The 288,358-nt window shown below is 42.9% G+C and overlaps 3 protein-coding genes, 1 long non-coding RNA gene and 1 pseudogene across 7 annotated transcripts in view; 1 reads left to right on the forward strand and 4 right to left on the reverse strand.

Annotated features, from left to right (window-relative positions):
• Positions 1–60,974: 60,974 nt before the first annotated feature.
• rasd1 (RAS, dexamethasone-induced 1) lies at positions 60,975–62,682 on the reverse strand. The gene is made up of 2 exons (XM_055903416.1): positions 62,254–62,682; positions 60,975–62,027 (listed from the first exon to the last, which is right to left on the reverse strand). Exons 1-2 carry the CDS (start codon positions 62,525–62,527, stop codon positions 61,501–61,503), a joined length of 801 nt encoding a protein of 266 aa, XP_055759391.1. The 5' UTR covers positions 62,528–62,682; the 3' UTR covers positions 60,975–61,500.
• Positions 62,683–73,377: 10,695 nt separating this feature from the next.
• pemt (phosphatidylethanolamine N-methyltransferase) lies at positions 73,378–162,122 on the reverse strand. Of its 4 annotated transcripts, none has more exons than XM_055903745.1 (8): positions 161,894–162,122; positions 153,815–153,922; positions 126,734–126,849; positions 112,483–112,628; positions 100,449–100,560; positions 80,231–80,327; positions 78,344–78,418; positions 73,378–73,885 (listed from the first exon to the last, which is right to left on the reverse strand). In XM_055903745.1, the coding sequence occupies exons 1-7, from the start codon at positions 161,966–161,968 to the stop codon at positions 78,347–78,349; spliced, it is 726 nt and encodes a 241-aa protein (XP_055759720.1). In that variant the 5' UTR covers positions 161,969–162,122; the 3' UTR covers positions 73,378–73,885; positions 78,344–78,346. The 4 variants fall into 4 exon arrangements, with proteins under 4 accessions (XP_055759720.1, XP_055759632.1, XP_055759869.1 ...); XM_055903657.1 differs by lacking the exon at positions 80,231–80,327 and adding an exon at positions 78,673–78,720 and having other exon boundaries at positions 161,894–162,120; XM_055903894.1 differs by lacking the exon at positions 80,231–80,327 and adding an exon at positions 78,673–78,720 and having other exon boundaries at positions 161,899–161,987.
• A 4-nt stretch (positions 162,123–162,126) lies between these two features.
• Positions 162,127–180,398, forward strand: LOC129837648 (uncharacterized). Its single transcript, XR_008756739.1, has 4 exons — positions 162,127–162,212; positions 176,544–176,595; positions 178,038–178,844; positions 178,967–180,398. It is a non-coding gene; the product is annotated as an uncharacterized LOC129837648 (long non-coding RNA).
• A 72,304-nt stretch (positions 180,399–252,702) lies between these two features.
• LOC129841183 (toll-like receptor 13) lies at positions 252,703–253,984 on the reverse strand (annotated as a pseudogene).
• A 1,858-nt stretch (positions 253,985–255,842) lies between these two features.
• LOC129837688 (ras-related protein Rab-26) overlaps positions 255,843–288,358 on the reverse strand; it is a gene marked incomplete in the record, with an annotated part of 127,114 nt that continues 94,598 nt past the window's right edge. The window contains 4 exon segments of the mRNA XM_055904098.1: positions 255,843–257,401; positions 257,574–257,650; positions 263,667–263,723; positions 264,025–264,090. Of these exon segments, the coding sequence (XP_055760073.1) occupies positions 257,299–257,401; positions 257,574–257,650; positions 263,667–263,723; positions 264,025–264,090 (303 nt within the window).

Genomic DNA, 288,358 nt, shown 5'->3' on the forward strand with positions numbered 1-288,358 from the left:
CAACGAGCCCCTAGCTGGCCCCTGGTCAATGCCTTGTGGTGACTATAGCGGCCCTGGGTCTGCAGAGGCCAAATGCGTCAGAGGCCTGAGCATTCCCACTGGGGCTTTAAAATACAGACTGAGGATTCTACGTAATGATGTTCTGGCAAGAACACAGAATAGAACTATAATGGAGGACATTCCAGCGACCAGGACTCTGTTTCTTATGACGGGTTGATGGGACTGTTTTTGTGTGTCTCTGTAAATACGTAGCCTTGCATGAGCGAGCCGGAATGGCTTATAGGAGCAGGAACCTGTCCTGTTTCAGTAGCATGAGGCAGCTTGATCTATAAGTACACCCCGTGGACAGGATGCTAGTCTAACGCAGTGCCTTACCCCCCATTCTATCTCCTTAATGCTGAGTGCCAAGCAGAGACGCATCAGGTACCAATTTTACAGTCTTTGGTATGACTCGACCGGGGATTGAACTCCCAATCTCAGGTCGGACAATAAAGGCCATTGAGTTAACACTGTGTCTCTCTGTGGATAAGGAGTAAAGCTCTGCTGTGATTAAGTCGATCTCAATTATGAGACAGAACCTTTTGTGGGAAAAGCACATTGTCCAATCACTCACAAACACTGGAAAACAAGCTGGAAAAACAGGCACAGTGATAGAGACAGAGCACTGACGAGTTAACAACCAAGGTACAGTATACAGCCAACCTCTGGGCTCCCTCTAAACTGTTGTTCAGTTCCTTACTATCTTTCTATTTGTCTTTTTCCACTCTGTCTATGCGCTTCATAGAGGAAGGGAGCCATCCGTCTGTCGTTGAGACAGTGTGCTTCCCAGCACTGACCTGCCCACCAGTGAAGTGTTGTACTTTGGTCCTCACAAATTGCAAGGTATCGTATCGGTTTTTCCAATGAAGTCTTTATTGTAATGTTAATGTGCTTTAATTATGATTTGGGTAAAAGAGGGAAAATGTCTCCATGACTCCTGAAATGACATGGAACATTAAAGAGTTGTGATTATCCTGCATGTGACTTCCTGCTTCCAGACCCGTGTTATGTGTGTTGTCTTAGATGATAGTGTAAACAGCTGAGTTAGGTGCTCTTACTCTTCTGTATACCTACCTGGTCTACTGTTCTCTTTCCCTACCTACCTACCTACCTGACCTACTGTTCTCTTTACCTACCTGGCCTACTGTTCTCTTTCCCTACCTACCTACCTACCTACCTACCTGACCTACTGTTCTCTTTACCTACCTGGCCTACTGTTCTCTTTGCCTACCTACCTACCTACCTGACCTACTGTTCTCTTTACCTACCTACCTATCTATCTACCTACCTACCTGACCCACTGTTCTCTTTACCTACCTGACCTACTGTTCTCTTTACCTACCTCAAGCTTCCACAATAAGTTGGGTGAATTTTGGGACATTCCTCCTGACAGAGCTGGTGTACTGAGTCAGATTTCTAGGCCTCCTTGCTCGCACATGCTTTTTCAGTTTAGCCCACACATTTTCTATAGGATTGAGGTCAGGGCTTTGTGATTGCCACTCCAATACCTTGACTTTGTTGTCCTTAAGCCATTTTGCCACAACTTTGGAAGTATGCTTGGGGTCATTGTCCATTTGGAAGACCCATTTGCGACCAAGCTTTAACTTCCTGGCTGATGTCTTGAGATGTTGCTTCAATATATCTACATAATTTTCCAACCTCATGATGCCATCTATTTTGTGAAGTGCACCAGTCCCTCCTGCAGCAAAGCACCCCCACAACATGATGCTGCCACCCCCGTTCTTCACGGTTGGGATGGTGTTCTTCGGCTTGCCTATCAGAAGCTTCTAAAGCCATGACATCATTTTCTGGAATTTTCCAAGCTGTTTAAAGGTACAGTCAACTTAGTGTATGTAAACTTCTGACCCACTGGAATTGTGACACAGTGAAATAATCTGTCTGTAAACAATTGTTGGAAAAATGACTTGTGTCATGCACAAAGTAGATGTCCTAACCGACTTGCCAAAACTATAGTTTGTTAACAAGAAATTTGTGGAGTGGTTGAAAAACAAGTTTTAATGACTCTAACCTAAGTGTATGTAAACTTCCGACTTCAACTGTACCTACCTACCTACCTGCCTGGCCTACTATTCTCTTTACCTACCTGGCCTATTATTCTCTTTACCTACCTACCTAGCTACCTGGCCTACTATTCTCTTTACCTACCTACCTACCTACCTAGCTTCCTGGCCTACTATTCTCTTTACCTACCTACCTACCTAGCTACCTGGCCTACTATTCTCTTTACCTACCTACCTACCTAGCTACCTGGCCTACTATTCTCTTTACCTACCTACCTAGCTACCTGGCCTACTATTCTCTTTACCTACCTACCTACCTAGCTACCTGGCCTACTATTCTCTTTACCTACCTACCTACCTAGCTACCTGGCCTACTATTCTCTTTACCTACCTACCTGGCCTACTATTCTCTTTACCTATCTACCTGGCCTACTATTCTCTTTACCTATCTACCTGGCCTACTATTCTCTTTACCTAGCTACCTGGCCTACTATTCTCTTTACCTAGCTACCTGGCCTACTATTCTCTTTACCTACCTACCTGGCCTACTATTCTCTTTACCTACCTACCTGGCCTACTATTCTCTTTACCTACCTACCTGGCCTACTATTCTCTTTACCTACCTACCTGGCCTACTATTCTCTTTACCTATCTACCTGGCCTACTATTCTCTTTACCTATCTACCTGGCCTACTATTCTCTTTACCTAGCTACCTGGCCTACTATTCTCTTTACCTAGCTACCTGACCTACTGTTCTCTTTGCCTACCTACCTGGACTACTGTTCTCTTTACCTACCTACCTGGCCTACTGTTCTCTTTACCTACCTACCTGGCCTACTGTTCTCTTTACCTACCTACCTGGCCTACTGTTCTCTTTACCTACCTACCTGGCCTACTGTTCTCTTTACATACCTACCTGGCCTACTGTTCTCTTTACCTACCTACCTGGCCTACTGTTCTCTTTACCTACCTACCGGGCCTTCTGTTCTCTTTACCTACCTACCGGGCCTACTGTTCTCTTTACCTACCTACCTGGCCTACTGTTCTCTTTACCTACCTACCTGGCCTACTGTTCTCTTTACCTACACCACCGTTCAAAAGTTTCGGGTCATTTAGAAATGTCCTTGTTTTGAAAGATTTTTTTTTTTAATTCTTCATTAAAATAACATCAAATTGATCAGAAATACAGTGTAGACATTGTTAATGTCGTAAATGACTATTGTAGCTGGAAACGGCAGATTTTTTATGGAATATCTACATAGGCGTACAGAGGCCCATTATCAGCAATCATCACTCCTGTGTTCCAATGGCACGTTGTGTTAGCTAATCCAAGTTTATCATTTTAAAAGGCTAATTTATCATTAGAAACCACTTTTTCAGTTATGTTAGCACAGCTGAAAACTGTTGTTATGATTAACGAAGCAATAAAACTGGCCTTTAGACTAGTTGAGTATCTGGAGCATCAGCATTTGTGGGTTCGATTACAGGCTCAAAATGGCCAGAAACAAAGACATTTCTTTTGAAACTCGTCAGTCTATTCTTGTTCTGAGAAATGAAGGCTATTCTATGCGAGAAATTGCCAGAAACTGAAGATCTCGTACAACACTGTGTACTCACAGAACAGCGCAAACTGGCTCTGATCAGAATAGAAAGAGAAGTGGGAGGCCCCGGTGCACAACTAAGCAAGAGGACAAGTACATTAGAGTGGCAGGGACTGGGAGACTAGTCAGGATCGAGGCAAAGATGAACAGAGCAAAGTACATAGAGATCCTTGATGAAAACCTGCTCCAGAGCACTCAGGACCTCGGACTGAGGTAGGTACACCTTCCAACAGGACAACGCAGGAGTGGCTTCGGGACAAGTCTCTGAATGTCCTTGAGTGACCCGGACTTGAACCCGATTGAACATCTCTGGCGAGACCTGGAAATAGCTGTGCAGCAACGCTCCCCATCCAACCTGACAGAGCTTGAGATGAGCTGCAGAGAAGAATGGGAGAAACTCTCCAAACACAGGTGTGCAAAGCGTCATACCTAAGAAGACTCGAGGCTGTAATTGCTGCCAAAAGTGCTTCAACAAAGTACTGAGTCAAGGGTCTGAATGACTACTTATGTAAATGTGATATTTCAGTTTTAGCAAAAATTTCTAATATCCTGTTTTTGCTTTGTCATTATGGGGTATTGTGTGAAGACATTTGGGGGGGGGGGAACAATTTAATACATTTTAGAATAAGGCTGTAACCTACCAAAATGTAGAAAAAGTCAAAGGGTCTGAATACTTTTCGAAGGCACTGTATAGCCTAATATCAGCCCTTGGCTGTTTGTCAGCTTGGCAGCAGCAGCAAGCATGTGGAGGCAGTCTAAAAGGAGAGGAAATTTCCTCTGCAGTGGTTGACGTGCCACTTCGTGCATCTTTAATCAGTGTAGACGTGATTTGAAAGGTGGGAAGAGGAGGGCAGTCAACCCACTCTATGTACACAGCTACTGTGAGAAGGCAGTGGGAGGCTTGTTTCATTACCGGTCATGGACTGGCAGGGCTTATGCATCTCTCGTGGAACATTTTTTGTTACGCACACACATACTCAGTGTCCATTCATCCTTCAACAGCCTCCCATTAATTGAGTTACAGTAGATGAGAGGGCTGTGCCACAACTGTTTGCTCAGTGCCTGGCCCCTGTCAACACTCAGTAATACGCAGGGTCCCTAATATAATAAATTAAGCAAAAAAATAAACTTCCCTTTTTCAGGACCCTGTCTATCACAGATAATAATTTTTAAAAAATCTAAACATCTTCACAGATATTCATTGTAAAGGGTTTAAACACTGTTTCCCATGCCTGTTCAATGAACCATAAACAATTAATTAACATGCACCTGTGGAACGGTCGTTAAGACACTAACAGCTTACAGACGGTAGGCAATTGAGGTCACAGTTATGAAAACTTATGACACTAAAGAGGCCTTTCTACTCACTATGAAAAACACCAAAAGAAAGATGCCCAGGGTCCCTGCTCATCTGCGTGAACGTGCCTTAGGCATGGTGCAAGGAGGCATGAGGACTTCAGTTGTGGCCAGGGCAATATATTCTAATGTCAATACTGTGAGACGCCTAAGACAGTGCTACAGGGAGACAAGACGGACAGCTGATCGTCCTCGCAGTGGCAGACCACGTGTAACAACACCTCCACAGGATCGGTACATCCGAACATCACACCTGCGGGACAGGTACAGAATGGCAACAACTGCCTGAGTTACACCAGGAAAGCACAATCCCTCCATCAGTGCTCAGACTGTCCGCAATAGGCTGAGAGAGGCTGGACTGAGGGCTTGTAGACCTGTTGTAAGGCAGGTCCTCACCAGACATCACAGGCAACAACGTCGCCTCTGGGCACAAACCCACCGTCGCTGGACCAAACGGCACTGGCAAAAAGTGCTCTTCACTGACGAGTTGCAGTTTTGTTTCACCAGGGGTGGTGGTCGGATTCGCGTTTATCGTCGAAGGAATGAGCGTTACACCGAGGCCTGTACTCTGGAGCGGGATCGATTTGGAGGTGAAGGGTCCGTCATGGTCTGTGGCAGTGTGTCACAGCATCATCGGACTGAGCTTGTTGTCATTGCAGGCAATCTCAATGCTGTGCGTTACAGAGAAGACATCCTCCTCCCTCATGTGGTACCCTTCCTGCAGGCTCATCCTGACATTACCCAACCCATAGGCATGAAGAAAAACACATGAATGGTAAAAATATTGGGAACTTTTTCCATTTTAGTTGAAGGTATTGTGACTCACACGTGGAACAAATTTCCTTATTGGGAGGTCAAATCAAATCAAATTTTATTTCTCACATGCCCCGAATACAACACCTTACAGTGAAATGCTTACTTACAAGCCCTTAACCAACAAGGGTTTAAGAAGTTTTAATAAAAAATAAAAAAAAGTGTTTAGTAAAAACTGAAAATAAAAGTAACAAATAATGAAACAGCAGCAGTAAAATAACAAGCTTGGCTATATACAGGGGATACTGGTACAATGTGCGGGGGCACCGGTTAGTCGAGGTAATTGAGGTAATATGTACACGTAGGTAGAGTTAAAGTGACTATGCATAGATTATAAACAGAGAGTAGCAGCAGTGTAAAAAATGGGTCTGGGTAGCCCTTTGATTAGCCATTCAGTAGTCTTATGGCTTGGGGGTAGAAGCTGTTAAGAAGCCTTTTGGACCTAGACTTGGCGCTCTGGTACTGCTTGCCGTGCGGTAGCAGAGAGAACACTCTATGACTAGAGTCTTAGACAATTTTTAGGGTCTTCCTCTGACACTGTGGGTACAGAGGTCCTGGATGGCAGGAAGCTTGGCCCCAGTGATGTACTGGGCCGTTCACACTACCCTCTGTAGTGCCTTGCGGTCGGAGGCCGAGCAGTTGCCATACCAGGCAGTGATGCAACCAGTCAGGATGCTCTCGATGGTGCAGCTGTAGAACCTTTTGAGGATCTGAGGACCCATGCCAAATCTTTTGTCAATGTCATGCCCTCTTCACGACTGTCTTAGTGTGTTTGGACCATGGTAGTTTGTTGGTGATGTGGACACCAAGGAACTTGAAGCTCTCAACCTGTTCCACTACAGCCCCGTCGATGAGAATGGGGGCGTGCTCGGTCCTCTTTTTCCTGTAGTCAACAATCATCTCCTTTGTCTTGATCACTTTGAGGGAGAGGTTGTTGTCCTGGCACCACACGGCCATGTCTCTGACCTCCTCCCTATAGGCTGTCTCCTCGTTGTCGGTGATCAGGCCTACCACTGTTTTGTCATCGGCAAACCTGATGATGGTGTTGGAGTCGTGCATGGCCACGCAGTCATGGGTGAACAGGGAGTATAGGAGAGGGCTGAGAACACACCCTTGTGGGGCCCCGGTGTAGATGTTGTTTCCTACCCTCACCACCTGGGCTGATCCTTGACTAGTCTCTCAAAGCACTTCATGATGACGGAAGTGAGTGCTAGAGGACAATAGTCGTTTAGCTCAGTTACCTTAGCTTTCTTGGGAACAGGAACAATGGTGGCCCTCTTGAAGCATGTGGGGACAGCAGACTGGGATAGAGATTGATTGAATATGTTCGTAAACACACCAGCCAGCTGGTCTGTGCATGCTATGAGGACGCGGCTAGTGATGCCGTCTGGTCCGGCAGCCTTGCGAGGGTTAACACGTTTAAATGTTTTACTCACGTTGGCTGCGGTGAAGGAGAGCCCGCAGGTTTTGGTAGCGGGCCGTGTCAGGGCACTTTGTTGTCCTCAAAGTGAGCAAAAAAGTTGTTTAGTTGGTCTGGGAGCAAGACATCGGTGTCTGAGGCTGGTTTTCTTTTTGTAGTTCGTGATTGACTGTAGACCCTGCCACAAACGTCTCGTGTCTGAGCCGTTGAATTGCAACTCTACTTTGTCTCTATACTGACGCTTAGCTTGTTTGATTGCCTTGCGGAGGGAATAGCTACACTGTATTCGGTTATGTTTCCGGTCACCTTGCCCCGATTAAAAGCAGTGGTTCGCGCTTTCAGTTTTGTGCGAATGCTGCCATCAATCCACGGTTTCTGGTTGGGGAAGGTTTTAATATTCACCGTGGGTGAATCACCGATGCACTTACTAATAAACTCGCTCACGAATCAGCATATATGTCACGCCCTGACCTTAGTGATCCTTTTAATTCTCTATTTGGTTAGGTCAGGGTGTGACTAGAGTGGGCAATCTATGTTTTCTATTTCTTTGTTGGCCTGGTATGGTTCCCAATCAGAGGCAGTTGTCTCTGATTGGGGAGCATATTTAGGCAGCCTTTTCCCACCTGTTGTTTGTGGGATCTTGTTTTTGTATAGTTGCCTTGAGCACTGCAATACTGCACATTTGTTATATTCTTTGTTGTTTTTGTTGTAAGTTTCACTATTAAATATAATGTGGAACTCTACGCATGCTGCGCCTTGGTCCACTCATTTCAACAATCGTGACAGTATGTCATTGTCCGATGGAACATATCCCAGTCCACGTGATCGAAGCAATCTTGAAGTGTGGAATCAGATTGGTCGGACCAGTATTGAACAGACCTGAGCACGGGCGTTTCTTGTTTAAGTTTCTGTCTATAGGCTGGGAGCAACAAAATGGAGTCGTGGTTAGATTTTCCGAAAGGAGGGCGAGGGAGGGCTTTGTATGCGTCACGGAAATTAGAGTAGCAATGATCCAGCAAGTTTTATTAGCCCAGGTCGCGCATTCGATATGCTGATAACAAGGCTCCCTAATTTTTTTCAGATTAGCCTTGTTAAATCCCCAGCTACAATAAATGCAGCCTCAGGATATGTGGTTTCCAGTTTACATAGAGTCCAATGAAGTTCTTTCAGGGCCGTCGAGGTGTCTGCTTGGGGGGAATATACACGGCTGTGATTATAATCTTAGAGATTTCTCTTGCAAGATAATGTGGTCGGCATTTGATCGTAAGGAATTCTAGGTCAGGTAAACAAAAGGACTTGAGTTCCTGTATGTTGTTATTATCACACCACAACTCGTTAATCATAAGGCATACACCCCCGCCCTTCTTCTTACCAGAGAGATGTTTGTTTCTGTCGGCACGATGCGTGAAGAAGCTAGGTGGCTGTACCGACTCTGATAACGTATCTCGAGTGAGCCATGTTTCCGTGAAACAAAGAATGTTACAATCTCTGATGTCTCTCTGGAAGGCAACCCTGCTCGAATTTCGTCTACCTTGTTGTCAAGAGACTGGACATTGGCGAGTAGAATACTCTGAAGCGGTGGGCGATGTGCCCATCTACGGAGCCTGACCAGAAGACCGCTCCGTCTGCCCCTTCTGCGACGCTGTTGTTTTGGGTCACCTACTGGGATCTGATCCATTGTCCTGGGTGGTGGTCCAAACAGAGGATCCGCTTCGGTAAAGTCGTATTCCTGGGGGCGGCCTGTCAGGAAGTCCAAGATCAAGTTGCAGAGGGAGGTGTTTAGTCCCAGGGTCCTTAGCTTCGTGATGAGCTTTGAGGGCACTATGGTGTTGAACGCTGAGCTGTAGTCAATGAATAGCATTCTCACATTGGGGTTCCTTTTGTCCTGGTGGGAAAGGGTAGTGTGGAGTGCAAAAGAGATTGCATCATCTGTGGATCTGTTGGGGCGGTATGCTTATTGGAGTGGGTCTAGGGTTTCTGGGATAATGGTGTTGATGTGAGCCATGGTGTTGATGTGAGCCATGACCAGTCTTTCAATGCACTTCATGGCTACAGACGTGAGTGCTACGGGTCTGTAGTCATTTAGGCAGGTTACCATAGTGTTCTTGGGCACGGGGACTCTGCTTGAAACATGTTGGTATTGCAGACTCAGTCAGGTGGAAGGAGGTTTAGATTTTAAGAGGTGTTCTTCAGATTTGAAGCTTCTATGAGACATCTTATGCAGGGAAACACGTCCAAAATAGACCTGTTTTGTCTTGGCATTTGATACTTGTGTCTAAATATCTACTCTCAGACTACAATAGCCCACACCAGACAGACTCACAGATTGACGTCCTTTAGTATCAGCTGAGCAGATGGAGGATTTAACGCAGAAGAACACACACAGTGTGACACCAGTGATGACAAGGTGTATGTGCGTGTGTGCGCGCCTGCGTGCATGTCTGCACACGTGTCTTGCTTGTGTGTGTACGTGTCTGTCTACGAATGTTAGGCTTTGTAATATACACTGCTCAAAAAAATAAAGGGAACACTTAAACAACACATTGTAACTCCAAGTCAATCACACTTCTATGAAATCAAACTCTCCACTTAGGAAGCAACACTGATTGACAATAAATTTCACATGCTGTTGTGCAAATGGAATAGACAAAAGGTGGAAATTATAGGCAATTAGCAAGACACTCCCAAAAAAGGAGTGATTCTGCAGGTGGTGACCACAGACCACTTCTCAGTTCCTATGCTTCCTGGCTGATGTTTTGGTCACTTTTGAATGCTGGCGGTGCTCTCACTCTAGTGGTAGCATGAGACGGAGTCTACAACCCACACAAGTGGATCAGGTAGTGCAGTTCATCCAGGATGGCACATCAATGCGAGCTGTGGCAAAAAGGTTTGCTGTGTCTGTCAGCGTAGTGTCCAGAGCATGGAGGCGCTACCAGGAGACAGGCCAGTACATCAGGAGACGTGGAGGAGGCCGTAGGATGGCAACAACCCAGCAGCAGGACCGCTACCTCCGCCTTTGTGCAAGGAGGTGCACTGCCAGAGCCCTGCAAAATGACCTCCAGCAGGCCACAAATGTGCATGTGTCAGCATATGGTCTCACAAGGGGTCTGAGGATCTCATCTCGGTACCTAATGGCAGTCAGGCTACCTCTGGCAAGCACATGGAGGGCTGTGCGGCCCCACAAAGAAATGCCACCCCACACCATGACTGACCCACCGCCAAACCGGTCATGCTGGAGGATGTTGCAGGCAGCAGAACGTTCTCCACGGCGTCTCCAGACTCTGTCACGTCTGTCACATGTGCTCATGTGCTCAGTGTGAACCTGCTTTCATCTGTGAAGAACACAGGGCGCCAGTGGCGAATTTGCCAATCTTGGTGTTCTCTGGCAAATGCCAAACGTCCTGCACGGTGCTGGGCTGTAAGCACAACCCCCACCTGTGGACGTCGGGCCCTCATACCACCCTCATGGAGTCTGTTTCTGACCGTTTGAGCAGACACATGCACATTTGTGGCCTGCTGGAGGTCATTTTGCAGGGCTCTGGCAGTGCACCTCCTGGCACAAAGGCGGAGGTAGCGGTCCTGCTGCTGGGTTGTTGCCCTCCTACGGCCTCCTCCACGTCTCCTGATGTACTGGCCTGTCTCCTGGTAGCGCCTCCATGCTCTGGACACTATGCTGACAGACACAGCAAACCTTTTTGCCACAGCTCGCATTGATGTGCCATCCTGGATGAACTGCACTACCTGAGCCACTTGTGTGGGTTGTAGACTCCGTCTCATGCTACCACTAGAGTGAGAGCACCGCCAGCATTCAAAAGTGACCAAAACATCAGCCAGGAAGCATAGGAAGCACATTTGTTATATTCTTTGTTGTTTTTGTTGTAAGTTTCACTATTAAATATAATGTGGAACTCTACGCATGCTGCGCCTTGGTCCACTCATTTCAACAATCGTGACAGTATGTCATTGTCCGATGGAACATATCCCAGTCCACGTGATCGAAGCAATCTTGAAGTGTGGAATCAGATTGGTCGGACCAGTATTGAACAGACCTGAGCACGGGCGTTTCTTGTTTAAGTTTCTGTCTATAGGCTGGGAGCAACAAAATGGAGTCGTGGTTAGATTTTCCGAAAGGAGGGCGAGGGAGGGCTTTGTATGCGTCACGGAAATTAGAGTAGCAATGATCCAGCAAGTTTTATTAGCCCAGGTCGCGCATTCGATATGCTGATAACAAGGCTCCCTAATTTTTTTCAGATTAGCCTTGTTAAATCCCCAGCTACAATAAATGCAGCCTCAGGATATGTGGTTTCCAGTTTACATAGAGTCCAATGAAGTTCTTTCAGGGCCGTCGAGGTGTCTGCTTGGGGGGAATATACACGGCTGTGATTATAATCTTAGAGATTTCTCTTGCAAGATAATGTGGTCGGCATTTGATCGTAAGGAATTCTAGGTCAGGTAAACAAAAGGACTTGAGTTCCTGTATGTTGTTATTATCACACCACAACTCGTTAATCATAAGGCATACACCCCCGCCCTTCTTCTTACCAGAGAGATGTTTGTTTCTGTCGGCACGATGCGTGAAGAAGCTAGGTGGCTGTACCGACTCTGATAACGTATCTCGAGTGAGCCATGTTTCCGTGAAACAAAGAATGTTACAATCTCTGATGTCTCTCTGGAAGGCAACCCTGCTCGAATTTCGTCTACCTTGTTGTCAAGAGACTGGACATTGGCGAGTAGAATACTCTGAAGCGGTGGGCGATGTGCCCATCTACGGAGCCTGACCAGAAGACCGCTCCGTCTGCCCCTTCTGCGACGCTGTTGTTTTGGGTCACCTACTGGGATCTGATCCATTGTCCTGGGTGGTGGTCCAAACAGAGGATCCGCTTCGGTAAAGTCGTATTCCTGGGGGCGGCCTGTCAGGAAGTCCAAGATCAAGTTGCAGAGGGAGGTGTTTAGTCCCAGGGTCCTTAGCTTCGTGATGAGCTTTGAGGGCACTATGGTGTTGAACGCTGAGCTGTAGTCAATGAATAGCATTCTCACATTGGGGTTCCTTTTGTCCTGGTGGGAAAGGGTAGTGTGGAGTGCAAAAGAGATTGCATCATCTGTGGATCTGTTGGGGCGGTATGCTTATTGGAGTGGGTCTAGGGTTTCTGGGATAATGGTGTTGATGTGAGCCATGGTGTTGATGTGAGCCATGACCAGTCTTTCAATGCACTTCATGGCTACAGACGTGAGTGCTACGGGTCTGTAGTCATTTAGGCAGGTTACCATAGTGTTCTTGGGCACGGGGACTCTGCTTGAAACATGTTGGTATTGCAGACTCAGTCAGGTGGAAGGAGGTTTAGATTTTAAGAGGTGTTCTTCAGATTTGAAGCTTCTATGAGACATCTTATGCAGGGAAACACGTCCAAAATAGACCTGTTTTGTCTTGGCATTTGATACTTGTGTCTAAATATCTACTCTCAGACTACAATAGCCCACACCAGACAGACTCACAGATTGACGTCCTTTAGTATCAGCTGAGCAGATGGAGGATTTAACGCAGAAGAACACACACAGTGTGACACCAGTGATGACAAGGTGTATGTGCGTGTGTGCGCGCCTGCGTGCATGTCTGCACACGTGTCTTGCTTGTGTGTGTACGTGTCTGTCTACGAATGTTAGGCTTTGTAATATACACTGCTCAAAAAAATAAAGGGAACACTTAAACAACACATTGTAACTCCAAGTCAATCACACTTCTATGAAATCAAACTCTCCACTTAGGAAGCAACACTGATTGACAATAAATTTCACATGCTGTTGTGCAAATGGAATAGACAAAAGGTGGAAATTATAGGCAATTAGCAAGACACTCCCAAAAAAGGAGTGATTCTGCAGGTGGTGACCACAGACCACTTCTCAGTTCCTATGCTTCCTGGCTGATGTTTTGGTCACTTTTGAATGCTGGCGGTGCTCTCACTCTAGTGGTAGCATGAGACGGAGTCTACAACCCACACAAGTGGATCAGGTAGTGCAGTTCATCCAGGATGGCACATCAATGCGAGCTGTGGCAAAAAGGTTTGCTGTGTCTGTCAGCGTAGTGTCCAGAGCATGGAGGCGCTACCAGGAGACAGGCCAGTACATCAGGAGACGTGGAGGAGGCCGTAGGATGGCAACAACCCAGCAGCAGGACCGCTACCTCCGCCTTTGTGCAAGGAGGTGCACTGCCAGAGCCCTGCAAAATGACCTCCAGCAGGCCACAAATGTGCATGTGTCAGCATATGGTCTCACAAGGGGTCTGAGGATCTCATCTCGGTACCTAATGGCAGTCAGGCTACCTCTGGCAAGCACATGGAGGGCTGTGCGGCCCCACAAAGAAATGCCACCCCACACCATGACTGACCCACCGCCAAACCGGTCATGCTGGAGGATGTTGCAGGCAGCAGAACGTTCTCCACGGCGTCTCCAGACTCTGTCACGTCTGTCACATGTGCTCATGTGCTCAGTGTGAACCTGCTTTCATCTGTGAAGAACACAGGGCGCCAGTGGCGAATTTGCCAATCTTGGTGTTCTCTGGCAAATGCCAAACGTCCTGCACGGTGCTGGGCTGTAAGCACAACCCCCACCTGTGGACGTCGGGCCCTCATACCACCCTCATGGAGTCTGTTTCTGACCGTTTGAGCAGACACATGCACATTTGTGGCCTGCTGGAGGTCATTTTGCAGGGCTCTGGCAGTGCACCTCCTGGCACAAAGGCGGAGGTAGCGGTCCTGCTGCTGGGTTGTTGCCCTCCTACGGCCTCCTCCACGTCTCCTGATGTACTGGCCTGTCTCCTGGTAGCGCCTCCATGCTCTGGACACTATGCTGACAGACACAGCAAACCTTTTTGCCAAAGCTCGCATTGATGTGCCATCCTGGATGAACTGCACTACCTGAGCCACTTGTGTGGGTTGTAGACTCCGTCTCATGCTACCACTAGAGTGAGAGCACCGCCAGCATTCAAAAGTGACCAAAACATCAGCCAGGAAGCATAGGAACTGAGAAGTTGTCTGTGGTCACCAACTGCAGAATCACTCCTTTTTTGGGGGTGTCTTGCTAATTGCCTATAATTTCCACCTTTTGTCTATTGCATTTGCACAACAGCATGTGAAATTTATTGTCAATCAGTGTTGCTTCCTAATTGGACAGTTTGATTTCACAGAAGTGTTATTGACTTGGAGTTACATTGTGTTGTTTAAGTGTTCCCTTTATTTTTTTGAGCAGTGTATATTTAAACTCTTTCTTCACTAAACTCTTCAACTCTTCAAATGCTCCCTATAGAACTCCCTTACCAAGGGGTATGACAAATTGCTTAATGTACAGCCAAAATTACACTAGAAAGACTGCTACTATTACTATTGTAGGACTCAAAAACCCTAAGGGATTAGCAGCAGTTATTAACAATTTCAGTGTCATTATAGTCACATTACAGTAGCAGTCTATTCAAAAGCTTGAATAAAATGTCAATACATTTGTTTCTGCAGAGCACGGGTGAATCATCACCAGCCTGGACGTTTCCATCTGCTATTTAATTGGAAACAGACATGGCTGTCCCTCTGCCTGACGTGGGGTTATTTTAGGCTCATTATTAACTGTTAATGGCTTGTTTCCGCTTTGGCCCAGCGCCTAAGCAGTTTTTTTTCACACTCCATATTTGGAGCACCGAGAACGTATGGACAGAGATTAAAGGCAGCTATTAACTTGGCCACAAGGCTTCCAGCCTGAAATCGATCACCAGCCCACAGCGTCCCACGCTCCTGCTCCCTTGTGGACGGAGTACCAATCCATCCATGACTAGCTCCCTCTACATACACACACACGCGTGTATGCACACGCACGTCCCATCATCACGCACTCTGATTCCTTCATGCTATCACCAGTGCCAGTGATGGGGTGTATCCATCTCCTAAACACCTTGAGGAAACACAGACTCACTCAGAATGGATGTTAGACACATGTAGCGTGTCAACCTGTATACTAGGCTACTGATCACGCATCCACTTGCGCACATGCCACAATTTTGCAGTATTTATTTTTATGCTTCCTGAGGGTTTACTCATTGTAAAGTTTACTCATTGTAATCTATTTAGTCCATAGAGATTTCTTATCTACATGACTATATGCAAAACGGCTGAATGACAACGAGACAATCTATAGAGACAAGTGACTCTCTGTGTAAGGGTTGCGGAACTGGTGGCAGTGAAGTCAGACGCAGGAGAGCAGAGATAGGTAATAGCCGGAGCAGTTTAATTTCAAAACCAACGGCAATAAAAAAAGAACCTACATGGGTACAAAACCCGACGCGCCCCAGTAACATAGTGCACAAGCACTTACAAACAAACAATTCCACACAAGACATGGGGGGAACAGAGGGTTAAATACACAACACTTAATGAGGGAAATGGAAACCAGGTGTGTAGGAAAACAAGACAAAACAAATGGAAAATGAAAAGTGGATCGACGATGGATAGAAGACCGGGGACGCCGACCGCCGAACACCGGCTGAACAAGGAGAGGAAACGACTTCGGCGGAAGTCGTGACACACTGTTATTTGCCCATTGAACCGTTTAAGTGCGTGCAACACTAACAGTCGTTTTTATCAACAGTGACATTTCACAAATTAGTGTTCAGGCTGAGAAAAGAGAGAATGAAGACACTTTGAAGGCCAACACGACACAGTTGGGAAATTGAGTTAGTCTAATGCAATGAGAAATGCAGAAACAGTGGGGTGCCCTCCAAATGTAGGTCTCTAAGTACCTCCGTGCCCTAAATTCTAATTCTCATCACTTAACGAAAACAAATGTGACAGACACCTCAATAGGTGTAATTGCCAAGAGTCAACAATTGAGCTCTCTTACCAAAGCAATATAGAGAGCAACTGTGGGAGATAAATGGGTAGAACATTTGGAAGATGCAGGAGCATTAAAACCTCCATTTGTCCTGTTGTTTCAGAATCATTTATCAGAAGTGGTGGCATTTTAGTTTTCCGTTATCTCAACCAAAAGTTTTAAGTGTGTATTTTCACTGCTGACTGAGAAAGCATTTGTGTCTAAAGCTGTGTAGGTTTCTCACAGCCATACAGGAGCGATAGGTTACTGGAATATTCCAGATTTATCTTGGAGTGTTTAAGTTCCATTAGTGCTGAGCAAATGATCCTTCACCAAACTGTAAAACCTTAGGAGTACCATATTCATTTTCCTCTAGCAGGAGTTACACAGTATGGATTAAGCTACAGACTTGGCCAAAACGTTATCACTAAATTACCTTGCTACAAAGGACAACATTTTCGACATGAGCTGTCGGTTCGGGCTGATGGCAACCATCCAGACCAGTGTTACTCAACTCTAGTCCTCAAGTACCGGCAACAGAACATTTTTTTGGGACAAACATACCTCATTCAACTCATTTAGGGCTTGATGGTTAGTTGACAAGTTGAATAGGTGTGCTTGTCCAGGGTTAGAATAAAAATGAGTACTGTTGGGGGTACTTGAGGAATGGAGTTGGGAAACACTGATCTCGGTGGTGTGGTTCGGAGATGGTATGGATTGTGTCCAAACTTGTGACTGGCTGTACTATACCACAATCATTGGGATTCAGAACATTTAGGGTAAAAAAAGAAAGTCCACTGAAACAATCCCTTCAAGGGAACAGCGGCCAGAACATTAGTGACGACATCAGAGGTCACAGTGAACGTGCAGTCAACGAAACAGAGCGGTCAACGAGAGGCTCTCCGAGTGGCCTTGGACTGTGTCAAGGACGTGTACTCTTTGTTTCTGTTTCTCTCTTTTTCTTGCTCTCATTTTCTCTCTCTCCTTTCTCTGTCATTATTTTAACACGTAATTTTACTCATGGTCAGAGAACAGGAATGTATGAGAAAATGGTGCCCTTTTCCCTACAAAAACCAACAGATATGTGTCAGATTACAGATATCAAGTGAGGGCAGTTATAGTGCCTTCAGAAAGTATTTATACCCCTTGACTCATTCCACATTTTGTTGTGTTACAGCCTGAATTCAAATTGATTAAATACCAAAAATCTCACCCATCTACAGGCAATACCCCATAATGACAAAGTGAAAACATGTTTTTATAATTTTGGGGGGCAAATTTCTTGAAAAGGAAATAGAGATATGTAATTTACATAACTATTCACACCCCTGAGTCAATATTTGTAGAAGCACCTTTTGCAGAAATTACAGCTTTGGGTATGTCCATATTAGCTTTGCACGTCCGGACGTGGGGATGTTCTCCCATTCTTCCTTGCAGATTTTCTCAAGCTCTGTTAAGTTAGGTAGGGTAGTTAAGTTACGGCGGTAAAAAGCTATCTTAAAGTCTTTCCACAGATTTTCAATGGGATTCAAGTCTGGGCTTTGGCTGGGCCACTCACGGACTTTCACATTTTTGTTCTGAAGCCATCCCAGTGTTGCTTTGACTGTATGCTTGGGGTCATTGTCCTGTTGGAATGTAAATCTTCACCCCAGTCTAAGGTTGTTTGCACTCTGAAGTCGGTTCTCATCAAGGATTTGCCTGTATTTGTATCCATTCATTGTTCACTTTATCCTTACCAGTCTCCCAGTCCCTGCCGCTGAAAAGCATTCCCATAGCATGATGCTGCCGCCACCATGCTTCACGGTAGGGATGGTGTTAGACGGGTGATGAGCTGTACCTAGTTTTCTCCAGACATAGCACTTTGTATTCAGGCTAAATAGTAAAAGTGTTGTCTTATCATACCACAGAATATTTTGCCTTATGCTTACAGACTCTTTTTTTCTCAGGAGTGGCCACTCTCCCGCGAAGCCCAGATTGATGAAGTGGTGTAGAGATTGTTGTCCTTCTGGTAGGTTCTCCCAGCTCAGCCAGGGAACTATGTAGTTCTGTCAGAGTTGCCATTGGGTTGTTGGTCACCTTCTTGACCAAAGTCCTTCTTGCCTGGTTGCTCAGTTTGGTCAGACAGCCAGCTCTATTTCTTCAATTTCCCAATGATGGAGACAACTGTGCTCTTGGAAACGTTCAACACTCTACAACGTGTTTTATACACTTCCCCAGATATATGCCTCATTACAATTCTATCTCTGACAACTTTATGGTATAGTTTCTGCTCTGACATGCACTGTCAACTGTGGGACCTTATATAGACAGGTGTTTCTTTTGAAATCATGTGCAAACAATTGAATTGGCCATAGGGCACTCCAATCAAGTTGTAGTGACATCTCAAGGATGATTAATGGAAATTGGATGCACCTGAGCTCAATTTGGAGTGTTATAGCAAAAGGGTGTGATTACTTATGTAAATGAGATGTCAGTTTGTTAGAAATTCAAAAATTCCTAAAAACACATTTTCACTTTGTCATTATGTGGTATTGTGTGTAGATAGGTGAGAGAGAAAAAAATCTATCTAATCTATTTTGAACTCAGGCTTTCACACTACAAAATGTGGAATACCTCAAGGGGTATGAATACTTCCTGAAGGCACTATGCAGCAATGAACTGTATAGGAACAGTATCATTTGCTCTCACAGATGTCTCATGATATGACACAACAGATTCCAATAAAAATATTGCACTATATCTGGTATTTCTGCAATTCTGAAAGGCAGAGAGGATGCCTAGTACATTGAGTCGTCTGAAGGGTCAATCTTCGATCTTTCATTGTAGCCAATTACAGAGTAGAATAACCATACGCAACCTCTTTGTGGCTCGTGCCATATTTCTATAGAATATCCCCTCCATAAGAATAGAAATGATGCAGCAATCGTCAACATACTGTATGGACACACACAATGTATTTGATTTACAAAGAGCAAAACATCGACATAGTTGTCACTTATTCATGGATTAATATTGTGTACGAATGATATACACTGAGCATACAAAACATTAAGAACTCTTTCCATGGCATAGATCGACCAGGTGAATCCAGGTGAAAGCTATGACTCCTTACTGATGTCACTTGTTAAATCCACTTCAATCAGTGTAGATGAAGGTGAGGAGACAGGCTAAAGAAGGAGGCTGGAGGCAATTGAGACATGGATTGTGTGTATGTGTGCCATTCAGAGGGTGAATGGGCAATACAAAAGATTGAAGTGCCTTTGAACGCAGTATGCCAGGCACACCGGTTTTTGTCAAGAACTGCAACGCTGCTGGGTTTTTCAACTCAATATTAGGAAGGTGTTCCTAATGTTTGGTATACTCGGTGTAGGAGGCTTTGCCTGAGAATCAATTAATCCGTATTTTAAATGTTATTTGTATGGAGTTTAGAAATGCATGTGACACTGTGTGTGTGTGCTGAGCTGCAGGTTGGATGTTGAACACTGTGGGAAGGTTATTATGAGATAAAGTGAGAGAGAGAGGAGAGCACATTTCACTCTGTGACAGTGCTGGGTCACTGAGATAAGCAGGCTGACCTTCTGCATCCCCCATAGTCATGTACGTAGGCATATTTCAGTCATATCCAATACCAGGTGTATCAAACTCCATTCTTTGAATGATGCTGTGTCTGCATGTATGTATTACAATTATACTCTTCAACAGTGTTTACCACTCCTGCTCCTGGGACATCAATGATTACATATAACTATGAAATAGACCAGAAACATGATTTAAGTAAAGGTTGATTTGTAATTCATATATACAGAAAAAAAAACGATGCATATCTAACTCCCTTTATGTGCATTAATCTAAGAACACAGGATAGTATTTGAGATACTTAATTTTAACCAGTGGAGAATGTGAAGCACTTTATTGAAAGAAGTTTGTTATCCAGGTGTTATAAATAATTAATACATGCATTATAATTATGATAATTGTAATATTATATTATAAATACAAGTTCAATCTGTACTTCAATGCACATATGGTGTGCATTATAAAACGAGGAAGAAAGACGAGGTGGGGAGAGAGGTGTATAAGACAGAAAGGGAAAGAGGTAAGAACAGCATATTATTAATGAATTACAGTGCTACCCTAATATTCTCTTAGTTCATCACAATTACAGTGTCTCTAGCGGTGTCTCCTAACCAGCCTTGGGCCCCCCGTTACCCTGAAGGTTATCTTAAGAGCGGGTGAGGTGGCGATGACGGGACTGGCTTCCTCTCTCACATTAAAACCTACCTGCAGATGAGAGACAGATGGATACAGAGAGAGCTTGATCAAGCCTTGTTTTATTTATTCTAACATGGTCGGTCAGTCATAATCATCAGAAGGTGGAATGCAAAACTAACCTTGGATCATTAACTCTGGGACTACTACATCTCTATCTGTATTTCAATGTAAAGCATCTCTTTAATAGTACTTCCTGTTGACCCAACCAAGTGACCTCTCACCTACGATCATGCTGTGCCCTCTGTGTCAGCCAGTTCAGATGCGGGAGGGGTCCACCAACACAGCTGATATAACCTAGAGGATTTAGGGAGAAGTGGGAGAAGGATGAACTGAAGGGGAGAGAGACTGTTATTGTGTGTTGTCTCACCTGGTGGCTACAGAGTACTTTGTGCTGAAAAGCAGACACATGAGGAGAAACAATAGAAGATAATAACATTATTAGACATAAGGCAAAAACAAAGATGTGCCAAGGTGTCTGGAGCATTCCGATATGTCACAGTTGGTGAGGTGTCAGGTTCGCCTCTGTACTTAAAGGGTGATTATTCCAATTCTCTGTGAAATGCTGCAGATCTGCCTGCAGACGAGGTAGGACCACATATCCCACACAGAAGAGGTGGATAGAATTCGACAGGTCAAGGTATCCTTCTTCCTCCAAACTGTGCATGTGAGACAGGTTCTATGTACAACAAGACAGACATTTTTACATTTACATTTAAGTCATTTAGCAGACGCTCTTATCCAGAGCGACTTACAAATTGGTGCATTCACGTTATGACATCCAGTGGAACAGCCACTTTACAAACAGTGCATCTAAATCTTTTAATGGGGGGGGGGGTCAGAAGGATTACTTTATCCTATCCTAGGTATTCCTTAAAGAGGTGGGGTTTCAGGTGTCTCCGGAAGGTGGTGATTGACTCCGCTGTCCTGGCGTCGTGAGGGAGTTTGTTCCACCATTGGGGGGCCAGAGCAGCGAACAGTTTTGACTGGGCTGAGCGGGAACTGTACTTCCTCAGTGGTAGGGAGGCGAGCAGGCCAGAGGTGGATGAACGCAGTGCCCTTGTTTGGGTGTAGGGCCTGATCAGAGCCTGGAGGTACTGAGGTGCCGTTCCCCTCACAGCTCCGTAGGCAAGCACCATGGTCTTGTAGCGGATGCGAGCTTCAACTGGAAGCCAGTGGAGAGAGCGGAGGAGCGGGGTGACGTGAGAGAACTTGGGAAGGTTGAACACCAGACGGGCTGCGGCGTTCTGGATGAGTTGTAGGGGTTTAATGGCACAGGCAGGGAGCCCAGCCAACAGCGAGTTGCAGTAATCCAGACGGGAGATAACAAGTGCCTGGATTAGGACCTGCGCCGCTTCCTGTGTGAGGCAGGGTCGTACTCTGCGGATGTTGTAGAGCATGAACCTACAGGAACGGGCCACCGCCTTGATGTTAGTTGAGAACGACAGGGTGTTGTCCAGGATCACGCCAAGGTTCTTAGCGCTCTGGGAGGAGGACACAATGGAGTTGTCAACCGTGATGGCGAGATCATGGAACGGGCAGTCCTTCCCCGGGAGGAAGAGCAGCTCCGTCTTGCCGAGGTTCAGCTTGAGGTGGTGATCCGTCATCCACACTGATATGTCTGCCAGACATGCAGAGATGCGATTCGCCACCTGGTCATCAGAAGGGGGAAAGGAGAAGATTAATTGTGTGTCGTCTGCATAGCAATGATAGGAGAGACCATGTGAGGTTATGACAGAGCCAAGTGACTTGGTGTATAGCGAGAATAGGAGAGGGCCTAGAACAGAGCCCTGGGGGACACCAGTGGTGAGAGCGCGTGGTGAGGAGACAGATTCTCGCCACGCCACCTGGTAGGAGCGACCTGTCAGGTAGGACGCAATCCAAGCGTGGGCCGCGCCGGAGATGCCCAACTCGGAGAGGGTGGAGAGGAGGATCTGATGGTTCACAGTGTCGAAGGCAGCCGATAGGTCTAGAAGGATGAGAGCAGAGGAGAGAGAGTTAGCTTTAGCAGTGCGGAGCGCCTCCGTGATACAGAGAAGAGCAGTCTCAGTTGAATGACTAGTCTTGAAACCTGACTGATTTGGATCAAGAAGGTCATTCTGAGAGAGATAGCAGGAGAGCTGGCCAAGGACGGCACGTTCAAGAGTTTTGGAGAGAAAAGAAAGAAGGGATACTGGTCTGTAGTTGTTGACATCGGAGGGATCGAGTGTAGGTTTTTTCAGAAGGGGTGCAACTCTCGCTCTCTTGAAGACGGGAGGGACGTAGCCAGCTGTCAGGGATGAGTTGATGAGCGAGGTGAGGTAAGGGAGAAGGTCTCCGGACATGGTCTGGAGAAGAGAGGAGGGGATAGGGTCAAGCGGGCAGGTTGTTGGGCGGCCGGCCGTCACAAGACGCGAGATTTCATCTGGAGAGAGAGGGGAGAAAGAGGTCAGAGCACAGGGTAGGGCAGTGTGAGCAGAACCAGCGATGTCGTTTGACTTAGCAAACGAGGATCGGATGTCGTCGACCTTCTTTTCAAAATGGTTGACGAAGTCATCTGCAGAGAGGGAGGAGGGGGGGGGAGGGGGAGGAGGATTCAGGAGGGAGGAGAAGGTGGCAAAGAGCTTCCTAGGGTTAGAGGCAGATGCTTGGAATTTAGAGTGGTAGAAAGTGGCTTTAGCAGCAGAGACAGAAGAGGAAAATGTAGAGAGGAGGGAGTGAAAGGATGCCAGGTCCGCAGGGAGGCGAGTTTTCCTCCATTTCCGCTCGGCTGCCCGGAGCCCTGTTCAGACAGAGAGGAAGAGAGAAAAAGAACACAGAACAGTTTAATCACCTCTGGTTATGGACACTTTTGTCAGCAATAAAGCTTCCACGGCCTGTTCCTCGGACAGTGAACATCTGGCAATATCTACATTTTCGACCCCTTGATCAGCTCGCACTCTGAAAGTAAAGGAAATGTATTATTTTTTGTAGCTGTGAATACAATAACTGAGTTATGACCGTTCAATCTAAAGCAGCAGATGTCATTTTCAGGATACGTCAATACAGCACAGAAAGCTTAACACCAGACTGGTATTGTGGTTGTTCATTAGGTGATGGGAAATATGCAATATGTATACAAAATAATATACTAACCTTCCTTGAAAATCCATTTATACCGCCAAAGATGACAATGTTGTATCTAGGGGAAAAGCATTGGAATTAAAAGTGAAATGTTTAACCTATTAACCTGCTTCATTTTTTATCTATTACCAGTTGATGAAGAACAACTCCAATTTCATACATCATTGAAAATTTGTCTACGAATTTGATGGAGACATTATACATCTTAGTACCTTGTCAATTTATGATTTGTATCAATGTGGACGAGAGACAGGGGAGCAGGAACTGAGTATTTTTGCCGAGCAATGTAACGAAGCTGGATCATTCTGGCAATGACACCTGCACCATCTACACGCTACAAAGACTCCCTAACTCTTCGCCATTGTACACGATGGCCCATTGCTTGGAGACTTCCTTTGACCATTCTAAAGCCCGCATGGGGCATCCTTGCCTTAATGGCCTTGACTTTCTGGTCTTCATCTGGCATATCAGAATAGCATTCCCTGACAGACATATTGTGTTCTTTCATGCTTCTGTAAAAAAAGCTAACCGTTACACTGTCATTAAATATAATTATACATCGACTATGAAACAAATAGGACATGGCCTGCTTATGAGTTGCCATGAAAGAAAGTTAGATGAATTCAACTAAATGTTTTTGGTTAGCTTGAGAATAATAATTGCATGATTTATCATTCTACGGTATGTATGTATGTATCTATGTAATATAGTATTAAATCAAATCAAATGTATTTGTCACATACACATGGTTAGCAGATGTTAATGTGAGTGTAGCGAAATGCTTGTGCTTCTAGTTCCGACAATGCAGTAATAACCAACGAGTAATCTAACCTAACAATTTCACAACTACTACCTTATACACACAAGTGTAAAGGGATAACAAATATGTGCATGAAGATATATGAATGAGTGATGGTACAGAACGGCATAGGCAAGATGCAGTAGATGGTATTGAGTACAGTATATACATATGAGATGAGTAATGTAGGGTATGTAAACATAAAAGTGGCACAGTTTAAAGTGGCTAGTGATACATGTATTACATAAAGATGGCAGTGGCAGAATGTTAGAATGTTATGAACCGACACTGAATCGTAGGAGCTAACTACTAGTTATGTAACTTTAGAAGTTGGACGGAAGAATGCCCAGTGCTGCTCACCTGAGATGCCAACATCACATAGTCCTTTATAGGTGTCCGCTATGACTTCCTTTGTGTCGGAAAGAAAGGGTGAACACTATTGGTTGTAGCCAAACTGACACTCAAAAAATGGCTAAAATGGAGGGTGGTTGATAGCAAAATTAAATGTTGTTGAGTGTTGTTTTCAAATACAATTTTTTTTGTCAAAATATTTGGGGGGTATAAAATGCAAGTTTTGCACTCTATTACAAAATATTTGATAGCAAAAAAAAATGTTTTACTTTGAAGCCTCAATTTTGCTTTCAGAACAAATATTTTAGATTGAAAATAAATAATTTGCTTTCAGAAAAATTATTTTTGATTGAAAATAAAAACCTTTTTCTCCCGACAAAAATACATCCATTTGTTGCAAGTTGGGGAGGGGGGCTAATAGCTGAACAATAGACTATTCAACCTTTACTAAAGAATAGTCTAATAGCCAAGCTAGGTGTAGAATTAGAGCACTGATTATGCTTTTGGGTCCCAATGCACTACAGTGTCTCTAACTGACAATGAATGGGCAATATAAACCAAATAATAAACTGATAATTGTGGACGACTTCAAATGAAACAAGCAGGGAGCAGCTTTCGAACTCTCAACCTTCTTGCACGAAGTCCAGCGCACTATCGACTATGCACAAAAAGCATGCTCAAGCTGCAGAATCGATATAGCGCATCCTCGCAGTAGCTTGCTACTCACTGTAATGAAGTAATGACTTTTCAAATAAGTTACCAAATAAGAACCACGTAGCAAATCATTACAGCAGTTTGTACGGGTATGTTAGCTATCTACCTAACGCTAGTAGTTATACATCAAACTTGCCAGTATATTAACTATAGGCTATCTATCTACCTAATGTTTATTGACTTGATTATTCCTGTCATTCTTAGCTTAGCTAAATGCTATAGTCGTTGTGCATTCTCAATGGAAATTCGGGTGCTTTCGTAAATTCTCTCTGGCTATCGACTCCGATTTCAGAGCACTCTTGTCTGAGTGTACCAGAATAATGAATTTATAAGCGCTCAAAACCCATTGAATATGGCCGGTGTCAGTAAACGTCGACAAAAAAACATATTTAAATTGTTTCCAGCAGCACAGTTACAGTCACCAACGCTCTGGTTAACAAGAAAACTGCCTAACCAGCTCTGCTAGGGTAAGTAAAATGGTCAGAGTGGTCTCATTTGTGTCTGGAAGTAGCTAGCAAGCTAGCCAACGTTAGCTTGGGTGTTTGACTGCCGTTGTAAGGCCAGAACGCTCAAATCAACCCTACTCCTCGGCCCGAACGTCCAGCACTCCGAGAGCGAAACCGTCTGAATTTACCCAGAGGGTTTTTCATTTCTCATGGAATAGAAATACCATAATATGAATCAATTTAATTAAGCAAGTACCAGTCAAAGGTTTGGACACACCTACTCATTCCAGGATTTGGCTTTATTTTTACTATTTTCTACATTGTAGAATAATAGTGAAGACATCACAACTATGAAATAGCACATATGGAATCAGTTAAGAACAAATTCTTATTTACAAGGACAGCCCACTCCTTCCTCCCTGTCGGGGGATTGAACCCCGGTATCCCGTCTGCACGACACAGGGATTCTTTAGTTAAATAGCCCAGTACTGTACTGCCGACGGTCACGTTGTACAACGCCATATTTTCCGTCCCATCCTAACAGAAACCAAGAGGGTTTTTCATGTGTCATGGAATAGAAACACCATAATATTAATCAAATCAATTAAGCAAGTACCAGTCAAAAGTTTGGACACACCTACTCATTCCAGGATTTTTCTATATTTTTACTATTTTCTACATTGTAGAATAATAGTGAAGATGTCACAACTATGAAATAACACATATGGAATCAGTTAAGAACAAATTCTTATTTACAAGGACTGGCTACTCCTTCCTCCCCGTCGTGGAATTGAACCCCGGTCTTCAGCGTGCCCTTCCCGTCTCTGGTAAATGCCAATATGGAAGACTATCGGATGCTTCTCAAAGATGCCCTCTGGTGGTCAAACTAGCACTAACTTGCATTAACAGAAGAAATGTCTGACAATTAAATGACGTGCCACAGAATGCTGCAGCAGCCCGCAAGGTGTGCCGCAGTATGACGCAACTTTTAAAGGAGGAACCACTGTACAAGCTGGTGGCGCTCAAGTACAGGCAGGTCACCCGTGGTACAAGTCAGTATTTGACGTCTGTCCATGTCTGAGGACATCGGGAGGTGCCATGGAAACCGTCCACTAGGGGCAACAGTGAGCTCTGTTACCTTAGGTTTCGGCTTTGCTAGGATGTTGTGGACGAGGCTGGCGGACCGAATCTGCCTCTGATTCCAAAGGTTGCATATTTGAATCCAGCGATAGAAAGTTGTTTTGGATATTTTTGTTTTAAGCCTATCCCAAACCTTAACTAACTCTTACCTTAACCATTCGGAGTTAATGCCTAACCTTAAGAATTCTGGTTGAATGCCTAAACTCATCACTAACCTTAAAATTCAGAGTAAATGCCTAAACTGAACTTTAAACAATTAAACACATTTGGATTAAATTTGAAATTGGACATTTCTGAAACATGGATGAACGTCTAATTCTGATGTAAGACTGAGAGCTTGAAGCTCAAATGAGGGTGATGATGATGACGACAATGATGACGATCACCATCGTCAACATCTTCATTATTGCCCCATTGTTGCAGATTCCTGGTAAATGTCTGAGTTCACTGAAACTACATAACTGTATGTAGAGAAACAGACAGACATTGCCTTGACATGTAACACCTTTGTTCCATACTAATGGGCCCATTTGAACAGAAGATAAAACTATATTTCCCTGAACAAAAATACAACAGTGAATGTTCACATTTGGACACAAAGAGTGCAATTGGCTTCTTCTTGGAATTCATTTTGGCAACTCATATCGGTGTCACAATATAGTAAGTACTGCTGCTTGTACTGCAGCTACCAACCAACCTTGATCTACGCAGTGAAGAAGGACAGGACAGAGTGTTTAAGGGGATAGGAGAGAGGAAGTTATAAAGGACAACCAGGGTTAGGTAGGTTACTTTCTAAATGTAATCCATTAAAGTTACTAGTTACCTGTCCAAAATTGTAAAAAGTGACTTTTGGATTACCCAAACTCAGTAAAATAATTACATTCAGTTACTTTTAGATTACTTTCCCCTTAAGAGGCAAAAATGTACAGTACCAGTCAAAAGTTTGGACACACCTACTCATTCAAGGGTTTTTCTTTATTTTGAATATTTTCAACGTTGTAGAATAATAGTGAAGACATCAAAACTATGAAATTACACACATGGAATGATGTCATAACCAAAAAAGTGTTTAACAAATCTAAATATATTTAATATTTGAGATTATTCAAAGTAGCCACCCTTTGCCTTGATGACAGCTTTGCACACACTTGCCATTCCCTCAATCAGCTGAGGTATGAGGTAGTCACCTGGTAGTCACCTGGAATGCATTTCAATTAAAAGGTATGCCTTCTTAATTTGTGGAATTTCTTTCCTTCTTAATGTGTTAAAGCCAATCAGTTGTGTTGTGACAAGGTAGGGGTGGTATACAGAAGATATCCCTATTTGGTAAAAGACCAAGTCCATATTATGGCAAGAACAGCTCAAATAAGCAAAGAGAAACGACAATCCAACATTACTTTAAGACATGAAGGTCAGTCAATCTGCAAAATTTCAAGTACGTTGAAAGTTTCTTCAAGTGCAGTTGCAAAAACCATCAAGGGTTATGATGAAACTGGCTCTCATGAGGACCTCCACAGGAAAGGAAGACCCAGAGTTACCTCTGCTGTAGAGGATAAGTTCACTAGAGTTAACTGCACCTCAGATTGCAGCCCAAAATAAATGCTTCACAGAGTTCAAGTAACCGACACATCTCAACATCAACTGTTCAGAGGAGAATGTGTAAATCAGGCATTCATGGTCTAATTGCTGCAAAGAAACCACTACTAAAGGACAACAATAAGAAGAAGAGACTTGCTTGGGCCAAGAATTACGAGCAATGGACATTAGACCGGTAGAAATCTGTCCTTTGGTCTGATGAGTCCAAATTTGAGATTTTGGGTTCCAACTGCTGTGTCTTTGTGAGACACAGAGTAGGTGAACAGATGATCCCTGCATGTGTAGTTCCCAGTGTGAAGCATGGAGGAGGAGGTTTGATGGTGTGGGGGTGCTTTGCTGGTTGGTGACACTGTCAGTGATTTATTTAGAATTCAAGGCCCACCATCATGGCTACCACAGCATTCTGCAGCGAAACACCAGCCCATTTGGTTTGCGCTTAGTGGGACTGTCATTTGTTTTTCAACAGGACATTTACCCAACACACCTCCAGGCTGTGTAAGGGCTGTTTGACCAAGGGATGGAGTACTGCATCAGATGACCTGGCCTCCACAATCACCCGACCTCAACCCAATTGAGATGGTTTGGGATGAGTTGGACCACAGAGTGAACGAAAAGCAGCCAACAAGTGCTCAGCATATGTGGGAACTCCTTCAAGACTGTTGAAAATGCATTCCAGATTAAGCTGGTTGAGAGAATGCTTTTTGGTTGAAGAGTGTGCACAGCTGTCATCAAGGCAAAGGGTGGCTACTTTAAAGAATCTCAAATATAACATATTTCGATTTGTTTAACACTTTTTTGGTTACTAGATGATTCCATATTAGTTATTTCAAAGTTTTGATATGTCCAAACTTTTGACTGGTACTGTAGGTAAACAAGTACAATTGTAACGGCAGCCTTCCCTCTCTTCACTATAAGAGAGGATGAAACAGGGATCAGACCAACACGCAGCGTAGCCAGTGCTCAACATGTTTAATTCAACAAAAACAGTGAACACTTACAAGGAACAAAATGTGGCAAACCGAAACAGTCCTATCTGGTGCAGAATACAAACACAGAGACAGGAAACAACCACCCACAAGCCCCAACACAAAACAAGCCACCTTTATATGATTCTCAATCAGGGAAAACGATTGACAGCTGTCTCTGATTGAGAACCATATTAGGCTGAACACAGAAACAGACGAACTAGACACACAACATAGAATTCCCACCCAGCTCACGTCCTGACCAACACTAAACAAGCAAAACACATAAGAACTTTGGTCAGGACGTTACAACAATCACCAGGATCACATTGGCAAAACTAAATGAGTCATGTCACAAACAGCTTCAATCACTTTTTGCAGTGAGTTTGTGAGATCATTTTGAATAATGTAATGGGAAAAAAGTTGCTCAAATTGCACTTGAAGCAGATTCTATGATCATAGCATACTTCATGCCATTGAAATCAGCTAATTTGAATAATGCAGTGTATATCCATTGTCTTGTCATTTTTTCCCTGTCATTACTCTTTGCAAATTGCATCAGTGAGCGCAGTGACGTCAACACATGGATACTCATAACACATGATGTAATGGATGACATTGTATGCAGGGGATCCTATTCAATAAACAAGAGCAGTCACCACTGTCAGAATTATGCAATGACATGAACAATTACGTTTTCTATCCAATGAACAGCACTACAATGTACAAAACCACTGTCATGCACAGAGTAACTGCAGCAAGATTGGTCTCTATTTTACGATGACTCATATCTTGACATTCTAAATCTTCACTTCCTAGTTATTTTTGGGATGTGACGTGAGGTCACCTCGGGAAAACACCACCATGGGAATCATGACGTCCTCACTGTCACTATAACAAACATAGTGACCACCACCTAGGAAACCCCTTATAGAAACCTTTAGACAACTCTAGACACAGCCAGCGTTCCTCTACACACGCTCCAGTTCTTTGGGCGTTTACACTGAAACTGAGTCTGACAATGGGCCAGTGTTGTGAATTTTAGCACAGACCAACTCTGTCAGTGTCATAAGGCCCCATGCCAAATAAACCAAATTTACCGTCTTCCTTCACTGACAGTCAATACGTTAGAATCTACCTTACATACATGGTCTCACACAGCGTATTTCTGTTTAGTGCACAGAAACATCCATGCTCAAGGCCAAGTCACAGCTTTTGTCTGGTCTGCACCAGAAGAAGAGAAGACTTTTAAGCAATAAGACACGAGGGGGTATGCTATATGGCCAATATTCCACGACTAAGGGCTATTCTTATGCACAACGCAACACGGAGTGCCTGGATACATCCCTTAGCCGTGGTATATTGGCCATATACCACAAACCCCTGAGGTGCCTTATTGCTATTATAAACTGATTACCAACGTAATTAGAGCAGTAAAAATACATGCTTTGTCATACCCGTGGTATACGGTCTGATATACCCTGGCTGTCAGCCAATAGCATTCAGGTCTTAAACCACCCAGTTTATAATGAAGAATAACCCGCTGATCAAAATAACAAATGCTCTCAAACTGGCAGAGTCCTCTGTTGACTGTTGACATTAACACATGCCAAAGGAGGTTACTGTATCACAAAAGGGTATCTGTTGTTCATCTCCCTTACAGCCATGCACAGTAATTTACTGTTACAAGCCTGTGAACTCATCAGAGCGTACTGATGTGAAAAATTAAGTTAGCAAACTCACTTCAAAGATTTCAAACAATAACAACAGAAGTTGCTCCTATAAATACATAATGAGAGAGATCAAGACACACCCGGACTGTCACCTGGACTGTCACCTGTCTGTACAGACTAAGATATACTTAACAAAAATATAAATGCAGCATGTAAAGTCCCATGTTTCATGAGCAGAAATAAAAGATCCCAGAAATGTTCTATAGGCACTTAAAGCTAATTTCTCCCCCCAAAAGTTTTTTTTTGACATCCCTGTTAGTGAGCATTTCTCCTTTGCCAAGATAATCCATCCACCTGATAGGTGTGGCATTTCAAAAAGCTGATTAAACAGCATGATCATTACACAGGTGCACCTTGTGCTGGGGACAATAAAAGGCCACTCTAAAATGTGCAGTCTTGTCACACAACACAATGCCACAGATGTCTCAAGTTTTGATGGAGAGTGCAATTGGCATGCTGACTGCAGGAATGTCCACCAGAGCTGTTGACAGATAATTGAATGTTAATTTCTCTATCATAAGCTGCCCAAATGTCATTTTAGAGAATTTGGCAGTACGCCTAACCAGCCTCACAACTGCAGACCATGTGTAACCATGCCAGCCCAGGACCTCTACATCCGGCATCTTCACCAGCCGCCCGGACAGCTGATGAAACTGTGGGTTTGCACAACCGAAGAATTTCTTCACACTGTCAGGAACCATCTCAGGGAAGCTCATCTGCATGCTCATCATCCTCACCAGGGTCTTGACCTGACTGCAGTTCGCCGCCATAACCGACTTCAGTGGATAAATGCTCGCCTTCGATGGCCACAGGCACGGCCCTAGTGTGCTCTTCATGGATGAATCCAGGTTTCAACTGTACCAGGCAGATGGCAGACAACGTGTATGGCATTGTGTGGGCGAGTGATTTGCTGATGTCAACGTTGTGAACAGAGTACCCCAGGGTGGCAGTGGGGTTGTGGTATGGTCCAGGCATAAGCTACGGACAACAACAGAATTGCATTTTATCAATAGCAATTTGAACGCACAGAGATACCGTGACAAGATTCTGAGGCCCATTGTAGTGCCATTCATCCGCCGCCATTACCTCATTTTTCAGCACGACAATGCATGAACCCATGTCTCAAGGATCTTTACACACATGTTTGGGATGCTCTGGATCAACGTGTACGAAAACCTGTTCCAGTTCCCGCCAACATCCAGCAACTTCGCACAGCCATTGAAGAGGAGTGGGACAACACTCCACAGGCCACAATCAAGAGCCTGTTCAACTCTATGAGACGGAGATGTGCAACACTGCGTGAGGCAAGTGGTGGTCACACCAGATACTGACTGGTTTTAAGACCCAAGCCCCTACCTATTTTTAAGGTATCTGTGACAAACAGATGCATATCTGTAAAATCTTTGAAATTGTTGCATGTTGCGTTTATATTTTTGTTCAGTGTATGATACAGTAACCTCCTTTGGTATGTGTTTATGTCAACAGTTAGAGGACACTCTCTGCCAGTAGGAGACACATTTGTTATTTTGATCATGTGACCTTACTCTCAGCGGGTTATTCTGCAAAGTCTCTCTTCTTCTGGTGCAGACCAGACACAAGCTACTGTCGCTGTAATTTGGCCTTGAGCATTGATGTTTCTGTGCACGGAACAGAAAGACGGTGTGTGAGACCTTGTATGTAAGGTAGATTCTAACGAAGTGTTTCCAAAACTCAGTCCCCGGGACCCCAAAAGGTGCACATTTTGGTTTTTGCCCCTAGCACTACACAGCTGATTGAAATGATCAACTAATCATCACACTTTGATTATTTGAATCAGCTGTGTAGTGCTAGGGGAAAAAACAAAATGTGCACCTCTTGGTATCCCGAGGACTGAGTTTGGAAAACAGGGTTTTAAAGTATTGATTACAGTGGCTTGCGAAAGTATTCACCCCCTTGGCATTTTTCCTATTTTGTTGCCTTACAACCTGGAATTAAAATGTATTTTTGGGGGGGGTTTGTATCGTTTGATTTACACAACATGCCTACCACTTTGAAGATGCAAAATATGTTTTATTGTGAAACAAACAAGAAATAAGACAAAAAAACTGAAAACTTGAGCGTGCATAACTATTCACCCCCCCAAAGTCAATACTCTATAAGCTTGGTACATCTAGCCACAGGGATTTTTGCCCATTCTTCAAGGCAAAACTGCTCCAGCTCCTTCAAGTTGGATGGGTTTGCAGCAATCATTAAATCATACCACACATTCTCAATTGTATTGAGGTCTGGGCTTTGACTAGGCCATTCCAAGACATTTAAATGTTCCCCTTAAACCATTCGAGTGTTGCTTTAGCAGTATGCTTAGGGTCATTGTCCTGTTCTGACCAGTTTCCCAGTCCCTGACGATGAAAAATATCCCCACAGCATGATGCTGCCACCACCATACTTCAATATGGTGATGAGAGGTGTTGGGTTTGCGCCAGAAATAGCATTTTCCTTGATGGCCAAAAAGCTACATTTTAGTCTCATCTGACCAGAGTACCTTCTTCCATATGTTTGGGGAGGCTCCCACATGCCTTTTGGTGAACACCAAACGTGTTTGCTTAATTTTTTCTTTAAGCAATGGCTTTTTTTTCTGGCCACTCTTCCGTAAAGCCTAGCTCTGTGGAGCTTTGCAGCTCCTTCAGGGTTATCTTTGGTCTCTTTGTTGGCTCTCTGATTAATGCCCTCCTTGCCTGGTCTATGAGTTTTGGTGGGAGGCCCTCTCTTGGCAGGTTTGTTGTGGTGCCATATTCTTTCTATTTTTTTACAATGGATTTAATGGTACTCCTAGGGATGTTCAAAGTTTCTGATATTTTTTTATAACCCAACCTTGATCTGTACTTCTCCACAACTTTGTCCCTGACCTGTTTGGTGAGCTCCTTGGTCTTCATGGTGCCGCTTGCTTGGTGGTGCCCCTTGCTTAGTGGTGTTGCAGACTCTGGGGCCGTTCAGAACAGGTGTATACAGTTGAAGTCGGAAGTTTACATACACCTTAGCCAAATACATTTAAACTCAGTTTTTCACAATTCCTGACATTTAATCCTAGTAAAAATTCTCTGTCTTGGGTCAGTTAGGATCACCACTTCATTTTAAGAATGTGAAATGTCAGAATAATACTAAAGAGAATGATTTATTTCAGCGTTTATTTCTTTCATCACATTCCCAGTGGGTCAGAAGTTTACATACACTCAATCAGTATTTTGGTAGCATTGCCTTTAAATTGTTTAACTTGGGTCAAACGTTTCGGGTAGCCTTCCACAAGCTTCCCACAATAAGTTGGCTGAATTTTGGCCCATTCCTCCTGGCAGAGCTTGTGTAACCAAGTCAGGTTTGTAGGCCTCCTTGCTCGCACACACCTTTTCAGTTCTGCCCACACATTTCCTATAGGATTGAGGTCAGGGCTTTGTGATGGCCATTCCAATACCTTGACTTTGTTGTCCTTAAGCCATTTGCCACAACTTTGGAAGTATGCTTTAGGGTCATTGTCCATTTGGAAGACCCATTTGTGACCAAGCTTTAACTTCCTGACTGATGTCTTGAGATGTTGCTTCAATCTATCCACATAATTTTCCAACCTCATGATGCCATCTATTTTGTGAAGTGCACTAGTCCCTCCTGCAGCAAAGCACCCCCACAACATGATGCTGCCACCCCCGTACTTCACGGTTGGGATGGTGTTCTTCGGCTTGCAAGCCTCACCCTTTTTCCTCCAAAAATAACGATGGTCATTATGGCTAAACAGTTCATCAGCCCAGAGGACATTTCTCCAAAAAGTACGATCTTTGTCCCCATGTGCAGTACGCAAACCGTAGTCTGGCTTTTTATGCCATTTTTGGAGCAGTGGCTGCTTCCTTGCTGAGCGGCGTTTCAGGTTATGTTGATATAGGACTTGTTTTACTGTGGATATAGATACTTTTGTACCTGTTTCCTCCAGCATCTTCACAAGGTCCTTTGCTGTTGCTCTGGGATTGAGTTCCACTTTTCGCACCAAAGTACGTTCGTCTCTAGGAGACAGAACGCGTCTCCTTGCTGAGCGGTATGGCGGCTGCGTGGTCCCATGGTGTTTATACGTCCGTACTATTGTTTGTACAGATGAACGTGGTACCTTCAGACATTTGGAAATTGCTCACAAGGATGAACCAGACTTGTGGAGGACTACAATTTTCTTCCTGAGGTCTTGGCTGATTTCATTTGGTTTCCAATGATGTCAAGCAGAGGCACTGAGTTGGAAGGTAGGCCTTGAAATACATCCACAGGTACACCTCCAATTGACTCAAATGATGTCAATTAGTCTATCAGAAGCTTCTAAAGCCATTATATAATTGTCTGGAATTTTCCAAGCTGTTTAAAGGCACAATCAACTTCTGAATGTAAACTTCTGACCCACTGGAATTGTGATACAGTGAACGATAAGTGAAATAATCTGTCTGAAACAATTGTTGGAAAAATGACTTGTGTCATGCACAAAGTAGATGTCCTAACCGACTTGCCAAAACTATAGTTCGTTAACAAGAAATTTGTGGAGTGGTTGAAAAACGAGTTTTAATGACTCCAACCTAAGTCTATGTAAACTTCCGAATTCAACTGTATATACCAAGATCATGTGACAGATCATGTGACACTTAGATTGCACACAGGTGGAATTTATTTAACTAGTTATGTGACTGCTGAAGGTAATTGGTTGCACCAGATCTTATTTAGGGGCTTCATAGCAAAGGCGGTGAATACACATGCATGTACCACTTTTACTTAAAAAAAAAAAAAGTTAATTATTTTCACTTCACCAATTTAAATTATTTTGTGTATGTCCATTACATTAAATCCAAATAAAAATCAATTTAAATTACAGGTTGTAATGCAACAAAATAGGAAAAACGCCAAAGGGGATGAATACTTTTGCAAGGCACTGTATGTAAGTGAGGGAAGACTGTAAAAGGAGGACTGCAGTGAAGAGAGACAGTAAAAGCAACAGCTCGATGTGTGAGTTATTGATGAAAAAGTGTTGAATCCTCCCTCATATGTTCAGCGTCAACGGTGCGAGGAGTCTGCACGTGTCATGGCGTCTCTGGCATGGCAGTTTCAATCTTCCTTCTTCCTCTATTGCTTTCACACCATCCACCATCCAGACCCAGACAGGTCTCTGTTGTACAGTGTGGCAGTGGTACAGTACACTCACCAACACACACATACTACATACACGTTTGCATTTACGCACACCCTGCAAGCATAAAGTGCTCTTTCAGTTTTTTAGGGCTAAATAGAACAGAGTGCGTTTTCTAGGAAACACAACAATCACTAGTTTGTCTTTAATAAGAGTATTAGGCAGATGACTCCCACAGTGGACAATTACATCGTGTGTTTTACTGATATGCCCCAGTACTTCTGGCTGGGGTGTAATACTTAGACGCATTTGGCAGTTGGGATGATCTTTCTTCAGCTCTAATGGGAAATGTAAAGGTCATTTCTGATTGAGACGACATAAGCAGCATTTATCATGAATGCAGTCTCCGCATTTCAATTTCAATCATGCTGTAAAGCTGAATTTCTGCGATGCGGATTGAATAGAGCTCTAAGATGAGTTAGGCCTAGATTCAATCAGATCAGGCGTTACCCGATGATAGAAGACACCATGTTTTGGCGGTGTCCAACCTGGACTCAGGGGTAGACGTAACATAGTAAATGTATATCCGTGAAAATCAAATTAGTATGATATGTTACGTTTCATATGGTATGTATTAATTTGTGGATGTCCATCATGATACATTACGAATACCAATTCATACGATATGTTAAGAATTGCAATTAGTACAATATGTTATGAATTTGCTTAATGTATGATATGTCACAAATTCCAATTTGTTGTGGCTAACATTAGCTAGATGGCTAAGTGGTTAATGCCAACATTAGCTAGGTGGCTAACGTTAGCGAGGCTAGGAGTAAGGGTTAGAGGTTAAGGTTAAAGTTAGAAGTTAGGCTAAAGGGTTAAGGTTAGGGTAAGGGTTAGTTAACATGCAAAGTAGCTAAAAAAGTAGTAAGTAGTTGCAAGGTTGCTAATTAGCTAAAATGTTATAGTTGTCCATGATAAGATTCGAACACGCAATCTCTGCGTCTATGAGACCAAGCTGAGATGTCTGCAGTGTAACTCAGTTGGAGCTGTCAAATTGGTGAGCAGCTGCTATTGATCATTGTCACGAAGCCCCGTGCGCTAAAAGTTCAGAATGAGAAAGTGGAGGCTATATAGAAATAATGAAAATCATTAAATGAAATTATAAGGATTTCTGTCAGCCTAATTAAGGTCTCGATTACATCTTTCATTTAAGTGTTCGAACTTGTAAAAAATGCTGCATAGGATTTCTCTTAATGCGACTCTGTGCTGCCAATGGCATCTCACTTTAGATTTAAGAAGGAGCCGTTTGTTGATTTGACAGCTCTATAAAGTTCCATCTCCGACACCGCCAAAACAACCGCTATGCGGATGTCAGCTAAAATAGCAGATCTGATTGAATAGAGCCCTCAGGTTAGTTGTTTGTCGCATGGCCATAACTAGGCTACATGTGAGGACACCGAGGTCCGGAACGCTGTCATTTTTTGTAATAAAAAAAAAGAATAATAGTAAAAATATATATTTTGTACACACAATAAAGAAAACCAATTACGGTTCAACATCTTAATATTGCTTCGAGTGTTGATCAAAGCTCAGAACGCTTATATTCTTGATCTTACTGAGTTATAATCAAACAAAAACGGACTCTCAGAAAATGGACAACTGGTAAATAGTCGCTTATAGATATGTCAGTGAGTAAGGTGGCTAGCGGTGAAGTCCTCTGTCATGTATTACTTAGCCAACGAAGACCGAAGTAGGAAACCAAAGCGAACAATAAACGGAGACTACTAAGTTCTCATAATAACGTTGCTTTACAGAGAGCAGGCTTCTGAGACAGACATTGATGTGGCTCTTTGTGATAAGGCTGAGGCAGGGTGCAATGGTTGGAGGATGGAGCAGAGGAGACAGAGAGAGAATGGAAGCAAGCAGAGACAGAAGTTAGTACAGTGGTTCCCAAACTTGGTTCCCTGAGAAAATCTGTACTAAAGTTATCAAACAAGTTAGGAACTTTAAAAAAATAAGATATGTTTCATATGAACATCTCCGACATTAAAATGCAACCAAAATGCAAACAATACGGTTCAAAAAATGTCATATGTTTTTGTTTAATCTCTGGTGATGCTACATGTCAGTGTGAATCATTTATCATATTTCCCCGCCTTTCAAGGGTATGTCATTACAATTGTATAGCTAATAGGCTAATGTGTTTGTAGATCGACTGAGGTGAATTAACCTACAGCAGCCAAGGTGCAGATTCATTTGGCTTGTTTTTGCTATTCTCCAAATAGCATTTAAACATACATTTAATTTTAAGAGAATTGCAGTAAATGAGCTTCAACTTTCAAAATATTTCCAGACCTCAATAAAACCTGGTTATGGCTCTGGCTCTGGTTTGTCCACTCAGTCTAGGTTACATCTATTTTGTGAAGTGCACCAGTCCCTCCTGCAGCAAAGCACCCGCACAACATGATGCTGCCATCCCCGTGCTTCATGGTTGGGATGGTGTTCTTTGGCTTGCAAGCCTCACCATTTTTCCTCCAAACATAACAATGGTCATTATGGCCAAACAGTTCTATTTTTGTTTCATCAGCCCAGAGGATATGTCTCCAAAAAGTACGATCTTTGTCCCCATGTGCAGTTACAAACCGTAGTCTGGCTTTTTTATGGCGGTTTTGGAGCAGTGGCTGCTTCCTTGCTGAGCACTGTGGATATAGATACTTTTGTACCTGTTTCCTCCAGCATCTTCACAAGGTCCTTTGTTGTTGTTCTGGGATTGAGTTCCACTTTTCGCACCAAAGAACGTTCATCTCTAGGAAACAGAACGCATCTCCTTCCTGAGCGGTATGGCGGCTACTTGGTCCCATGGTGTTTATACTTGCATACTATTGTTTGTACAGATGAACGTGGTACCTTCAGGCATTTGGAAATTGCTCCCAAGGATGCACCAGACTTGTGGAGGACCACAATTTTATTTCTGAGGTCTTGGCTGATTTCTTTTGATTTTCCCATGATGTCAAGCAAAGAGGCATTGAGTTTGAAGGTAGGCCTTGAAATACATCCACAGGTACACCTCCAATTTTTTTATTTTTTATTTTTTTATTTAACCTTTATTTAACCAGGTAGGCAAATTGAGAACACGTTCTCATTTACAATTGCGACCTGGCCAAGATAAAGCAAAGCAGTTCGACACATACAACAACACATAGTTACACATGGAGTAAAACAAACATATAGTCAATAATACAGTGAAAAAAAATAAGTCTATATACAATGTGAGCAAGTGAGGTGAGATAAGGGAGGTGAAGGCAAACAAATATATGTATAAATAAATAAAAATATAAAAGGCCATGGAGGCGAAGTGAGTACAACACAGCAAGTCAAATAAAAACTAAAAAAACACTGGAATGGTTGGTTTGCAGTGGAAGAAAGTGCAAAGTAGAGACAGAAATAATGGGGTGCAAAGGAGCAAAATAAGTTAATAAATAAATACAGTAGGTAAAGAGGTAGTTGTTTGGGCTAAATTGTAGATGGGTTATGTACAGGTGCAGTAATCTATGAGCTGCTCTGACAGCTGGTGCTTAAAGCTAGTGAGGGAGATAGGTGTTTCCAGTTTCAGAAATTTTTGTAGTTCGTTCCAGTCATTGGCAGCAGAGAACTGGAAGGAGAGGCGTCCAAAGGAAGAATTGGTTTTGGGGGTGACTAGAGAGATATACCTGCTGGAGCGCGTGCTACAGGTAGGTGCTGCTATGGTGACCAGCGAGCTGAGATAAGGGGGGACTTTACCTAGCAGGGTCTTGTAGATGACCTGGAACCAGTGGGTTTGGCGACGAGTATGAAGCGAGGGCCAGCCAACGAGAGTGTACAGGTCGCAGTGGTGGGTAGTATATGGGGCTTTGGTGACAAAACGGATGGCACTGTGATAGACTGCATCCAATTTATTGAGTAGGGTTTTGGAGGCTATTTTGTAAATGACATCACCGAAGTCGAGGATTGGTAGGGTGGTCAGTTTTACAAGGGTATGTTTGGCAGCATGAGTAAAGGATGCTTTGTTGCGGAATAGGAAGCCAATTCTAGATTTGACTTTGGATTGGAGATGTTTGATGTGAGTCTGGAAGGAGAGTTTACAGTCTAACCAGACACCTAGGTATTTGTAGTTGTCCACATATTCTAAGTCAGAGCCGTCCAAAGTAGTGATGTTGGACAGGCGGGCAGGAGCAGGCAGCGATCGGTTGAAGAGCATGCATTTGGTTTTACTTGTATTTAAGAGCAGTTGGAGACCACGGAAGGAGAGTTGTATGGCATTGAAGCTCGCCTGGAGGGTTGTTAACACAGTGTCAAAAGAAGGGCCAGAAGTATACAGAATAGTGTCGTCTGCGTAGAGGTGGATCAGAGAATCACCAGCAGCAAGAGCGACATCATTGATGTAAACAGAGAAGAGAGTCGGTCCAAGAATTGAACCCTGTGGCACCCCCATAGAGACTGCCAGAGGCCCGGACAACAGACCCTCCGATTTGACACACTGAACTCGATCAGAGAAGTAGTTGGTGAACCAGGCGAGGCAATCATTAGAGAAACCAAGGCTGTCGAGTCTGCCAATGAGGATGTGGTGATTGACAGAGTCAAAGGCCTTGGCCAGGTCAATGAATACGGCTGCACAGTATTGTTTCCTATCGATGGCGGTTACGATATCGTTTATGACCTTGAGCGTGGCTGAGGTGCACCCATGACCAGCTCTGAAACCAGATTGCATAGCGGAGAAGGTGTGGTGGGATTCGAAATGGTCGGTAATCTGTTTGTTGACTTGGCTTTCGAAGACCTTAGAAAGGCAGGGTAGGATAGATGTAGGTCTGTAGCAGTTAGGGTCAAGGGTGTCCCCCCCTTTGAAGAGGGGGATAACCGCAGCTGCTTTCCAATCTTTGGGGATCTCAGACGACACGAAAGAGAGGTTGAAGAGGCTAGTAATAGGGGTGGCAACAATTTCAGCAGATAGTTTTAGAAAGAAAGGGTCCAGATTATCTAGCCCGGCTGATTTGTAAGGGTCCAGATTTTGCAGCTCATTTAGAACATCAGCTGACTGTATTTGGGAGAAAGAGAAATGGGGAAGGCTTGGGCGAGTAGCAGAGGGGAGGGCAGTGCTGTTGTCCGGGGTAGGGGTAGCCAGGTGGAAAGCATGGCCAGCCGTAGAAAAATGCTTATTGAAATTCTCAATTATAGTGGATTTGTCGGTGGTGATAGTGTTTCCTATCTTCAGAGCGGTTGGAAGCTGGGAGGAGGTGTTCTTATTCTCCATGGACTTTACGGTGTCCCAGAACTTTTTTGAATTTGTGTTGCAGGAAGCAAATTTCTGCTTGAAAAAGCTAGCCTTGGCTGTTCTAACTGCCTGTGTATATTGGTTTCTGGCTTCCCTGAAAAGTTGCATATCACGGGGGCTGTTCGATGCTAATGCAGAACGCCATAGGATGTTTTTCTGTTGGTTAAGGGCAGTCAGGTCAGGAGAGAACCAAGGGCTATATCTGTTCCTGGTTCTAAATTTCTTGAATGGGGCATGCTTATTCAAGATGGTGAGGAAGGCATTTTTAAAAAATGACCAGGCATCCTCTACTGACGGGATGAGATCAATATCCTTCCAGGATACCCCGGCCAGGTCGATTAGAAAGGCCTGCTCGCTGAAGTGTTTCAGGGAGCGTTTGACAGTGATGAGTGGAGGTCGTTTGACCGCTGACCCATTACGGATGCAGGCAATGAGGCAGTGATCGCTGAGATCTTGGTTGAAAACAGCAGAGGTGTATTTGGAGGGCAAGTTTGTTAGGATGATATCTATGAGGGTACCCGTGTTTACGGAATTGGGGTGGTACCTGGTAGGTTCATTGATAATTTGTGTGAGATTGAGGGCATCAAGCTTAGATTGTAGGGTGGCTGGGGTGTTGAGCATGTTCAAATTTAGGTCGCCTAGCAGCACGAGCTCTGAAGATAGATGGGGGGCAATCAGTTCACATATAGTGTCCAGAGCACAGCTGGGGGCAGAGGGTGGTCTATAGCAGGCGGCAACGGTGAGAGACTTGTTTTTAGAGAGGTGGATTTTTAAAAGTAGAAGTTCAAATTGTTTGGGAACAGACCTGGATAGTATAACAGAACTCTGCAGGCAGTCTTTGCAGTAGATTGCAACACCGCCCCCTTTGGCCGTTCTATCTTGTCTGAAGATCTTGTAATTGGGGATGAAAATGTCTGAATTTCTGGTGGTCTTTCTAAGCCAGGATTCAGACACGGCTAAAACATCCGGGTTGGCAGAGTGTGCTAAAGCAGTGAACAAAACAAACTTAGGGAGGAGGCTTCTAATGTTAACATGCATGAAGCCAAGGCTATTACGGTTACAGAAGTCATCAAAAGAGAGCGCCTGGGGAATAGGAGTGGAGCCAGGTGCTGCAGGGCCTGGATTCACCTCTACCTCTACCTCTAATTGACTCAAATGTTGTCAATTAGCCTATCAGAAGCTTTTAAAGCCATTACATAATTTTCTGGAATTTTCCAAGCTGTTTAAAGGCACAGTCAATTTAGTGAATGTTAACTTCTGACCCACTGGAATTGTGATACAGTGAATTATAAGTGAAATAATCTATCTGTAAACAATTGTTGGAAAAATTACTTGTGTCATGCAGAAAGTAGATGTCCTAACCGACTTAGTTTGTATAGTTTGTTAACAAGAAATTTTTGGAGTGGTTGAAAAATCGAGTTTTAATGACTCCAACCTAAGTGCATGTAAACTTCCAACTTCAACTGTATAAGAAACAGTTGACCCATAAAAACATCCGCCTCGTGCCTATCACACAGTGTTTGCAGAGGAAGGACAACCATAACCAAGCGGTAACTCATTAATTGTTCATTATTAACGGCAAATACCTTATGAAGGGTGTAGGTTACAGTAGAAACATGGCTACTTGGCTAGGTAAACACACTGAGGCATGGGAAGTATGTGTGAGGAAGCCATTTACTGAAGCATGTTGTGTCAGCTCACAGGATGTTCCAAAGGGCCAGGATGTTGATGTTTTCATTTGGGGAGTCTGTGACTTACTAGTGCCATAGATTCTCAGGTATTCTTTAAGCCCACTCTAGCAGTCATCAGTAATGGCATTGGCACACTCTTTTACTGTAAAGAGAAGGCATTAAAAGAACTCCATCACTTCGACGGATGCTCACCATTGAAAGGTTTGACAATAGAGCTTCTGTAAATTAGGCAGGCTGTCCATACATTACTGTACCCTTTAGAAGAAAAAGTTTGGACTTCTCTGAACAGCCCCTCCACCACCTCCTACGCCCAATTACTAAGAAAAATGATGTGGTCAAACTTGTTCTCTTCTGACCTTCTTATTACAAGTACGAAAATTTCATTTTAATAAGGATGTGGCTTTGGATCCAAATGTCCTCAAATTTGAAAGGTCCCGAAGCTTCTGGCATGTGGGGATGGATCACATTCTGGGAATGTGTTTATTCTCTAATTTATGCAGGCTCTGCTCTGCTCTTCTGGCGAATGGTGCTGGTTTAATAACGTTAGATCAAAAACTGAATCAATGTCTGCAAGATCACATAATGATAACATTCTAGATAACAGAACTGAATATAATAGCATAGTCGTTACTATAACGTTACTTAACAGCTTCTAAACCCAAGCCATAAGACTGCTGAACAATTAATCAAATGGCCACCCGGACTATTTGCATTGAACCCCTCCAAATTTGTGCTGCTACTTGCTGTATATTATCTATGCATAGTCACTTTACCCCTACCTACATGTACAAATGACCTTGACTAACCTGTACCCCCGCACATTGACTCGGTACCGGTACCGTGACAAATAAAATTATATTTTTTGATTAGACAAAAACACCCCTGCATTTTTCTCTTATATGGCCAAAACTCCATACCATGCGCAACTAGGTAAAACATTGTCAGGTCGGCTATGTTGCAGTTTGTTAAGACCATCTGAAATTCGCTCACTGTATATCATTCAACATCATTGTAGGCCACATCAAAACAGCAATGTATATCTCAATAAGATCTAAATGCATATCCCGATGAAACTGATTGAGGTCAAACGGCTGGTAAGCAGATGCTGCATGGACGTTTCACTGGAAAAAGTTGAAGAATTATCCTTCACGATTGACAATGAGAAATGTGAAGGGAAGGAGACCACAAAAATGTGTGTGTAAAGTAGAGGTAAAGAAACACATGCGGAGAAAGCAACCACGGAGTAAGAATGTTCTGTCCTCGGTTGGCGACACTCACTACCGAGTTCCAAACTGCCTCTGGAAGCAACGTCAGCACAACAACTGTTCGTCGGGAGCTTCATGGAATGGATTTCCATGGCCGAGCAGCCGCACACAAGCCTAAGATCACCATGCGCAATGCGAAGCGTTGGCTGGGGTGATGTAAAGCTCGCCGCCATTGGACTCTGGAGCAGTGGAAACGCGTTCTCTGGAGTAATGAATCACGCTTCACCATCTGGCAGTCCGAAGGACTAATCTGGATTGGCGGATGCCAGGACAACGCTACCTGCCCGAATGCATATTGCCAACAGTATAAAGTTTGGTGGAGTTTGGAGAAATAATGGTCTGGGCTGATGATTTGGAATGCTGACTGCGAGCCAGGCCTAATCACCCAACATCAGTGCCCGACCGCTCTTGTGGCTGAATGGAAGCCCCCGCAGCAATGTTCCAACATTTAGTGGAAAACCTTCCCAGAAGAGTGGAGACTGTTAAAGCAGCAAAGGGGGGACCAACTCCACATTAATGCCCATGATTTTGGAATGAGATGATCGACGAGCAAGTGTTCACATACTTTTGGTCATGTGGTGTATCTAATGGAGGGGTAATTTGTGCAAAGGTCCTGCTCTCCCAGCACAGGCCTGGCGTCATTACGCACTTCCACTGCACACTTACTCAGGCTACTTCTGTAACAACTGAGGTACTTATGTTAACTCAGGAGCAAGGAAGATCATAGGATCATTTTCATGAACACACTCATTATCACCTATACATGTGAATGGATCATGGCAACCCTCATGTCAAATAGGGGTTGTCAGTGGAGGCTGCTCATAATAATGTCTGGAATGGAGTTAATGGAATGGCATCAAACATGTGGTTTCCATGAGGTTGATACCATTCCATTGACTCCATTCCGGACATTATTATGAGCCGTTCTCCACTGGCGCGTGTATTTGTCCTGTTTCACACGTACAGGTATGTGGTGTGAAATGGAAATGTATTTTTTGTATATCCCACTTGTGGAGCAATTAGGGTTACGTGCCTAAATCAAAGGCAGATTGACAGATTTCACCCAGTTGACTCGGGTCGGGGATTCAAACTAGCAACCAAGGAGCTCTATAATCGGGGGTTGGACACATGATGTAGTAACAAAGCATTTTGAGGCCACTTCCTGTCAAATTGAGGCCATCAGTAAAATTGGGTTTTATTCATTTGGGCAATGTCCACACATTTCCAGGAAAATGTGACTCGGCGTAACTAAAAGAAATCAAAGTGACTTATACCGAGTTAGAAATCAAAGTGATATGATGGAGCAAGATCTATCACTCACAAATGCACAATCACACAAACAACAGACACACCCAAACGTCAGAGGTTAACTAGTCATGTATATACTGATTCAAACATAAATGAAAACATGCCATCTAAAATCTTGTGTCATGTCAGACAACTGACCAAACAAAGATCATCAGAACATAAAAAAACACAAGGAAATGATTAAGACTGATACTAAGCACAGATATCAGGGCCTGACAGAGTCACAAGCCCTGACAGGGTGTTTATCATGGGGTTGGAGCAATTTGCATGGGTTTAGGAAGACTGGGCATGTTTTTGTGTTTAAGCGAGAGAATGCGTCAGAGACTGGCCCATCAAATCCAACCGGAACGCTTTGAGCTGATATCATCTGTAATTTAATTTATCTCTTGTTTGTTTACGGCCAGCTTCTAGCCCCAAAGCAGGCTCGGAGAGGGTAATGAAAACCACACAATAAAATCAAGGATGATTCCATCAGAATATTTTATATCCAAAGACAAGAAATATGTGGATGTGTCGAGGAAAGCGATTTTTGTGGTGGATCTGTGACTCAAGTGAAAATTTAATGCAAGTGCAAAAAGTTAAAGTTGGACTTTTTTACCTCTTGAAGGAGAACGATACACTACATGAGCAAAAGTATGTGGACACTGCTCATCGAACATCTCATTCCAAAATCATGGGCATTAATATGAAGTTGGTCCCCCCTTTGCTGCTATAACAGCCTCTACTCTTCCGGCAAGGCTTTCCACTGTGGCTGAAATAGCCGAATCCACTCATTTGAAGGGGTGTCCACATTCTTTTGTATATATAGTGTAGGTACTGATAAAGTCATTTAGGAGCACCTTGTTCAATACAGGCCTACTCATACACAGCCCCCACCTGTGGGTGTGTATATACCTGTAACACTCTGTCTGTATGGTGTGTGTGTGTGTGGGTGAGTACGTGTGTGTGTGTGTGTGTTTGTTCATGCATGTGTGAGGGGATGTCAACATAATAACAGCTCCAAGTTGCTTGTTCATGGATGTCCTGACCAAAGGTTCTTCTACTCATGTGATTCCACAATTAGGGGGAGGTGGTATTTCAATGGAAATACCACCTCCCCCTAATTTTTGGAATGTAACCAAATAGATCAAACACTATCCTGCACACAGCCACTTACACATCAGCAGAATTGGCCCCTCCCTCTTCCTGTTTACTGTTTAACCAAAGTCAGGTTTAGAGCAATAGGACATCTGCATTTGGAGACCATGCACCTAAAATGGAAATTGCAGCGTTGCAGAAAAATAATTTGTAATTGACTGTTGTCTCTAACCGGATATGATGCTAGTGAGTGAATGGAATGTTCCATGCTTGTTTTTAGGCCAGGCATATATCAATAGACACATATACCCTACTTATAAAGTTATAGACCTCTGCTAATCGAACACAAATCCATTTTATCTGGTAATGTACAATTGTTCACTGAAAAAGCCCATTACATTATGATTGTCATTTGGTAAATGTGATTGAATTGTGGCTTGTCACGACATGCCAATGCATATTAAGGCTGTAATGTAGATATTAGCTAACACAGTAACTAGTCAATGGGACAGTAATTTCAGAAAGTTACAAATGCAAATATATAATTAAATAAATTAAATGGGATTTATATAGTTGGACGTACTGCCAAATTCTCTGAAACGACATTGAAGGCAGTGTATGGTCGAGAAATTAACATCAAATTCTCTGGCAACAGCTCTGGTGGACATTCCTGCAGTCAGAATGCCAATTGCACGCTCCTTCAAAACTTGAAACATCTGTGGCATTGTGTTGTGTGACAAAACTGCACATTTTAAAGTGACCTTTTATTGTCCCCCCAGCACAAGGTGCACCTGTGTAATGATCTTGCTGTTTAATCAGCTTCTTGATATGCCACACCTGTCAGGTGGATGGATTATCTTGGCAAATGAGAAATGCTCACTAGCAGAGACGTAAACAAATTTGTGAACAAAATGTGAGAGAAATACACTTTTTGTGTGTATGGAAAGTTTCTGGGGATTTTTTTTTTTAGCTCATGAAACATGCGATCATCACTTTACATGTTGTGTTTATATTTTCGTTCAGTGTAAATACCAAATAGCAACATATTATTTCAACCCAAATTAAATGAACATCTCTAATTGAAATCACTGTGCCAGTAAGAGTATACCGGTCTGTTAGGCCCTTTATTTATTGGACCAGTGGACCCAGGTTCAAATGCCATGTAGCCTTGCACAGACACCACCCCCTATCATTGGGCGACCCTACATGGCCCATCCAAATGAGGCACTTCACTTTTATTTAGTAGGATCATCCAAACAACTGGAGGCCTTCTTCAATTGACTCTCCAAACAACAAGCACAATGTTATTTGAAGCATGAGGTCTCTATGCTGACCTCCTGATCCAAATCAGTTGCTGTAACTGTGCAGCAATGTGCTTAAGGGTCATTTAGACCCTGTTACATCACAACGTGTTACTTGATAGACTTAAACAAATCTACTTTGAAACAAAAGCATAAACCTCACACACATTGTTATTGGCTTAAAAAAAAAGAAGCCGGCTGTATCATTTCAAAATTAGAGTTGAAATGTATTACATTTTGCATCCCAATATTACACTTTATATACAGTACCAGTCAAAAGTTCGGACACACCCAGTCATTCAAGGGTTTTTATTTATTTAGATTATTTTCTACATGGTCAAAACTATGAAATAACACAAATGGAATCATGTAGTAACCAAGTGTAAAACAAATCAAAATATAATTTAGATTTTAGATTCTTAAAAGTTAAAACCCTTTGTTTTGATGGCAGCTGTGCACACTCTTGGCATTCTCTCAACCAGCATCACCTGGAAGGATTTACCAGCAGTCTTGAAGGAGTTCCCACATATGCTGAGCACTTGTTGGCTGCTTTTCCTTCACTCTGCGGTCCAACTCATCCCAAACCATCTCAATTGGGTTGAGGTTGGGTGATTGTGGGGGCAGGTCATCTGATGCAGCACTCCATCACTCTCCTTCTTGGTCAAATAGCCCTTTCACAGCCTGGAGGTGTGTTGGGCCATTGCCCTGTTGAAAAACAAACGATAGTCCCACTAAGCCACTCGGGGCTCAGCGGTCTAAGGCACTTCATCTCAGTGCTAGAGGCATCACTACAGACCCTGGTTCGATTCCAGGCTGTATCACAACCGCCCGTGATTGGGAGTCCCATAGGGCGGTACACTATTGGCCCAGCGTTGTTCGGGTTTGGGTTTGGCCAGAGTAGGCCGTCATTGTAAATAAGAAATTGTTCTTAACTGACTTGCCTAGTTAAATGATGGTGAAATAAAAAATCCAATACAAAAATAAGTGCAAACCAGATGGGAGGGCATATTGCTGCAGAATGCTGTGGTAGCCATGCTGGTTAAGTGTGCCTTGAATTCTAAATAAATCACTGACAGTGTCACCAGAAAAGCACCCCCACACCATCACACCTCCTCCTCCATGCTTCACGGTGGGAATCACACATGCTGAGATCATCCGTTCAGACATGGCGGTTGGAACCAAAAATCTCAAATTTGGAGTCATCAGACCAAAGGACAGATTTCCACCGGTCTAATGTCCATTGCTCGTGTTTCTTGGCCCAAGCAAGTCTCTTCTTCTTATTGGTGTCCTTTAGTAGTGGTTTCTTTGCAGCAATTTCAACAAGAAGGCCTGATTCACACAGTCTCCTCTGAACAGTTGATGTTGAGATGTGTCTGTTACTTGAACTCTGAAGCATTTATTTGGGCTGCAATTTCTGAGGCTGGTAACTCTAATGAACGTATCCTCTGCAGCAGAGGTAACTCTGAGTCTTCCTTACCTGTGGCGGTCCTCATGAGAGCCAGTTCCATCATAGCGCTTGAAGTTTTTTGCGACTGCACTTGAAGAAACTTTAAAAGTTCTTGAAATTTTTCTGATTGACTAACCTTCATGTCTCAAAGTAATGATGGACTGTCATTGCTTATTTGAGCTGTTCTTGCCATAATATGGACTTGGTGTTTTACCAAATAGGGCTATATTTTGTATACCACCCCTACCTTGTCAAAACACAACTGATTGGCTTAAACACATTAAGAAGGAAAGAAATTCAACAAATTAACAAGGCACACCTGTTAATTGAAATGCATTCCAGGTGACTATCCCATGAAGCTGGTTGAGAGAATGCCAAGAGTGTGCAAAGCTGTCATTAAGGCAAAGGGTGGCTACTTAGAAGAATATAAAATATAATTTGATTTGATAACATGATTCCATATGTGTTATTTTATAGTTTTGATGTATTCTACAATGTAGAATAATAGTAAAAATAAATAAAACCCTGGAATGAGTAGGTGTGTCCAAACTTTTGACTGGTACTGTAGCTTTTTGTTCAAACTCACCTGTTTTGTATTCTAGGGACTCTAGTGTGTAGTATGGACTCACAATCAATTGTTTTCCCAGTACAGTGCTATATTTGTACTGTATAGTGACCAGGTAACACACTTTAAGCTGTTTACCACAGTAAAAGTCTAGCAACACACCGCATTATTCAGTGTCCCATCAAATCAAATCAAATTGACAACATATATGGATTGTACAGACGCTACTTAGTATTCCCTCAAATACTTTTACTGTGGAACCTAGAATAGTTTTTGCTCTATAAGCAAATATGTATTCCATATACAGTGAATCGCATTGTGGCCAATGGAATGGGTTGAGTAAAAGGCCGGCAACACTCCGTATTATTCAGAGCCCCGTGAAATGACACCATATACATTCTACAGATCCTGCTGAGTACTCCTCACCCCACTTTTACATCAGCACAATTCATCGTTTTTGAGGTACAGTGCTATATGTGTACCATATTGTCCAGGCACCCCATTTTAAGCTGTTCGACCACATTAAAAGTCCAGAAACACTTCCTATGACCTAGCTTTTTGTTCTAACTCATCTGATTTGGATTCTAGGGACCCTAGTTGTCACGGCTGTCGAAAGAACTGGACCAAAGTGCAGCGTGGTGAGCGCACATTTTATTTTAAAATGTCGCCAACAAAACAACAAACGAAAGAAACAACCGTGAAGCTTACATGGCTATAGTGCCACAAACAAAGTTAACTACCCAAACTGAAAGGAGGGAAAAGGGCTACCTAAGTATGATTCCCAATCAGAGACAACGATAGACAGCTGTCCCTGATTGAGAACCATACCCGGCCAAAACATAGAAATAAAGAAACATAGAAAACAAAGCATAGAATGCCCACCCCAAATCACACCCTGACCAAACCAAATAGAGACATAAAAAGGCTCTCTAAGGTCAGGGCGTGACACTAGTGAGTAGACTGGGCCCTAGTTTTATGGACACACAATTTGTCCGTGCAATACAACAAGAATACATTAAGACTTTTCGTAAACATTACATTTCAAAATTCCATCCTTGAACAATAGCTCCAGTTAATAAACAAGAATCATACAATCTCAATAATGATTTATTTTGACGTTTCTACATTTTTTACCAGTAGGCTATTATTATGTTCTTGACATTAGGACCAGGGTTACAATCTAAATGTGTACTATTGGGGTACTGGAGGACCAGGGTAACAATCTAAATGTGTACTGTTGGGGGTACTGGAGGACCAGGGTTACAATCTAAATGTGTACTGTTGGGGGTACTGGAGGACCAGGGTTACAATCTAAATGTGTACTGTTGGGGGCACTGGAGGACCAGGGTTACAATCTAAATGTATAATGTTGGGGTACTGGAGGACCAGGGTTACAATCTAAATGTGTACTGTTGGGGTACTGGAGGACCAGGGTTACAATCTAAATGTGTACTGTTGGGGTACTGGAGGACCAGGGTTACAATCTAAATGTGTACTGTTGGGGTACTGGAGGACCAGGGTTACAATCTAAATGTGTACTGTTGGTGGTACTGGAGGACCAGGGTTACAATCTAAATGTGTACTGTTGGTGGTACTGGAGGACCAGGGTTACAATCTAAATGTGTACTGTTGGGGGCACTGGAGGACCAGGGTTACAATCTAAATGTGTACTGTTGGGGGTACTGGAGGACCAGGGTTATAATCTAAATGTGTACTGTTGGGGGTACTGGAGGACCAGGGTTACAATCTAAATGTGTACTGTTGGGGTACTGGAGGACCAGGGTTACAATCTAAATGTGTACTGTTGGGGTACTGGAGGACCAGGGTTACAATCTAAAGGTGTACTGTTGGGGTACTGGAGGACCAGGGTTACAATCTAAATGTCTACTGTTGGGGTACTGGAGGACCAGGGTTACAATCTAAATGTGTACTGTTGGGGGTACTGGAGGACCAGGGTTACAATCTAAATGTCTACTGTTGGGGTACTGGAGGACCAGGGTTCCAATCTAAATGTGTACTGTTGGGGGTACTGGAGGACCAGGGTAACAATCTAAATGTGCACTGTTGGGGGTACTGGAGGACCAGGGTAACAATCTAAATGTGTACTGTTGGGGTACTGGAGGACCAGGGTTACAATCTAAATGTGTACTGTTGGGGGTACTGGAGGACCAGGGATACAATCTAAATGTGTACTGTTGGGGGTACTGGAGGACCAGGGTTACAATCTAAATGTGTACTGTTGGGGTACTGGAGGACCAGGGTAACAATCTAAATGTGTACTGTTGGAGGTACTGGAGGACCAGGGTTACAATCTAAATGTGTACTGTTGGGGTACTGGAGGACCAGGGTTACAATCTAAATGTGTACTGTTGGGGTACTGGAGGACCAGGGTTACAATCTAAATGTTTACTGTTGGGGGTACTGGAGGACCAGGGTTACAATCTAAATGTGTACTGTTGGGGGTACTGGAGGACCAGGGTTACAATCTAAATGTGTACTGTTGGGGGTACTGGAGGACCAGGGTTACAATCTAAATGTGTACTGTTGGGGGTACTGGAGGACCAGGGTTACAATCTAAATGTGTACTGTTGGGGGTACTGGAAGACCAGGGTTACAATCTAAATGTGTACTGTTGGGGGTACTGGAGGACCAGGGTTACAATCTAAATGTGTACTGTTGGGGGTACTGGAGGACCAGGGTTCCAATCTAAATGTCTACTGTTGGGGGTACTGGAGGACCAGGGTTACAATCTAAATGTGTACTGTTGGGGGTACTGGAGGACCAGGGTTACAATCTAAATGTGTACTGTTGGGGTAATGGAGGACCAGGGTAACAATCTAAATGTGTACTGTTGGGGGTACTGGAGGACCAGGGTTACAATCTAAATGTGTACTGTTGGGGGTACTGGAGGACCAGGGTTACAATCTAAATGTTTACTGTTGGGGGTACTGGAGGACCAGGGTTACAATCTAAATGTGTACTGTTGGGGTACTGGAGGACCAGGGTTACAATCTAAATGTGTACTGTTGGGGGTACTGGAGGACCAGGGTTACAATCTAAATGTGTACTGTTGGGGGTACTGGAGGACCAGGGTTACAATCTAAATGTGTACTGTTGGGGGTACTGGAGGACCAGGGTTACATTCTAAATGTTTACTGTTGGGGGTACTGGAGGACCAGGGTTACAATCTAAATGTGTACTGTTGGGGTACTGGAAGACCAGGGTTACAATCTAAATGTGTACTGTTGGGGGTACTGGAGGACCAGGGTTACATTCTAAATGTGTACTGTTGGGGGTACTGGAGGACCAGGGTTCCAATCTAAATGTCTACTGTTGGGGGTACTGGAGGACCAGGGTTACAATCTAAATGTGTACTGTTGGGGTAATGGAGGACCAGGGTAACAATCTAAATGTGTACTGTTGGGGGTAATGGAGGACCAGGGTTACAATCTAAATGTGTACTGTTGGGGGTACTGGAGGACCAGGGTTACAATCTAAATGTGTACTGTTGGGGTACTGGAGGACCAGGGTTACAATCTAAATGTGTACTGTTGAGGTTCTGGAGGACCAGGGTTACAATCTAAATGTGTACTGTTGGGGGTACTGGAGGACCAGGGTTACAATCTAAATGTGTACTGTTGGGGGTACTGGAGGACCAGGGTTACAATCTAAATGTGTACTGTTGGGGGTACTGGAGGACCAGGGTTACAATCTAAATGTGTACTGTTGGGGTAATGGAGGACCAGGGTAACAATCTAAATGTGTACTGTTGGGGGTACTGGAGGACCAGGGTTACAATCTAAATGTGTACTGTTGGGGGTACTAGAGGACCAGGGTTACAATCTAAATGTGTACTGTTGGGGGTACTGGAGGACCAGGGTTACAATCTAAATGTGTACTGTTGGGGTACTGGAGGACCAGGGTTACAATCTAAATGTGTACTGTTGGGGGTACTAGAGGACCAGGGTTACAATCTAAATGTGTACTGTTGGGGGTACTGGAGGACCAGGGTTACAATCTAAATGTGTACTGTTGGGGGTACTGGAGGACCAGGGTTACAATCTAAATGTGTACTGTTGGGGGTACTGGAGGACCAGGGTTACAATCTAAATGTGTACTGTTGGGGTAATGGAGGACCAGGGTAACAATCTAAATGTGTACTGTTGGGGGTACTGGAGGACCAGGGTTACAATCTAAATGTGTACTGTTGGGGGTACTGGAGGACCAGGGTTACAATCTAAATGTGTACTGTTGGGGTACTGGAGGACCAGGGTTACAATCTAAATGTGTACCGTTGGGGGTACTGGAGGACCAGGGTTACAATCTAAATGTGTACTGTTGGGGGTACTGGAGGACCAGGGTTACAATCTAAATGTGTACTGTTGGGGGTACTGGAGGACCAGGGTTACAATCTAAATGTGTACTGTTTGGGGGTACTGGAGGACCAGGGTTACAATCTAAATGTGTACTGTTGGGGGTACTGGAGGACCAGGGTTACAATCTAAATGTGTACTGTTGGGGTACTGGAGGACCAGGGTAACAATCTAAATGTGTACTGTTGGAGGTACTGGAGGACCAGGGTTACAATCTAAATGTGTACTGTTGGGGTACTGGAGCACCAGGGTTACAATCTAAATGTGTACTGTTGGGGGCACTGGAGGACCAGGGTTACAATCTAAATGTGTAATGTTGGGGTACTGGAGGACCAGGGTTACAATCTAAATGTGTACTGTTGGGGTACTGGAGGACCAGGGTTACAATCTAAATGTGTACTGTTGGGGTACTGGAGGACCAGGGTTACAATCTAAATGTGTACTGTTGGGGTAATGGAGGACCAGGGTTACAATCTAAATGTGTACTGTTGGGGTACTGGAGGACCAGGGTTACAATCTAAATGTGTACTGTTGGGGGTACTGGAGGACCAGGGTTACAATCTAAATGTGTACTGTTGGGGTAATGGAGGACCAGGGTTACAATCTAAATGTGTACTGTTGGGGGTACTGGAGGACCAGGGTTACAATCTAAATGTGTACTGTTGGGGGTACTGGAGGACCAGGGTTACAATCTAAATGTGTACTGTTGGTGGTACTGGAGGACCAGGGTTACAATCTAAATGTGTACTGTTGGGGGCACTGGAGGACCAGGGTTACAATCTAAATGTGTACTGTTGGGGTACTGGAGGACCAGGGTTACAATCTAAATGTGTACTGTTGGGGCTACTGGAGGACCAGGGTTACAATCTAAATGTGTACTGTTGGGTGTACTGGAGGACCAGGGTTACAATCTAAATGTGTACTGTTGGGGGTACTGGAGGACCAGGGTTACAATCTAAATGTGTACTGTTGGGGGTACTGGAGGACCAGGGTTACAATCTAAATGTGTACTGTTGGGGTTACTGGAGGACCAGGGTTACAATCTAAATGTGTACTGTTGGGGGTACTGGAGGACCAGGGTTACAATCTAAATGTGTACTGTTGGGGTACTGGAGGACCAGGGTTACAATCTAAAGGTGTACTGTTGGGGTACTGGAGGACCAGGGTTACAATCTAAATGTCTACTGTTGGGGTGCTGGAGGACCAGGGTTACAATCTAAATGTGTACTGTTGGGGTACTGGAGGACCAGGGTTACAATCTAAATGTCTACTGTTGGGGTACTGGAGGACCAGGGTTACAATCTAAATGTGTACTGTTGGGGCTACTGGAGGACCAGGGTTACAATCTAAATGTGTACTGTTGGGGGTACTGGAGGACCAGGGTTCCAATCTAAATGTGTACTGTTGGGGGTACTGGAGGACCAGGGTAACAATCTAAATGTGTACTGTTGGGGTACTGGAGGACCAGGGTAACAATCTAAATGTGTACTGTTAGGGGTACTGGAGGACCAGGGTTACAATCTAAATGTCTACTGTTGGGGTACTGGAGGACCAGGGTTACAATCGAAATGTCTACTGTTGGGGTACTGGAGGACCAGGGTTACAATCTAAATGTGTACTGTTGGGGGTACTGGAGGGTTACAATCTAAATGTGTACTGTTGGAGTACTGGAGGACCAGGGTTACAATCTAAATGTGTACTGTTGGGGTACTGGAGGACCAGGGTAACAATCTAAATGTGTACTGTTGGGGGTACTGGAAGACCAGGGTTACAATCTAAATGTTTACTGTTGGGGTACTGGAGGACCAGGGTTACAATCTAAATGTGTACTGTTGGGGGTACTAGAGGACCAGGGTTACAATCTAAATGTGTACTGTTGGGGTACTGGAGGACCAGGGTTACAATCTAAATGTGTACTGATGGGGTACTGGAGGACCAGGGTTACAATCTAAATGTGTACTGTTGGGGTACTGGAGGACCAGGGTTACAATCTAAATGTGTACTGTTGGGGGTACTGGAGGACCAGGGTTACAATCTAAATGTCTACTGTTGGGGTACTGGAGGACCAGGGTAACAATCTAAATGTCTACTGTTGGGGGTACTGGAGGACCAGGGTAACAATCTAAATGTCTACTGTTGGGGTACTGGAGGACTGGAGTTGGGAAACACAGCTCATAACACAGTCAGTGTGTAACTAAAAAAAGCAACCAGGCTATGAATTCACTGAATGATGAACACATTTGGCATCATAAGCTCAGTCTTTTGTAGCCTTGTTAAACTAGACTGAACGCTGAACGTACGTACCACTATTTCACTTGAAGTTTAACAACAGTGAAACCAATTTGCATGACATGCTTCTCCTTTGCAGTTCAGCCCTGATAATCCATTCACCATAATGTTGTCCCCATCCCTCTATGATTTGGAAAGTCAAACACAGAGGCCCTTGTATTTTTGTAGGAGCTGTGTCGTGGTGTCCACCAGAGGAGGCTGGTGGGAGGAGCTATAGGAGGATGGACTCATTGTAATGGCTGGATTGGAATCAGTTGAATGGTATCAAACATATGGAAACCACGTTTAACCAAGAAACCATGTCCAGTACCCCCAACAGTACACATTTAGATTGTAACCCTGGTCCTCCAGTAACCCCAACAGTACACATTTAGATTGTAACCCTGGTCCTCCAGTACCCCCAACAGTACACATTTAGATTGTAACCCTGGTCCTCCAGTACCCCCAACAGTACACATTTAGATTGTAACCCTGGTCCTCCAGTAACCCCAACAGTACACATTTAGATTGTAACCCTGGTCCTCCAGTACCCCCAACAGTACACATTTAGATTGTAACCATGGTCCTCCAGTACCCCCAACAGTGCACATTTAGCTTGTTACCCTGGTCCTCCAGTACCCCCAACAGTAAACATTTAGATTGTAACCCTGGTCCTCCAGTACCCCAACAGTACACATTTAGATTGTAACCCTGGTCATCCAGTACCCCCAACAGTACACATTTAGATTGTAACCCTGGTCCTCCAGTACCCCCAACAGTACACATTTAGATTGTAACCCTGGTCCTACAGTACCCCAATAGTACACATTTAGATTGTAACCCTGGTCCTCCAGTACCACCAACAGTACACATTTAGATTGTAACCCTGGTCCTCCAGTACCCCCAACAGTACACATTTAGATTGTAACCCTGGTCCTCCAGTACCACCAACAGTACACATTTAGATTGTAACCCTGGTCCTCCAGTACCCCCAACAGTACACATTTAGATTGTAACCCTGGTCCTCCAGTACCCCCAACAGTACACATTTAGATTGTAACCCTGGTCTTCCAGTACCACCAACAGTACACATTTAGATTGTAACCCTGGTCCTCCAGTACCCCCAACAGTACACAGTTTGTTGCAGCCCCGGACAAGCACACCTGATTCAACTTGTCAAATAATCATCAAGCTCTCAATGAGTTGAATCAGGTGTTTTTATCTGGGGCTATAACAAAAATGTGTGATGTTGGGCAACTAGAGGAGTTGGGAACCACTGTAATATAGGGCAGTTAGAGAACAGAATTATCATGAATAACAGCTGATAAGAGGTGTTAAATAGTATATATTTTGCAGATTTTACGGTTGTATTCATGACATATTGTAGAAATAAACATTCTCATTTGTAGGAATATTTTTTTTCTCCTCAGTCATGTATGCTATCTGAAGTATTCGCTGATAACAATGATTGATAGACATAGTAAAGCAAATTCCTAGACAGACCTAGCCCATTGAAGTATCTTTATTGTTCAGGTGCTGTACTTTATGCGCAGTGCTGGGAATTCACACCCATCCATATTTACAATGTGACACTGGTGCCTTGTGTCATTTCTGTACAAATGGGGATGGGGGCTGTGAATTTCGTCCCAGAATTGTTCATATTGTAATGTTACATTTTGGGACACTGTGGTCTTTGGAAAATTTCAGTAAGATCTATTTAATACAGGATGGTACATGGCCTATATTGGTTCTAGGCAGTTGGCCAATAGTACAACCTGCTTGTGTCCTATGATAAGGCATCATAGAGCGCTAAATAATATTGGCAAACACAAAGCAGTCACCTGCCAAGAGAGAACTGTGCATATTAATCAGCGTCGTAATAATGCATTTCAGCGATTAAACCCGAGGGACAAACAGAATGTTACAGAAAGCAGGGGGATTATTTTCTTGGAACGGTTATAGAAGATCTTGTCCCAGTCTTCGTAGGATAATCAAGACATGTCAATGTTCTTGTGTATGAATTTACAGGATACACAGAATAAGGCTGAATTTGATGTGTTGAAATGTTTCTGGTTGGATGTTGGTTTAGAACAGGACTACAGTATGTGTTTTAGTCTGGTAGGAGAGTTATGTTTTCTGTGCCATGGTGTGGGCAGAGGCATGTAGGCCTAGGCCCCGAAAATTCAACTCTGGACCTTGAAGCCATTTCCACTCTTTTGTTTCATTGTTCCCCTCTAATAAGGGACTTATTTAGACCTGGGATATCAGGTGGGTGCTGCTCAGGTAGAACAGGGCCAGCAGGCTCCGGACCTTTTTGGGTAAGAGTTGAATACCCCTGTTCTAGGCTATACATTATTTCCATGCATTATTGTGTGAAATTTCACACGTTTGTGTCTGGCACCAAGGAGAGAGACATCAAACATATATATTTATTGCAGTATGTAGGCCTAAATATATATATAGTAGTATGTAGGCCTAGAAAAAAACCACTAGTGCAAGAGGTGAAAAAGCTGAGATTGTGCATGTCCCTTTAAATACACAAAAACAGGTGTGGATACCCCTTCAAATGAGTGGATTTGGCTATTTCAGCCACACCCGTTGCTGACAGGTGTATAAAATTGAGCACACCGCCATGCAATCTCCAAAGACAAACATTGTCAGTAGAATGGCCTTACTGAAGAGCTCAGTGACTTTCAACGTAGCACCGTCATAGGATGCCACCTTTCCAACAAGTCAGTTCGTCAAATTTCTGCCCTGCTAGAGCTTCCCCGGGCAACTGTCAGTGCTGTTATTGTGAGGTGGAAATGTCTAGGAGCAACAATGGCTCAGGGCGAAGTGGTAGGCCACACAAGCTCACAGAACGAGACCATTGAGTGCTGAACCGCGTACCGTGTACAAATCGTCTGTCCTTGGTTGCAATGTTCACTAGCAAGTTTCAAACTGCCTCTGGAAGAAACATCAGCACAAGAACTGCTTGCCGGGAACTTCATGAAATTAGTTTCCATGGCCGAGCAGTCACACACAAGCCTAAGATCATCATGCGCAATGCCATGCGTCGGCTGGAGTGGTGTAAAGCTCACAGCCATTGGACTGTGGAGCAGAGTAAAACACATTCTCTGGAGTGATGAATCACACTTCACCATCTGACAGTCCGACGGACGAATCTAGGTTTAGTGGATGCCAGGAGAACGCTACCTGCCCGAATGCATAAAGACAACTGTACAGTTTGGTGGAGGAGGAATAATGGTCTGGGGCTGTTTTCATGGTTTGGGCTAGGCCCCTTAGTTCCAGTGAAGGGATATCTTAATGCTACGGAATACAATGACATTCTAGACAATTCTGTGCTTCCAACTTTGTGGCAACAGTTTTGGGAACGCCCTTTCCTGTTTCAGCATAAAAATACCCCTGTGCACAAAGCCAGGTCTATAAATTAATGGTGTGTCGAGATCAGTGTGTAAGAACTTGAATGGCCTGAACAGAGCCCTGATCTCAACCCCATCGAACACCTTTGTAATGAATTGGAACACTGACTGCGAGCCAGGCCAAATCGCTGAACATTAGTGCCTGACCTCATTAATGCTCTTGTGGCTGAATGAAAGCAAGTCCCAGCAGCAATGTTCCAACATCTAGTGGAAAGCTTTCACAGAGGAGTGGATGCAGCTATAGTAGCAAAGGGGGACCAACTCCATATTAATGCCCATGATTTGGGGATGAGATGTTCGACAAGCAGGTGTCCACATACTTTTGGCTATGTAGTGTATGTTCCAGCATTATAGTTCTGACATCAATTAGGCTACATTCTTTATCAATCACTAATATGTGGTGTGGTAGGGGACCATTTGGCTAGCAATTGTCTTTAATGCTAAACTGCTTATTGCAGCTTATGTCATTAATTCATGCTTTGATGTTTAGCCTAAGAGGTTTCCCTGGATCTCTAGGCCTACTACTAGGTAGGTGTATGGAGGGATGAGTGAAGTGTGGGCCATTTCAAAACACTTGTAAGAGAAGAAAAACATGAAGAAACGGAAGATTCAGATTATGTATATTTATTTTTTTCAGTTTTTTTTTTTTGTGAAAAATTGACTGACACAAAATATACATTCACAATTTAAAATGTTTCAGGTTGCAACATTCAAGTATTAATTATCTGTTATAAAATGTGTAACAAAATGTAAAACTATTCTCAACATTGCACACGCCAGAAGTCACTTTTCTCGCCTGTCTGTAAAGGCAAATGTCAAAACAACACATTTTACGCATTTGTGAAGAATATCACAATATTTTAAGCCACATCACATAAGGCTCTTAACAGAACAAAGTAACATTCTTAAAAGTCTCGTGGACATGCGCTTCCACGTGTGCGGAGTGTCTGAATCTAGTCAGTGTCATTGCGCCCGGAGCACATCGGCTCTCGGCATCGCTGTCTCAAGTGTCCCCACTACGGAGCGACGGTAAGCGGCATGGGCAGCCTTGCGCGCCCAAGCCCCGTCTGTCAGTCGCATCACAAATGAAGCACAACCTTTTTGGTTTGAAGATCTATAAGATTCATCTCAGTCTTAACTGATAGTACATCTCTCTTTATCCTTTCCCTGTCCGCCGATCGCCTTCTCCTTGATGTACATCAAATCACTGTGGACGCTCGGGCGCCGGGCGAATGGTGCCACGATGCCGTAGGCGTCTCCATTGTCCTTCTTGTTCTTATTTTTCAAGGACTTACTGCGAAGCATGTCGCAGTACTGCACCGAGACCTTACGGTGGAGGTCTGGGCTCATCTCATTGGGTAGCTTGGCCATGGTGAATAGGGTCTGGAACATTTGATCCACATTGGTGTTGCGCTTGGCTGAGATCTCAAAGTATGCGCACTGCTCGTCTCCCGCCACCAACTGCTCAATCTCTTCCTTCTGCACCTCCCGGTAAAACTCCCGGTCGCCCTTGTTTCCGCAGATAACCAGAGGAACGTCAATGTTCTCCTTGGTCTTGTTTTTCAGGCACGATTTGGTCTCAATGATCTGTTGCTTGAGCCTTTGCACCTCCTGGAAAGAGTCTCTGTTGTCTAAGCTGAAGACCAGGATAAAGACATCACCTGAAGGGAAACAAGAGGAGCAACACATTTAGTATCTTAGCTTCTAAGAAACACATTGACATAGGCTACAGTATTTACATGCGTAGTGGCACCTGTGGCGCGTTGTGCAGCCAATGCAAAATGCGCGCACAGTGCATACACCCTTGAAGCTACAAAAATGCACGACTACAGATTGCTATAGGACATGCACGCTTTGAGTCGCATTAACTAGAGATAGAATATGTACCTGTCAGTATGGATAGTCTCCTCATTGCAGGGAACGGGTGGTTGCCTGAGGTATCCAATATGTCCAGTTGGTATACATCTCCCTTAATGCTATACAGTTTCCTGTGAAAGTCCTCGATGGTCGGCGTGTACTTTTCCTCATCGAATCTTCCGTTCAGAAACCGGGACACGATGGCTGTTTTGCCCACCTTGGTGGATCCCAAAATCACCATCCTGCAGCAATTCTTTGCCGGGATATCGAAATCGTTCTCTGAAGGAGACATTTTCTTGATCATGATTTTAAAGTAGCCTAAATAGTTGCCTAGAGTGAGTCAAATGTGTTCGGACACTTCGTTTCGTTTGATAGATTCAGCCAAAGTTGGATTCAACAGTAGGCTATCGTTCCAAAGTTCTTAGTGTGCTGCTCTGTTGCGTCTGGCTGAACTATAGCGAGCGCCTGATATTTAAGGTGAAAGCGGAGCCCTCCCCCTCCCGACGTCACGGTATTCAGTGCTCCATTGAGCAGAATGTAAAATGTAATAGGTGCCCACTGATGCATCAGTCAGTTCCAGTCTGAGACTGAGAACGGCTGACCAACTAACTACCTTGGGGACTGGGACAGCTATGCATTGTAGCTTAAAGCACACGAGAAGACGGAGATAAATAAAGCATTGATTCGACTTTGACAGTTGGGCATCTGCATATTTATCTTCATCTATTGTTAGTAATATTGTGCGTAATGTCCGCTTTCTGCAATATTACATTGTTAATAAATTACACAATTTCCGTCATTTAGACTACTCTGGGACATTCTGTTTGGAATGATGATGGACCTTGGACAACTTTAGTAATACTAAATCTACAGAACGGAAGTGAGGACTTGTGACTCAAAATAACCCTCTCCATACCAGCCAATTCCTATGCGTCAGAGCAGTGGGCCTACACAATCTGTCCTTTTACTATTTAACTGTGTCAGATCGTTTGTTTGATTAAAAGGAAAACTGTCCATGCACATTCAGATAGGTGGAAATGAAATTGTCATTCTAGACGTTGCACTGAAGTAATTGAATTCAAGTGTAACAAAATGTAGCCTTGTATTATTCAACAGTGCACTTAGTTGATTACTATTAAGCTAACACTAATACGTTTTGTTAAAGGGACATATTGGTTTCCTACCCTGTAAGCAGTCTATGGATAAGGTATGACAGCAATCCATGCTTTGGTTTTGTTTACCTGGGCACTGTCAAAAAAGTGTTGTTGTGCACATGTGTCTTTACAAAGCCTACCACAAGGGGGCACTCATGTTATGACCCACACATGTGCCTTGGCAAACATGCTTTGTGTGATTATTAGCCATAGAAGCAGTATTTAGAGATGGTTCCCTCAGTGTGTGGCTGCATAATAAATAGCCATTGTGTGTACACACATCTGCCCTTACATGTGTTCCTGTACGCGTATTTGTCCTGTTTCACTGCATGTACAAGTGTGAGGTGTGAAATGGAAATGTTTTTTTTTTGCATATCCCAACTCCCTCTGAGACTAGGGTCACAGCCAAGGATCAGCCATTGTTGACAGAAACCCTAGAGCAATTCGGGTTAAGTGCCTTACTCAAGGGCAGATCAACAGATTTCGTTTTAACTTGTCAGCTAGGGGATTCGAACTAGCAACCGATCAGTTACTACTGGACCAAAACTCTAACCGCTAGACTACCTGCCGCCCAGTATGCGAGCATGTGTCTCTATGATTATTTAAACCTGCACCTGCTTAAGGAAATAGTGTACTAATGTTAAGAACCCAATAATTAGAAATCTCGGAAACCCAAAACACAAACCTTGCGTAATTGCATCAGATGCTGGATTAGGTTTATGAGACGTATGAGAAAAGATAGTAGTGAAGTCTTCACCAAAGCACTCTCAGCCAAAGAACCCGTTCCCCTTGCTCAGACGTTGCATACATCAACCAATGGTTGCGTGCCACGTCATAAAGTATGTAATCGACTGACAGATTGCTATAACATATGTGGTTAGCTGCTACATAAAATAGCTATCCAGGCATTGTAAGATCAAGCACACGTCAGCTACGCCTGGGCAGAGGAATGCACCCAAAGCATGGGCCAAATGTCCCGAAATTCGAAATACGCGAACAAAGTTCTTCGATAGTTGTCGCATCCAGATACCTTTTACGTGCGCCCGTCCACGAGAGACTAGGTATAGGCTAGAGGAAAGGCCCCCCACATGTTTTAGATACCCCTACCCAAGGCAGAACAAAACACAACTATGTTTTTTCACATCTCTAATAACCATATATGAAATAGATGGTTGTTTCGAAATATTTTACTGCAAAAGTGGTTAAATTGATAGATATTGTGACACACACACACAATATTGTGTGACACACACAGTACAGAATATGCCTGGCTGGAAGGGGGATTAGCAACATAAATTCATGTAACCCATTAGTGCTGATATTGCAAAATTTGAACTAGTGGAGTAGGCCTATCGAGGAAGGTGTTTTTGATGATTGGCCACTAGCCTAGTAATCAATATGTAACTTCAACCCTCCCTGAGGTGGAGGGTGGCAGAGGCATCCCCCGCTGGCTGACTCACTGAAGTGGACTTCCAAGTGGGACGAAACCCCTGGTGGGTTATGAAAGAGAGAATCCAGAGGTACTGTGACCCAATGTACCCACAACCTGTTCATGATGACTTACCCAGGGTCTCTCTGACCCAGAGCCTGGTGCACAGGTCTCTAATTTAGGCACGTAACTTGCAGAGTGATGGGGGGGGGGTGTAATGACCCAATATTAGAAACAGGTCAATAATATACCATGATGAGTTTGATTGATTGAAGAAAAAAAATCCCCACTGTAAAGCGTTAAGCAGCTACTGGCTTTATGTGGTTTCGCACCACAGGGCTCCTCAGTGCCCCCCGCTGCTAAATAGCTTTTGATTGTGCCCGGTCCCCAGAGGCAGCTGGCCAGCCTCGTGGTAAACAGGAAAAAAAAAAAGTGAAAACAGGTTATACATTTTTGCAAATGCATAAAATAAAAAAAAACTGAAATATCACAGTTTGGGGTCACTTAGAAATGTCCTTGTTTTCCATGAAAATGTACATGAAATTAGTTGCAAAAGGAATAGGAAATATAGTCAAGACTGACAAGATTATAAATAATGATTTTTAATTGAAATAATAATTGTGTCCTTCAAACTTTGCTTCGTCAAATAATCCTCCATTTGCAGCAATTACAGCCTTGCAGACCTTTGGCGTTCTAGTTGGCAATTTGTTGAGGTAATATGAAGAGATTTCACCCCATGCTTCCTGAAGCACGTTCCACAAATTGGATTGGATTGATGGGGATTTCTTACATACCATACGGTCAAGCTGCTCCCACAACAGCTCAATAGGGTTGAGATCCGGTGACTGTGCTGGCCACTCCATTATAGACAGAATACCAGCTGACTGCTTCTTCCCTGAATAGTTCTTGCTTAGTTTGGAGCTGTGCTTTGGGTCATTGTCCTGTTCTAGGAAGAAATTGGCTCCAATTAAGCGCCGTCCACGATGTTTGGCATGGCGCTGCAAAATGGAGTGATAGCCTTCCTTCTTCAAGATCCCTTTACCCTGTGCAAATCTCCCACTTTAACACCACCTAAGCACCCCCAGACCATCACATTGCCTCCACCATGATGACAGATGGCGTCCAGCAATCCTCCAGCAGCTTTTCATTTTTTCTGCGTCTCATAAATGTTCTTCTTTGTGATCCGAACACCTCAAACTTAGATTTGTCTGTCCATAACACTTTGTTCCAATCTTCCTCTGTCTAGTGTCTGTGTTCTTTTGCCCATCTTAATCTTTTATTTTTATTGGCCAGTCTGAGATATGTCTTTTTCTTTGTAACTCTGCCTAGATGGCCAGCATCCCGGAGTCGCCTCTTCACTGTTGACGTTGAGACTGGTGTTTTGCGGGTACTATTTACTGAAGCTGCCAGTTGAGGACTTGTGAGGCGTCTGTTTCTCAAACTAGACACTCTAATGTACTTGTCCTCTTGCTCAGTTGTGCACCGGGGCCTCCCACTCTTCTTTGGGCTGTTCTGTGAAGGGAGTAGTACACAGCGCTGTACGAGATCTTCAGTTTCCTATCAATTTCTCGCATGGAATAGCCTTCATTTACGTTTCTTATTTTTAATACATTTGCAAAAATGTCTAAAAACCTGTTTTTGCTTTGGCATTATGGGGTATTGTGTGTAGATTGATGAGGGGAAAAAACAATTTAATACATTTTAGAAAAATACTGTAACATAACAAAATGTGGAAAAAGTCAAGGGATCTGAATACTTTCCGAATGCACCGTATATTCACGAGTGCTCCAATGTATACATGTTTTGAAAGTTTAAAACAAGCATTTCATAAATGTAAACGTTCTTATGTTGTATTCCTATGACTAGCGAAATATTGGTGATGAGATAATATTTGGTAAAAAGGTTGCCTATTTTAGCTCGCACAGTATCTGGATCTTCCCTTTTTCTACTGCAGCTTCATTTTATTTGAGTCATTTAGCAGTTACTCTTAACCAACACTCTTATAAAGAGTGACTTATAGGAGGATTTAGCGTTAAGTTCCAGATTTTTTCAAGTAGTCTGCTTGAAACCTCGGTTATTGGCCCAACGCTTTTAACTGCCTGGCTACCTGCTGCTTTGTAATAGACTGGTACTATATAGTCAGCTAGCTAGCTATACATATTGCTAGCTATACATATTGCCAGCCAGTAAATAAATAATTTAGCTAATAAAAGCAGAATCTAGTTTGTGTTAATAAGCTAACCCCATCCATTTTTTGTCATATGATAATGGTATTTGGTCCTATTATTATGGCAGGGGTCAAAGACAGGCAGTAGTGAGAGTGAGAGAACATCACCCATGTTGAGGCAGGGAGAGAACGAACAGGTTATCAGGTGAGAATTTCAATTATAAGGCACTATGAGTTCAACTCCTCATCTTTGCTGACTATAGCCCAAGTGCTATAACAACTGTTGCATACATTCTGATTTAATTTGGTTGTCATGGTAGGGGTCAGAGTGAAAGGGAAGCGTGGTGAAGGGTACACAAATAATAATTGGTTTTGACATTAAAGGGCTCAATTCAATCAGATCTGCTTTAGCCAACATCCTCATAGAGCTGGAACTGGGTTAGAGCTGTCAAATCCACAAGTGGCTCCTGGCATTACACCTAAAGCGGACATTGCCAGAAATCCCATGCAGCCTTGTTTACGAACACTGGAATGTCAGATGTAACCTACACCTCGATTAGGTTGACACAAATCCTAATTATTTCCTTTAATGATTTTTCAATTTGAGCTGAATCATTTCCATATACAGTGGGGCAAAAAAGTATTTAGTCAGCCACCAATTGGGCAAGTTCTCCCACTTAAAAAGATGAGAGAGGCTTGTAATTTTCATCATAGTTACACTTCAACTATGACAGACAAAATGAGAAAAGAAATTCCAGAAAATCACATTGTAGGATTTTTTATGAATTTATTTGCAAATTATGGTTGAAAATAAGTATTTGGTTACCTACAAACAAGCAAGATTTCTGGCTCTCACAGACCTGTAACTTCTTCTTTAAGAGGCTCCTCTGTCCTCCACTCGTTACCTGTATTAAAGATACACTGGTTCTTAATGCAACCGCTGTGTTAGATTTAAAAAAATAACTTTAGTACAAAGCACAGCATGCAATAATCTGAGACGGCGCTCAGCCATTCTCCGCCATGTTGGAGTCCAAAGAGTCCACAAAAATACGAAATAACATCATAAATATTCCCTTACCTTTGATGAACTTTCATCAGAATGCAGTGCCAGGAATCCTAGTTCCACAATAAATCGTTGTTTTGTTTTAGAATGTTCATTTCTTCTGTCGAATTAGCAACTTTGGCTAGCATGGTGTTGCTCACGTGTCCATGAAGATTTTACGCATGAACGAAAAATTCAAAAGTGATAATAAAAGTCGAATAAACTGGCCAAACTCAGTTGAGAATCCATCTTTAGGATGTTTTTCACAAATATATCCAATAACGTCCCAGACGGAGCATTTCTTCGTGTCTACCTAACGCATTGCAGCCAACGATATGACAAACCGAAGTGCGTAGCCAAGTACTACCAATATGGCTGACCTCTCACTCCAACGACTCCCATCCGGTCCCAGAGAAGGCTAAAGACTTCATTCCACGTTCTACTGCCTGTTGACATCTAGTGGAAGGCATATGAAGTGCATACAGATCCATAAATACAAGACAATTGAATAGGTAATGGCTTTCACAGAGACCCATTTCAGAATTTTCACTTTCTGTTTGGAAGTTTGCCTGCCAAATTAGTTCTGTTTTACTCACAGATATAATTCAAACAGTTTTAGAAACTTCAGAGTGTTTTCTATCCAATAGTAATAATAATAATAATAATAATAATATGCATATCATATGATCTAGGACAGAGTACGAGGCCGTTTAAATAGGGCACGATTTTATCCAGAAGTGAAAAGGGTGCCCCCTATTTCCAAGAGGTTAAGAGTAAGGGGAAAGGGGGATACCTAGTCAGTTGTACAACAATGCCTTCAACTGAAATGTGTCGTCCACATTTAACCCAACCCCTCAATCAGAGAGGTGGGGGGGGATGCCTTTAATCGACATCCACGTCTTTGGCGCCCGGCGAACAGTGGGTTAACTGGCTTGCTCAGGGGTAGGACGACAGATTTTTACCATGTCAGCTCTGGGATTCGATCCAGCAACCTTTTGGTTACTGGCCAAACGCTCTAACCACTAGGTTACCTGCCACCTAAGAACACAGTAAAAGTAATGTAGAAAAAAATTAGTATTTAATTTGTGATTGGGATATATTGACCAAATTATCAGGACATTTTTGGATGTAAACCCCCCAATATGCAATCAAAAGTTAAGCCCTCGTCTCTAAAGCAATACAGGCACATAGCAAAGGAACACACTCAGTGCCAATGGCTCCACGGAAACAGCAGAAGAAACTGAACCTTTTAATCATGATGCATTATGCATGTTTATTTCACGCAACAGACTAGAACAAACAATCGACTGTATAAATATGATATTGTGTGTGAGAGAGGCTGCAGAAGAGACATTCAAGCAGAGCTAAATAAAAAGAGCCCTTTCCGATAGCATGGCGAAGGATTTCTAAGAAATGACAGTGAATGCAGACAAGACATGACACATTAAAATGGAGTTAAAAAAATAACTGTTATAACCGGTTAGGTAACGGTGGACACAGAGGGCCTTTATTACAGAGCTAAGGGATGAGACAGAACATTGACAGAGAGAAGGAGAGGTGATCTCTCTTTAACACTGTAGGAGGGAACCAGGGAAGGAGACAGTGCCCTGATATGAAAGACGGGATCCAATTTCCCACTACTGCATGCATCCATCCTTCACCTCACTCCCTCGTTTCACATTACCAATGAGAGGAAGAAATGACATATTTACTTTCCCTGTGATTGTGAAAAAACGCAGGGAGCGAGACCACAAAACACACATAGAAAAAAGATGACCATTAGGCCATTTTAATGTCAGATAACGATCTGTGATAGGAGAAGACAATGATGCAGGTACCTGGTTACTGGTCCAGAGGCGATAGAGGAGAATAATGTGGAACACAAAATGTACAAAGCAAATAGAGGACTTCAAACAGCCGGGTTACAAAGGACTCTGGATGTGTGGGACAGAGAGAAGCAGAGGCAGGCAGGGGACACACAGCTTGGTGCATTAGCAGCTGCAGCCATGCTGGGGGATTGCTACACAGACGGTGATGGGAATACAACACTCGTACTGGGAAGTTGCTCTGTACAAACACGGTTCCCACAAGCTGCAAAACATGGGGTGTCCAGAGTGCACATTACACATATTAACACTGGCCAGCTGCTGGATGCAGGAGGTGTGTTGATCTGGTGTTTGAGACAGTTTTTTGTAAGCAGATGTAATTCTGTAAGTCACAGGGCTCTCCAACCCTTTTCCTGGAGAGCTACCCTCCTCTTATACGTTTTCACTTCAACCCCAGTTGTAACTAACCTGATTCAGCTGATCAACCAGCTAATTATTAGAATCAGGTGCGCTAGATTAGGGTTGGAGTGAACAGGAAAAAGGTTGGAGAGCCCTGGTGTAAGTTACGCAATCAGTTTTGTAATGTTCAGTAGATGCCACTAGTTTCTAATATACCTTCTCTGCATGCACCTCTTCCAGACATGTTCAAACACCTTATGGCCATTGGTGAAGTGAACGTTCATGTATCTGGTAGTTTCTAGTGTGTGCCTATACCTTTTTTGGTCGTTTTTATGGTCTAGTTAAACATTCCTTGCAACCACCCATCCCTTCCAGACAGAACCCCAGACCATGACTCATGGCAGTGCTGCTGTTCCATCAATGTTTATTAAGGGTTTGCATAGCAACAAGTCTGACTGTGTGTGACTCTTTTTCTTCTAGATAAACTCACACCTTGTCACGCCCTGACCGTAGAGAGCTTTTTATGTCTCTATTTTGTTTTGGTCAGGGTGTGATTTGGGTGGGCATTCTATGTTTTTTCTTCTATGATTTGGATTTGTGTGTTTGGCCAGGTGTGGTTCTCAATCAGAGGCAGCTGTCTATCGTTGTCTCTGATTGAGAACCATACTTAGGTAGCCTTTTCCCACCTGTATTTGTGGGTAGTTGTCTAGGTGTAGTTGCATGTCAGCACTCTGTTATTTATAGCTTCACGTTCGTTTTGTTGTTTTTGTTAGTTGGTTAATTCGTTTATTAAAAAATAATGTATTCACATCACGCTGCGCCTTGGTCTCCTCACTACAACGAACGTGACACACCTATTAGGCGAGGTGCTGTCTAGCGGAGTGGAAAACTTGAAAATATTACAAGTATACCAGACAGTGAGCAGCTGCTGTTACGGTCATTGTCACTGAAATCACACCTGTCCTTATATCCCACCCACGTCAGAAGTTCAGAACGACTCAGTGAACACAATGGCAATGTCAACTCCCCCCAGGGACACAGTGCTGCACCACAGGGGAACTACAGCTCTGTAAATGGTCAATTTTAAATGTACATTTTCTCCTCCCTTTCTCTCTCCCTCCCTATCTTTCACTCTCTCTTCCAGAGTGAGCCTGAATTGGCCACAGTAAAAGTTTCTCCATCCATAACTTGAGATGAAAAAGCAAAACCATCTGTCTGACCACAGCCTCACATTGATCTATTTATATGACTTTCCCCAACCCTTTAATCAGTGGCAGCTTCACACAGGTCCATTTAAAACCTCAATGAGTAAGTGTGCTTCTCATCGATCCTAGGGTAGTTATGCTAAATACAGTGGCTTGCAAAAGTATTCACCACCCTTGGTATTTTTCCTATTTTGTTGCCTTACAACCTGGAATGAAAATAGATTTTTGTGGGGTTTGTATCATTTGATTTACACATCATGCCTACCACTTTGAAGATGCAAAATATTTTTTCTTGTGAAACAAACAAGAAATAAGAGAAAAAAACAGAACATTTGAGCTTGCATAACTATTCACCCCCCCAAAGTTAATACTTTGTAGAGCCACCTTTTGCAGGAATTACAGCTGCAAGCCGCTCGGGGTATGTCTCTATAAGCTTGGCACATCTAGCCACTGGGGTTTTTGCCCATTCTTCAAGGCAAAACTGCTCCAGCTCCTTCAAGTTAGATGGGTTCCGCTGGTGTACAGCAATCTTTAAAATCATACCACAGATTCTCAATTGGATTGAGGTCTGGGCTTTGACTAGGCCATTCCAAGACATTTAAATGTTTCGACTTCAACCACTCGAGTGTTGCTTTAGCAGTATGCTTAGGGTCATTGTCCTGCTGGAAGGTGAACCTCCGTCCCAGTCTCAAATCTCTGGAAGACGGAAACAGGTTTCCCTCAAGAATTTCCACGTATTTAGCGCTATCCATCATTCCTTCAATTCTGACCAGTTTCCCAGTCCCTGCCGATGAAAAACATCCCCACAACATGCTGCCACCACTATGCTTCACTGTGGGGATGGTGTTCTTGGCGTGATGAGAGGTGTTGGGTTTGCGCCAGACATAGCATTTTCCTTGATGGCAAAAAAGCTCAATTTTAGTCTCATCTGACCAGAGTACCTCCTTCCATATGTTTGAGGAGTCTCCCACATGCCTTTTGACGAACACAAAACGTGTATGCTTATTTTTTTCTTTAAGCAATGGCTTTTTTCTGGCCACTCTTCTGTAAAGCCCAGCTCTGTGGAGTGTATGGCTTAAAGTGGTCCTATGGACAGATACTCCAATCTCCACTGTGGAGCTTTGCAGCTCCTTCAGGGTTATCTTTGGTCTGTTTTTGCCTCTGATTAATGCCCCCCTTGCCTGGTCCGTGGGTTTTGGTGTGCAGCCCTCTCTTGGCAGGTTTGTTGTGGTGCCATATTCTTTCTATTTTTTAATAACGCCTTTAAATGGTGCTCCTTGGGATGTTCAAAGTTTCTGATATTTTTTTAGAACCCAACCCTGACCTGTACTTCTCCACAACTTTGTCCCTGACCTGTTTGGAGAGCTCCTTGGTCTTCATGGTGCCGCTTGCTTGGTGGTGCCCCTTGCTTAGTGATGTTGCAGACTCTGGGGCCTTTCAGAACAGGTGTAAATATACTGAGATCATGTAACATATCATGTGACACTTAGATTGCACACAGGTGGACTTTATTTAACTAATTATGTGACTTCTGAAGGTAATTGGTTGCACCAGATCTTAATTAGGGGCTGAAAGGGGGTGAATACATATGCACGCACCACTTTCCTGTTTATTTTTTTTTTAACAAGTAATTTTTTTCATTTCAGTTCACCAATGTGGACTATTTTGTGAATGTTCATGACATGAAATCCAAATAAAAATCAATTTCAATTACAGGTTGTAATGCAACAAAATAGGAAAAACGCCAAGGGGGGTGAGTACTTTTGCAAGGCACTGTATAAGCAACAACGGTCTCTGGTCAAAAGTAGTGCACTTAATAGGGGATACGGTGCTATTTAGAACATATACCTCAGTTATAATGTTGATGGTGTGTTAATCAACAACACAGAACACAAGACAGACAGACTGGTAATGAAACAACAGTTCAGGGAGTTATGGGATCAGATCTGTATTTACAGTTTCATTGAGATACATGGGACTCTGCCAACATAGCCATGCAGAAGACATTATGGAATGATTGTCATTGGCTTTTGAGATAAAAATGTCAACTACACGACTAAATAGTGTGAAATATGAAAACTACAGCGCATTCCATTTAAAAGCTGAAAACCATTGATCCAGCCCTTGCATTGTTAAAACTTGCTATTAAAATAGTGCAAGCAGGGATCAAAGTTTTTATAAAGAGAAGTAGAATATCTTGGAATTGGGCCAGGAGGAAGACTGTGTACTTGATCTTTGCCAGAAAGGCAAAAACACCTCCCTTCTCTCTAGCCCACCTCTCGTGCTCTGTGCAGCAGGCTGATGTGGTGTGTGGCCTGGTAGTCAGTCTGGTAGTCTCTGATCTGTAGGTATGATCCTTGGACAAACACAGTCCATCCTTCCTCTTTATTTGTGCTTGCAGCACTGTGCTCTCTGTCGATAGATATCCTCGGTGAAAGGTCTGCAAAAACCAGAGAAAAAACTCCACATAAACAGGGGAAGAGAGTATTACTGTTCCTCCACCGTACCAACCCGTGCCTGGAGCCCCGTGTGTGTCTGCAAAAGGTGTCCCTCATCCTGCATGTTATCCATTGATGTACAATTTTCTGCACCATTGAGCCTCCCTCTAAGGCCATGTCTTATACAGAAATTTGACTGCAGGGCCTCTCTCCCTCCCTACCGATGGACTGGCAACAGGTAGGTGGAGACTGGGGAGGGATATGTTTTGAGTGGGAAGGACAGGGACAGTAAACAGAGCTACCTATTATTTTACTAGTCTGTAAAGGAGTGGGAGGAGGTAGGACATCAAATATTGAGTAGGACATCAAATATTGAGGGATGTTTGGGATGAGAATTGAGCTTACGTATGTTAACAATAACGCTTATTTAAATTCAATGTGAATCAACAATATCTGTGAACGCCTTGAGAGGGAATACAATGGCATAGAAATGTAATCTCATCCTAGTTCTGCAGTGCACTGGCACCCGACTGAAATAGAACACGGACTTGATTGACACACACTTAGTTTCATGTAGTGTGGTTGTGAATGCAGTATCAGGGAAATGCAATCTCAGCTTCTTCTGATGGATATCTTCTTCCCTGAGTCTCCTTGATGTTTGTTTTGAAAGGTGAGTAAATGAGTATGTCTTTATGTGTCGATGACCGGTCTGGTGTGTCATCCAAAGACAGGCAGCTAACAATCACCTTTCTGTTGTCTATCACTGGGGTGTTGATGTCCCTTGCTCACACACGCCCACATGCTCCACCGACAGCACGCACACACACACACACACACCACACCCACAAGCTCCCCCAACCATACGCACACACACGCTCCCCCGACCGCACACACGCGCTCTTATGAGGACTGCCCCTGCAAAGGAAGACCCAGAGTTACCTCTGCTGCAGAGGATAAGTTCCTTAGAGTTACCAGCCTCATAAATTGCATCCAAAATGAATAAATGGTTAACAGAATTCAAATAACAGACACATCTCAACATCAACTGTTCAGAGGAGACTGCGTGAATCAGGCCTTCATGGTCAAATTCCTGCAAAGGAAGCACTGCTAAAGGACACCAATAAGAAGAAGAAAATTGCTTGCGCCAAGAAACATGAGCAATTGACATTAGACCGGTGGGAATCTGTCCTTTGGCTCCAACTGCTGTGTCTTTGTGAGACGCAGAGTAGGTGTTGTGTGTGATTCCCACCGTGAAGCATGGAGGAGGAGGTGTGAGGGTGCTTTGCTGGTGACACTGTCTGTGATTTATTTAGAATTCAAGGCACACTTAACCAGAATGGCTACCACAGCATTCTGCAGAGATACGCCATCCCATCTGGTTTGCGCTTAGTGGGACAATCATTTGTCTTTCAACAGGATAATGACCCAACACACATCCAGGCAGCGTAAGGGCTATTTGACCAAGAAGAAGAGTGATGGAGTGGTGCATCAGATGACCTGGCCTCCACAATCCCCGACCTCAACCCAATTGAGATGGGTTGGGATGAGTTGGACTGCAGAGTGAAGGAAAAGCAGCCAACAAGTGTGCAGCATATGTGGGAACTCCTTCAAGGATGTTGGAAAAGCATTCTAGGTGAAGCTGGTTGAGAGAATGCCAAGAGTGTGCAAAGCAGTCATCAAGGCAAAGGGTGGCTGCTTTGAAGAATATAAAATATACACTGCTCAAAAAAATAAAGGGAACACTTAAACAACACAATGTAACTCCAAGTCAATCACACTTCTGTGAAATCAAACTGTCCACTTAGGAAGCAACACTGATTGACAATAAATTTCACATGCTGTTGTGCAAATGGAATAGACAAAAGGTGGAAATTATAGGCAATTAGCAAGACACCCCCAATAAAGGAGTGGTTCTGCAGGTGGTGACCACAGACCACTTCTCAGTTCCTATGCTTCCTGGCTGATGTTTTGTTCACTTTTGAATGCTGGCGGTGCTTTCACTCTAGTGGTAGCATGAGACAGAGTCTACAACCCACACAAGTGGCTCAGGTAGTGCAGCTCATCCAGGATGGCACATCAATGCGAGCTGTGGCAAGAAGGTTTGCTGTGTCTGTCAGCATAGTGTCCAGAGCATGGAGGCGCTACCAGGAGACAGGCCAGTACATCAGGAGACGTAGAGGAGGCCGTAGGAGGGCAACAACCCAGCAGCAGGACCGCTACCTCCGCCTTTGTGCAAGGAGGAACAGGAGGAGCACTGCCAGAGCCCTGCAAAATGACCTCCAGCAGGCCACAAATGTGCAGGGGTTTAAATACTTTCCGAAAGTACATACATACAGTGTATGTATGTGGAGACCCATTCAAATGAGAGGATTCGGCTATTTCAGCCACAACCGTTGCTGACAGGTGTATGAATGAAATCGAATACACAGCCATGCAATCCCCATAGACAAAACATTGGCAGTAGAATGGCCTTACTGAAGAGCTCGGTGACTTTCGATGAGGCACCGTCATAGGATGCCACCTTTCCAACAAGTCAGTTTGTCAAATTTCTGCCTTGCTAGAGCTGCCCTGGTTAACTGTAAGTGCTGTTATTGGGAAGGGGAAACATTTAGAAGCAACAACGGCTCAGCCGCGAAGATGTAGGCCACACAAGCTCACAGAACGGGACCGGCAAGTGCTGAAGCGCGTAGCCCATCCTCTTTCTATTCTGGTTAGAGCCCGTTTGCTCTGTTCTGTGAAGGGAGTAGTGCACAGCATTGTACGAAATCTTCAGTTTCTTGGCAATTTCTCGCATGGAATAGCCTTCATTTCTCAGGACAAATTTCTTTGTTTCTGGCCATTTTGAGCCTGTAATCGAATCCACACATGCTGATGCTCCAGATACTTAACTAGACTAAAGAAGGCCAGTTTTATTGCTTCTTTAATCAGAACAACAGTTTTCAGCTGTGCTAACATAACTGCAAAAGGGGTTTCTAATGATCAATTAGCCTTTTAAAATGATAAACTTGGATTAGCTAACACAACGTGCCATTGGAACACAGGAGTGATGGTTGCTGATAATGGGCCTCTGTACGCCTATGTAGATATTCCATTAAAAAAAGTTTAAAAAAATAAAACATCTGCCGTTTCTCACTACAATAGTCAATTACAACATTAACAATGTCTACACTGTACTTTTTATCAACTTGATGTTATTTTAATGAACAAAAGCATATTACCTACAGATTCTGAACCTGTCTGCTCACTCCCTCTCTCACTAATATAACGTTTAAGAACGCTTGCGGGGGAGTTTAATAAGAGACAGGAAGACAAAACTTTTCTCTTTATCCTCACTCAATCCTTTCATGTGTGCAGCACGAGGGAGTGTGGATTTGTATGGGCTTGATGTGCCTCAGGACTGAGACAGATGTTGGTCTGCTAACAGTAAGAACTGTTATAGAAACACTTCTGTCACTAAACTGTGACTGTAAAGTTAAACTTCTGTCATTGTAAGCACCGAGGGCAAACCCCATAGGGAGGGGTATCACATTGATCTGATGCAACACATGCTAAGAAACAACCAAACTTAACAAGGCCAAGGCCAATCAAGGAGATCAACATGTAACTTTATTTATGTCAATTTTTGTCATTTAGCACAGTGGCTCTCAACTGGTTTTGCCTCGGGACCCAAATTGAACCAGGTTGTTTCAGTTGCGACCCAATATTTGGATCGCAAAAACAAATGGACAAAATACATGGAAAATATTTTTTTATGCTATGTTGATAGTAAATGTAGCAATTATATGACAAGAGAACAACATTCCCAGCTCTTTCTTTGTCAATAATACAATTTTGCTCATATTTTTGATGAAGAATGTTAAACTCACTGGCTTGAGACCACAAAATCAACCAAAATAGTGCTGCTAATAGCTCTATATTGCAAATACTGTGATTGAAGAAACATTTTTCTGATATTAAAGTATAAAACAATGTAAGTTCATTGTCATTTCTATTCACTTTCTACCTGGCTTCAGTTGTTAACGTTCAGACTGGAGTATTTTTTCACCAGATTTGTTTTATAATCATTTGTTACTCAAGACACCGGCGACCCATTAAAACAATGTGGGTTGTGACTCACCACTTGAGAATAGCTGATTTAGCAGATGCTCTTATCCAGAGCGACATACAGGAGCAATTAGGGTTAAGTGCCTTGCGCAAGGGCACATCAACAGATTTTTCAACTAGTCAGCTCGGGAATTTGAACCAGAGACCTTTCGGTTAATGGCCCGACACTCTTAACTAGGCTACCTGCTGCCCTGTACGTGTCAGTCCATTTAACTGGATGTGATCTGATAGTGTCTGCATTGACGCAGCCTGCTTGTTCAGCGCCTCTCAAGGCTACGAACCCTGTTCACCGCTGAGACAGAAGAGTGTGATAAGATAGCCACAGTGAACAGACAGAAAACAAGAGAGATACTTACCCCTCAAAGATGATGGCCACTTTGTATGAAATGGCTACCACTGCTGTCAGCACCAACCCCACCGGACTGGCATTCCTGGAGGAGGGAGAGGAGCATTATCATATATTCACAATATGTACATTTATTCATAAAGTAAATATGTTATTCCACTGGCAAATGATACAATCTGATTATGTAGATCAGGGGTGGGGAACGTCCGGCCTCCGGGCCGTATACGGCCTACGAGACCGTTTGATCAGGCCCCCGAGCCAATTCATACATTTAAAAAAAAAATATTAAAAAATCTGTTTTTCCACAAAAATGAAATGTTTAAAAAATCCACCACACACCTCCCCCAAAGCTCTGGCGGTACCAGACAGCTCGTCATCATCGAGCACCTGTAGATCATAAAAATGGCTACAGTAAAGAAAAGAAAAGTAGATGAGGAGTGTCACGCTTTCCAAGACAAATGGACAAATGAATATTTTTTTGTCGAAGTGAAAGGCAAACATGTATGCCTAGTTTGTGGGGATGTACTTGCAGTAGTGAAAAAGGCGAATTTGGAGCGTCATTACAGCTCGAAACATGCTAAACTGAATGAGCTGCAAGGACAACTTAGTGTGGATAAAGTCATTGCTCTTCAGTGGGGCGTGGGTGACCAACAAGCCGCATTTACAAAACCTCTTTTGGATGAGGAAAATGTTATGCAAGCAAGTTTTGTGGTGAGCGAGATTATCGCAAAGAAACTGAAGCATCATTCGGAAGGAAAAAACACTGAAGGACTCCGCAAGAAATTTCTTTGGCATGTGATTCAACGACTGACATAACAAAAACCGCCCAATTTGCAATTTTGGTGCGTGGGATTACCGCTGAATTTGACACATGGGAGGAATTGCTGTCTTTGGAAGCCATGCATGGCACCACCAGAGGTGCGGACTTGTTTGAGAGACTTGTCTCGGCTATGAGCAAATTTGAGCTACGGTTTGAAAAATGATGTGGCCTTACTACAGATGGAGCGCCAGCCATGGTTGGCTCGAAAAAGGGGTTAACCTCATTAGTGAAAAAAGACATGAGTCGTCTCAGTCTTGATCCACGTGTATGCAACTGCATCATACATCAAGAAAGTCTGTGTGTACAGTCCCTGAAGGCGAACAATGTAATGGCAACTGTAGTGTCGACCATTCATTTTATCAAAAGCAAAGGCTGAACAACTGCCAGTTTAAGGAGCTATTGAGTGATCTTGAATCGGAGTATGGTGATCTGATTTACCACTGTGAGGTGCGATGTTTGAGCTGTGGAAACATACTCGTGCGGTTTTATGGACTGATCTCTTCATGGAGATGAAGGCGAAACCTGTAGTGGAACTGAGTGATGACAAGTGGATGTGTGATTTGGCCTTCATGGTGGACATGACTTGAGCTTCAAGGGCCGAACCAGCTTCTCAGCGATCTGCTGTCAAATGTGAAATCGTTCGAAGCGAAATTAAAGCTGTGGCAAGTCCAACTAGAAACGGGTAACACAGTTCATTTTCCTACTCCGCAAGGACAAGAGCCTGAGATGACGGGGGAATATGCCGGTGAGTGTGGAAAGCTCGCCAAGGCATTTTTGAGCGATTTAAGGATGTGAAAAGTAAACAACTGGAGTTGAACAAATTTGCAACCCCGTTTAACGTCGAACCAGCGGATGTGCCGGATGGCCTACAACACAAAGTCATTGAGCTGCAAAGCAATAACGAGCTCAAAGCCAGGTACAACAACCTCCCTCTCCTTGAGTTCTACAAAATGTAATGTTAGCGCTGAGCAGTTTCCTGTTCTGAGGAGACATGCACTTAAATTTGCATCTGTGTTCGGGACAACCAAACTGACTCTTGCAAAGACTCGATTCCGCTCAAGACTAACTGACACAAACCTGGAAAACCAGCTGTGAGTAGCGTCGTCTTCTCTGCCAGCTGACATCAAACGCCTCGTCAAAGATAAGCAGTTTCAGCCATCGCATTAGAGGTGAGCTTGAACAAGTAATCATAATAACAACAACATTATTTACAATACTAATATTTATTTAAATTGGATTTGCACTTTTCTAAATACTCAAGGACACAAGAAACGTCAAAAGTCACATTTAAATTATAAAACCAATGTCAGTGATTAAAGTCATATTTAAACTATAAAACCAATGTCAGTGATTAAAGTCACATTAAAACATGAACAAAGCAGAAAATAGCACATTTTAATAATAAGGCCCCTGAATTAATTTATAAATATTCAAATGGCCCTTGATAGCAAAAAGGTTCCCCACCACTGATGTAGATGACACTTTCATGATACTAGCTGATTATATAAAGTGTTTTTAAAGGGGGAGTGTGAATGTATGAAGGCGTGGGATCATTGGGATGACAAACAACAGGAGATGATCAGGCTGGATTCAAGCCATGTGTTTTGTAATCGGATGTCAATTTCAGGCGCCTGTGTGATCGGCAATTATAGTAATTATAGAGGATATGGACAAAGCTGAAAGAAGTTGTAACGAGCTGGACAACAAGAGAAGGAGAGAGAGAGAGTTACTAGGGCTTACATATCCTCTATTTTAAGATATCTTTCAACCTGGTTTGGGGAACAACTGAAGACTATTTCTTTTCTGCACAAGCGATTACTAAGGGAGCAAATGACCACTCTGCTTTCAGATGGAGTCTGGCCACGCTTCATGTGGACTCAATTAGGCACTAATCACACACATATTGAGCAGCAGTAGCATTAACAGTGAGGGATGAGATATGGAAGGCTTTTGGGAACGAAATGGAAGGCGCGCACACACACACACTTGCTGCCTAACTTCTCTTGATCTGGCTGAAGTTCTGCTGGGGGGTAAACGAAACATGGGCATTGTTGGTCAAAGTGCCCCTTTTCCATTGAATTTCATTCAGAAACAACTGAATGACAATAGTAAGACAAAGCGTCACCTTGAGTAATCCAGCCTAACCAAAACAGCTGTCATCATTTATCAAGTGTTATGCTTCTGTGCAAAGTCCGTACTCATTATTTTGCAGTGGGTTTAAAACCTAGTGAAAAGTTGGAACAAAGGTGAAATAAAGGTGAAGTTAAAGGGATACTTTTTTTCAATGAGGCCCTTTACCTACTTCCCCAGTGTCAGATGAACTAGTGGATACCATTAGCATTAGTGTGTCCAGTATGAAGGCAGTTTCGGGAGTCAACGCTAACTAGCGTTAGCGCAATGACTGGTAGTCTATGGGTATCTGCACGCTAGTGGATACCCATAGACCTCCAGTCATCGCGCTAATGCTACTTAGCATTGGCTCGAGAAACTACCTCTTCAAGGAAAGTGCAAACAAGGACTTGTTGTTGTTGGACTTATATGTTACCATCTGGTGCAAACATATAATAAATAAATAAATACCTTATTCAGCACCAGAACCAGAAGTGAGCCACATTCATTATACAGATCTATTCTACGCAGCTGACAAAACCCACTCGATAATATGGGTCACTAGCTATATTTTGACATCCCCATTGCCCTACATCCCTACATCCCACACCGTCCTACTGTTCTACGTTACATGAGCCGTGAATTGGCCGTGCAGAGCCAGACATGTAAAGTACTGTAACTAGAGCTTTTCACTGACTCAGAGCAGCAGCATGTGTCAGACTCACCCAGTCTGGACGTGACTAAATGCCACACAACATGGCCTGCATATTAGTATGAGCTGTTTGTCGGGCCTCTACTACAGACTGTGGCTACATGTCAAATGACATTCCCTATGGTGTACTACTTTAGACTATAGCCTTATGTGACTTTGGTCAATTTTATAGAGAGTAATGTGTAGTGGTTTGGTGCTCTAAGATCTGTATAAAATCTTTAGAAAACTTTTGCCTACAGTTGTCATAACATTCGGCTAAAACACATATAGATCTGGGGTGCATAGAGTACCAAAGTATGAGTCATAATACCCATAAAACCTAGTAGTCAAACAAGGAAATGTTTCCAATTGTTTTCCCACCATTCATTTTTCCCATAGGGGATTTTAGAAACACTTAAAATAAGGGTTGTGTTTCATGTAGGCTTACATTTGTGTGACGTTTCGATAACCGTGAAAATTCTCTCTAGGAAAAGGTGACTTATCAATATATTCACCTGCATTTACCCCCCAAACATGAAATGCTAATTATCTGCTAATGTGGCTATCATAAAGAACTACAAATGCCATTATGATCTGGACGAGACTGCCAAATCGAGGCAAAGGTGAGAATCTCTAGATTCTAATTAATAAATTGGCAAAATTTCATTAAATTGACAATTCTGTGAACTGTCTTGTGCAAGTTTTAACTTAACACCATACCTGTTAGCTAAGGTGTCAGCAAGAGATGATGTGCAGAAGCTTGCAGGGATTTGCAGTCTTGCATGATGTCTACTTTGATGCTCATGATCATTTTCTGATCTGAGAGTAAATAGTGCCGAATATATTGATAGTCACCTTGTCAGAGAGAGATGTACATGGTTATCAAAACATCGCCAGGGTAAGCCTTATTTTAAGTGTTTCTAAAATTCCCCATGGGAAAAATGAACAGTGTAAAAACTATTGAAACCATTTCCCTGTTTGACTGCTAGGTTTTATGGGTATTATGACACTGTGGGGCTCTATTAAATTAAAAAAAAAAGTTATTGGTCGAGTTTGACTTGTGTCATGCACAAAGTAGATGTCCTAACCGACTTGCCAAAACTATAGTTTGTTAACAAGAAATTTGTGGAATGGTTGAAAAACAAGTTAATGACTTGTTAAACTTCCGACTTCAGCTGTACGTAAACAGTGACCAGTGCGTGTGCGCGCGCGTGCGCACACACACACACACACACACACACACACACACACACACACACACACACACACACACACACACACACACACACACACACACACACACACACACGTCTTCCAACATATGTCAGGGAGATATATATATACACACACACACTACTCACACTTTGTATTGCATATTTGAAATCTTTACCTTAACACTAGATGTCATTTCTGAAACATAGTGTAAAGGGAGAACCAGCACAGTAGTGATAATTTTGATTAAAACACACACACACACACACACACACACACACACACACACACACACACACACACACACACACACACACACACACAGGTCACTTTAATAATGTTTACATACAGTTGAAGTCGGAAGTTTACATACACTTAGGTTGGAGTCATTAACTTGTTTTTCAAACATTCCACAAATTTCTTGTTAACAAACTATAGTTTTGGCAAGTCGGTTAGGATATCTACTTTGTGCATGACACAAGTCATTTTTCCAACAATTGTTTACAGACAGATTATTTCACTTATAATTCACTGTATCACAATTCCAGTGGGTCAGAAGTTTACATACACTAAGTTGAATGTGCGTTTAAACAGCTTGGAAAATCCCAGAAAATTATATAGGCTAATTGACATCATTTGAGACACTCGAAGGTGTACCTGTGAATGTATTCCAAGGCCTACCTTCAAACTCAGTGCCTCTTTGCTTGACATCATGGGAAATTCAAAAGAAATCAGCCAAGACCTCAGAAAAAAAACTGTAGACATCCACAAGTCTGGTTCATCCTTGGGAGCAATTTCCAAACGCCTGAAGGTACCAGGTTCATCTGTAAAAACAATAGTACGCAAGTATAAACACCATGGGACCACGCAGCCGTCATACCTCTCAGGAAGGAGACGCGTTCTGTCTCCTAGAGATGAACGTACTTTGGTGCGAAAAGTGCAAATCAATCCCAGAATAACAGCAAAGGACCTTGTGAAGATACTGGAGGAAACCGGTACAAAAGTATCTATATCCACAGTAAAACGAGTCCTATATCGACATAACCTGAAAGGCCGCTCATCAAGGAAGAAGCCACTGCTCCAAAACCACCATAAAAAAAGCCAGACTATAGTTTGCAACTGCACATGGGGACACAGATCATACTTTTTGGAGAAATGTCCTCTGGCCTGATGAAACAAAAATAGAACTGTTTGGCCATAATGGCCATCGTTATGTTTGGAGGAAAAAGGGGGATGCTTGCAAGCCGAAGAACACCATCCCAACCGTTGAAGCATGGGGGTGGTGGCAGTATCATGTTGTGGGGGTGCTTTGCTGCAGGAGGGACTGGTGCACTTCACAAAATAGATGGCATCATGAGGCTGGAAAATGATGTTGATATATTGAAGCAACATCTCAAGACATCAGTCAGGAAGTTAAAGCTTGGTCACAAATGGGTCTTCCAAATGGACAATGACCCCAAGCATACTTCCAAAGTTGTGGCAAAATGGCTTAAGGACAACAAAGTCAAGGTACTGGAGTGGCCATCACAAAGCCCTCAATCCTATAGAAAATGTGTGGTCAGAACTGAAAAAGCGTGTTAGAGCAAGGAAGCCTACAAACCTGATTCAGTTAGACCAGTGTCATGACGTTGCCTGTTTGGGTACAGCAAGCCCCATCCCCCTCTCCCTGCCACCCCCTTTCCTCCTTCAACTAGGTTGCTGTGGTCAGAAAGACGTCGTAAATTCCTGAGAATCTCCTCATGGACGCACAGTATAGCAGAGGGTACACTTTCATAGAGAACAAAGGGATTTCTTCCACCTCACAGAACTTGAGGTACGAACAAATTTCATGTTCCGGGAAAAGTATAAAAGATCGGTGAAGATTCCAGCTATGAACTGGTCCGTTTGTCACAACTTGGGAAATTCACGGGAGACTGTGTGGCTACATTACCATACCGCTGTTTATATAATAGCCTCAGATATGAGGTTTACATCTAATTGTTGTATAAGATGAATGAGTGAGTATGATACCGTTTGTATAATTGTGTAATATGATTTTGGACTGTTTAATGAAAAAAATCCAATCCCTTTTGATTTGAACTAAATCAGAGGACCGCCCCTGAGCCCAGTTAGGGTCAGACATCCTGGGACAGCCGATTTCTGCAATTCCGAATAAAAACCCAACTTTGAGAAATTATCACTAGACCATGTTTTTCTCCATTAGGAGTGGATGAAGGTTGCAGACCATTGCTGAATCTTTTAACCATACCACGTGGTTAAACTCTTAGACTATCGATACCGACAGAATAAGAACAAGTCTTTGATATTGATTACTAGTCTGCAGCTAGGAATTCGGTATCATTGAACGCGAAGAACGACAACCGCCGAAACATCCATTCTATAACGAATGTCACTTTGAACTATCCACAATAACCACGACAGAGAGAGGACGAAACTCTCCAACAGAAACAAACTTTTCACCAGCGATCAAGACGACACACTGAGCGTAAATATATATATATTGATTGAAATTGTTCCCGAATGAGTGAGCGTTCATGTGCAAAGGATTAGCATCTCAATTGTTATAGTTATCACTCTGTAGTGACTTCCTAGTCGACTCCCAATTCCCTTTCGTTTAACAAGCCGCCATGTCGGTTTAGCCCACTAGGGCGATTCTCCTATTATTTCTTGTAACCATATGTACTTTGTTTGTTTGTTTATGCATTTCTGTGAATTACTTAGTAATAAATAAATTATTTAAGACAATTGGTGTATGGATGACTCATAGTGAAGACTGGGTTAGTGCAGATAACCAACAATTTACAAACATTTGGAATGACACTAACGTGAGGTAAAGTAAATAATTAATTAATTCGAAGACTAATTGATCAGATAAAATATCTGAAAAGTTATTTTAGGAAATGATAACTTTGTAATCTGAATATTTTTCCTTGGTGCCCCAACTTCCTAGTTAATTAGTCACGTTATTAATCAGTTGATTGAATGGGCCAAAATTTACCCAACTTATTGTGGGAAGCTTGTAGAAGGCTACCTGAAACGTTTGACCCAAGTTAAACAATTTAAAGGCAATGCTACCAAATACCAATTGAGTGTATGTAAACTTCTGACCCACTGGGAATGTGATGAAATAAATAAAAGCTGAAATAAATCATTCTCTCTACTATTATTCTGACATTATACATTCTTAAAATAAATTATCCTAACTGACCTAAGACAGGGAATTTTTACTAGGATTAAATGTCAGTAATTGTGAAAAACTGAGTTTAAATGTATTTGGCTAGGGTGTATGTAAACTTCCGACTTCAACTGTATTCTCGTGAAGGCCATCCTATTCAACTATTGCTGTACATTTACTATTCTATCCATGTAGTCTTCAGATATACTGTCTAGTATATGCACAGAAATATTTGAATAGGATGGCCTTGACTAGAATACAGTATATAACCATTTTCATATGCCAAACAGTATTTAACATTAAAAGTGACCAGTGTTCCATGTCTATGTACATAGGGCAGCAGCCTCTAAGGTGCAGGGATCAGTAACCAGGTGGTAGCCGGATAGTGACAGTGACCAAGTTCAGGGCAGGTTACTGGGTGGAGGCCGGCTAGTGGCAGTCTGGGCGGCCTTGAGAAGAAAGCTGTTTTCCCAGTCTCTCGGTCCCAGCTTTAATGCACCTGTACTGACCTCGCCTTCTGGATGATAGCAGGGAAAACAGGCTGTGGCTCGGGTGGCTGAGGTTCTTTATGATCTTCTTGGCCTTCCTGTGACACCGGGTGCTGTAGATGTCCTGAATGACAGGTAGTGTGCTCCCGGTGATGCGTTGGGCTGACCGCACCACCCTCTCAATGGTGCATCTGTAAAAGTTTGTGAGGGTCTTAGGGGCCAAGACAATTTCTTCAGCCTCCCGAGGTTGAAGAGGCGCTGTAGTGCCTTCTTCGCCACACTGTTTGTGTGGGTGGACCCTTTCAGATTGTCAGTGATGTGTACACAGAGGATCTTGAAGCTTTTCACCTGCTCCACTGCATGCTCCCTCTCCTGAAGTCCACGATCAGCCCCTTCATTTTGTTGAGGGAGAGTATTTTCCTGGTACCACTCCGCCAGGGTTCTCACCTCCTCCCTGTAGGCTATCTCGTCGTTGTTGGTAATCAGGCCTACCACTGTTGTGTCGTCTGCAAACTTGACGATTGAATTGGAGGCGTGCATGGCCACGCAGTCATGGGTAAACAGGGAGTACAGGAGGGGGCTGAGCATGCACCCTTGTGGGGCCCCTGTATTGAGGAACAGCGTAGTGGAAGTGTTATTGCCTACCTTCACCATTTGGGGCGGCCAGTCAGGAAGTTCAGGACCCAGTTTCACAGGGTAGGATTCAGACCCAGGGTCCCGAGCTTAATGATGAGCTTCGGGGATACTATGGTGTTGAAGGCTGAGCTGTTGTCAATGAACAGCATTCTTACATAGGTAGTCCTCTTGTCCAGATGGGATAAGGCAGTGTGCAGTGCGATGGCGGTTGCATCACCCGTGGATCTATTGGGGCGGTATGCAAATTGCAGGGGGTATAGGGTGTCGGGTAAGGTGGAGGTGATATGGTCCTTAAGTAGCCTCTCAAAGCCCTCCATGATGATAGAAGTGAGTGCTACTGGGCGATAGACATTAAGTTCAGTTACCTTCACTTTCTTGGGTGCAGGAACAATGGTGAACATCGTGAAGCAATTCAATTCGCCTCCATGTTTTGCTACGTTGCGTGTCGGTTTGTACTGAACAACACATTTCCCCGAAACGGTGCGCACCCTTCTTCAACAGCCTTTGGGGGTCACAATTTGAAATCAATCTTCCTATTTCTTTTCGACCCTTTTCCCCAATCTCCGCCCCGAGAAATATGACATTTGTGATGTCAGGTAAAAAAAGGTAATCCTTTATCTCTCGTGTAACTTTGGAGTTATCGCTGGGAGGACATGACAATAGACATTCTCATTCCCACCTATAGGAAAAAGGGATTAGTTTTTGTCCTTCTCCATTTTCAAAGTTGTATCTCTAGGCAATGTGTTACATATACTGTACATATACAGTGTGTGGGTTGGATAACAAACAACGTACAGTATTCTTTCCATTATGAAAGGATACATTATCATTGCTTTAGACGGTAAAGGAGGACCTGGCCTGGAATGGCTGCCAGGCCGGCAGACGCAACCAGGCCGGTAGACACCCAAGGGAGGATCCCTCCTCTGCATTTCATTGAGTTCCATTCATCTTTATATCTCATGTCATCTGATTACCTTTCTTAATTGGAGCAGTGGGATCAATGTTAATTTGATTCCTGCTGTCCTGTTCTAGGCCAGGACAGAGGTGGATGACAGAGAGGAGGAGACAAAATAAGAGGGAGAGAAGATGAGAGTGAATGAAAGTCGGTGGGTAGATGAGGAGGAGGTTTGGATACTTGGGTCAAGGTGACCACGACACACCTGAAGGACACTCTTTGTCTGATGACGTGACCAAGCCACCCACCTTTGGAATACAACAAACGTGTATGCATATCCCCACATGCTCAGAAACGGCAAATTCATGAGAACACCCACAGACACTCACACAGAGGTAAATTCAGAATAACTGTATAAGAACAGTGACTACCTGGGAATTGCTTTGGTCCTCTGTTTTGCATCAGAACCTACTGAAGTTACCCATTGTGTAAAAACATCCTGAACTTATTGTGCCAAAATGACAAAGATTATAGACTCAAAATTCAGCACAAGAGCTAATCTAACAAACGCCTTCGCACATGTATTATCACTACAGAAAAGCGAGTGCAAACACTGAACCCCCCCCCCCACACACACACAACTCCCCCACACACACACAATGGCCGTCACCTAGGGAAAGTGTCATCTCAAATTGAACAGCAGAAAGTAGGTCAATGAGATTCCGTCGAGGGAACAGCGCGACAGGTTGTCGGTGTTGTCGCTGCAGACCAGATCGCTGGGTGGGTGACTCATGCTGACGCCTTGCTCAATACGGACCTTTTTTCCATTCTGTTCAATACGTGTCCATCCGCCATGCAGGCAGGGTGGAAGGCCTCAGTCAGGGACAGCTGGCTAGAACAGCAACGTCATGGCCCCAGGATGACCACAGGAGAGAGAGGAGCGGATAGGAAGGAAGAGAAGGTAACAGAGGGATTGAGACTTGAATAGAAGGGCAAACCTGGGGGATTTGAGACCAACATAAAACCTAGATGATATGCTGGGGGATTGAGACCAAAATAAAACCTAGATGACATGCTGGGGGATTTAAGACCAAAATAAAACCTAGATGATATGCTGGGAGATTTAAAACCTTTTCTCAATAGGGGGTGCTGTTTTCACTTTGTAAAAATTTTGTTCCCAAATTAAACTGCCTCGTACTCAATGCTTGCTCGTACAATATGCATATTATTATTACTATTGGATAGAAAACACTCTAGTTTCTAAAACCGTTTGAATTATATCTGTGAGTAAAACAGAACTCAAGTTGGAGCAATTTTCCTGTGAGGAAGTGAGAAATCTGAAATCAGTCAGGCTGTTCCGAGGTCAGTTTATTAATTTGCAAGTCGTCTATTGGTCGAGATATGCACTGCATACGCCTTCCCCTAGATGTCAGCAAATAGTGAGAATTGGAATGGTGTTGCTAGGCAGATCTGAGGCCATATAAAGGGTTTGGGAACGTGGGGTCCACTCTTTTCAACATTCGCCATGACGCAAGACAGACCTCAGGATGGCGTTCTGGAAAGCTACCGTTATAGGCCTTAGATATATCCGGCTCTGATTTTATTCGATATAGGTGTTAAAGACATCATGTTGTTATTTTAAACTGAGTTATACCAGTTTATATCACTATATTGCGATTTTCGGATATTTCTTTGTGCTGCGTTCTAGTGAGTTGGGCACGTCTGGGCCACATGGCTAATGTTTACTGCTAATTCCAAAGTTGAAGGCGACAATCTACAACCGAGCAACGATTCTTTTGGACAAAGGACAACTTGCCCAAGATTCTGATGAAAGCTCATTAAAAAGTAAGAACTATTTATGATGTTAATTCGTTGTTCTGTTGAAAAATGTAAAACTCAAATTCCGCCATTAATTTCGGTGCGGCCTCGCTTTAACGCACGCTGTATGTCGTAGTAACGTTAATTTAAAAAATCTAACACAGCGGTTGCATTAAGAACTAATGTATCTTTCATTTGCTGTCCAACCTGTATTTTTTAGTCAAGTTTATGATTAGTTCCTGATTAGATTAGGTGCCTCTCCCAAGATTTCTCCCGACATATTGTTGGCAGCTTGGCTACTATTCTCATTGTATAACCACGATTTGTGCCGCTAAATATGCACATTTTCGAACAAACTCTATATGTATTGTGTAATATGATGTTATAGGACTGTCATCTGAAGAAGTTTGAGAAGGTTAGTGAAAAAATGTATATCTTTTGCTGGGTTATTCGTTATCGCTAAGGTTGGCTTGAATCAATGCTGTTGTGTGGTTGGCTATTGTAGTAAGCTAATATAATGCTATATTGTGTTTTCGCTGTAAAACACTTACAAAATCTGAAATATTGGCTGGATTCACAAGATCTTTGTCTTTCATTTGCTGTACGCTGTGTATTTTTCATAAATGTTTTATGATGAGTATTTAGGTAATTCACGTTGCTCTCTGTAGTTATTCTAGTTGCTTTGGTGAGAGTTGTGATGGTGGCTGCAATGTAAAACTATGATTTATACCTGAAATATGCACATTTTTCTAACAAAACATATGCTATACAATAAATATGTTATCGGACTGTCATCTGATGAAGTTGTTTCTTGGTTAGTGACTATTTATATCTTTATTTGGTCGAAATTGTGATAGCTACCTATGCAGGAAAAAAATGGTGGAAAAAAAAAGTTGTGTCTTTTGCTATCGTGGTTAGCTAATAGAAATACATATTGTGTCTTCCCTATAAAACATTTTAAAAATCAGAAATGATGGCTGGATTCACAAGATGTGTATCTTTCATCTGGTGTCTTGGACTTGTGATTTAATGATATTTAGATGCTAGTATTTACTTGTGACGCTATGCTAGGCTATGCCAGTCAGCTTTTTTACTGATGGGGGTGCTCCCGGATCCGGGATTGTGATGAAGTAGAAGTTAAGACCAAAATAAAACCTACATTTAGGGGATTTGAAACCAACATAAAACCTACATGACATGCTGGGGGATAGAGACCAAAATAAAACCTAGATGACATGCTGGGGGATTTAAGACCAAAATATAACCTACATTTAGGGGATTTGAGACCAAAGTAAACCTAGATGACTTGCTGGGGGATTAGAGACTAAAATAAAACCTAGATGACATGCTACTGGATTTAGGACCAAAATAAAACCTAGATGATATTCTGAGGGATTTAAGACCTAAATAAAACCGAGATGACATGCTGGGGGATTTAAGACCAAAATAAAAAGCAAATTACATGCTACTGGATTAAGGACCAAAATAAAACCTAGATGATATGCTACGGGATTTGAGACCAAAATAAAACGATATGCTGGGGGGATTTAAGACTAAACTAAATCATATACATTTTTACTTGTCATACGCTACATAAACAACAGGTGTAGTAAACTAATAGTGAAATGCTTAGTTACGGGTCTTCCCAACAATGCAGAGACCAAAAAAAACAAAAAAAAACAAGGAAGAAATACACAATGAGTAACGATTGGCTATATACACAGAGTACCAGTACCGAGTCGATGTCCAGGGGTACAAGGGTATTTGTGTTTAGATATATATGTATACTATAGGTAGGGGTAAAGTGACTAGGCAACATGAGAGATAATAAACAGTAGCAGCAGCGTATGTGATGAGTCAAAAGAGTTAGTGCAAAAAAGGTCAATGCAGATAGTCCGGGTAGCTGTTGGTTAACAATTTAACTTACTATTTAGCAGTCTTATGTCTTGTGGGTAGAAGCTGTTCAGGGTCTTGTGTGCAATAATAGTGCAATAGTAATGTTTAACATGATTTTTTAATAACTACCTACCTCTGTACCCCACACATACAATTATCTGTAAGGTCCCTCAGTCGAGCAGTGAATTTCAAACACACATTCAGTCACAAAGACCAGGGAGGTTTTCCAATGCCTTGCAAAGAAGGGCACCTATTGGGACGTGGGTAAAACAAAAAGCAACCATTTAATATCCTATGAAAAATTATGAAGTTATTAATTACCATTTGGATGGTGTATCAATACACCCAGTCACTACAAAGACACAGGCGTCCTTCCTAACTCAGTAGCCGGAGAGGAAGGAAATCGCTCAGGGATTTAACCATGAGGCCAACAGTGACTTTAAAACAGTTATAGAGTTGAATGGCTGTGATACGAGAAAACTGAGGATAGATCAACAACATTGTAGTTACTCCACAATACTAACCTCATTGACAGAGTGAAAAGAAGGAAGCCTGTACAGAATACAAATATTCCAAAATATGCATCCTGTTTGCAACAAGGTACTAAAGTAATACTGCAAAAAATGTGGCAAAGCAATTCACTTTTTGTCCTGAATACAAAGTGTTGTTTGGGATAAATCCAATACAACACAATACTGAGTACCACTCTCCATATTTTCAAGCATAGTGCTGGCTGCATCATGTTATGGATATGCTTGTAATCATTAAGGAATTTTTCAGGATAAAAAAGAAACGGAATGGAACTAAGCACAGGCAAAATCTTAGAGTAAGACCTGGTTCAGTCTGCTTTCCACCAGACACTGGCAGGGGAATTCACATTTCAGCAGGACAATAACCTAAAACACAAGGCCAAATCTACACTGGAGTTGCTTACCGTGTAGACAGTAAAGGTTCCTGAGTGGCCGAGCTACAGTTTTGACTTAAATCTACTTGAAAATCTATGGCAAGACGTGAAGATGGTTGCCTATCAATGATCAAGAACCATTTGACAGAGCTCGAAACATAATCCAGGTGTGGAAAGCTCTTAGAGACTTATCCAGAAAGACTCACAGCTGAAATCACTGCCAAAGGTGCTTCTACAAAGTATTGAGAGTTGCTTCTACAAAAGGTGCCTCTACAAAGATGTGTGAATACCTATGTAAATTAGATATTTCTGTATTTCATTTTCAATAAATGTGCAAAAATGTCACTTTTCATTATGGCGTATTGTGCGTAGATGGGTGAGAGAAAACAATTTAATCCATACACAGTATTCAGCTCTAGACTTTTTCCACATTTTGTTGTGTTACAGCCTGAACTCAAAATGAGCTCAGGTGCATCCTGTTTCCATTGATCATCCTTGAGGTGTTTCTACAACTTGATTGGAGTCCGCCTGTGGTAAATTCAATTGATTGGACATGATTTGGAAACGCACACACCTGTCTATATAAGGTCCCACAGTTGACAGTGCATGTCAGAGCAAAAACCAAGCCATGAGGTCGAAGGAATTGTCCATAGTGCTCCGAGACAGCATTGTGTTGAGGCACAGATCTGGGGAAGGGTACCAAAACATGTCTGCAGCATTGAAGGTCCCAAAGAACAGTGGCCGTCATCATTCTTAAATGGAAGAAGTTTGGAAATACCAAGATTCCTAGAGCTGGCCGCCCGGCTAAACTGAGCAATCAAGGAAGAAGGGCTTTGGTCAAGGAGGTGACCAAGAACCCGATGGTCACTCTGACAGAGCTCCAGAGTTCCTCTGTGGAAATGGGAGAACCTACCAGAAGGACAACCATCTCTGCAGCACTCCACCAATCAGGCCTTTATGGTAGAGTGGCCAGACGGAAGCCAATCATCCTCAGTAAAAGGTACATTACAGCCCGCTTGGAGTTTGTCAAAGGCACCTAAAGACTCTAAGACCATGAGAAATAAGATTCTCTGGTCTGATGAAAACAAGATTCAACTCTTTGGCCTGAATGCCAAACGTTACGTCTGGTGGAAACCTGGCACCATCCCTACAGTGAAGCATGGTGGTGGCAGCATCATGCTGTGGGTGTGTTTTTCAGCCGCAGGGACTTGGAGACTAGTCAGGATCCAGGCAAAGATGAACGTAGCAAAGTACAGAGAAATCATTGATGAAAACCTTCTTCAGAGTGCTCAGGCTGAGGCAAAGGTTCACCGTCCAACAGGACAACGACCCTAGGCACACTGCTAAGACAACACAAGCGTGGCTTAGGGACAAGTCTCTGAATGTCCTTGAGTGGCTCAGCCAGAGCCCGGACTTGAACCCGATCTAACATCTCTGGAGAGACCTGAAAACAGCAACGCTTCCCATTCAACCTGACAGAGCTTGAGAGGATCTGCAGAGAAGAATGGAAAAACTCCCCAAATACAGGTGTGCCAAGCTTGTTGCTTCATACCCAAGTAGACTTGACGCTGTAATCACTGCCAAAAGTGCTTCAACAAAGTACGGGGTATGAATGAGAAAAAGCCCCGATTTAATCACATTTTACAATATGGCTGTAACTTAACAAAATGTGGAAAGGGTCTGGGGTCTGAATACTCTCTGAAGGCACTGTATATGCAGAGTCAGGAAGGATATTAGGAGTGGAGGGGAAGGAGGTGTGAAGAATGTTATAAGGTGATGATGGCGAGAGTGTATCGGGGGTTGACAAACACAGGAGGACGGTTTTCAGGTGCTGGTGAATGAGGGATGTCTCTCTGTTAGAGCCAGATGTATATGTATAGCAGTTAAAGTGTTAAAACCTACTCGAGACAATACTGCATCAGTCTCAATGCATCTGCTAATCTCCTTTAGGTCATGGGATGGACGGAGTAAGAGTAAGTGGGTGTGTGTGTGTGTGTGTGTGTGTGTGTGGAGGTGCTTTGCCTGGATGAGCTAAGGAGAGCAAGGGAAGCAGAAAATGCCTACGTGAAAATCTATTTTATGGCAATGGAGACAGAGAGGTGGTCAAATCCCGAAAAAAAACTAGGCACCAGGAACGTGTTAAGAATGATCCCAGGAGATGAAGCCTCATAACTGTTGAACAGTCATGTGACGTTAAGAAATTAATGAACATGCAGTAATGCAACATCTCCAGTACTGTATCAGTCTGCATCATTGATACAATGGTGCAGTGCAATAGTTTGTGTGACTAAACAGCCTTTCGAAACCAATATCTGACCACTGAGCCACACGTGCGCCTCACGTGCATGTGGGGGTCACCAGTTCACATATGAGTGGTCGGCACACCTCAAGGTCCGACTGTAGCCCTTTCATCCCTGGGGTTACTGACGCACGAGCACGGGGGGATGCTGGAACGGCACAGAGGCGATACTGCTGCCTAGCAGCTCAAACTATTTAAAAATGGAGGGAAAGAGAGGGAGTGCAGGGAGAAAAGTAGGGAAGAAAGGGAGCTGCAGGAAAGGAGGATAATAGGTTGCAGCAATAGGCTGCTCTCTCCTGTTGTGTCTGCCTAGCAACAGTGCCAAGCCACTCACCAGTGGTTTGGTCACTGTTGTCATGGAGACCACACACACACACATACAGTTTTCCGCTCCTGAAGGAGAAGTGATTCGAAACTCATAAACAGCCTGGTACGGCAACTACACAGAGTGACGTTTGACATTTGTAGTGCTCGTCATCGTTCCCCAGCTCCAAAATTATCATCTAATTGAGTCTTTATTTATACAGATTAGACGCAATTCCCTCAAGGTTTTGCATCGCTATGTTTTATCATGTACCGAAATTCAATTATTTCTTTCCTGCAGGTAGAGTTTTTTTGTGTCCTGCATGAACACTCTGAAATAAATCAAATCAAAGTTTATTTGTCACGTGCGCTGAATACAACAGGTGTAGACCTTACAGTGAAATGCTTACTTACAGGTGCTAACCAATAGTGCAAAAAAGGTACGAGGTGAACAATAGGTAGGTAAAGAAATAAAACAACAGTAAAAAGACAGGCTATATACAGTAAGGAGGCTATAAAATTTAGCGAGGCCACATACAGACACTGGTTAGTCAGGCTTATTGAGGTAGTATGTACATGTAGATATGGTTGAAGTGGCTATGCATATATGATGAACAGAGAGTAGCAGTAGCGTAAAAGAGGGGTTGGCGCGTGGTGGTTGGGAAACAATGTAGATAGCCATAGATAGTGTGGGAGCAGTGGTTGGTCGGCCCAATTGAGGTAGTATGTACATGAATGTATAGTTAAAATGACTATGCATATATGATAAACAGAGAGTAGCAGCAGCGTAAAAGGAGGGGTTGGGGTGGGGGGGCACACAATGGAAATAGTCCGGGTAGCCATTTGATTACCTGTTCAGGAGTCTTATGGCTTGGGGGTAAAAACTGTTGAGAAGCCTTTTTGTCCTAGTCTTCGCACTCCGGTACCACTTGCCATGCGGTAGTAGAGAGAACAGTCCATGACTGGGGTGGCTCTTTAACAATTTTTAGGGCCTTGCTCTCACACCGCCCGGTGTAGAGGTCCTGGATGGCAGGCAGCTTTGACCCAGTGATGTACTGGGCCGTACGCACGACCTTCTGTAGTGCCTTGGGATCAGAGGCCGAGCAGTTGCCGTACCAGGCAGTGATGCAACCAGTCAGGATGCTCTCGATGTTGCAGCTGTAGAACCTTTTGAGGATCTCAGGACCCATGCCAAATCTTTTTAGTTTCCTGAGGGGGAATAGGCTTTGTTGTGCCCTCTTCACGACTGTCTTGGTGTGTTTGGACCATTCTAGTTTATTGTTGATGTGGAGACCAAGGAACTTGAAGCTCTCAACCTGCTCCACTACAGCCCCGTCGATGAGAATGGGGGCGTGCTCGGTCCTCCTTTTCCTGTAGTCCACAATGATCTCCTTAGTCTTGGTTACGTTGAGGGATAGGTTGTTATTCTGGCACCACCCTGCCAGGTCTCTGACTTCCTCCCTATAGGCTGTCTCGTCGTTGTTCAGGCCTACCACTGTTGTGTCGTCTGCAAACTTAATGATGGTGTTGGAGTCGTGCCTGGCCATGCAGTCGTGGGTGAACAGGGAGTACAGGAGGGGACTGAGCACGCACCACTGGGGAGCTCCACTGTTGAGGATCAGTGTGGCAGATGTGTTGCTGCCTACCCTTACCACCTGGGGGCGGCCCGTCAGGAATTCCAGGATCCAGTTGCAGAGGGAGGTGTTTAGTCCCAGGATCCTTAGCTTAGTGATGAGCTTTGATGGTACTATGGTGTTGAACTCTGAGCTGTAGTCAATGAATAGCATTCTCACGTAAGTGTTCCTTTTGTCCAGGTGGGAAAGGGCAGTGTGGAGTGCAATAGAGATTGCATCATCTATGGATCTGTTTGGGCGGTATGCAAATTGGAGTGGGTCTAGGGTTTCTGGGATAATGGTGTTGATGTGAGCCATTACCAACCTTTCAAAGCACTTCATGGCTACAGACGTGAGTGCTACGGGTCTGTAGTCATTTAGGCAGGTTGCGTTTGCGTTATTGGGCACAGGCACTATGGTGGTCTGCTTGAAACATGTTGGTATTACAGACTTAAATCAGGGACATGTTGAAAATGTCAGTGAAGACACCTGCTAGTTGGTCAGCACATGCCCGGCGCACACGTCCTGGTAATCCGTCTGGCCCCGCAGCCTTGTGTATGTTGACCTGTTTAAAGGTCTTACTCACGTCGGCTACGGAGAGCGTGATCACACAGTTGCCTGGAACATCTGAAGCTCTCATGCATGCCTCAGTGTTGCTTGCCTCAAAGCGAGCATTGAAGTGATTTAGCTCGTCTGGTAGGCTCGTGTCACGAGGCAGCTCGCGGCTGTGCTTCCCTTTGTAGTCTGTAATAGTTTGCAAGCCCTGCCACATAAGACGAGCGTCGGAGCCGGTGTAGTATGATTCAATCTTAGCCCTGTATTGACGCTTGCCTGTTTGATGGTTCGTCGCAGGGCATTGTAGGATTTCTTGTAAGCTTCCGGGTTAGAGTACCGCACCTTGAAAGCGGCAGCTCTACCCTTTAGCTCGGTGCGAATGTTGCCTGTAATCAATCCATGGCTTCTGGTTGGGTTATGTACGTACAGTCACTGTGGGGACGACGTCTTCAATGCACTTTTTGATAAAGCCAGTGACTGATGTGGTGTACTCCTCAAAGCCATCGGAAGAATCCCGGAACATGTTCCAGTCTGTGATAGCAAAACAGTCCTGTAGTTTAGCATCTGCTTCATCTGACCACTTTTTTATAGACCGAGTCACTGGTGCCTCCTGCTTTAATTTTTGCTTGTAAGCAAGAATCAGGAGGATAGAGTTGTTGTCGGATTTGATTTACCAAATGGAGGGCGAGGGAGAGCTTTGTACGCATCTCTGTGTGTGGAGTACAGGTGATCTAGAATTTTTTTCCCTCTGGTTGCACATTTAACATGATGATGGAATAGTTAACATCCTAATGACAAGAGAACAAACCGTTTATACCATCATCAAACTAATTCCATATAATGAGAGTACAAGACAGTGTGCAGGAAGGAACAACAGCGGAAAGAGCAACAGCAGACAATATGTTGTATTTTACACTGAGAGTGCAGGCTGATTTGGAGCTGCAGTCTAGGCTACCAACTGAGCCCTAGTGCACACTGAGACCTCCATTAGGGGTAATTGTGGACTTCCTGCTCTGTCTGATGAGTGGAGAATATGTAGCCCCCACCATCTCATGTGCTTCCTGTACAATTTTCATGCATTTACATTTTAGTAATTTAGCAGACGCTCTTACAGTAGTAAGAACATACATTTACATACTTTTTTCATACTAGTCCTCCGTGGGAATGGAACCCGCAACCCTGGCGTTGCAAGTGCCATGCTCTACAAACTATGCTACATGGGACGACACCTGGGGCCGCATGGCAAATGGCCCAGGAACACAAGAACAATACTTGAGGGCAGGTCAGTCCTCCCCGTCAAGAGGAAAGACATCTCTCACGCACAGACGCAAGCAGGTTTATCAAATCAAGCAAATAGCAATACAATCTCCATAGACAAACATTGGCAGTAGAATGGCCTTACTGAAGAGCTCAGTGACTTTCAACGTGGCACCATCATAGGATGCCACCTTTCCAACAAGTCAGTTCGTCAAATTTCTGCCCTGCTAGAGCTGTCACGGTCAACTGTAAGTGCTGTTATTGTGAAACGTCTAGGAAACATCTAGGAGAAATAACGTCTCAGTTGCAAAGTGGTAGGCCACACAAGATCACAGAACGGGACCGCTGAGTGCTGAAGCACGTACTACCGAGTTCCAGACTGCCTCTGGAAGCAACGTCAGCACAAGAACTGTTCATCGGAAGCTTCATGAAATGGGTTTCCATGACCGAGCAGTCACACACAAGTCGAAGATCGCCATGCATGATGCCAAGCATCAGATGGAGGTGTGTAAACCTCGCCTCCATTGTACTCAAGGAGCAGTGAAAACGTGTTCTCTTGAGTAATGAATCACACTTCTCCATTTCGCAGTCTGACGGAAGAATTTAGGTTAGCCGGACACCAGGAGAACGCTACCTGCCCCAATGCATAGTGCCAACTGTAAAGTTTGGTAATGGAGGAATAATGGTCAGGGGCTGTTTTCCATGGTTCGGGCTAGGCCCCTTAGTTCCAGTGAAGGGAAATCTTAACGCTACATCATACAATGACATTCCAGACGATTCTGTGCTTCCAACTTTGTGTCAACAGTTTGGGGAAGGCCCTTACCTATTTCAGCATGACAATGCTCCGGTGCACAAAGCGAGGTCAATACAGCAACGGTTTGTCGAGATTGGTGTGGAAGAACTTGACTGGCTTGCACAGAGCCCTGACCTCAACCCTATTGAACACCTTTGGGATGAAATGGAACGGCGACTGCGAGCCAGGCCTAATCGCCCAACATCAGCCCGACCTCACTAATGCTTGTGGCTCAATGGAAGCAAGTCCCTGCAGCAATGTTCCAACATCTAGTGGAAAGCCTTCCCAGAAGAGTGGAGGCTGTTATAGCAGCGAAGGGGGGACCAACTCCATATTAATGCCCATGATTTTGGAATGAGATGTTCGATGAGCAGGTGTCCACATACTTTTGGTCATGTAATTTATGTCCTACGGAGCCATTGTACCGACTTCCTGTTATGATGAATATTACTTATATTGCCGTCATTATGTCTGGCCAATCAGACAGTGTGAGTGGATCTGGGACAGAGACCGGAGAATTATGGGTTTTCGGCTAGCCAAACAAACAAACCAATGCACACACACCTAGCACAAACATACACTCAAACACGCTCTCTCTCGCACCCACAAGCTCTCTCTCTCACACACACACACACGGACACACAGACTTACATGAATGCGAGTCCCAGATAGTTGGCAGTGCTGCCCCAGTACATAGGGTTCTCAGTTACATTGAAGGGGAAACCTTTCACTTTCTCTTCCATCAGGATCCCAAAATAGTCACCTGGAAGAAACACACGTACGTACATAAGATATTCAATACATCACACTGTAGGTGACCAGATACACTACCCACCACTACCCTCACAAGCCACACTGATCAGCTTTAATATTGCAGATAGATTGTGGCTCTATCAATGTTATTGTCTGCATCATTTCCAATCACCAATATCAACGCAACATGTAATGTGTTGGTCCATGTTTCATGAGCTGAAGTGAAAGATCCCAGAAATGTTTCATATGCACAAAAATCTTATTTCATTTAAAAAGAATTGCACACATTTGTTTACATTCCTGTTAGTGAGCATTTCTCCTTTGCCAAGATAATCCATCCACCTGACAGGTGTGGCATATCAAGAAGCTGTTTAAACAGCATGATCATTACACAGGTGCACCTTGTGCTGGGGACAATAAAAAGTCACTATAAAATGTGCAGTTTTGTCACACAATACAATGCCACAGATGTCTCACGTTTTGAAGGGATGTGCAATACGTATGCTGACTGCAGGAATTCCCACCAGAGCAGTTGCCAGAGAATTGAATGTTAGTTTCTCTAACATAAGCCGACTCCAACGTCATTTTAGTGAACTTGTCAGTATGTCCAACCGGCCTCACAACCGCAGACCACGTGTAACCACACCAGTCAAGGACCTCCACATCCAGCTTCTTCACCTGCGGAATCGTCTCAGACCAGCAACCCGTACCGCTGATGAAACTGAGGAGTATTTCTGTCTGTAATATAGCCCTTTTGTGGTAAAAAAAACGAATTCTAATTGGCTGGGCCTGGCTCCCAAGTGGGTGGGCCTATACACCTGCGCCCCTGCCCAGTCATATGAAATCCATAGATTAGGGCCCAATTGATTCATTTCAATTGACTGATTTCCTTTTATGAACTGTAACTAAGTAAAACATTTAAATTGTTGCATGTTGCGTTTATATATATTTTTCTGTATATTTCTTTGTAAATATATAGTAAATATACACTGCTCAAAAAAATAAAGGGAACGCTTAAACAACACAATGTAACTCCAAGTCAATCACACTTCTGTGAAATCAAACTGTCCACTTAGGAAGCAACACTGATTGACAATAAATTTCACATGCTGTTGTGCAAATGGAATAGACAAAAGGTGGAAATTATAGGCAATTAGCAAGACACCCCCAATAAAGGAGTGGTTCTGCAGGTGGTGACCACAGACCACGTCTCAGTTCCTATGCTTCCTGGCTGATGTTTTGGTCACTTTTGAATGCTGGCGGTGCTTTCACTCTAGTGGTAGCATGAGACAGAGTCTACAACCCACACAAGTGGCTCAGGTAGTGCAGCTCATCCAGGATGGCACATCAATGCGAGCTGTGGCAAGAAGGTTTGCTGTGTCTGTCAGCGTAGTGTCCAGAGCATGGAGGCACTACCAGGAGACAGGCCAGTACATCAGGAGACGTGGAGGAGGCCGTAGGAGGGCAACAACCCAGCAGCAGGACCGCTACCTCCGCCTTTGTGCAAGGAGGAGCACTGCCAGAGCCCTGCAAAATGACCTCCAGCAGGCCACAAATGTGCATGTGTCAGCATATGGTCTCACAAGGGGTCTGAGGATCTCATCTCGGTACCTAATGGCAGTCAGGCTACCTCTGGCGAGCACATGGAGGGCTGTGCGGCCCCACAAAGAAATGCCACCCCACACCATGACTGACCCACCGCCAAACCGGTCATGCTGGAGGATGTTGCAGGCAGCAGAACGTTCTCCACGGCGTCTCCAGACTCTGTCACGTCTGTCACATGTGCTCATGTGCTCAGTGTGAACCTGCTTTCATCTGTGAAGAGCACAGGGCGCCAGTGGCGAATTTGCCAATCTTGGTGTTCTCTGGCAAATGTCAAACGTCCTGCACGGTGTTGGGCTGTAAGCACAACCCCCACCTGTGGATGTCGGGCCCTCATACCACCCTCATGGAGTCTGTTTCTGACCGTTTGAGTAGACACATGCACATTTGTGGCCTGCTGTAACTCCAAGTCTGTATGGCGCAGCTGTATGGCGCAGCTGTACATTTTTTGGGCCTTAAATAAAAAAGTACACCAGTTTTATTTATCACAATCTTTTACCAATTTTGGTCTTTAATGCAGGACAGACAAGTTCCTTATCTTCTCCCCCTTCCACTTGCCTCCTCCATTTTTGTGGTAATGCTGCAATGTTTGTGGTACATTGCCAACATACATAACATGGCTAAGGGCTTTATCCAGGCACTCCGAGCTGCGTCGTGCTTAAGAACAGCTCTTAGCTGTGGTATATTGGCCATATACCACGCCCCCTCGGGCCTTATTTCTTAATTAGAAGTGCCATCTTTCTTTTATTACATGTATCATTAATGCCGTCTTATCAATGAACAGGCACCCTTTTTTCCAATCCTATTGATCAAATAATGGTCATACAAAATGCCATTGCTAAATTTGCAGTTTGATAGGAATTTTAATATTAATATTTTTAACACAAAATATTTGATCATCTTCCTCAAATGAAAGGGAGGATGATGTAATTTTTGCGAGAGGGAGAGAATCTGATTTCTGTCAAAAATGTGAGTCACCTTCGTGGCAACGGTTATCCAGAGTTCAACTCTGAATTTAGATTAGCTCCTCTATCCCGCTTCGTAGTATACCCCTCAGCTGTTTGGATTGGTAGGTGAAAGGTGGAGAGCGGTAGGGACGAAGGGAGATGACACTAAAGTAAGGTGTAGGCTGAGGCATAGCTCAGTGTAATTGGAGAACCCGCATGGCTTCGACTGCAGTGTGAATTATTTTCCATACAAACAGTACCTCTCTAAGTAAAACACACAAGTTGATCTTTTCTAATTTACACAGATGGCCATTTTCATTTTCTCTTTAAAATGCCAAATGTAAGAAAAGGCAGGTAAATACATGTTTTATATTTAATGGGTTACATTATGTAGTCTGTGTGATAGACTTACATCAACAAATCTTGGCTGAATAGAAACCTGGCTTTTAGGGCGTCATAACAAAACCACGGTAAGCTAAATTGACTTTCTCTGCGTCACTTTAGAAGATAACTATATTTTTCAATTTGGTTACAAGTCTTCAAACCCAGATTTGTTGACAAATGACCAAAGTCACTGAAGGAGGGTTTCTTTACAGTACACTACATTATCAAGAGACTCCAAGCCCCCCTCCCACCAAACTGATGTGGCTCTGCTTTATGTATTCTTTGAGTATTAGAAATACCGGTCTCTGACGTAAAAAACAAAACAAATGACACTCAGCATTCACATGATGGCTTAAAGGTGAAAAATATAAGTGGTAAGCTCATGTTTTCTGTCTACATGATTAAAGAGAGTTTCAGAGAAAAACATGAACACAAGAGCTGTGGTATATGGACAAAAACCCATTAGAATGATACGTTTATAACGATAATGTGCACCTCCGTTACTTTTTTATATTACCCTTAAAACTACTACTAATTTGAATGGCATAGCTATCAACGTACCCGTTAGCAATTGGTCAAATTAGCAGACTTAATTCATTTCAAACATCACATTTCCGTATAGGTAACTATTTATATTTACTGATATCCTCGGTAAGTGGTCAGTTCGGTCGTCACGATAATTTTCTGTTAATCATCCCCGCTCTTATGAACACAATATCGAAACGGTGTAGCTGCATGCACCCAACATGACATTTTTAGAGGTTTGGAGGCCCCACAAACATTTCCTCTCTTCGGAATCACCTCAAAACGAACTCGTCAGTTTACCTCCCCTCATGTCAATTGGTATGTTATTCGTCCTAGTCTACAGAACCTAAAAATCCACCTTCACCCGTTACGAGGATAAACACGAACTTCATAAACAGCCATCATTGTTCACTTAGCTGCTCCACAGCCAATGGGCTTGGTTTAACTTTAGGAGCTATGGCACTGTAGCTCATTCTAAATCACAGTTACCCACTCACACCCCATGGCAGTAAACACAAGTAACCGCTGCCTGATTCGATTATTCCAAGCGTAATGTTGACACCTTTATCTTCCTTCAGGGCCTATTGACCTCCGCAGTAGAAGACATAAAAAAGAAACGTAGAAACTGACATAAGAATTGGACTCGGGAGCTTCAAAACATTGTGGGATTCAGAGTGAGTCAACATTGATTTTTAGTTATTTTTAAACAAGCTCTGAGGCAGGGAGAAAGACGGACCTGAGCAATACGAAAAATGTAATCAACAACAGGAGGCCTTAGGAGGACAACAGACTGAGCGTGAACAGAGGCTGAGTAAGCAGCGGAGCCCTATGGATGTTTCATACCAAATCATAGCGCGGCGTAAATCACAGGGCAGCATGTAGCCTAGCGGGCCAGTAACCGAAAAGTCGCTGGTTCGAATCCCCGAGCTGACGAGGTGAAAAATCTATCGATGTTCCCTTGAGCAAGGCACTTAACCCTAATTGCTCCTGTAAGTCGATTTGGACTTCGAGATCAGTCTGGTTCTCAAAGTAGGTGGTGAGGGGGTCATCTTTGAAAACAAGCCCAGCTGGGGGTAATATTCTGATATTAGTTTGTTGTTGATACGAATGTGTTTGTTTGCACAGTTGGACTTAAAATGTAGGATAATGGTCCTGGTAGTCTGTTCGGTCATACCTTGCAACAGTACTAAAATGGCGGAATAAAGAATGACAAATAGTAGATAGTGAAGGGTTTGACCTTGAAAAGACATACATCTGGTGATACAATTTTTCTTTCATTGTTAATAAGTGTTTGTTTGCGTTGGTGGAATTAAAATAAAGTGTACTGGCGTTGGTAGTCCGGTCAGCCATACTTTACAACAGATTATGTATGTATTATGTAAAGTATATATGCATTAAGAGACGGGTGACAGGGGTTGAGGAAGATGAGCGAGGCGAGGGCAGGGGGTACAGGGGCATGAACGCACAACCACTGACATGACCAATTTCTGCCTGAAAGGTTACGTATGTATAGTGCCTAACATGTGTATGAATAGTCACAACACAGCAAAGGGTTTTTCTGACCAACTTATAAGAGCTCTCTCAGCCTATTGCGGACAGTCTGAGCACTGATGAAGGGATTGTGCGTTCCTGGAGTAACTCGGGCAGTTGTTGTGACTAATCCTGTACTGTCCCGCAGGTGTGATGTTCAGATGTACCGATCCTGTGCAGGTGTTGTTACACGTGGTCTGCCACTGCGAGGACGATCAGCTGTCCGTCCTGTAGCGCTGTCTTAGGCATCTCACAATAGGTACATTGCAATTTATTGACCTGGACACATCTGTTGTTTTTCAGAGTCAGTAGAAAGGCCTCTTTAGTGTCCTAAGTTTTCATAACTGTGACCTTAATTGCCTACCGTCTTTAAGCAGTTAGTGTCTTAACCCCCGTTCCACAGGTACATGTTCATTACTTGTTTATGGTTCATTGAACAAGCATGGGAAACAGTGTTTAAACCCTTTACAATGAAGAGCTGTGAAGTTATTTGGATTTTTAGGAATTATCTTTGAAAGACAGGGTCCTGAAAAAGGGACGTTTCTTTTTTTGCTGAGTTTATAATAAAAAAGACGAAAAAGCACTCCTCTACAAAAAATATTAAATTACAATGTTCATTCACTTGTGTCCATAAAGCAAACAGCACAAAAATTAACACATCTATACACTCAATGAAATGAGTCAATGAAATTGAACATTGTCAGGAAGTGGCCCTTTCTGGGTATAGATAGTGGCTTCTCCCTCGCTCTCACTCTCTCCTACAACCAGGTTCTGTTATCTCAGGCCATAAATTCCTGGCGGAGACTCTCTCCCCATGGTCATGCAGAAAGGGAGACACAGAGAGAACGAAGGATTTCACATGGTGAACTCCTAAATCCCCAAAATGGGAATTTGAAACAAAATGTCCACTTGTGAGGAGGTGGGAATGGTTCGTGGACACTTAAGGGACGGGTATGACGAGTGTGTTTCATTTGGTGACCTCTGAGAGGACAAGAAACACACAATTATATTTCTGAAACTGTACATTTCTCAAGTATGGGGTTTGCATCTAATTCTTGTATAGAATGAATGAGTAAAGATGAAACTATTTGTGTAATTATGTAATGTGATGTTAAACCTTTAATTGAGAAAATTGTATTCCCTTTAAAGTTTAACTAAGTCATTGGCCCGCCCCTGTGAACACAGACATGATCTGGAATCATAGAACCGCCTTTTCTATTGTTACAAATAAAAAACCCTCCTGAGGAAATCCTCTTCATACCACAAAAAACTCTGTGTAAGCTAAGGTGGCAATGGTTGTTGAATTCCTAACCATACCACGTGGAGCATTGGCTACACGGTGGGAAATGGTTAAACTCAGACTATCGATCCGAACAGAATAAGAGCAAATCTTAGATACTAATTACTAGTCTGCAGCTAGAAATTATGTAAACCTGGGATGCTGTTACCGATAACCGCTGAAGCATCTATCTATGAGAACATTTCTGAATGGTACTCTGAAAGTATCCATTCTAACCACGAAAGACTGATCTTCAGGGAAGCAGAGAGAGAGAGAAAGAGACTCGGATTAACTCTCCAACAGACGGACTGACGATTCCAACAGAGATCATGACGACACACTGGGCGAAATATATATTGATTGCAATTATTCCCGAATGAGTGAGCGTTCATGTGCAAAGGATTAGCATTTCAATTAATATAAATATCAACTGTGTAGGGATTCCTTTTGTCTTTCCCGCATGTTCTCAGTCCACACCCACTTTCCTTTGTCCACCAAGCCGTCATATCGGCTTAGCCCACTCGGGAATGTCCCCTATCATTTCCTTGTAACCCTATCTACTGTTTGTTTGTTTATGCATTTCTGTGATTAGTTAGTTAGTTAGTAAATAAATGATTAAGCCAATTGGGGTATTGATGATTCATAGTAAAGGCTGAGTTCGTGCAGATAACCAACAATTTACGACCTTTGGAATGAGAATGACGTGAGGTAAAGAATAATTCATTAATTAGAAGACTAATTGATCAGATTAAAATATCTGAAGAGTTATATTAGGAAAATTATAACTTTGTAATCTGAAGATTTTCCTTGGTGCCCCAACGTCCTAGTTAATTACGTTTACATGATTAGTTTAATCACGTAATAATAATTACAGAGAATTGATTTGATAAAATAACCGTCTTCACTTTTAATGATGCCAAAGAGACGACAGCTACATAACTGCAAGTATAATACAAAAGTCCCAAAAAACATGCCTCTGTACCTTATCCTACCTCATTTGCACATACTGTATATAGACTTTTCTTCTGTATTAATGACTGTATGTTTGTTTATTCCATGTGTAACGCTGTGTTGTTGTTTGTGTTGCTTTGCTTTATCTTGGCCAGGTCACAGTTGTAAATGAGAACTTGTTCTCAACTAGCCTAACTGGTTAAATAAAGGTAAAAAAAAAAAACTTTAACTCACAGATTTTTGTTTTCACCCTTGTCAGCCTGTTAAGGAAGAGTCATAGCATAGCTACTTCAGAGTAACCAGTAAGTAATAACCACTAGTAAACCAGTAGGCGGCGCAGTAACTCACTGCTCTCTGCCATCTTGTCAATGATGGCATCTTTGTGAAGTCCCATAAGAATCTCCTCTGTTGCCATCAAAAGGAACGCTTCAAGGTTCTCGAGTGAGGAAGGTTCTTCGGCAGTTCTTCAAATTTCAGGGTGGAGAAGGTCCTCTCACAAGCCACCTGAGTGATGGATAGGGTGAGGAGGAACTTGTAGCCCGAACCAATGATGTGATACGCATCCGTGAGCAGATTGTGCTGAGACAGGAGTAGATAGCAGCATATCGGGCAGTTTAAACATGTGGAACAACTTCTGCTCACCAACTCCACACTTTCATCAGGATCCTCAAAGCCTTCCCATGATTCATCACTGGCGGCGGCAGCCCTGGTGTTGTACTCCTCCAATGCTGACTGTTTCAGTCTTTCCCACCATTGTGCATCAGTTCAGCCTGCAATGCCTCAACAGTGGCATGTTCATCAAATTCCAGTAAGCATTTGCTGAGCTCCTTAATGGCTGTCTTTGGAAGGCCCTTTTCTCTGATCTCAGGAAAATGCTTGGGGTTCACTGCATTTGCTGCATAACGTCGGTGAATACTTTCAACAACAGTGTCCAGTACCACATTGTGGATCTTGATTTTGTAATCCATGTCTGCATTAGCAATGGGCTCGTCTTCTGCCAACTCACTTGGTTTTGTCTTCTTTTTTTTGTTCTCTTCTCTGGGAGAGCAATCTGAGCTTTGGCATCACAGTCCTGATACTCCTCCAGAATGCCATTGGCCCACTCAAAGTCGTCTGCTGCCCTCTTCACACCTTTAAAGTCTGGGCACACTTTCTCAGGTTATCCTCTGTTCCTGTCACCAAGTGTTGTGCTGTTACGATATCCATGCCACTTGTTTGCAAGTATTTAGAGAGAGGGGCCATCTGCTCAAAAATCCTGAGAAAAAACTCAGCTGTAAGTATGGTTTCATACTTTAGGAGAGCATCCATGTACCCTTGGGCCCTGCATCGGATGGCAGGTTTTATGGTCACATTCTTTTCAATTCTTTCCATAGTGATGACCACATCCGTGTAAAGAGCACAGTCAGGCTTTGCAAAGCTTCCAAATACTTTCCTCAAAGCCTCGTCTTTAGCCCACCAGCGTGTTTCACCAATTACATCAAGCCGTCTGTGTCTCCTGTCCTCACTGGTTTCCTCCCATAGCTTCATGCGCTTGTAGGAATCTCGAACGAACACTGCAATGTCATTCAGTAGTGAGAAAAGGTAATCACTTGCCACAACAACCCCAGTGGTGTCAGTTAGCACAAGGTTGAGGACATGTGAGTAACACCATATGTGTACTTGGTTAGGAGACTCCTGTGAGCAGTGCAGAGAAGCCCCTGTATTGTCCCTGCATATTAGCTGCGCTGTCTGTTGCATTACCAACACACTGTTTGATATCTATGTCCATCTTCTCAAGGGTCTGTTTCACAAGGTCTACAAAATACTGTCCAGTCGATGACTCACAGTCAATAACCGCAATGAGTCTCTGGTGGACAACATCAGTGTCTTATCGCAGAACTACCGCTCACTGGTCTTTGGATGTTAAATCCTGTGTTGTGTCCATTTCTACTGAGAACATCCCTGCCTTTCTCACTTCAACAGCAACTGTCTGCTGAATCAATAATCTGATGACTTCAATGACTTTATTTGCTGTTGTTTTGGACATCATAGTTACCAAGGACCCTCTTCCTTACTTCCCATCTGCTTCTTGCTCTTCTCAATGCAATCACTAACATGCTCTTGTAGGCAGACATAAGCTCAAGAAACTTGCCATGATTGACGGCCATGTTTTCTAAGTTATATGCAGCGTCGTGTCTGTGTCCTCTTTAGCTAAGCCCACATTTACCAATAATTTTAACTACAGTTGAAGTCGGAAGTTTACATACAATTAAGTCGGAGTCATTAAAACTCGTTTCTCAACCACTCCACAAATTTCTTGTTAACAAACTGTAGTTTTGGCAAGTCGGTTAGGACATCTACTTTGTGCATGACACAAGTAATTTTTCCAACAATTGTTTACAGACAGATTATTTCACTTATAATTCACTGTATCACAATTCCAGTGGGTCAGAAGTTTACAAACATTAAGTTAACTTTAAACAGCTTGGAAAATTCCAGAAAATTATGTCATGGCTTTAGAAGCTTCGGATAAATGATGTCAATTAGCCTGAGTCAATTGGAGGTGTACCTGTGGATGTATTTCAAGGCCTACCTTCAAACTCAGTGCCTCTTTGCTTGACATCATGGGAAAATCAAAAGAAATCAGTCAAGACCTCAGAAAAACAATTTTAGACCTCCACAAGTCTGGTTCATCCTTGGGAGCAATTTCCAAATGCCTGAAGGTACCACGTTCATCTGTACAAACAATAGTATGCAAGTATAAACACCATGGGACCACACAGCCATCATACCGCTCAGGAAGGAGATGCGTTCTGTCTCCCAGAGATGAACATATTTTGTGCGAAAAGTGCAAATCAATCCCAGAACAACAGCAAAGGACCTTGTGAGGATGCTGGAGAAAACAGGTACAAAAGTATCTATATCCACAGTAAAACGAGTCCCATATCGACATGCTCCAAAACCGCCATAAAAAAGCCAGACTACGGTTTGCAACTGCACAAGGGGATAAAATTCGTACTTTCTGGAGAAATGTCCTCTGATGAAACTTGAAAAAATTGAACTGTTTGGCCACAATGACCATCATTATGTTTGGAGGAAAAAGGGGGAAGCTTGCAACCCGAAGAACACCATCCCAACCGTGAAGCACGGGGGTGGCAGCATCATGTTGTGGGGGTGCTTTGCTGCAGGAAGGACTGGTGCACTTTACAAAATCGATGGCATCATGAAGATTGAATATTATGTGGATATATTGAAGCAACATCTCAAGACATCAGTCAGGAAGTTAAAGCTTGGCCGCAAATGGGTCTTCCAAATGGACAATGACCCAAAACATACTTCCAAAGTTGTGGCAAAATGGCTTAAGGACAACTAAGTTGAGGTATTGGAGTGGCCATCACAAAGCCCTGACCTCAATCCCATAGAAAATATGTGGGCAGAACTGAAAAAGCGTGTGCGAGCAAGGAGGCCTACAAACCTGACTCAGTTACACCAGCTCTGTCAGGAGGAATGGGACAAAATTCACCCAACTTATTGTGGGAAGCTTGTGGAAGGCTACCCGAAACATTTGACCCAAGTTAAACAATTTAAAGGCAATGCTACCAAACACTAATTGAGTGTATGTAAACGTCTGACCCACTTGGAATGTGAAGAAATAAATAAAAGCTGAAATAAATCATTCTCTCTACTATTATTCTGACATTTCACATTCTTAAAATAAAGTGGTGATCCTAATTGACCTAAGACAATACATTTTTACTCTGATTAAATGTCAGGAATTGTGAAAAACTGAGTTTAAATGTATTTGACTAAGGTGCATGTAAACTTCAGACTTCAACTGTATATAGGACCTTCCACCCCCACCTGGGATATGCATGCCTGATGAAGACCTAAGGGTCGAAATCTTGTTATAGTAAAATCACCTGGAAGCATGAGAAGCAGTGCGCGGCATTTTCCCTTTTCATGAATTCACCTACAACTCCAGCACCTGCAAAACGTACCTGGATGTGTGTATGTTCTTCAGCTTTTGTTCATGCAATAGAATTCTACTCCAATGCACTCTGCCTAGAAGCACATCTCTTGCATAGTTTGTTTAGCATACTATGTCTTGCATAGTTTGTTTTGTTACGGTATGTTACATTGAAAGTGGATAATATTGTGTTGATTCGATCACAATTCCAACAGTAGAGCGAAACGTTGATAATGTTAATAACTAAAGGGGAAAACACGAGTAAGTTGAGTGAAGTTTTAATTTCTTCTGTGCGGCAGTCTGAGGGGAGCTGCAGGCCCGCAGCCAAGAGGTAACATTGGTGGTAGTTGCCAGGCACACCGGTTTGAGTGTGTCAAGAACTGCAACGCTGCTGGGTATCAAAAATGTCCACTACCCAAAGGACAGCATTGGAGTCGAGATGGGCCCTGTGGAATGCTTTCAACACCTTACAGAGTCCATGCCCTGATTAATTGAAGCAGTTCTGAGGGCAAAATGGGTGCAACTCAATATTAGGAAGGTGTTCCTAATTTTTGGGGACTCTCAGTGTATCAAAAGAAACTCCCACACACTGCACTTTTTAAGTCTCATGTATTTACTGTGCTAACGTTAAGTCTCACAACCTTTCTGCTATATCACAGCATTTGCACAAACGTCACCACAATAAAAACAAATGAAACGCAAATTTAAGAACCCTAATAGGTCTATAATATATTCTGAAAAGCAGTGGAGAGCAACTTTAAGACCCACCCAGGAAGGTCCCAGTGAATCCGAGAGCCAGGAAGCTGGTGACCACCAAGACAGAGCCCAGGGCCATGAGAGCTGCCCCCGCGTAGAACACCTCTGGGCTGGCCATCACCTCCCACCTCGCCTGGGCCTTCATCGCCACTGTCATACTGGAGAGAGGGAAGGGGCGTGGGGGAGAAGGGGAGGATTAAGGGATAGGAAGAGGTAAAGGTGCAGATGGAGAGGAGCAGAAGAGAGGAGGAAAAGAGGAGATGAAAGAACAGAGAGAAGCGAAGGGAGACGAGAGAGAAGTGGAGAGAGAAGAGAGAAGGAAGAACAGAGAAGAAGGGGGAAAGGGGAGATAAGGCTAGAAATTAGCAGGCAGCCTTGTTTTTGTTAACATAATCATACATATGAAACAGGAGAGATGATTCAACACGTATGTCAATGAAGTACGCAAAGCTGGCCTAGTATCTTAAGGTCAACACATCACTGAAATTAAACTTGGGTTAATGTTTTGTTGAAAAGAGCAAACACAAACAATTTAAGCAATGTATCTGATAATGATGGCCAAAAGTAAACATTCCCAGGGGTTTGGATTGAAAAACAGAGATACTGTGTATACTCTGAGCCCTCTACGCACAATACCCATAACATGTTTAGAGTTTCATGATAAATGATCAGGGAACACCAGCGATATAACGGAGAATGATCTTGATTATATTTAATATCAAAGTACACAGTAAAACTTTGAAGGACTCCCAACTTAACCCATGATCTGATAAGAAAACGTTTCCCATTACTTTATTTGGTTGTGATTTATTTCCTGTTGTCATGGACACTATGCAACAGGCTCTCACAGTCTCACAGTAGAATTAGACTTTCATCTACTTTCTCCAAACATTACATTTCGAAGTTCCTGGTTACTCCTACTGTTCTGTATCCTTCCATTTCTCCAAATGTAAACATTTTAAAAGTTAAGGAACTCATTCTGAATGGTTAAGGTAAGAGTTAAGGTTTGGGATAGGGTTTAAACAAAAAAAATTAAAAGCAGTTTCCACGACTGGGATCATAGGATTGCACCCATGCACCACCATTCACAACGCCCTAATAAAACCAGAGCCTACTTGATGGTAATAGCGCTCACTGTTGCCTCTAGTGGCCAGTTTTGAAAGCATTTCCTGACATCCTCAGGACATGGATAGACGTCCAACTTCGACGTCAATCTTGAACTATCTCCCTGAGTTGATGTTAACCAGACAGAGTTTAAAGGTGACATTCATTTGTTGGTTATTTTTGAAATTTTCACACAAAAAAAGGTGGTGACAAATGACAGACAGAAACTTACCTTCAACTGAAGCAAAAATAATGAACAATGACCAATGAAAATGACAGTAACAGAGAATTACAAAGACAGTGAGTTACTCCTCCCCTTCCATCTCAAATCACACCTGCCACAGTGAGTCTTCGGCAGCAGGTGTTCCTAACAGGAGCCCAGCACCCACACACAATTCCTGGTAGTCTGCCTTTGAAGTTGAATGCAATGCTACAGAAATGTACACATCACAACAATACAGACCCTACTGCCAGCTCTCCTAACCTAGTTTTCTTCTGATACTAACCTAGTTTCCTCTTATGGTCTGGCACTTAGTTTTCCATACATAATGTGCACAAACAAAAGCTATGCGCGCACACACATACAGGCCAGGGATCTATGCTAGCCTATTTTTTAAAATTATTATTATTATTATTATTTTTTATTATTTTTTTACAAAGAGCACGTTTGCAGCTAAGTTGAAAAATGTAAGTGCACACAAAGAAATGTAGGATCACAATGAAAACATAAAAAATATTAAAGAACCCTTCATTTTTCTTGGCACACTGGTGCTCCGAAATTAAAATTCCAGGTTGCACAGGAACATATTTTGGCAAATAAGCGACTAAAATGGACGCACTGCAGTTAACTGCCAAAATAAAGAAAACACTCCAGCAAGTGAGAGATAAAGTATATTGAAAGCAGGTTCCGGAGTTAATTAAGCAATTAATTAATTAAGCAATTAATTAACTTGCACTTTTTAGCATGCACTGGACCAAAGCAGGTATTCAAGTAGAAACAAGTAATGTTAAGTCAGAAGATAAGTCAGACACGTTGCTAAGGTAACTGACAAAATAAAATAAACACTTGAGTGAATGAGGGATACAAAGTATATTGAAAACAGGTGCTTCCACACAGGTGTGGTTCCTGAGTTAATTAACAAATTAACATCCCATCATGTATAATTTTATGATAACCCAGTTGCCCATTATTTTGGCTACAATGGCTAGAAGAGGTCTCCGTGACTTTGAAAGAGGGGTCTCAAAGGAGCATAAGGGGGTTTAAACGGTGTGTGTGTGTCTGTGTGTCTGTCATCAGATCTCAACCCAATTGAACACTTATGGGAGATTCTGGAGCGGCGCCTGAGACAGCGTTACCCACCACCATCAACAAAACACCAAATGATGGAATTCCTTATGGAAGAATGGTGTCGCATCCCTCCAAGAGGTCCAGACACTTATAGAGTCTATGCCAAGGCGCATTGGAGCTGTTCTGGCAGCTCATGGTAGCCCACTTTATGTTGGTGTTCCCTTATTTTGGCAGTTCCCTGTACATACACACATGCACAAACAAAAGCTACACATGCAGACACAGATAAGCATGGAATGGAGGGCATTAAGAAACAGAAGGAATGACGAATCTCCACATTCGTAGAGAAGAGACAGCCGGGGGTGTAGCTTCAATCTCCTATTTTCTAGGTCTCTGGGCCACTACGTCAGCTTGGAGTCATTATGAATAAAAAAGTGAACTAAACCCACTCCAAACCCTCTTAGAACACAGGCAGAGACAAGACGACCGACAAAATATCCGACAAGACAACACATACTGTATGAGTCTTCATCGACATGTAGCATGTTTTCACTCTTACTAATACACAGCTATAGAACACAACAGACATGATGAATAACCAGACAATCCAAGCAAAGTATTTACTTGAAAAGGGACCTGTTTTCGTGCAGTGCATTGATTTTCATCGCAACTGTTTTAGTCCTTGAAGAAAATATCAGAGCTGGAATATTTGACTAATAATAATAATACTATTAATAATAGTGGGCCATTTTCCCTACACCATATACACTGAGTGTACAAAACATTAGGAACACCTTCCTAATATTGAGTTGCACCTCCTTTAGCCCTTAGAAAAGCCTCAATTCGTTGGGGCATGACTCTACAAGGTGTCCAAAGCGTTCCACAGGGACGCTGGCCCATGTTGACTCCAATGCTTCCCACAGTTGTGTCAAGTTGACTGGATGTCCATTGGGTGGTGGAGCATTCTTGATACACACGGGTAACTGTTGAGCATGAAAAACCCAGCAGCATTGCACTTGACACCAACTACCATACCCCTTTCAAAAGGCACTTCAAATCTTCTGTCTTATCCATTCATCCTCTGAATGGCACACTGTGAATGTCACAGTGCATTTGGAATGTATTCAGACCTCTTCACTTTTTCCACATTTTGTTACGTGGATTAAATTGTTTCCCCCCCTCATCAATCTACACACAATACCCCATAATGACAAAGCAAAAACAGGATTTTAGACAAGTATTAAAAAAATGACATTTACATAAGTATTCAGACCTTTTACTCAGTACTTTGTTGAAGCACGTTTGGCAGCAATTACAGCCTCGAATCTTCTTGGGTGTGACGCTACAAGCTTGGCACACCTGTATTTGGGGAGTTTCTCTCATTCTTCACCGCAGATCCTCTCAAGCTCTGTCAGGTTGGATGGGGAGCGTCGCCGCAATGCTATTTTCAGGTTTCTCCAGAGATGTTCGATCGGTTTCAAGCCCAGGGTCTGGCTGGGCTACTCAAGGAAATTCAGAGACTTGTCCCAAAGCCACTCCAGTGTTTTGTGTCTTGGCTGTGTTGGAAGAACCTTTGCCCCAGTCGGTGGTCCTGAGCGCTCTGGAGAAGGTTTTCATCAAGGATCTTTCTGTACTTTGCTCTGTTCATCTTTCCCTTGATCCTGACTAGTCTCCCAGTCCCTGCCGCTGAAAAACATCCCCAGAGCATGATGCTGCCACCACCATGCTTCACCGTAGGGATGGTGCCAGGTTTCCTCCAGACGTGACACTTGACATTTAGGCCAAAGAGTTCAATCTTGGATTCATCAGACCAGAGAATCTTGTTTCTCATGGTCTAAGAGTCTTTAGGTGCCTTTTGGAAAACTCCAAGCGGGCTGTCATCGCCACAGAGGAGCTCGAGAGCGCTGTCACTGACCATTGGGTTTATGGCAGTGGTGTAAAGTACTTAAGTAAAAATACTTGAAAGCACTAATTAATAGTTTTTTGGGGTATCTGTACTTTACCATTTATATTTGTAACTACTTTTACTTCACTACAATCCTTAAGAAATGAATGTACTTTTTACTTCATACATTTTCCTTGACACCCAAAAGTATTCATTTTGAATGCTTAGCAAGACATGGAACATGGTTCAGTTCACGCACTTAACAGAACATCCCTGGTCATCCCTACTGCCTCGGATCTGGAGGACTCACTAAACACATATGCTTCGTTTGTAAATTACAGTACCAGTCAAAAGTTTGGACACACCTACTCATTCAAGGGTTTTTCTTTATTTTTACTATTTTCTACATTGTAGCATAATAGTGAAGACATCAAAAACAATGAAATAACACATGGAATCATGTAGTAAGCAAAAAAGTATATTTTATATATGGGATTCTTCAAAGTAGCCACCCTTTGCCTTGATGACAGCTTTGCACACTCTTGGCATTCTCTCAACCATTTTCATGAGGTAGTCACCTGGAATGCATTTCAATTAACAGGTGTGCCTTGTTAAAAGTTCATTTTTGGAATTTCCTAACTTCTTAATGCGTTTGAGCCAATCAGTTGTGTTGTATAAGAAGAAGAGACTAGCTTGGGCCAAGAAACATGAGCAATGGACATTGGACCATTGGAAATCTGTCTATTGGTCCGATGAGTCCAAATTTCAGATTTTTGGTTCCAACTGCCCTGTCTTTGTGAGACGCAGAGTAGGTGAACAGATGATCTCCGCATGTGTGGTTCCCACCGTGAGGCACGGAGGTGGTGTGATGGTCCTTTGCTGGTAACTGTCTGTGATTTACTTAGAATTCAAGGCGCATGGCTACCACAGCATTCTGCAGCGATAAGCCATCCCATCTGGTTTGCGCTTAGTGGGACTATCATTTGTTTTTCAACAGGACAATGACCCAACACACCTCCAGGCTGTGGAAGAGCTATTTGACCAAGAAGGAGAGCGATGGAGTGCTGCATCAGATGACCTGGCCTCCACAATCACCTGACCTCAACCAAATTTACATGGTTTGAGAGGAGTTGGACTGCAGAGTGAAGGAAAAGCAGCCAACAAGTGCTCAGCATATGTGGGAACTCCTTTAATACTGTTGGCATTCCAGGTGAAGATGGTTGAGAGAATGCCAAGAGTGTGCAAAGCTGTCAAGGCAAAGGGTGGCTACTTGAAGAATCTCAAATAATTTGTTTAACACTTTTTTGGTTACTACATGATTCCATGTGTTATTTCATAGTTTTGATGTCTTGACTATTATTCCACATTGCAGAAAACAGTCAAAATAAAGAAAAATGGAATGAGTAGGTGTGTCCCAACTTTTGACAGGTACTGTATATATAATTTTTCTTCCACTTTGACATAACAGAGTACTTTGCAAAGATTGTTAACAAAAAATTACAATTAAATCAATTTTAATCCCACTTTGTAACACAAAATGTGAAGAAATACAAGGGGTCTGAATACTTTTGTAAGGCACTCGATACTTTTACAAGGCACTCTCGCAGCTTGAGACTCCTGTCACTTAGTTGACTGAATAGGGTCTCCTGAGGCACAGAAAGTTGTCATGGTACCTTAGGTGATAAACATGACAGATTTGATAAACATTTGCCCCACTCAAGAGAGTGAGTCATCATACTGCAAAAATATGTGACAGTTAAAAAGTTAGACCTGATTATAACAGCATCTTGAAGCAGCATCTGAAGGAAACTGGGATGTCGAGAAGGTGAGTAGTGAACATTTTTCTCTGACATTGAGATACATACAGTACTTTCAACAGTTCAAAAGAACCTTCAATTCTTCGGTCCCATCATGAGGGACAGAGCGAGCATAGCATAGAGCATAGATGTGAATGAACAGTGGAGATCAAAACAAATAACCGCTATCCTATGAAGGAAGGGATTTATTGATTACTTTATTGATTTATCGTTTCACGTCAAACGTTTCCTGTCAGTTGGAGAAATACAGAAGCCATAATAGCCAGGAGAGGCTGAGTCTGGGGAGTTTGGAGAGAATAGCTTCTCTTGAGGACAGCAGGGTTTTCATTTAGACACAGAACGCTGTTGCTACGGAGGGGTGGACGGTTCAAAATAACGTCCGGAACAGAGCGAATGGAAGGGCATCAAACATTACCACGAGCCCGCCCTCCCCGGTCAAGGTGCCACCAACCTCCTGTGGTGGGATGTGATTACTGAACCGTATATGATGTTAAGGGCTACAGAAAAAAAAGACAAAACACTGAAGCCTCTACAAACACCATTACAACCGAAGCCTCTATGCAACTATTACAGCTATTGCTTCCTATAACCAGACCCTGGAATAACTTCATTTAAGACAGCTACACCTGTATACACTATTGAGAGAGGTGGATGGGGGGCGAGTATACTTAATGGAGGCACAAAGACCACTCGGATTTGTGTTATGTGACGTAGTGGTGTATCCTTGCACATGCACAAATAGACGCACAAGCACAAATAGACGCACAAGCTAACACACATTGCATTACACAGTGCCTTTGAAAAGTATTCAGACCCCTTCCCCCTTTCCACATTTTGTTACCATACACCCCTATTCTAAAATAGATTAAGTCATTTTTTTTTTTACCTCAATCTACACACAATACCCGATAACGACAAAGCAAAAACAGGTTTTTAGACATTATTGCACATCTATTAAAAATAGAAAACAGAAATACCTTACCACGCCGGACGAGATGTCTGCCTTTTTACGGTCCTCTAACCAATTGTGCTATTGTATGCGTTTTTTTGTGTTATTGGTAACTTATTTTGTACATAATGTTCCGCCACCGTATCTTATGACCGAAAAGAGCTTCTAGATATCAGGACAGCGTTGGTGTCCAGTGGCCTCCTTGCTCGAACACGCTTTTCAGTTCTGCCCACACATTTTCTATAGGATTGAGGTCAGGGCTTTGTGATGGCCACTCCAATACCTTGACTTTGTTGTCCTTAAGCCATTTTGCCACAACTTTGGAAGTATGCTTGGGGTCATTGTCCATTTGGAAGACCCATTTGCGACCAAGCTTTGACTTCCTGACTGGTGTCTTGAGATGTTGCTTCAATATATCAACATACTTTTCTTTCCTCATGATGCCATCTATTTTGTGAAGTGCACCAGTCCCTCCCGCAGCAAAGCACCACCACAACATGATGCTGCCACCTCCGTGCTTCACAGTTGGGATGGTGTTCTTCGGCTTGCAAGCCTCCCCTTTTTTCCTCCAAACATAAATGGTTATTATGGCCAAACAGTTCTATTTTTGTTTCACCAGACCAGAGGACATTTCTCCCAAAAGTACGATCTTTATCCTCATGTGCAGTTGCAAACAGTCTGGCTTTTTTATGGCGGTTTTGGAGCAGTGGCTTCTTCCTTGCTGAGCAGCCTTTCAGGTAATGTCGATATAGGACTTGTTTTACTGTGGATATAGATACTTTTGTACCGGTTTCCTCCAATTGACTCAAATTATGTCAATTAGCCTATGAGAAGCTTCGACATCATTTTCTGGAATTTTCCAAGCTGTTTAAAGGCACAGTCAACTTAGCGTATGTAAACTTCTGACCCACTAGAATTGTGAAATAAGTGAAATAATCTGTCTGTAAACAATTGTTGGAAAAATTCCTTGTCATGCACAAAGTAAATGTCCTAACCGATTTGCCAAAACTTGTTAACAAGAAATTTGTGGAGTGGTTGAAAAACGCGTTTTAATGACTCCAACCTAAGTGTATCAAACTTCCAATTTCCACTGTATATCCTACCAACGGGACATTAAAAACTGTAATATCTTATGTTTCACCGAGTCATGGCTGAACGACGACATGAATAACATACAGCTGGCGGGTTTTACAAGTTTTTGGCAGGATAGAACAGTCGACCTCTGGAAAGCCGTCAACGTATATTTGTGAACAACAGCTGGCGCATGAAATCTAACGAAGTCTCGAGGTTTTGCGCGCCTGAGGTAGAGTATCTCATGATAAGCTGTAGACCACACAATTTACCAAGAGAGTTTTCATCTATATTCTTTGTAGATGTCTATTTACCACCACAAACCGATGCCGGCACTAAGACCGCACTCAATTAACTGTATACGGCCATAAGTAAACAGGAAGACGCTCATCAAGAGATGGCGCTCCTAGTGCCCGGGGACTTTAATGCAGGGAAACTTAAATCTGTTTTAACTCATTTCTACCAGCATGTTCAATGTGCAACCAGAGACAGGTACAAAGCTCTCCCTCCATTTGACAAATCTGACCATAATTATATCCTCCTGATTCCTGCTTACAAGCAAAATCTAAAGCAGGAAGCACCAGTGTCTCAGTCAATAAGAAAGTGGTCAGGACTGTTTTGCTAGCAAAGACCGGAATATGTTCCGGGATTCTTCCGATGGCATTGAGGAGTACACCGCATCAGTCATCAGGCTTCATCAATAAGTGCATCGATGACGTCGTCCCCACAGTGACTGTACGTACATACCTCAACCAGAAGCCATGGATTACAGGCAACATCCGCACCGAGCTAAAGGGTAGATAGAGCTGCCGCTTTCAAGGATCAGGACTCTAACCCAGAAGCTTATAAGAATTCCCGCTATGCCCTTCGAAGAACCAGCAAACAGGCAAAGCGTCAATACAGGACTAACATCAAGTCGTACTACACCGGCTCCGACGCTAGTCAGATGTGGCAGGTTTGCAAACTATTACAAACTATGAAGGGAAGCACAGCCACGAGCTGCCAAGTGACATGAGCCTACCAGATGAGCTAAACTACTTCTATGCTCGCTTCGAGGCAATTAACACTGAAACATGCATGAGAGCATCAGCTGTTCCAGACAACTGTCATCACGCTCTCCGTAGCCGACGTGAGTAAGACCTTTAAACAGGTCAACATTCACAAGGCCGCAGGGCCAGATGGATTACCAGGACGTGTACTTTGAGCATGCACTGACCAACTGGCAAGTGTCTTCACTGACATTTTCAACCTCTCCCCCACTAAGCTAAGGACCCTGGGACTAAACACCTCCCTCTGCAATTGGATCCTGGACTTCCCTCAGGGGTACGTGCTCAGTCCCCTCCTGTACTCCTTGTTCACTTATGACTGCATGGCCAGGCACGACTCCAACACCATCATTAAGTTTGCCGATGACAACAGTGGGAGGCCAGATCACCGACAACGATGAGAAAGCCTATAGGGAGGAGGTCAAAGACCTGACTGTGTGTTGCCAGGACAACAACCTCTCCCACAAAGTGATCAAGACAAAGGAGATTATTGTGGACTACAGGAAAAGGAGGACCGAGCACAACCCCATTCCCATAGCGGAGCAAGTTGGGAGCTTCAAGTTCCTTGGTGTCCACATCACCAACAAACTATCATGGTACAAACACACCAAGAAGGTCGTGAAGAGGGCACGACAAAGCCTATTCCCACTCAGGAGACTGAAAAAATTTGGTATGGGTCCTCAAATCCTCCAACAGTTCTACAGCTGCACCATCGAGAGCATCCTGACTGATTGTGTCACAGCCTGGTATGGCAACTGCTTGGCCTCCGACCGCAAGGCACTACAAGGGTTAGTGGGAACGGCCCAGTACATCACTGGGGTCAATCTTCCTGCCGTCCAGGACCTCTATACCAGGCGGTGTCAGAGGAAGGCCCTAAAAAAGTCAGAGCAAAAACAAAGCCATGAGGTCGAAGGCAGTGTCCGTAGAGCTCCGAGACGGGATTGTGTCGAGGCACAGATCTGGGGAAGGGTACAAAAAAAATGTCTGCAGCATTGAAGGTCCCCAAGAACACAGTGGCCTCAATTGTTCTTAAATTGAAGAAATTTGGAACCACCAAGACTCTTCCTAGAGCTGGCTGCCTGGCCAAACTGAGTATTCAGGGGAGAAGGGTCTTGGTCAGGGTGGTGACCAAGAAACCGATGGTACCTGACAGAGCTCCAGAGTTCCATCTCTGCAGCACTCTACCAAACAGGCCTTTATGGTAGAGTGGCCAGACAGAAGCCACTCCTCTGTAAAAGGTACATGACAGCCCACTTGGAGTTTGCCAAAAGGCACCCAAAGGACTCTCAGACCATGAGAAACAAGTTTCTTTGGTTTGATGATACCAAGATTGAACTCTTCGGCCTGAATTCCAAAGGTAACGCCTGGAGGAAACATGGCACCATCCATACAGTGAAGCATGGTGGTAGCAGTTTCATGCTGTGGGAAGGTTTTTCAGTGGCAGGGACTGGGACACTAGTCAGGATCCTGGTGTGGGAATGTTTTTTAGCGGCAGGGACTGGGACACTAGTCAGGATCGAGGGAAAGATTAACGGAGCAAAGTACAGAGAGATGCTTGATGAAAACCTGCTCCAGACTGGGGCGAAGGTTCACTTTCCAACAGGACAATCACCCTAAGCACACAGCCATGAAAACACAGGAGTGGCTTCGGGACAAGTCACAATGTCCTTGAGTGGCCCAACCAGAGCCCGGACTTGAACCCAATCGAACATCTCTGGAAAGACCTAAAAATAGCTGTGCAGCGACGCTCCCCGTCCAACCTGACAGAGCTAGAGAAGCTCTGCAGAGAAGAATGGGAGAAACTCCAAACACAGATGTGCCAAGCTTGTAGCATCATACCTAAGAGGACTTAAGGCTGTAATCGCTGCCAAAGGTGCTTCAACAAAGTACTGAGTAAAGGGTCTGAATACTTATTTAAATGTGATATTTCAGTAGTTTTTTAAACATTTGCAAACATTTCTAAAAACCTGTTTTTGCTTTGTCATTATGGGGTATTGTGTGTAGATTGATGAGGGGGGGAAATGATGTAATCCATTTTAGAATAAGGCTGTAATGTAACATGTAACAAGGGGTCTGAATTATTTCCGTATGCACTGTAAATGTTTATAAAAACTTGAGTGCACTCTGGTGCCAGTACAGCACAAAGGGTCCCTCATCCTCATTTGAGCTTTTAGGGCTCAGAAACGGGTGTAGATCTCTCTTTACAAGTCCTAAAAATCCAGATACTACTATTGAGTCATCATCAAGGGAGTCTAAATCAAGAGCTCTTAGAGAAGTATAGTGCTGTTCATAGGCATTGATTCGTTTTTTATACACTGATTTCACATAGAAATGTCCTTGTTTTTGAAAGAAAAGGGAATTTTTTGTCCATTAAAATAACATCAAATTGATCAGAAATACAGTTTAGACATTGTTAATGTTGTAAATGACAGTTGTAGCTGGAAATGGCAGATTTTTTATGGAGTATCTACAAAGGCGTACAGAGGCCCATTATCAGCAACCATCCCTCCTGTGTTCCAATGGCACGTTATGTTAGCCTTTCTTAAAAGATGAACTTGGATTAGCTAATTGAAAACCCTTTTGCAATTATGTTAGCACAGCTGAAAACTGTTGTTCTGATTAAAGAAGCAATAAAACTGGCCTTCTTTAGACTAGTATCTGGAGAGTATCTGGAGCATCAGCATTTGTGGGTTCGATTACAGGCTCAAAATTGCCAGAAACAAAGACCTTTCTTCTGAAACTCTTCAGTCTATTCTTGTTCTGAGAAATGAAGGCTATTCCATGCGAGAAATTGCCAAAAAACTGAAGATCTCGTACAGCACTCTGTACTACTCCCTTCACAGAACAGCGCAAACTGGCTCTAACCAAAATAGAAAGAGGAGTGGGAGGCCCGGGTGCACAACTGAGCAAGAGGACAAGTACATTAGAGTGTCTAGTTTGAGAAACAGACACCTCACACGTCCTCAACTGGCAGCTTCATTAAATAGTACCTGCAAAACACCAGTCTCAACAGTGAAGAGGTGACTCCGGGATGCTGGCCTAGGCATTTGCAAAGAAAATGCCATATCTCATACTGGGCAATAAAAATAAGATTAAGATGGGCAAAAGAACACAGACACTGGACAGAGGAACCTCTTCACTGTTGTAAATAGTCATTTACAACATTAACAATGTCTACACTGTATTTGTTACTTTAACATTTTTTGTTATTTTAAAGGACATTTCTAAGTGACCCCAAACTTTGAACGGCAGTGTATATATAATGTATTCCTATCTCATCCCTAAAGGTCAGAGAAAACAATCATTCACAAACGTCTTCATTAAAAATGCTAATTTATGAAGTTCTCCATGGCTCGGTTAGTGTTATTGTTATTAACTGGTGCCCTCAGGGAGGTGGTGACAAAATAGCTGTGGTGTTGCGGGCAAGAGGGACTGGCATGGCTTTTAGAAAATTAGCATGGCATTCATGCAATTATTCACAATCATATAAGCTGTGCATGTCCGTGGTGCTTGTGTGTGTACACAAACTAACTTTCTAACTCTAGGATACTCAGAGCTCAGACGCACCATGCTGGGACAGATGGGCTTTGCCAGCGACAGACTAAGCCATGAGGTGAGCTAGCGAGAGTGTGTGTATTGTGCAATTGAAGAGGTCAGGTCACGCTACTCTAACTTAAGGATTTAACACACTGAACGCACTACTCCATCTGTCAATCTCTGTTCATTCAGTACGTCAGAGGTGAAGGCAGGTTATAAATACAAGCAAAAAAGCTGTGTTCTACATCCCTTCTACTCCCCACACCTCTGAGAGCTGTCATTATGTCTAAATGGGCTACCAGACAGGGAGAGATGGGAGGGTGGAGGCTGGAAATTGAAACTGTCAGATAAATTGGTGTTGGGTACTTTCTGAATACGTTTTTCAAAACCAGCTCTGCCTAATTGGAAAAGGGGCACACCCTCCACCCCTACTCACCCCTCACGACCAGGTTAGTGCAAGGACAGTCTTGGGGTGGGAAAGCCATCCATTCCAGGAAACTAGAAGTAACTTGTGCAACATTTAGTTTCACTAATGTAAAAATGGGTCTGTCTAAACTGATGGAGTAAGTCAGACAAGTAGCTCTCTGTGAATGGAAAGTTACTCCTCACAAACAGGAAAATACCAGAAGCAGTAAACTGTTGGTCATTCTGTCCAAATATGGAGAGGAGCTGAGAGGTCCATTCATTTCAATGAAAGTTGTATATTTTCCATAGAGCATTTTCCACTTCAATCATTAATGGCCAACTATGCGAATGATTTGGAAAAAGAGAATAGACAGTCACTTCTTGGGGAAACCCCTAAAAGTCTCTACACTTTGTGCTAATACTATGTTTCATGTGATACTTGAAAAAGACAGATATGGTATTAGCTATAACTTAAGATCCCTTTTTCTTGGGAGCCACAGCCTTGAGCTACACTTGTACTCCAACATACTTCAGAAATATACAGTGATTTAGAACTCAAATGTGCATCACCACCACAGAAATTCTGCAGCAGTTACAGGTCTCCAGTACAAAAAGTTACGGTTGTACAGCCTTCAGCAATAAGACTGACCATAGGGTGGATTTGACATGACTGGTCACAGCGGAAATTGAAGTGCGAAGAGTGTGACGAAGGAGAAGGCTGTTTTTCCCTTCACTATCAGAGATAAATACAACATAACCTTGATCTACTACCACTCACACACACACAAACGCAAGTAACCACCCCCCCTGTCTTTAAAGTAAAAGCGAGTGAGCGAGAGAGAGCGCAGAGAGAGAGAGAGCGCGAGAGCACAGAGAGAGAGAGAGAGAGCACAGCGAGAGAGAGCACAGAGAGAGAGAGCGAGAGAAAGCGCAGAGAGAGAGAGAGCACAGAGAGAGCACAGAGAGAGAGAGAGCGCGAGAGCACAGAGAGAGAGAGCGAGAGAGCACAGAGAGAGAGAGAGCGAGAGAAAGCACAGAGAGAGAGCGGCAGAGAGAGCACAGAGAGAGAGTGGCAGAGAGAGAGCTAGAGAGAGCGAGCAAGAGAGAGCGCAGAAAGAGCAAGCGCAGAGAGGCAGAGAGCGCAGAGAGATGGGCACCAACCTGTGGCTGCGGTAGACATTGAGGAGGATGATGAGGGTGCCTAGGCAGTAGCAGGCCAGATAGGGACCCCCAAACAGTCTGGTCAGACCTCTCGTACGATGCTCCCAACGCGCCACCTGCAACACAAGTTTTATTTCATGAATAAAGTGCCTTTTTGGTCATGTAATATAACTAAATATGTAATATAACTAAAATAACTATTTATTTCAACATTGTTATAAAAAGCATACGTTCAACTTCATCACAAACATGTTTTCCCATCTCCAGAGATTAAATAAAAAATGACAATAAAAAAGGTGACAATTAAAGTGAGTGGGTTGACCGTAAGAGGGTGGACAATGTCATCTTAATAAATCTGCCATGAATCCCCTTGTGACAGGGGGAAAGGAAGAGTGTTGTGTACAACAGGGAGTGGCAACTGAATGCAAGCTTAAAACATGTCTAGCACATCTATGGGCCACAGGGTTGACGTGTTATGCTCGACAGTCAGGTTTCCAACACAAAACATAAGATAAATAAATATCTTCAGAAATGACTTTGTCAAAGCAAAACAATCACTCGGGCTGAACAATTACAGTTCCTTCAGAAAGTATTTATACCCCTTGATTTATTCCACATTTTGTTGCGTTTCAGCCCAAATTCAAAAAGGATCAACAAATTCTCACCCATCTGCACACAATACCCCATAATGACAAAGTGAATGTTTAGACATTTTTGCGAATTTATTTCAAATGAAACACAGAAATAAACCATTTACATAAGTATTCCCACCACTGAGTCAATACATGTTAGAACATATTTTAAGTATATTTAAAATTACCGAAATTGGAACCATTTTAAATACATTTAATGCATTTAATGTTCAGTTTATTAGCATTTAAGTATATTAAATACATATAAAATTATCTAAATTGAGACACTTTTTTGTACTTAAGTTAATTGTTATTATATTAGATAAAGAGCAAAACAAATATAATATGAAAAACAACTTATAAATTAGAAATATACTAAAATGGTATTTGAATCAGAATTCCTGTATTTTCTTCACAAAAAAAAGTGTATTTATAATGTTTACTTCTACAAATACCACTTCTACTCATTAACGACATTAGCTACTGTATTGAGCCATGTAAAGGTTACCTTGATTGACCAAGGTATCTTCTCAGCCAATGTTAACATGCTATTTACAAAGCAGTTGTGGCTGGAGCAGCAATTTACAATTAACACTTTTGAGATATATGCACCATTGGGATTTCACACTTTAGTTGTTCACATACATTTTTGCTAATAAACGATAATTTAAAAAAAATGTGGAATGTATATCTAATTAAAAGTACGACATTATTCAGTTCTAAAATGAACATTACATTTACATTTAAGTCATTTAGCAGACGCTCTTATCCAGAGCGACTTACAAATTGGTGCATTCACCTGTGGAACATCAAAAGATTTGAATAAGCTAAATATGAGAAACAATATCATATTATAAATCAAAACTTCAACTGCAGAAAATGATGCTGGGGAATATGCCAATGTTTGTGCACATGCATTTTTTCGAGTATGCTTCAAATATATTTTGTGGACATGTAAGTTAAATATACTTTTTTGAAAGTATACTTAAGTATATTTTCTTGCAATATGAAAAAGTATACTCTCAGGAAGCATGTTCCTCAGCTGTGCAATATCATTGTCACCTCTCTCTGCACTCTTCTGAAGAGGAATTCAGAAAGTACTTCAAAACTCATTGGCAATGAAACTACAGTGCCTTGCAAAAGTATTCATACCCCTTGGATTTATTCACACTTTGTTGGAAAGCAGACTGAAATAGGTTTTCCTCCAGGAGTTTGGCTATTCCGTTTCTTTTTATCATAAAAAACTCCCTAGTCGCAGTCTAAGGCACTGCATCGCAGTGTTTGGGCGTTCGATCACAGGCTATGTCATTAACGGCCGCGATCGCGAGTCGCTTCTCCTCTCCCGAGCTCATTGGGGAGTTGCAGCGATGAGACAAGAATGTAATCACAAGATTGGGAGAAAAAGAGAGTAAAAATGTGCAAACCCATAACATGATGCAGCCACCATCATGCTGGAAAATATGAAGTGGTACTTAGTGATGTATTCTGTTGGATTTGTCCCAAAATAACACTTTGTATTCAGGACTTAAATTTAAAAAATGGCCACATTATTTGCAGTTTTACTTTAGTGTCTTATTGCAAATAGGATATTTTTTATTCTGTACAGGCTTCCTTCTTTTCACGCTGTCAATTAGGTTAACATTGTAGAGTAACTACAACATTGTAGAACATAAGTCCACTTTGACAATATGGGGTATTGGTTGTAGACCAGTGATAAAATAAAATCTTGACGCTATCCATTTTAAAGTCAGGCTCTAACACAACTAAATGTGGGAAAAAGTCAATGGGTAAATCTTTCTGAAGGCACTGTATGTATGCAATAAGGCACTAAAGTAATACGGAATTTTTAAAAATAATAATAAAAATAATAATTCACTTTTAGGCCTAAGTGCAAAGCCTTATGTTAGCGGCAAATCCAACCCAACACATCACTGAGTAACTACCTCCTTATTTTCAAGCATGGTAGTGGCTGCATCATGGTATGGGTATGCTTGACATCGGCAAAGACTGGGGAGTTTTTCAGGATGAAAAGACATGGGATGGAGCTTAGCACAGGCAAAATCCCAGAGGAAAACATGCGTCAGTCTGCTTTACAACTGACACTGGGAGAGGAATTCACCTTTCAGCAAGACAATAACCTACAACACAAGGTCAAATCTACACTGGAGTTGCTTACCAAGAAGACAGTGAATGTTCCAGAGTGGCCAAGTCACAGTTTTGACTTAAATCTGTCTGAAAATCTCTGGCAAGACTTTAAAACGGCTGTTTAGCCATGATCCCCAACACCTTGACAGAGCTTGAAGAATTATGAAAATAATAAAAATCGGCAAATATTGCACAACACAGGTATCTTATGAGACTTACCCAAGAAGACTGTTGTTGGTATTTCTAACATGTACTGACTCGGGGGGTGAATACTTATCTAATCAAGGTATATTAGCATTTCATTTTTCATTAATCTTTAAACAATGTTATAATTTTCTTTCACTTTGACATTACAGAGTATTTGCACCTTGTGTCTGGAACTCTATCGGAGCGATGCCACACCATACTTCCACGAGAAATTCCATCATGTGGTGTTCGTTCTCAGGCACCGCTCCAGAATACCCCATAAGTGATCAAATGAGTTTATATCCTCATCAAACCATTCAGTGACCACTCGTGCCCTGTGGATGGGGGCATTGTCATCCTATGGGGGAATAGCCATGGTATCCAAAATAATGCCCTGCCCAGCAATTCCATACATGACCCTAAGCATAATGGGATGTTAATTGCTTAATTAACTCAGGAACCACATATGTGTGGAAGCACCTGCCTTTAATTCCTTTTGTATCCCTCAATTACTAAGTGTTTCCATTATTTTGTCAGTTAACTGTTCCGTATATGCTTTATGACAGAAGGTACTATAAATACACAGGTAGATCAAAGCATTACCACACTGTGTGAATGCATTCTGTGCCAGCACCATTCACAGATTCAATCAAGGCGTAGGTAACAGCCTGAATAGGCCACTCCATCTAGTTACTTACCACGGGTGTATTTCTGACAACAAGGTCCTGGCTCGTCTCTGATATGATGCATTAGGAGCTCATAAATGGGTTTGTGTGGGCTCTATTACAGAGGTACTGAGTGTCTTAGCGGGTGCAGGCTCAGTCCCCGGGGCCCGGTTCTCTGACAGGGCCCTAGAACCAGCCTAATCGCCACATGAGATTCATGCCCCGTATTAATGCACGGCCGCGCTCCGTCCCTGTCCCCAGCCCAGGGAAACAGAACATGCCCTAATCACATGCATAACAGGCTACACATTAGAACTCCTCCTCTCCTCCTACAGCTATGCTATTTACTGTTTAACCATTTCAGTAATGCACACATGATTCAAATGAGTGCATCTGTCTTAGATCTTCGATTAGATCCTATCTCATCCGATCACACAGACTATACCAGAAATGTCAGCCTACGACAGTTAGCCTAGATGCACAGTTGATATAACTAAACAAACAAGAGACAAAACCATTACTGTCTTGTCTGTCTAAAAAGCGATACTAACACCTTCTCCCCTGTCAAGGTGAACCTCATCTATAGCACACCGTGGCCTTTGTTCCACTAGACATTTATATTTCAGTCATTTAGCAGAAGCTCTTATCCAGAGCAACTTACAGGAACAACTAGGGTTAATTGCCTTGCTCAAGGGCACAGACAGGTTTTTCACCTAGTCAGTTCAGGGATTCGAACTAGAGACCTTTCAGTTACTGGCCCAACGCCCTTAAAACCACTTGGCTACCTATTCTACAGTACGCAGCCCTGACTAGTCAAACCCTTGGGGAAAATAATACATGTAGGCTGCAGAGAAAAGCCAGAGTTTAGAATTGTAGACAAAATGGTTATGAAACACAGAGAGAGAGAGACAGAGAGAGGTGACCTTATCCCCACTCGACGAGACAGAAGGGCTGAATCCTATATTGAAATTCAACGCTACAAAACCAGCAGCAATGGTTTCCATGTAAACCGTTGTTTGTGCTCCTACAGTCTGACTCCACTGGCTATCGTGAGGATGAATCAGCTATGGAGACAAACATTGCATAATTTGAGCAGGAGATTGAGACTATCAAATCGGTAATCCATCCATCCATAATCATTTTAAATCAAGAGTGAAATCATGAATCTAAAGCACTTTAATTCTAAATATACACTACTGGTCAAAAGTTTGGACACACCTACTCATTCCAGGGTTTTACTTTATTTGTACTATTTTCTGCATTGTAGAATATAGTGAAGATATCAAAACTATGAAATAACACATGGAATCATGTAGTAACCAAAAAAGTGTTTAACAAATAATTTGAGACTCTTAAAAGTAGCCACCCTTTGCCTTGATGACAGCTTTGCACACTCTTGGCATTCTCTCAACCATCTTCATGAGGTAGTCACCTGGAATGCATTTCAATTAACAGGTGTGCCTTGTTAAAAGTTCATTTTTGGAATTTCCTAACTTCTTAATGCGTTTGAGCCAATCAGTTGTGTTGTGACAAGGTAGGGGTGGCATACAGAGGATAGCCCTATTTGGAAAACGAACAAGCAAAGAGAAAATGACAGTCCATGATTACTTTAAGACATGAAGGTCAATCAATGATGAACATTTCAAGAACTTTGAAGGTTTCTTCAAGTGCAGTTGCAAAAACCATCAAGCGCTATTATGAAACTGGCTCTCATGAGGACCGCCACAGGAAAGGAAGACCCAGAGTTAACTCTGCTGCAGAGGATAAGTTCGTTAGAGTTACCAGCCTGAGAAATTGCAGCCCAAATAAATGCTTCAGAGTTCAAGTAACAGACACATCTTAACATCAACTGTTCATGGTCGAATTGCTGAAAAGAAACCAATACTAAAGGACACCAATAAGAAGAGACTTGCTTGGGCCAAGAAACACGAGCAATGGACATTAGACCGGTGGAAATTTGTCATTTGGTCTGGAGTCCAAATTTGAGATTTTTGGTTCCAACTGCCGTGTCTTTGTGAGACGCCGTGTGGGTGAACGGATGATCTCTGCGTGTGTATTTCCCACCGTAAAGCATGGAGGAGGTGTTATAGTGTGGGGGTGCTTTGCTGGTGACACTGTCTGTGATTTATTTAGAATTCAAGGCACACTTAACCAGCATGGCAACCACAGATTTCTGCAGCGATACGCCATACCATCTGGTTTAGGCTTAGTGTGAATATCATTTGTTTTTCAACAGGACAATGACCCAACCCACCTCCAGGCTGTGGAAGGGCTATTTGACCAAGAAGGAGAGTGATGGAGTGCTGCATCAGATGACCTGGCCTCCACAATCCCCCGACCTCAACCAAATTGAGATGGTTTGGGATGAGTTGGACCGCAGAGTGGTCCAAGAACAATCAGCCAACAAAAGTTCAGCATTTGTGGGAACTCCTTCAAGACTGTTGGAAAAGCATTCCAGGTGAAGCTGTTTTTTTATTTCACCTTTATTTAACCAGGTAGGCCAGTTGAGAACAAGTTCTCATTTACAACTGCGACCTGGCCAAGATAAAGCAAAGCAGTGCGACAAAAACAAAGACACAGAGTTACACATGGTATAAACAAACGTACAGTCAAAAACACAATAGAAAAATCTGTATACAGTGTGTGCAAATGAAGTAAGGAGGTAAGGCAATAAATAGGCCAATAGTGGCGAAGTAATTACAATTTAGCAATTTACACTGGAGTGATATATGTGCAGATGAGAATGTGCAAGTAGAAATACTGGTGTGCAAAAGAGCAGAAAAACTAAAACAAAACAAATATGGGGATGAGGTAGGTAGATGGTTGGATGGGCTATTTCCAGATGGGCTGTGCACAGCTGCAGCGATCGGTAAGCTGCACTGACAGCTGACGCTTAAAGTTAGTGAGGGAGATATAAATCTCCAACTTCAGTGATTTTTGCAATTCGTTCATTGGCAGCAGAGAACTGGAAGGAAAGGCGGCAAAGGGAGGTGTTGGCTTTGCGGATGACCAGTGAAATATACCTGTCTGAGCGCGTGCTACGGGTGGGTATTGCTATGGTGACCAGCGAGCTGAGATAAGGCGGAGACTTAGCAAAGACTTATAGATGACCTGGAGCCTGTGGGTTTCGCAACGAATATGTAGCGAGGACCAGCCAACGAGAGCATACAGGTCGCAGTGGTGGGTAGTATATGGGGCTTTAGTGACAAAACTGATGGCACTGTGATAGACTGCATCCAATTTGCTGAGTAGAGTGTTGGAGGCTAATTTGTAAATGACATCGCCGAAGTCAAGGATCAGTAGGATAGTCAGTTTGACGAGGGTAAGTTTGGCAGCATGAGCGAGGGAGGCTTTGTTGCGAAATTGGAAGCCGAATCTAGATTTAACTTTGTATTGGAGATGCTTAATGTGAGTCTGGTGGCATCATCGCAAAACTTTTAGTGGAGCAACCACTGTAGGTGATGCACAGACGTTTTTGTGATTAAGCTTGAAATGTCGGTCACAGAGGAATTAATATGGGTGAACCGAAAACAAAGTTGGGTTAAGGTAAGCTTAATTCTGATTTGTCAGAAACTCGAGCTCGGCAGGTAGCTTAATCCCCCATGATCATCAGTTAGATAGAAACATGGAGATCTACCGCTTTCATCCAGCTCAATGACCTTAACTCCCGAGGACACAGAGGGTCACATAGGTCTGGGATGTTGGAGACTATGTCAACGGCACTAGGTCTGGGGATCCTGTGAGATTTTCTAAGCCATTTCGAAATGGGAGGGAAAACAAGCTCTCCAGACAACTCAATGCAGACACAAAGCAGACGCTAGATAGCTAGGCTCATTTTAGCCACAGCCAGTCAGTGGTGTATGCAAACGAATCACTTGCGAAATACACTCACTGAAAATACCCTCGGCGAGCTCCATCTAGCTAGCTACTAATTGTGTCTGGTGGGGATGTTCACAACCAGGGAAAATAGTGATAAAGCTCTGGAGTTCTTCAGGCTTAGGATGGCGTGTGTGTGTGTAGGTATTTTCTGCATAGAAAAGTATTGGGCAAGTCCCAACAGTGAAAAACAAAAACATATTTTTTTATTACTTTAATGAATTTCGGGATGGAAACAATGCTTTAAGTGTAATCTTAAACAACTTAAACCAGATTTAAAGTATGTCGAAGAAATAATGGACCTATATATTTTTTTCTAATATATATTTGAGAACTAACAAATCCCTAAAATAGAAGCTAGACAAACTACTTCAGGAGTATTGATTTTGTGGCAATGTTTGCCATGGCAAATGCATAGAATTGCAGGAAATTAGCTAAAAAAAACAAACAGCTACATTTATCTCAGCTCCATGGTAAAATGTGTAGATTTGCAGGAAATGAGCTTAAAAGCTGCAAAAGTTCTCTAAGCTCCATATTTATTTTTTTAATTGCAGGAAATTGGCTGTAAAACACGATGTGGGGCCTCAAAAATGTTCTTGCCCGGGACCGAATTCAGCCACGCCAACGGGCTGACCGCGCTCACTTCCACGACACTGCCACGCCCACCACTTAAGCCCCTTTTTGAGCCAGGAAAAAACCTGTGGGTGTGTGTGCATGCGTGGCTGGGTTCGGAGGTAGCTGCAAAAAATGTGAGTGTACACACGCTCCATAGCTGTCATATCCAAAGGAACGCTAAATATCCAAGCTAATAAATTAGGCTAAATATAACTAATTAAGTTAAAATGTAAGATAAGATCATGATGGCCCAATTATATGCAAAGGGCTGTATGGTGCAGCAGCTCATAAGAATATAATTTTGTGATTGTGATTGCATTTTTGGACTTTAAAATGAATGGTATATTAAATGGTATTGATTATTGCAGAATATAACTTATAAATGCCTTGTGAGCTTTGATCAATTGTTGTATCCCATAAGAACCCAAAATATAAGCTTGTTTTACCCCATGTAAATAATTCAAATCTAAATAAACACTGTATAGTCTCAAAACATGGTTAAAACTATCATTTTGATCTCATGGATAGTCAGTCCTTGCATTCATTGCGCTGTCTATGAATTTGAGAGTGTTTACATTTCTCCATCCCCATACTAAAACACTAGCGGGTTGGTCACAATCTTGTTTGAACTGCAGATTGTCCCATTAAATTCAACAATAATCTCAACGTCCCTGGTCCACTTGACAGTCTGAAGTAGTTACAAAGTAACCTTGGCAATAATAACATTAAGAGATTGTTACGTCGGCAGCCAATGGAAAGACATGGAGTAGCTACCATCTAAGATGAAGAGTAGCTTAATGTTGCTTTATAGTGAAAATACTGAATTCAAACTATTCATTCAGACGAGCACAGGTGGAACCTTAAATACCAGACAATTACATGTGAGGCTTCAAGCAGAATCCCCATCATGTTTCTCTTCACTTTGTTTCACATGTTTTGCTTCCCTCTCATGATGTGCTCCCTCGCCCTTCTCCCGACTCTATTTCACTTCTTTCCATTGAAATTAAAAGTAATCTTACTCCCTTTCTATTCCCCCCTGTAAAACACATATTTTTTTCCATTATTTATTATTTTTTTACCTGCCCAAATGTTCAGTACATCTCCCTGCTAGCCTTTTATTATATTTTGCTTCTCCTCTCATCCCTTCACCCCCGCACCCCTCTTTTCTTATCCTTTGTCAGCTAGTTCTGCTAAGCTCCTTTCATTCTTGCTGACTCATGGTCTGGCTGATTGTTCTGGGCTGTGGCTCATCAGACCAACTCGGGCGCTCAATAAGACATCCGAGGGTTGAAAAGGGTCTTTAGGCCCTGCCGGCTAATTGGCTGGCTGGCACCCATTCTACTGTACATCAGATGCATTTTCCACCATAAGGCCTGAGAGGCTGATTATTAAAATGGGCATAGGAGTGAGGCACCTGTGATGGTAGTGAGTGTGTATGGTGGATGGGAGAGAGGTTTGACTGCAGTTTTTCGCAAACATTGTTTTTCCTTCAACACCGATTGATAACTCCAATGCTACCACCGCCGCCCACCACCTTACGTCGAGCCTCCTCATTCATCTCAGAGAACGAACGAAAAAGGTCATGTCAAAAACTCCACAAGTGTCTGTATGCTATTGTGTTAGTGAGGTGTTGGGCGCTGTGTGGGTGAAAAGGCATGCTGTACCAGAGTGTATGTTGCCTTTTAAGCATCTACTGTATAAACGAAGAGGGTCTTTTAGGGTGATGTAATGTTTACATATTTTGCATTACTCATCTCATAGGTTCAGTTGAAGTCGGAAGTTTACATACACCAAATACATGTAAAACTCAGTTTCACAATTCCTGACATTTAATCCTAGTAACAATTCCCTTTCTTAGGTCTGTTAGGATCACCACTTTACTTTAAGAATGTGAAATGTCAGAACAATAATAGAGAGAATGATTTATTTCAGCTTTTATTTCTTTCATCACATTCCCAGTGAGTCAGAAGTTTACATACACTCAATTAGTATTTGGTAGCATTGCCTTTAATAGGTCAAATGTTTTGGGTAGCCTTCCACAAGCTTCCCACAATAAGTTGGGTGAAGTCCAATACCTTGACTTTGTTGCCCTTAAGCCATTTTGCCACAACTTTGGAAGTATGCTTGGGGTCATTGTCCATTTGGAAGACCCATTTGCGGCCAAGCTTTAACTTCCTGACTGATGTCTTGAGATGTTGTTTCAATAGATCCACATAATTTCTCCCTCATGATGCCATCTATTTTGTGAAGTGCACCAGTCCCTCCTGCAGTAAAGCGCTGCCAACCCCGTGCTTCACGGTTGGGATGGTGTTTTTCAGCTTGCAAGCCTCCCCCTTTTTCCTCCAAAAATAACGATGATCATTATGGCCAAACAGTTCTATTTTTGTTTCATGAGACCAGAGGACATTTCTCCAAAAAGTACGATCTTTGTCCCTGTTACGTTCCCCAGTTTCTGTGTTCTGTTTTGTATTTTAGTGTGTGTGTTTCAGGAGATGGCTTCCGGAAGTACTCCCCAACCAGCTGATTGGTCAACCCCAGGCTAATTGATGATTGGAGCTGACCCCGCCCCCTCATCAAGAAGCAGCTGACTAATTAACATTGCCACCTGAAGATATAAAAACCAGTGTTCTGTTCAGTAGAAAAGGGAGAGAGAGATGAGAGATTTGGAGATCAGAGATTTGGAGATCAGAGATTTGGAGATCAGAGATTTGGAGATCAGAGATTTGGAGATCAGAGATTTGAAGATCAGAGATTTGGAGATCAGAGATTTGGAGATCAGAGAGGAATTGAATATTTGAGAGGTTGAGAGAAATTAGAGATTAGAGGGAGATTGAGAGAGATAAAAATTAGATTGTGATATAGTGTTGGTTGTGTATCAGAAAGTGTGGTATGTACTATTGTTGTTGGTAGCAGTTTTGCTATGTCCTGTGATTGTGAAATCGTTAATAATTACTCTGTTTCATTTGTTCCCAGGTGGGGGAAGGAGAAGGCACTTTGGGAGTGCTTAGGCAAGAGGCCCGCGGGCATACATATACCCGTAGTATATTTACTGTCTAGGCACACTAGGTAAGACCTGGGCGGACCACCCCCTGTATTTTGGTTAGGGCACCAGACGGTGCTAAGTTAGGTAAGTTAAGTGGGTAGGCAGGTTAGATAGGAGAGGGGGAACTTTGATATTACTTTCTTTGCTTTGGTTCCGTCCAGCCCCTTTTCCCCATATTACCGTGTAAGGAAATAAATCCTAGTAAACGGTAAATTCTGCTTTTGTGTCATCCTTACTCGCACCTACAGTCCATACATCTTGCACTTCAGAGAGTTGAGTTGTAGCAGGGAGTTGCGTTCCCTCTTCTCAGAGGCGTGCGTAACAGTCCCCATGTGCAGTTGCAAACTGGAGTCTGGCTTTCTGATGGCGGTTTTGGAGCAGTGGCTTCTTCCTTGCTCAGCGGCCTTTCAGGTTTTGTCGATATAGGACTCGTTTTACTGTGGATATAGATACTTTGTACCCGTTCCTCCAGCATCTTCACAAGGTCCTTTGCTGTTGTTCTGGGATTGATTAGCACTTTTTTCACCAAAGTACGTTAATCTCTAGGAGACAGAACGCGTCTCCTTCCTGAGCGGTATGATGGCTGCGTGGTCCCATGGTGATTATACTTGCGTACAACAGTTTGTACAAATGAACGTGTTACCTTCAGGCGTTTAGAAATTGCTCCCAAGGATGAACCAGACTTGTGGAGGTCTACAATTGTTTTTCTGAGGTTTTGGCAGATTATTTTTGATTTTCCCATGATGTCAAGCAAAGAGGCATTGAGTTTGAAGGTAGGCCTTGAAATACATCCACAGGTACACCTCCAATTGACTCAAATTATGTCAATTAGCCTATCAGAAGCTTCTAAAGCCATGACATCATTTCCCAAGCTGTTTAAAGGCACAGTCAACGTTGTGTATTGTAAACTTCTGACCCACTGGAATTGTGATACAGTGAATTAAGTGAAATAATCTGTCTGTAAACAATTGTTGGAAAAATTACTTGTGTCATGCACAAAGTAGATGTCCTAACCGACTTGCCTAAACTATAGTTTGTTAACAAGAAATGTGTTTAGTGGTTGAAAAACAAGTTTAAATGACTCCAACCTAAACGTATGTAAACTTCCGACTTCAACTGTATATACTATATTCTATCCTACTGTGTCTTAGTCTATGCCACTCTGACATTGCTAGTACAAATATTTATATATTCTTAATTCCATTCCTTTAACTTTAGATTGTGTGTATTGTTAGATATTACTTGTTAGATATTATTTCGCTACAACCGCAATAACATCTGCTAAACCGTGTATGCGGCCAATAAAATTTGATTTGAATTTGATATCTTTCATTGACTGTACAGGAGCAGTTCGAGCTTCAACTTGGTGGGAGAAGCTGCGCTGTTACTGTGTGGCAGCGTTTCACAAACTCAGTCCTGCGAACCTTAACTTCTCTAGGGTAGGGGGCAGCATTTGGAATTTTGGATGAAGAGCATGCCCAAATTAAACTGCCAGCTACTCATCCCCAGAAGATAAGATATGCATATTATTAGTATATTTGGACAGGAAACACTCTGAAGTTTCTAAAACTGTTTGAATCATGTCTGTGAGTATAACAGAACTTATTTAGCAGGCGAAACCCCGAGGACAAACCATTCAGATTTGTTGTTGTTGTCGTCACTCTTTTCAATGAGTTTTCATTGGGAAACAAGATTTCTAAGGGACATGCTTGCAGTTCCTACCGTTTCCACTGGATGTCAACAGTCTTGAGAAATTGGTTGAGGTTATTCCTTTGTGTAATGAAGAAGTACGGCCATCTTGAAAGAGAGTCACTCGACGTGTCCTGTTAGTTAGAGGCACGAGACCAGAAGGCTAGCTATAGATGGTTTTAGTCCTGTATTGAACACAGATCATCCCGTCTTCAATTTGATCGATTAACGTAAAAAAAATACCTAAAGTTGTATTACAAAAGTAGTTTGAAATTTTTTGGCAAAGTTTACAGGTAACCGTTGAGATATTTTGTCGTCACGTTTGAGCAACTTGGAACCTGTGTTCTGGATCAAACGCGCCAAATAAATGGACATTTTGGATATATATCGACGGAATTAATCGAACAAAAAGGACCATTTGTGATGTTTATGGGACATATTGGAGTGCCAACAACAGAAGCTCGTCAAAGGTAAGATATTAATTAAATTTTATTTCTGCGTTTTGTGTCGCGCCTGCAGGGTTGAATATGCTTATCTCGCTTTGTTTACTATGGTGCTATCCTCAGATAATAGCATCGTATGCTTTCGCCGAAAAGCCTATTTGAATAATTCTAATAAGAATTAATAAGACTTAATAAGATAACTAATTAATAAGACATGTTGACTGGATTCACAACCAGTGTAGCTTTAATTTGGTATCTTTCATGTGTGATTTAATGAAAGTTTGATTTTATAGTAATTAATTTTAATTTGGCGTTCTGCATTTTGTCAGGCTTTTTGCCAAGTGAGACAGTAGCGTCCCGCCTAAACTCAGATTTTTGGATATAAATATGAACTTTACCGAACATAACATACATGTATTGTGTAACATGAAGTCCTATGAGTGTCATCTGATGAAGATCATCAAAGGTTAGTGATTCATTTTATCTCTTTCTGCTTTTTGTTACTGCTCTCTTTAGCTGGAAAAATGGCTGTCATTTTCTGTGACTTGGCTCATACCTAACATTATCGTTTGGTGTGCTTTCGTCGTAAAGCCTTTTTGAAATCGGACACTGTGGCTGGATTTACAGCAAGTGTATCTTTAAAATGGTGTAAAATACTTGTATGTTTGAGGAATTTTAATTATGGGATTTCTGTTGTTTGGACTTTGGCGCCCTGCAGTTCACTGCCTGTTGACGAGGTGGGACGCTACCGTCCCACATACCCTAGAGAAGTTAAGGGGTGCGTTTTGGTTTTTGCCCTAGTACTACACAGCTGATTCAAATAATCAAATCATGATGATTAGTTGAATCCGCTGAGTAGTGCTTGGGCAAAAAACTAAAATGTGCAATTAGAGTCCCGAGGACCGAGTTTGGGAAAACCCTATTGCATTTCAGTGTAGAAAGTCATTTTGGGGCAAAGAGCACCATCGTCTAATGCTAGGTCGTGAATCTAGCTTGATTGACATTGTAACCTGAGTGTAATCAGTTTTTTTATTAGACCGCTATTTAACCAGGTAGGCTAGTTGAGAACAAGTTCTCATTTGCAACTGTGACCTGGCCAAGATAAAGCAAAGCAGTTTGACACAACAACAGAGTTACACATGGAATAAACAAACATACAATCAATAATACAGTAGAAAAAAAGTCTATATACAGTATGCAAATAAATAGGCCATGGTGGCAAAGTAATTACAATATAGCAATTAAACACTGGAATGGTAGAATGTGCAGAAGATGAATATGCAAGTAGAGATACTGGGGTGCAAAGGAGCAAGATAAATAAATAAATAAATAAATACAGTATGGGGATGAGGTAGTTGGATGGGCTATGTACAGGTGCAGTGATCTGTGAGCTGCTCTGACAGCTGGTGCTTAAAGCTAGTGAGGGAGATATGGGTCTCCAGCTTCAGTGATTTTTGCAGTTCGTTCCAGTCATTGGCAGCAGAGAACTGGAAGAAGAGGCGGCCAAAGGAAGAATTGGCTTTGGGGGGTGGCCAGTGAGATATACCTGCTGGAGCGCGTGCTACGGGTGGGTGCTACTATGGTGACCAGTGAGCTGAGATAAGGCGGGGTTTTACCTAGCAGAGACTTGTAGATGACCTGTAGCCAGTGGGTTTGGCGACGAGTATGAAGCGAGGGCCAGCCAACAAGAGCATACATGTCGCAGTGGTGGGTAGTATATGGGGCTTTGGTGACAAAACGGATGGCACTGTGATTAGTTGAATCCGCTGAGTAGTGCTTGGGCAAAAAACTAAAATGTGCAATTAGAGTCCCGAGGACCGAGTTTGGGAAAACCCTATTGCATTTCAGTGTAGAAAGTCATTTTGGGGCAAAGAGCACCATCGTCTAATGCTAGGTCGTGAATCTAGCTTGATTGACATTGTAACCTGAGTGTAATCAGTTTTTTTATTAGACCGCTATTTAACCAGGTAGGCTAGTTGAGAACAAGTTCTCATTTGCAACTGTGACCTGGCCAAGATAAAGCAAAGCAGTTTGACACAACAACAGAGTTACACATGGAATAAACAAACATACAATCAATAATACAGTAGAAAAAAAGTCTATATACAGTATGCAAATAAATAGGCCATGGTGGCAAAGTAATTACAATATAGCAATTAAACACTGGAATGGTAGAATGTGCAGAAGATGAATATGCAAGTAGAGATACTGGGGTGCAAAGGAGCAAGATAAATAAATAAATAAATAAATACAGTATGGGGATGAGGTAGTTGGATGGGCTATGTACAGGTGCAGTGATCTGTGAGCTGCTCTGACAGCTGGTGCTTAAAGCTAGTGAGGGAGATATGGGTCTCCAGCTTCAGTGATTTTTGCAGTTCGTTCCAGTCATTGGCAGCAGAGAACTGGAAGAAGAGGCGGCCAAAGGAAGAATTGGCTTTGGGGGGTGGCCAGTGAGATATACCTGCTGGAGCGCGTGCTACGGGTGGGTGCTACTATGGTGACCAGTGAGCTGAGATAAGGCGGGGTTTTACCTAGCAGAGACTTGTAGATGACCTGTAGCCAGTGGGTTTGGCGACGAGTATGAAGCGAGGGCCAGCCAACAAGAGCATACATGTCGCAGTGGTGGGTAGTATATGGGGCTTTGGTGACAAAACGGATGGCACTGTGATAGACTGCATTCAATTTGTTGAGTAGAGTGTTGGAGGCTATTTTGTAAATGACATCGCCGACGTCGAGGATCGGTAGGATGGTCAGTTTTACGAGGGTGTGTTTGGCAGCACGAGTGAAGGATGCTTTGTTGCGAAATAGGAAGCCGATTCTAGATTTAATTTTGGATTGGAGATGCTTAATATGAGTCTGGAAGGAGAGTTTACAGTCTAACCAGGCACCTAGGTATTTGCAGTTGTCCACATATTCTAAGTCAGAACCGTCCAGAGTAGTGATGCTGGACGGGTGGACGGGTGTGGGCAGCGATCGGTTGAAGAGCATGCATTTAGTTTTACTTGCATTTAAGAGCAGTTGGAGGCCACGGAAGGAGAGTTGTACGGCATTGAAGCTCATCTGGAGGTTAGTTAACACAGTGTCCAAAGAAAGGCCAGAGGTATACAGAATGGTGTCGTCTGCGTAGAGATGGATCAGAGAATCACCAGCAGCAAGAGCGACATCATCGATGTTTACAGAGAAGAGAGTCGGCCCGAGAATTGAACCCTGTGGCACCCCCATAGAGAATGCCAGAGGTCCGGACAACAGGCCCTCCGATTTGACACACTGCATTCTGCCTGAGAAGTAGTTGGTGAACCAGGCGAGGCAATCATTAGAGAAACCAAGGCTGTAGAGACTGCCAATAAGAATGTTGTTGTTACGGTGGGATTAGAAATGGTCGGTAATCTGTTTGTTAACTTGGCTTTTGAAGACCTTGGAAAGGGTAGGATAGGGTAGGATAGATATAGGTCTGTAGCAGTTTGGGTCTAGAGTGTCTCCCCCTTTGAAGAGGGGGATGACAGCTTTCCAATCTATGGGAATCTCAGACGATACGAAATAGAGGTTGTGAGAGAGAGTGTAATCAGTAAAAGTATTGAGTAATCTGGTTGACGTTAGCGCCACCAGCTAGCCATAGAGTCAGAGAGATAAGAAGGAAGAAGAGGGACAGGCTGACCCTGCCATTACCTCAATGTCAACATGGCTGACTGAGCCCACTGCAGAGGAACGTAAGCAAATTCTACAGTAAAGGGTAGGGCGGGCACACAGTCCTGTCTGCTGCACAACTCAAATCTCATGAACCACAGACCTGCTAACTATCATTTCTCCCCTGCAATGATTAATTATGGTCACAGTGATTGCCTTGAGTGCACACACCTAGTTACTCAGGTCATTAGCAAATCACTGATTAAAAAGAACGACAAACCAGACGTAAATGGACGCAGCCATTGAGGACCAGCGCTGAAATATCTCACTGAGCTCACTTCCCTTCTCTGCACAGCTAGAACACACAAACTTGTCTCATGTCTGGGACACAAATAAATATTGGATGCAGCTATGGTGGTACTAGCTAACTCATGTCTGACTACAACAGTGTACTAACTGTGAAATGCTTTCGACACCTTGTAGAGTCCATGCCCCGACGAATTGAGGCGGTTCTGGGGGCAAAATGGGGTGCAACTCAATATTAGGAAGGTGTTCCTAATATTTTGTACACTCAGCAAATTATATAAACTAAGGCAACAGCCAAAGGGTATTCAAACAAACCCTATACAGGTGTCAAATCCTCAGTGCTCAGAATATTTTACTTTCAATTGAAGGCCAGTGGACATTTATAGGCTAAAGAAAAGTTGGGTAAGATGTTTGTGAAAAGAAGCTCTACCCTTTCTACCCTTTTCTCTGAAATTATATAAAAGATCTATTGAATAGCCTCTGAGTTTTTATTTTCCCCTTTCCCGCAGCCTCACTTGAATGCTTTTAGGTTATTCTCACAGAGCGAGAGGACGCGTGCTTTACCGATTCAATAGAATTCTAGAATGTTCTCTCAGTCAGAACCTCTCAAGTTGGTTTATTTTTCTCTACCTCTTTGTTTCCCTTAGTCTCTACTTATATGGTGAGAGTTTCGCTGACTGCGTTTCTTGTGTTAAGATTTTCTGAACAACAGATATGAATGACTGGCAAAAAAGATCTGAGTGACCCACCAAAAAAAGACCTGAAGAACTGGCTGCAAACTTCAGAGACCACCAGGGCTTGGTGCTGCTAGCCCAAAACTCTCTACTCTAGTATTAGAAGAATACCATTAGTTGCTACAAAACAAATTCCGACAAACTATGACCGCTTTCATGACATTTAGTGTGCCACGTGTTATTGTTATCAACCAGTTGACGGGAGAAATCACTCAAAGGCAATATTGTTTAGGTGTTTCAATATTACATCTGAGTCTCAAAGATAAAAGCGTTATATAAACAGCTGATAATGCATGTTAAGGGCGTGCATTTACATAACCAGCCCAGATAAACGTGTCTTGTTGTCCTCCTAACTGCAAAACCTGGGGCAGATCCTCAGTCTCTGCAAATGTGTTGAAGGCATGCCCTTAAAAACAGATGACTTCTTTCAGCATGTTATCCAATAGACAACTATCAATTTGTTCAGTTTCATTGAATTAACTTCCAACACTGATTGCTTTGATATGTAAAGTAAGGAACTGTGAAAGAAATGGGTTGGGAAAAAGAGGGCGAGTAACAGAGAGAAGAGAGGAGGGGAAGGGCAGGAAAATCAGGCGAGTAACAGAGAGAAGAGAGGAGGGGAAGGGCAGGAAAAACAGGCGAAAAACAGAGAGAAGTTGGGAGAGGCTTTTAACTATATGGTATACAGCTATGGACAGAATCAGTGTTGAAGTACTAGAGAGTGGTCTCCAGACTACATATTGAGTGTCTAGGTCTTGTCTCGGTGTCGGATACATTTGATTCAGTCTCCATAGTGAAGACTCTGTCATTTCTTCATGTCAGAATTATCAGCTTCCGTTCAGTCAGAGCATAAAACCGCTTTGCCAGGCCAAATATATACACTCCTTTCTTGAAACAATATCTTAACAGCCTCTATATCTATTATAGACATGTTTGCACAGTGGCGAACCTATAGGCCTTCAGTGTGTGACAGGTTCGTGATTCTGAAAGGACAGCAGGCGTAATACTAGCTCACTCATGTAGGGGAGTGCACTTTTTGCAAAACACAAAGGGCCAGTGGTGCAGTGGAAGGTATATGCAGGTATAAGCTGTATACCCACTTTTTTTGTCAGTGGGCATTGCTTATACTCACTTCTTAATCCCTATTGATGCGAATCAAAGTAGTTTAGTGGAGGTATACGACTTATCAATTACGCATGAAGCAGCTCACAGAAGAATTACATTGGTACATAACCAGCCCAAAGACAGCAGTCTTTCAATCAGCCTAAGCAGTCCATAAACTGACAAAATAAGCCAGGAGGTCCCAATCATAAGAAAACAAGAACACAACCATGAAACATTTCCTAATCAAAATGTACACCTATTACTTCCCATTGCAAAAAGCATTTTAGCACACAAAGTTAATGGTGACCTGATGTTTAAAGTGGATCTAAAAGCGTTTGAACTACTTTGCAGATATGAAACAAACACACAATCATGAAGTTAGTCAACTATATCAAATTCACAGTTTATGCTACAAAACTAACTTTATAAGAGGTTTAAAAATTAGGTTCTGTTTGACTCAACATTCCGTGACATACACTAAGGCATTGTTGGAAGAATAGATAGACGCAGTTCAATGCATGATTAATATAAATTCACCAATACATTTCTTGGTAGTCCAAAAAAATATTGCTATCAGGTTGTAAATCACAGCTGGCCTGGTACATTGTTTGCTGCCTCCGTTCAAGATGCACTGTTTCAGTTCAATGACTCAAAATTCTGGACAAAAACGGACAAATGTAACTAACTCTGTCAATACAATCAAACTAGCAAGAGCAATGATCACAAGTCAGTCATAACGTGGCTAATAGGCTAGCGTATCTATGTAGCAAGCTAAAAACACAGAGCCTAGCTAGCTAGCTGCTAGGAGGAAGTGGTGAGTGACTGACTTTTTCCCCTCATTGTTTTTTGGTGGCTATACACAGCTAGAGATGCAGGTGTCATTTGGTTAGCTAGCAAGAACTTGAATGACTTATGCAGTTAGCATATCTCTTGCGTTTGCAAATTCACACTGGCTATCTACTCGGATTTCAGAGCACTCTTGTCTAAGTGTGTCAGAGCGCAGAACTAAAGATACTTTTACGAACGCGCAACAACCGCTGAATATGACAAGTGTCAGTAAACGTAAGCAAAAAAAGTAATAGATAATCAAGAACGCTATAGATTACATGTAAACATCCTAACCAGCTCTGCTACGGCGAGTAAATGGTCAGAGTGAAGTGTTCTCGCATGCGTGTCAGGATAGCCAACTTTAGCCAGTTAGCTTGGGTGCTTGGTAGGGACAAGCATGCATTGGCAGGCAATCTGCAGAAGGACGAGGAGGCTACAATTCCCCATTGTTAAATCAGCAAAATGTTTAAATGTAAGAAGACTCCCGTGTTGTTTACATATTTGCAGAAATCCATTCAGGTGTATTTTGTGGCTTTTGGCGAATGCGTTCTAATGATCTAAAATCAGGCTGTTGCAACTGCCTGTAAACACAGTCCAGTTCAAAGTGCATGATGGCAGGCCGTGTGGCAAATGGCTTGTTTGTATAAAGGCCTGCTGTAGTTCTGATTGGCTATAGAGCACCGGCCTGTGTAGACGCCTGTCCTGGCTAATTGACATCATTTGAGTCAATTGAAGGTGTACCTGTGGATGTATTTCAAGGCCTACCTTCAAACTCAGTGCCTCTTTGCTTGACATCATGGGAAAATCAAAAGAAATCAGCCAAGACCTCAGAAAAAAGAATTGTAGACCTCCACAAGTCTGGTTCATCCTTGGGAGCAATTTCCAAACGCCTAAAGGTACCACGTTCATTTGTATAAACTGTAGTATGCAAGTATAATCACCATGGGACCATACAGCCATCATACCGCTCAGGAAGGAGACGCGTTCTGTCTCCTAGAGATGAACGTACCTTGGTGCGAAAAGTGCAAATCAATCCAAGAACAGCAGCAAAGGACCTTGTGAAGATGCTGGAGGAACAGGTACAAAAGTATCTATATCCACAATAAAACAAGTCCTAAATCAACAAAACCTGAAAGGTCACTCAGCAAGGAAGAAGCCACTGCTCCAAAACCGCCATCAAAAAGCTAGACTAGAGTTTGCAACGGCACATGGGGACAAAGATCATACTTTTTGGAGAAATGGCCTCTGGTCTGATGAAACAAAAATAGAACTGTTTGGCCATAATGACCATCGTTATGTTTGGAGGAAAAAGGGGGAGGCTTGCAAGCTGAAGAACACCATCCCAACCCTGAAGCACGGGGGTGGCAGCATCATTTGTGGGGGTGCTTTTCTGCAGGAGGGACTGGTGCACTTCACAAAACAGATGGCATCATGAGGCAGGAAAATGATGTGGATCTATTGAAGCAACATCTCAAGACATCAGTCAGGAAGTTAAAGCTTGGTCGCAAATGGGTCTTCCAAATGGACAATGACCCCAAGCATACTTCCAAAGTTGTGGCAAAATGGCTTAAGGACAACAAAGTCAAGGTATTGGTGTGGCCATCACAAAGCCCTGAGCTAAATCCTATTGAGAATTTGTTGGCAGAACTGAAAAGCGTGTGCAAGCAAGGAGGCCTACTAACCTGACTCAGTTACACCAGCTCTGTCAGGAGGAATGGGACAAAATTCACCCAACTTATTGTGGGAAGCTTGTGGAAGGCTACCCGAAACGTTTGACCCAAGTTAAACAATTTAAAGGCAATGCTACCAAATACTAATTGAGTGTATGTAAACTTCTGACCCACTGGGAATGAGATGAAAGAAATCAAAACTGAAATAAATCATTCTCTCTACTATTATTCTGACATTTCACATTCTTAAAATAAAGTGGTGATCCTAACAGACCTAAGACAGGGAATTTTTATTAGGATTAAATGTCAGGAATTGTGGGAAACTGAGTTTAAATGTATATTGCTAAGTTGTATGTAAACTTCCGACTTCAACTGTAGGTATGTGGTTGCAAAGGGCATCAGTGCCTTAACAGCACGCTTTGCCAAGGGAGGATACACTGAGCGCAGCCCAATCCAGAAATCTGGCAGTGGTTTCTGATTAAACTCTCTTTTCACAGAACCGCTTGTTGGAATTTCGATGAGGCTCTCTTGTTCAGATATCGATAAGTGGACTGGAGGCAGGGCATGAAAGGGATAATGAATCCAGTTGTTTGTGTCATCCATTTTGAGAAAGAATCTGTGTAATTGCGCACCCAAAACACTCAAGTGCTTCGCTATGTCACATTTGATACTGTCCGTAAACTTGAGTTCATTTTTACACAACAAAATCATACAATGATGGAAAGACCTGTGTGTTGTCCTTGTTAACGCAGACAGAGAAGAGCTCCAACTTCTTAATCATAGGCGTGGTTACACGTGGTCTGCGGTTGTGAGGCCAGTTGGAAGTACTGCCAAATTCTCTAAAACAAGATTGGAGGTGGCTTATAGTAGAGAAATTAACATTAAATTCTCTGGCAACCGCTCTGGTGGACATTCCTGTAGTCAGATTGCAAATTGCACACTCTTTCAAAACTTAAAATATCTGTGGCATTGAGTTCTGTTACAAAACTGCACATTTAAGATTCAACTTTTATTGTCCCCAGCACAAGGTGCACCTGTGTAACGATCATGCTGTTTAATCAGCTTCTTAATATGCCACACCTGACAGGTGGATGGATTATCTGGCAAAGGTGAAATGCTCACTATCAGGGATGTATAAAAACAAAATGTGCACAAAAAACGTAAGCGAAATAAGCTTTTTGTGAGTATGGAACATTTCTGTTATCTTTTATTTCAGCTCATGAAACATGGGACCAACACTTTACATGTTCCATGTATATTTCTGTTCAGTGTAGTTTCTTTAAGAAATAAGTGGCACTTCGCCTAACCGTGATAATTCTTTGAAACACACACGCACACACATCACGGCGGTGCGGCTGCGGTTTATCACCTTCCATTCACAGTAACCCTAACCCTCTGGTATAGAGACAAGACAAAGGAGCTCAACGTGCTGCTTTGATGAGCAAAGACAAGAACATCAGCTTCGATGTGGTACACCAGGAATATCATAACCCTGAATAGTACAACCGCTGCTCAGCACACAGAGAACCAGCCAGACTATTCTCCCAGCTGTTGGTGGTAGGGACAGGGGGTGGGGAAGGAGGCCTTGAACATACACATGGTGCATCCTGCACAGTGTATAAAGGTCAGCCATCCATGATAGCTAGGTGGGGTTGGGTACGTCCTGACTTCGCTAGAGTGAGAGTGTGTGTGCCCATGCGTTTACATGTGTGTTCTGTGCTTGTATATTATGTTTTTATTTCACGTGTATTGGTGCATCTTCATGCATCTAAATTATGTATGAGATGCACAAGGGGTGTCAGGGGGAACAAATCTCTCCAAGTCTTGGTTTCAGGGGGGAACACAGCGTTCTGTGCTCACCTTCGTTAGTCGTTATGCAACGAGCACCGCCGTGCAGGACGAGAAGGCTCCAGAAGACTCGCCGTACGATACAAAGACCACAGTGTTACTGTACCTTCGCTGTACTGCCCCCCCATGCTTAACAGAGAGGCGCAAGTGTTCCCTGGCTGGAGAGACTCGCACACACACAGGCATGCACGCAACAATGTGGACACACACACACACACAAACGTCACCCTCGCCATGAGAGACTCATCTGTCTCGGAGTCTGTGTGACAGCGGGCCATGGTGGATTGATGACATAGCAATCAGGATTGGTGAAAGGATGGAGATTTCTCAAGACAGGCTGTACCCAAAGCCATGTAAATACACGGATAAGGTTGTACCATTCCAAGAAAGAAAAGGAGCTTGCCCAACATAACTTAGTACATGCTCTTTATTTGTCTCGGTACCTTAAATCTTAGGACTTTTTAACTAGGCTATATTGGGGAATATGACTCACAATGCATTTTACCTCGCTACCTCAGTTCCTACCACCTGCAGGGAGCAGAAGAAAAGATACAATGTACTTGAAGAACATGGATGGAAGAAAGGGAAGAAGAGAAGAGTGATGGAAAAGGTCTCCCTCTGCTAAGCAACGCAGGAGATAATTCAGTGAGGCAGTGGAAGGCTGTTCAGTTAATGGGGAATGAGGAGTTTGTGTGTCCATTTGGACAGAGGTCTCTACAGTACCATATGTATAGGTTAGACTCCACATGCAGGGAGCTCTCTCTCTCTCATATACAGTGGGGAGAACAAGTATTTGATACACTGCCGATTTTGCAGGTTTTCCTACTTACAAAGCATGTAGAGGTCTGTAATTTTTATCATAGGTACACTTCAACTGTGAGAGACGGAATCTAAAACAAAAATCCAGAAAATCACATTGTATGATTTTTAAGTAATTCATTTGCATTTTATTGCGTGACATAAGTATTTGATACATCAGAAAAGCAGAACTTAATATTTGGTACAGAAACCTTTGTTTGCAATTACAGAGATCATACGTTTCCTGTAGTTCTTGACCAGGTTTGCACACACTGCAGCAGGGATTTTGGCCCACTCCTCCATACAGACCTTCTCCAGATCCTTCAGGTTTCGGGGCTGTCGCTGGGCAATACGGACTTTCAGCTCCATCCATAGTAAATACTATGTTCACTGTCCAATTTTTGTTGGGCACTGATATCATATTATTAGCCTACATGTTCAAATTACTAACAGTTTTATAATTTGAGTCATTTCCAAGCCAGGGAAAAAAACACCCTTGAGCCAGCGAGCGAGCGTGCTCAATGTGAATGTAATTTTGTATATAGGAAAATGTACACCTCTATTTGAATCAAATACCCATCTCCTTGCAAGTCGTGTAGGCCATAAATTATAGATAAGCCATACGTGATGATGATCAGCTAGGATAATCAATAGACGCAGTTTTTTGGACAACCATCATTTGAAAAGCCGTTGTGAGGTCAATAGGACACTATGGAATTATTGAATGGTTCATATTACAGGAATGTAGGCTGCAAATTGTACAAAAGGATTTCGCTGCACCAGCTACAGTTGAAGTCGGAAGTTTACATAAACTTAGTTTGGAGTCATTAAAACTCGTTTTCAACCACTCCACAAATTTCTTATTAACAAACTATAGTTTTGGAAAGTCGGTTAGGACATCTACTTTGTGCATGGCACAAGTAATTTTTCCAACAATTGTTTACAGATTATTTCACTGCATCACAATTCCAGTGGATCAGAAGTTTACATACACTAAGTTGACTGTGCCTTTAAACAGCTGGGAAAATTCCCCCAAATTATGTCATGGCTTTAGAAGCTTCTGATCGGCTAATTGACATCATTTGAGTCAATTGGAGGTGTACCTGTGGATGTATTTCAAGGCCTTCCTTCAAACTCGGTGCCTCTTTGCTTGACATCATGGGAACATCAAAAGAAATCAGCCAAAACCTCAGAAAAACAATTGTAGACCTCCACAAGTCTGGTTCATCCTCGTGAGCAATTCCAAAACGCCTGAAGGTACCAGGTTCATCTGTTCATACAATAGTACGCAAGTATAAACACCATGGGACCACGCAGCCATCATACCGCTCAGGAAGGAGACACGTTCTGTCTCCTAGAGATGAACGTACTTTGGTGCAAGAAATGCAAATCAATCCCAGAACAACAGCAAAGGACCTTGTGAAGATGCTGGAGGAAACAAGTACAAAAGTATCTATATCCCCAGTAAAACAAGTCCTATATCAACATGACCTGAAAAGCTGCTCAGCAAGTAAGAAGCCACTGCTCCAAAACCGCCATAAAAAAGCCAGACTACGGTTTGCAACTGCACATGGGGACAAAGTTCGTACTTTTTGGAGAAATGTCCTCTGGTCTGATGAAACAAAAATAGAAATGTTTGGCCATAATGATCATCGTTATGTTTGGAGGAATAAGGGAGATGCTTGCAAGCCGAAGAACACCATCCCAACCGTGAAGCACGGGGGTGGCAGCATCATGTTGTGGGGGTGCTTTGCTGCGGGAGGGACTGATGCACTTCACAAAATAGATGGCATCATGAGGATGGACAATTATGTGGATATATTGAAGCAACATCTCAAGACATCAGTTATGAAGTTAAAGCTTGGTCGCAAATGGGTCTTCCAAATGGACAATGACCCCAAGCATACTTTCAAAGTTGTGGCAAAATGGTATAAGGACAACAAAGTCAATGTATTGGAGTGGCCATCACAAAGCCCTGACCTCAATCCTATAGAACAGGGGTGTCAAACTCATTCCACGGAGGGCCTTGTGTCTGCAGGTTTTTGGTCTTTCCTTTCAATAAAGCCCTAGACAACCAGGTGTGGGGAGTTCCTAACTAATTAGTGATGTTAATTCATCAATCAAGTACAAGGGTGGAGCGAAAACCCGCAGACACTCGGCCCTCCATGGAATGAGTTTGACACCTGTGCTATAGAAGATTTGTTGGCAGAACTGAAAAAGCGTGTTCGAGCAAGGAGGCCTACAAACCTGACTCAGTGACACTAGCTCTGTCAGGCGGAATGGGCCAAAATTCACCCAACTTATTGTGGGGTGCTTGTGGAAGGCTACCAGAAACGTTTGACCCAAGTTAAACAATTTAAAGGCAATGTTACTAAATACTAATTGAGTGTATGTACACTTCTGATCCACTGGGAATGTAATGAAATAAATAAAAACTGAAAATAAATAACTACTATTATTCTGACATTTCACATTCTTAAAATAAAGTGGTGATCCTAACTGACCTAAGACAGGGGATTTTTACTAGGATTAAATGTCTGGAATTATGAAAAACTGAGTTTAAACGTATTTGGCTAAGGTACATGTAAACTTCCGACTTCAACTGTATAACATCTGTTAAAGTGTGTACGCGATGAATAAACTTTCATTTGATTTTCAATATGTACTGGGGGTACTCGAGGACCGGAGTTGGGAAACACTGCTCTAGTTGTTTGATAAATAGAATTACGCCAGAACAGCCACTAAACATTTGAATGTGAAGGTCCATTCTATTAATTCTATTTCTATGCATCGGCTACTCATTAGTCATCAACACTAATTTGAATGGAAATAATGTCTGTTCTATGAATTTTACATCTATGCTTTGATTACTCACCACATTCCAGAAGAAAGGGTTGAAGATGATGGCGATGACAGCAACACAGAACCTGGGGTCATAGAAGTCTATGTGCTTCAGAACATCCTCCATTACTGACATGTCCACCTGACAGACATAGAAACAGAGAAATATCAGAAGCACAGAAATAGAATTCTATGTTCAGACGTTATGTCAAAGTTCAAAAGACAGTTTAACATTGACCTTTGGAGTTTTTTACTGATGAGTGCCTAGAGGTTTTCTTTGAGTATATGAACAGAGTTGTAGGCCTATTCTAGAAGGGAAAATGAACTGTAGGTATATAAATAGTATTTTATTATGACTGATATGACTAATGTGATACATTTTGGATATCATTCACGGCTTTATGCAGAATATTTATAGGGCGGCAGGTAGCCTAGTGGCTGGAGCATTGGGCCAGTAACTAAGGGTACATCTGTCAATGTGCCCTTGAGCAAGGCACTTAACCCTAATTCACTCCAGGGGCACTGTCCTACTATGGCTGACCCTGTAAAACACATTTCACTGCACCTATCCGGTGTATGTGACAATAATATACAGTACCATTCAAAAGTTTGGACACGCCTAATCATTCAAGGGTTTTTCTTTATTTGTACTATTTTCTACATTGTAGAATAATAGTGAAGACATCAAAACTATGAAATAACACATATGGAATCATGTAGTAACCAAAAAAGTGTTAATCAAAATATATGTTATATTTGAGATTCTTCAAAGTAGCCACCCTTTGCCTTGATGTCAGCTTTGCACACTCGGCATTCTCTCAAACAGCTTCATGAGGTAGTCACCTGGAACACATTTCAAATAACAGGTGTGCCTTGTTGAAAGATAATTTGAGGAATTTCTTTACTCTTAATGCATTTGAGTTAATCAGATGTGTTGTGACAAGGTAGGGATGGTATACCCTATTTGGTAAAAGACAAAGTCCATATTACGGCAAGAACAGGCCCAGTGATGCGAACTTAGCAATTTTGTTACTAGATTTAGCAACTTTTCAGACTACCCTGGCAACTTTGTTTTCAAACAGCACCTAGCAACAAAATTAGCTACTTTTAAAAATGTATTTGGAACCTTTAGCAACTTTTGAAAAGTGACTCAAATGTTAAAATGCAAGCATTTTCCCTCTAAATGACACAAAAAGATTTTCTCTGTCAAACAGTCACATGCAGCCAGCCACCTGCCTGGCTGGCTGCAAAAATGCATTGAGAGTGAAGTCAGCAGCAGGCGCTCAGCTCGTGCACAGGCAGCAGCAGGCCAGCAGCAATTTCAGCAAATTGCAAATCATTGTTGGCTGACTGCAGCAGCAATAGTATGCGTTCGACGAGACAAACCCAATGAAAAAAGGAACGTTCCTTTTTCAGGACCCTGTCTTTCAAAGATAATTCATAAAAATCCAAATAACTAAACAGATCTTCATTGTAAAGGGTTTAAACACTGTTTCCCATGCTTGTTCAATGAACCATAAACAATTAATCAACATGCACCTGTGGAACGGTCGTTAAGACACTAACAGCTTACAGACGATAGGCAGTTAAGGTCACAGTAATGAAAACTTAGGACACTAAAGAGGCCTTTCTGATGACTCTGAAAAACACCAAAAGAAAGATGCCCAGGGTCCCTGCTCATCTGTATGAACGTGCCTTAGCCATGCTGCAAGGAGGCATGAGGACTGCAGATGTGGACAGGGCAATATATTGCAATATATATATATTGCAATATATTGCCTAAGACAGCGCTACAGGGAGACAGGACGGACAGCTGATCCTCCTCACTGTGGCAGACCACGTGTAACAACACCTGTACAGGATCGGTACTTCCGAACATCACAGCTGCAGGACAGGTACAGGATGGCAACAACTGCCCGAGTTACACCAGGAACGCACAATCCCTCCATCAGTGCTCAGACTTTACACAATAGGCTGAGAGGCTGGACTGAGGGCGTGTAGGCCTGTTGTAAGGCAGGTCCTCACCAGACATCACCGGCAACAACGTCGCCTCTGGGCACAAACCCACCATTGCTGGACCAGACAGAACTAGCAAAAAGTGCTCTTCACTGACGGGTCGCGGTTTTGTCTCACCAGGGGTGATGGTCGGATTCGTGTTTATTGTCGAAGGAATGTGCGGTACACCGAGGCCTATACTCTGGAGCGGGATCGATTTGGAGAGGGAGGGTCCGTCATGGTCTGAGCCGGTGTGTCACAGCATCATCGGACTGAGCTTGTTGTCATTGCAGGCAATCTCAATGCTGTGCGTTACAGGGAAGACATCCTCCTCCCTCATGTGGTACCCTTCCTGCAGGCTCATCCTGACATGACCCTCCAGCATGACAATGCCACCAGCCATACTGCTTGTTCTGTGCGTGATTTCCTGCAAAACAGGCTTGTCTGTGTTCTGCCATGGCCAGAAACCCCTGCAGATCACCAAAGTGTGTGCCACACGTTGGCTATTGATTGAGCCTGCGGTAACTTGTATATTGAGCCAGTGGGAAGAAGTGAAACTCCACTTTTAGATGACCAAGGCCAGTGAGCATTGCTACATGGCGGATGTGCTCCATTACATGTACAAGACCAACTATGTTTACCTGACATTCTTGAAATCAATCTTGTCTGACGTACAAGTTGCAGTGAAGTCATTTGAGGGAGAGCAAACAGATCCTGTCAAGCTTTTGGACAATCTGGTACACCTCAACATCAATTTGCAGCAGAGTAGTCAACCCTACGGCAAAAATTGATGTGCTGAAGGATGCCATTGATGGACATCTCAGTCAATCACCATACCTTGGGTACCTTTTCGAGAGCACGGTGTACCAACTCAGTCTTGCGCCAGAGGACAAAAAGGTCATTCGGGGAGCAAGGCTCCCAGACAACCTAGAAGCCTTGCAACACATGGCCTTGTTCAGTGTTAAGGAAACGCTAAAGCACAATAAAGGCACCACTGAAATGATTAAAGTAGTGTAGTTACTGGGGTACCAGCCCCAAACAATTGATATAATTGTTTCCCAATGGAAAAACATCCGTCGGTTTAGGTGGGACAACTGAAAATACAGTCGGGTTTTGGAGTGAAGTGAATAACTACACGGACTCTTCCGGGTCAAATCCATTTGAAGAACTGTGCAAATCTGCACTCGCTGCCCTCTCCTTGCCAAACCCAAATGCGGAGGTTGAATGGCTGTTCAACCAAATGAGTGTGGTCAAGTCAAAGTTTAGAAATAGAATGTCACTGCACACTCTCAAGTCCATACTCCTGGTATGGACTGAAGCTGGCTGGTGATATCTGTTACCAGCATAAACTACCAAGTGAAGTTCTGTAGCAGTTTGGCACCACAGCAGCATACAGCTTAAAGGCCACTCCATCCTCTTCTGCTGGATTTCAGCTCCGTGACAATGCAGTTGGACAGTGAAGATGAAGAGGATTTCATTGCCAATCTATGATTCATCATACTTACAGTACGTATGCAAGGAGTGGACTTTCTGGAACTGGCGGAGACACACAGCTGATGGTGGCAGTGTGCACTGCAGTGTGAGCGAGAACAGTGGCAATATCTGGAGGAAACCATTGAGCAGCTAGCCAGCCAAGAAGCACAACAACCTGGAGAGAGCTGCCTAGCGCACACATCATTATTTGAGTTAACCTCACTAGGGTATGTAGCGTCCCACCTCGTCAACAGCCAGTGAAACTGCAGGGCGCCAAATTCAAAACAACAGAAATCCCATAATTAAAATTCCTCAAACATACAAGTATTTTACACCATTTTAAAGATACACTTGTTGTAAATCCAGCCACAGTGTCCGATTTCAAAAAGGCTTTACGACAAAAGCACACCAAACGATTATGTTAGGTCAGAGCCAAGTCACAGAAAAACACAGCCATTTTTCCAGCCAAAGAGAGGAGTCACACAAAGCAGAAATAGAGATAAAATGAATCACTAACCTTTGATGATCTTCATAGGACTTCATGTTACACAATACATGTATGCTTTGTTCGGTAAAGTTCATATTTATATCCAAAAATCTCAGTTTACATTGGCGCGTTATGTTCAGTAGTTCCAAAACATCCGGTGATTTTGCAGAGAGCCACATCAATTTACAGAAATACTCATAATAAACATTGCTAAAAGATATGCATGGAATTTTAGATCCACTTCTCCTTAATGCAACTACTGTTTCGGATTTCAAAAAAACTTTACGGAAAAAGCACACCATGAGTACAGTGCTCAGACACAAAAACGAGCCATACAGATATCCGCCATGTTGTGGAGTCAACAGAAGTCAAAAATAGCATTATAAATATTCACTTACCTTTGATGATCTTCATCAGAATGCACTCCCAGGAATCCCAGTTCCACAATACATGTTTGATTTGTTCGATAAAGTCCATAATTTATGTCCAAATACCTCCTTTTTGTTCACGCATTTAGTACACAATCCAAACTCACGAGGCGCCGGCAAGTCCAGGCGAAAGTTCAGCCGAAAAGTCATATTACAGTTCATAGAAACATGTCAAACTAAGTATAGAATCAATCTTTAGGATGATTTTATCATAAATCTTCAATAATGTTCCAACCGGAGAATTCCTTTGTCTGTAGAAATGCAATGGAACGCAAGCTAAATCACGTGAGCGCGCGTGATCAGCTCATGTCACTCTGGCAGACCTGACTCATTCAGCTCCCACCCCACCCCCCCCCCCTCCTTCACAGTAGAAGCATCAAACAAGGTTCTAAAGACTGTTGACATCTAGTGGAAGCCTTAGGAAGGGCAATAAGACCCCATAGACACTGTATATTCGATCGGCAATGACTTGAAAAAGTACAAACCTCAGATTTCCCACTTCCTGGTTGGATGGTTGGTTGGTTTTTGCCTGCCATATGAGTTCTGTTATACTCACAGACATAATTCAAACAGTTTTAGAAACTTCAGAGTGTTTTCTATCCAAATCTACTAATTCTATGCATATTCTAGCATTTATGGCTGAGTAGCAGGCAGTTTAATTTGGGCACGCTTTTCATCCAAAATTCCGAAGGCTGCCCCCTACCCTAGTGAAGTTGCTTGTTCAAAAACATAGCATACATGCCTTGTTATTAGCTTGTACCTCTCATTGTTGATCAGTTAGGTAGCATGTTAACTAACTACCAATATACTGCTTAAACTATAATTGTTCAGAATGTGTAGGTTTAGGTGTAGGTTAAGAAAATAAATGAAATGCAATTGTTCAATAACATGGAATTGTTCAATAATTCAATGTGTTGTGTTTAATTCAATGTGTTGTGGGAACCACACATGCAGAGATCATCCATTCACCTACTCTGCGTCTCACAAAGATAAGGCGATTAGAAGCAAAATTCTCAACTTTGGACTCATCAGACTAAAGGACAGATTATCACCAGTCTAATGTCCATTGATCGTGTTTCTTGGCCAAAGCAAGTCTCTTCTTATTGGTGTCCTTTAGTAGTGGCGTCTTTGCAGCAATTTGACAATGAAAGCCTGAATCACGCAGTCTCCTCTGGACAGTTGATGTTGAGATGTGTCTGTTACTTGAATTCTGTGAAGTATTTATTTGGGCTGCAATTTCTGAGGCTGGTAACTCTAATGAACTTATCCTCTGCAGCAGAGGTAACTCTTGGTCTGCCTTTCCTGTGGCGGTCCTCATGAGAGCCAGTTTCATCATAGTGCTTGATGGTTTTTGCGACTGCACTTGAAGACACTTTCAAAGTTCTTGACATTTTCCGGATTGACTGACCATCATGTATTAAAGTAAAGATGGACTGTCCTTTCTCTTTGCTTATTTGAGCTGTTCTTGCCATAATATGGACTTGGTCTTTTACAAAACAGGGCTCTCGTCTGTATACCACCCCTACCTTGTCACAGCTGATTGGTTCAAATGCACTAAGAAGGAAAGAAATTCCTCAAATTAACTTTTAACAAGGCACACCAGTTAATATACACACATTTTATTATTATTTTAAACGTTGAATGAGTAGGTGTCCAAACTTTAGACTGGTACTGTATATATTTTTTTATTGCAAACCCAAGACCCTTGCACGACTGAGTAGTGACACCATGTCCACCTCCAATTCAAACATGAACAAACGTCGCTGCTTGTTTGGGTTTCCCCACACTGTGAGGCATAGTGCCTTCCTCACCTGATACTTGTTGTTTTTAGACATACCCGACTTTGAACTGGGCTTGGAATGGGGGAGGAGAGGGGCCAGGGTTCAGTAAAGTTTAGTTCCATTACCACAAGGCAAACACTTTATTTTTCATTTTGAAAAGAGCTTTGGACACCCCCACATAGACACAATGACCTAGCCTGCAAAGGCCAGCAAACCACTTGAACTGGTCATGTCCAAGCCTACTCTGTGGTGATACTGAATTAAGTAGCCTACAGTACATCAGTTGACCATGTGTACCCACCGGCACGTGTTACTGGTTTGACTCTCTGTTAAACACCCGCTATAATTTGCACTAAGAAATGTAGCCTACATTTCCAACATGTTGTAGGAATCGATGGTCTAAGCAGGTGGGCTAATACTTCAGTTCAAGGTCTGCTTATAACCAAACCATTATTAGATATTTCTTATCCACTGGTTGTTTGTAAAGCATTAGTCTAGATATCACTTGGTGGTCATTAACAAGATTCAAAACCATTGTACTATGAAGGACAGTAGGCTAATCCTATGTTAATCATGTAAGAGGCTAGTGGTTACATGATTAAATAGGTAGCCAGTTTATAAATAGACATTAAACCTACCTCATCCCCATATTTGTTTTTTTTCTGCTCTTTTGCACACCAGTATTTATACTTGCACATCCCCATCTGCACATCTATCACTCCAGTGTTAATTGCTAAATTGTAATTACTTCACCACTATGGCCTATTTATTGCCTTACCTCATTTGCACACACTGTATACAGATTTTTGTTTGTGTTATTGACTGTACGTTTGTTTATCCCATGTGTAACTCGGTGTTGTTGTTTTTTGTCGCACTGCTTTGCTTTATCTTGGCCAGGTCGCAGTTGTAAATGAGAACTTGTTCTCAACTGGCCTATTGGTTAAATAAAGGTTAAATTAAAAATTTTAAAAAGGCTAAAGTGAAGGCTGGTCTCATAGGCTAGACGTAACACCGTAAACGAAAATCCATGACCTCAAATTAGTATGACATGTAACCATACCAAACGTAACAATAGACAGAAGGTCGGGGTGGGAGTATAACGCAAACGTCAGGAGGATGGTTGTTCGTGATGGACGGGTGAGGGTATAATGCAAACGTCTAGCATCCCAAAGGTTGGATGTTCAAATCTCATCACGGCCAACTTTAGCAACTACTTACTACTTTTTAGCTACTTTGCAACTACTTAACATGTTAGTTAACCATTTCCCAGCTAATGTTAGCCACCTAGCTAACATTAGCATTAGCCACAACAAATTGGAGTTTGTAACATATCATACATATTGAAAATGTGTAACATATTGTACAAATTGTAATTTAGAAAATATCACGTTACCTTTAATACATAGCTTACAAAATGTAACATTTCATTCTAGTTTGAGTGTCCCTGATTTACTATGTTACGTCTAACCCCGGAGTCCAGGTTGCAAAGTGATACCCAGAGACGGTCCAGCCATGCAGGCTCTAGCAATATTGAGAAGCAGAGGCTATAATATTATTTGTGAGCTGTCAGACCCACAACTCTCCAGCAGCTTGACTCTACACCATGGCGACACTGAAGCCTACTACCTAAACGTGTTATGCACTGCGTTGTTGCTAAACCAACTCGGTCACATCTCACATACACTCACGGAATGCAACACTGCACATTGTCTCTGTCATAGATAATAATGGTCGATGTCACGTTATAGCGGTTGCGTGGCAATTCATTCGTTTCGATACATTCTTTGTCTAAAACGGGTTACTGTGTGGCGAATGACGCTTCAAAGATTTGAACGTGTGACAACAAATCAACGATAGTTAGTTGTAGAGTATACCATCCCAATTTTTGCTCTCTCTGAATGTCATGCGCACACACGAGTACCATATGTATCACCCACTCAGTCGTGTACCTTACTGTAATCCACGTTATTCAGCCCTCCGCAACAATCCAGCACGGGCTTTCTCTTGTCGGCAACGCCGCTCATACACACACCACGGTAGAAAGAACGACTGACTGAGAACGTGAATGCTTTATATGTGCTGATAGCAACGCATTTCAGAATAACTGACCCAAATGCATGACAACATCTTAACCAAGATTAATAGTAGAACAGATACGACAGCCCAACTCTAACCTACTGAAGCCGACAGCGCGGTGTTTTCTGGGTAACGCGGTTCAAAGGTCATCAACATTGAGCAACGACAGACAGAACCGCGAGACACAACCAGGTAGGCCATTTATTTACCAGAATCACTGTTGCGATGACCAACAATGTAGTATGTAACGCATTGTATAACGCGTAGCCTACTGAAATGGTCTGTAGGCAGACACAGTCTAACAGGTTGCTGTATAACATGCATTGATATTACTCAAAAACATTATCTGGATCTCACTACTGCCATCTAGCCTACTGCCGTTAGTGCTTGCAGGCTAAATCAACAGGCTTTGACACTACCTGCATTTAAAGTAGACAGTGAACCATGATTAGAAATGAATGGGCACACAGGATGAATGAGACCACAATGGAAATTAGTCTCTTATTTTATTGTGCTATCCTGGTCACGTTTTTAAAATGTATGTACTATATATATGTATTTTTTTCACTGGCAAATAAAAATCAATCGATCATGGATACATTCTTACATTTATTTTCAGTGGATGATTACATTAAGAAATAAACAGAGGCATGATCCCATATATCTTAGCCTGACGAAACACTAAATTCTTCCACTGATCTGTCGTTGGCTACATATTTTATTTTATTTCACCTTTATTTAACCAGGTAGGCTAGTTCTCATTTGCAATTGCGAACTGGCCAAGATAAAACAAAGCAGTAGGACACATACAACAACACAGAGTTACACCTGGAATAAACAAACATACAATCAATAATACAGTAGAAAAATCTATATACAGCATGTGCAAATGAGGTAGGATAAGAGAGGTAAGGCAATAAATAGGCCATGGTGGCAAAGTAATTACAATATAGCAATTAAACACTGGAATGGTAGGATGTGCAGAAGATGAATGTGCAAGTTGAGATACTGGGGTGCAAAGGAGCTAAATAAATAAATAAATACAGTATGGGGATGAGGTAGATTGGATGGGCTATTAACAGATGAGCTATGTACAGGTGCAGTGATCTGTGAGCTGCTCTGACAGCTGGTGCTTAAAGCTAGTGAGGGAGGTAAGAGTCTCCAGCTTCAGAGATTTTTGCAGTTCGTTCCAGTCATTGGCAGCAGGGAACTGGAAGGAGAGGGGGCCTAAGGAAGAATTGGCTTTGGGGGTGACCAGTGAGATATACCTGCTGGAGCGCATGCTACGGGTGTGTGCTGCTATGGTGACCAGTGAGCTGAGATAAGGCGGGGCTTTACCTAGCAGAGACTTGTAGATGACCTGGAGCCAGTGGGTTTGGCGACGAGTATGAAGCGAGGGCCAGCCAACGAGAGCGTACAGGTCGCAGTGGTGGGTAGTATATGGTATAGAATAACTATCTTCAAAGTAATGACTCGGGACGTCGGGTTTGATATGAAAGCTTCTTTTAGTAATAATTCTTGATCACGTTACATTTAACAACTTTAGATTCTACAGAGCAATGCAAATAAGATGCTAGTGTAACGGATGTGAAATGGCTAGCTAGTTAGCGGGTGCGCGCTAGTAGCATTTCAATCAGTTACGTCACTTGCTCTGAGACTTAAGTAGTGTTGCCCCTTGCTTTGCAAGGGCCGCGGCTTTTGTGGAGCGATGGGTAACGACTGTGCTTCGTGGGCGACCGTTGTTGATGTGTGCAGAGGTTCCCTGGTTGGCGCCCGTGTCGGGGCGAGGGGACGACGTAAAGTTTATACTGTGACACTAGCGCAAAGGAGCCAAATAATCACCTGTTAATTGCACTTAACTAGCTCGTTCACTCTCTACTTCCTGTCGCAAGGCATTCTGGAACTTGCAGTCAAAAGGGTAATTCAATACTAACCAATACAATTACATACGTAAATAACTGTAAAGAAATATCTTTAGATACAGCTCAATGAATTAACTTAAACATTAACTCTGTAACACATTAAAGTTACAACATCCTCCCCCCCCGATGAACAACTGTGTTCATCTAGATCTCTAGGCAGTATATCAACTGAATAGGTCTCCTCAACAAAGTCTCTGAAGCAGTACGAACTGAACATGATCTAACTAGGCCATCTCGGCCTGGAAACAGTTCCTCAATCTTTCCTAGTTTCCAGGTTTGTCTGGGTGTGTTATCTTCTCCAATGAGTACAACGTCACCCGCTTTCAGTGGGGTGGGCTGTGGTGTATCACAGCGGTGTGCTGACTTTAGATCCAGCAAGTAGTCTCTTCGCCAACTGTTCCAGAAGCTGGTCACAAGTCTCTGCCTGTACTTCCATCTGCGTGTCATGTCCTCCTTGTTTAGCATTGGGTGCTGAGTGTCAGCTGGAAATGGCTTTGGAGGCAAAGAGGTTAGTTGTTTACCCACCAGGAAGTGTGCTGGGGTCAGGGGTTGTGGTTCATCCACTTCATTGTGCACGAAGGTCAGAGTCCTAGAATTTAGAATATCTTCAACCTCTGTCAGGACTGTGCACAGCTCTTTCAAGTCCTGATCAGCTCTCTTGAACGTTTTTGCATTGTCTGAGTAGCTGTACTTGTTGGGCAGAACCCATGGGTGCTGCTCTCTGAATGTGAAGCTGGACTGTTGCAGTCTTCCTCCTACACTGAGTAGTTCGTGTTCGTCCAGGAACGGTTTCAGTTCTCTGATTTTACAGTCATTGTTTAGGCTTTTTCCTGCCTTCAGTAGTTTGATCCCCTGTACAAAACTCTGTTGTTGTGTTACCTTAATCCAGTACTTTTCTGCATCGAACAGTTCGTCAGCATTCAGTTCACCTTGTATCTTTATGGTTGTACGAGCATTGGCTATGAATCTCTTTATCCAGGCGGTGACTCTGAACACTTTTCAGTTTGCTGTACCTTTCAAGCTCCAACACAGGTTCAGTGATTGCTGTGCTGTTTGCTGTGAGTTGTACAGTAACCTGGCAGCTGGACTTGAGTTCTATATTCACCTCTTCTGGAACCTTGTTATCATCAGTCTCTTCGGACTGATTGGGTGATATCAGAATTCTGGGTACATTCCACCATAGCTCGCTCTGTGTCAAGTTTCAAACAGTTTGTCCTCTTGTAGGGAGGCCAGCTGGATTAGTTTTCCCTTCAATATGTGACCATGACTCTGGATTGGTCAAGGACTGGATCTCCGTCACTCTGTTCGCAACAAACTGTTTCCATTTCTGAGCTGAGCTGCAAATCCAATGCAGCACGATCATCGAGTCTGTCCACATTTGGATCTGTTTTTCTTCCAATTTCAGTGTGGTCATCAAGTTGTTTGCGAGTCTCGCTCCAATCACAGCTCCCATGAGCTCCAGGCGTGGCAGCGTCATTTTCTTGAGTGGGGCTACCCTGGATTGGATGCGACTAGACTTGTTGTTTCCCTGCCTTGTGATTCACCTTGCAAGTAAGCTACTGCACTGTAAGCCCTTTCACTTGCATCACAGAACACGTGTAGTTTCAGAGTGTGGCTATTCTGTGTATGGTGAGCTGGTGTAACTGGGGTAGTTCTGAACACCACTGTTGCCATTCTCGTGTCAGATCAGGTGGTAATTCTTCGTCCCAGCTGAGTCCCCTCTCCCACATTTCCTGGAACATGCACTTGATCCTGATGGTGAAGTGAGTTAAGAAACCAAGAGGGTCGAAGATACGTGCAGACGACTGTAGAACACTTCTCTTTGTGTTTTCCTTTTGCTTTAGAATGCTCAGTAGCGGCCTGAGATCAAACACAAAGTCATCTGTTTCCGGTCTCCATACTAAACCTAAAACCTTCAGCACTAATCCTTGTGTTTCTAGCGTCAACGGGTGCTCAGTTGTCGTACTCTCCTCCCATTTTGTTTTTAATTCAGGAGAGTTGGTCATCCACTTGCAGAGGTCCATGCCTGCAATCGACAGCATTCGCTTTGCAGTTGTTGTCACAAGGTAAGCCTCTTCAACATTGCGTGAACTTGCAATGAAATCATCTACATAGAGTGACTCTCTCAGTATCTCTACAACTTCTGGTTGTTCTGTTTCATATTGTTTCAGGTGCTTCCTGATTGTAGCTGCCAGCAAAAAATGGACTTGGGGAAGCACCAAATACCACTCTTTTCATCCTCAGCACACGCAGCTCCTCTTCATTTTCTCCCCTTGGTGGGCCTGTGAGCCATAGAAATCTCACGCCGTCTCTGTCTCTCTCTGCTAGGGATATCTGCAGGAAAGCTTTCTTGATGTCTGCCATGAATGCGATCTCATGTAGTCTGAACTTTATCAGAACGTTGAGCAGATCCGGATTCAAGTTCGGTCCTGTGAGTAGACAGTCATTGAGGGATGGACAGCCATCTTCATGGGACGAGGCATCAAACACCACTCTCAGTTTTGTTGTCACCTTATCTTCTCGGAGTACTGCATGGTGAGGTAACTAGTATTTTACGTTGTCTGCACTTGATGCGTTGTCCTTGGGCACGTCCTCTGCCATATCCTGTTGTAAGTAGTCCTCTACCACTTCATTGTATCTGCTGTACAACGTCACATCCTTCTTCAGTCTTTTCTTCAGACCTTCAAACCGTTTCTTGGCGATTCTATAGTTGTCTTTGAGTTCTGGCATTTCTCGTTTCCTTGGCAACTCCACGTGGTATCGACCATCTTTGAAGGTGGTTGTTTCCTCGAACCTCTGTAGAGCCTCGGTTTCCTCTGGGTTCTGTGTTTTCTCGCTTATAATACCCAGAGACTCAAGCGCCCAGAATGCATGCAGTTGTTTGGAGACTAGTGTGTCTTCATCAAGTGGGATGAACATGCAAGTTGCCTCGGCGACACTTGACATGGACACGGGTCCCTGCACCGACCATCCAAAGGTGCTCTCTAAAGCAACCAGCGTCTCCGTCAGTCGCTCCACTCTGCCTGATACTATCTGCCAGTAGTAGTCTGCTCCTATCAGGACAGAGAGTTCAGGATCATTGTCATCTCCTGGAAAGTCTGCGAGCTGCAGTCCCTTTCTATTGAGCTCATGTCGAAGCTGTTCACCGGGAACCTTCATCACAGCTGTGCACACTTGTGGGGTTTCAATTGCCTCTATCTCTATTCTCTGCTGTTTGTCCCAGACATTCTCCAAGATGACTTTCACTGTGTTGCGTTGTGACGTTGCTGGAGCAGAGGAGCCAAACGTGTGAAGAGTGAGTGCCTCTTGTCTGATTACTGGTAGCTTCAAGCCCTTCACAAGGTTTTCATGTATGAAGCGTCTCTGATTGCCTCCATCTAGTAAGCAACGAGCTATCTTCCTGCCCGATGGGCCTTCTACCCATGCCTTTGAGGTTTGTAGCAACACAGTGTTCTGTCCATCTGGTTTCATCTTCACTGAATGGGGAATAACTGAGGAAACAACAGCATCTACAGAAACAGTAGGGGGTTGCACCTCACTCCTCTTACCGGTACACACAGCAATGTGATGTCTGCTTCCACATGTTGCACATGACACATCTTTGACTTTACAGAATTTTGCTATGTGTCTCTGTCCTAAACATACAAAGCATCTTCCCATTTTCTTTAATTTCTCTTTGCGTGTAGCAATATTGTGGTCAGGGCAGTTTTTTGATTTGTGGTCTGCACTGTCACAGAATAGACCGTTTTGTTCCTTCTGGCTGGCTGTATGCAGTGCTGCAGCAGAGGGCATGTTGGGTCTTTTTGTTTTCATTTCATTGGAGAAACATGACTTGTTCCATGGTTTGCTCTCTTTCTGTTGGTTGCATGATCTTGTCACTTGTAGCGCTGTCTCCCTGCTCTGAACCTCCTTCTGTAGGAAACTGACAACCTCAGACACTTTCCATTCATCATCTACTCCCCTCTGACGACTATAGTCAAGAGTTATGTCCTCTGGAATCATCTGCAGTAAGATTGGGCATAGTAGGCTTCCATAGGTTTCTGACACTACACCCAGTGATTCCAGGCTCCTAATCTGAATTTCACATTCATCATATAGCTGCCTCAATGCATTTAGATCAGAGGATTTCTTCACAGGGGTGAGATTCAGCAGCTTTGACATATGAGCACTAATCACAAGATCTTTCCTTCCAAATCTGCTCTTGAGTAGAGCGATTGCATCATCATAGTTACTGTCTGTTAACATCAGTCCTGCTACTGCCTTTGCAGCTGGTCCAGTGAGATATGTTTTCAGATAGGTAAACTTCTCTTTATTACACAGTGAATCATTGTTGTGAATAGCAGTCTCATACTGACTCCAAAACTCCTGCCACATACTGACATCTCCATAGAATTTCTCAATAATCAACTTTGGTAGCCTTACTGATTGTCTCTGTGATCTGTTGGAGTTAGCGTCACTCACCCGTGCTGGTAGTGGATTGAGATCCTGTTTTTTCTTTATCACTCGTGCACGGCTCTTCAGCATGATCACGCGCTCTTTGTAATCCTCCGTGCATGCAATCTCTGCCTCCAATCCGTCCAATGGCGTTAACTGTTCAATTCCACGATCAAGTTCAAACAAACTGTCCTCCTTAGCTGACAGCAATTCCAACAATGTACTCAAGTGATCGGTATCCGGATTTGACTGGGATATTTCCACGTCAATCTGATTCAAAATCCGTGTTGTGGCACCTCGAATGGTACCCCGCTTTCGTCTCATTCTTTCGGTTTCATGCCGACGTTCCTCCTCAGCCATTTCAGCCACTTCTTCTTCGCAGCTCATTTCCCGGGTTTCGGCACCAAAATATAGACCAACTATCTTCAAAGTAATGACTCGGGATGTCAGGTTTGATATGAAAGCTTCTTTTAGTAATAATTCTTGATCACGTTACATTTAACAACTTTAGATTCTACAGAGCAATGCAAATAAGATGCTAGCGCAAAGGAGCCAAATAATCAACTGTTAATTGCACTTAACTAGCGCGTTCACTCTCTACTTCCTGTCGCAAGGCATTCTGGAACTTGCAGTCAAAGCGTAATTCAATACTAACCAATACAATTACATATCTAAATAACTGTAAAGAAATATCTTTAGATACAGCTCAATGAATTAACTTAAACATTAACTCTGTAACACATTAAAGTTACAACATATGGGGCTTTGGTGACAAAACGGATGGCACTGTGATAGACTGCATCCAATTTGTTGAGTAGAGTGTTGGAGGCTATTTTGTAAATGACCGGTAGGATGGTCAGTTTTACGAGGGTATGTCTGGCAGCATGAGTGAAGGATGCTTTGTTGCGAAATAGGACGCCTGTAACGGTTGTCCTCCTCCTCTTCATCCGAAGAGGAGGAGCAGGGATTGAACCAAAATGCAGCGGATTGTGAAGACATGATTTTGTTTAAAGAAAAGACGGAAAAAACAAAAACGAAATACACTTGACTAACTAACAAAATAACAAAACGGAGTAGACAAACCTGGACATACGAACTTACAATAAAACACGAGAACGCACGAACCGGGAAAATAGCCTATACATAAATGACGATGAACAAACAAACCGAACAGTCCCGTATGGTGCGACAAACACTGACACAGGAGACAACCACCCACAACGAACACTGTGAAACAACCTACCTAAATATGACTCTCAATTAGAGGAACGCCAAACACCTGCCTCTAATTAAGAGCCATACCAGGCAACCCTAAACCAACATAGAAACAGACAACATAGAATGCCCACCCAAACTCACGTCCTGACCAACTAACACATACAACAAACTAACAGAAATAGGTCAGGAACGTGGCAACGCCGATTCTAGATTTAATTTTGGATTGGAGATGTTTAATGTGAGTTTGGAAGGAGAGTTTACAGTCTAACCAGACACCTAGGTATTTGTAGTTGTCCACATATTCTAAGTCAGAACCGTCCAGAGTAGTGATGCTGGACGGGCGAGCAGGTGTGGGCAGCGATCGGTTGAAGAGCATGCATTTAGTTTTACTTGTTTTTAAGAGCAGTTGGAGGCCACGGAAGGAGAGTTGTATGGCACTGAAGCTCATCTGGAGGTTAGTTAACACAGTGTCCAACGAAGGGCCAGAGGTATACAGAATGGTGTCGTCTGGGTAGAGGTGGATCAAAGAATCACCAGCAGCGAGAGCGACATCACTGATGTCTACAGAGATGAGAGTCGGCCCGAGAATTGAACCCTGTGGCACCCCCATAGAGACTGCCAGAGGTCTGGACAACAGGCACTCCGATTTGACATACTGAACTCTATCGGAGAAGTAGTGGTGAACCAAGCGAGGCAATCATTTTGAGAAACCAAAGCTGTTGAGTCTGCCAATAAGAATGTTGTGATTGACAGAGTCAAAAGCCTTAGCCAGGTTGATGAATACGGCTGCACAGTAATGTCTCTTATCGATGGCGGTTATGATATCGTTTAGGACCTTGAGCGTGGCTGAGGTGCACCCATGACCAGCTCTGAAACCAGATTGCATAGCGGAGAAGATACGGTGAGATTCGAAATGGTCGGTAATCTGTTTGTTCACTTGGCTTTCAAAGACCTTAGAAAGGCAGGGTAGAATAGATATAGGTCTGTAGCAGTTTGGGTCTAGAGTGTCTCCCCCTTTGAAGAGGGGGATGACTGCCGCAGCTTTCCAATCTTTGGGAATCTCAGACGATACGAGAGGTTGAACAGGCTAGTAATGGGGGTTGCAACAATTTCGGCAGATACTTTTAGAAAGAGAGGGTCCAGATTGTCTAACCCGGCTGATTTGTAGGGGTCCAGATTTTGCAGCTCTTTCAGAACATCAGCTATCTGGATTTGGGTGAAGGAGAAGTGGGGGAGGTTTGGGCGAGTTGCTGTGGGGAGCGCAGGGCTGTTGACCGGAGTAGGGGTAGCCAGGTGGAAAGCATGGCCAGCCGTAGAAAAATGCTTGTTGAAATTCTCAATTATTGTGGATTTATTGGTACTGACAGTGTTTCCTAGCCTCAGTGCAGTGGGCAGCTGGGAGGAGGTGCTCTTTTTCTCCATGGACTTTACAGTGTCCCAGAACGTTTTTGAGTTTGTACTACAGGATGCAAATTTCTGTTTGAAAAAGCTAGCCTTAGCTTTCCTAACTGCCTGTGTATATTGGTTCCTAACTTCCCTGAAAAGTTGCATATCATGGGGGCTATTCGATGCTAATGCAGAACGCCACAGGAAGTTTTTGTGCTGGTCAAAGGCAGACAGGTCTGGAGTGAACCAAGGGCTATATCTATTCCTAGTTTTTTTTTTTATTGAATGGGGCATACTTATTTAAGATGTGAGGAATGCACTTTTAAAGAATAACCAGGCATCCTCTACTGACGGGATGAGGTCAATGTCATTCCAGGATACCCCGGCCAGGTCGATTAGAAAGGCCTGTTCGCTGAAGTGTTTTAGGGAGCGTTTGACAGTGATGAGGGCTGGTCGTTTTTACGGATGCAGGTAATGAGGCAGTGATCGCTGAGATCTTGGTTGAAAACAGCAGAGGTGTATTTGGAGGGCGAGTTAGTTAGAATGATATCTATGAGGGTGCCCGTGTTTACGGATTGGGGTTGTACCTGGTAGGTTCATTGATCATTTGTGTGAGATTGAGGGCACCAAGCTTAGATTGTAGGATGGTCGGGGTGTTAAGCATGTCCCAGTTTAGGTCACCTAGCAGCACGAGCTCAGAAGATAGATGGGGGTCAATCAATTCACATATGGTGTCCAGGGCACAGCTGGGGGCAGAGGGTGGTCTATAGCAAGTGGTAACGGTGAGAGACTTGTTTCTGGAAAGGTGAATTTTTAGGAGTAGAAGCTCGAATTGATTCAGACACGGCTAAGACATCCGGGTTGGCAGAATGTGCTAAAGCAGTGAATAAAGCAAACTTAGGGAGGAGGCTTCTAATGTTAACATGCATGAAACCAAGGCTTTTACGGTTACAGAAGTAAAAAAAATTTGAGCACCTGGGGAGTAGGAGTGGAGGTAGGCACTGCAGGTCCTGGATTAACCTCTACATCACCAGAGGAGAAGTAGGATAAGGGTATGGCTAAACGCTATAAGAACTGGCCGTCTAGCACGTTCGGAACAGAGAGTAAAGGGAGCAGGTTTCTGGGCACGATAGCTTAGATTCAAGGCATAATGTACAGACAAATGTATGGTAGGAAGAGAGTACTTTGGAGGTAAACCTAAGCATTGAGAAATGATGAAAGAGATATAGTCTCTAGAGATGTTTAAACCAGGAGATGTCATCGCATATGTGGGAGGTGGAACAACATGGTTGGCTTAGGCATATTGAGCAGGGCTAGAGGCGCTACAGTGAAATAAGACAGTAATCACTATCCAGGACAGTAATGGACAAGGCATATTGATATTAGGGAGAGGCATGCGTAGCCAAGTGATCTTATGGATCCAGTGAGTGGTTGGGCTGGCTAGACACGGCGATTCAGACAGTTAGCAGGCCAGGGCTAGCAAGCTAGCAGTTAGCAGGCCGGGGATAGCAAGCTAGCATAAGGGCCTTAGAGGGATGTCGCAATGGGGGAAAGTCTGTTTTTGCCTCCTCATGCGGTGACGTCGATAGACCAGTCGTGGAATTAGTAGGGTTCCAAGTACCAGAGTGGTCCAAGTCCAATTGGCAAAATGGGTATAGTGGTCCAAGAAACTGGCCGATGGATCAGCTACTCCTAAAGCCCACTCCTCGGCTTTAGGAACAGTCCAATATGCTATAGATAGCTAGCAGGCCGCGGTTAGCAGAATGGGCCTTCAGGGGACGTCGCGCCTGAGGGGCCTGTTGGGATCCTCGGGCAGATTGTGTCGGTATTCCAGTCGTGAAGGATCGGCGGGGTTCCGTGCCCCGTACTGGCAGTAGAAGGGGTCCGGATATTGTAGCCGAGGAGTGGGCTTTAGGAGTAGCCCAGGAGCCCTAGCCGGGAGATGGGTCTAGCATTGGCTAGCTCCAGGCTAGTTGGTGCTTGCTCCGGGATGGAAACGTTAGCCAGGAGTAGTCAACCCGGGTTGCGATTAGCTGGCTGCGATGAATCAGATGAAAAGTTTCAGAGTTTGTTGTAGGAATCCGGGGATATGGAGAGAAAAATAGATCCAGTATGCTCTGGTTTGAAACGCGTTGTACGAACTGGCGAGAGCTTTCCGAGCTAAAGGTTAGCTGATGACCGCTAGCAGTGGTTAGCTGACTGATAGGTGGTAGCTAGTTAGCTTCAGTTGAGGTATTCCAGTTCGGAGGTAATATAAATACTTTAGAAAAAAAAACGATCCACATCACATTGGGTGAGGCAGGTTGCAGGAGAGTATTTTTAAGTTGAGGTTTAGGAAAAATATTAAAAAGAATGCGAAGAAAAATATATAAAACATATATATACATGGGACGAGACAAGACAAAGACAAAGACGTCTGACTGCTACGCCATCTTGGAAACCAAGTACTTTAGTCTGAGACTGCCATCAATCAAGTAGTTTGTGGTGACGTGGGGCACGAGGGGCATTGTACAAAATAAAGTAATCAGCGATAGGATCGTCTTTAACCAACCAAAGCCAATGTTGAATTTGTTCACATTCGTTGAAGGGTTAGGGAGGTACTCCAAACCAGACTCATTACAAAGAAGAAACTTAACTTCCGTGTGTGTGGTGTAGCCAGGCAATATATCACTGATTGTCTCACCATCCCCCATCTGACCCCCTGATACTGAAGTCTCAGTTAACCATTCATGGTATGATCAGGACAAAGAAGCACGTCATGGCATTGAGGGACTCAACATGACACAACGACATGGAGGGACTGGGATCAAAACATGTGGAGACAAGAAGCTTCAAGTTTTAATGTCACGTGCACAAGTACATTAAAATCCCTTTCTTGCAAGCTCCAAAGAATATGATATTCAGCAGCATAGCAACAGTATATTTATCACTCTGGTAAAATAATCTTTATTTTATTCATATTGGCCCAGTACAAGCAGATAAATCCATCTCTCAGAAAACAATGGGTAAACATGCTGGATGAAACCTTATCTGAAACCTTTGATTGGTTCCTATGAACTCCTCTCTCGCTGCTCATCTCCATGGTCCGGATTCAGAGTTAAGCGTGCGTAAATGTAACCTATTTCCTTTTTTATGCTATTTTCTCTCTGCCTATTCTGACCTTGAACTTGAGCATGAAAATAGCATAAGGCACATCTCTAGACACACCTCCGCCACACATTCATTTATTCGAGCTCCATCTCAAACAAATAGCGGGTGAATAGCATGAAAATTCATTAAACCCGCTATTCGTTTGAGATGGAGCTCGAATAAATGAATGTGTTTCGGAGGTGTGTCTAGAGATGTGGCCTCCCGGGTGGCGCAGTGGTCTAGGGCTGCGCCACCAGAGTCTCTGGGTTCGCGCCCAGGCTCTGTCGCAGCCGGCCGCAACCGGGAGGTCCGTGGGGCGACGCACAATTGGCATAGCGTTGTCCGGGTTAGGGAGGGTTTGGCCGGTAGGGATATCCTTGTCTCAGTATGTAAAAAATGTAATAAAATGTATGCACTCTACTGTAAGTCACTCTGGATAAGAACGTCTGCTAAATGACAAAAATGTAAAATGTAAATGTAATGTGCCGTATTCTGACATTGACTTAATTCCACCACCTTTAAGCGCGAGGAAATCATGAATAAAGTCGAGCGAACCTGTCGGTTCCAAGTGGAAAAAGCATATACTTATAAATAACAGCAATCTCCATGCACTGTAATTTATAAATTGAGAAGATCTATTGATAAGAGCTAGGTAAATAAGTAATCTGATTGGAGAAGGGGATTGTAAATACACATATCAATCGTTTTAGATTATTTTTCCTCGTGATCCCTGGAGACGAATATGAAACCAGCCATATGGAAATAAACTGAAAATCCTATCAACATGATATGTATTGCAGCCCCTTTTCCACAGTGAAATAAGATATAAATAGCTGTGCCGTTATTCCGAATTTTAATTGTGTGCCCTCATTATTTTCGTGGATTAAATGTGGAGACCCACATATAGGCTTCTGGAGGGCTGAACCTGCCGAGTTGATGTATGCACTTTAGAATGTTTTGATTATATGCCCGGGCTTTTCTGTTTTATTTTACAATTTGTATCATGTTAAATATTAGCTATTATTGGGAGACACCGTCAGTAATAACCACATACAGTGCATTCAGAAAGTATTCAGACCCCTTCACTTTTTCCAAATGTTGTTACGTTACAGCCTTATTCTAAAATGTATTTTTTTTAAATCATAATTTAAATCATCAATCTATACTCAATACCCCATAAGACAAAGCAACAACAGATTTTTATAAATGTTTGCAAATCTCTCTAAAAAAATAAATAATGAATTAAATATTTATTTTACATTAATATTCAGACCCTTTACTTTGTTGAAGCACCTTTGGTAGCGATTACAGCCTCAAGTCTTCATGGGTATGGCGCTACAAGCGTGACACACCAGTATTTGGGGAGATTCTCCCATTCTTCTCTGCAGATCCTCTCAAGCTCTTTCAGGTTAGATGGGGAGCATTGCTGCACAGATATTTTCAGGTCTCTCCAGAGATGTTCGATCAGGTTCAAGTCCCGGCCACACAAGGACATTCAGAGACTTCTCCCGAAGCCCCTCCTGCGTTGTCTTGGCTGTGTGCTTATGGTCATTGTCCTGTTGGAAGATGAACCTTCACCCCAGTCTGAGGTCCTGAGCACTCTGGAGCAGGTTTTAATCAACTGTGGGACCTTATATAGACAGGTGCCTTTACAAATCATGTCCAATCAATGGAATTTACCACAGGTGTGGACTCCAATCAAGTTGTAGAAACATTTTAAGGATAATAAATGGAAACAGGATGCACCTGAGCTCAATTTCGAGTCTCATAGCAAAAGGTCTGAATACTTATGTAAATAAGGTAATTCTGTTTTTTATTTTTTATAAATTTGCTAAAAGGTTTAGAAACCACTTTGTCATTATGGGGTATTGTGTGTAGATTGATGAGGGAAAAAATGTAATGTAATCCATTTTAGAATAAGACTGTAACGTAACAACATTTTGAAAAAGTCAAGGGGTCTGAATACTTTCCGACTGCACTGTAGGTAAGTCACAGAGGCTAAGTAATACAGTATATAATCATATACAGCAAGCCATGTACCAAGCACTTTCATCCAAAGCAACTTAGTCATTCGTGCATATATTTTTACAAATGGGTGGCCCCAGCGGAAATCAAACCCACAACCATTGGCGTTGCAAGTGCCATGCTCTACTGACAGAGCCACACAGGACCACAAAGTCGACAGCCTTTGACACTAAATGCTTTGACAATAGGTGTAGACAGGATGAGATATGGATAGGCACAGAGGATGATGATAAAAGAATGAACTGATTTTCTCTGGATGATTACGTTAAGAAAGCAACAGAGTCGTGATCCCATATGTCTAGCCAAAGCCCTGTAACATTACTGATTGTCTCACCATCCCCCATCTGACCCCATGCTGATACTAAAGTCAGTTAGCCATTTACGATATGCTCTTCTTAATCATCTTCAGGGATCATCTGGCCAGAGCTCAATGACTAACCACAGGGGATCTCATTAGGACGGTAAGTGTCGGAAGCCTTCCTCCTCTTCTCCCTCCGTTTACCTCAACTCACCTTTCCAGCATTACTGACTGAGCACATGGTGTTCACTCATCAACATCTTCAAGGTTTTCTGAGGTAGCTGCCCCTTACGTGTTGATTCTTTTCACCTGAGAAAGTACACAATATCCTATAGCATATCCTGTTTGATGAGTGATATTTCTGAGGGCACACTTCTATCAGCACCTTCCATCATTACATCCGTTTACCTATAGGCATCCATGTGTGGTGATGTGTGGTGCGAGGACCTTTTCATTCGAATTTTGTATTTATTCATTGTTATTCTTTTTATTTTTGTATCTTGCTCTTTGAACTGGAGATCAGTCACAGTATATAACATGTGCACCAAGAGGGAAACACAACAGGTGTAATCGTAAGAAAACGTTGTGAACACGAAAAGACATGCGGTAGCTTGTACTCTGCATGTGTTCGGAAAGATGCTAGGCTTATAGGCAGGGGCGGAGCCAGAGGGGTGTCCAGGACACCCCTGACATCTGATTGGCCACCCCGGGTGCCACCGGAAAATTTCATTCGCTACTGGCAGTTTGATGCTGATTGACGTCTCATTTCACCTCTTATTGAAAGAAACATTTATTTTGACGTTCGGCTGCGCATTTTTGAAATTGAGGATGAGGAAGAGAGAATATTAACGTTGGTTGCGAGATACATATAAGTAAGAAGAACATACAGAAGAAGAAGAGAGAATATTTCCACAGCTCCACGAGCTCTTTTCGCGATTTGCGAAAGCATCATATTTGAAGTAGGTTTTAAGGTTTAGCATCGGGTTTACGTTTCTTGAACAACTTTTACGAAAGTTGAGTCGCTGTGTAGATTAACGTTAGACCTTTGGCTCCATTAACAGAGTTAATCAGATAAGAGAGATCGGTTCCCAATTTAACATAACATTATGTTTACATCTGTGCTAGTAATACATGCATAAACAGTGCAGTGTCATAAGTTACAGTACACAAATGTTTACCTAATGCAGGGTAACTAGTAGGCTACAGATGCCAGTGTTCAGCAAGTTAACATTCCGCAATTTGAAATCCATTAACTCAGTTAGATTTTCGTACTTGAACTCAAAACAAACAATTGTTATTATCAATCTGTTAACGTTACTCAAAAAATTACCACAATTTGCAGATAGCCTGTTTGCTATCGTAAAGTTGTAAGAAATTATAGCTAGCTAAGTTTCTTACTGCAGAGTAGGGCTAGCCATGATCTAACTAGTAACTTAGGCTGGTAGTTGATTTTAAGGTACAGTTATGATATTGGGGATTTGTAATTGAGATTGGACTAAAATGTGGGTAATTGGATGCTTAGATGTAACCATATACAGTCTTATTTTTGCATAAGGTCAATTAAACATGAAAAGAAAAGGAGAGATAACAGACTTTTATTTAAAGAAGCACAAACAGACAGGTGCAAACAGACCCCAGCCCTTGCATCACCACTGGACCCCAGAGCAGCTCCCTACCTGAGGCTAGTCCGAGTCAGTGTGGTCAGACTTCACAAGGACCCAGTCTACCACCACCAGGTCAGAGCATCTTGATGATTTTGTCAGATTAAGCTTCACTTTAAAATGTTGGTTGTTGATTCATGTGTGTTCTTGTTTTGATGGCTGTGGCATTTTTATTGTGATTATACTGTCACGCCCTGGCCTTAGTATTCTTTGTTTTCTTTATGTTGTTTAGTTAGGTCAGGGTGTGACATGGGGAATGTATGTGTTTTGTAGTGTCTAGGGGTGTTGTATGTGTATGGGGCAGAGTAGAGTGTAGTTGTCTAGTTATGTCTATGGCTGCCTAGATTGGTTCTCAATCAGAGACAGGTGTCATTCATTGTCTCTGATTGGGAGCCATATTTAAGGCAGCCATAGGCAGTAGGCTTTTGTGGGTAGTTGTCTATGTTCAACGTTTGTAGCTTGTGTGTGCACTAACGTTTGTAGCTTCACGGTCGTTTGTTGTTTCAGTTTATGTATAGTGTTCGTTTCGTGTTTTCTCTCTTCTAAATAAAAGAAGATGTATTTTCCACACGCTGCGCCTTGGTCCTCTCTCTCACCCATAGACGATCGTGACATATACACTAATGGTACTGATGTCTTGCTCAGACCTCTGGCGTTGAGCAAGACAGTGAGCCAGAGCTGCCAGGAGATGTCATCGAGCCCCTCCCAACTGCATCAAGCACCAGATATACAGTTCCAAAAGGACCCAATGGTAGGCCAGGCCTATACTTTAAACTACACATTTTAGTTAGCAGCTGTTAGTATCTAATCTTGTGGATCCCTTAATTATACATTTCCATAGAGATATGACACATTATTTAATGTGTGTTTCAGACATTTCAAGGTCCAGAGAAGAGGGTCCTGTACAGCCATGTTTGAAAACCTTTCCCAGAGCTCAGCATGGTACTACTAGGAAAAGGGCTTTCAACAGCTCCTGGTATAAGGACAATTCATGGCTTGAATATTCTGTAAGTCAAGATTCGACTTATTGTTTTGTCTGTAGGCATTTTTCTCTGCCCAATACACCTGAATCTGCCTTCACATCAGTCAGGTTTTTGTAACTGGCACTGTTTAAAGATTCTGGGTTTAAGCTCCATTCCAAGGCAGAGCATCATATCAATGCTATGTGTGCTTGGAATCAGCATAAAATGGCTATTGACAGCAACTCATCAATGTTAGATGTCATAAATGAGGACTTCAAAAAGAAAGTGGAGGAAAATTGTACTTACATTAAAACAATTGCAGATGTGCTCCTATTAACTGCCTCTCAAAATATAGCACAGACAGGTCATCGAGAGTCTGATGACTCTCACAAACAAGGGTCATTTTTTGACAATCTTAGAAGAAATAGCAAAGCATGACCCTCTCAAAGAGAAAAAGATGAATGCATGTGGCAATGCTACACAAGCCACCAAATCCAGAAGGAAGTTCTTGAGGGCTGAGCTGAGATGGTACAAAGTGAACTAATAAGAGAAGTAAAAGAAAGTGAAGTTTTTAGTGGAATTGCAGATGAAACCAAAGATTTAAAGAAAAAAGAACAAATGTCCTTTGTTGTGAGGTACTATTACAACGGGGACATCCACAAAAGCTTTTTACACTTTCAGTCAGCTGAAAGCTTAGATGAAGCATGATAAATCTGGTAGTTCACTCTGGTAGACCTACATTATGATCAAATAGCCACAGTACTCTACTTGGCCACTGTTAAAACTGTAACTTAAAGCGGGTACAGCCTCAGTGTTCACAGGAAAAGCACACTGGAAGTTGCACAACGTTCAAGTTTGCACTCAGCAGAGCTGAAATTTGCTCAGTGCCCCCCAAAAATGTGACTTGTCCCATGTTCTGATCATAGTCACTCCATGTCGTCGTTTCATGTTGAGTTCCTTAATGCCGTGACGTGCTTCCATAAAGCCTAAACAACATTGTAGCACATCTGTCCTATAAACAGTGACGGAACTAGAATTTTCTACATGGGGTGGCCCCTACTTCAGGGGTCCATAGACCATGACATAAAATGTGTGTGTAACCCTAACCTGGCATCTAATGAGCATGAATGAGTCCTATGATTGCTGATTAGAGGTAGAGGTGATAATTCACTGAACCCGGAGTTCTTCAATGTGGCAGATAGTGTGGTCCAAAAGGGTTGCTTCACTAGAATTCTTTAACATACTATGAATAGTCAGTGTGTCTGCCTCGGAACTGCAGCTCAGTTTCTCTCTCTCTCACATTCACACACACACACACACACTGTACTCACATACTGGAGAGACTTGGGTCATTCTGTTTTCATGAATATATCATCTGGATCTATAAGTGTTGAACATCCAAAATATTTTCAGAAAATAAAGCTCAAGCACCAAGGAGATAAGATAGCATTTGTGGGCCTCCCGGGTGGCGCAGTGGTCTAGGGCACTGCATCGCAGTGCTAACTGCGCCACCAGAGTCTCTGGGTTCGTGCCCAGGCTCTGTCGCAGCCGGCCGCGACCGGGAGGTCCGTGGGGCGACGCACAATTGGCATAGCGTCGTCCGGGGTAGGGAGGGTTTGGCCGGTAGGTATATCCTTGTCTCATCGCGCTCCAGCGACTCCTGTGGCGGGCCGGGCGCAGTGCGCGCCAGCCAAGGGGGCCAGGTACACGGTGTTTCCTCCGACACATTGGTGCGGCTGGCTTCCGGGTTGGAGGCGCGCTGTGTTAAGAAGCAGTACGGCTGGTTGGGTTGTGCTTCGGAGGATGCATGGCTTTCGACCTTCGTCTCTCCCGAGCCCGTACGGGAGTTGTAGCGATGAGACAAGGTAGTAATTACTAGCGATTGGACACCACGAAAAATTGGGGAGAAAATGGGATAAAAAAAAAAAAAAATAAATAAAAAAAAAGATAGCATTTGTGTGTTACATAAATTAAACTTTAAAAATGTAAAAAATATAAAATATTTTGGTGCCCATCAATATTACAAACTTACAGTATCATATTTATGCTCATATATATTATGTTAACTAATAGTAAAGAAACGTTTTGGAATTGGCCTAATCAATTAAATCTGTGTGACATGATAGCATTTTGATTTATCGTTTTAGAATGTCAGTGTACTAGCTAGTACACCGTGCAGGTTTTAATCATGACCACAGGGACCGCCTAAGTGCCAAATTATACAAGGTATATTTAAAACTGTATAATTATGTGGTTCTGGTGAGAACTAGCAAAATGTTTCACAAACTAATCCATGTTGAGTGAGCGTGCCCTCCTTGACTCAACACTGAGAATTCCGAGGTGACTTAACCTGTAATCAACCAATGTTGTCCTACGGTGGGTTTTAATCAGTTTTAAAGTTGAGAAGCTTCTCTCGCAAGAAGCACTGCTGACTGGTGTAACAACAGAAATCTTACAAAGTCGAAATAGCTCATGGAACACCTCTTTATAAGGTTCTAGAAACACAACAAAGTCAAGGAGAGTAGACGGTCTGTCCTTTCCACTTTTCTCTCTCCTATCAAGAAGCCGCTCGGTTTGATGAACCTCATGTTTGAGGTCCTCTAAATCTGACTCAAAGGTCTAAGCAAAGCTCCTCATTCAAGAATGTTGTAGTCTTTGGGTTGAGAGACTGGACCCATTGCATTATCTCGCAATTCTTCTTTGAAAAACGTCTCTGCAGCTCAGCCGTGAGACTGTCAAGCACCTGATAAAAGATAGCTCTTTGGAAGCTCTCACCATCACTTTGGTCACTTTTTCTGTCCTACAGTGTTCATCATCAATGAGTCGTGAAATCTTAAGCTTGTTTTAGGCTGTCTTTTACACAGTTTCTACACATATTTTGCAGTGCTCTGCAATCTCTTCAACCTCTTTCCATAGTTCTCCAAAGTAACCCTCACTTTCTGTAGTCCTGTAATGTGTCCGTAAGGGCACCTACTAGATCCACAGCCCTTGCTAGGTCAAGAGAGAGAGAGGCCTACCATCAAAAACAATGGAGAAAATGCATCCCATAACATTTTAACATGGAAATAGCTGTTCTATAATTCATCCTACAGTAGCAGCCAATGTGTGGTGTTCAATGTAGGCCTACATTCCATGAGACTTTTTGAATAAAACATGCAGGGCTTGATATTAACCTCTTTATCCACTTGTCTTTCAGACAAGGAGGTGACTGAAACTGTTGTTTGATGCAAAAAAAAAACTGTACAAAATAAAATTTATTATTATTCCCATAACATTATTACAGAGAATCAGACAAAATATGCTACCCTCTGCCTATTGGCTACTTAGCTTATTCAAGTCTGTCTTAAAATACAACGCTACGCCTTTAAGACAAAAAAAAGCTAATTTACCTGACTCACTTGTGCTCTTGTAGGAAGCAATCACTCCCCTATTGCTGACATCAACATGTATTGATCACATCTTTACTAATGCTGCAGAAATTTGCTTGAAAGCAGTATCCAGATCAATCGGATGTAGTGATCACAATATTTTAGCCATATCTAGGAAAACCAAAGTTCCAAAGGCTGGGCCTAATACAGTGTATAAGAGGTCATTCAATAAGTTTTGTAGTGATTCCTATGTTATTGATGTTAATATATGTTGGTTCGTGGTGTGTAATGAGGAGCAAACAGACACTGCACTTGACACATTTATGAAATTGCTTTTTCAATTGCTAATAAGCATGTACCAATTAAGAAAATTACTGTAAAAACTATTAAATCCCTGTGGATTGATGAGGAATTGAAAAAGGGAAACGCTGGCTGCACAACTGATTGGCAAAATGAGAAATCATGTGACTAAACTGAATAAAAATGTAAAATAAACTATACTATGGAACAAAGTTAAATGAAATAAAGAATGATAGTGTAACGGTAGTCTAGCTCTTCCTCCTCCTCGGACGAGGAGAGGCGAGAAGGATCGGAGGACCAATGTGCAGTGTGGTAAGTTTCCATGATTTAATATGCATGAAAACAATATACAATTACAAAATAACAAAAGAACTAACCGTAACAGTCCCGTATGGTACTGACACAGAAAACAACCACCCACAAATCCCCAACACAAAACAAGCCACCTATATATGGTTCTCAATCAGGGACAACGATTGACAGCTGCCTCTGATTGAGAACCATATTAGGCCGAACACAGAAACAGACAAACTAGACACACAACATAGAATTCCCACCCAGCTCACGTCCTGACCAACACTAAAACAAGTAACACACATAAGAACTATGGTCAGTACGTGACAGATAGTAAAAAGCTTTGGATCACCTTAAATTAATTTCTGGTAAAAAAGGCAAACTCAGCTCCATCATTCATTGAATCAGATGTCTCATTCATTACAAAAACAAGTGATATTGCCAACTACTTTAATATTTTTTTCATTGTCAAGATTAGCAAACTTAGGCATGACATGCCAGCAACAAATGATGACATCCAAGTATATCTGACCAAATTTTGAAAGACAACCATTGTAATTTTAAATTCCGTAAAGTTAGTGTGGAAGATGTGAAAAAATTATTGTTGTCTATCAACCATGACAAGCCACCGGGGTCTTACAACTTGGATGGAAAATTACTGAGGATAATAGCGGACGATATCGCCACTCCTATTTGCAATTTAAGCCTACTAGAATGTGTGTCTGGCCCATTACTTCTTTCAATCTTTACTAATGAATTGCCACTGGCTTTGAAGAAAGCCAGAGTGTCTATGTATGTGGATGACTCAACGCTATACATGTCAGCTACTACAGCGACTGAAATAGGTTTTATTTAACCTTCATTTAACTAGGCAAGTCAGTTAACCTGTCTGGCTCTGGCGTTCCGCTAGCGGAACTCCTCCCACATTCCACTGAAAAGGCAGAGCGCGAAATTCAAAAGATATTTTTTAGAAATATTTAACTTTCACACATTAACAAGTCCAATACAGCAAATGAAAGATACACATCTTATCCAGTCAACATGTCCGATTTTTTAAATGTTTTACAGCGAAAACACCACATATATTTATGTTAGCTCACCACCAAATACAAAAAAGGACAGACATTTTTCACAGCACAGGTAGCATGCACAAAGCCAACCTAACTAACCAAGAACCAACCAAACTAACCAAGAAACAACTTCATCAGATGACAGTCTTATAACATGTTATACAATAAATCTATGTTTTGTTCGAAAAATGTGCATATTTGAGGTATAAATCAGTTTTACATTGCAGCTACCATCACAGCTACCGTCACAAATAGGACCGAAGCAGCCAGAGTAATTACAGTCACCAACGTCAAATACCTAAATACTCATCATAAAACATTTCTGAAAAATCGATGGTGTACAGCAAATTAAAAACAAACATCTTGTGAATCCAGCCAATATTTCCGATTTTTTAAAGTGTTTTACAGCGAAAACACAATATAGCATTATATTAGCTTACTACAATAGCCTACCACACTACCGCATTCATTCATCAAGGCCCGTTAGCGATAGCAATAGGCACGTTAGCGATAGGGAATAAACCAGCAAAAGATATTAATTTTCACTAAGCTTCATAAACCTTCATCAGATGACAGTCCTATAACATCAGGTTATACATACACTTATGTTTTGTTCGAAAATGTGCATATTTAGAGCTGAAATCAGTGGTTATACATTGTGCTAACGTAGCATCTTTTTCCCAGAATGTGCGGATATTTTTATGACACTCCAACTATTCTGACCAAATAACTATTCATAAACGTTACTAGAAAATACATGTTTACATTTACATTTAAGTCATTTAGCAGACGCTCTTATCCAGAGCGACTTACAAATTGGTGCATTCACCTTATGATATCCAGTGGAACAACCACTTTACAATAGTGCATCTAACTCTTTTAAGGGGGGGGGGGGGGGGTTAGAAGAATTACTTTATCCTATCCTAGGTATTCCTTAAAGAGGTGGGGTTTCAGGTGTCTCCGGAAGGTGGTGATTGACTCCGCTGACCTGGCGTCGTGAGGGAGTTTGTTCCACCATTGGGGTGCCAGAGCAGCGAACAGTTTTGACTGGGCTGAGCGGGAACTGTACTTCCTCAGAGGTAGGGAGGCGAGCAGGCCAGAGGTGGATGAACGCAGTGCCCTTGTTTGGGTGTAGGGCCTGATCAGAGCCTGAAGGTACGGAGGTGCCGTTCCCCTCACAGCTCCGTAGGCAAGCACCATGGTCTTGTAGCGGATGCGAGCTTCAACTGGAAGCCAGTGGAGAGAGCGGAGGAGCGGGGTGACGTGAGAGAACTTGGGAAAGTTGAACACCAGACGGGCTGCGGCGTTCTGGATGAGTTGTAGGGGTTTAATGGCACAGGCAGGGAGCCCAGCCAACAGCGAGTTGCAGTAATCCAGACGGGAGATGACAAGTGCCTGGATTAGGACCTGCGCCGCTTCCTGCGTGAGGCAGGGTCGTACTCTGCGAATGTTGTAGAGCATGAACCTACAGGAACGGGTCACCGCCTTGATGTTAGTTGAGAACGACAAGGTGTTGTCCAGGATCACGCCAAGGTTCTTAGCACTCTGGGAGGAGGACACAATGGAGTTGTCAACCGTGATGGCGAGATCATGGAACGGGCAGTCCTTCCCCGGGAGGAGGAGCAGCTCCGTCTTGCCGAGGTTCAGCTTGAGGTGGTGATCCGTCATCCACACTGATATGTCTGCCAGACATGCAGAGCTGCGATTCACCACCTGGTTATCAGAGGGGGGAAAGGAGAAGATTAATTGTGTGTCGTCTGCATAGCAATGATAGGAGAGACCATGTGAGGATATGACAGAGCCAAGTGACTTGGTGTATAGCGAGAATAGGAGAGGGCCTAGAACAGAGCCCTGGGGGACACCAGTGGTGAGAGCACGTGGTGCGGAGACAGATTCTCGCCACGCCACCTGGTAGGAGCGACCTGTCAGGTAGGACACAATCCAAGCGTGGGCCGCGCCGGAGATGCCCAGCTCGGAGAGGGTGGAGAGGAGGATCTGATGGTTCACAGTATCAAAGGCAGCCGATAGGTCTAGAAGGATGAGAGCAGAGGAGAGAGAGTTAGCTTTAGCAGTGCGGAGCGCCTCCTTGACACAGAGAAGAGCAGTCTCAGTTGAATGACTAGTCTTGAAACCTGACTGATTTGGATCAAGAAGGTCATTCTGAGAGAGATAGCAGGAGAGCTGTCCAAGGACGGCACGTTCAAGAGTTGGAGAGAAAAGAAAGAAGGGATACTGGTCTGTAGTTGTTGACATCGGAGGGATCGAGTGTAGGTTTTTTCAGAAGGGGTGCAACTCTCGCTCTCTTGAAGACGGAAGGGACGTAGCCAGCGGTCAAGGATGAGTTGATGAGCGAGGTGAGATAAGGGAGAAGGTCTCCGGAAATGGTCTGGAGAAGAGAGGAGGGGATAGGGTCAAGCGGGCAGGTTGTTGGGCGGCCGGCCGTCACAAGACGCGAGATTTCATCTGGAGAGAGAGGGGAGAAAGAGGTCAAAGCACAGGGTAGGGCAGTGTGAGCAGAACCAGCGGTGTCGTTTGACTTAGCAAACGAGGATCGGATGTCGTCGACCTTCTTTTCAAAATGGTTGACGAAGTCATCAGCAGAGAGGGGGGAGGAGGGGGAGGAGGATTCAGGAGGGAGGAGAAGGTGGCAAAGAACTTCCTAGGGTTAGAGGCAGATTCTTGGAATTTAGAGTGGTAGAAATTGGCTTTAGCAGCAGAGACAGAAGAGGAGAATGTAGAGAGGAGGGAGTGAAAGGATGCCAGGTCCGCAGGGAGGCGAGTTTTCCTCCATTTCCGCTCGGCTGCCCGGAGCCCTGTTCTGTGAGCTCGCAATGAGTCGTCGAGCCACGGAGCAGGAGGGGAGGACCGAGCCAGCCTGGAGGATAGGGGACATAGAGAGTCAAAGGATGCAGAAAGGGAGGAGAGGAGGGTTGAGGAGGCAGAATCAGGAGATAGGTTGGAGAAGGTTTGAGCAGAGGGAAGAGATGATAGGATGGAAGAGGAGAGAGTAGCGGGGGAGAGAGAGCGAAGGTTGGGACGGCGCGATACCATCCGAGTAGGGGCAGTGTGGGAAGTGTTGGATGAGAGCGAGAGGGAAAAGGATACAAGGTAGTGGTCGGAGACTTGGAGGGGAGTTGCAATGAGATTAGTGGAAGAACAGCATCTAGTAAAGATGAGGTCAAGCGTATTGCCTGCCTTGTGAGTAGGGGGGAAGGTGAGAGGGTGAGGTCAAAAGAGGAGAGGAGTGGAAAGAAGGAGGCAGAGAGGAATGAGTCAAAGGTAGACGTGGGGAGGTTAAAGTCACCCAGAACTGTGAGAGGTGAGCCATCCTCAGGAAAGGAACTTATCAGGGCGTCAAGCTCATTGATGAACTCACCAAGGGAACCTGGAGGGCGATAAATGATAAGGATGTTAAGCTTGAAAGGGCTGGTAACTGTGACAGCATGGAATTCAAAGGAGGCGATAGACAGATGGGTCAGGGGAGAAAGAGAGAATGTCCACTTGGGAGAGATGAGGATCCCAGTGCCACCACCCCGCTGACCAGAAGCTCTCGGGGTGTGCGAGAACACGTGGGCAGACGAGGAGAGAGCAGTAGGAGTAGCAGTGTTATCAGTGGTAATCCATGTTTCCGTCAGTGCCAAGAAGTCGAGGGACTGGAGGGAAGCATAGGCTGAGATGAACTCTGCCTTGTTGGCCGCAGATCGGCAGTTCCAGAGGCTGCCTGAGACCTGGAACTCCACGTGGGTCGTGCACGCTGGGACCACCAGGTTAGAGTAGCAGCGGCCACGCGGTGTGAAGCGTTTGTATGGTCTGTGCAGAGAGGAGAGAACAGGGATAGACAGACACATAGTTGACAGGCTACAGAAGAGGCTACGATAATGCAAAGGAGATTGGAATGACAAGTGGACTACACGTCTCGAATGTTCAGAAAGTTAAGCTTACGTTGCAAAAAATCTTATTGACTAAAATGATATAGTACTGCTGGCTGGTGAAATAGTCTAGCTAGCAGTGGCTGCGTTGTTGACTTTGTTTGAAAGTGTAGCTGGCTAGGTAACCTCTAACTGGCTAGGTAACCTCGACAATTACTCTAGACTACACAATTATCTTGGATACAAAGACGGCTATGTAGCCAGCTAAGATCAAACAAATCAAACTGTTGTACTGTAATGAAATTAAATGTAATACTACCTGTGGAGCAAAGCGGAATGCAACTACTCGCTCCAACCCGGAAGTGCGTATCGTAGAGGGAGAGGCAATAGAAGTGTTGTTTCTTGTATTATTGTCTTTTGTGTCTTTAGAGGACTGCTTCACCTTAATGTCCCCTTTCCCCCCTTTCCCTTTTCTTCTGTCCTTATTTTGTCCCACTTTGTCCCTTCTTTGTCCCTTCTTCTCTTCTGCCAACTAGACACTCCTTGTTAGCTAGCTAGCTTCTTCCAGGAATGTCCCTAGCAACTGCCTAGCAACAGGTAAACAACTTAGCTAGCTAAGAAAACGGTATAATTTTATGAAAAAATTGTTACTTTTTCAAAAGCCTTTCTTCTTTGTTTGCTGCTTGTTAGGTCTCCTATTCAGTTTGCAGTTTTCTTTTGATTTTTGATGTACTGATGTAAAAAACATTTAAATTTCAAAATTTGTAGGAGCTCATCTTTTCAGCTGCTGCTGCTTAATTTGGAACTCCGGAATTTAACATGTTGTATAGGAAAAGATAGATACACTAGTTCTTAACCTCTTTGGGCTCAAGCGGCAGTATTGAGTAGCCAGATAAAAGGTGCCCATTTCAAAAAGGCCTCGTACTCAATTCTTGCTCGTACAATATGCATATTGTTATTACTATTGGATAGAAAACACTCTCTAGTTTCTAAAACCGTTTGAATTATATCTGTGGGTGAAACAGAACTGGACTTAGAGCAATTTTACTATGTGTATGTCAGAATGCAGAATTTTGCTGGCTGTTCTGAGACCTGTGTATTAATTTGCCTGTCCTCTATTGGTTGAGATGCACTGCATACGCCTTCCACTGGGTGTCAGCGAATAGGGAGAGTTGAAATTGAGTTTCTACGTAGTTCCCAAAGGTTATAAATTGCTTGGAACCGAAGTGTCCCATCTTTCCACTCTTCGCTCTGACGCAGGGAGGGTCTTGGCATGTCATTTTAGAAGCTCCCGTTTCAGCTCCTAGATATATCCGGCTCTGTTTATTATATCAGTTTATGTCAGGATATTGCGATTTTCGGGTATTTATTTTCGTGACGTTGTAGGAAGTTGGCCCACATGGCTATTGTTTACTGCTAATTGCAACGTTGAAGACAACGTTCTCCAACCTAGCAACAATTCTTTTGGACAAAGGACACATTTCCCAAGATTCTGATGGGAGTTCATCGAAAAGTAAGAACTATTTATGCTGATAATTCATTGTTCTGTTGAAAAATGTCAAATGCATAAGACGCCATTTCCTGCAGTGTAGCCTTGCGTTATCGCAGCCTGTATTGCGCAGTAAGGTTAATTTAAAAAATGTAATTCAGCGATTGCATTAAGAACTAATTTGTCTTTCAATTGCTGTCCAACCTGTATTTTTTTTGTCAAGTTTATGAATAGTTTTCGATAAGAATATGTGCCTTTACAAGATGGCGCCGGACAGATTGCTTGACGTTATGGACACTATTCTCATTGTATAAGCACGATTTGTGCCGCTAAATATGCACATTTTCGAACAAACTCTACATGCATTGTGTAATATGATGTTACAGGACTGTCATCTGAAGAATTCTGAGAAGGTTAGTGAAACAATTAATATATTTTGGTGGTTTATACGTTATAGCTATTTTTGCCTTGAATCAATGCTGTTGTTATGTTTGCTATTGTGCTAAGCTAATATAACGCTATATTGTGTTGTCGCTGTAAAACACTTGATAAATCGGAAATATTGTCTGGAATCACAAGATGCCTGTCTTTCAATTGCTGTACACTATGTATTTTTCAGAATTGTTTTATGATGAGTATTTAGTTATTTGGCGTTGGTGTCTGTAATTTTTCTGTCTGCTTTCGGTGCAATTTCTGACTGTAGCTGCAATGTAAACTATGATTTATACCTGAAATATGCAAATTTTTCTAACAAAACATATGCTATACAATAAATATGTTATCAGACTGTCATCTGATGAAGTTGTTTCTTGGTTAGTGGCTATTTATATCTTTATTTGGTCGAATTTGTGATAGCTACTGATGTAGTAAAAAACTGATGGAGTAAAAATAGTGGTGTCTTTTGCTAACATGGTTAGCTAATAGATTTACATATTGTGTCTTCCCTGTAAAAAAAATAAAAAATCAGACATGTTGGCTTGATTCACAAGATGTGTACCTTTCATCTGGTGTCTTGGACTTGTTAATGTGTGAAAGTTAAATATTTAAAAAAATATATCTTTTGAATTTCGCGCCCTGCACTTTGAGCTGGCTGTTGTCATAAGTGTACTGACGTCTGGCTTGCACGCCAAACAGGTTAATGCAATCGCCGTGTTAGAATTCTAAAAATAACTTCATTACGACATCCAGCTTAGGTATAGCGAGAGAGTACCCAAAATCTGGGCGCAAACGACTAGTACAACATGTTCGACAGATATATGAAATAGCATCATAAAATGGGTCCTACTTTTGATGATCTTTCATCAGAATGTTGTACAAGGGGTCCTTTGTCGGGAACAATTGTTGTTTGGATTTAGAATGTCCTCTTCTCCAGTCAATTAGCACGGAAAGCTAGCAAAGTAGCGCAAAGCTCTCCTTCCTGAACAAAGGCACACAACGCAACACGCCTAATGTCCCGAAAAAATGTCAATAATCTAATAAAACTATATTGAAAAAACATAATAAACATACTTTACGATGATATTGTCACATGTATCAAATAAAATCAAAGCCGGAGATATTAGTCGTCTTTAACGACAGTTTATCAGAAGGCAATACCAGGCCCCTTCACGTGCTCTCCAGAAAACTGGAAACTGGTGACACGTCATGCCGAGAGATTTTATTCGACCCCAGATCAAGTTATACACTCCATTTCTTCTCTCACTGCCTGTCGACATCTAGTAGAAGACGTATGAAGTGCATCTATACTAATAAATATCAAGGACATTAATAGGCAGGCCCTAGAACAGAGCATCGATTTGAGATTTTTCACTTCCTATCAGGAAGTTTGCTGCAAAATGAGTTCTGTTTTACTCACAGATATAATTCAAACGGTTTTAGAAACTAGAGAGTGTTTGAGAGTGTTTTCTATCCAATAATAATAATAATATGCATATTGTACGAGCAAGAATTGAGTACGAGGCTGTTTAAATTGGGCACGATTTTCCCCCAAAAACAGCACCCTCTGTCCTCAACAGGCTAACCACTTGGCTACCAGCCACCCAAAGAGTTGCAGTTAGTTTCAGAGTGGGTGGCAAGGAATAAGTTAGTCCTAAATATTTCTAAAACTAAAAGCATTGTAATTGGGACAAATCATTCACTGAACCGTAAACCTCAACTAAATCTTGTAATAAATAATGTGGAAATTGAGCAGGTTGAGGTGACTAAATTGCTTGGAGTTACCCTAGATTGTAAACTGTCATAGTCAAAACATATTGATACTGGGGAGAAGTGTTGCTCTGCATTCTTAAAAGCACTATCAGCAAGACAGAACCTACAGGCCCTAGTTTTGTCGCAAAAAGGACTTAGGAAAATTGCAATTGGTTCAGAACAGGGCAGCACGGCTGGCCCTTGGATGTACACAGAGAGCTAATATTAATAATATGCATGTCAATCTCTCCTGGCTCAAAGTGTAGGAGAGATTGACTTCATCACTACTTGTATTGATGAGAGGTATTGACATGTTAAATGCACATGTTGAATGAGCTGTTTGTTTGATCTACGGGCGCACAGCTCGGACACCCATGCATACCCCACAAGACATGCCACAAGAGGTCTCTTCACAGTCCCCAAGTCCAGAACAGACTATCGAAGGCGCACAGTACCACATAGAGCCATGACTACATGGAATTTTATTCCACAGCAAGTAACTCAGGCAAGCAGTAAAATTTGATTTAAAAAACACCTTATGGAACAGTGGGGACTGTGAAGCAACACAAACATCAAATCAAACTTTGTCACATACAACAAGTGTAGACCTTACTGTGAAATGCTTACAAGCCCTTAACAGTGCAGTTCAAGAAGAGTTAAGAAAATATTTACCAAATCAAAAATTATAAAAAGTGACACAATAACGAGGCTATATTTTAATTTCTTTATTATTTTCTTTTACCTTTATTTAACTAGGCAAGTCAGTTACGAACAAATTCTTATTTTCAATGACGGCCTAGGAACAGTGGCATCTGTTCCAGTAGTATAACTGCCTTATACAGGGGTTACCGGTACCGAGTCAATGTAGGTAGGGGTGAAATGTAATCAAACCCAGAAATGCTGATGCTCCAGATACTCAACTAGTCTAAAGAAGGCCAGCATATTGCTTATTTAATCAGAACAACAGTTTTCAGCTGTGCTAACATAATTGCAAAAGGGTTTTCTAATGATCAATTAGCCTTTTAAAACGATAAACTTGGATTAGCTAACACAACGTGCCATTGGAACACAGGAGTGATGGTTGCTGATAATGGGCCTCTGTAAATCAGCTGTTTCCAGCTACAATAGTCATTTACAACATTAACAATGTCTACACTGTATTTCTGAGCAATTTGCTGTTATTTTAAATGGACAAAAAATGTAATTTTCTTTCAAAAACAAGTATATTTCTAAGTGGCCCCAAACTTTTGAACGGTGGTGTAGGTCCTGGATGGCAGGAAGCTTGGCCCCAGTGATGTACTGGGCCGTACACACTACCCTCTGTAGCACCTTATGGTCAGATGCCGAGCAGTTGCCATACCAGGAGGTGATGCAACCGATCAGGATGCTCTCGATGGTGCAGCACAGACACATGCATACACACACACACACACATACATGATAGCATACACACTATACATACACATACACATGGATTTTGTACTGTATATATGTGGTAGTGGTAGAGTAGGGGCCTGAGAGCCCACAGTCTGTGAATGTATTGTAATGTTTTTAAAATTGTTTAAACTGCCTTAAATTTTGCTGGACCCCAGGAAGAGTAGCTCCTGCGTTGGCAGCAGCTAATGGGGATCCATAATAAATACAAATATTACAAATGATCTATAACTCACTAACTAGCAAAGGATATGAACAAAATGTGCACGTGGGTACATGCAGCTCTTGCCTTGATTTCAAAACAAGAGCATCTACTCACAACCACAGCTGTAAACACAGTCCAGTACAAAGTAAATGGCAAAGATCTATGTATGGCAATAGACTTTTTGCATATAGGCCTACTGCGGCTCTGATTGGTTATGCCACACAGGTCTGTGTAGCGTACGGGCTGAGTCCTGCGCAATAGAATCCTACTCCGATGCATTGTGCCTTCAACAAAATCTCTTGCATAGATCGTTTTGTTTCAGTATGATGCATTGAAAGTGGCTAATATTGCGTTAATTCGATCACAATTACCACAGTAACGGGAAACGTTGAGACTGTTAAAACTTCTTGCGACTATAGGGGGTGCTGTTTCAAATTAGCATAATTGTCTCTACAGATGAAACGGCTTCCTACTCAATTCTTGATCGTACAATATGCATATTATTGTTATTATTGGATAGAAAACACTATCTAGTTTCTATAGCCGTTTGAATTATGTCTCTGAGTGGAACAGAACTCTTTCTACAGCGAAATCCATGACAGGTTTTGCGAAGGTCTGAGAGCGAAGCTCTGATCTCAGTTCAGTTTAAAGGGGTGTGTATATCCTATGGAACGACACGAACTGCACCCGCCTTCCCCTGGATGTCAGTAACCAATGAGAAGTGGAATGGGCTTCCTGCGTAGCTCTCAGAGGTTATAAAACACCAAGGAGTGAGGTACGCCATCTTTTCGACGTTGAACTTTACGCAGGGAGAGACCCCGGGATGCCATTTTCGAACGCTTAGTAATGAACTTTAGATATATCAGTCTGTAATTTAATTTGATATAGGTGTTAGAAACATCATAACGAAGCTATTTGAAACCGAGTTATATCAGATTATGCGAGTATATTGCTATTTTTCGGAATTTCCTCAGTATTGCGTAATGAGGATTTGGACACGTTAGCTAATGTTAGCAATTGTTAGCTATAGTTAGCTGCTATATCAGAAGTTGAATGCAACGTTTTACAACCAAGCAACGATTCTTTTGGACAAAAGTACCACTTGGCCAAGATTCCGATGGAAGCTCGTCGAAAAGTAAGAGCTATTTATGATGTTATTCCATTTTTATGTGGAAAAATGTAAACTCAATAACGGTAAATAGTGACGCCGTTATTGCGGCACTAGTCTGTCTGTAACGCACACTGTATGTCTAGTAACGTTAATTTTAAAAATCTAACTTAGCGGTTGCATTAATAACTAATGCATCTTTCATTTCATGGCCAACCTGTATTTTTTTGTCAAGTTTATGAATAGTTTTCGATAAAAATAGTTGTATTATCATGATGCTGCCGGGCAGATTGCTTGAGTAGTTGGACAGTATTTCCATTGTGTAAGCACGATTTGTGCCGCTAAATATGCACATTTTCGATCAAACTGTATATGTATGTTGTAATGTGATGTTACAGGAGTGTCATCTGAAGAATTCTGAGAAGGTTAGTGAAAAAATTAATATATTTTGGCGATGTTTACGTTATCGCTCTCTTTGGCTAGAATCAATGCTCTGGTAACGTTTGCATATGTGGTATGCTAATATAACGATTTATTGTGTTTTCGCTGTAAGACACTTAGAAAATCTGAAATATTGTCTGTATTCACAGGATCTGTGTCTTTCGATTAGTGTATCCTGTGTATTTTTACGAAATGTTTGATGATTAGTAAGTAGGTAAACACGTTGCTCTATGTAGTTATTCTAGTCCATTTGTGACGGTGGGTGCAATTGTAACCTATGACATCTACCTGAAATATGCACATTTTCTAACAAAACCTATCCTATACCATAAATATGTTATCAGACTGTCATCTGAGGAGGTTTTTTCTTGGTTAGTGGCTATCAATATCTTAGTTTAGCCGAATTGGTGATAGATACTGGTGTTGAGAGAAAATGGTGGACAAGAAAAATGGTGATTTTTTTCTAACGTGTTTAGCTAATAGATTTACATATTGTGTCTTCCCTGTAAAACATTTAAAAAATCTGAAACGGTGGCTTTATTCACAGGATCTGTATCTTTCATTAGGTGTCTTGGACTTGTGATTTAATGATATTTAGATGCTACTATTTAATTGTGACGCTATGCTAGCGATGCTAATCAGTGTGGGGGGGGTGGGGGGTAATCCCGGACCCGGGGTAGGTGCTCGGTAGAGGTTAACTTACGGGGAAAACTCTAGAAAGTTGAGTGAAGTTCAATCTCGTGCTTTTCTCCTTGGGCTGATATTTCTTGTCATGCACTCTGTGCAGAAGTCCTCCTAGGGAGCTGCATAGCGGTGTCAAGGCTACTGCGCGGCACGCACGCACACAATTTAGAGGGAACATTGGTTGTAATAGAGGTTGGTGCATGGGTGGATGTTTATGAATGGCAGACCTTGAGATATAGAAAAGAGAACAAAGCAAATAGTATTTCTTAGAGACATTTTAATTTGTCTTTAAGCATATGATCTGTGTGCAGTACCTCGTCTTTCCATTTAAAAGACTGAATGCACAGCAATGAATGATAGTTATGTTACTGTGTATCCTAAAACTAGTAATTGAAGAAGCCTATACACAACAATTAAGTCTGATAATTTCCTTAACATTTTCTCATGCTGTACAGTACCAGTCAAAAGTTTGGACACACCTACTCATTCCAGGGTTTTTCTTTATTTTTTAAAACTATTTTCTACATTGTTAAATAATAGGGAAGACATCAAAACTATGAAATAACACACATGGAATCATGTCGTAACCAGTGTTAAACAAATCAAAATATATTTTATATTTGAGGTTCTTCAATGTAGCCACCATTTGCCTTGATGACAGCTTTGCACACATTGCAAACTTTTGACTGGTACTGTATGCCCTTTTTCAGACATCAGGCAGACTAACATCCTGGTCGGTTTCACTTTATTATGAAGAAGGTCAGTTTGTTTGTGAATGTGCTTTATCACAACAAGAAGACCAGTAGAGATTGGGCAAAAGGAGATCATACATGTGTACATCTGAGCTGATCAGTCAGACAGAGGAAGAGGATAAAGGAGAGTTATGCTCAAAAAGAGATAGAAACAGAGTGATAGATAAAGGGAGAAGTAGAAGACCGAGGGAGAGGAAGGAGAAACAGAGTGGTAGATAAAGGGAGAAGTAGAAGACCGAGGGAGAGGAAGGAGAAACAGAGGGATAGATAAAGGGAGAAGTAGAAGACCGAGGGAGAGGAAGGAGAAACAGAGTGATAGATAAAGGGAGAAGTAGAAGACCGAGGGAGAGGAAGCAGAAACAGAGTGATAGATAAAGGGAGAAGTAGAAGACCGAGGGAGAGGAAGGAGAAACAGAGTGATAGATAAAGGGAGAAGTAGAAGACCGAGGGAGAGGAAGGAGAAACAGAGTGATAGATAAAGGGAGAAGTAGAAGACCGAGGGAGAGGAAGACGAAACAGAGTGATAGATAAAGGGAGAAGTAGAAGACAGAGGGAGAGGAAGGAGAAACAGAGTGATAGATAAAGGGAGAAGTAGAAGACCGAGGGAGAGGAAGGAGAAACAGAGTGATAGATAAAGGGAGAAGTAGAAGACAGAGGGAGAGGAAGGAGAAACAGAGTGATAGATAAAGGGAGAAGTAGAAGACAGAGGGAGAGGAAGGAGAAACAGAGTGATAGATAAAGGGAGAAGTAGAAGACCGAGGGAGAGGAAGGAGAAACAGAGTGATAGATAAAGGGAGAAGTAGAAGACCGAGGGAGAGGAAGGAGAAACAGAGTGATAGATAAAAGGGAGAAGTAGAAGACTGAGGGAGAGGAAGGAGAAACAGAGTGATAGATAAAAGGGAGAAGTAGAAGACCGAGGGAGAGGAAGGAGAAACAGAGTGATAGATAAAGGGAGAAGTAGAAGACCGAGGGAGAGGAAGACGAAACAGAGTGATAGATAAAGGGAGAAGTAGAAGACCGAGGGAGAGGAAGGAGAAACAGAGTGATAGATAAAGGGAGAAGTAGAAGACCGAGGGAGAGGAAGGAGAAACAGAGTGATAGATAAAGGGAGAAGTAGAAGACCGAGGGAGAGGAAGAAGAAACAGAGTGATAGATAAAAGGGAGAAGTAGAAGACCGAGGGAGAGGAAGACGAAACAGAGTGATAGATAAAAGGGAGAAGTAGAAGACCGAGGGAGAGGAAGGAGAAACAGAGTGATAGATAAAAGGAAGAAGTTGAAGACCGAGGGAGAGGAAGGAGAAACAGAGTGATAGATAAAGGGAGAAGTAGAAGACCGAGGGAGAGGAAGGAGAAACAGAGGGATAGATAAAGGGAGAAGTAGAAGACCGAGGGAGAGGAAGGAGAAACAGAGTGATAGATAAAGGGAGAAGTAGAAGACCGAGGGAGAGGAAGCAGAAACAGAGTGATAGATAAAGGGAGAAGTAGAAGACCGAGGGAGAGGAAGGAGAAACAGAGTGATAGATAAAGGGAGAAGTAGAAGACCGAGGGAGAGGAAGGAGAAACAGAGTGATAGATAAAGGGAGAAGTAGAAGACAGAGGGAGAGGAAGGAGAAACAGAGTGATAGATAAAGGGAGAAGTAGAAGACAGAGGGAGAGGAAGGAGAAACAGAGTGATAGATAAAGGGAGAAGTAGAAGACCGAGGGAGAGGAAGGAGAAACAGAGTGATAGATAAAGGGAGAAGTAGAAGACCGAGGGAGAGGAAGGAGAAACAGAGTGATAGATAAAAGGGAGAAGTAGAAGACTGAGGGAGAGGAAGGAGAAACAGAGTGATAGATAAAAGGGAGAAGTAGAAGACCGAGGGAGAGGAAGGAGAAACAGAGTGATAGATAAAGGGAGAAGTAGAAGACCGAGGGAGAGGAAGACGAAACAGAGTGATAGATAAAGGGAGAAGTAGAAGACCGAGGGAGAGGAAGGAGAAACAGAGTGATAGATAAAGGGAGAAGTAGAAGACCGAGGGAGAGGAAGGAGAAACAGAGTGATAGATAAAGGGAGAAGTAGAAGACCGAGGGAGAGGAAGAAGAAACAGAGTGATAGATAAAAGGGAGAAGTAGAAGACCGAGGGAGAGGAAGACGAAACAGAGTGATAGATAAAAGGGAGAAGTAGAAGACCGAGGGAGAGGAAGGAGAAACAGAGTGATAGATAAAAGGGAGAAGTAGAAGACCGAGGGAGAGGAAGGAGAAACAGAGTGATAGATAAAAGGAAGAAGTTGAAGACCGAGGGAGAGGAAGGAGAAACAGAGTGATAGATAAAAGGGAGAAGTAGAAGACCGAGGGAGAGGGAGGGAACAGAGATTGACTGAGAGCCATGAGCAATGTTCTGTATTTCTAATACTCCAAGCGTACTGATACCGACGGACTCACCCCCTCCTGCCTCCCACCCGGCAACAGTGTGATGTTCCTGGCCTGCCACCTCTTCCCTATACGCACACAGACACGTGCAGACTGAACGGCACTGCACTCAACCCCCTCCCTACCAACTAATCCCTCTTCCCCTTTGATTTGGCACTGGTTAAAGACAGTGCCGAGTACATTAGCTACTACACTACAGGGGTCATAGAGAGAGTGGGAAATCAAAGAGAGGTCAGGTGCTTCTACAGTCAATACCTATCTCACAGCAACCAGATTATCCAGCTGTAAATTGGAATCTTCAGCCAGGGCCGCTGCCTGGGACTCTTTACCGAGCCCTGGCCCCCTGCAGGTCCCGCAGAACCACATTGACCTAACACAGAGGTGTGATTATAGGGACGATAGTGACCCATCCCTATCTTGTTGCACATGTATGATAGCTATTGATTAGGATTCTTTTTTTGTCTTTTGTCACAGATCGGGAAGCTATGACATGATTCTGTTGGAGACGTAAGTAGTGAGATGTTTTGGATGGGGGTAGAAGTACGTTTACATTTAGCAGATGCTCTTATCCATACCCAGTGGGCAAAAACTGGTTGAATCAACGTGATGACGTTGAATCAATGTGGGAAACTTATTGGATTTGCAAAAAGTCATCAACGTAATGGCATTTTGGATATTTTTCACTTAACTTTTAACCTTTCATGAGCTGAAATAAAAGATCACAGAAATGTTCCATACACACACACAAAGTTTATTTCTCTCAAATGTTGTGCACAAATGTGTTTACATCGCTGTTAGTGAGCATTTCTTCTTTGCCAAGATAATCCATCCACCTGGCAGGGGTGGCATATCAAGAAGCTGATTAAACAGCATGATCATTACAGGTGCACCTTGTGCTGTGGACAATAAAAGGCCACTCTAAAATGTGCAGTTTTGTCACACAACATAATGCCACAGATGTCTCAAGTTTTAAGGGAGCGTGCAATTGACATACTGACTGCTTGAATGTCTACCAAAGCTGTTGCAAGATAATTGAATGTTAATTTCTCTACCATAAGCCGCCTCCAACGTTGTTTTAGAGAGTATTGCAGTACGTCCAACCCACCACAACTTCTGGAATCTTCACCTGCAGGATTGTCTGAGACCAGTGACCGGACAGCTGATGAAACTGAGGAGCATTTCTGTCTGTAATAAAACTATTTTGTGGGGGAAAACTCATTCTGATTGGCTGAGCCTGGCTCTCCAGTGGGTGGACCTGGCTCCCAAATGGGTGGGCCTATGCCCTGCCAGGCCCATCCATGTCTGCGGCCCTGCCCAGTCATGTGATATCTATAGATTAGGGCCTAATGAATTCATTTAAATTGACAGATTTCCTTATATGAACTGTAACTCAGTAAAATTATTGAAATTGTTGCATGTTGCGTTTTATATGTTTGTTCAGTAAAAATCCAATGACATGGTGCTATTTTTTGTTGATTTCATATTGAATTCACAATAGTTGACAACTCAACCAAATGTAAATCAAAACTAGACGTTGAACTGACATCTGTGCCCAGTGGGGAGTGACTTATAGTGAAGGTAGCTAGGAGAGCCTCCCGAGTGGCGCAGTGGTCTAAGGCACTGCATCGCAGTGCTAGCTGTGCCACTAGAGATTCTGGGTTCGAGTCCAGGCTCTGTCCCAGCCGGCTGCGACCGGGAGACGCATGGGGCGGTGCACAATTGGCCCAGTGTCGTTCGGGTTAGGGGAGGGTTTGGCCGGCAGGGATGTCCTTGTCCCATCGCGCACTAGCAACATTTGGAACTGCCGATCTGCAGTCAAGAACGCAGAGTTCATCTCAATTGAAATACATTCTAACATTACTTCTGTCTTCTCAACTCACTATCACATACTTTTAATGTGCGGCTATGACAGTCAATTGCAAATTAGCCTGACATAATGTATCTTATCTCACCACCACTAATGAGATGTGCTTGATAAATGTTGCTCTAGAAAGAGCTCTGAGTTCCTGAGTTGGAATTTCGAGTTGGATAGCCGTTCAAAAAAAAGAATCCCAGTCGGTGCGCATTTTTTTACAAGTTCCCAGTTGTCTTGAACTCACTGAAGTCGGAAGTCGGAGATTTCCCAGTTCCCGGTTGTCTTGAATGCACTGATGTCCAGTTGTCTTGATTGCAGCATTAATGCTCAGAGGGAGAAGGCAGGGTATTCCATTTTAAGTCAGGAACCAAAACTCCTCCGTAGTGACATGTGAATGCGTTGTCTGCAGCATTCGGTCACATGACAGCTTGATCATCTGTTCGATTTCGCTTACCGGCATGTTAACTGAGCCAGGATCACAGTCAAACGGATTGGAAAGTAGGTCCCAAAGTACTCTTCCATTCATTGGAGGTGAGCAGTCATCATTCGTGTGGGACACCGGCCTGGTCTCATAGCACCCGGGACACTTACTGATGCTGTTTTCTGTTAGATACATGCACAGCCGAGGGAAGGGGGCATGGTTCGCTTTTGAACGACTCTCCAATAGGGTTGCAAAGGGTCGGAAACTTTATGGTACATTTTCTTAATTTTTCAGGAAATTTTCAGTGGGAATTTGGGAAATGTTGCTTAAATTCATCAAAAAACTTAGCTTATAACAATTGACCTTTTTTGTGGGATACACATAAGGCAATTCTAGGTCTTGTGGCATATTTTGTTAACCTGTTGAGGCTGGGGGCGCTGTTGTCACTATTTATGCTAATCGTGTAATTTTTGAAACGGCTTCCCACAAAATTCTTGATCGTACAATATGCATATTATTATTATTATTGGATAGAAAACAGTCTATAGTTTCTATAGGAGTTGAAATTTTGTCTCTAAGTGGAACAGAACCTATTCTACAGCAATTTCCCTGACATGGAGTCAGATATCAGAAATGTTGGCCCCTGATCTGGAGTCAGTTAAAAGGCCACTGTTATTGCTATGAGTATACGGACACTGCTTACGTCTTCCCCTGGATGCCTTTACGTGATGACGATTTGAATGGGGTCGATTGCGCGTTCACAGGCACTATAAATTAAAAAACCCTGTAGCTAGCAACTCTTTTCTTGGTGCGTCATGCGCGTGGAGGACACCGACCCGCACCTGTTCCAAGCATTAGTGTTGGGAGTAATCTTTCTCCGGTCATGTTAAGACTCGTTATAGGAGTTAAAAACATCATAAGGTAGTTAATTTAAAGCGTTTTATAGCAATTTATATCCGTTTAGTGCGATTTTGGGACATTTATTTCTGAAACGCTGTGAATCGCTGGGCACGCTTCCAGTTCATCCCGAACGCAGTTGGCATTTCCACATGGCAAGAGGACAGCTTTCCACCAAAAGACGATTAGACCCAAGAAAGGATCCTTTGCCCAAGATACTGATGGAAGAACAGCTCAAAGTAGGACATTTTTATTATGATAAATCGTGTTTCTGTCGAAAAATGTTAGTGGCTTAGGACGCCATGTTTTTTGACGTAGCTTCGCTTGGCGCAAACTGTATTGAAAAGTAAGGATAATTTAAAAAATGTAATTCCGCGATTGTATTAAGAATTAAATTGTCTATCAATCGCTGTCCACCCTATATTTTTTAGTCACGTTTATGAGTATTTATGTATAAGAGTAGATCACTGTCTAATATGGCGCACCAACATTTTCTCACCAGCTGGGCTACTTTTGTCATTGTGTAACCATGATTTTGGTGGCTAAATATGCACATTTTCGAACAAACTGTATATGTATGTTGTAATGTGATGTTACAGGGGTGTCATCTGAAGAATTCTGAGAAGGTTAGTGAAAAAAATAATATATTTTGGCGATGTTTACGTTATCGCTCTCTTTGGCTAGAATCAATGCTGGGCTGCTATGTGCTATGTGCTATGCTAATATAACGATTTATTGTGTTTTCGCTGTAAGACACTTAGAAAATCTGAAATATTGTCTGTATTCACAGGATCTGTGTCTTTCGATTAGTGTATGCTGTGTATTTTTACGAAATGTTTGATGATTAGTAGTTAGGTAAACACGTTGCTCATTGTAATTATTCTAGTCCATTTGTGATGGTGGGTGCAATTGTAAACTATGCCAGCTACCTGAAATATGCACATTTTTCTAACAAAACCTATCCCATACCATAAATATGTTATCAGACTGTCATCTGATGAGTTTTTTTCTTGGTTAGGGGCTATAAATATCTTAGTTTAGCCGAATTGGTGATAGCTACTGGTGTTGGTGGACAAATAAAAGATGGTGGATTATGCTAATGTGTTTTTAGCTAATAGATTTACATCTTTACATATTGTGTCTTCCCTGTAAAACATTTTAAAAATCGGACATGTTGGCTGGATTCACAAGATCTGTGTCTTTCATTAGCTGTATTGGACTTTAATGTGTGAAAGTTAAATATTTAAAAAAAATATTTTTTTTGAATTTCGCGGCACTGGTTTTTCAGTGGGGGTGGGGGGGGAGTGCCGCTAGCGGCACCCTCATCCTAGACAGGTTAAACTATCACCAATTCAATGGAATTTCAACCCTCTGCATGCACAGTGCATTCTTCCATCACATGTGCAGTGCACTCTTCCATCACATGTACAGCTGATTCTCAAGATCTTGCACACTAATGAGATGATATTGATCCCACACTACTACACTGTCTGAGCCAAGGACTACAGGCTTTCTGGTAAGATTTGATTAGAATACTGGGTGGGGTGAATATATTTTATATGACATACATGATTTTTTGTTAACTAGTAAATAGTAGCCTACAGCAAAGTGTGTTTAAATCATTTCTAACTTGTTAATAATTTCTGCTAGTTAGTTTTTGCTACCATGTGAGTTGTAGCTTGCTTGAGCTTGCTAACTGTGGAGTGTTACTTCACCTGTTTCCATACATGTTTCATTTTAAAACATTTATCTTACAAAGGAGTTGTTTCATATAACTGCCTAACTATTTATCTGTACATGGAATTGTATTTGTTTTTTTTACTCATTTATTTTCTAATCTCTACAGGAAAATGCCACGGGCACTACCTGATGTGTGGAGACATTTCACTGCAGCTAATGTAGAAGGAAAAGCTGTTTAAATTTGCAAATACTGTGCCAAATCATATGTGAAGAATGCAACAAAGAATCATCTGGCCAAGTGCATAAAGTTCCCTCAGCGCTCACAACAAGCAACCTCTGACAAAAGTCCCTCTACTTCTATTCAAGGTGAAAATTATGCATCAGACACCTTATCGATAGCAACAGCTCATGGTCCTCCTGGAATCAGAAGTTTTTGACTGAGGAACGTAGTCAGAGAAATGCTGATGAATGTCTTGCTCGAGCTGTGTATGCAACTGGTTCACCTCTGATGCTCACAGGCTATGTGTATTGGAAGAGATTTTTGAATGTTCTTCGCCCAGCATACACCCCTCCAACCAGACATGCTTTATCTACTCATTTACTGGATGCAGAGTTCGACAGAGTTCAAGTGAAGGTCAAGCAAATCATAGAGAAAGCAGACTGAATTGCAATCATCTCTGATGGGTGGTCGAACGTTTGTGGGCAAGGAATAGTTAACTACATCATCTCCATCCTTCAACCAGTATTCTACAAGAGCACAGACAGAAGGGACAACAGACACACTGATCTCTACATTGCAGATGAGCTGAAAGCAGTCATCAATGACCTTGGACTACAGAAGGTATTTGCACTGGTGTCAGACAATGCTGCAAACATGAAGGATGCTTGGACTAAAGTGGAAGAGTCCTAACCTCACATCAAACCCATTGGCTGTGCTGCTCATGCATTGAATCTGATCCTCAAGGACATCATGGCACTGAAAACAATGGATACACTATACAAGAGAGCCAAGGAAATAGTGAGTGAAGGGTCATCAAGTTATAGTAGCAATCTACCTCACCAAGCAAAGTGAGAAGAATAAGAGCACCACATTGAAGCTGCCCAGCAACACCCGTTGGGGTGGTGTTGTCATCATGTTTGACAGTCTCCTGGAGGGGAAGGAGACTCTCCAAGAAATGGCCATATCACAGTGTGCCAATATGGACAGCCCAATCAAGAGGATCCTCCTGGATGATGTATTTTGGGAGAGAGTGGTAAGCAGCCTGAAACCTATAGCAGTAGCCATTGCACAGATTGAGGGAGACAATGCCATCCTGTCTGATTTTCAGACTCTGCTTGCAGATGTAAGATAAGAAATCCGTACTGTCCTGCCCACTTTAGTGTTGCTCCATGCAGAGGAAACTGTAATTCTGAAATACATCAAAAAGCATGAAGACTTCTGCCTGAAGCCCATACACACCACAGCGTACATGTTGGACCCCAAGTATGCTGGCAAGAGCATCCTGTCTGCTGCAGAGATCAACAAGGCCTATGGTGTCATCACTACCGTATCTCGCCATCTTGGCCTGGATGAGGGCAAGGTTCTTGGCAGTCTGGCGAAGTACACTTCAAAGCAAGGGCTTTGGAATGGAGATGCAATATGGAAGTCGTGCCACCATATCTCATCAGCCACCTGGTGGAAGGGACTTTGGCTCTGAGGCTCTTTCCCCTGTTGGCTCCATCATCCTCCAAATCCCACCAACATAAGCTGCCTCAGAGCACAACTGGTCCTTGTTTGGGAACACACACACCAAAGCACGCAACAGGCTGACCAATACAAGGGTTGAAAAATTGGTGGCCATCCTGGCAAATTTGAGGCTTTTTGAGCCTGACAACGAGCCATCCTCAACCAGGTTGGAAATTGATAGGGAAGATGAGGCCCCAGAGTCTGATGTTCAAGAGGTAGACATTGAGGAGGTCCAGGGAAAATACATGGAAGCCTGAGAGGAAGACAACCAAAGCTTTAGTTTCTAGACTATCATTTTAGAGATGTATGTTGAAAATGTTTTTTGAGGAGATGCGATGGATCACCGGGGATCATTCAATATTCCCTTTCTGTTGTTCAGTGAAATCATCCCATGTGAAGAGTCAACTAATTTAATTAATATTCAATTTGTAACTACATAGTTTTTTTTATTTCTACTGGAAGGATTTAAACATTTGCAATTATGTCTACTTATGATGAGGTAAAAGATGTATGTTTCTGTCTCCATATGATATCATAAATATATCCAATGCAAAAACATCTACATTTAAATGCTATTAATAGTCCCGTTAATTCCCATATATTCCCATTAATTCCCACGGAAAGTTTCCACCTCTGAATATTCCCATATTCTCCAATAATAATAATTTCCTCTGAATCCACTGATTCTGTCACTCATCTGTAGAATGTTTTTGTATTTCCCCTACATGCTTGCGTTCAGTTCATTCAGTTTCCCCAAAAATGTCTGTTAAATAGGCAGGGAGACACATTTTCTTTTCATTAGACAGAAAGTCAACCAAGTCTGTTTTTTTTACATTTATTGTGAATGACAACAGTTCCCCTCTCAATGCGAAAAATCTTTACAACACCCCTTCTATAACTACCAAGCCTTTGTGTGAAATAAAACACTGTCATTCTCTGATCCCGTCTCTCCACATAGTTTGTGAACGCAAAGTGGATGTGGTTTGCTGCAGTTTACGATCAAAGTTACGTGCTGCAGTATATCTCTGAGTTCTGTGCTCAGCTCTTTTGCCGCCAGTTGCTCTCTGTGTATCATACAATGTGTCCATATGTCCATATTTACTTTGGGCACGTCATTCAGACAGGAAGCGGAGAAAAAAAGAGCCCTAGCCCTAAGAAGATGCATTCCAGGTGACTGCCTCATGAAGCTCGTTGTGAGAATGCCAAGAGTGTGCAAAGCTGTCATCAAGGCAAAGGGTGGCTATTTGAAGAATCTCAGATATAAAATATATTTTGATTTTTTTAAACACTTTTTTTGGTTACTACATGATTCCATATGTGTTATTTCATAGTTTTGATGTCTTCACTATTTTCTACAATTTAGGAAAAAAATGTAAATAAAGAAAAACCCTTGAATGATTAGATGTTCTAAAACTTTTGTCCGATAGTGTATAGCGAACAAAAGTCAACGCAAGGGCCTTTCAGCCCTCACAGCTAACCCCCATTTGGAGAGCATAAGCTGGGGAGTTTTTGAGTTGTTCAGTAAGAATTTCTTCTTCATTGTTAGCAAAAGCATGAATTCTTTGTTTAACAGTGTTATTTGACAAAGGTATTGATATGAGTTTCTTTGCCTCTGCTTCCTCACACATTTCTCACAATATCAATTGCCCCATTTATATCAAAATATGTCTAATATTGTGTGGTTTCATAGTGTAGCAGGCTTAGCCATTCACTGTGGGAATGGTTCAAGTGCAACAGTCAAGTGCAGACTTTTCCCATGATCTAAATGGCACTATGTTTGAAATGTACCTTTTATATTTTAATTTAGATTTTTAAGGTTAACCACATTACAATGATTTTGAGATACAAAGACGATATTAGAATTTCTCCCACTACCTCATTTTCATATCAGGTTACCCCACATGGGGTAGGCCGCCCTAGTTTGGGATACGCTGCCTTAGAAAGTTCCTCAATGATCTTGACACCTTGATAAGCTCATTTCCTGATGATGGCCTAGCGCTCTTTGTACTTGGCGACTTCAACCTCCTGACGTCTCCCTTCGATTCATTTGTTCCCAACTCTCTCTTTCCCCTCCTTGCCACTTTTGACCTCACCCTTTCGCAGTCCCCTCCCACTCACAAGGCAGGCAATATGCTTGACCTCATCTTTACTAGGCTGTTTGCCTACTAATATCACTGCAACCCCCCTTTCAGGTCTCTGATCACTACTTTGATTCCTTTTCTGTCTCCCTTTTCTCCAACTCTAGCCACTCAGCCCCTACCCAGATGGTCATGCGACATCGCAATCTTCGCTCTCCCTTTCCCACTACACTCTCCTCTTCTATCATCTCTTCCTTCTGCTAAATCCTTCTCGCTGTTGTCTCCTGATTCTGCCTCTTCAATCGTACTCCTCTCTTTCTGCATCCTATGATTTGCACTGTCCCAGGACAACACCCTGTCGTTCTCTGCAAACATCAAAGCAGTGACTCGCTTCTGCATGTTCATGCTCTACAACATCTGTAGAGTACGACCCTACCTCACAGAGGAAGCGGTGCAGGTCCTCATCCAGGAAATTGTTAACTCCCCTCTGAACTACTGGAACTCGCAGTTGGCTAGGCTCCACGCTTGTGCCATCAAACCCCTGCAACTTATCCAGAACGCTGGTGTTCAACCTTCCCAAGTTCTCCCATGTCACCCCGCTCCTCCTCACACTCCACTAGCTTCCAGTCGAAGCTCGCATCCACTGCAAGACCATGGTACTTGCCTACGTAGCAGCAAGAGAAACTTACCTACCTTCAGGCTATGCTCAAACCCTTCACCCCAACCCAAGCCCTCTGTTCTGCCACCTCTGGTCTCTTGACCTACGGGAGGGCAGTTCCCACTCAGCCCAGTCAAAACTCTTCTCTGTCCTGTCACCTCAATGGTGGAACCAGCTTCCTGATCTAGGAAAGCAGAGTCCCCGCCAATCTTCCAAAACCATCTGAAACCCTACTTCCTTCGAAGAGTATCTTAAATAATCCCACAGCACCCCCCCACCCCTCACACCACCTTCTCACCCCCCCCCCCCCCCCCAAAAAAAAAATCATGGACTAACACTCCTACTTTACTCTTTTTTCCCCCCTTTCCCCCCCATGCCTTTGCTGATAGCTACTTTATTGAGGAAAAATGTACTTACTGTTATGTGTGGTTGTCCCACCTAGCTATCCTAAGATGAATGTACTAACTGTAAGTTGCTCTGGATAAGAGCATCTGCTAAATGACTGAAATGTACCAACATTTGTTTTCCAAAAAATATCCCTTAAATGTCTAAATCTGCCTTTACTGTAACATATTTGAGACATCAGCAAACAGGACCTCATGAGTATCCCAAAAGAAGTAGACTGCAGAAGAGGAAGCTTGTCACCTTTAGTGCACTACGGCAGAACCGTAGAAGACATAAAGAAATGTGACTGACAGTGAGTCAAGATGAGAATCCCTTCTCTTATTGTCTGGGAAGTTATTTTAAGTCTAGACATTCATGTAAGATGGCCTATGACTGCATGCAACAGGCCCGAGCTTGCAGCTCCTGGTTTATATTTGGTTCTACAGAGACTTAAGGGAAAACCAGAATAAAACAAGCTGTTTTGGTCCACCTTTCTTTGAACACAAAGGCACATAACATTTTGTGGCTTGGCAGTGTATTTATTTTTAGACAATCTCTTATGTGCCGAGCAGCCTAATACTTGGTCAAAGTTTTGATGATGAAGTAGAGACAAAGAGACTATGGCTTATGTCCATACATCCCAAATTCATGCAGCAACACCCTCAGGAGAAATGTTTGGTAAGACGGTCATAGGTCAACATTCCAGACTGTCAATTCAAATTGTTACACACGAGTTATAAGTCATGACTGTACCTCATAACCCCAGGGCAGTCTGAACCACAAGGTTGACCCATCTGAAGGAGCTGAACGCTTTTTTACAACCAAATCTCTAAATCTCCTAAATGGCATGTTACGGAGAACAATTTCACTTGTTTTTGAGATACTTACCACAACAAAATGTAACATCATTTTGAAGATAAAGTTCAGAGTGACTTGTGTACTACATCTGAAGATGTGCATCACTATACTTCTGTTTCTAAAAGGACGTACAGTATTTTGGTGTTTTTGGAGCATCTGCTTCTGTTTTTTGAGAGTCCTGCTTGTTTCTCACAAACAAGTGGGGGGAAAAGTTGTATAGAAAAAGGGTCTGGACCCTTCTATAACATGCCATTTACATCAAACATAGAGATTTGGTCATAAAAAAGCTAAATTCTCCTTTAAGTTAGAGAAAGAGATAAAGTTCTTATGTGAATCATTTTTGTGTATGTCTGCTCGGAGTGAACCAGAATGACAGTAAACTGGTTCGTTCTTGCCTGGATGCGAAGAGCAGATAAATATTGAGGAATCCATGGCAATGGCTTTAGGCGAGGGCAGACCTGTCTGCTTTCAAAACAGACTGACAGACAAACGAACGGGCAGACAGACAGACAGGTGGGAGTTATTCATGTCTACCCAAACAGACAGACTGACAGAAATATAGCCAGTATAATGTATTTTGCATCATATGATGCAAAATGCAGCATCGTGTGATGCAATAGGCATCATACCGGCTGTATTTCTGTATTTTGAAAGTTATATATCTTGAAAACTTCATCTGACATGCAAAACATTTTGGGACTATATCAACAATGGACTAATGAAACAAATACCGAAAGAGTTTTCCTTTAACAAAACTTAACTTTTGTGTCAAACTTTTTCTTCCACCTTTGTTTGCTACTTTTCAGTTCTCTTATGGTATTTATTTGTCGTTTATCAGTGTCACCCACACACTATCCTCTAACCTCTACAGCTGATGGATAACTGGAGGAGGAGACCAACAAATAAAAAGTAAACAAGTTGGAGACTATGGCAACATAACTATCTAAAACTTATCTTGCATGAAAAATGAAAGCATTTTGTATGTTTTCCTAAAATAAAACTTTCCTCTAAGTTCATTGTCCTATAGATATGTTTGTGTCTTTTGCTGTCTGTGTCTGTTGTCCTATCCTATTCATCAAATTAGAATACAGTACATGGCTACATGTGTATAATCCTCAGGTTGAGTTACTCATCTGTCCAGCGACCCCAGATCCTGGATTAGGGTTGTAAGAACAGACAAGAACTCCACAACCTTCAGAGCAGAAAACATACTGTATCATATGTCCTACACTCATCTGCATATTGGAGTTGTATGTTTTCCACATTGCGTCAGAACAGAGTGGTCAGCTAAGGGATCAGTCAGAAAATAACTGTTGTGCGTGGGGGGGGGGGGTTGATGTGTTTTGCATGCGTCTCTGTTGGAGCATCCAGCCCCAGCCTTGCCCCAGGCTCCACTGTGTGAATATTTTGATGCAATCGCTCCCGTGTGTGTCACCCTCCTCAGCTCTTACAATGCTGAATGTGCTCAGGAGACCTGGTGTCACAAGGTGCTGGTGGGTCTCACAGTGTCTCGACCTCAGCGCGGTAAGGAAAGTCCCTATTAATTAACTATGACTCAATGGAACAGTTCAACCCACTCTGTAAATGGGAGTAGATTCACTCACAAGTTCTTTCAATAAATCAATGGAATGTCAATGTGAGAACCAGCAAAAGCTCATACATTTCAGTTGGTTTGCTGGGATTGAAAACAAAAACAACATGCTCTGTATACATCACAGCTCTTTCTGGGAACGCAGACACTATGAATCAAGACTGCTATTGTTTGTACAGTAGAATGTCAAGAGCGTGCTCATAACAGACGAACGGGGGAAGAAAACATCCACCAGATAAGGTAGGCCTATTCCACATTGGTTTCATCTCTCGCTCTCTTTGTTGACTGTGTCAAACCTACTACTGATAAAAATGAGATTGGTGGGGGGAAAAACGATCACTTTTCCTCTCAAATATTTTTCTGTCAAAGCTCAAAACCAATGTCGCCAAGGAAATCATCGCTAAGATCACCACTACCATGGTTACGGGTATACGAGCACAGGACAACGTGATTTAGACCTAGTATACGTCAGGGTGGAGATGGGCAGCGCTGTGTGTTTCAGAGGAGGTGTGCTTTCCACGAAATACACATTCCATGTCTTCAAACCATTTACATGGGACTCTGTCCTATTGTAACATGATACAGAGGGCGGAAGTTTGGTGAAGGCTAAAGGAAAGACAAGGAGCAGACATAAAAACCGAATCGTAAAATAGGTTGAATTCAATCGGAATGTTATGATGAATCATATCCAATTGTGTTATTTTGGGACTGGTTGATAGTGACACACCACATGTGTCACACACTCTCATGTCCAGCTTATTATATGGTTGTTCCGACAAAATAGCAAAGCTCTTAGCAGAACACACAATTACACCTTCTGTAAGGTTAGGCAACAACACGTCTGCTACGCTGATCTCAACACGGGGGCCCCTCAGTGGTGTGTGCTTATTCCCCTCCTGTACTCCCTGTTCACCCACGACTGCTTGGCCAAACACGACTCCAACACCATCTTTAAGATTGCTGACCACACAACAGTGGTAGGCCTGATCACCGACAACGATGAGACAGCCAATAGGGAGGAGGTCAGGGACCTGGCAGTGTGGTGCAGGGACAACATCCTCTCCCTCAACGTCAGCAAGACAAACGAGCTGAATGTGGACTACAGGAAAAGACAGGCCAAACAGGCCCTCATTAACATCGACGGGGCTGTAGTGGAGCAGGTATAGAGTTTCAAGTTCCTTGGTGTCCACATCACCAACAAATTATCATGGTCCAAACACACCAAGACAGTTGTGAAGAGGGCACATCAACACCTTTTCCCCCTTTAGGAGACTGAAAAGATTTGGCATGGGTCCCCAGATCCTCAAAAAGTTCAACAGCTGCACCATCGAGAGCATCCTGACCGGTTGCATCACCACCTGATATGGCAACTGCTCAGCATCTGACTGTAAGGCGCTACAGAGGGTAATGCGTATGGCCTAGTACATCACTGGGGCCAAGCTTCCTGCCATCCAGGACATATATGCTAGGCGGTGTCAGAGGAAAGCCCAAAAAATTGTCAGACTCTAGTCACCCATGTCATAGACTGTTCTCTCTGATGACCTCTGACCCCCCCCCCCCCCCCCCCCCTCCATTTGTATTTTACACTGGTGCTACTTGCTGTTTATTATCTATGCATCGTCACTTCACCCCTACCTACATGTACAAACTACCTCGACTAACCTGTACCCCCGCACACTGACTCGGTACCAGTACTCCCTGTATATAGCCTCGTTATTGTATTGTTACTTTTTTATTATTTTTTGGTAAATATTTTCTTAACTCTTTCTTGAACTGCACTGTTGGTTAAGGGCTTGTAAGTAAGCATTCCATGGTAAGGCGCATGTGACAAATAAAGTTTGACTTGATTTGTCTCTTACCTCAGCTCTATCACACACACACACCGCGTGTAACGGCAGTCCTGTTTCTGTGTTGGTTTTGGGTTGCCTGGTATGGCTCTTAATTAGAGGCAGGTGTTTGGCGTTCCTCTAATTAAGAGTCATATTTAGGTAGGCGTTGTCACAGTGTTCGTTGTGGGTGATTGTCTTCCTTGTCTGTGTCTTTACACCACGCGGGACTGTTTACGGTTTGTTCGGTTTGTGTAGCCTATGTTCCTATTCGTGCGTTTTTCTTGTTTTATGTAAGTACGTCGTCTAGGTCTGTCTACACCGTTTGTGGTTTTTGTTAGTTTAATCAAGTTCGTGTTTTCGTTAAATAAATATGTCTTTTCACTACGCTGCGCCTTGGTTCCCTCAATACTCCTCTTCCGAAGATGAAGAGGAGGAGTATTGAGGGAACCAAGGCGCAGCGTAGTGAAAATACATATTTATTTAACGAAAACACGAACTTGATTAAACTAACAAAAACCACAAACGGTGTAGACAGACCTAGACGACGTACTTACATAAAACAAGAAAAACGCACGAATAGGAACATAGGCTACACAAACCGAACAAACCGTAAACAGTCCTGCGTGGTGTAAAGACACAGACAAGGAAGACAATCACCCACAACGAACACTGTGACAACGCCTACCTAAATATGACTCTTAATTAGAGGAACGCCAAACACCTGCCTCTAATTAAGAGCCATACCAGGCAACCCAAAACCAACACAGAAACAGAAAACATAGAATGCCCACCCAAACTCACGTCCTGACCAACTAACACATATAACAAATGAACAGAAATAGGTCAGGAACGTGACACCGCGACTGCACAAACACCAACAAAACATGTGACCACCCACACAAATGAACACCTTTAGATGTTTGAGGGATTGACCTCTGACCCCTGCATGTTAGTAATGAAGCAGAGAGAAGAACAAAACACACTCTTCCTCTATGGTTTCAGCCATTAATGTGGGCCACTTACAGAGAGAGCAAACTAGGGCAGTCTGACAGCGATGAAGGCACCAAAAACAAGAGTGAGATGAATTGCCATGTTGCTATAGTAACACAAATAAATACAAAATGGACCGTGAATTAGAGAGAATGAAATGGAGAGACTACAATAGAAGAAGGATAGAGAGCACTAGATGTGGGGGGGGGGGGAATAAGACAAAGGCGATATAAGCTGAGGTTAGAGATGAGGGCACAGAAATAGGTAACAGAAGATGACGCTCGCCTTTGTCTTTCATCCTTGATATGTCAAGCTTTTTTTTCTGCATTTCTCACTGCTCCGATGTGAAATAGAGGATGTAGGGTGGAAAGAAAAACATGGTCTGTTATTGACTGTAAACATCTAATTGTCTTTTAAATTTACCACCGATCAGTTCACGTAACAGGGTTGACCTGAGGGACAAATGGAAATTAATAATCGCTAATCACATTAAATGGGGAGGTTAAAATCGTCCTAAATGTTGGACAAACATGACGTGGGACATGCCAAAATGGGGATTCTCAGAGAAAACAACAAATGTATTTTATGGAGTGGCTGCGGATCCAACTTCTCCGGACCCCTTTTCTCGACAGCTGAAGGTCCAAAGCTTCTGCGCAGGTGCAGGATTCTCTACTTCACACAGTTTCTTCTCTACTCATTCAACTGCCGTTACCCAGAGAACAAGCTACTCTGGCGAATTTCTGTGATAAATGGTGCTCGTTTAATAAAGTTCGATCAAAGCTTAACGTCTGCAAGGTCACATAATGATAATATTCTACATAGCAGAGCCAAATATAATAGCATAGTATAAAGTTATTGTAAGACAAAAGACACCACATTTCCTATGCGATATTAGGATGATCGTGCGAATGTTTGCATCTTTCTGTCATACGGCCAAAACTCATCAGCGCGCACCACTAGGCAAAATATGTGCTTTGATTGAAACAAAACACAGGTATGCTACAGTTTGCACCATTTGCTGTAAAATTCACTCACTGTACATAATTCAAAACAACACTGTACATAACCCAAGAAGATCTCAATGCATATCCCATCAAACTGATTGAGATCAAATAGTTGGCATGCAGCATAGGCAAAATTGCCACCGGGAATTGTGGGACATGTCCCCCTCAAGATTCAGAACAGGTCTATTTGTCCCCCCCGCCCCAATAAAACATTTTTTTTTTTTTAATGTGGGGTTGGTCGGTAGATAACATATGAAAAACTTCATAAGAAATTGAAAAATGTGTAGTATGTGTTTTTGGATGTAGCTAGTTTGTTAGCTAAGCTAGCCACCGTAACTCCTCCAGTATGTGTTTTTGGACAGACGCTGTTGAGATTGGTAAGAAATGGCACTTCATGTAGTCATATCTTTTTTATCCATTTGTGTTTGTCTTGAGGAATCAAATTACCTGATATGATGGTATATGGATCAGTTATACCGTTTAAAGCCATTATTTTAGAAATGTTTGCCCAAAGTTGACCTTAAAAGTTACTGTCCAGTGTTTCCAGATTTCTATGAAATATGACCTATAATTAATTACAATATGACTTAAAGTTTTAATTTCAAAAAATAGAAATGATGTATGTTAATAGCAGCTTTTCTGTGTTGGAATGATGTGGACGTACCTCAACAACAGAATGGTGTGGGTGTATACTGGCCATTAAACATTTTCGTGCGAGTAGACTGCTGATTGGCCAGCTCATCCTCCTCAGGAGGATGACATCATCCTCGATGAGGAAATAGCAAGCATTTTTTGGTGGGGTTTGAGGTGAGGTTTTTCCCAATATATGCTTTGGCCACAAATACGAGTATAGGATCAGTCAACAACATTATTTGGCTATGAGATAACAGAATATTAACTTTTAAAAGTAAGGTTTTCACTGAACAATTACTTTAAAACTGCAACATTTTGTCTCTGCCTCATGGCAAAATGTGTCGAATTGCATTGTAAAATGATACATTTTTCTGTCTACCCCATGTCTTGAAATGCAGGAAGTTAGCTGTTTTCCATTTATCCTTCCACTTATATTATGTTTTCAAAATCCTCCATATACTCCTCAAAATACCACTCAAGAGAGGCATAATAAGTCATGTCAAACTGTGTAGAATTGCAGGAAATGCATTCTAAAATATCAAAAAGGACACACAGGACCCCCGTCTACTAAATGTAGATAGATTAGGCTGGAAGATGATGCCAGAGAACCCAGCAGAATGGTCTGCTCAGCACAGCACTGGCATGAATCTGTAGCCTACAGCTGAGCACTGTGCACATATGAACACTTACAACAGAATAACATTTACAACAGGAACATCAAAAATTGCAAAAAAAAGCAGTGCGGCTGTACTGCATAAGTCAATCTAGTTTTATTTCACTCTTCACCTCAGATGGCACGAGTTTAGTTAAATACACTAACAATTGGGCTTGAACATAACGTTTTTAGGAGTAGAGCAGCTATGCCACTTGTCCCGCTCTCTGGTTGGTAGCCTATTTGATTAAACTACAGCATTTTTTACAAGCAGCGTACTTGGTTCCTTCTTTGTCAAAGACAACTCCATCAAATTTAGCCTAAACATTGCTATTTGCTTGGCTCTAATGTTAATGTTAGTGATGGGTTCTTGGCTGCAACAAGACGTTGCAATTCATCTATTGAAGGCCTCACCATTTAGCCTACTGATGTAGGTTGGCATCTGAGGTAGCCTAGTGACTAGCTACAACTGGGGCGGGGCGCGAGAGTGAGCTGACTGAACGGGGAGGGGGGACATTACCTTTTTTATTAAGTAAACTATATTAGGCCTAGCCTACCCTGTATTTTAAATTAAATGCTCTAAGCATGACATATTTCTACCCAAAAAACTCCGCTCATAACTATTCCTGTACTGCCCATTCCTGTAGACTGTTGCTCCTGTCCTGTCCTGTCCCACATTTGACTCTAGACCTTGACTCTCCTTCCTGCCAGAATCCCGTGGGACCCGTGTTCTGTGTCAACCTCTACTGCATAATCACCAGACATGTCACCCCATTGAACATGTTTGGTATGCTCTGGATCGACGTGTACGACAGCGTATTCCAGCTCCCGCCAATATCCAGCAACTTCGCACAGCCATTGAAGAGTGTAGCAGCATTCCACAATCAACAAATCAATGCGAAGGAGATGTGCCATGAGGCAAATCGTGGTCACACCAGATACTGACTGGTTTTCTGATCCACGCTCCTACTATTTCAAAATAAAATCAATGGTATCTATGACCAACAGATTCATATCTGTGTTCCCAGTCATGTGAAATCCATACATTAGGGCTTAATGCATTTATTTAAATTGACTGATTTCATGATATGAACTGTAACTCGTTACAATCTTTGAAATTGTTTCATGTTGCGTTTATATTTTTGTCCAGTGTAGCATCATGGAATATTTAAGGTTTCAATTACATGCCCACATCACAAGATAGTTGTGAACTCAGGAAATCACAGGAAGTGCAAGGAAAGTGATAAGGAGGAACGATAATTCGAGAAACCCAGTTATATCCAGTTTTGATCACTGCATCCCAGCAGTGGAACCGAATGTATGCGTCAGAGTGTAACAGATAGATCTATTAGGAAAGATTGAGAATGGGATAAGGCCTGGAAATATCAAGCCTTCAGGTCCAAACAAACACTCAGCAGCCTTTTACCCTTGTTCTATCTTGACAAATCAGTGACGAGAAAAGGGGAAATAAACAAACCATTTAGTTGTCTTTTCGGTGCAGGAGATTGGCCGATGGATAGCAACAAATTGATTCTCAAGGATGTTGTTTGATGACTTTAGTCTACAAACAGATTTTCTTTGATGAATTTCCACGGTTTGCAATGTTGGGCAATCAAAGCAATTTAAGAAGTTACACTTATCATTAACATTAAATCCAGCAAAGGGGGTTTGTTGTATCATTGGAAATAAGTACACTTTATGACCAAAAGTGCTTGTCGAACATCTCATTCCAAAATCATGGACATTAATATGGAGTTGGTCCCCCCTGAGCTGCTATAACCGCCTCTACTCTTTTGTGATGGCTTTCCACTAGGTGTTGGAACATTGCTGCGGGGACTCTGCAGTCACTAGAGCATTAGTGAGGTCGGTGTTCAATAAGGTTGAGGTCAGGGCTCTGTGCAGGCCAGTCAGGTTCTTCCACACTGATCTCGACAAACCATTTCTGTATGGACCTCGCTTTGTGCACGGTGGCATTGTCATGCTGAAACAGGAAAGGGCCTTTCCCAAACTGTTGCCACAAAGTTTAAAGCACACAATCGTCTAGAATGTCATTGTATGATGTAGCGTTAAGATTTCACTTCACTGGAACTAAGGGGTCTAGCCCAAACCATGAAAAAAAACATCCCCAGACCATTATTCCTCCTCCACCAAACTTTACAGTTAGCGCTATGCATTTGGGCAGGTAGTGTTCTCCTGTCATCCGCCAAACCCAGATTCCCAGACTGCCAGATGGTGACTGCCAGATTCCCAGACTGCCAGATGGTGAAGTGTGATTCATCACTCCAGAAAACGCGTTTCCACTTCTCCAGTCCAATGTTTTACACCACTCCAGCCAATGCTTGACATTGCGCATTGATGATTTTAGGCTTGTGTGTGGCTGCTCAGCCATGGGAACCTATTTCATGAAGCTCCCCGACTAACAGTTGTGCTGCCATTGCTTCCAGATGCAGTTTGGAAGTCAGTATTGAGTGTTGCAAACGAGGACAAACGATTCTTACACGCTAAGTGCTTCAGCACTCGGGGGTCCCGTTCTGTGAGCTTGTGTGGCCTACCATTTCGTGGCTGAGCCGGTTGTTTCTCCTAGATGTTTCCACTTCACAATAACAGCAAGTACAGTTGACCAGGGCAGCTCTAGCAGGGCATCAATTTGACAAACTGACTTGTTGGAAAGGTGACATCCAATGACGGTGCCACGTTGAAAGTCACTGAACTATTCAGTAAGGCCATTCTACTGCCAATGTCTACTGCCAGGCTATTTTTACAGAAAATGTGTATAAAACCTGTGTAAACTGTATATATGATTTATATGACAATATTTTAGGTTGACAATAATTCTATTACACAATTTCTGATAAATCACATGCCTTTGTTTTATTTTCCTGCATAAGTAAAATCTGTATTATGCCTCTATTGCCATTCATTCCAATTAGACTGGTTTGGATTTCTCCCTGACCGATATAGCTGCCATGTTCACCCCATTCTGGAACTTCAAGGATTTGTGACAGCGCCCCTCTAGTAATTTAATAGGATTTCTATGGTGCACACCCCCTCCTCAAATTACAGGAAATTAGCTGTAAAACTGCTCCGCGAAACTGTGGTACGCAGCTGACAAGAGATGCTTTCTGCCCAGAGCCAAGACTTAATGTTGATTGCGGGGGCGAAATCTGATTACTTTTGTTTACCGTGGGTGGTTGCATAATGCACTCTGCCCATCTCTTGGACAGGTATTGAATTACCAAGATTTTAAAGTAGTCCTGACAAAGTAATGTAACCAGCAGTAATCGTTTTGGCTTCTTTAGCATAGAGCCAGAAGAGGAGAGAGATGGTAGTTTTGCAACCTCAGTCTGGTGCCAATTAAGATACAATAGCTTCAAAAAGAGTAGCATTTAAGATCACAAGATTTTAAAAACAATAACTTTTTGTAACCTTGGTTAAATGCATTATACACTGGTGGCTCATAGAAAGTGTTCCCACAATGTTTAACTAATGTTTCACTGTAAAATACAGCTGGCTTTTTGGAGTTGTGTAAGTCACACACAACAGCCATGGCTTCAAATATTGTATGGTTAATCCTAGGTCAACTACAAGGTGAGCTTTCATTGGAAGATGGGATGAAGGTCAAGAGGAAATGAGAGGTCTGTTTATTGAGGGTGGGAGGCTATATAAAAAAATAAGTGTCTAAACAACACACTAACCATAAGAATATTTCCACAGCATTTGGTGGCACTACTTTTAAAAAACCTCTTTCAGTTGATTGAAAAGACCAACTCCCACTCAGTAAAATGAATGTTTGTACAGTACATCATGACTCATACCCAGTATATAAGGGAAAAATATACAGTAACAAAAGGCACAATCTGTTTTTCACTCTCCCAGTCTTGCTGGTCAAGGTCCTTTCTGATATGCCAATGTTTGTCAGCTCCATCATTACAATTATGTCATTACGTATTGGACATTTCATTTCCTGTTTTGACCTGGGAATATTGTATGCAAGACTGAGGGCCTCAGAAGACAGAGGAATGTATTGATTTGATGATTATGTAACAACAGTAGCTAACCGCCGCTCTTCTCTATTCAGGCCCTGGTCACTCCTTCACACTAACACAATGTCTTCACAGGAGGGAGAGCGAGCGAGCGAGAGAGATAGAGAGGGCTACCACATGAGAGAACAGGTGCAGAACAGCAATGCCTTTTAACCAATACCTTAACATCAAAGCCATCTGTGAGGGTCACTTTATCATTCAAGCTTACATTTACATTTCAGTTGTTTAGCAGAAGCTCTTATCCAGAGCGACTTACAGTTAGTGCATTCATCTTATGACAGCTAGGTGGGACAACCACATGTCATAGTAAGTATACTGGACAAAAATATAAATGCAACATGTAAAGTGTTGTTCCCATGTTTCATGAGCTGAAGTAAAATATGCCAGAAATGTAACATTAGTACAAAAAGCTGATTTCTCTCAACTTTTGTGCACAAATTTGTTTACATCTGTGTTAGTGAGCATTTTTCCTTTGACAAAACTGATTCTGATTAGCCGAGAGTGGCTCCCCAGTGGGTAGGCCTTGCTCCCAAGTGGATAGGCCTATGCCCTCTCAGGCCCACCCATGCCTGCACCCATGCCTAGTCATATGATAGCCATAGATTAGGGCCTAATTAATTTATTTCAATTGACTGACTTCCTTAAATGAACTGTAACTCAGTAGAATCATTGAAATTGTTGCGTTTATTTTTGTTCAGCATACATATACTTTTTTCCTCAATAGTGTAGCTATCAGCAAGGTCAGAGCTAGTAAGGGGTAGAAAAAAATCAAGTGTGAATGTTAATTCACAAAAGTCTTTTTTGGGGGGTGGGGGGGGGGGTTATTTAAGATACTCTTTGAAGACAAAGGGTTTCAGATGTGTTTGGAAGATGGGCAGTGACTCTGTTGTCCTAGCTTCAGGGGGAAGCTGGTTCCACAATTTTGGTGCCAGGACAGAAAAGAGATTGGACTGGGCTGAGGGGGAGCTGGCCTTCCTTAGGGGTGGAAGGGCCAAGAGAACAGAGGTGGCAGAATGGTGTGCTCAGGTTGGGGTGTAGGGTTTGAGCATAGCCTGAAGGTAGGGAGGGGAAGTTGAACTTACGTCTCCGTTTGCTCCACGGGAGTTTGTTGGCACAAGCAGGGAGCTCGGCCAGTAGTCCAGACAGGAGATGACAAGCGTCTGGATTAGGACCTGCGCCGCTTCCTGTCTGAGGTAGGGTCATACTCTACAGATGTTGTTGAGAATGAACCTGCAGGAGCGAGTCATTGCTTTGATGTTTGCAGAGAATGATAGGGTGTTGTCTAGGGTCACGCCAAGGTTCTTTATGCTCTGGGAGGGGGACACTGTGGAGTTCTCAACATTGATGGAGAGGTCTTGCAGCGGGCAGGCCTTCCCCAGGAAGAAGAGCAGCTCCGTCTAGTTGAGGGTAAGGTGTTGGGGATGCAATCCAAGAGTCTGCAGAGCCTGAGACGCCCAGCCCTGAGGGGGATGTGATTGTTCACGGTGTTGAAGTTAGCGGATAAATCTAGGAGGATGAGAACAGAGGAGAGAGAGTCAACTTTGGCAGTGCGGAGAGCCTCCGTGACACAGACAAGAGCAGTTTCGGTTGAGTGACCCAACTTGAAGTCTGACTGGTGACAGTCAAGAAGATCATTCTGAGAGAGATAGCAAGAGAGTTGGTCAGAGACAGCATGCGCAAGTGTTTTGGAAAGAAAAGAAAGGGATTCAGATCTGTAGTTTTACGTCAGATGAGTCTAATGTTTTGAAATCAGATGGGACGCAGCCAAGGGTCAAGGATGTGCTGATGGGGGAATGGGAGAGGGTCTCTGGAGAGAGTATGGAGACGGGAGGAGGGGTTGGGGTCGAGTGGGCAGGTTGTCAGGCGGCCGGACCTCTCTCGCAGAGAGAGAGAGAAGAAAGAGGTCAAGGCATAGGGTAGTTGTGTGAGTGGGACCGGTGGATTCAATAGTGAGTGAATGAGGAGTGGATCTAGTCAACCTTCTTTTCAAAGTGGTTGACAAAGTAGTCTGCAGAGAGGGAGGAGGTGGAGGATTAAGGGGAGAGAAGGTGGAAAAGAGTTTCCTAGGGTTAAATGAGGAAGCATGAAATTTAGAATGATAAAAAGTGGCTTTAGCAGTAGATACAGAGGAAGAGGAGGTAGTGAAATGATGATAGGTCCTCCAGAAGTTTAGTTTTCCTTCATTGCTGCTCAGCTGCCTGCAGCCTTGTTCTGTAAGCTCAAAATGAGTCACTCAGCCACGGAACAGGAGGGGAGGGCCGAGCCATCAGGGAGGAAAGGGGACAGTGCGAGTCATAAGATGCAGAAAGGGAAGAGAGTAGGGTCGAAGAGGCAGAATCAGGAGACAGGAAGGAGAAGAATTTAGCAGAAGGGAGAGATGATAGGATAGAAGAGGAGATAGTAGTGGGAGATAGCGATCAAAGATTGCGACGGCGCATGACCATCTGGGTAGGGGCTGAGTGGCTAGGGTTGGAGGAAAGGGAGGCAGAAAAGGAAACAAAGTAGTGATCAGAAACCATGAGGGGGGTTGCAGTGAGATTAGTAGGCAAACAGCCTCTAGTAAAGATGAGGTCAAGCGTATTGCCTGCCTTGTGAGTGGGAGGGGACTGGGAAAGGGTGAGGTCAAAAGAGGCAAGGAGGGGAAAAGAGAGTTGGAAAGAAATTTATCGAAAGCAGACGTCGGGAGGTGAGGGAGAGCGGAAGCAGGTGTTACAATTTCAATATAAATCAGATTATTTCACATGTAGATGTGGGAAGCTAAAAGGCTAGTGACAGTGACAGCATGGAATTAAAATGAGCAGATGGACAGGTGAGAGAGGGAGAGAAGAGAAAATCTCAGTTTAAGAGAAATGAGTAGACCTGTGCCACCACCACGACGACCAGATGCTCTCGAACTATGAGAGAAAACATAGTCAGATGAAGAGAGAGCAGTTGGAGTAGCATTGTTCTCTGGTGTGATCCATGTCTCGGTCAGGGCCAAAGTAAAGGGCAGCATAGGCTAAGATGAACTCTGCGTTCTTGACCGCAGATCGTCAGATCCAAATGTTGCCAGAGAATTCCACATGGGTTGTGCAGGCTACACTAAATTATAAGGGTTACAGCCAAGGCGTGGGGAGCTGTACTTCCCTTTGTAGTCTGTAATGGTTTGCGGGCCCTGCCACATCCGACGAGTGTCAGAGCCGGTGTAGTATGACTCGATCTTAGTCCTGTATTGATGCTTTGCCTGTTTGATAGTTCGTCGGAGGGCATAGCGAGCTTTCTTATAAGCTTCCGGATTAGAGTCCTGCTCCTTGAAAGCGGCAGCTCTAGCCTTTAGCTCAGTGCGGATGCTGCCTGTAATACATGGCTTCTGATTGGGGTTTGTACGTACGGTCACTGTGGGGACTGTCACGCCCTGGCCTTAGTATTATTTGTTTTCTTTATTATTTTAGTTAGGTCAGGGTGTGACATGGGTTATGTGTGTGTTTGGGGGTATTTATATGGTAGAGGTGGTGTTGGTGGTAGTGTATGGGTTTGTGTTGAGTGTATGTATCTAGCTGTGTCTATGGGTGTGTAGTTTTCTAGGAAAGTCTATGGTTGCCTGAATGGGTTCTCAATTAGAGACAGCTGGTTTCGGTTGTCTCTAATTGGGAACCATATTTAAGGCTGCCATAGGCTTTAGCTGTTTGTGGGTCATTGTATATGTCTATGTCGACGTAAGTAGTTTGTGTGTGCACTTACGTTTTAAGTTTCACGATCGTTTGTTGTTTTTGTTAGTGTTGTTTAAGTGTTTCGTGATCATCTTCGTCGTTGTAAATAAAGAAGATGTATTCATATCATGTTGCGCCTTGGTCCTCTCATTCATGTCAACACGATCGTGACAGAATGACCCACCAATCTACGACCAAGCAACATGACCAGCGGCAACAGGAGCAACGCAAGGATTCATGGACATGGGAGGAAATTTTAGACCGGGAGGTACCAGGAGAATATAACCGCCCCAAAGCTGAGCTGGAGGCAGCGAAAGCAGAGAGGCGGCGATATGAGGAGCTAGCTCGGAGGCAGGAAAAGGAACCTACAAAGGATCTGGGCTACACTACGTGGGAGGAGATCGACAGGTGGGCGATCAACCCAGGGAGAGTGCCGGAGCCCGCCTGGGATTCTCTGGCGCAGTGCGAGGAGGGATACCGGCGAATGGAGGCAGCACGACGAAGCGGTAGGAAGCCTGTGGGAAAACCCCAAAAATTTATTGGGGGGGGGCTTAAAGGGAGAGTGGCGAAGTCAGGTAGGAAACCTGCGCCTACTCCCTGTAATTACCGTGGAGAGCGAGAGTACGGGCAGACACCGTGTTACGCAGTAGAGCGCACGGTGTCTCCTGTACGTGTGCATAGCCCGGTGCGGGTTATTCCACCTCCCCGCACTGGCAGGGCTAGATTGAGTATTGAGCCGGATGTCATGAAGCCGGCCCTACATATCTGGCCACCAGTGCGTCTCCTCGGGCCGGTTTACATGGCACCAGCCTTACGCATGGTGTCCCCGGTTCGCCTACATAGCCCGGTGCGGGTTATTCCACCTCCCCGCACTGGTCGGGCAACGGGGAGCATTCAACCAGGTAAGGTTGGTCAGGCTCAGTGCTCAAGGGAGCCAATACGCCTGCACGGTCCGGTATTTCCGGCGCCACCTCCCCGCCCCAGTTCAGTTCCACCAGTGCCTACACCACGTAACAGGCTTCCAGTGTGTCTCCAGAGCCCTGTTCCTCCTCCACGCACTCCTCCTATGGTGCGTGTCTCCAGCCCGGTACCACCAATTCCAGCACCACGCACTAAGCCTCCTGTGCGTCTCCAGAGTCCTGTGCATCCTGTTGCTGCTCCCCGCACTAGCCCTGAGATGCGTGTCCCCAGTCCGGTACCACCAGTTCCGGCCCCACGCACTAGGCCTAATGTGCATCCCCAGGGTCCAGTATGCCCTGTTCCTTCTCCCCGCACTAGCCTGAAAGTGCGTGCCTTTAGCCCGGTGCCTCCAGTTCCGGCACCACGCACCAGGCCTACAGTGCGCCTCATCCGGCCAGAGCCATCCGTCTCCCCAGCGCCGTCTGAGCCATCCGTCTCCCCAGCGCTGTCTGAGCCATCCGTCTCCCCAGCGCCGTCTGAGCCATCCGTCTCCCCAGCACCGTCTGAGCCATCCGTCTCCCCAGCGTCATCTGAGCCATCCGTCTGTCCAGAGCCATTAGAGCCGCCCGTCTGTCCCGAGCCGTCAGAGCCGATAGTCAGTCAGGAGCCGCTAGAGCCATTCGTCAGTCAGGATCTGCCAGAGCCGCCAACCAGACAGGATCTGCCAGAGCCGCTAACCAGACGGGATCTGCCAGAGCCGCCAACCAGACAGGATCTGCCAGAGCCGCCAACCAGACAGGATCTGCCAGAGCCGCCAACCAGACAGGATCTGCCAGAGCCGCCAACCAGACAGGATCTGCCAGAGCCGCCAGCCAGACATGAGCGTCCAGATCCGTCAGCCAGACATGAGCAGCCAGATCCGTCAGCCAGACATGAGCGTCCAGATCCGTCAGCCAGCCATGAGCGTCCAGATCCGTCAGCCAGCCATGAGAAGCCAGATCCGTCAGCCAGCCATGAGCCGTCATCCAGCCAGGATCTGCCCATTATCCTGGTGCTGCCCCTTATCCTGGTGCTGCCCCTTATCCTGGTGCTGCCCCTTATCCTGGTGCTGCCCCTTATCCTGGTGCTGCCCCTTAGTCCGGTGCTGCCCCTTAGTCCGGTGCTGCTCCTTGGTCCGGTGCTGCCCCTTAATCCAGTGGGGTTAATGTGGAGGGTGGTCATTTGGGGGAGGCTACGTAAGCGGGTAGTGACTAAGGTGGGGTGGGGACCACGACCAGTGCCGGAGCCGCCGCCGTGGAAGGACGCCCACCCAGACCCTCCCCTAGACTATGTGCTGGTGCGCCCGGAGTTTGCACCTTAAGGGGGGGGTTATGTCACGCCCTGGCCTTAGTATTATTTTTTTTCTTTATTATTTTAGTTAGGTCAGGGTGTGACATGGGTTATGTGTGTGTTTGGGGGTATTTATATGGTAGAGGTGGTGTTGGTGGTAGTGTATGGGTTTGTGTTGAGTGTATGTATCTAGCTGTGTCTATGGGTGTGTAGTTTTCTAGGAAAGTCTATGGTTGCCTGAATGGGTTCTCAATTAGAGACAGCTGGTTTCGGTTGTCTCTAATTGGGAACCATATTTAAGGCTGCCATTGGCTTTAGCTGTTTGTGGGTCATTGTATATGTCTATGTCGACGTAAGTAGTTTGTGTGTGCACTTACGTTTTAAGTTTCATGATCGTTTGTTGTTTTTGTTAGTGTTGTTTAAGTGTTTCGTGATCATCTTCGTCGTTGTAAATAAAGAAGATGTATTCATATCATGTTGCGCCTTGGTGTCACGATCGTGTGGATGATTGATGGACCAAAACGCAGCATTTGGAAAGTAAGCCATCTTCTTTTATTTAAAAAAAAAAAGATGACGAAAAATAAACACGAAACACTTAATACAAACTAACAAAACAACAAACGATCGTGAAGCTAATAAACGTCGTGCACATACAACAGGCTACAAACGTTCTGACATAGACAATTACTCACAACCAATGAGAGCCTATGGCTACCCTAAATAAGGCTCCCAATCAGAGACAACCGAAATCAGCTGTCTCTAATTGGGAACTCATTCAGGTAACCATAGACTCTCCTAGACAACTAAACATACATAGACAACACTAGACACATGTACTCCACACAAACCCATATACTATACCCAACAACCCCTTTACCATAAAAACACCCAAAACCCACAAAACACAAACATTCCCCATGTCACACCCTGACCTAACTAAAATAATAAAGAAAACAAAGAATACTAAGGCCAGGGCGTGACATAACCCCCCCCTTAAGGTGCGAACTCCGGGCGCACCATTACACAGTCTAGGGGAGGGTCTGGGTGGGCTTCCATCCACGGTGGCGGCTCCGGCTCTGGTTGTGGTCCCCACGTCACCACAGTCCCTAACCACCTCCTAGGCTTCCTTCAAATGACCCCCCTCCACATTAACCCCATTGCATTAAGGGGCAGTTCCGGACTAAGGGGCAGCTCCAAACTAAGGGCCAGTACCAGGGTAAGGGGCAGTACCAGGGTCAGGGGCAGTACCAGGGTCAGGGGCAGTACCAGGGTCAGGGGCAGTACCAGGGTCAGGGGCAGCACCAGGGTAAGGGGCAGCACCAGGGTAAGGGGCAGCACCAGGGTAAGGGGCAGCTCCGGACTGAGGAATGGCAGCTCCGGACTGAGGAATGGCAGCTCCGGACTGAGGAATGGCAGCTCCGGACTGAGGAATGGCAGCTCCGGACTGAGGAATGGCAGCTCCGGACTGAGGGACTGCAGCTCCGGACTGAGGGACGGCCCATGGCTGGCTGACAGATCTGGCTGCTCATGGCTGGCTGACGGATCTGGCTGCTCATGGCTGGCTGACGGATCTGGCTGCTCATGGCTGGCTGACGGATCTGGCTGCTCATGGCTGGCTGACGGATCTGGCTGCTCATGGCTGGCTGACGGATCTGGCTGCTCATGGCTGGCTGACGGATCTGGCTGCTCATGGCTGGCTGACGGATCTGGCTGCTCATGGCTGGCTGACGGATCTGGCTGCTCATGGCTGGCTGACGGATCTGGCTGCTCATGGCTAGCTGACGGATCTGGCTGCTCATGGCTAGCTGACGGATCTGGCTGCTCATGGCTAGCTGACGGATATGGCTGCTCATGGCTAGCTGACGGATATGGCTGCTCATGGCTAGCTGACGGATATGGCTGCTCATGGCTAGCTGACAGGATATGGCTGCTCATGGCTAGCTGACGGATCTGGCTGCTCATGGCTGGCTGACGGATCTGGCTGCTCATGGCTGGCTGACGGATCTGGCTGCTCATGGCTGGCTGACGGATCTGGCTGCTCATGGCTGGCTGACTGATCTGGCTGCTCCTGTCTGATTGGCGGCTCTGGCAGATCCTGTCTGGTTGGCGGCTCTGGCAGATCCTGTCTGGTTGGCGGCTCTGGCAGATCCTGTCTGGTTGGCGGCTCTGGCAGATCCTGTCTGGTTGGCGGCTCTGGCAGATCCTGTCTGGTTGGCGGCTCTGGCGGATCCTGTCTGGTTGGCGGCTCTGGCGGATCCTGTCTGACGGACGGCTCTAGCGGCTCCTGTCTGGCTGGCGGCTCTAGCGGCTCCTGTCTGGCTGGCGGCTCAGTGGGCTCATGGCAGACGGGCGGCTTTGCAGGCTCATGGCAGACGGGCGGCTTTGCAGGCTCATTGCAGACGGATGGCTCAGATGGCGCTGGGGAGACGGATGGCTCAGATGGCGCTGGGGAGACGGATGGCTCAGATGGCGCTGGGGAGACGGATGGCTCAGATGGCGCTTGGCAGACGGGCAGTTCAGTCATCGCTGTGCAGACGGCAGACTCCTGCCGGCTGAGGCGCACTGTAGGCCTGGTGCGTGGTGCCGGGACTGGTGGCACCGGGCTGGGGACACGCATCTCAGGGCTAGTGCGGGGAGCAGCAACAGGACGCACAGGACTCTGGGGACACACAGGAGGCTTGGTGCGTGGTTTAGACACTGGTGGTAAAGGGCTGGAGACACGCACCATATAGCTAGTGCGTGGAGGAGGCACTGGTGGTACTGGGTTGGGGCGGGGAGGTGGCGCCGGAAATACCGGACCGTGCAGGCGTACTGGCTCCCTTGAACGCCGAGCCTGCCCAACCTTACCTGGTTGTATGCTCCCCGTCGCTTGACCAGTGCGGGGAGGTGGAATAACCCGCACCGGCCTATGTAGGCGAACCGGGGACACCATGCGTAAGGCTGGTGCCATGTACGCCGGCCCGAGGAGACGCACTGGTGACCAGATGCGTTGGGCCGGCTTCATGACATACGGCTCAACGCTCAGTCTAGCCCGGCCGATACGTGGAGCTGAAATGTACCGAACCGGGCTATGCACGGTACAGGAGACACCGTGCGCTCTACTGCGTAACACGGTGTCTGCCCGTACTCTCGCTCTCCACGGTAAGTACAGGGAGTAGGCGCAGGTTTCCTACCTGACTTCGCCACACTCCCTTTAAGGCCCCCCCCAAGAAATTTTTGGGTTGTACTCACGGGTTTCCAGCCTTGTCTCCGTGCTGCCTCCTCATATCGCCTCCTCTCGGCTTTAGCTGCCTCCAGCTCTTCACGAGGAAGGCGATATTCTCCCGGTTGAGCCCACGGCCCCTTACCATCCAGTATCTCCTCCCATGTCCATGAATCCTGTGTAGGTAGGTCCTGTTGCCGCTTTCCATGCCGCTTGGTCCTATAATGGTGAGTAATTCTGTCACGATCGTGTGGATGATTGATGGACCAAAACGCAGCATTTGGGAAGTAAGCCATCTTCTTTTATTTAAAAAAAAAAGATGACGAAAAATAAACACGAAACACTTAATACAAACTAACAAAACAACAAACGATCGTGAAGCTAATAAACGTCGTGCACATACAACAGGCTACAAACGTTCTGACATAGACAATTACTCACAACCAATGAGAGCCTATGGCTACCCTAAATAAGGCTCCCAATCAGAGACAACCGAAATCAGCTGTCTCTAATTGGGAACTCATTCAGGTAACCATAGACTCTCCTAGACAACTAAACATACATAGACAACACTAGACACATGTACTCCACACAAACCCATATACTATACCCAACAACCCCTTTACCATAAAAACACCCAAAACCCACAAAACACAAACATTCCCCATGTCACACCCTGACCTAACTAAAATAATAAAGAAAACAAAGAATACTAAGGCCAGGGCGTGACACTTGGTCCTCTCATTCATGTCAACACGATCGTGACAGGGACGACGTCATCAATGCACTTATTGATGAAGCCAATGACAGATGTGGTGTACTCCTGCCAATAGAAAGGACATTTTCCGGTTTGTGCTGACAAAACAGTCCTGTAGCTTAGCATCTGCTTCATCTGATCACTTTTTCTATTGATTTAGTCACTGGTGCTTCCTGCTTTAATTTTTGCTTGTAAGCAGGAATCAGGAGTATGGATTTATGGTCAGATTTGCCAAATGGAGGGCGAGGGAGAGCTTTGTATGCGTCGCTGTGTGTGGAGTATAGGTGGTCCAGAGTTCTTTTCCCTCTGGTTGCACATTTAACATGTTGATAGAAATGAGGTAAAACTGATTTAAGTCCCCGGCTACTAGGAGCGCCGCCTCCTCTAGGTGAGCGTTTTCTTGTTTGCTTATGGCGGAATACAGCTCATTCAATGCTATCTTGGTGCCAACCTCTGACTGAGGTGGTATGTAAACAGCTACAGTTTTGCAACGAGACCACCACGTACAGCTTCTGCTGAGAAAAGAGGGGTGAGGAAAGTACTAATACTAGTTGCTAATTGCCTTGCAAAGGTGAAGAGCACACCTCCCGGTACTAATTGCTTAGTAGAGAGGAAACCAAATCCGCTTCCAATACAGCTACTGATTACCAAAACAACAACAGTCACAAATTGCCCTGCCCCTTAATCCTAGTTGATGTGTCAACAATCATCTGCAAGTTAATAGCAGTCAGCAGTTCACATGCCTAGTGGACTACAGGGAAGACAGGCAGCACTTAAAGTAGATGGCCCTAGCTAGCAAAAACACAGTAGTAGACAACAGATAAATACAAAAAGTATACTTATCCCTCCTGGAGATATCAGGAGCCCTCTAGCTATAGAATGAAGACCATATAAGTACAGAAGAGGTTATTATGTTAAAGCACTGACAGACTTATGTAGACTTATTACTATGAAATTATTGAAACGGGGCACCCATCCAGTATTGGACAAAAACGGTATTCTAAGAAGACTTGATTTATAGTTATTTTAGCAATAACTCTATAAGACAAAAAAATTAACAATTGTAATAATTGATTTATCTGTAGGAATTAATATGTTAAGAATCAATTGGATCCCACTTTGTAGGAGAAAAAAATAAAACACAATTTCTTTATACGATCAACATCTAATTACACTAATTAATTACTAATTAAAATATTTACAAATGTAATGAGAATGATCATGGGAAAAGGCAGTTAATAGAGTGAAAGACATGAAGTAAAGGCCTGGAGAATATCTGAATATTGAAAGAACGTTATACTCTGTCAGAGCAAGGTCTTTGTTGTTGATCCTTGGCTCTGCTAGGCTGGCTGGAGGGGACCAAAAGGAAAGATGGCTGTTTGTCCTTTGGTCCTGAGTTGAGTTTCCTCTGTGCTCTTTTCCTCTCCTCAGAGTTGGGGGCTCCTTGCGGTGGTCCTTCTTTGGATTGTGTTCCTCGTTGCTTTCTCTTTTTTCTCATCCTTGAGTTGTGGAGATTGCACTCCGATTGTCTTCTCCTTCTTTCCTTGAAGAAAGTTAGCTTCAATCTAACGTTTAGGCTAAAAAATAAATGACCAAAGACCGGAAGTAGGATCCCTTTGGAGTCTGCGCTCAACGCAAGAAGGATATCTGACTGGCCTTTTTCCAAGTCTTGGTTTAGCCAGTAATATAGCGTCGGTCATGTTTTTACTCGTTATAGGTGTTAGAAACATCATAATGTAGTTAATTTAAACCGTTTTATAGCAATTTATATCCGTTTAGTGCGATTTTGAGGCATTGCTTTGTAATAGACTTTGAAGCTCCGGGCACGTTTCGGGGTCCCGGTTGTACGTTAGTGAGCATTTCGACGGACAAGTGGACATCTTTCGACCAAAAGAAGATTAGACCCAAGAAAGGATTCATTGCCCACGAATCTGATGGAAGATCGCCTCATAGTAAGAAATATTTAAGATGATAAATCGTTGTTCTGTAGAAAAATGTCAAACGCACGTTCTGCCATTTTGTTAGATGTAGCTTTGCTTGGCGCAACCTGTATTGAAAAGTAAGGATAATTTAAAAAATGTAATTCCGCGATTGTATTAAGAATTAAATTGTCTATCAATCGCTGTCCACCCTATATTTTTTAGTCAAGTTTATGAGTATTTATGTATAAGACTAGATCACTGTCTAATATGGTGCACGACATTTTCTGACCAGCTGTGCTACTTTTGTCATTGTCTAACCATGATTTTGGTGGCTACATATGCACATTTTCGAACAAACTGTATATGTATGTTGTAATATGATGTTACAGGAGTGTCATCTGAAGAATTCTGAGAAGGTTAGTGAAAAACGTAATATATTTTGGCGATGATACGATATCGCTCTCTTTGGCTAGAATCAGTGCTCGGGTAACGTTTGCGTATGTGGTATGCTAATATAACGATTTATTGTGTTTTCGCTGTAAGACACTTAGAAAATCTGAAATATTGTCTGTATTCACAGGATCTGTGTCTTTCGATTAGTGTATGCTGTGTATTTTTACGAATGTTTGATGATTAGTAATTAGGTAATACACGTTGCTCTATGTATTTATTCTAGTCCATTTGTGACGGTGGGTGCAATTGTAAACTATGATATCTACCTGAAATATGCACATTTTTCTAACAAAACCTATCCTATACCATAAATATGTTATCAGACTGTCATCTGATGAGGTTTTTTCTTGGTTAGTGGCTATCAATATCTTAGTTTAGCCGAATTGGTGATAGCTACTGGTGTTGAGAGAAAATGGTGGACAAAGAAAAATGGTGATTTTTGCTAACGTGTTTAGCTAATAGATTTACATATTGTGTCTTCCCTGTAAAACATTTTAAAAATCTGAAATGGTGGCTTTATTCACAAGATCTGTATCTTTCATTAGGTGTCTTGGACTTGTGATTTAATGATATTTAGATGCTACTATTTAATTGTGACGCTATGCTAGCGATGCTAATCAGTGTGGGGGGGGTGGGGGGTGCTCCCGGATCCGGGGTAGAGGCTCGTTAGAGGTTAATCTACGTGTGAGATGTGTGCGTGCACATGGTTGGAGTGGGATTTTTGGAGTAGCGTACACCTTTTGGTAACATGATATCCTCGCTGGTCCCACTCCCATTCACAAGGGGGCGATAGCAAAGTGTTATTTTTGTCTTTTATTTTTATGAAAACAAGGAAGAGTTCCCTTCCCTTGCTAGCAGTGTTGCCAACTTAGCAATTTTGTCGCTAGATTTAGAGAGTTTTCAGACCCCTCCAGCGACTTTTATTAGTAAAAGAGTATAGTGACAAATGTAGCTACTTTTTAAGGTTGCCCCAGCCACTTTCGGTTGATTTAGCTACTTCTCTGTTTGTGTGTGTGCTCACTCGGCTGTGCTCGCTGTGCTGCCTGCGGCTCTGCCGGCTGCTGCTTGTGTGTGCAACTGCCTCTTGGTCCTCTCCAGTCTGCTGCAGCAGCGAGTGAAGTGAATTTATTAAATCGGTACCTTGTTGTTAAAAAGTTCAAACATATATTTCATCAGTTATTTTTTGTTCTCCTTCAAACATTCTATTTAGTTTTACTTTGGAGAACTGATAATTGCATGAGAGAATGTGGGACAGCATAGGTATTAAAAAATATTACCAAAAAAATGTGCATGCACAAATTAATGTTATGTCATCACTACTATGTCATGATGTCATCTAGAGACTTCGAGATAAAAATTGAGCAACCAACAGCTACTTTCCTTGAAAAATTGTTGGAAACACTGTCTGCTAGTAAAAGCCATCTGGCAACCTGGCTAGCTGGCTTCAGCCTGGCTAAAAACATAGCAAGCTAGCAATTGAAAAAATATGCCCAGCAAATATTCTTATAATTGCCGGTGTAACCTAAAAAAGTATCCCAGTTTGATATGCTGCTTGTGTATTCATTCCCATATCAGTAAAAAATGTGACGTCAAGTTTTGGTCACAGATAAAATAAATCACACGGCTAGCTACTTGGCTACAGCAGATTCTACCATTTCACAATAGCCTGTAACTAGATATTACCTCTAAACAAAATACCTTTTAGGGTGGATTCTTGTTTTTTCTTGTCTTATTTGTAGTGAAAGTAAAAGAAGAGTCTCTTGTCTTGTTGTCTTCCCTTGCTAGAAAGTTGGCTAAACACTGCAAGCTAGCTAGCCTTTTAGCTTCCCACATCTACATGTGAAATAATCTGATTTATATTGAAATTGTAACACCTGCTTCCGCTCTCCCTCGAGCTCCAGGCTGCCCTTCATTACGCACATCTGTCACCATCAGTACGCGCAGTAGCGCTCATTGGACTCACCTGGACTCCTTCCCTTTGTTGATTGCTCCGTCTATAAATATCTGCTCCCCCGTTTGTTCCCGGTGTCAGCATTAATGTCGTAATGGGTTCATGTCCAGACGCTGTTCCATATCCGTTGATAATTAAATGTTCACTCCCTGTACCTGCTTCTCGTCTCTACCAGCGTCGATCCTTACAGAATGCTGACACCACTATATGAAGCATCAGGGAGGTTTGTGTTTTTTTGTGTTTTGGTTGGTGACGTCGGGTCCGGGTGCCGTCGCCGAGGTAGCCTCAGCTAGCTCGTCGGTCTTCCACGCCTTAGCTGGCTCATGAGGTCACCTTGCCTCGGTGGGCTTGACAGGGGCCCACCCCACGTCATGCTTCAGTCGGCCCATCATGCTCCCGATACAAGTATTTGCTCTCATATCAGCAACAAATTTCATAATTTTTAGTGACAGATTTTTTAAAAAGCATGACTATCCGTTTTAGCCTAGAATAAAGTTATCACATCTAAACAAAATAAATATGTGTGGGGGGGGGGAATTCTATAAAGCGACAATGTTAGTTTATTGTTTGAACAGTCGCTGAGATTATATTTGGTTATCATTGCAAAATAGGTCACAATGATTCATAGCCTATAGATCAGATCAAGGAGTTCAAGGTTTTACTGCTAACCTACAAAGCATTACATAGGCTTGCTCCTACCTATCTCTATGATTTGGATCTGCTGCACATTTAATTTTAATTAAATTTGACCTTTATTTAACTAGGCAAGTCAGTTAATTAAGTATTTTCAATGATGGCCTAGGAACAGTGGGTTAACTGACTTGTTCAGGGGCAGAACAACACATTTTTACTTTGTTAGCTCGGGCATTCGATCTTGCAACCTTTCGGTTACTAGTCCAACGCTCTAGCCACTAGGCTACCAGCCGCACATACCTACACGTACGCTACGGTCAAAAGACACAGGCCTCCTTATTGTCCCTAGAATTTCTAAGCAAACAGCTGGAGGCAGGGCTTTCTCCTATAGAGCACCATTTTTATGGAATGGCCTGCCTATCCATGTGAGCGATGCAGACTCGGTCTCGACCTTTAAGTCTTTATTGAAGACTCATCTCTTCAGTAGTTCATATGATTGAGTGTAGTCTGGCCTAGGGGTGTGAAGGTGAATGGAAAGGCACTGGAGCAACGAACCGCCCTTGCTGTCTCTGCCTGGCTGGTTCCCCTCTATCCACTGGGATTCTCTGCCTCTAACCCTATTACGGAGGCTGAGTCACAGGCTTACTGGTGCTCTTCCATCCCGTCCCTAGGAGGGGTGCATCACTTGAGTGGGTTGAGTTACTGACGTGATCTTCCTGTCCGGGTTTGGCACCCCCCTCGGGCTCGTGCCCTTGGGGGAGATCTCCGTGGGCTATACTCAGCCTTGTCTCAGGGTAGAAAGTTGGTGGTTTGAAGATATCTCTCTAGTAGTGTGGGGGCTGTGCTTTGGCAAAGTGGGTTGGGTTATATCCTGCATGCTTGGCCCTGTCTGGGGGTATCGTTGGACGGGCCCACAGTGTCTCCAGACCCCTCCTGTCTCAGCCTCCAGTATTTATGCTGCAGTAGTTTGTGTGTCGGGGGGCTAGGGTCAGTCTGTTATGTCTGGAGTATTTCTCCTGTCTTATCCAGTGTCCTGTGTGAATTTAAGTATGCTCCCTCTAATTCTCTCTTTCTCCCTCCCCCTCCCCTCCCAGGGGACCTAGCCCTAGGACCATGCCTCAGGACTACCTGGCCTGATGACTCCTTGCTGTCCCCAGTCCACCTGGTCGTGCTGCTGTTCCAGTTTCAACTGTTCTGCCTGCAGCTATGGAGCCCTGACCTGTTCACCGGACGTGCTACCTTGTCCCGAACCTGGTGTTTTCGACTCTCTCTCTCTACCGCACCTGCTATCTCTAACTCTGAATGCTCAGCTATGAAAAGCCAACTGCCATTTATTCCTGAGGTGCTGTTGCACCCTCTACAACCACTGTGATTATTATTATTATTTGACCCTGCTGGTCATCTATGAACGTTTGAACGTCTTGGCCATGTACTGTCATAATCTCATCCTGGCACAGCAAGAAGAGGACTGGCCACCCCTCAGAGCCTGGGTTTCTGTAAAGCACTTTGTGACATCGGCTGATGTAAAAAGAGATTTATAAATACATTTGATTGATTGATTGATTGATTGATTGAAGGAACCAAGCAAGCTTCACGCTTCATAAATAAGAATTTGCCTAGTTAAATAAAGGTACAATAAAAATATATAAACATGTAATTGCCTACACAACACTGCCCCAATGGCTACGGAAGGGATGATACGGAGCGTAAAATGTTCTTGCGGCACTGGAGTACGTTGAACTTCTTCTCTTCTTCTTTGGTATCACAGTTGATAACCATGGCAATATATGCTAAGAAGCCAACCTTACTGAAGCATATAATCGTTTCACTCTGTATTGGCCTATCTCAATTCCGTTCAATTTATTTATTTCTATACATTGTTCCATTAATATAATTTTCCCTTACTTTAAAAACCATGCTAGTTACAATCACACAAAAACATACCAACACATCAAAGAAAACAAAAGGGGCATAGGAAGTGGTGCAGACCAGGAGGCAGGCATCAATTTCCTCAAGTTCTCATTTAAGCTTAAACTCCATTAGTTGTGTGCTCTCACCAGACATAGAGCCACCATGCCTCTGGACTGCATCCCTTCCTGTGGGCGTCTGCCTGGAACACAAATACATGGGGGGTTTACACAGAGCTAAAGATAGCGTTCCCCTAATCAGACATTGCATGCATCAACCAATGGTTGCGTGCCACATCATCGACTGTGCCGTTGGGCACCAGATTGCTATAACATATTATGTGGTTAGCTGATACGTAAAATACCTACGTGCGTCAGCAATGCCTGAGCAAAGGAACGTGCCCAATATCACAGAGTTAAAATCACATGATCTGTCAATTAACCAATAAAAAGGCTTTACTTAGTCGGCATGCAAATAGGTCCCATCTGTGACACATACACAAGTGTGTATGTGAGTGCCTGAGTGTGTATGTGTTTGTGCATGCATGTGTATGCAAGTGTACCTGTAAATCCTGGGCTTCCTGTGCCCTTAGCTTTCTGAATGCACACACTTTATCCTTCTTGATGGAGAGTGAATATAAGACATCAGCTTCATATAGATCCGGGATAAACTTGAGGCGCAGACAGTCTGCGTCCATGGCGATCCGTTGTGTAAGGCCTGTCATGGTGTGATGTGATGATATTCTGTTCTCCTCAACCCCTTGACAAGAAGCCTCATGCTGCAAGAACACAACAGCAGCCCAATGTGGTTTCGCCTGAGGAAATAGAACTTGGTCCCAGGTCCCTGTTTCAGTATGATATGTTGGATTAAAATAATAAAGACCGACACCAATGTCAAGTTCAATAGCCTTGTTCAAGCATTGTATAAGTCCCTACACACAGAGTCAGGGGAACAGCCCAGCTAGTCGATAACCTATCAACTAGACTCCATAACGGTCCCCTCAGACATACAATGTTTCTGCCTCTGTGGTTTAACCATAGATGAAGTAGGTTTGGTCAAATACCCATTCTGCTTGGTGGTCATATGTTTCAAAGATGATTAACAATAGAGTGGCCTACTTGATCGCAATGTTTTTATAACCCTCGTTAAGGTGTTTGTTGGCGGGCCTGACTCGAGAGGTCCTGTGTAACGATGTGTGCTGAGAGTCGGGAAGCAAGTACAGGGAGTGAATATTTAATAAATAAACAAAACATAATACGAAACAAGAAAAACGAACAGCACACAGACATGAAACTGAAACAGAAACAATAACGCCTTGAGAAGGAACCAAAGGGAGTGACATAAATAGGGCAGGTAATCAAGGAGGTGATGGAGTCCAGAGGAGTGTCAATAAGTGCAGCGTGCGTGACGATGTTGACAGGTGCATAATAATCAGCAGTCTGGTGACCTAGAGGCCAGAGAGGGAGTGTACGTGACAACCTGTTACAAAACAGAGTGTTTCTGACATACACTACCAGTCAAAAGTTTGGACACACCTTCTCCTTCAAGGGTTTCCCCTTATTTTTTATATTTTATACATTGTAGAATAATAGTGAAGACATCAAAACTATGAAATAACACACATGGAATCAAGTAGTAACCAAAAAAGCGTTAAACAAATCAAAATATATTTTATATTCTTCAAAGTAGCCACCCTTTACCTTGATGACAGCTTTGCACACTCTTGACATTCTCTCAACCAGCTTCATGAGGTAGTCACTTGGAATGCATTTCAATAAACAGATGTGCCTTGTTAAAAGTTAATTGTGGAATTTCTTTCCTTCTTAATGCTTTTGAGCCAATAAGTTGTGTTGTGACAAGGTACGCGTGGTATACAGCAGATCCCTATTTGGTAAAAGACCAAGTCCATATTATGGCAAGAACAGCTCAAATAAGCAAAGAGAAATGACAGTCCATCATTACTTTAAGACATGAAGGTCAGTCAACGCAAAATATTTCAAGAACTTTGAAAGTTCCTTGTGCAGTCGCAAAAATTATCAAACGCAATGATGAATCTGGCTCTCATGACGAACGCAGGAAAAGAAGACACAGAGTTACCTCTGCTGCAGAGGATACATTTAATAGAGTTAACTATACCTCAGATTGCAGCCCAAATAAATGCCTCAGAGAGGTCAAGTATCAAACACATCTCAATATCAACTGTTCAGACGAGACTGCATGAATTAGGCTTCATGGTCGAATTGCTGCAAATAAACCACTACTAAAGGACACCAATAAGAAGAAGAGACTTGCTTGGGCCAAGAAACACGAGCAATGGACATTAGAACGGTGGAAATCTGTCCTTTGGTCTGATGAGTCCAAATTTGAGATTGATTGTTCCAACCTCCGTGTCGTTGTGAGATGCAAAGTAGGATGAACGGATGATCTCTGCATGTCTGGTTCCCACTGTGAAGCATGGAGGAGGAGGTGTGATGGCGTGGGGGTGCTTTACTGGTGACACTGTCAGTGATTTATTTAGAACTCAAGGCACACTTAACCAGCATGGCTACCACAGCATTTTTCAGCGATACGCCATCCCATCTGGTTTGCAGTTAGTGGGACTATCATTCATTTTTCAGCAGGACAATGACCAAGAAGGAGAGTGGTGAAGTGCTGCATCAAATGACCTGGCTTCCACAATCACTCAACCTCAACCCAATTGAGATGGTTTGGGATGAGTTGGACTGCAGAGTGAAGGAAAAGCAGCCAACAAGTGCTCAGCATATGTGGGAACCCAGTCAAGACTGTTGGAAAAGCATTCCTCACGAAGATGGTTGAGAGAATGCCAAGAGTCTGCAAAGCTGTCAAGGCAAAGGGTGGCTACTTTGAAGAATCGAAAATATAAAATATATTTTGATTTGTTTAACACTTTTGGTTACTACATGATTCCATATGTTTTATTTCATAGTTTTGATGTCTTCACTATTATTCTACAATGTAGAAAATAGTGAAAATTAAGAAAAACCCTTGAATGAGTAGGTGTGTCCAAAATTTTAACTGGTACTCTACCTGCTGCCTGTCAGTCAAGATGAGTGCTCTAAATTGAGCCTCCTCTTCCTCAGTGAGAGTGGAAAAGATCATTGAAGTTGCTTTAATTAATTGGTGTACTTGCGTGACTCACTAACTCTTTCTATGACTGAGATGTAACCACAAGACAGTCAGAAATATCTTTATAATCTTAGCAATCACAGTATGATTGCGTTACATCAAGGATATTACACATATAATGATACAATTTCAATGAATTAACTAGTCTAATTCTATGAGTAGAATTGTAGATATACCACCCACGGAGAGATGACACATACATCTCCGAATGTACTCAAGGAAGCAATGAATGCTAAATCAAAGATTGAATCAACTTCGCTTACTTTCAGCCTTATACCCACAACTGGACCCATAACCCATGTAATAATTTTCCATCGGTCTGCTGCTGTGTCCACAGAGAGCCTATCAGCCGTATCAATCCAGTAGGGTAAATAGGGGCACTCACCATCACTGTTTACTCATACCTGTTCCACAGCATGTTTCAGCCAATCAAACATGGAGACATGTGAGATCACTTCTGGGACAGGACTGTTGAGTATTGACTGGAAGAAGGAGGGAGAGGGAAAAGGGGGAGTAGAGCGAGGGAAAGGGAGAAAGAAGAGCGAGAGATGGAAGGAGAGGGAAGACGAGGGAGCGAGGGGGAAGGAGAGGGAGGGGGGAAGGAGCGAGAGAGCGAGAGAACCTTGACCTTATCCCCACTCGACGAGACAGAAGGACAGAGGACTGCATCCCATTTTGAAATTCAAACCTACAAAAACAGCAGCAGTGCTTTCCATTCAAACTGTTGTCAGTGCTGCTACAGTATGATTCCACAAATCGGCTATGGAGACAAACACTGTATAATTTGTGCAGGGGATCGAAACTATCAATCGGTAATCCATCCGTAATCATGAGAGAACCTGTGGCCCCTAGTTACTGATCAAACACCCTTTTTGTCTTTGTTTTATTTGCCAACATGTAGGAGGAAGAAAAAAACTCCCAACAAAACAATAAGGGAGCTCTGTAAGACAAACAAAATGGATGAATACGTGACATGAACGGTTCACTGGCTGATCCGCTGGATGAATATCTACTGTATCCAATCAAATCAATTCAGGAAATAAGTTTCCGGTGATATAGCCTACTCCATTGAGAGCCTAAGACAATGTATTATCTGTCAAAAGGCAATGTGCTACCTGCCTGGAAAAGAAGCACTCCAACCCAGGAGACATTTGTATCGTAATCGGATTTTGTATCTTTCTATGGTCTCTCCCAGCACTAGTCATAACCCAATAGAGAGTCTGTGATGAGGTTTCCTCCTCAAGATGAATGGGACTGCCTCTACTGTGGAAATGTGTATACACACACACACACACACACACACACACACACACACACACACACACACACACACACACACACACACACACACACACACACACACACACACACACACACACACACACACACACACACACACACACACACAGGGTAAATGGATGATCTACAGAACATTCTCTATGTAATACATCTGTATTCCATAACCCCATCAGCTGATGACACAATCAAGCAAGTGACCAGATGCTTCCAGGGCATGTGTTCCACTCATTAAACTCTCATCTTTCTCTCTGTCCTTTCATTCTCTCATTCCCTCCATCTCTGTCCAGGGTCAATTGGTCCATCATCTGCCCTGTCAACATGTTGCCAATTGCTTTTTACCAATTTGTTTCGAGTGAATTGAAGTGAACTTCCAATAGCTTTTTCCCAATTTGATGCCTCTCCTTGCTAGTCCCAATTGAGCATGTGCATTCACTCTAACACTCACAATGTCATCTCTAGTACATCTTATTTTAGAAAGAACACAGAGGACACACATCAGGATTGGCGAGAGACGATGGAAACCATAGCGTAATAACGACGGGCACACGCACACAAAGAGAGACAGAGAGAGAGAGAAAGAGAGAGAGACAGACAGCAATAGGGTGACAGAGAGAGAGGTAAAAATAGGAAAAGATAGAGTGTCAGAGAGAAAGAGTGACTCTCCAGTCACAAGGTGTGTCTATGTGCTATAAAACACCGGTCAGCTGAAACAGAATATTACATATGAAGACATCACAATATGTGACAGAGGAAAATTATATTTTCTCTCTCTGTTTGCGATGATCAAATACATAATAATATTCATGGTGTCTTTGGAATCTGTCTCTGTGAGCCATAGTTTACTTTCATAAAGACCTTCACAATCCCCACTATTCTTCATATAAGGTGTTGTTCATCGGGGGACTCCTTAAGCCCAGGTTGTCTCACCCTTTTTTAGTCCATTGTCTTCTGTTTTCTGCCAAATGAACACAACCCTGCTCTGGGCTACTCTATAATGCTGTTACTGGCCGGAGATGGGAAGGGAAGTATGGCTAAATTACTAAATTACTTTGACCTTTGACTCCGTAGCAGATGAGACCTGAGGCTCCCCACAAATCAGAAAGAAACTACTTCTGTTTCCATTACATAACTACGGTCAGCAAATATACATAAATAAAATAGACACAGAATATAAATGATACCTAGAGGAGATGAAATGTGTGCACGGTAAACGTGTGTAGAGCCCTTATTAGTTCTGTAGATGATTCAATGCTTTCTATGGGAGTATGGCGATTAGGCTTCGGCGGAAAATCAAACAGTGACTTCCGTTTGTCATTTTTCCCTTTCTCTCCGTTTCCATTGAAAAAGGCATATAGAGGAAATTATGTGAACGAAACTCTGCATGGATAGGGTGTGTTTAGCTGTGTACAGTACAGGTAGGGGGCAGTGTGTGTGTGTGTGTGTGTGTGTGTGTGTGTGTGTGTGTGTGTGTGTGTGTGTGTGTGTGTGTGTGTGTGTGTGTGTGTGTGTGTGTGTGTGTGTGTGTGTGTGTGTGTGTGTGTGTGTGTGTGTGTTCGTCTGTAAGGCTGAGACAGAAGGGTGAGTAAACATAGTCTCTTTCTCTATGCCTCTACTTGACTTTCTGCCAAAATCTCATTCTCTTTCTCAGGTACCTTCTGCCTCTATGTTGCACACTCTCTCAGGTGGGTTGAATGGGGGTGTGAGCACGTGTGGATGAAAACAAAAACGTAATTTTCTCATTTACTCTACGGAAATGCAAACAGTGTGTGTGTGTGTGTGTGCGTGTGTGTGTGTGTGTGTGTGTCTGTGTGTGTCTGTGTCTGTGTGTGTGTGTGTGTGTGTGTGTGTGTGTGTGTGTGTGTGTGTGTGTGTGTGTGTGTGTGTGTGTGCATAGGTCTGTTATGGAGACGGGAGGACCAGTAGCCACACAGGCCCATTAAGATAAGCCCTGCCTCCCTTTCAGACAAAGTACATAAACAAACCCTGAGACTTCCTGCTGTGCTCCCGTCATATTTCACACACACACGCACACGCACACGCACACACACACACACACACACACACACACAGTAGACCTACTATTCTCTACAGGCATAGAAAGGATCAGACACACATGTATTTATTCATTTAGTTATTTTTGATTTCACCTTTAATTTATCAGGGAGTCATACTGAGACCAAAGTTGGACCGCAGAGTGAAGTAAAAGCGGTCAACAAGTGCTCAGCATATATGGGAACACCTTTAAGACTGTTGGAAAAGCATTCCAGGTGAAGCTGGTTGAGAGAATGCCAAGAGTGTGCAAAGTTGTCATCAAGGCAAAGGGTGGCTACTTTGAATACATTTTGATTTGTTTAACACTTTTTTGGTTACTACATAATTCCATATGTATTATTTCATAGTTTTGATGTTTTCACTATCATTCTACAATGTAGAAAATTGTAAAAATAAAGAAAAACCCTTGAATGAGTAATTGTGCAAGCAATCATAGGGGGCAGAGCGCTGCAACAATATGGATCAAGCATATCAGCCCTAGTGGATTTTTTAAAACATAAATCTGCAAGTAATCAAGCACATCATGCATAGTAGATTGTTGAAATGAAAACAAAGATTCACTAGAAGTTGATGGGTTAACCACTGAGTCAGCTAGAGGCTGAATTAAATAAAAAAAAGCTTGCTGAGAGAAAATTATGATTAAAAGTATCACTTATCCCATTCTTCTTAGTTATGATGCCAGAGTCAGACAGAACTTGCTTAGCTAGGGAAGAAGATTATTTTTTTACGCTTCAGTGCATTTTCTGTTTTCCAAGGATCAGCAACGTACGGTGCATATTTCCATTTTATACTCCAACAGAATTTTGGAGGACGTATTGAGCCTGAGTAAATATACAGAGGTTGAATTGAAGAGGGACAGTTTATAAACACAGTGGAAATCAAATGAACCTGGTAAGAAAGATCATGGAACATCAACACCATTTTGGACACAGTCTCGCCACCTACAAGATCCCAAGCTCCAGTCTTGAAAACGAATGAGTAGTAAATAAAATCCAACTGAAAAGTCTAATACTTGTCACAGCTGTTCCCTCACAACTGAGATAAAGGCTACTGCTAAAGGCATCAAATGTTACATGGGCATTCACTATTTGACGCCGTATTTGACTGACTTGGTATTTGTATTTATTATGGTATTCCCTTTAGCTGCTGGCAGCAGCTACTCTTCCTGGAGTCTAGCAAAATTAAGGCAGTTCCACATTTTTTTAAACATTACAATACATTCACAACAGATTTTACAACATGTGTGCCCTCAGGCCCCTACTCTACTACCACATATCTACAACACAAAACCCATGTGTACGTGTGTGTATACTGCGTATGTTATAGTGTGTTTGTATGCATGTGTTTGTGCCTATGTTTGTGTTGCTTCACAGTCCCCGTTGTTCCATAAGGTGTATTTCTATCTGTTTTTTAAATGTAATTTTCCTGCTTGCATGAGTTACTTGATGGGCAATAGAGTTCCATTTAGTCATGGCTCTATGTAGTACTGTGCACCTCCCATACTTGGGGACTGTGAAGAGACCTCTGGTGGAATGTCTTGTGGGGTATGCATGGGTGTCCGAGCTGTGTGCCAGTAGTTCAAACAGACAGCTCGGTGCATTGAACATACCTCAACAATACCTCTCACAAATACAAGTAGTGATGAAGTCAATCTCTCCTCCACTTTGAGCCAGAAGAGATTGACATATTATTAATGTTAGCTCTCTGTGTACATCCAAGGGCCATCCGTGCTGCCCTGTTCTGAGCCTATTGGAATTTTCCCTCTTTGTGGCACCTGACCACATGACTGAACAGTAGTCCAGGTGTGACAAAACTAGGGCCGTAGGACCTGCCTTGTTGATAGTTCTGTTAAGAATGCAGAGCAGCGCTTTATTATTGACAGACTTCTCCCCATTCTAGCTACTTTTGTATCAATATGTTTTGACCATGACAGTTTACAAACCAGGGTTACTCCAAGCAGTTAAGTCTCCTCAAATTTCTCAATTACCATATTATTCATTACAAGATTTAGTTGGGGTTTAGGGTTTAGTGAATGATTTGTCCAAAATACAACGCTAAACTTTTAGTTTTTGAAATATTTAGGACTAATTTATTCCTTGCCACTTATTCTGAAACGAACTGCAACTCTTTGTTAAGTGTTGCAGTCATTTCAGTTGCTGTGATAGCTGACGTGTATAGTGTTGAGAGGGTGGGGGAGTAACGGATTACAAGTAATTCGTTACATGTAAGAGATTACAAAAACCGGTAACTGTAATCCGTTACGTTACCAGCAAAAATATTGTAATCAGACTACAGATACTTTTGAAAAACAACATGATTACTTCGAGGACTACTTCTAAATTCAGAAAGGATGTTTGCAAAAAAAATCTTTGACACTTCTCTGTTTTAACATTTTTTATTTAACTATACAAGTCAGTTAAGAACAAATTCTTAATTACAATGACGGCCTACCACGCCAAACCCTAACCCGGACGACGGCATCACCATATTGAGATAAAAATGACGGCACTGGACCTTTTGTAAGGGCTGTCTCTCTCCTCATCCTCGGACGAGGAGAGGAGAGAAGGATCATCAGACCAAAATGCAGCATTCGGGAAATAAGCCATCTTTTTATTTGACACGACGATGGCACGAAACAAAACACTTTCAAATCTACAAAACAAGAAAACGACGTTGACGAAACCTGAACATAAACTTACATAACTAAACGTAAACTCACGGACAGGAAACAGACGACATCAAAATAAACGAACAGCCAAACAGTCCCGTATGGTACATACATTCGACGACACAGGAGACAATCACCCACAAACAAACAGTGAGAACACCCTACCTAAATATGACTCTTAATTAGAGGAGAACGCAAAACACCTGCCTCTAATTAAGAGCCATACCAGGCAACCAAAACCAACATAGAAACAGATAACATAGACTACCCACCCAAAACACATGCCCTGACCATAAACACATACAAAAACAACATAAAACAGGTCAGGACCGTTACACCTTTAAGTTCTTTTAGGTAATGATAGGCTAGCTAGCATGTTTCACATGCAGCAGTGACTCAAGACTCCACTCGACTACACTACATGAACATACAGGACTTGGAAGAGAGTGGGGCTGGAATTCATTGCAGGGCACGTTATAATGTAGCGCACTATAACAGACTTTAAAGGTAATTTACGATTGAGCCGACGTGCACAGTGTTTACCGTGAATGCGATCCCTGAAAACGTCTGGGAAAATGACGCTAAAAGCTGTCACGGGACTAGAATTCAATCTTAGTGCATCACAGCATGGAAAAAGTCAAGAAAACAAGCATGACAATTGTGTTCTTGCTTTGGGCTTACACACTGAAGGAGGGACCAATACAAACACAAACAGTAGACACCTGATTTTAGTGGGCACCTGAATGAAAACGCACCAGATGTGCCTCTTGAGTTAGACCCCACACCAACACCAACACAAGCACACACAGACATGCACACATACACACCCACACATGTACACACACCACAGGAGGCTACTGAGGGGAGGACGGCTCATAATAATGGCTGGAATGGAGTAAATGGAACGGTATCAAACACATGGAAACCACGTGTTTGATGTGTTCAATACTATTTCATTTATTCTGGTTCAGCCATTACAATGAGCCTGTCCTCCCCAATTAAGGTTTCACCGGCCGCATGTGACACGCACACCCACACGCACACGCACACGCACACGCACACGCACACCATTGAGTGATGTCATTGATTACTTGGACACCATACATCAGGGCTGGTGTGAGAGTGTTGCTACTTAACTACAGTGAAGAGCACTGAGCAGCCTGGTGAGTGGTGAAGGGTGAAGCCGCTCTAGTCATTGAGGTCATAACGCCCTCTAATACAGCTAATGATATGGAGAGCAAGCCAAGCAACAGATGTCCTGCTTGGCCTATATACACACACACACACATATGCATGCATGCATTGCATGCGCACGCACACACACACACACACACACACACACACACACACACACACACACACACACACACACACACACACACACACACCTTCATTGAAAATAAGAATTTGTTCTTAACTGACTTGCCTAGTTAAATAAAGGTTAAAAAAAATATATCGGATTACGTTACTGAGTTTGGGGGGTAATCCAAAAGTTATGTTACTGATTACAATTTTGGACAGGTACTGTAACGGATTTCATTTATAAAGTAACCTACCCAACCCTGAGTATACATAGACAAACTGGCTTTACTTAAAGCCAGTGGCATGTCATTAGTAAAGATTGAAAAGGGACCTAGACAGCTGCCCTGGGGAATTCCTGATTCTACCTGGATTTTGTTGGAGAGGCTTCCATTAAAGAACACCCTCTGTTTTCTGTTAGATAGGTAACTCTTTATCCACAATATAGCAGGGGGTGTAAAGCCATAACACATACGTTTTTCCAGCAACAGACTATGACTGATAATGTCAAAAGCCACACTGAAGTCTAACAAAACAGCCCCCACAATCTTTCAAGTCTGTTGTCAATTTGTTTACTGTAAAATAGCATTGTATTTGGTCAAACACAATTTTTTCCAAAAGTTTACTAAAGGTTGATTGGTCGGCTTTTTGAGCCAGTAAAGGAGCCTTTACTATTCTTAGGTAGGGGAATAACTTTTGCTTCCCTCCAGGCCTGAGGGCACACACTTTCTAGTAGGCTTAAATTGAAGATGTGGCAAATAGGACTGGCAATTCCGTCCTCTATTATCCTCAGTGGTGACATCATTATAACCCTGTGTATAATGCAGAACACCAGAACACCTCTTAACCTTCAAATAAGTGGATGATTACAGTAAGCCTGCATTAGTTAAAGGCCCAGTGCAGTCAAAATGTGATTTTCCTGATTAATTTATATTTCCACACTATAAGGTTCTAATAATACTGTGAAATTGTGAAAATTATGATAATGCCCTTGGTGGTATGAAGTTTTGGCCTGCCTGGTGGCATCACCATATTGAGATAAAAATGACGGCACTGGACCTTTAAGTACTTTTAGGTAATGATAGGCTAGCTAGCATGTTTGACATGCAGCAGTGACTCAAGACTCCACTCGACTACACTACATGAACATACAGGACTTGGAAGAGAGTGGGGCTGGAATTCATTGCAGGGCACGTTATAATGTAGCGCACTATAACAGACTTTAAAGGTAATTTACGATTGAACCGACGTGCACAGTGTTTACCGTGAATGCGATCCCTGAAAACGTCTGGGAAAATGATGTTAAAAGCTTTCACGGGACTAGAATTCAATCTTAGTGCATCACAGCATGGAAAAAGTCAAGAAAACAAGCATGACGATTGTGTTCTGGCTTTGGGCTTACACACTGAAGGAAGGACCAATACAAACACAAACAGTAGACACCTGATTTTAGTGGGCACCTGAATGAAAACGCACCAGATGTGCCTCTTGAGTTAGACCCCACACCAACACCAACACACACAGATATGCACACACACCACAGGAGGCTGCTGAGGGGAGGACAACTCATAATAATGGCTGGAATGGAGTAAATTGAACGGTATCAAACACATGGATACCACGTTTGATGTGTTCAATACTTTTTCATTGAGTCTGGTACACACACACACACACACACACACACACACACACACACACACACACACACACACACACACACACACACACACACACACACACACACACACACACACACACACACACACACACACACACACACACACACACACACACACACACACACACATCATTGAGGGATGTCATGGATTACTTGGAGACCATACACCAGGGCTGGTGTGAGAGTGTTGCTACTTAACTACAGTGAAGAGCACTGAGCATCCTGGTGAGTGGTGAAGGGTGAAGCCGCTCTAGTCATTGGGGTCATAACGCCCTCTAATACAGCTAATGATATGGAGAGCAAGCAACAGATGTCCTGCTTGTCCTATACACACACACACACATGTGCATGCGCACACACACACACACACACATGAACACACACACATAAACACACAAATATTAGCCAAAACAAAGACAAGCCACAAGGCCACACCATGTACTTAGGCTTCAGTTAGAGATATCATGCAGAGACAAACATAAAGGCGGGACAGAAAAAGGATCTTTATTTTGTCCATCCTCACGTACAGTGGGCTCCAAAATTACTGGCACCCCTGACTGGCAATGCACAAACAATACCTTAAAAAATACAAACAATCTAATTATAGAGATAAACTCAAAATACCAACATGTGAGAAATACTGTACTTTATTAATGTTTCAATGGAACCCACCAAAATCATACAATTATTTAATATAAATTACATTTGACCAAAATCAAGGTTTCATAATTATTGGCACTCCTCATTTAGTACTTAGTGCAACCACCTCTGGCAAGGATAACAGCATGGTCTTTTCCTGTAATGTTTGACAAGGATAAGGAACACATTTGGAGGGATTTTGGACCCTTCCTCTATGCAGATCCTTTCAAGATCCTTCACATTCTTGGGTTTGCGCTTATCAACTTCCCTCTTCCACTCAGCCCACAGGTTTTCGATTGGATGGAGGTCCGGTGACTGAGATGGCCATGGCAGAACATTGATTTTGTTGTCACAGAACCATTTCTGTGTGGATCTTGAGGTATATTTCGGGTCATTGTCTTGTTGGAAAGTCCACCTACGGCCAAGTCCCAGTCTTCTGGCAATGGCAACCAGATTGTCAGCCAAAATTGCCTGATACTTGGTAGAATTCATTATGCCATCAATCTTAACCAGTGCCCCTGGACCTCTGGAATTAAAGCAGCCCCAAAACATCACTGACCCCCCTCCATATTTCACCGTGGGTATGAGGTGCCTCTCCTTGTATGCATCTCTGTTGCGACGCCAAACATGCCGATGCTGTATCTGAGCAAAAAGTTCAATTTTGGTCTCATCTGACCAGAGCACCTTCTTCCAGTCATAATTTAAATGACGTTTGGTAAACTCCAAGCGCTTGCATCTGTGTCTTGGGGTCAGAAAGGGCTTTCTTCTGGCACAACCCTTCCAAAGAGCCTATGGTTGTGGAGGTGGCGTCTGATGGTGCTTTTTGAAACCTGGTGACCCCAAGACGCCACCAAGGCCTACAATTCTTTCACCGTGATTCTCGGGGATTTTGTTGCTTCTCTCACCATCCTCCTCCCTATCCTGGGGGGGCAAAATGCATTTGCGTCCTCTACCCGTGAGGTTTTCAACTGTTCCATATCTTTTGAATTTTCTTATAATTGCCCTGACAGTGCTTAGTGGTATATTCAATCGTTTGTGGATCTTCTTGTAGCCATTACCAGATTTATGAAGGTCTATGACCATCTGTCTCTTTTGAACTGCTAGTTCTTTTGTTTTCTTCATGGTGTTGGATGACAGCTGGATATTGCATGTGTGTTACCTCATTTTTATATCCTAGTGAAACAGGAAGTGATGTAATGGCTCAATATAGTTCCTTAAGACTTAGATAAACTTAAATAAGTGGAATATAATTTGTGGTTTAATATTGGTAGATGTTATTTACAATAATCTTTAAGGGTACCATTAATTGTGAAACCTTGATTTGGAGGACATTGATTTTTAATTAAATCAATCAATTATTTTGGTCGGTTCCATTGAAACATTAATAAAGTACAGTATTTCTCACATGTTGGTATTTTGAGTTTATCTCTATAATTATATTGTTTATATTTGTTTAAGCATTGTTTGTGCATTGCCAGTCAGGGGTGCCAGTAATTTTGAAGCCCACTGTATCTCTCTAGCTCTGCGTTCCCTCTCTGTCTATCTACAGTGAGCACCAAAAGTATTGGGACAGTGCCACATTTGTTGTTGTTTTGTCTATGAGGTTAAAGTTCAGATTGTCAGCTTTCATTTGAGGGTGTTTAACAGCACTTTTTCCACATAGTCCCCTAAGAATAAAATATGTTTCAAAACACTTCTACATTAATGTGGATTCTACAATGATTACGGATCATCCTGAATGAATCATGAATAATGATGAGTGAGAAAGTTACAGACACACAAATATCATACCCCCAAGACATGCAAACCTCTCACCATTACAATAACAGGGAAGGTTAGCATTTTGATATTTGTGCTTCTGTAACATTCTCACTCATCATTATTCACGATTCATTCAGGATTATCCGTAATCATGGTAGCATCCACATTAATGTTAAAGTGTTTCGAAACATATTCTCTTCTTATTTACAATAAAAGTAATACATTATTTACCATTCATTTCCATTGGGCACAAAATAATCGGAAACACAATAAAAAAAACAGCAAATGCATCCAACAAGTTTGTAGAGTCACAAGCTTGATGTAGTGGGACCAAATACATTTTACTACCTTAATACACAAAAGTAAATTTGTCCCAATACTCTCCTAAAATGGGGGGACTATGTCCCAATACTTTTGGAGCTCACTGTATTTCCCCCAACACATCAGTGAGAGTGGAAGCCACCCTGTTATAGTGGAAATGGTTTCCCATGAGAAACTATGGTACAAGCCAGCCCTCAACTGTTCATTTGAGAGACTACACCCAATGCTGGATCTGAGACACAAAAGGTCGCTAAAGAGAGAGGATTTTGCTCTGTGTTGACATCAAATGAATCATGTTGTAGCTTTAATACAATTGAAAATGATATTGTCTGAGAACCAAAAGCAGAGGTGACAGAGGTAATTAATAATCAGTTATTATATATGTATTACACAGTCGTTACACCGCTGAACTCTGTGCTTCCTTTTTATATTGCAGGAGAACACTTACAGGGCATGAGAGCTAGTCTAAGTCATCTAAGATATAGAACTTTAGCAATCTAACACTAGTTTAAGAGTGTTGTTTTGGCTCTGTACCGACGTCTTGCTTCCGGACAAGCTAAACACCTTCTTTCGTCGCTTTGAGGATAAAACCGGGCCACCGACACGGCCCGCTACCAAGGACTGTGGGCTCTCCTTCTCCGTGGCCGATGTGAGTAAGACATTTAAGCGTGTTAACCCTCGCAAGGCTGCCAGCCGAGACGGCATCCCTAGCCGCGTCCTCAGAGCATACGCAGACCAACTGGCTGGAGTGTTTTACAGACATATTCAATCTCCCCCTATCCCAGTCTGCTGTCCCCACATGATGGCCACCATTGTTCCTGTACCCAAAAAAGCAAAGGTAACTGAGCTAAATGACTATCGCCCCGTAGCACTTACTTCTGTCAACATAAAGTGCTTTGAGAGACTAGTCAAGGATCACCTCTACCTTACCTGACACCCTAGACCCACTTCAATTTGCTTACCGCCCCAATAGATCCACAGACGATGCAATTGCCATCGCACTGCCCTATCCTGAACAAGAGGAATACGTATGTAAGAATGAGGTTCATTGACTATAGCTCAGCATTCAACACTACCTGCCCTCCAGGACACCTACAGCACCCGATGTCACAGGAAGGCCAAAAAGATCATCAAGGACAACGGTCCCAAAATGCTGGGTATTGATCTAGCTCTTCTGGCCAGTCCAGGTGGGTTCTGGTCTTCACCAGTCTGGCCAGTCCAAGTGTGCGGACAGCTGGCGAGGAGGGATGTCCTCCAAGAAGACCAGGATGAGGATGTCCCTGTGCTCCACCCGCAGCCGGTTAGTGACCAGCTTCATCTCCAAAGAGCACCAGTTTCTGAGGAGGTAGTGGCTGCTGACCAAGGAGACGGTCCGGCAGCTGCTGTAAAGACTCTCTGGGATATTGTCCATAATGTCCTTCCCCAGCTGGAGTCTCTGCTGTGCAGCCACAAGCGCAGGAAAGGGGGACCTCCTTGTTGCAGCTTGGGCAGGACCTCCATACCTCCCAGCGCTTGTCTTTCCCGCTGTAGGGCGTAGTACCGGTACCGTCCCATGTTGTTCCAAAATACGACCTCCTCCAACCAGCCGCGAGGGATGTAGAGCAGAGCCAGAAGATAGTGGCCAGCCAGGTGATGTAGCAGAACCACCAGCATGAAAAGCAGGAGGCCCAGAGAGGTGGAGACAAACTAAACGAATTCTGCATCTGCAGGAGGCCCAGAGAGGTGTTGACAAACTAAATTAATCCTGCGTCCGCAGGATTCCCAGAGAGGTGTAGACAAACTAAATTAATCCTGTGTCCACAGGAGGCCCAGAGAGGTGTAGACAAACAAAATGAATCCTGCGTTCACAGAACAATGCACGTGGGCGTATTTGCAACGTAATCCCTCAAAGGTACAGTACCAAAACATGACACTAACTTATTGATTCCGTTTTGCCCAGTTATGAAACCAAGCATTGTCGCAACTGCATTGTAAAAATAAGCTCTTGTATGAGCAGATACCTTTTCAGGGGCTAAGGGTATTCTTCCATTATTGTAAGCTCACTGTTAATAACCAAACGTAATTCTATCTATGACAGTAAGGTCCTTTTCCAAGTAGTCAATCCTGCAGTTGTGAAACATGATCGCAAAACCACTCTGCTGATTGAGATCTACTTCTGTTAAGTTGCAAATCCCTGCACAAGTGTATTCAGACTGGTTAGATCCACAACTAAATCTGAGGGATTCGATTCTAGCTTGAAGCATTGAAGGAACTTAAAAGTAGCTCCCAGCAAAGATGGACTTGCACAGGATCCACTATGTTCAACGATAGCCTCAAAGAACGGCCTCTCACTATCCTGAAAAGACACTGTCTCGCCGTATGCAGGCCCAAGCCTGGGTTCGGGGTACCATTGCCCCCAATAATGAGAGTCATGGGCCTCATGCCAGGGCTGATGTAGAGGTATGTCCGTCCCGAGGTATGCTGCCAAATACACACGTCAGATTGAGCTCAATCTTGGATTCTGGAGGGAACGTCAGGTCTCCAAGAGACATATTCTGTATTGAACCAAGGTGAGCAAAAGATAATGCCTCACTGTTCACCAGTGGATTCAACTCCAGATTGAGGTACTCTAAGCAGTACAGATCAAATACATTTAATTATTGGATTTCAGATATGTGGCATAGGTTTAAAACCTAGAAGGCAAAGTATTTCAAGTCCAGTTCTTCCAGGTTTTTCATGCAACAGAATTGGCTATGATGTATGCTAAGAATATTATTGTACATCAATGAGAATACCTTTAACCACAAGATAGGACTATGTTGAGTTTTACAAAGGGGATGTGAATCTAGTACTGTGCAAAGAAACAGACAAACTCTGGAGATTCCTCAAGACATGGATAAAAGTCCGATCAATAAATATTTGTTGAACATTTTTGAATAGCAGACATTGAGAAGTTGATATGGTCCGTAGTCAATGAAACATAAGAAGTTGAGAGTTGATAGGGTCCATGTGTCACCATGCTCCTGACCGAATTCAAATGATTCCACTTGGCTGACACCCGACTGCAGTAGTTGCATCTGCAGTACATCATTTAGAGGTATGCTAAGAGATGAAATGTTTTTAAAACCTTCAAAATACACCTCTCCCTATTGTCTTCAGACGACGGGAAGTCGAGACAACATCTTGAAGACTATAGAAACTTGGGTCCTCATGAATAGAACCATTAGAGGTTGTGCAGTTTGGCAATGTTGCCTGACAGGTGCAGGGAGTTATTGACATACATAAAACCTCTGACAAGCTGTTTATGGCTACCGTAAGAGTGGTCACCTGTTTCATCCCAGCAAATGCATCTACAGCTATTGCAGAGAACAAACATTGTATTCTTAACTGTTTAAGAGTATGTCAATCTTTGAACGGATTGGAATAAATGGATAAGTTCAAAGAGCAAGTAAGACTCAGTGTCTGAACTTCCGAAAGCGCTCTGCATCTATACCGACTGCCGAAGGTATAGATGCAGATTTGCCTAAGATGAACCTGAAGACACAGCTACAGGAAATGCAGCTCAATATGACAGCTGAGACAGTAGACAGAGACTATAATTGTCCCAGTATCAATGCTGACAGGAAACTTCACCTCACACTTGCACTTCCACACACACACACACACACACACACACACACACACACACACACACACACACACACACACACACACACACACACACACACACACACACACACACACACACACACACCCCCCCCCCCCCCCCCCCCCCCCCAGAGGAAGAACACAGGAGGTTTTAATATAGATTCATCTCAACTCTGTTCTTCAAATTCTTATCTTACAGAAACATCTGTAAGATATCACGTGTTTTTGTTCTACCTTGTTATTTTTAGTACTACATTTTTATTGATTGCTACATTGTTGGGGTTAGAGCTGGCAAGAAAGGCATTTCTCTGTACGTGTGCTCGTGACATTAAAACCTGAAACTTGAATGAAAATGTGACTGTTAAAAGATAACCGAGAAAGAAGCAGCAGTTATAGTTTTCCTGGGAATCTGTTTTTTAAAGGTGAACATCATTTAACTTCAACTCAATACTGTATAAAGAGATGAATAAATGGACTGCCGTCCTTGTCAACCATTTGGGTGTGTGTCTTTAGCGCTCGCTTGATAATGGAAAGAACGTTCCTAGACTGACTTGAACTGACCTAATGTGACCAGATGGCGGTGCTGTGGACTCATGCATGGATTGGACCCTAGATCTGAGGAAATCAAGATCATATCATTCACTACTGTGCATCTTAAACTTTATTGTGAGTACTGAAGTTACATTTAAAAAAATGTACTTACTGTGTCTGAGTGGATTATAGAAGTACAGTAGGTTTACACTCTTTTCTATAATCAAAACATTGAACGATTTGCTGTCCTCTGTACATTATTCAATATTCCAGCAATATTCTTTCATTGAGCATTATAGTACTTCAGTTAAACATGAACAAAAAACAGTATGAAACTCAATATCATTTACATTAGGCAATTACATACATTTCTCTTTATACATCCAGAATGATGAATCCACTGAATTAAAAAGTGTTGTAAATCGATACGAAGGTCAGATTTGCGGAGTGCATCTCTTCAAAATACCACGGTTCTGACAAAGAATGATATAGATACAATTGTAGCATTTCGGAAATAAAGTCAAGGTAGGTATACTGAACAATACTGTATTAAAATACAGGACAGATGTTTTGCCTCCAGAATATCAATAACATGATGTTGGACACCCTGTACAGAAACACATAAACAACATTTAAACATTTGAACAAACCCTTCCATAGAGTGTTATAGATTACAAAGATCCATATTGATATTATCTTGCTTCAATGCACATTTTGAATGGTATAAACAGCCCACAATTTCTTGTTCTACTACTTGACAATCTCTTGATTTTCTACATCACTTGACACCATGTTCCATTTGGCCTCAACAGGACAACCATTTATAAGTAACGCAAACTATAAAGCTCCAGATTATACATTTCATTTAAAATATATACACCACATACTTTCTTAGTAATATTGCACAGAAGGACTCCAATGGATCCAAAGGAGGAATTCCAACGAGGATAGAGCGAAGGGGTACAAATGGGGACAGTTTAGATACATTCACAGCTGCAAGAAGAGGTGGGTCAGGAGAGTTCTGCAGTTGGGTGGGGGACTTGGATGAGTACACAAAATATCACCAGGAAGAGAAATCATCAGAGAATGTGTAAGATGACACAGAGGTACTGTAACTTGAAATGCTCCACCTTAATCTAGTGGGTGTACTTTGACAGGTTGCTGTTTGATGTCTACTTTGGTGGTCTTTACTGAATGAGTTTGATAGACTAATAGACTGTGATTCTTACTGTACCTATGCACTGAAACTGTCATCCTTTTATCATACAGTAGGGGGCAGAAGATAACGCATTATGAATTCACTCGTACACCATACACACACATACACAACCACCACTGTTAAAAACGTATCACACACACACATAGGGAAAAGGAAACAGAGACACACACTTTATACACCGGTAGACATATACACACACACCAGACAGACACATAGCCGATAGGCTACACACACACACACACACACACACACACACACACACACACACACACACACACACACACACACACACACACACACACACACACACACAGAGAGAGAGAGAGAGAGAAAGAAAGAAAGAACAGGTTTATGTGCGGCAGCAGCCAGCAGTCTTCATCTCCTTGTTGACATAGTCTTCAAGCTGAAACTTTGGTTCATCAGGCTCCTTCAGGGACCTGTGCTTCAGCTCTCTGAGAGAAAAGAGAAAAACAAAGGGCATTCAATCTCGTTTCAGCATATTTTACTGCATAGGTTTATTTTGATTCTGTGTTTATTTTTTGAAATCACATGTATGACAAAACAAAAGAGATTGATTGACATGTCATCTCTAGAGAACACAGCAGTGGTAAACATCCTACTCACCTGGCCACAGCTGTAAATGCCAGCTCCACGTTCAGGCCAGATTTAGCACTGGTCTCCATGAAGGGCACACCAAACTCCTGCACAGGGTAGAGTGAGAGTCCACCAAGTTTTAGTGTATTAAGTACCTGGTGTGTTTGTGTGTGTTTTGTGTGTGTGTATGCAATATTGTGAAAAGCCGATAAATAAAACTGTTGCTGACCCCCCCCCCACAAAAAAATCCCCTTGCATGGAAATATCGTTCTATAGATTAATTTGCATAATTTCCGTTACAAGTGCAGCAGGTTGTGAACTCTGAAAACAATGTTTCCACTCTGAGCCTGCCTGCCAGGGTTGGTCTACAAAGCCAAAGCCCCCTGATGGGTGAGGATAATATACAAGGAATTTCTCAAAGCTGCTAATGAGAACCTTGTACCTAGCCGGTGGTGGGGATTCCGGTGGGTTGCCCCCACCCAGGTAGTGGCAGTGCTGGCAACACTAGCTAGGTGCAGTAACCAATGGGGAGGGGTGTCACACTTGGACAATCAGAAAGGGGGCAAATGATTGTGGCCCGTGTGTGTGTTTCAGGGGAAAGGGGTGTATCTGATCTCCATCAGATAGGACTTGATAATGGTTCATCAAAGCTCCCATTTTTTGCAAATTCTTGCTAAATTCTGCATGCTTTCTCAAACAGCTACAACTGCATATGCATTCACACATCAAGTCCTTTCTTGAGTTGGGCTCAGGGATGGAACAACTGTTAAACAACTGAGCTTGTGGTTGTTTGTGGGGGAAAGGGGTCAAGTGTGTGTGTGTGTGTGTGTGTGTGTGTGTGTGTGTGTGTGTGTGTGTGTGTGTGTGTGTGTGTGTGTGTGTGTGTGCGTGTGTGTGTGTGTGTGTGTGTGTGTGTATCCAACATCTGTTGCTATGGGGTAATGATGTTAGGGACACCATATGATGAATCACAATAATTGTTTGCTAAAATAAGAATTGCTTGCCAAAAATGTCATTTTTGTAATGGCAATCCTGGGTATAGATAACAATCCTTCGCATGAACTGCCTACATTATTATGCATTTTATTTGTTCATTGTGGAAATTAAGATACGCACATTTGTTAAATATGTAAATATATATTTTTAGACCTATATATGATACAAAACGAGGTGAGGGCATTGGAAATGCTTTGGCGGTTGATCTGCTTCTGTTCTGTGGGTGACACTGTGTGCTATTTTCCAAGTATTGGTCCCGGTCTCTCGGGCCCTGGGATCCGGGAGAACGGGGTGGTCTGCCGGTCACTAGAATGACAACCCAATTTGGGATGGTGGGGATGGGTTTAGCGGGTGGAACAGTGCAGAACAATTGGAGGTTTACTTGGAGGCAAAGCAAATATTATGGTATAGCTATATGGACACTCAATCACTATGGTACTTTTTAATGGTATGTTTACGAACATACAGTACCAGTCAAAAGTTTGGACACACCTACTGATTCAAGGGTTTTTCTTTATTTTTAACATTATCTACATTGTAGAATAATAGTGAAGACATCAAAACTATGATATAACACATATGGAGTAGTTAAGTAGTATTTATCAAAAAAGTGTTAAACAAATCAAAATATATTTTATATTTGAGATTCTTCAAAGTAGCCACCCTTTGCCTTGATGACAGCTTTGCACACTCTTGGCATTCTCTCAACCAGCTTCATGAGGTAGTCACCTGGAATGTATTTCAATTAACAGATGTGCCTTGTTAAAAGTTAATTGTGGAATTTCTTTCCTTCTTAATGCATTTGAGCCAATCAGTTGTGTTGTGACAAGGTAGGCATGTGTATACAGAAGATAGCCCTATTTGGTAAAAGACCAAGTCCATATTAACGCAATAACAGCTCAAATAAGCAAAGAGAAATTACAGTCCATCATTACTTTAAGACATGAAGGTTTGTCAATGCGTAAAATTTCATGAACTTTGAAAGTTTCTTCAAGTGCAGTCACAAAAACCATCAAGCGCTATGATGAAACTGGCTCTCATGAGGACCGCCACAGGAATGGAAGACCCAGAGTTACCTATATATATACATGTTTCCACTCCAAGAATGAGAACGGTAAATTACTGTAATTAATAAATGCATTGATAGAAATGTATGTAACTAAATTACAGGGATTAACAGTACATTTACTACCTGTGACATATGTAATGGCGAATTGATCAAAATCTAAAATCAATGGGAAAACAACTCATGCAAGGAAACAATGAATGTCCAGCATCACTACTCTGGACGGCTCTGACTTAGAATACGTGGACAACTACAAATACCTAGGTGTCTGGTTAGACTGTAAACTCTCCTTCCAGACTCACATTAAGCATCTCCAATCCAAAATTAAATCTAGAATCGCCTTCCTATATCGCAACAAAGCATCCTTCACTCATGCTGCCAAACATACCCTCGTAAAACTGACCATCCTGCTGATCCTCGACTTAGGCAATATCATCTATAAAATAGCCTCCAACACTCTACTCAACAAATTGGATGCAGTCTATCACAGTGCCATCCGTTTTGTCACCAAAGCCCCATATACTACCCACCACTGAGACCTGTACGCTCTCGTTGGTTGGCCCTCGCTTCATACTCATCGCAAAATCCACTGGCTACAGGTTATCTACAAGTCTCTGCTAGGTAAAGCCCCACCTTATCTCAGCTCACTGGTCACCATAGCAGCACCCACTCGTAGCACGCGCTCCAGCAGGTATATTTCACTGGTCACCCCCAAAGCCAATTCCTAATTTGGTCGCCTTTCCTTCAAGTTCTCTGCTGCCAATGACTGGAACGAACTGCAAAAATCACTGAAGCTGGAGACTCATATCTCCCTCACAGAGCAGCTCACAGATCACTGCACCTGTACATAGCCCATCTGTAAACTGCCCATCTATCTACCTCATCCCCATACTGTATTTATTTATTTATCTTGCTCCTTTGCATCCCAGTATCTCTACTTGCACATTCATCTTCTGCACATCATCATTCCAATGGCCTATTTATTGCCTTAACTCCCTTGGCACATACGGTATATAGACTTTTTCTACTGTATTATTGACTGTATGTTTGTTTATTCCATGTGTAACTCTGTGTTGTTGTATGTGTCGAACTGCTTTGCTTTATCTTGGCCAGGTCGCAGTTGTAAATGAGAACTTGTTCTCAACTAGTCTACCTGGTTAAATAAAGGTGAAATTAAAAATAAAAAAATAAAAAAATGTGCAAGAATTGGCGGGAGATAGCTGAGCCATTCTTGAGAGACTCGCCAAAATCTTTGCCACACACCCCTCCCCTTCTTCTTGTCTCAACCTTTAAAAATTATACTCAAGTATTGCGGGCTTCCCAAATAGGCATAGGCCTACAAGCTTGTGATTTCAAACAATCCACAGCTATTTTTTTAAAGAAGTTAATGGTCCTTGATTTCTCTGTCATGCTTTCTGGTGAAGTATTTTGAATGATTTCATGTATTTCTGTATAGACAGGAGGAATTATATAATGTTGGCAAATGTATTTCCATTTACTTTCCTCTTGGACCCCCCGCTATGCCATTTCTCTCCTTTTTTATTTGTTTTCATATCAACTTTCTTTAGTTGTCCAGAAGCCAAAGGCACAATCCTTGTCATATTATCAACCCATCCTAGTTGTTGCATCTTTAGATTCCCCCTTTTTCTAAGTTTGTAACAGAGATTTTAATCTCTGCCGCATATGGAACTGCTATCAGGTCCTCTGTTTAGAATGGTGGTTTCCCAGGTGTGCTGTTTAGAATGGTGGTTTCCCAGGTGCTCTGTTTAGAATGGTGTTTTCCCAGGTGCTCTGTTTAGAATGGTGGTTTCCCAGGTGTGCTGTTTAGAATGGTGTTTTCCCAGGTCCGCTGTTTAGAATGGTGTTTTCCCAGATGCGCTGTTTAGAATGGTGTTTTCCCAGGTGCGCTGTTTAGAATGGTGTTTTCCCAGGTGCTCTGTTTAGAATGGTGTTTTCCCAGGTGCGCTGTTTAGAATGGTGTTTTCCCAGGTGCTTTGTTTAGAATGGTGTTTTCCCAGGTGCTCTGTTTAGAATGGTGTTTTCCCAGGTCCGCTGTTTAGAATGGTGGTTTCCCAGGTGTGCTGTTTAGAATGGTGGTTTCCCAGGTGTGCTGTTTAGAATGGTGTTTTCCCAGGTGTGCTGTTTAGAATGGTGTTTTCCCAGGTGTGCTGTTTAGAATGGTGTTTTCCCAGGTCCGCTGTTTAGAATGGTGTTTTCCCAGGTGTGCTGTTTAGAATGGTGGTTTCCCAGGTGTGCTGTTTAGAATGGTGGTTTCCCAGGTGTGCTGTTTAGAATGGTGTTTTCCCAGGTCCGCTGTTTAGAATGGTGTTTTCCCAGGTGTGCTGTTAAGAATGGTGGTTTCCCAGGTGTGCTGTTTAGAATGGTGTTTTCCCAGGTGTGCTGTTTAGAATGGTGGTTTCCCAGGTGTGCTGTTTAGAATGGTGGTTTCCCAGGTGTGCTGTTTAGAATGGTGTTTTCCCAGGTGTGCTGTTAAGAATGGTGGTTTCCCAGGTGTGCTGTTTAGAATGGTGTTTTCCCAGGTCCGCTGTTTAGAATGGTGTTTTCCCAGGTGTGCTGTTTAGAATGGTGTTTTCCCAGGTGTGCTGTTTAGAATGGTGGTTTCCCAGGTGTGCTGTTTAGAATGGTGGTTTCCCAGGTGTGCTGTTTAGAATGGTGTTTTCCCAGGTCCGCTGTTTAGAATGGTGGTTTCCCAGGTCCGCTGTTTAGAATGGTGTTTTCCCAGGTGTGCTGTTAAGAATGGTGGTTTCCCAGGTGTGCTGTTTAGAATGGTGGTTTCCCAGGTGTGCTGTTTAGAATGGTGTTTTCCCAGGTCCGCTGTTTAGAATGGTGTTTTCCCAGGTGTGCTGTTTAGAATGGTGTTTTCCCAGGTGTGCTGTTTAGAATGGTGTTTTCCCAGGTGTGCTGTTTAGAACACTGTTTTCCTGCAAATTTCATTTTGGCAAATGTTTGAAAATGACGGTTTATTGGCTTTCTCATTACATGAGTCACATGTTCTGGTAAGATGCATTACCATAATCTAAATGTGATTTCTGTCATTCTGAACACCGTGGGTGGATGCACTAATGTGTTATGCACTCAATGCATATGGGTCTAGTAAATTTCTTAAATGGCCGGTAAATTAAAATCTTCCCAGTCATCTTGTCCGGTGCCACATTTTCCTGACAGAAACCCTGATGTGTGCCTGTGTGCGTGCGTGACAGAGGAGTTTTACTGTGTGTGTGTGCGAGAGAGTTTTTTAGGGAATTATTTACGTTATTATTACACAGTCTGACAATACCAAGGGTATCTGACGTCCGTTTCCCTTACAGCCATGCACAGTAATTTACTGTTACAAGCCTGTGAACTCAGAGCGTACCGATGTGAAAAATTCATTTTGCGAACTCACTTCAAAGACGCCAAACAAGGCCTCCCGAGTGGCGCAGTGGTCTAAGGCACTGCATCGCAGTGCTAGCTGTGCCACTAGAGATTCTGGGTTCGAGTCCAGGCTCTATTGCAGCCGGCCGCGACCGGGAGACCCATGGGGCGGCGCACAATTGGCCCATCGTTGTCCGGGTAATAGGAGGGTTTGGCCGGCAGGGAAGTCCATGTCCCATCTCACACTAGTGACTCTTGTGGTGGGCCGGGCACAGTGCACACTTACACAGTCGTCAGGTGTATGGTGTTTCCTCCGACACATTGGTGCAGCTGGCATCCGGGTTAGGTGGACATTATGTCAAGAAGCAGTGCGGCTTGGTTGGGTTGTGTTTTGGAGGACGCATGGCTCTTGACCTTCATTTCTCCCGAGTCCGTACGGGAGTTGCAGCAATGAGACAAGACTGTAACTACCAATTGGATACCATGAAATTGGGTAAAAAAAGAAGAGAGAAAAAAGACTCCGAACAATAACAACAGAAGGTGCACCTATGAATAAATAAGTAGAGATCAAGACACACCCGGACTGTCACCTGTCTATGCAAACTAAAATAGATCGAAACCTAGACATCAAAAGGGTCAATACTGTGTGATTGAGTTTTTGTGTATTTTCTCTCCTAACAGCTCACCTTGGCCAGTTTCTCTCCCTCCTCTCTCTTCACCACTCTCTCGTGTGTTGCATCAGCCTGTAAGAGATCAGAAACATCTCCTGAAAACATTCTCTCCTTTCATCTATTCTCTGTTTCATCCTCTACTCCCACTAACAGCATCCTCCCCTTTATTTTCTGCAGAGACACATATATCTACCTCCTTTCGCGCTCTCTCCATTCATAGTAATGCACTCATCATCCATCCATCAATATCTACCTCGTTCTTTCTCTCTCTCAAGTCATAGTAATGTACTTATTATCCATCCATCCATCCATTCGTCCGCTCATTCATCCGTCCGTCCTTTCAGTGGGGGGGGGGGGGGGGGGGGGGGGTGACCTTGTTCCCCAGCAGCATTAGCACCACGTCCTGCTGAGCGTACTCATGGATCTCTGTCAGCCATGCCTGGAGAGAGGGAGAGAGAGAGGGAGAGAGAGAGGGGCAGACAGACAGAGAGAGAAGTAATGAGAGAGAGAGAGATATGTGAATCGTTTCAGGAAACTAGGCGTATGTTGCACATCACTGCTTCACAGGAGGGGCATTTGAATGTAAACAGATTTTTTGTTGTTGTCAGAAATGCCTTCCGGAACATGTGAACTATCATGTGCCTTAATAACAAACTTGTATTCCATCCGTAAATACTAATAAAATGGGCGTGGTTATGGCATTGAACTGAGCGGATTCGTTTTTAGTGCTCTCATGACAATTTCGGCTAAACTTCTTTTCATCTCTTCTTTTATATCCTCGTAACACGAACAGCAATTGTCTTGGACAATTTCAGGCGTATCTACATCCTTGATGAATCGACTTAAACATAGTCCTCCTAAAACAAGAAGAACATCTTGCATCAACAATGTGGTCCAGGCTAGGCCAGTTAGCCCTGCTAATTCAGCCAGCTCTACTAACACAGTTAGCCCTGCTAATTCAGCCAGCTCTACTAACACAGTTAGCCCTGCAAGCTCCTCACACCACGAGTCCGACATGGCTACCAACGATGTAGACGACCTAAACCAGAAGCAGAACCAAGGGGTTTTGGGAGGGAGGACTTTTCCACCAAACTCGAAGGTGTCCTAACAGGGATTAGTGAACGTGACCTTCAAGCCTACTCCACATGCTTGGACGAAGCAGGGGAACGCATTAGCATGGTGGAAGATACTGTCGTCACTGTCAAAATACCGACCGAAAAGTTTGGAAAAACATATGGCGGACCTTACTTCAAAACTAAGCTCGCTCGACAATCTACACAGGTAGTCTAATTTAAGACTGGTTAATCTACCTGAAAAAGTGGAAAATGGTGACGCAGTTGCATTTCTCGAGAGTTGGCTTCCCGAGGCATTGGGGCCGGACAACTGCGCATTGAAAGAGCCCATTGGCTTCTGGCTCATACAAGCTTGAGAAACCACCTCTCTCCTTGAGTCCTTATCATGATGTTTCTCAACTTTCAAGACAAAGTCAGAGTGATGCGGAAAGCCAGGGCTATGGGCAAGGTGATGCACAGGGACCAAGAGATCATGTTCTTCCCTGACCTATCTGAGTGGCGCAGCAGTCTAAGGCACTACATCTCGGTCCTAGAGGCGTCACCATAGACCCTGGTTCAATCCCGGGCTGTATCACAACCGGCCGTGATTGGGAGTCCCATAGGGGGTGCACAATTTGCACAGAGTCGTCCGGGTTAGGGGAGGGTTTGGCCGGGGTAGGCTGTCATTGTAAATAAGAATTTGTTCTTAAATGACTTGCCTAGTTAAATATAGGTTAAATAAAACCTGCACCGAAAAAGAAAAGTTTACGACGGGGTCACACGCCAGCTCAGGTCAACATTGCCTATGGAATAGCCTTCTCAGCTAAACTACGTCTGACTTAATGGATGGTCACACGAGTTCGCATCTCCCTCTCAAGCCGAGGTGTTCATCCGTGGCACACATGAATCTTCTTCCTAGTTGTGTTTCCGCTGTGAAGTTTACCACCACTCTGGACTAGGGAGAATTAAACCTTCTTGGATTATGTGAAGAGGAAAGCCCATAAAATTGTCAGAGACTCCAGTCACCCAAGTCATAGACTGTTTTCTCTGTTACCGCACGGTGTCACGACTTCCGCCGAAGTCGGTCCCTCTCCTTGTTCGGGCGGCGTTCGGCGGTCGACGTCACCGGCTTTCTAGCCATCACCGATCCACTTTTCATTTTCCATTTGTTTTGACTTTGTCTTACACACTTGGTTTCAATTCCCCAATTACTTGTTCATTATTCAACCCTCTGTTCCCCCATGTTTGTTTGTTGTATTCCGGTCCTATGTGTGGGCTTAGTATTTTCTTCATGTATTTTGTAAGATTGAGTAAAATTACTTTTATTACTCATCTATGCTGTCCTGCGCCTAACTCCTCTGCACCAGCTACACACAGACGCTTTACACACGGCAAGCGGTACCGGAGCGCCAAGTCTAGGACCAAAAGTCTCCTTAACAGCTTCTACTCCCAAGCCATAAGACTGCTGAACAATTCATCAAATGGCCACCGGACTATTACATTGACCCCCCCCCACACCCTCCATTTGTTTTGTACACTGCAGCTACTTGCTGTTTATTATCTATGCATAGTCCTTTTACCCCTACCTACATGTACAAATTACCTCAACTAACCTGTACCCCCGCACACTAACTCCTGTATATGTCCTCATTATTGTTATGCTATTGTGTTACTTTTTATTATTATTATTATAATATATTTTTTACTTTAGTTTATTTTGCTAAATATTTTCTTAACTCTTCTTGAACTGCACTGTTGGTTAAGGGCTTGTAAGTAAGCATTTTACGGAAAGGTCTGCCCTACAACCTCCTCTGACCACTTTAGAAACGCTTTCTGTTAATATGTGTTATGGGTGAATGGTCGCTACTCATAAAGACAGCTCTGATAGTAAGAGACTTCAGTGGATATAAGATATTCAGGAAGATATTTCAACGGAGGGGGTATGATATGCTCTAGAGCTTAGATACAGACAATAAACACCCACCTGAGATTGTTGCTTTTAAGCTCCACAAATGTGACCGTAATATCCCAGACCTGTGTGTTAAATGTAACACGCATTTTTGAACGTTGTATCATTGCCTGTGGGAATGTGTTGAGATACAACAGTTTTGGGGCTCAGTACTGCACTATACCTCTACTCCAATATCTCCAATCCCTAAACTTTGCATCCTAAATCTTTACCCATATCACTTTACATAGGAGAGAGAAGAAAATGGTTGACCTCTGTCTATTACAAGCTCGACGTTCAATTGCTCTCCACTGGAAGTATGTCAGTTCCCCCTCACTTGGTCATTGGTTAAAATAATTAACGTCAAGCCTGGCTCTTGAAAAAAAAGAATACAATTGTTCAATTACGAGTCTAGTTAGTTTAGCCACGGAAAAAGCCAGGAACCTTCCCGCTAGCCATGATTGTCTGAGATAATGGATGGGCTGGACATGGCAGGGGATGAGTTTGGATTGGTCTGCCATGTAGCATGCTTCTGTCTATAACGTGAGCTGTTCAGTATGTGTTGATAGTCCTTTCTACCGTGCAGTTTTTGAAAGATATAATATTAGACATCGATAACTACACAAGTGTTGCAACTTTTCTCAACAACATTGATGCCCTGAATTTAGCAGGTGCTATCCACAGATCAGTTGGAAAAAGTGATGGGCTACTTTCTGACACGTTAATATGTAAAGGACCTTATATTTAACTAACAAATGATGGGTGAATATGCATACAAATTGCATGTAGCCTATCTGTCTTCAGCCAAAATAAATGTTGGGGAGTTTCAAAGAAGAGAAAGTGCACGACGGTGTGATCACATCCAACGTGGATCAAAAAAGCTACTTTCTGAAATCATCCTACAGAGATTCATCCAGGTCAGATTTGTTACTTCTTTACATGATCGGACAGAGCAGATTTTACTGCCTATATAGCAACAAAAATGATGACATAGGCTCTGTTAAAAAAAAATAACTTTATTGTTATATGACAGAGGTTCCACCCATTTGTGACACTCAAAATATCTGTTGTATTTTATTCTGTTATCTTCCATTATATTACTTCTAACTCTACAATATAGACCCTATGTGTGTTAACTGTGGTCACGGCTTGGGGATGTATGCTAACCGCGTCACTATGTACGCTAACCGCGTCACTATGTACGCTAACCGCGTCACTATGTATGCTAACCGCGTCACTATGTATGCTAACCGCGTCACTATGTATGCTAACCGCGTCACTATGTATGCTAACCGCGTCACTATGTATGCTAACCGAGTGAATTTTGGAACGCATCCTCATTTTAATTTATTTTATTTTATTTAACCTTTATTTAACTAGGCAAGTCAGTTAAGAACAAATTCTTATTTACAATGACGGCCAACTTGTAAAGCCCACTGGCCAAACCCTCCCGTAACCCAGACGATGCAGGGCCAATTGTGCGCCGATCTATGGGACTCCCGATCACAGCTGGTTGTGATACTCCCGTGATCGAACCTGGGTCTGTAGTGACACCTCTAGCACGGCGATGCAGTGCCTTAGAGGGCTGTGCCACACGGGAGGCTAATTGCTAATGAATGTGAAGAAATGAAAGTAGTGGAAGGTCTGAATTTAAACAAGAGGAATTTAGAATATGCAGCTGTCAGGTTACCTTGACAACAGTTGCCACAACAGGGTCAATGTTAAATGTCTCTTTCTCTTTCCCGACAAAAGCAATGGCTATATAAAAGGTGCGTGCTGACAAGAAAGAGGTAAAAATAGGTCTGTTTGAAAGAAACAGTTGTCACCCCTGTTCTCAGTTTGAGTAGTGCACTACAAGCATCTTCCTTTCTCCTACCCCATAATATGTCTTATTTTAAATACAGGTTAGTGGTCCCTGGCCGCCCTTTTAGCTCTTCTGGTTAAATAGAGGTTAGCGTCTCTGGGGAACCATGACAGATGAAGGAAACCAGTCAAACACGCCACCATTACTCTTTCTATGAATCCCTCTGTTTACACATCCCTCTCTATCATTTCATTATCTGTGCATTAGGATGGTCCACTCCATTAGGATGGTCCACTCCATCTCTTCTCTCTCTTCTATTTACTCTCTCACTCTCCATCTTGCTTTCTCTCCCTCTCTCATCTAAGGCAGCTCCAATCATCCGTGCTTCATATCCCTCGTTCCTCAGCACTTAACGCCAGCGGTCTTCCTACGATCTGATTGGGAGCCTCGGGCACACCTGAAAGCAGTAGAGGCTTATGGGACACGCTTTGTGACACTGTTCCTGTGATTAGTTTTGATGGCAGGAGGCTGAATAGAGGGAGAGGGAGATGAGAAAAGAAGTGAGTGAACACATGAGCTAGCCATTTGTCCTGCTGGGCTGTCTCCTTCTCTACCTGTTAGAGCAGAGCTCCATGTGAAACTCCTGCTAATGACAGCAGCGTTCTCTTATCTTATCACAGGGTGCTGGTCTACATGAGTGTTTTTCATTAACCCACATAATGAGACATATTGTCAGTTATGGTAATTACTTTCCATTAGGTCTACTGTAGATCTGTGGCAGAGTGATCAGTGCTGGGAGGGAGGGTTGCTTGTGTTTAGAGATTGTGACCACATCTATCGCAGAGTGTCTGAGTAAGTGCCTGCGTGTGTCCGCGTGCACGCCTGCGTGTAGCTTTAATTAACAGAAAGTAACAAACGAAAATAACCCAAAACTATATTTGAAAGTATACTGTATCTCTGTCTTCCATCTCACTCCTTAGTAGCCACTATCCTATCACTGTGATGAGACCATGGATGGATGAATAAGCAAGCCAGCTCTACCTCTCGCCTGGAGCGTCTCTCTCCTCTACACAAGCATCAAACCAAGGTTACCACGGTCATCGAGGGGTAAGGGGGAGGAGGGAGAGGAAGAGAGAGAAAGAGAGAGGGTGGGTGATAAAGAGAGAGAGAGCAGGGATTCTAAATAACAAAGGAACAATATTTGATAGTTTTTAATTCAAATGGTCAACAAAAAATATATAAGCTTCTTAGCAAAGGGAAATGTATCAAGCAAGAATTTTGACAGGACTGTCTGGGAGTGTTGTGAGCAGGGAGGGGAAAACTGAAAATGTGCTGTTATTGGCAGAGGTTTGGAACTCTCTTTCTTATTGGTCTATTAACTAATTTACAGCATGGGGATGTCACCATGGAAGGCCAAAACTCCATTTCACCAAAAGAGTCTGAAATTTAAGGCGATCTTTTCAAATAGCTTTTACACTAAAAGGGCATTATCATAATTTTCACAATTTCACAGTGCAACCTACAGTGCTTTCATAAAGTATTCAGATCCCTTTACTTTTTCCACATTTTGTTACTTTACAGTCTTATTCTAAAATGTATTCAATTAAAAAAAAACTCTTCATCAATCTATACACAATACCCCAGAATGACAAATCGAAAATAGGTTTCACAAATTTTTGCAAATGTATTAAAAAATAACAACAGAAATACCTTATTTACATAAGTATTCAGACCATTTGCTATGAGATTCTAAATTGAACACAGGTGCATCCTGTTTCCATTGATCATCCTTGAGATGTTTCTACAACTTGATTGGAGTCCACCTGTGAAAAATTCTATTGATTGGACATGATTTGGAAAGGCGCACATCTGTCTATATAAGGTCCCACAGTTGGCAGTGCATGTCCTAGAGCTGGCCGCCCGGCCAAACTGAGTAATCGGGGGAAAAGGGCCTTGGTCAGGGAGGTGATCAAGAACCCAATGGTCACTCTGACAGAGCTCCAGAGTTGGGAGATGAGAACCTTCCAGAAGGACAACCATCTCTGCAGCACTCCACCATGGTAGAGTGAGCAGACGGAAGCCACACCTCAGTGAAAAGCACACAACAGCCCACTTGGAGTTTGCAAAATGCACCTAAAGGACTCTCAAACCATGAGAAATAAGATTCTCTGGTCTGATGAAACCAAGATTGAACTCTTTGGCCTGAATGCCAACAGTCATGTCTGGATGAAACCTGGCACCATCCCTACGGTGAAGCATGGTGGCGGCAGCATCATACTGTGGGGATGTTTTTCAGCGGCAGGTTTATAAAAAAATATATTTAACCTTTATTTAATTAGGCAAGTCAGTTAAGAACAAATTATTATTTAAAATGACGGCCTACCAATAGGCAAAATAAATACAATATAAATATAGGACAAAACACATATCACAACAAGAGAGACAACACAACACTACATAAAGAGAGACCTAAAACAGCATAGCAAGGCAGCAACACATGACAACACAACATGGCAGCAGCACAAAACATGGTACAAACATTATTGGGCACAGGCAACAGTACAAAGGGCAAGAAGGTAGAGACAACAATACATCACACAACGCAGCCACAACTGTCAGTAAGAGTGTCCATGACTGAGTCTTTGAATGAAGAGATGGAGATAAAACTGTCCAGTTTGAGTGTTTGTTGCAGCTCGTTCCAGTCGCAAGCTGCAGCGAACTGAAAAGAGGAGTGACCCAGGGATGTGTGTGCTTTGGGGACCTTTAACAGAATGTGACTGGCAGAACGGGTGTTGTATGTGGAGGAGGAGGGCTGCAGTAGATATCTCAGACAGGGGGGAGTGAGGCCTAAAAGGGTTTTATAAATAAGCATCAACCAGTGGGTCTTGTAACGTGTATACAGAGATGACCAGTTTACAGAGGAGTATACAGTGCAGTGATGTGTCCTATAAGCAGCCTGGGTGGCAAATTTGATGGCCGAATGGTAAAGAACGTCTAGCCGCTCGAGAGCACTCTTACCTGTCGATCTATAAATGATGTCTCCATAATCTAGCATGGGTAGGACGGTCAACTGAATCAGGGTTAGTTTGGCAGCTGGGGTGAAAGAGGAGCGATTACGAGAGAGGAAACCAAGTCTAAATGTAACTTTAGCCTGCAGCTTTGATATGTGCTGAGAGAAGGACAGTGCACCGTCTAGCCGTACTCCCAAGTACTTGTACGAGGTGACTACCTCCAGCTCTAAACCCTCAGAGGCACTGTAGTAATAACACCTGTGGGAGGAGGGGCATTCTTCTCACCAAACCACATCACCTTTGTTTTGGAGGTGTTCAGAGCAAGGTTAAGGGTAGAGAAAGCTTGTTGGACACTAAGAAAGGTTTGTTGTAGAGCATTTAACACAAAATCCGGGGAGGGGCCAGCTGATTATAAGAATGTATCATCTACATATAAATGGATGAGAGAGCTTCCTACTGCCTGAGCTATGTTGTTGATGTAAATTGAGAAGACTGTGGGGCCTAGGATCGAGCTTTGGAGTACTCCCTTGGTGACAGGCAGTGGCTGAGACAGCAGATTTTCTGACTTAAATTCTTGCGACTATAGGGGGTGCTGTTTCAAATTAGCATAATTGTCTCTACAGATGAAACGGCTTCCTACTCAATTCTTGATCGTACAATATGCATATTATTACTATTATTGGATAGAAAACACTCTCTAGTTTCTATAGGTGTTGGAACTCATTCTACAGCAATTTCCCTGACATGGAGTCAGATTTCACACATTTTGGCCCCTGATCTGGAGTCAGTTTAAAGGCCACTGTGAATGCTATAAGGATACGGACACTGCTTACGTCTTCCCCTGGATGCCTTTACGTGATGACGCTTTGAACGGTATCGATTGCGCAATCACAGCCACTATAAATGAAAAAAACCTGTAGGTAGGAACTCTTTTCCAGATGCACCGGGCGCGCGGTGGACACCGACCTGCTATTTTTCCAAGCATTAGTGTAGGCAGTAATATTTCTCCGGTCATGTTTCTACTCGTTATAGGAGTTAAAAACATCATAAGGTAGTTAATTTGAACCGTTGTATAGCAATTTATATCCTTTTAGTGCAATTTTGAGGCATTGCTTTGTTGTGAACTTTGACGCGCTGGGCACATTTCGGGCTCCCGGTCGTACGTTAGTGGGCATTTCGACGGACAAGTGGACATCTTTCGACCAAAAGAAGATTAGACCCAAGAAAGGATTCTTTGCCCAAGATTCTGATGGAAGAACAGCTCACAGTAAGAACAATTTATGATGATAAATCGTGTTTCTGTCGATAAATGTTAAACGTTTATGTCGCCATCTTGTTTGCTATAGCTTCGCTTGGCGCAACCTGTATTGAAAAGTAAGGATAATTTAAAAAATGTAAATCAGCGATTGCATTAAGAACTAATTTGTCTTTCGATTCCTGTCAACCCTGTATTTTGTAGTCAAGTATATGATTAGCTACTGATTAAACTAGATCACTCAAAGATGGCGACCGACTTTACCAGGCTTGTTTTGCTACTATTTTCATTGTATAACCACGTTTTTTTATGGCTAAATATGCACATTTTCAAACAAACTGTATATGTATTTTGTAATATGATGTTACAGGAGTGTCATCTGAAGAATTCTGAGAAGGTTAGTGAAAAAATTTATATATTTTGGCGATGTTTACGTTATCGCTCTCTTTGGCTAGAATCAATGCTCTGGTAACGTTTGCATACGTGGTATGCTAATATAACGATTTATTGTGTTTTCGCTGTAACACACTTAGAAAATCTGAAATATTGTCTGTAATCACAGGATCTGTGTCTTTCGATTAGTGTATGCTGTGTATTTTTACGAAATGTTTGATGATTAGTAATTAGGTAAACACGTTGCTCTATGTATTTATTCTAGTCCATTTGTGACGGTGGGTGCAATTGTAAACTATGATATCTACCTGAAATATGCACATTTTTCTAACAAAACCTATCCTATACCATAAATATGTTATCAGACTGTCATCTGATGAGGTTTTTTCTTGGTTAGTGGCTATCAATATCTTAGTTTAGCCGAATTGGTGATAGCACCTGATGGAGTAAGAAACTGATGGAGTTAGAAAAGTGGTGTCTTTTGCTAACGTGGTTAGCTAATAGATTTACATATTTTGTCTTCCCTGTAAAACATTTTAAAAATCTGAAATGGTGGCTTTATTCACAAGATCTGTATCTTTCATTAGGTGTCTTGGACTTGTGATTTAATGATATTTAGATGCTACTACTTAATTGTGACGCTATGCTAGGCTATGCTACTCAGTGTGGGGGGGGGGGTGGGGGGTGCTCCCGGACCCGGGGTAGATACTCGTGAAAGGTTAATACACCGCACTCTTTGAGAGAGGTAGTTAGCAAACCAGCCCAAAGACCACTTATAGACACCAATACTCCTTAGCCGGCCCAAAAGGCCGGCCCAAAAGAACGGAATGGTCTACTGTATCAAAAGCTTTGGCCAAGTCAATAAAAAAAGCAACACAATATTGCTTAGAATCAAGGGCAATGGTGACATCATTGAGGACCTTTAAGGTTGCAGTGACACATCCATAACCTGAGCGGAAACCAGATTGCATACCCGGAAGAATACTACTGACATCAACAAAGCCAGTCAGTTGATTATTGACAAGTTTTTCCAACACTTTTGATAAAACAGGGCAAAATAAAAATTGGCCTATTACAGTTAGGATCAGCTTGATCTCCCCCTTTAAATAAAGGTTGAACCGTGGCTGCCTTCCAAGCAATGGGAACCTCCACAGAAAGGAGAGACAGGTTAAAAAGGTTGGGGATAGGCTTGGTGATGATAGAGGCAGCAACCATAAAGAAGAAAGGGTCTAAACCATCTGACCCAGATGTTTTTTTGGAGTCAAGTTTAAGTAGCTCCTTTAGCACCTCGGACTCAGTGACTGCCTGCAGGGAGAAACTTTGTAGCAGGGCAAGGGAAAAAGAGGGAGTAGCATCGGGGATAGTCGCATTAGAAGGGTGGGAGATGAGGAAATGTTGGACGGGCAAGGAGGCATGGCTGAGTGAAATAGGAATCCTGACTTAATGAAGTGGTGATTAAAGAGCTCAGCCATGTGCTTCTTGTCAGTAACAACCACATCATCCACATTAAAGGACATGGACAGCTGTGAGGAGGAGGGTTTATTCTCCAGGTCTTTAATTTCTTATGGCTGGGGGGCAGTATTGAGTAGCTTGGATGAATAAGGTGCCCAGAGTAAACTGCCTGCTACTCAGGCCCAGAAGTGAAGATATGCATATTATTAGTAGATTTGGATAGAAACCACTCTGAAGTTTCTAAAACTGTTTGAATGATGCCTGTGAGTATGGCAGGCAAAAACCTGAGAAAAACCCAACCAGGAAGTGGGATTTTTTGATGTGGGTAGTTTTCAATTGAATGCCTATAGAGTATCTAAATGGTTAGGACCCAGATTGCAGTTCCTATGTCTTCCACTAGATGTCAACAGTCTTTAGACATTGTTTCAGGCTTGTTTTCTTAAAAATGAATAAGAATGAGACCTTTCTTTCAGTGGACTGAGGATGAATGCTGAGCTGGTTTGTGCGCGTGACCGATTTCACACCCTTCGTTGTTTTTCCTTTCTATTGAATACGCTATTGTCCGGTTGAAATATTATCGATTATTTAGACAATTGACAACCTGAGGATTAATTATAAACATAATTTGACATGTTTCGACGAACTTTACCCGTACTATTAGGATGTATTCGTCTGCATGTTTTGACAGCCTTGGAGCCAGTGGATTACTGACCAAAGCGCGCAAACAAAACAACGTTTTTGGTATATAAATAGGGACTTTATCGAACAAAACAAACATTTATTGTGTAGCTGGGATTCTTGTGACTGCAACCATACAAAGATCTTCAAAGGTAAGTGATTAATTTTGTCGCTATTTCTCACCTTTGTAATTCCTGTACTTGGTTGTAAAATGTTTGTATGCTTTTGTAAGCGGGGTGCTGTCCACAGATAATCGCATGGTATGCTTTCGCCGTAAAGCATTTCTGAAATCTGACAAAGCAGCTGGATTAACAAGAAGTTAATATTTAAGCCGATGTATAACACTTGTAATTTTTATGAATGTTTATTATGACTATTTCTGTATTTTGAATTTGGCGCCCTGCAATTTCACCGGATGTTGTCGAGGTGGTCGTTAGCGGAACGCCTGCGCCAGAAAGGTTAACATTACCACTGAAAATATCAAAAAAGAAGGTCCAAGCATCTTCAACAGAAGGGATCAAGCTGATTCTATACCAATTTACAGATACTAGGAGGTACTGGGAGACTTGTCAGGATCACGGCAAAGATGAACGGAGCAAAGTACAGAAAGATCCTTGATGAAAACCTACTCCAAAGCGCTCAGGACCTCAGACTGGTTCACCTTCCAACAGGACAATGACCCTAAGCACACAGCCAAGATAACGCAGGAGTGGCTTCGGGACAAGTCTCTGAATGTCCTCGAGTGGCCCAGCCAGAGCCCGGACTTGAACCCGATCGAACATCTCTGGAGAGACCTGAAAATAGTTGTGCAGCGATGCTCCCCATCCACCCATCCAACAGAGCTTGAGAGGATCTGCAGAGAATGGTAGAAACTCCCCAAATACAGGTGTGCCAAGCTTGTAGCATCATAACCAAGACTAGTGGCTGTAATCGCTGCCAAAGGTGCTTCAACAAAATACTGAGTAAAGGGTCTGAATACTTATGTAAATGTGATTAAAAAATATATATATATTTCCAAAAATGTCTAAAAACCTGCTTTTGCTTGGTCAGTATGGGGTATTGTGTGTAGATTGATGAGGGAAAAAACAATTTAATCAATTTTAGTATAAGGCTGTAACCTAACAAAATGTGGAAAAGTCAAAGGGTCAGAATACATTCCGAAGGCACTGGACACACCGCACACGCACACGCACACACACACGCACACGCACACGCACACGCACACACACACACACACACCCACATTCCATAGATGATGTCATTGTATCTCATTGTGCTTATTTAATATTGCTACACGTATGCACTGCATAATCTCATGTTAATTTCTTTACCTTTTCTATACTTATCAAAGCAACATGCTGTTTAGATGATCACATTCATATTAATATTTGTATTTATTTTATTTCTATACATTTAAAAATAAATTGGACTATTTATATACACTGAACAAAAATATAAATGCAACATGTAAAGTGTTGGTCTCATGTTTCATGAGTTGAAATAAAACATCCCAGAAATGTTTCATAAGTTAGTGAGTATTTCTCATTTGCCAAAAAAATCCATCCACCTGACAGTTGTGGCTTGTTAAAAAGCTGATTAAACAGCATAATCATTACACAGGTGCACCTTATGTTGGGTACAAAAAAATGCCACTTTAAAATGTGCAGTGTTGTCACACAACACAATGTCACAGATGTCTCAAGTTGAGGGAGCATGCAATTGGCATGCTGACTGCAGGAATGTCCACCAGAGCTGTTGCCAGAGAATGTAATGTTCATTTCTCTACCATAAGCATTTTAGAGAATTTGGCAGTATGTCCAGTCCAACCAGCCTCACAACCGCAGACCACGTGTATGGCGTCGTGTGGGCGAGCGGTTTGAATGGCCTTACTGAAGAGCTCAGTGACTTTCAAGGTGACACCGTCATAGGCTGCCACCTTTCCAACAAGTCAGTTCGTCAAATCTCTGCCCTGCTAGAGCTGCCCCGGTCAGCTGTAAGTGCTGTTATTGTGAAGTGGAAACGTCTAGGAGCAACAATCGCTCAGCTGCGAAGTGGTAGGCCACACAAGCTCACAGAACGGGACCGCTGAGTGCTGAAGCGCGTAGCTCGTAAAAATCATCTGTCCTCAATTGCAACACTCACTATACAGTCCCAAACTGCCTCTGGAAACAACGTCAGCAAAATAACTGTTCGCCGGGAGCTTCATGAAATGGGTTTCCATGGCCGAGCAGCCGCACACAAGCCTAAGGCCACCATGCACAATGCCAAGTGTCAGCTAGAGTGGTGTAAAGCTCGCCACCATTGGACTCTGGAGCAGTGGAAACGCGTTCACTGGAGAGATGAGTCATGCTTCACCATCTAGCAGTCAGATGGACAAATCTAGGTTTGGCGGATGCTACCTGCCCGAATGCATAATGCCAACTGTAAGGTTTGGTGGAGGAGGAATAATGGTCTGGGGCTGTTTTTCATGGTTCAGGCTAGGCCCCTTAGTTTCAGTCAAGGGAAATCTTAACACCGCAGAATACAATGACATTATAGACGATTGTGTGCCCTGACATCAACCCCATCGAACACATTTGGATGAATTGGAACACCGACTGCGAGTCAGGCCTAATCGCCCAACATCAGTGCCCGACCTCACTAATGCACTTGTGGCTGAATGGAATTCAGTCCCTGCAGCAATGTTCCATCATCTAGTAGAAAGCCTTCCCAGAAGAGTAGAGGCTGTTACAGCAGCAAAGGGGGGGACCTACTCCATATTAATGCCCATGATTTTGGAATGGGATGTTCGATCAGCAGGTGTCCACATAGTTTTTCTCATGTAGTGTATATATATATATATACTTTTTTTACTGTTATTGTTGATGTCATTATCTCACTTCGCTTTAGCAACAGTGGGTTTGTCATTCATTCTAATAAAGCTTATCTGAATCTGAAATCTGAAATAAATGTGGAAAGAGGGAGAGAGATGGGGAGAAAAGGAGAGAGAGACAGAGAGAGAGAGATTGAAGGAGAGAGATAGTACATGGTGCTGTACCTAATGGGTCTGTACTTAATGAGAGTCAAGGCCAGATGCAGGGTGGGACGGCTTCTCATTCTCATTAAAGAGCTTTTCCAGCTGACGGGAGAGCAGAGAGCAAGGGGAGGATTTGTGCTGCTCGCTCTCACAGAACTAGGGTAAATCTGGTGTTTTTCTGTAAGAATTCCTGCATTCACACAAGCACACTTTCGCAAAAACACACACAAACGTATTAGGTATACCTTACTGAACCAACAACCCAAGTTAGGATCCAATTAACTGGCTGTGCAGGTTTGTGTCAAAAACTCATGAGTAATGATAAATATTGCACGTTTCCTTAAACATGTCTTTGAGGAGGAAAATACAGAAAACACAAGAGCTGAAACTGTGAACTGAATTTCAAGGAGAGGAATGTGACTGGAATAATATCAGAAGTTTAAAGGGAGGGGGAAAGTGGGAGCCATTACATATCCAACATACTTTATGTACTGTATAATGCATGAATATGTTATAGGTAGTAAATAAACTGGAAACTAAGGTCCTCATTGGTCAACCACTGGAGGTCTGTCGACTGAAAACAAGTGCTATTGGTTGGACTGATGTCCTTAACAGGGCATTAAAAAATAAGACCTGCAGTGATATGCTGGTGAAATCTGCAAGGCACCAGGAATCACTGGGACCCCAAATATACATTCTTGAGTGACACTGTAAAATATATTTCTGTAGTTCTGGGCAACAACTCTGTGTGAGTGAGCTTGGGTTTGTTTGTTTGTTTGTTTGTTTGTTTGTTTGTTTGTTTGTTTGTTTGTTTGTTTGTTTGTTTGTGCGTGCGTGCGTGCGTGCGTGTGTGAGTGAGAGAGAGAGATATACAGTACCAGTCAAAAGTTTGGATACACCTACTCATTCAAGGGTTTTTCTTTATGTTTACTATTTCCTACATTGTAGAATAATAGTGAAGATATCAACACTATGAAATAACACATGTGTTAAACAAATGAAAATATATTTGAGATTCTTCAAAGTAGCCACCCTTTGCCTTGAAGACAGCTTTGCACACTCTTGGCATTCTCTCTAACAGCTTCATGAGGTCTTTTTTAATTTGTTTTATTTATTTAACCTTTATTTAACTAGGCAAGTCAGTTAAGAACAAATTCTTATTTATGACAGCCTAGGAACAGTGGGTTAACAGCCTTGGTTCAGGGGCAGAACAACAGGTCTTTACCTTGTCAGCTCGGGGATTCAATCTAGCAACCTTTCGGTTACTGGCCCAATGCTCTAACCACTACCTGCCGCCCCAGAGGTAGTCACCTGGAATGCATTTCAATGAACAGGTGTGCCTTGTTAAAAGTGAATTTGTTTAATTCCTTTCCTTCTTAACTTCTCTAGGGTAGGGGGCAGCATTTTCACGTTCGGATGAAAAGCATACCCAAATTCAACTGCCAGCTACTCATCCCCAGGAGATAAGATATGCATATTATTAGTATATTTGGATAGGAAACACTCTGAAGTTTCTAAAACTGTTTGAATCATGTCTTATGGCTGCAGTCCCGATATCGGAACTGATAGGACAACTGCCAGTCCAAGTGCAGGGCGCCAAATTCAAAAAACAGAAATCTCATAATTAAAATTCCTCAGACATTCATGTGTTTTATATCATTTTAAAGGTAATCTTGTTGTTAATCCCACCAAAGTGTCCGATTTCAAATAGGCTTTTCAGCGAAAGCACTACAAACGATTATGTTAGGTCACCACAAAACCAAAAATAATCACAGCCATTTTCCCAGCTAAAGATAGCTTCACAAAAACCAGAATAGAGATAAAATGAATCACTACCTTCGATTATTTTCATCAGATGACACTCATAGGACTTCATGTTACACAATGCATGCATTTTTTGTTTGATTCAATTCATATTTATATAAAAAAATCTGAGTTTACATTGATGCTACAAGATTCACTAAATGCAAAAACCTCAAGTGACTTTGCATAGCCCATCGTTTCAACATGAATACTCATCATAAATATAGATTATAATACAAGTTATACACATTGAATTATAGATATACCTCTCCTTAATGCAACCGCTATGTCAGATTTAAAAAAAACTTTACGGAAAAATAATTGCACGCTATAATCTGAGACGGCGCTCAATAGTAGCATACCACAGCTGCAAAGATGGCGTCACTATAAACAATAAAATACATGATAAATATTCCATTACCTTTGATGATGTAGATCAGAAAGCACACCAGGAATCCCAGGTCCACAATAAATGTTTGTTTTGTTCGAAAAAATCCGTTATTTATGTCCAAATACCTTCTTTTGTTAGCGCGTCTGGTTTACATATCCAAACGCTAATTCTGGTCAGCGTTATATCGGACAAAAACTTCAAAATGTGATATTACCGGTTGAAGAAATATTTCAAACTAAGTACTGAATCAATGATTAGGATGTTTTTAACATATAGCTTAAATAAAGTTCCAATCGGAGTATTCCTTCTTGTCTGCGTGAGCAATGGAACTTCAGTGCCTTGCATGAAGAAAAGGCATGATCAGGGCATGGCTGCTTGATGGACACCTGACTGATTCTGCTCTCCTTCTCTCCCACAACATCATAGAAGTCTCATTGGAATTTCTATCGATTGCTGACATCTAGTGGAACCCCTAGGTAGTGCAACATCATTCATAAATCAATTGGATTTCTTAAGGGACTCTGGTGAATACAGACAAGCTCAGATTTCTGACTTCCTGTTTTGATTTCAACTCAGGATTTTGCCTGCCAATATGAGTTCTGTTAATCTCACAGACATAATTCAAACCGTTTTAGAAACTTTAGAGTGTTTTCTATCCAATACTACTAATAATATGCAAATATTAGGAACTATGACTGAGGAACAGGCCGTTTGAAATGGGCACCTTTCATCCAAGCTACTCAATACTGCCCCTTCAGCCATAAGAAGTTAAGAACCAATTCTTATTTACAATGACGGCCTAGGAACAGTGGGTTAACAGCCTTGTTCAGGGGCAGAACAACAGGTATTTACCTTGTCAGCTCGGGGATTCAATCTAGCAACCTTTCGGTTACTGGCCCAATGCTCTAACCACTAGGCTACCTGCCGCCCCAGAGGTAGTCACCTGGAATCCATTTCAATGAACAGGTGTGCCTTGTTAAAAGTGAATTTGTTTAATTCCTTTCCTTCTTAACTTCTCTAGGGTAGGGGGCAGCATTTTCACGTTCGGATGAAAAGCATACCCAAATTCAACTGCCAGCTACTCATCCCCAGGAGATAAGATATGCATATTATTAGTATATTTGGATAGGAAACACTCTGAAGTTTCTAAAACTGTTTGAATCATGTCTTATGGCTGCAGTCCCGATATCGGAACTGATAGGACAACTGCCAGTCCAAGTGCAGGGCGCCAAATTCAAAAAACAGAAATCTCATAATTAAAATTCCTCAGACATTCATGTGTTTTATATCATTTTAAAGGTAATCTTGTTGTTAATCCCACCAAAGTGTCCGATTTCAAATAGGCTTTTCAGCGAAAGCACTACAAACGATTATGTTAGGTCACCACAAAACCAAAAATAATCACAGCCATTTTCCCAGCTAAAGATAGCTTCACAAAAACCAGAATAGAGATAAAATGAATCACTACCTTCGATTATTTTCATCAGATGACACTCATAGGACTTCATGTTACACAATGCATGCATTTTTTGTTTGATTCAATTCATATTTATATAAAAAAATCTGAGTTTACATTGATGCTACAAGATTCACTAAATGCAAAAACCTCAAGTGACTTTGCATAGCCCATCGTTTCAACATGAATACTCATCATAAATATAGATTATAATACAAGTTATACACATTGAATTATAGATATACCTCTCCTTAATGCAACCGCTATGTCAGATTTAAAAAAAACTTTACGGAAAAATAATTGCACGCTATAATCTGAGACGGCGCTCAATAGTAGCATACCACAGCTGCAAAGATGGCGTCACTATAAACAATAAAATACATGATAAATATTCCATTACCTTTGATGATGTAGATCAGAAAGCACACCAGGAATCCCAGGTCCACAATAAATGTTTGTTTTGTTCGAAAAAATCCGTTATTTATGTCCAAATACCTTCTTTTGTTAGCGCGTCTGGTTTACATATCCAAACGCTAATTCTGGTCAGCGTTATATCGGACAAAAACTTCAAAATGTGATATTACCGGTTGAAGAAATATTTCAAACTAAGTACTGAATCAATGATTAGGATGTTTTTAACATATAGCTTAAATAAAGTTCCAATCGGAGTATTCCTTCTTGTCTGCGTGAGCAATGGAACTTCAGTGCCTTGCATGAAGAAAAGGCATGATCAGGGCATGGCTGCTTGATGGACACCTGACTGATTCTGCTCTCCTTCTCTCCCACAACATCATAGAAGTCTCATTGGAATTTCTATCGATTGCTGACATCTAGTGGAACCCCTAGGTAGTGCAACATCATTCATAAATCAATTGGATTTCTTAAGGGACTCTGGTGAATACAGACAAGCTCAGATTTCTGACTTCCTGTTTTGATTTCAACTCAGGATTTTGCCTGCCAATATGAGTTCTGTTAATCTCACAGACATAATTCAAACCGTTTTAGAAACTTTAGAGTGTTTTCTATCCAATACTACTAATAATATGCAAATATTAGGAACTATGACTGAGGAACAGGCCGTTTGAAATGGGCACCTTTCATCCAAGCTACTCAATACTGCCCCTTCAGCCATAAGAAGTTAAGAACCAATTCTTATTTACAATGACGGCCTAGGAACAGTGGGTTAACAGCCTTGTTCAGGGGCAGAACAACAGGTATTTACCTTGTCAGCTCGGGGATTCAATCTAGCAACCTTTCGGTTACTGGCCCAATGCTCTAACCACTAGGCTACCTGCCGCCCCAGAGGTAGTCACCTGGAATCCATTTCAATGAACAGGTGTGCCTTGTTAAAAGTGAATTTGTTTAATTCCTTTCCTTCTTAACTTCTCTAGGGTAGGGGGCAGCATTTTCACGTTCGGATGAAAAGCATACCCAGATTCAACTGCCAGCTACTCATCCCCAGGAGATAAGATATGCATATTATTAGTATATTTGGATAGGAAACACTCTGAAGTTTCTAAAACTGTTTGAATCATGTCTGTGACTATAACAGAACTTATTTAGCAGGCGAAACCCCGAGGACAAACCATTCAGATTTTTTTTTTTTAGGTCACTGTCTTTTCAATGTGTTTTCATTGGGAAACCAGATTTCTAAGAGAATTGCTTGCAGTTTCTACGGCTTCCACTGGATGTCAACAGTACTGAGAAATAGGTTGAGGTTATTCCTTTGTGTAATGAAGAAATACGGCCATCTTGAACGAGAGTCACTCCAGGTGTCCTGGACATGCGCTTCAATCAAACAGAAAGCATGCTACATTTTGTTTTAATACTGTATTCAACACAGATCATCCCGTCTTCAATTGTATCGATTATTAACGTTAAAAAATACCTAAAGTTGTATTACAAAAGAAGTTTGAGATTTTTTGGCAAAGTTTACAAGTAACCTTTGAGATATTTTGTAGTCACGTTTGAGCAAGTTGGAACCTGTGTTTTTCTGGATCAAACGCGCCAAATAAATGGACATTTTGGATATATACAGACGGAATTAATCGAACAAAAGGACCATTTGTGATGTTTATGGGACATATTGGAGTGCCAACAACAGTTGCTCGTCAAAGGTAAGGCATGAATTAGATTTTTATTTCTGCGTTTTGTGTCGCGCCTGCAGGTTTGAAATATGCTTATCTCTCTTTGTTTACTAGGGTGCTATACTCAGATAATAGCATTGTATGCTTTCGCCGAAAAGCCTATTTCAATTCTGACATGTTGGCTGGATTCACAACCAGTGTAGCTTTAATTTGGTATCTTTCATGTGTGATTTAATGAAAGTTTGATTTTATAGTAATGTTCATAGTAATTAATTTGAATATGGCGCTCTGCAATTTCTCATGCTTTTTGCACAGTGAGACAGTAGCGTCTTGCCTAAACTCAGATTTTTGGATATAAATATGAACTTTACAGAACAAAAAATACATGTATTGTGTAACATGAAGTCCTATGAGTGTCATCTGATGAAGATCATCAAAGGTTAGTGATTAATTTTATCTCTATTTCTGCTTTTTGTTACTGCTCTCTTTAGCTGGAAAAATGGCTGTCTTTTTCTGTGACTTGGCTCATACCTAACATAATCGTTTGTTGTGCTTTCGTCGTAAAACCTTTTTGAAATCGGACACTTTGGCTGGATTTACAACAAGTGTAGCTTTAAAATGGTGTAAAATACTTGTATGACTGAGGAATTTAAATTATGGGATTTCTATTGTTTTGAATTTGGAGCCCTGCAGTTTCACTGGCTGTTGACGAGGTGAGACGCTACCATCCCACATACCCTAGAGAAGTTAATGCGTTTGAGCTAATCAGTTGTGTTTTGACAAAGTAGGGGTGGTACAGTATATAGAAGATCGCCCTATTTGGTAAAAGAAAAGAAACAAGTCCATTTTATGGCAAGAACAGCTCAAATAAGCAAAGAGAAACGACAGTCCATCATTACTTTAAGACATGAAGGTCAGTCAATATGGAACATTTCAACAACTCTGAAAGTTTCTTCAAGCACAGTTGCAAAAACCATCAAGCTCAATGATGAAACAGGCTCACATGATGACCGCCACAGGATCTGCTGCAGAGGATTAGTTCATTAGCGTTACCAGCCTCAGAAATTGCAAGCCAAATAAATGCTTCTCAGAGTTCAAGTAACAGACACATCTCAACATCAACTGTTCAGAGGAGACTGTGTGAATCAGACCTTCATGGTCGAATTGCTGCAAAGAAACCACTACTAAAAGACACCAATAAAAAGGAGAGAATTGCTTGGGCCAAGAAACACGAGCAATGGACATTAGACTGGAGGAAATCTGTCCTTTGGTCTGATTAGTCCAAATTTGAGATTTTTGGTTCCAACCGCCGTGTCTTTGTGAGACGCAGAGTAGGTGAACGGATGATCTCCGCATGTGTGGTTCCCACCGTGAAGCATGGAGGAGAAGGTGTGATGGTGCTTTGCTGGTGACACTGTCAGTGATTTATTTACAATTCAAGGCACACTTAACCAGCATGGCTACCACAGCATTCTGCAGTGATACACCATCACATCTGGTTTGCGCTTCAACAGGACAATGACCCAACACACCTCCAGGCTGTGTAAGGGCTATTTGACCATCAGACGACCTGCCCTCCACAATCACCTGACCTCAACCCAATTTAGATGGTTTGGGATGAGTTGGACCGCAGAGTGAAGGAAAAGCAGCCAACAAGTGCTCAGCATATGTAGGAACTCCTTCAAGACTGTTGGATAAGCAGTCCAGGTGAAGCTGGTTGAAAGAATGCCAAGAGTGTACAAAGCTGTTATCAAGAGTGGCTACTTTGAAGAATCTAAAAAATAAATCTAATTTTTTAACACTGTTTTGGTTACTACATGATTCCATATGTGTTATTTCATAGTATTGACGTCAATGTTGATTGGTACTATATGTACCATTCCTGTATGTATCATTCCTGACATTTAATTCAAGTAAAAAATGTTTTAGGTCAGTTAGGATCACCACTTTATTTTAAGAATGTGAAATGTCAGAATAATAGTAGAGAGAATGATTTACTTCAGCTTTTATTTCTTTCATCACATTCCCAGAGGGTCAGAAGTTTACATACACTCAATTACTATTTGGTAGCATTGCCTTTAAATTGTTTAACTTGGGTCAAACAGATTTTCTATAGGATTGAGGTCAGGACTTTGTGATGGCCACTCCAATACCTTGACTTTGTTGTCCTGAAGCCATTTTGCCACAACTTCGGAAGTATGCTTGGGGTCATTGTACATTTAGAAGACCCATTTGTGACCAAGCTTTAACTTCCTGACTGATGTATTGAGATTTTGCTTCAATATATCCACCTAATTTTCCAGCCTCATGATGCCATCTATTTTGTGAAGTGCACCAGTTCCTCCTGCAGCAAAGCATCCCCACGACATGATGCTGCCACCCCAGTGCTTCATAGTTGGGATGGTGTTCTTCGGCTTGCAAGCCTCCCCCCTTTTCCTCCAAACATAATGATGGTCCGTTCTATTTTTGTTTCATCTGACCAGAGGACATTTCTCCAAAAAGTACGATCTTTGTCCCCATGTGCAGTTGCAAACCGTAGTCTGGCTTTTTTATGGCGATTTTGGAGCAGTGGCTTCTTCCTTGCTGAGCGGCCTTTCAGGTTATGTCGATATAGGACTCGTTTTACTGTAGATATAGATAATTTTGTACTTGTTTCCTCCAGCATCTTCATAAGGTCCTTTGCTGTTGTTCTGGGATTGATTTGCATTTTTTGCACCAAAGTACGTTCATCTCTAGAAGACAGAATGCGTCTCCTTCCTGAGAGATATGACTGCTGTGTGGTCCCATGGTGTTTATACTTGCGTACTATTGTTTGTACAGATGAACGTGGTACCTTCAGGCATTTGGAAATTGCTCCCAAGGATGAACAAGACTTGTGGAGGTCTACAATTTTTTTTCTAAGGTCTTGGCTGATTTCTTTTGATTTTCCCATGATGTCAAGCAACGAGGCACTGAGTTTGAAGGTAGGCCTTGAAATACATCCACAGGTACACCTCCAATTGACTCAAATGATGTCAATTAGCCTATCAGAAGCTTCTAAAGCCACAACATAATTTTCTGGGATTTTTCAAGCTGTTTAAAAGCACAGTCAACTTAGTGTATGTAAGCTTCTGGCCCACTGGAATTGTGGTACAGTGAATTATAAGTGAAATAATCTGTCTGTAAACAATTGTTGGAAAAATTATTTGTGTTATGCACAAAGTAAATGTCCTAACCGACTTGCCAAAACTATAGTTTGTTAACAAGACATTTGTGGAGTGGTTGAAAAATTAGTTTTAATGTTTCCATCCTAAGTGTATGTAAATTTTTGACTTCAACAGTATATATTTAGAGAGAGATATACTACAGCAACAACAAGAAAAATACAGTATAGGCACATGTTCTTGGCAATCAGCCACAAAACGCAAAGTGAAGTGAAGTTGAGTACTGTGGGGGGCGATCTCTCGCTCTCGACCTGTTCTCCACCAGCCCAGTGGACCTGGCTACAATCAGTTGAATTGAGGTGGTGAGTCTGTGGTGTGATGGATGAAGGCACCAGGAGGCCAGCCCAGACCCACTTCCACCAGCCAAACGCAGAGGCTCAAAGCAAAAGGGTATGCAACGCAGCAATCAGGGATAACTTTGTTCTGAATTGCAGCCAAGTTCAGGGGAGGTCATCAGCTATCAGCTATCTGAGCAGCTAACCGATTGCTGCAGCTTTCCATACAGGTTCACATCTGTAAATAGCCCATCCAATCTACCTACCTCATCCCCATATTGTTTTTTATTTACTTTTCTGCTCTTTTTCATACCAGTATTTCTACTTGCACATCATCATCTGCACATCTATCACTCCAGTGTTAATTTGCTATATTGTAATTACTCGCTACTATGGACTATTTATTGCCTTACCTCCTCATGCCATTTGCACACACTGTATATAGACTTTCTTTTTTTTCTATTGTATTATTGACTGTACACTTGTTTATTCCATGTGTAACTCTGTGTTGTTGTTTGTGTCGCACTGCTTTGCTTTATCTTGGCCAGGTCGCAGTTGTAAATGAGAACTTGTTCTCAACCAGCCTACCTGGTTAAATAAAGGTGAAATTTAAACATTTAAAAAAGGGCAGGGCATAGTGGAAGAGAAGTATGAATAAGCATGGACACAATTAAATGCAGATGTTTGGTTTTGTGGGAGTACTGTACAACTCAGAGACAAGAAATCAAATCAAATGTTGTGTCACATGCGCTGAATACAACCTTACCGGGAAATGCTTACAAGCCCTTAACCAACAATGCAGTTCAAGAAATAGAGTTAATAAAATATTTACTAAATAAACTAAAGTTAAAAATAAATGTAATCAATTAAAAAGGAACACAAT

The sequence above is a fragment of the Salvelinus fontinalis genome, chromosome 1 (genome assembly GCF_029448725.1).
Source record: "Salvelinus fontinalis isolate EN_2023a chromosome 1, ASM2944872v1, whole genome shotgun sequence".
NCBI classification, from domain to species: domain Eukaryota; kingdom Metazoa; phylum Chordata; class Actinopteri; order Salmoniformes; family Salmonidae; genus Salvelinus; species Salvelinus fontinalis.

What these genes read in the sequence shown, in the direction of transcription:
- pemt (XM_055903657.1), bottom strand. Translation starts at nt 161,968, where the DNA reads ATGAGCGGCGTTGCCGACAAGAGAAAGCCCGTGCTGGATTGTTGCGGA. An exon ending in ATTCACTGGGACCTTCCTGG is followed by an intron (nt 100,561 to 112,482) that starts GTGGGTCTTAAA and finishes TGTTTCTTCCAG; the next exon opens with GTGACTATTTTGGGATCCTG. An exon ending in CCGCCAGAGCTTTGGGGGAG is followed by an intron (nt 78,419 to 78,672) that starts GTGTGTGGTGGA and finishes TCCCTCCTCCAG; the next exon opens with GAATGCCAGTCCGGTGGGGT.
- rasd1 (XM_055903416.1), bottom strand. Translation starts at nt 62,527, where the DNA reads ATGATCAAGAAAATGTCTCCTTCAGAGAACGATTTCGATATCCCGGCA. An exon ending in GAGACTATCCATACTGACAG is followed by an intron (nt 62,028 to 62,253) that starts GTACATATTCTA and finishes GTTTCCCTTCAG; the next exon opens with GTGATGTCTTTATCCTGGTC.